The sequence below is a fragment of the Anoplopoma fimbria genome, chromosome 8 (assembly GCF_027596085.1).
Source record: "Anoplopoma fimbria isolate UVic2021 breed Golden Eagle Sablefish chromosome 8, Afim_UVic_2022, whole genome shotgun sequence".
NCBI classification, from domain to species: domain Eukaryota; kingdom Metazoa; phylum Chordata; class Actinopteri; order Perciformes; family Anoplopomatidae; genus Anoplopoma; species Anoplopoma fimbria.
In genome coordinates this window covers 24,142,233-24,369,174 of record NC_072456.1, presented here as the reverse complement: position 1 = coordinate 24,369,174, position 226,942 = coordinate 24,142,233, and the positions used below count along the sequence as shown (strand labels likewise).

Genomic DNA, 226,942 nt, shown 5'->3' with positions numbered 1-226,942 from the left:
CTTTTGTCCTGATCCATGTGTTTGCTTTGCAGCTCAGCTGAATACTTTATAATCAACATAGCCTTCAGTCTCTTATATCCTGTCATGATGTGCACTTGAAAAGGAATGAGAGAAATGTAAATGAATGCTTAACTATTTTATTCCGAAATTGGAGCCCGTAATATACATAAATATATGAATGTGATTTCTTTTTTTCTTTTTTTTTTTTTAAACTTGAATTCTAAAGCCAACCAACTTCAGATGATTGTTGATTTATGGAAAACTATACCATCATACTATGCAGTGAAGGGAGTACTATTGTAGTCAAGATTGCAGCCCACTGCTCCTCCGGGATGGTCAAATGCAGAGAATTGTAATTTCCCCATTGTGGGACTAATAAAGGCTTAATTATTATTATTATTATTATTATTATATTTGGTGCTGGACACCAACTGCTTTAGAGCATCAAACATCAGTCACAGATTCATGTTTTTTTTTTACTTAAATGGAACAAGCCCATCATGTGAAGCTGTGAAAACCCTATAAATCCCATTAAAGTAATATTTCATTCCCAATATGACCATTTGTATATCAAATACTCACCATGTGTTGCTTTGAATTCTTAAAGAAATCATTGTTTGAAGTCGTGATGAATTAAAGTAAATGGAGTTAGCTTTTAACAACAGCAAAACTTTATCGAAACATCTGTTTATATAATATAATCCAAGTCTCATTTATCCACTCATTTGCTCAGTTATTCCCAAACACATGCATCTTTGCTAAAACCTTAAAATCTTAAACACTCACTCTTTTGCTTGCGCAGATCCACTACTGGAAGTGTTTTTAAATAGAAAGGTTTTAGCGAAGATGCATGTGTTTTTTATATATAGTTTTGCTGTTATTTAACTCCAATTTATCAAGACTTTTTGCATATTCTGTTCGCTGCAAAAAAAACAAAGTTCACTTCAAGAGTAATTGATATGCAAATGGTCATTTTGTTGGTGAAGTATTCCTTTAAGTGATCAACCTCCTGAGGCACTACAAAAACAAATTCAGGACTAGTGTACCTACATCATGTATTTTCTATATTCCTAAAGTGTGGTTTGACTTCTTTACTGGCAGCTCGCTCTAAATGAAAACTGGCAGGCCTTTCTATTCTCTATTCTCTATCTTGAATCTTATGTAGAAGTGAGAAATCAAAGCCTATGAAGTTGTGCAGCTGTTATGTAATCATGATTTTAACACCAGCTTGCCGACGGTACCTGCAAATTGTAACTTGAGAATTTTAACTACTCAATAGTCTATATTGTATTTAATCATGAATGTTTTCAGGCTGTTTGAGTGAAGAGCGCTGTCGTAGAAGCAGCGGTTTTCTTTGATATCGTGGGTTATTGGCTGTCTAACCTTCTGGAGTCTTACGTTAAACTGCACTAGTTTAAGATGGGTGTCGATTGCCTCTTTACTCTATTTGTTTGCAATAACACAGTAGAGGCATTCTGTTCTGGTGGTTTTGCCATTTGTGATCTCTAGATGTGTGTCAAAGCGCTTTAATTTTCCTTTTGCAGTGGATGATTCTCGTAGATTGCTGATTTTAAACGCAGCGTAATTTATATGAAAATAAGACGTACAATCAAACGTAGCACAGCACAAAGACTACATGTGTAGTGTTATATGTTTGTGAAGAAAAGTGGGAAAGGCATTATGAATTATTCAGGAATTTACGGAGTTTAACATTTAAAGCCTTTGGTTTTCTTGTGAATAAATAAAAAATAAATTCTTTTTTTCTAAGAGTGTGTTTTATATTCACTAGCATCCAGCTTAGTTTGGGTTCAATAGATGAGGAACACAGAGATTTACATCCCTGAAAAAAGAAAAGCAAATATAATTTCATTTCAACACAGTTCACAAACGTTTGGACACACAGGTGTTTATTAATTTACTCATCAACACTTTCACGTGACAGTAAAGCACAAATTTGCAAGTTAACACTATCGGGATTGATACTGTAATACAAACTGTAGGTGGCCTGTGACCATAGTAACGTTTTCGACTTCAGTCATTTTTGCTGACCCAGACGTTTACTGTCGTGTTTACATGCGTGTTAGTTTACATATGTGCAGACATTATTCATTTTTTTAACAGCGCCTTAGAGTCCATTGTATCTATTGTTATGGTTGTGTGGTTTGATAACGCCTTTGTGCCGGATAGCTGTGGCCGGATGCATTATGTATTCAGCACAAACGTCCACTTGGATTTAAGGCTGAGACTGATTACAATTTGATGGTCAAAGATCACTCAACAACTTTTCAAGAATAAAATGGCAATAATATAGTTTATCACACCTATTTCTGGGACAATACATCATCCAACAAAAGTAGTTATTGTGACTGGTCTAACTGTGATTTATAAGATATTTGGGGGAGTTCTGCTGCTGCTTGCTGATTACATAACGGTGTCAGAGTTGGGAAAAGGATAACTCCTCACATGTCACCCATCATGTGACAAAGCATGCTATAGTTCCCCTTATATGAAACATTTCTTTATGCAACAATCAGCTCCAGTATATCACACACATGTACCGTATTTTCCGCACTATAGGGCGCACTGGATTATAAGGCGCACTGTCAATGAATGGTCTATTTTCGATCTTTTTTCATATATAAGGCGCACCGGACTATAAGGCGCATTAAGCGAAACAAAACAGTCAGTCAGTCAAACTTCCTCCACTTCCTACCATTGATTCATTAACGTTGACTTCTCTGGCAGCTGCTCTATTCCCATGTTCTCCTGCGTGACTGATAGCCTTGAGTTTGAACGGGAGCTAGAGGGAGCTAGAGGAGCCGTCCCGGTAGAATCCCGGTGACCAGAGCACCCGGATGGAAATAGGTTCGTTCACCGGCGATCACCGCGCATTGCATGCCGGGTAGATTTTTTTAAATTCAATAACTTTATTGAGACATTTGTTCATACATATAAAACACAATATATTTATATATATAAATGTATATATTTAAATTTTCAAGTTCTTATTTTTAAGATCTTAAGTTGATGCCACGAAGGCTGCAATATCATCTATTATCTTTATTTAATGTTTTATTTTCTTTATTTAATGTTTTATTCTCTTTATTTAATGTTTTATTTTCTTTATTTAATGTTTCATTATCTTTACATTCTCTTTATTAAATATTTTATTCTCTTTATTTAATTTTTCATTATCTTCATTTAATGTTTTATTCTCTTTATTTAATGTTTTATTTTCTTTATTTAATGTTTTAATCTCTTTATTTAATGTTTTATTTTCTTTATTTAATGTTTTATTTTCTTTATTGTTTTATTCTCTTTATTTAATCTTTTATTCTCTTTATTTAATGTTTTATTTTCTTTATTTAATGTTTCATTATCTTTACATTCTCTTTATTAAATCTTTTATTCTCTTTATTTAATTTTTCATTATCTTCATTTAATGTTTTATTCTCTTTATTTAATGTTTTATTTTCTTTATTTAATGTTTTATTTTCTTTATTTAATGTTTCATTATCTTTACATTCTCTTTATTAAATCTTTTATTCTCTTTATTTAATTTTTCATTATCTTCATTTAATGTTTTATTCTCTTTATTTAATGTTTTATTTTCTTTATTTAATGTTTTAATCTCTTTATTTAATGTTTTATTTTCTTTATTTAATGTTTTATTTTCTTTATTTAATGTTTTATATTCTTTATTTAATGTTTCATTATCTTTACATTCTCTTTATTAAATCTTTTATTCTCTTTATTTAATTTTTCATTATCTTCATTTAATGTTTTATTCTCTTTATTTAATGTTTTATTTTCTTTATTTAATGTTTTAATCTCTTTATTTAATGTTTTATTTTCTTTATTTAATGTTTTATTTTCTTTATTGTTTTATTCTCTTTATTTAATCTTTTTTTCTCTTTATTTAATGTTTCATTCTCTTTATTTAATGTTTCGTGTTTGTCACAGTAGCGGTGCAGTAACGTAATGTCATGCTGTTTTCACGGATGTTTCACTGGACGGCTCATCCTCCTGTATACCGGTGTGCACGATTACCGGTGTTTTTCACGGTACCGGTACCGGTGGATAACTTTATCAACCTCCTATAGCTAGCATAGCTAGAGGAGGTTGAGCCGCCTGGGAGCTAGAGGAGCCGTCCCGGTAGAATCCCGGTGACCGGGAAATAGGTTCCGGCGATCACCGCGCATTGCATGCCGGGTAGATTTTTTTTTTTTTTTTTTATTATTTTTTTTAATTCAATAACTTTATTGAGACATTTGTTCATACATATAAAACACAATATATTTATATATATATATATATATATATATATATATATATATATATATATATATATATTTAAATTTTCAAGTTCTTATTTTTAAGATCTTAAGTTGATGCCACGAAGGCTGCAATATCATCTATTATCTTTATTTAATGTTTCATTTTCTTTATTTAATTTTTAAATTTTCAAGTTCTTATTTTTAAGATCTTAAGTTGATGCCACGAAGGCTGCAATATCATCTATTATCTTTATTTAATGTTTCATTTTCTTTATTTAATTTTTAAATTTTCAAGTTCTTATTTTTAAGATCTTAAGTTGATGCCACGAAGGCTGCAATATCATCTATTATCTTTATTTATTTTTCATTCTCTTTATTTAATGTTTCGTGTTAGTCACAGTAGCGGTTCAGTGACGTAATGTCATGATGTTACATATAAAACACAATATATTTATATATATATATATATATATATATATGTATATATTTAAATTTTCAAGTTCTTATTTTTAAGATCTTAAGTTGATGCCACGAAGGCTGCAATATCATCTATTATCTTTATTTATTGTTTCATTCTCTTTATTTAATGTTTCGTGTTAGTCACAGTAGCGGTTCAGTGACGTAATGTCATGATGTTACATATAAAACACAATATATTTATATATATATATATATATATGTATATATTTAAATTTTCAAGTTCTTATTTTTAAGATCTTAAGTTGATGCCACGAAGGCTGCAATATCATCTATTATCTTTATTTAATGTTTCATTTTCTTTATTTAATTTTTAAATTTTCAAGTTCTTATTTTTAAGATCTTAAGTTGATGCCACGAAGGCTGCAATATCATCTATTATCTTTATTTAATGTTTCGTGTTTGTCACAGTAGCGGTTCAGTGACGTAATGTCATGATGTTACATATAAAACACAATATATTTATATATATATATATATATATATATATGTATATATTTAAATTTTCAAGTTCTTATTTTTAAGATCTTAAGTTGATGCCACAAAGGCTGCAATATCATCTATTATCTTTATTTAATGTTTCATTTTCTTTATTTATTTTTTAAATTTTCAAGTTCTTATTTTTAAGATCTTAAGTTGATGCCACGAAGGCTGCAATATCATCTATTATCTTTATTTAATGTTTCGTGTTTGTCACAGTAGCGGTTCAGTGACGTAATGTCATGATGTTTTCACGGATGTTTCACTGGACGGCTCATCCTCCTGTATACCGGTGTGCACGATTAACGGTGTTTTTCACGGTACCGGTACCGTGGACCGGCCAACCTCCTAGCTAGCATAGCTAGAGGAGGTTGAGCCGCCTGGGAGCTAGAGGAGCCGTCCCGGTAGAATCCCGGTGACCGGGAAATAGGTTCCGCGATCACCGCGCATTGCATGCCGGGTAGATTCTTTTTTTTTTTTTTTTTTTTAAATTCAATAACTTTATTGAGACATTTGTTCATACATATAAAACACAATATATTTATATATATATATATATTTGTTCATATATATATATATATATATATATATATATATATATATATTAATGTATTTTTAAATTTTCAAGTTCTTATTTTTAAGATCTTAAGTTGATGCCACAAAGGCTGCAATATCATCTATTATCTTTATTTAATGTTTCGTGTTTGTCACAGTAGCGGTTCAGTGACGTAATGTCATGATGTTTTCACGGATGTTTCACTGGACGGCTCATCCTCCTGTATACCGGTGTGCACGATTAACGGTGTTTTTCACGGTACCGGTACCGGTGGACCGGTTCTTATTTTTAAGGCTCAACCTCCTCTAGCTAGCATAGCTAGAGGAGGTTGAGCCGCCTGGGAGCTAGAGGAGCCGCCGTAGAATCCCGGTGACCGGGAAATAGGTTCCGGCGATCACCGCGCATTGCATGCCGGGTAGATTTTTTTTTTTATTATTATTTATTTATTTTTTAAATTCAATAACTTTATTGAGACATTTGTTCATACATATAAAACACAATATATTTATATATATATATATATATATATATATATATATATATATATATATTCACATATATATATATATATATATATATATTTATATATTTAAATTTTCAAGTTCTTATTTTTAAGATCTTAAGTTGATGCCACGAAGGCTGCAATATCATCTATTATCTTTATTTAATGTTTCATTTTCTTTATTTAATTTTTAAATTTTCAAGTTCTTATTTTTAAGATCTTAAGTTGATGCCACGAAGGCTGCAATATCATCTATTATCTTTATTTATTGTTTCATTCTTCTTTATTTAATTTTTAAATGTTTCACAGTAGCGGTTCAGTTTTAAGATCGTAATGTCATGATGTTACATATAAAATCATCTATTATTTTATATATTGTATAATTCTAATTTAATGTTTCGTTTAAATGTTACATATAAAACATTATATAAATTATAATATAATTTTTAAATTTAACTTTATTGAGACATTTGTTCATACATATAAAACACAATATATTTATATATATATATATATATATATATATATACATATATATGTATATATTTAAATTTTCAAGTTCTTATTTTTAAGATCTTAAGTTGATGCCACGAAGGCTGCAATATCATCTATTATCTTTATTTAATGTTTCATTTTCTTTATTTAATTTTTAAATTTTCAAGTTCTTATTTTTAAGATCTTAAGTTGATGCCACGAAGGCTGCAATATCATCTATTATCTTTATTTATTGTTTCATTCTCTTTATTTAATGTTTCGTGTTAGTCACAGTAGCGGTTCAGTGACGTAATGTCATGATGTTTTCACGGATGTTTCACTGGACGGCTCATCCTCCTGTATACCGGTGTGCACGATTAACGGTGTTTTTCACGGTACCGGTACCGGTGGACCGGCCGGCTCAACCTCCTATAGCTAGCATAGCTAGAGGAGGTTGAGCCGCCTGGGAGCTAGAGGAGCCGTCCCGGTAGAATCCCGGTGACCGGGAAATAGGTTCCGCGATCACCGCGCATTGCATGCCGGGTAGATTTTTTTTTTTTTTTTTTTTTTTTAAATTCAATAACTTTATTGAGACATTTGTTCATACATATAAAACACAATATATTTATATATATATATATATATATATATTTATTATATATATATTGATATATATTATAATTTATGTATATATTTAAATTTTCAAGTTCTTATTTTTAAGATCTTAAGTTGATGCCACGAAGGCTGCAATATCATCTATTATCTTTATTTAATGTTTCATTTTCTTTATTTAATTTTTAAATTTTCAAGTTCTTATTTTTAAGATCTTAAGTTGATGCCACGAAGGCTGCAATATCATCTATTATCTTTATTTATTGTTTCATTCTCTTTATTTAATGTTTCGTGTTAGTCACAGTAGCGGTTCAGTGACGTAATGTCATGATGTTACATATAAAACACAATATATTTATATATATATATATATATATATGTATATATTTAAATTTTCAAGTTCTTATTTTTAAGATCTTAAGTTGATGCCACGAAGGCTGCAATATCATCTATTATCTTTATTTATTGTTTCATTCTCTTTATTTAATGTTTCGTGTTAGTCACAGTAGCGGTTCAGTGACGTAATGTCATGATGTTACATATAAAACACAATATATTTATATATATATATATATATATATATATATGTATATATTTAAATTTTCAAGTTCTTATTTTTAAGATCTTAAGTTGATGCCACAAAGGCTGCAATATCATCTATTATCTTTATTTAATGTTTAATTTTCTTTATTTAATTTTTAAATTTTCAAGTTCTTATTTTTAAGATCTTAAGTTGATGCCACGAAGGCTGCAATATCATCTATTATCTTTATTTAATGTTTCGTGTTTGTCACAGTAGCGGTTCAGTGACGTAATGTCATGATGTTTTCACGGATGTTTCACTGGACGGCTCATCCTCCTGTATACCGGTGTGCACGATTAACGGTGTTTTTCACGGTACCGGTACCGGTGGACCGGCCGGCTCAACCTCCTATAGCTAGCATAGCTAGAGGAGGTTGAGCCGCCTGGGAGCTAGAGGAGCCGTCCCGGTAGAATCCCGGTGACCGGGAAATAGGTTCCGGCGATCACCGCGCATTGCATGCCGGGTAGATTCATTTTTTTTTTTTTTTTTTTTTTTAAATTCAATAACTTTATTGAGACATTTGTTCATACATATAAAACACAATATATTTATATATATATATATTTATATATATATATATATATATATATATATATATATATATATATATATATATATATATGTATATATTTAAATTTTCAAGTTCTTATTTTTAAGATCTTAAGTTGATGCCACGAAGGCTGCAATATCATCTATTATCTTTATTTAATGTTTCATTTTCTTTATTTAATTTTTAAATTTTCAAGTTCTTATTTTTAAGATCTTAAGTTGATGCCACGAAGGCTGCAATATCATCTATTATCTTTATTTATTGTTTCATTCTCTTTATTTAATGTTTCGTGTTAGTCACAGTAGCGGTTCAGTGACGTAATGTCATGATGTTACATATAAAACATATATTATATAAATTATAATATAATTTTTAAATTCAATAACTTTATTGAGACATTTGTTCATACATATAAAACACAATATATTTATATATATATATATATATATATATATATATATATATATATATATATATATACATATATATGTATATATTTAAATTTTCAAGTTCTTATTTTTAAGATCTTAAGTTGATGCCACGAAGGCTGCAATATCATCTATTATCTTTATTTAATGTTTCATTTTCTTTATTTAATTTTTAAATTTTCAAGTTCTTATTTTTAAGATCTTAAGTTGATGCCACGAAGGCTGCAATATCATCTATTATCTTTATTTATTGTTTCATTCTCTTTATTTAATGTTTCGTGTTAGTCACAGTAGCGGTTCAGTGACGTAATGTCATGATGTTACATATAAAACACAATATATTTATATATATATATATATATATATGTATATATTTAAATTTTCAAGTTCTTATTTTTAAGATCTTAAGTTGATGCCACGAAGGCTGCAATATCATCTATTATCTTTATTTATTGTTTCATTCTCTTTATTTAATGTTTCGTGTTAGTCACAGTAGCGGTTCAGTGACGTAATGTCATGATGTTACATATAAAACACAATATATTTATATATATATATATATATATATATATATATGTATATATTTAAATTTTCAAGTTCTTATTTTTAAGATCTTAAGTTGATGCCACGAAGGCTGCAATATCATCTATTATCTTTATTTATTGTTTCATTCTCTTTATTTAATGTTTCGTGTTAGTCACAGTAGCGGTTCAGTGACGTAATGTCATGATGTTACATATAAAACACAATATATTTATATATATATATATATATATATATATGTATATATTTAAATTTTCAAGTTCTTATTTTTAAGATCTTAAGTTGATGCCACAAAGGCTGCAATATCATCTATTATCTTTATTTAATGTTTAATTTTCTTTATTTATTTTTAATTTTTAAATTTTCAAGTTCTTATTTTTAAGATCTTAAGTTGATGCCACGAAGGCTGCAATATCATCTATTATCTTTATTTAATGTTTCGTGTTTGTCACAGTAGCGGTTCAGTGACGTAATGTCATGATGTTTTCACGGATGTTTCACTGGACGGCTCATCCTCCTGTATACCGGTGTGCACGATTAACGGTGTTTTTCACGGTTACCGGTGGACCGCCGGCTCAACCTCCTATAGCTTATAGCTAGAGGAGGTTGAGCCGCAGCTAGAGGAGCCGTTCCCGGTGACCGGGAAATAGGTTCCGGCGATCACCGCGCATTGCATGCCTGGTATAGATTTTTTTTTTTTTTTTTTTTTTAAATTCAATAACTTTATTGAGACATTTGTTCATACATATAAAACACAATATATTTATATATATATATATATATATTTAAATTTTCAAGTTCTTATTTTTAAGATCTTAAGTTGATGCCACGAAGGCTGCAATATCATCTATTATCTTTATTTAATGTTTCATTTTCTTTATTTAATTTTTAAATTTTCAAGTTCTTATTTTTAAGATCTTAAGTTGATGCCACGAAGGCTGCAATATCATCTATTATCTTTATTTATTGTTTCATTCTCTTTATTTAATGTTTCGTGTTAGTCACAGTAGCGGTTCAGTGACGTAATGTCATGATGTTACATATAAAACATATATTATATAAATTATAATATAATTTTTAAATTCAATAACTTTATTGAGACATTTGTTCATACATATAAAACACAATATATTTATATATATATATATATATATATATATATTTATATATATATGTATATATTTAAATTTTCAAGTTCTTATTTTTAAGATCTTAAGTTGATGCCACGAAGGCTGCAATATCATCTATTATCTTTATTTAATGTTTCATTTTCTTTATTTAATTTTTAAATTTTCAAGTTCTTATTTTTAAGATCTTAAGTTGATGCCACGAAGGCTGCAATATCATCTATTATCTTTATTTATTGTTTCATTCTCTTTATTTAATGTTTCGTGTTAGTCACAGTAGCGGTTCAGTGACGTAATGTCATGATGTTACATATAAAACACAATATATTTATATATATATATATATATATATTTATATATTTAAATTTTCAAGTTCTTATTTTTAAGATCTTAAGTTGATGCCACGAAGGCTGCAATATCATCTATTATCTTTATTTAATGTTTCTATTATCTTTATTTAATGTTTCGTTTGTCACAGTAGCGGTTCAGTGACGTAATGTCATGATGTTACATATAAAACACAATATATTTATATATATATATATATATATATATATATGTATATATTTAAATTTTCAAGTTCTTATTTTTAAGATCTTAAGTTGATGCCACAAAGGCTGCAATATCATCTATTATCTTTATTTAATGTTTCATTTTCTTTATTTAATTTTTAAATTTTCAAGTTCTTATTTTTAAGATCTTCAGTTGATGCCACGAAGGCTGCAATATCATCTATTATCTTTATTTAATGTTTCGTGTTTGTCACAGTAGCGGTTTAGTGACGTAATGTCATGATGTTTTCACGGATGTTTCACTGGACGGCTCATCCTCCTGTATACCGGTGTGCACGATTAACGGTGTTTTTCACGGTACCGGTACCGGTGGACCGGCCGGCTCAACCTCCTCTAGCTAGCATAGCTAGAGGAGGTTGAGCCGCCTGGGAGCTAGAGGAGGAGCCGTCCCGGTAGAATCCCGGTGACCGGGAAATAGGTTCCGGCGATCACCGCGCATTGCATGCCGGGTAGATTCTTTTATTTTATTTTATTTTTAAATTCAATAACTTTATTGAGACATTTGTTCATACATATAAAACACAATATATTTATATATATATATATATATATATATATATATATATATATATATATATATATATATTTATATATAATATATTATATATATTCTTATTTTTAAGATCTTAAGTTGATGCCACGAAGGCTGCAATATCATCTATTATCTTTATTTAATGTTTCATTTTCTTTATTTAATTTTTAAATTTTCAAGTTCTTATTTTTAAGATCTTAAGTTGATGCCACGAAGGCTGCAATATCATCTATTATCTTTATTTATTGTTTCATTCTCTTTATTTAATGTTTCGTGTTAGTCACAGTAGCGGTTCAGTGACGTAATGTCATGATGTTACATATAAAACACAATATATTTATATATATATATATATATGTATATATTTAAATTTTCAAGTTCTTATTTTTAAGATCTTAAGTTGATGCCACAAAGGCTGCAATATCATCTATTATCTTTATTTAATGTTTCATTTTCTTTATTTAATTTTTAAATTTTCAAGTTCTTATTTTTAAGATCTTAAGTTGATGCCACGAAGGCTGCAATATCATCTATTATCTTTATTTAATGTTTCGTGTTTGTCACAGTAGCGGTTCAGTGACGTAATGTCATGATGTTTTCACGGATGTTTCACTGGACGGCTCATCCTCCTGTATACCGGTGTGCACGATTAACGGTGTTTTTCACGGTACCGGTACCGGTGGACCGGCCGGCTCAACCTCCTATAGCTAGCATAGCTAGAGGAGGTTGAGCCGCCTGGGAGCTAGAGGAGCCGTCCCGGTAGAATCCCGGTGACCGGGAAATAGGTTCCGGCGATCACCGCGCATTGCATGCCGGGTAGTTTCTTTTTTTTTTTTTTTTTTTTTTTTTTTTTTTTTTAAATTCAATAACTTTATTGAGACATTTGTTCATACATATAAACGAAAGATCATTATCTTTATTTAATGTTTTATTCTCTTTATTTAATGTTTTATTTTCTTTATTTAATGTTTTATTATCTTTACATTCTCTTTATTAAATCTTTTATTCTCTTTATTTAATTTTTCATTATCTTCATTTAATGTTTTATTTTCTTTATCTAATGTTTTATTCTCTTTATTATAGCTAGCATAGCTAGAGGAGGTTGAGCCGTCCGGGAGCTAGAGGAGCCGTCCCGGTAGAATCCCGGTGACCGGAGCACCCGGATGGAAATAGGTTCGATCACCGCGCATTGCATGCCGGGTATATATATATATATTTTTTTTAATTCAATAACTTTATTGAGACATTTGTTCATACATATAAAACACATTCTCTCGCAGCTGCTCTATTCCCATGTTCTACTGCGTGACTGACAGCCTTGAGTGTTCAGTCCGCATCGTCAGCGTGTCTCTTGACAGGAGCCATGTTGGTCCTTATACACACACACTGTAATATTATGGTGAAGCACAGTATGTATTACTCCGCGACGCTCCTGACTACGGTGGCCGTGATGCTGCTGCGGTGCGGCTTTGTAGTTTACTAAGTCTACTAAAACATGTTGACAGAGCGCCGTGTACCACACAAAACCGCTTCGAGGTCAGTAAGCACAACCAGAATTAATCCATATATAAAGCGCTCCGGATTATAAAGCGCACTGTCGTTTTTTGAGAAAATTAAAGGCTTTTAAGTGCGCCTTATAGTGCGGAAAATACGGTAGTTTTTTTCCGCTTGACTGCAGCATACATATATATATATATATAGAGGGTAGGTTGCAGGATTCAGCGGGCTCTGGCATAGATCTTAAAGGGGTACGGTGTGCGTGTGGCTCCAATGATCCCCTCTGTACTCAGATCGACTCCATCCAGTGTGGTAAAATACAATTTCTGAAACAAACTGACAAAAAACAGAAACAGCTCCATTCTTGCCAGACCTTCTCCCAGACATGCACGTTTTCCTGGAAAAAGGAAGCAGAAATGGAAGAGAATGGAGACAAGTGCATGGAAAATATTTCCTTCTATACTCTTATTATTTAGCTAAATGTAAGAGTTGAGTAAAGGCGAGGCGCTACAGGCCAAAACAATGTTGTTGTTTTTTACACACTGTTGTTGTCAGTTGTTAGATTTTGGGCTATTTTGCTTCCATAACAAGTCTTCTTTTAGACTATGGAAAAAACATCCAAAATACAATGTTTATTTTAATACTACTACTACTACTACTACTTTTTCTATTTATATCTGTAGATTTAGCCTAAATTCCCCACACATTAGCATTAGATAATGCCTCATTTTAATATTCAAACATAACATTTCAGAAAACTAATACAAAAAATAATAAGTACCATACTACATAATTGTCTCAATATAAGTAATAAACAGGGAAAGTTTCATGATGATTTATATTAGTTCAATTTTTATTTTTCACCTGTATTGTCTTCAAAATGTAATTTTACAAAACGTATCTTTAAAGGCCGTTTACTCTAAATTAGTTTTTTCCTCAGACTTTGGGGCAGAAATCTCCACTTCAGTAGCTCTTGAGTACACAAAACATTACACTTTTATTCCTGTCTATATTCTAAAGGTTTTTACAAAGTATAAATCAGAGCCTGATTTATACAACATGTTATTACTAAAAACATGGAAACAAGATTTCTATTAATGAACTGTCTTTAAAAGGATAATGCCTCTTTTACATATTCAAACACATTTTTAGAAAACTACAAGTGATATCTTGTAGTATAACATTTTTACACTATTCATCTGCAGTGTCTCTCCTACAGTTATCAGTGAAAGTTACCTGCAGAGAAAGGTAAAAATGCATCCCTCCTCACAAACTTCCCCTCAGCATCCAGGAAGTGTTCGGGGTTAAAGGTGACAGGAGTTTCCCATTCAGTCTTGTCAAACAGCACAGAGGTCAGGTTGGGCATCACAGAAGTTCCCTGCACACACAAAGAGACAATAATATATTGAATATTGTGTATACAAAAGGCAAAGATGAGACAAATGTATAGTACAGCTACAACTTGTTGCGGGTTGATAAGGTGTGCTAAAAGTAGAGTCAACAAGGTCACAAGGTCTCTGCTGAAACGATGTCACAGGAACGTTCTGTTTTTAGATAATATGGGTATGTAAGCTCAATAAATTACCAGTTATTTGTCATGTAAGATGTTTATATCAAGTTCTCTCATTCATTTAAGGGGTTGATTTTATTTTTTGTATATTCGCAAAGTTTTATTTGGCATTTAAAAAATATATATAAGATAGAATAACCAGTTATGTTGCAGTTTACATCCATAATGTCACCACGCCATCAATTTATCCTGTTAGACATTTTTGTGAAAGGGTCAGAATTAATTAAATATATATTTTTTGGTAATGGCCACGTATTTTTGAGGTCACAGTGACCTTTGGCCACCAAATTGTAATCAGATCCTCTTTGAGTCCAAGTGGATGTTTGAGCCAAATTTTTTTTTTTTTAATTCCAGGCGAATATGAGATATCTCGTTCAAAAGAATGGACGGGATGGACCGACAACCCAAAATTAATAAAATAAAAAACAACAAAAAAAACACATTTACAACCCTTAACCACCCGCCCAGAGAAGTATATTATTTTCTGCTTCTTTATACAGTTCAGTACCTTCTTGAGCCAATCTTCTTAAATACTAGGACTATTTCTTCGTAAGATACACAACAAATGTATTTTGGCATTTTTTGCTCTTTTTCTTCTTTAATTAAACTGCACAAAATTATATATTGTTTTCTAATAAATGCATCATGCAGTTGTTTCACAACCTTTTATCCTTGAAGCCCCTCTACTTGAATCTAAGAATCTTAAATCCTCAATTTGAATACAGTGAATCAACATAATACATGAATTAGTTTGTTTTTATTAAATAAACTTTCTTTAATGACTTTTATCAACATAAATTAAGTGATGGCATCTTGATTGATTTTACTTTTGGACTTCACAAAGCTCTCCAGCAACTCACAGGATCACACAAGTCTGAAAAAAACCCAACGCAGGAATCTTATTCTACTCATAGTATAATACGAATACTTATCTTAATCTGACACACTGTTCACATATACCAGGTTTAAACTGAAGTGGACTACTATTTTTGACAGAGGACTTATATATCTTCTAAGAGTCTTATAAACAGACTTTTGTATAAATGATCCAGTAAGTGCTTTATTATGATTTTTAGTTTTAAATGTGCAAATCTAATTTTGACAACCTCAGAGCGGACAAATCCCGGGGCACCCCCTGTGACCATTGGCATCTCCCTGAGGAGAGCCGGACCTCAGATTGGGAACCCCTGATATAATGGACTCCCTGCTATAAGTAGATGCACCTTTGGTATAAAATAACCACCCAGCATTGTGTCCTTGGCGGCCATTCTGAGTCCATTTAGAGGAACAATGTTTCCCATCCTCTGGATCTCGTGGATGACGGCGTCTGTGTAGGGCAGGTTGGGTCTGTCTGCCATTGTGGGCTGGCGGATTTGTCCGATCACTCTGTTTATCTCTGCCTGGACTTTATCTAGAAGGGTGAAATAAAAAGATTGATCAATTAATGTCAATCATATTCTTTCCCCAGTATCTTTTAATCAACCTCTTCTTGTGCTGCTCTTATCTGAACACCCACCCTGGATATGAGGGCTCCTGATGAGGTAGATGAGGCCCCACTGCAGGGTCTTAGAAGTGGTTTCGCTTCCAGCCAAGAACAGATCCAGACAACACAGAACTAGGTTGCCATCATCGAAACCCAACTCGCTGTTTCTGTTGTGCTGTTGAGCAAGGCGAAGGGGACAGACATACGGTAAGTCAGTGTTCCTTATCTCATACATATAGATTAGCTCAGGCAACATTGTAGACGCTATACTTTCTCCTCTATCAGGAAGGTGTCGATGTAATCTCGTGGGTTGCCAGGGTCCAGATCCAACTTGTGCCTCTCCACCTCTTCCCTGATGGAGGCCTCCAAAGATTTGGAGCTGCTGAAGATGCCATTGTGAGGCCCCGGCAGGTGTTTCATCAGCGCTGGGAACGCATCATAGAGCTGTTTGGAGAAGAAACAGGATTCAGCGTTTTTTGTTTATATCCATTGGCGAGTAAAGATCTCAACTTCACAATATTTTCTGACTGAAACTTTCAATTGACAGAATGACACATTTGACTTGCATTCAAGACAAATGTATCTACTGATATTTAGATAAAATCAAGTGTTTCGACACGTTAGTTCTGATCCATGTTAATAGCATTAGCCATGTGAGGTTGCTAGTTGTGTCTCAGCTACTTTGTCTCTTACTAAAGCCCATATGGAGCCCTCCAAATAGGCCATCTCAGTCAGATTCTTCAGCATGCTCTGGAAGTTGTGGTCGCTGTAGTCAAACCGTCTCCCAAACACTATCTGGCAGATGATGTTGGCCACAGCGTTGTTTAAGAGAGGCACCGGGTCAAATGGCTCACCTGAGCAGAATAAAAATCTGAGTGTATTTTTGCTTTTCATTCTGTTACATTATTTGTCTCTTTTCTGTTTGGTTTCTTTTTATTTACCAACCTTTCTCCTTCTCCATCGCCTCCTGCAGATGAAGACTCTCCTCACAGATGCTCTGCTCCATGGAGCTCTTGGCCAGACCAAATGTTCGTAACGTGGCCATGGCAAAACGCCGCTGTCTCCTCCACACTTTCCCATTACTGAAGAAAAGACCCGCTGAGACAGAGAGAGGAACCACCTTACATTACCTAGGAATGGATCAGGAGGTAGGTGGACCTCTTTAATACTGATGTGCTGTATGTTTTTATGTGACTCACCGGAGTTCCCTGAATAAATTCTGGTCACCATCGGGCTGTAAGGCCGGTCCACAAAGTTGTCGGCCTGTGTCACTATGGCTTCTCTCACCATCTTCCACCCAGACACAAACACTGTTTTGTGTCTGCCCAGACGAATGCAGAACACATTCCCATAAACATCAGCTAGCTGTGGATGCAGGAGCAGAGAATAGGTGGCCTGTTGTCTAGCATGTGACTCTGATAAGATGCATAATTCAAGACGATAGTTAATGTCGCGCTGACAAACTATCAGCAGACCTTTACCTTTTTTTTTTTTACCATAAATGTATAAATATTCGGTCGAAGCAGATTCTCGTATTATTATTTTTTAATCGCACTTTATTTGAGGATCCATCTTGACTACATGCTAAAGTAGGGGAGTGAATAGAGTAAATAGGAATCTCCCTTCCACCTTCAACGGTAGCTCAAGTTTTCACAAAAACACATATGCATACAATGAAAACATGATTCTGTCACCTTACCTTGGTTAAGTAAATGTGAGGCTGTTTGGATTCAATGTTGAATATGTTTCCCAAAAGAGGGAGAGCTGGTGGACCCGGTGGAAAATTGGGTGGATCCTTTTTGTTCAGAAAATACACCACCATGAGAAAGGCAAAAATAAAAAGCAGCATTCCTCTCAGATCAAGCCACAGAAACAAATCACACAGCCACATTGTGAGGCAGAGAAGACGAGCAAGGGACTGATGAAGTTCACTCCATCATCAATTCCTAGTCAGAGATGGGCTGGTACTTTGCTGACTCACACCTTCTGCAGATATAATGACCTTTGTGTGTGTCAGAGAGCAAGGACACGCCTCCATTAACCAAATACAGAGTAAAAAGTTAAATAAAATAACCCAAACTTGCACAACTTTATTTGACAAAGAGTATTGTGTGACGTAACAAAGACAATATCTTTGGTTTTACTGCTTAAATTTTTATCCTTTTTGTTTGTTTTACAATCCATCGAGTCAGACAATGTTATAAGAGTAGAATGGTAAATAGACAATAGAAACAATAGACACAAGAAGAGATCCTTGTCCATTAACCAGTAAGATTCTTCATACTGCTTCCAAAACCCCTAACTGTGCTCATAGAAAAGTTCTCACCCATGTGGGCATTTCAGAAAATCACAGGCTGCAACTTCCAGGTCTGAAAAGTTAAACCAATGTGGAAGTGTCTTAAACTTGTTTTTATTCTCTAATGACAAGACATTGGTCAGGTGAAAGGACCTTTTTTTCCAGCTGATCTATGTTCTCAGGTCCTTTGGTGGGGTTTCTCCTCACATCTTGCATGCCAACCCGGTGTGACAAGCACCACTTACATTTTCAGTGGCTTGAAAAAAGGTCACCAGCTATGAAAGTATGTTATGTAGTAAAACAAGGTTAGTGATCAATTCCTTTAGATCATTTATTGATTGTTAACAAATGTGTTCAAATGGTTTTTGGATCGTTATATCAGCTTATTGTTAACTAATGGCTTATATATAACATAACGGATCAGCTTGATTGTCATTTTAAGGAACATTTTTATAAAAATCTTTATACATTTCATCATTAATAACTATTACGAAAGGACAACAGGTAATGTCTTATAAGCAGTGCCATTAATAGAAGAATATTTTATACAAAAATAACTGTATGACATAGAGTTAAATGTACAGGCGGAGTAAATAAACAAGTCCTCATTAATATTGAAGAGTAACCAAAGATTTCTCTCCTAAGGCATTTTGCTAAGATTTGTTTGTGACACATTATTTAGAAAAAGAAAGCAATTCAGTGAGATGTTACATAATTCAGCGAACCTTGGCGTAAACCTTGAAGGGAAGTGGTACGTGTGTAGCTCCAGTTACTCCTTCTGTACTCAACTCTACTCCATCAGGAACACAGAAAGAGAACTTCTGTACTCACTCATCTTATTTCCAAAGCCCTAAAAAGTGGTCAGAAGATCGTCATAGATAAGCATTGGCCAGATAAGTCATACATAGAGGCCCCAGTAATGAGTTCCCTCAAGGCCCTTGGAGGATCCATCTGCTTTGTGGTGCAGAAATTGTTGTTACCAGTAGGTCATCCATGAATACTCTGATGGGGGGCTGCTGGACACCTGATTTGGTCAAAGGGGCCTCTGCACTCCACCTCAGCTGACAACGCCAACAAGATCACTGAAATGAAATTGTGCATCCAGTGATAAAGCCCTTCTCCAGGCTACACCATACCAATGTTGCCTGGGGGCTAGGGAGCCCTCAGTACCCAGGTCTGCTGTCTTTTGAGGCCGGTTAAAACACTGTTGTGTGCTCACCCATCGCACTCAACCCATCGAGCTCATCACTGATGGAAACCACAAAGAGATCCCGAGCTCCCACCTTTTCTTCTCACCGCTACATCCTCTCATCCTGGGCTTCCCCTGGCTCAAGCGGCATAATCCTCACCTGGTCGGGTCTACCGGAGAGGTAATGGGGTGGAGGGCAAACTGTTTGACTAACTGTTTCCCATCTGCTTCCGCCCAGAATCCCCTCAGTTCCTCGGACTGCTCCTTCGTCTCCAACTACCTCAGGGACTCCTGAGGTTCTGCACCTACGCGATGTTCCCGCCTGCTATCTTGACTTAATGGAGGTTTCAATAAGGCCTGTGCCACCTCTTTGTAACCTCATCACCCCTTTGACTGTGCCATAGACCCTCTCAATTGAACAGCTCCCCCCCAGAGGGCGTCTAAACTCCCTATTGCCTCCGGAGAGATTGGCAATGCAGGAATACATTGACTCTTCCCATGCGGCCCTCTACCTCTTCAGCTGGAGCAGGGTTTTTCTTCGTGGAGATAAAGGACAAGTCTCTATGCCCTTGCATCAACTACCGAGGCCTTAACAACATCACTGTCAAGAACAAGTACCCCCTACCTCTTACTTCTTCTGCGTCTGAACTTTATCAAGTCTTTACCAAGTTGGACTTGAGAAATGCTTTTCCCTTGGTAAGGATAAGGGAGGGGGATGAGTGGAACACTGCCTTCATCACTCCCAGCGGTCACTACAATCACTTGGTCATGCCTTTTGGTCTCACCAATGCTCCTGGTGTTTTCAAGGCCCTGGTGAAGGACGTCCTCTGTGATCCGCTGAAAAAACCTGTTTGTTCACAAGCATGAAATCCTCATCTTCTCCCCGGATAGGGAGAAACATGTCCAGCATGTCTGGCAGGTTCTGCAACGTCTTCTGGATCACCAGCTCTTTGTCAAAGCCGAGAAGTGCGACTTTCATACTCCCGCTTTTGCGTTCCCTGGATTCATCCTTTCCCCAAACAGCATCTAGATGGAGCCTTCCAAGGTCATTGCTGTTGCCCATTGACCGACGCCTACTAGACGCAAGTTGTTCAACGGTTCCAAGGTTTTAATTTTTTTTATCACCGTTTCATCAAGAACCTTAGTGCTGTTGCCGAAAACCCATGTTACATTGGTGTGTCTCCTTTCTACACTGTCTCTGATAGGATCACACCGGAGCCCTCCTTGGAAAGCTACAATGGTGATGGAGCGGAGGCCATTTAAAGTGAGCGTCTAGACTGTAGCTTTCTAGAGATGTTCTAAAAATATTAATTGACTCTTCCATTAAATCCACCCATCAATCACAGCGTAGCTTTGGCAAGGCATGAAGAGGGTCCGACAATTAATCTCCAGGTGACGTGGTGGTTCACTTTTACACTGTGATCTGTAGGCTGTTGCTTCTATCTTTATCTTCTTAACCTGCTTTTGGTGTTGAACCAGTTTGACATCCTGGATATACGTATCCTTCAAACGCATATTGTAGACCCTCTTGTCTGTCTTTCTCTGAAGACGATTTTTTGTTTTTACAATAATTAGATAATGTTTATTCAGTGAGTGCAGTTAGTGAAAGTGTGGGCTCCGTGGTAACTCTGACGGCTTAATGGAGTACTATCAGGGGACGGGGCTTAACAAAAGTTCAATTCGAGTATTTTGCTGTCATATAAGACATCGTCGACCTCATCAGATGTGTTGAATTGGTTTGATTTCACTTCATTATAAACCAATCGCTTATACATGGCATAACTGATCAGTAGTGTGAAGACAACTTAACAAATACAGCTTGATTGTAAATTTAATGAACAAAAATGAACAAACATGTTTATGGAATTTTATTTCTCATTTTGTCATTAACAAAGAAAAAGAACAAAATGAAATGTTTTATAATCAGTGCCATCATTTTTTTAATGTAAAAATATACCTTAATCACATGTAATTAAATGTACAGGCAGAGAGAATAAAGGTCATCAGTAAATGAGAAAATTACACAACAGTGAAAGGTTGAGATGAGTCCAGTTTATTACACACTGTTGAATGTTTCAAATTATTCATTGAGATGTAACATAATTCAGCGAGCCTTGGCGTAGACCTTGTAGGGGTGTGGTACACGTGTAATTCCAGTTACTCCTTCTGTACTCAACTCTACTCCATCAGGAACACAGAAAGAGAACTTCTGTAGTAAACCGATCAAAAACAGGAACAGCTCCATCTTGGCCAGGCCTTCTCCGGGACACATACGTTTCCCTGAAGAGTCCACAAACACACACACAAGAAGGCGTAAGAGCTCAGGATAAAACTTGTATTCTGGTTCAGGTTATGCATAAGATTGAGGTGAGTGTGGTTTACCTGCAGAGAAAGGCAGGAAAGCTTCTCTCTTCACAAACTTTCCCTCAGCATCTAGGAAGTGTCCAGGGTTGAAGGTGTCTGGAGTTTCCCATTCAGATTTGTCAAACAGCACAGAGGTTAGGTTGGGCATCAAGGACGTACCCTAGAAAATCAACATCCATAGGTTAAAACTAAGCCATTAAACAACAACAAAACATTTTTCATTCTTCAGAATTCCTGTTAGGACTTCACATTGATAAATTCACCTTAGGTATCAAGTAATTGCCCAGCGTCGTATCTTTGGAAGCCATTCTTAGTCCATTGAGAGGAACAATGTTTCCCATCCTCTGGATCTCGTGGATGACAGCATCAGTGTAGGGCAGGTTGGGTCTGTCTGCCATACTGGGCTGTCGGGTCCGTCCGATCACTCTGTCTATTTCTACCTTGACTTTGTCTAGAAAAAGAAGAACATTTAAGAAATGAAGCTTGTATGAACAGAATGAATAAAAGTTCATGCACATTTTTTATAGTCCCATCAGCCTCGGCTGTACTTTGTGAATAGTGCTTATTAACAAAAACTGGCATTAGCATTTAGCTCAAAGCACCAATGTGCCTAAGTACAACCTCTAAACTGTAGAGCGTGGCAAGTTGCTTACCCTGGATATCGGGGTATTTTATCAGGAAAACCAAAGCCCACAGCAAAGTGGTGGAGGTTGTCTCCGATCCAGCCAGGAACAGATCCAGACTGCACAGAGCCAGATTGAACTCAGTGAAGCCCAGATCAGACTCTTTGTGCTATTCAGAAACAGAGAAGATGGAGTAGTGAGTGGCTTTTAGATGGATAGGATGGGTGACCCTTTGTTGAACACTGCAGGGGTTCACTTACATTCTCCATTTCAATGATGAAAGCGTCAATGTAGTCCCGGGGATCGCTGTGGTCCAGGTCTTTCTTGTGGCTCTTTACCTCCTGACTGATGAAGTCCAGAATGGCATGATAGTGGCTGAAGATTTTGTTGTGAGGACCTGGCAAGTGCTTCATCACTCCAGGGAATGACTCATAGAGCTACTCAGAAGAAGATAAGATAAGATAAGATAAGATAAGATAATCCTTTATTAGTCCCGCAGCGGGGAAATTTGCAGACTTACAACAGCGTAGAGTAAAGTGCACACAAGAGACATAGTAGAAGAAGACAAGCTAAGAATAAAAAATAAAGAAATAAAAATAAAATAAAACAAGTATTATAAATAAGCAATAAAAAAACAGTAGAAAAAAAAACAAAAAAAAACAACAACAATAACTGAAATATTATATTTACAGACAGAGAAAAAAACAACAACTATTTTAACTATTTTTAACTTTCCTAACTATTATTGCACGGTGTAGTGTATTGCACAGGTTATTATTGTCATGTGGTCTGCTGGGAGCAGAGCTGGTTGTGCAGCCTGACAGCAGCAGGAAGGAAGGACCTGCGGTACCTCTCCTTCACACACCGGGGGTGAAGCAGCCGGTGGCTGAAGGAGCTGCACAGAGCTGCCAGGGCGTCCTGCATGGGGTGGGAGGTATTGTTCATCAGGGATGATAGCTTGGCCATCACCCTCCTGTCTCCCACCACCTCCACCGTATCCAGTGGACACATTAGATCACCTTTTATCAAATCATACCTTTTGTGATTTTAACCACAGACTTCCTCCTCTAAACGGATATTACTGTCTTACCATACCCCATACAGAGCCCTGCAGCCTAAGAATTTCAGAGAGATACTTCAGCATGGTCTGGAAGTTGTGGTCGCTGTAGTCAAACCGTTTCCCCATCACCAGCTGGCAAATTATGTTTGACACAGCATTGTTGAAGAGGTCTGTTGGGTTGAAAGGTTCACCTGGAGGAGAGGAATCCACTGTTCAGACAAAGCTATACTACTGAAGAGCTGCTGATTATGAGCTTATTTTTTAAACCACCTTTCTCGTTCTCTATCTCTTCCTGCAGGTGTCGGATTTCCTCACAGACACTCTGCTCCATGGTTCTTTTGCCCAGGCCGAAGCTACGTAAAGTAGACAAGGCGAAGCGACGCTGTCTCTTCCATGTTTCACCGTTGCTCGTGAACAGACCCCCTAGACACAAGCAGAGGAAATGGGGTCAATGACTCAAGGTAAATAACTCCTTCACAATACGATAAAAGATAAAGAGAGATTTGCACACCTATTCCTCCTAAGTAAACCCTGTCGGCCATTGCATTGAATGGTCGATCCACAAAATTGTCGGCTTGTGTCACTATGGCTTCCTTCACCATCTTGTACCCAGACACAAACACCAACTTGTCACCACCGAGGCGAACACTGAACACATTCCCGTAGACGTCAGCCAGCTGTGGACAATGAATCATGAAACAAACTATTATGAACCAGAACACACTACTGCATCATATGAAATGTTTTAATTGTTCGAAAGCAAAGCCTACCAATGCACAATGAGGATCAAATTAATGTGTGTATATATATATATATATATAATATTAACAATTTGACCACCAGTTATCAGTATCTGCCATTAGTTTCTATAAAAAAAGAGAAATTTAATTCAGTTTTTCTAAACTCATGTGCCCGCATCAGAGTAACATTTAGGTGGCCATGGAGGTACTGCCAAATGGTTAGATTAAATAATTGTATTAATATTGGCAGGCAGTGATGGGTAGGAGTAAGCCGGATATTTATTTTGGTCATTACAGCTGACAGTGGCATTACACATATTTATAGCAAAGTGTATTTATTTCAATTTTTTTGTCAGGTCCTGCTATGTTTTTCTAAATAGCAACCAGAAGTGGGCCTTAAGTTACAAAGGGATGAGAACCACTGATATAAACACCTGCATATTTAGTGTGAACAATTTGGAGGTACATCCTCTAGATGAATTAGAAAAAATAGTCGAAATTGCTTCAGTTTTCTTTACTACATTGACAAAGTTATAAAACTTTTTATTGTCCACATGCCTTATCCTGATAGCAATAGCAAGTTTGTAAGAGGTATGTACTTAAATTCAATAAAATTAATCAAACAAACAAACTAATCAAGTTTTAATCTATTAGAATGTCTCAATAAAATTCACAGTTAAAAATGAACATATACATGTTTTTAACTTTACCTTTGTAAAATACATGTATGGATGTTTCTTGTCCACACTGAAGAAATTCCCGACAAGGGGAAGAGACAACGGTCCTGGAGGATAATTTGCAGGATTCCTGTTTTTGAGGAAGTCTGCTATTATGATAAAAATGAAAATAAACAGGAATAAAGCCTTGAGGTCAAAACCCAGCAAAAAATTATAAAGCCACATTGTTAAAGAGAGTTGAGCCAGCAGCAGGAGGAAAAGACTTCACGCTGCACTACGCACTGACATTATAGGACGGACCACTTAAAACAAGTCATTCATTCGGACTCTGCACACTAGTCCTTGTGACAGTGGACTTACATAACCAGATACAGAGCTTATCCTTGGTAAACAAGATCTCTTTCAAAGTACAAATGATTAAATGTTAAGAAATTATAATCAAGTCATTTGATGTCCTCGTATTATGATAGCCATAACTCATGAGCAACAATATCAGCTTGGCAATATGACAACGCACACATGCAACACCTTCATTGCGACCTTAGATTGGATGTTAATATTGTAAACAGAGTCAAACCCAAAATACAAAGTGCAAAGGAAATAAAATGTATTTAACAGATCCATTGTACAGTTGCATGCAAATAAGTCACTACCAGCCAGGAAGAGATCCTGACAACACAGAACCAGGTTGCCATAGTCAAATCCCAGTTAACTGTTTGTGTTGTGCTGTGAGGCACAAAAACATACATAAACATAGTCAGTTCAGAAGTGTGTTAATTTTTGGTTCTCATACATATTGATGGTCCAATTCTTTTTCCTTTATCAGGAAGGTGTCTGTATAATCTTGTGGGTTGCTGGGGTCTAGATCCAATTTATGCCTATAACTCTGCCTCCAAAGATTTGTAACTGCTGAAAGACATTGTGAGGCCTTCTTGCATCTGCTTTAGGTAAAGCTAGGCATACCGTTTACAATTTAAGCCCATTTCGGCCCAGTTTCTATTCCAGAGCTCTGACCACGAGATCTTCTGTTCCATTGTGTGCTCCCATCATGTCCACGACCCTTGCGGCGGCATCCTGATGGACGTCCTCCTCCTACTCTTCCTCCTGAACAAGCTTTGTTTCCCTTTGCCTTGACATAGCAAGGTCTTGGGGTGCTAAGCTTTGCCTGTGCAGACGCCACTGCTCCCACCAGCACTCTTTGCCGCAATTGTGAATCAGCCAGGTTTACTGCATAATGTGCCCTCCACTTCCTCCTTGCTGCCCCTATTCCAATGCTTGCCCAGGTGACTTGGATGTCATTTTAATTTCCCGTTCAAGACAATGCCGCTAAGGCTTTGTCATAGGCACATCTACCTGTGTAAAGGCTCATCTTATTTCCAAAGCCCTAAAAAGTGATCAGAAGATCGTCATAGATAAGCATTGGCCAGATAAATCATACATAGAGGCCCCAGTAATGAGTTCCCTCAAGGCCCTTGGAGGATCCATCTGCTTTGTGGTGCAGAAATTGTTGTTACCAGTAGGTCATCCATGAATACTCTGATGCGGGGCTGCTGGACACCTGATTTGGTCAAAGGGGCCTCTGCACTCCACCTCAGCTGACAACGCCAACAAGATCACTGAAATGAAATTGTGCATCCAGTGATAAAGCCCTTCTCCAGGCTACACCATACCAATGTTGCCTGGGGGCTAGGGAGCCCTCAGTACCCAGGTCTGCTGTCTTTTGAGGCCGGTTAAAACACTGTTGTGTGCTCACCCATCGCACTCAACCCATCGAGCTCATCACTGATGGAAACCACAAAGAGATCCCGAGCTCCCACCTTTTCTTCTCACCGCTACATCCTCTCATCCTGGGCTTCCCCTGGCTCAAGCGGCATAATCCTCACCTGGTCGGGTCTACCGGAGAGGTAATGGGGTGGAGGGCAAACTGTTTGACTAACTGTTTCCCATCTGCTTCCGCCCAGAATCCCCTCAGTTCCTCGGACTGCTCCTTCGTCTCCAACTACCTCAGGGACTCCTGAGGTTCTGCACCTACACGATGTTCCCGCCTGCTATCTTGACTTAAAGGTGGTTTCAATAAGGCCTGTGCCACCTCTTTGTAACCTCATCACCCCTTTGACTGTGCCATAGACCCTCTCAATTGAACAGCTCCCCCCCAGAGGGCGTCTAAACTCCCTATTGCCTCCGGAGAGATTGGCAATGCAGGAATACATTGACTCTTCCCATGCGGCCCTCTACCTCTTCAGCTGGAGCAGGGTTTTTCTTCGTGGAGATAAAGGACAAGTCTCTTTGCCCTTGCATCAACTACCGAGGCCTTAACAACATCACTGTCAAGAACAGGTACCCCCTACCTTACTTCTTCTGCGTCTGAACTTTATCAAGGCGCTAAAGTCTTTACCAAGTTGGACTTGAGAAATGCTTTTCCCTTGGTAAGGATAAGGGAGGGGGATGAGTGGAACACTGCCTTCATCACTCCCAGCGGTCACTACAATCACTTGGTCATGCCTTTTGGTCTCACCAATGCTCCTGGTGTTTTCAAGGCCCTGGTGAAGGACGTCCTCTGTGATCCACTGAAAAAACCTGTTTGTTCACAAGCATGAAATCCTCATCTTCTCCCCGGATAGGGAGAAACATGTCCAGCATGTCTGGCAGGTTCTGCAACGTCTTCTGGATCACCAGCTCTTTGTCAAAGCCGAGAAGTGCGACTTTCATACTCCCGCTTTTGCGTTCCCTGGATTCATCCTTTCCCCAAACAGCATCTAGATGGAGCCTTCCAAGGTCATTGCTGTTGCCCATTGACCGACGCCTACTAGACGCAAGTTGTTCAACGGTTCCAAGGTTTTACATTTTTTTATCAAGAACCTTAGTGCTGTTGCCGAAAACCCATGTTACATAGATACAGTAAACGGACTCTCATTGGTGTGTCTCCTTTCTACACTGTCTCTGATAGGATCACACCGGAGCCCTCCTTGGAAAGCTACAATGGTGATGGAGCGGAGGCCATTTAAAGTGAGCGTCTAGACTGTAGCTTTCTAGAGATGTTCTAAAAATATTAATTGACTCTTCCATTAAATCCACCCATCAATCACAGCGTAGCTTTGGCAAGGCATGAAGAGGGTCCGACAATTAATCTCCAGGTGACGTGGTGGTTCACTTTTACACTGTGATCTGTAGGCTGTTGCTTCTATCTTTATCTTCTTAACCTGCTTTTGGTGTTGAACCAGTTTGACATCCTGGATATACATATCCTTCAAACGCATATTGTAGACCCTCTTGTCTGTCTTTCTCTGAAGACGATTTTTTGTTTTTACAATAATTAGATAATGTTTATTCAGTGAGTGCAGTTAGTGAAAGTGTGGGCTCCGTGGTAACTCTGACGGCTTAATGGAGTACTATCAGGGGACGGGGCTTAACAAAAGTTCAATTCGAGTATTTTGCTGTCATATAAGACATCGTCGACCTCATCAGATGTGTTGAATTGGTTTGATTTCACTTCATTATAAACCAATCGCTTATACATGGCATAACTGATCAGTAGTGTGAAGACAACTTAACAAATACAGCTTGATTGTAAATTTAATGAACAAAAATGAACAAACATGTTTATGGAATTTTATTTCTCATTTTGTCATTAACAAAGAAAAAGAACAAAAGGAAATGTTTTATAATCAGTGCCATCATTTGTTTAATGTAAAAATATACCTTAATCACAGTAATTAAATGTACAGGCAGAGAGAATAAAGGTCATCAGTAAATGAGAAAATTACACAACAGTGAAAGGTTGAGATGAGTCCAGTTTATTACACACTGTTGAATGTTTCAAATTATTCATTGAGATGTAACATAATTCAGCGAGCCTTGGCGTAGACCTTGTAGGGGTGTGGTACACGTGTAATTCCAGTTACTCCTTCTGTACTCAACTCTACTCCATCAGGAACACAGAAAGAGAACTTCTGTAGTAAACCGATCAAAAACAGGAACAGCTCCATCTTGGCCAGGCCTTCTCCGGGACACATACGTTTCCCTGAAGAGTCCACAAACACACACACAAGAAGGCGTAAGAGCTCAGGATAAAACTTGTATTCTGGTTCAGGTTATGCATAAGATTGAGGTGAGTGTGGTTTACCTGCAGAGAAAGGCAGGAAAGCTTCTCTCTTCACAAACTTTCCCTCAGCATCTAGGAAGTGTCCAGGGTTGAAGGTGTCTGGAGTTTCCCATTCAGATTTGTCAAACAGCACAGAGGTTAGGTTGGGCATCAAGGACGTACCCTAGAAAATCAACATCCATAGGTTAAAACTAAGCCATTAAACAACAACAAAACATTTTTCATTCTTCAGAATTCCTGTTAGGACTTCACATTGATAAATTCACCTTAGGTATCAAGTAATTGCCCAGCGTCGTATCTTTGGAAGCCATTCTTAGTCCATTGAGAGGAACAATGTTTCCCATCCTCTGGATCTCGTGGATGACAGCATCAGTGTAGGGCAGGTTGGGTCTGTCTGCCATACTGGGCTGTCGGGTCCGTCCGATCACTCTGTCTATTTCTACCTTGACTTTGTCTAGAAAAAGAAGAACATTTAAGAAATGAAGCTTGTATGAACAGAATGAATAAAAGTTCATGCACATTTTTTATAGTCCCATCAGCCTCGGCTGTACTTTGTGAATAGTGCTTATTAACAAAAACTGGCATTAGCATTTAGCTCAAAGCACCAATGTGCCTAAGTACAACCTCTAAACTGTAGAGCGTGGCAAGTTGCTTACCCTGGATATCGGGGTATTTTATCAGGAAAACCAAAGCCCACAGCAAAGTGGTGGAGGTTGTCTCCGATCCAGCCAGGAACAGATCCAGAGAGTTCAGAGCCAGATTGGACTCAGTGAAGTAGACAAGGCGAAGCGACGCTGTCTCTTCCATGTTTCACCGTTGCTCATGAACAGACCCCCTAGACACAAGCAGAGGAAATGGGGTCAATGACTCAAGGTAAATAACTCCTTCACAATACAATACAAGATAAAGAGAGATCTGCACACCTTTGTCCCCTAAATAAACCCTGTCGGCCATTGCATTGAATGGTCGATCCACAAAGTTTTCGGCTTGTGTCACTATGGCTTCCTTCACCATCTTGTACCCAGACACAAACACCAACTTGTCACCACCGAGGCGAACACTGAACACATTCCCGTAGACGTCAGCCAGCTGTGGACAATGAATCATGAAACAAACTATGATGAACCAGAACACACTGATGCATCATATGATTCATCATCACATGTTTAAATTGTATTGTTATTTTGTTATTGTCCATATTCCTTATCCTGGTAGCAAATTTAATTAAATCAATCAATCAAACACACTTATCAAGTTAAAATTTTTAACTTTACCTTTGTAAAATAAATGTATGGATGTTTCCTCTCCACACTGAAGAAATTCCCAACAAGGGGAAGAGACAACGGTCCTGGAGGATAATTTGCAGGATTCCTGTTTTTGAGGAAGTCTGCTATTATGATAAAAATAAAAAGAAACAGGAATAACCCCTTGAGGTCAAAACCCAGCAAAAAATTATAAAGCCACATTGTTAAAGAGAGTTGAGCCAGCAGCAGGAGGAAGGTCTGAGCTTAACAATACTTGACACTACACTACACACTACTAACATCACAGGACATTTAGCATTCAAAAAGAAATCAGGACTCAATCATTCGGACTCTGCACGTTAGTCCTTGTGACAGTGGACTTACATAACCAGACACAAACACACTGACCTTTTCCTTGGTAAACAAGATCTCTTTCAAAGTATAAATGATTAATTTAAGCAAGTATAATGCCATCGTTTTATTATAGCAATAACTCATGGGCAACTACATCAGTTTCGTAATATGATAACACACACACGCAAGACCAGGGCTTTACAATCTGTACAACACACGCCATTCTCTGTCCATTGACCCTCACATCGGAAAGGGAAAAACAACCCCCAAAAAAAACTTTAACCAGAAAATAACAGGAAGAAACCTTAGGGGGAGCAACAGAGGAGGGATCCCTCTCCCAGGATGGAGAGGATCGTAATAGATGTCCTGTGCACAGAACAACATAATCAAATTACAAAACAGTCAATGAATATGGTATTAATGATTCATATAATGAGAGTAGTAAGCAGAATAATGATGGAAAAATTAGGACTACAACAGTGGATACAATAGAATAATAATGATAATGAATGCATTTATGGTAGGAGTAATACTCATTTTTTTAATAATAACAGCAGCAGTGGGTGTCAGGCAGGGCCACGCTGGATGCACGACCACGGCCCCAGTATAACAAAAGTCCTTGGAAACCTGCTAGACAAGAAAGCACAAAGACTCCAGGGAAGAAGCCAAGCTAGTAATGTGCATTAATGGAAGATGAATGCATGCAGAGTTTGGGGGGAGAAGGGGAGAGAGGAGCTCAGTGTATCCTAGGAAGTCCCCCAGCAGTGTAGACCTAAAGCCGCATATCTGGGGGCTGGTCCAAGGCAAACTTGAGCCAGCCCTTACTATATGCGTTTTCAAAAAGAATACTACAATAAACCTACTCTTATCGATGTGAGTGTGTCTGCTTCCTGGCTAGAAACTTGAAGCTAGTTCCACAGGAAAGGGGCCAGATAACTAAAGGCTCTGGCTCCCATGATACTTTTTAAGACTCTAGGATGAACAAGTAACCCTGCATTCTGGGAGCGCATAAGCTGCATAAGATATAATGGTGCCTTGCCAATTCGGTGCAGGTGAGGAGAAGGATTTTAAATTAAATTCTTGATTTTAGATGGAGTCAGGGAAGAGAAGCTAATACCGGAGTATTATGATCTATTTTCTTAGTTTTTGTCAGTACACACGCTGCAGCATTCTGGATGACCAGGGGAGTCTTAAGAGATTTATAAGAGCAGCCCGATAAAAAATGAATCATCATTAGATAATTGATTTCGGAGGTGTTTTGGGGCTAGTAGAAGAACATCAGTTTTGTCTGGCTTTAACATACTGAAGCTGTAGGTCGCCCAGGTTTTTATGTCCTCAAGGCATGCTTGACGTTTAGCAAACTGGTTGGTTTCGTCTGGCTTAATTGATAGATATAATTGCGTATCATCTGCATAATGATGAAAGTTTATGTTTTTGTTGATACCAGCTTTGTTGCATTAAGCCCACCTTTTGTTCTACTCAATCTGCCTGCCTGGTGTCAGTTATTGGTCCTCTTTGAACTGTGAAACCTGAAGAGTAGGACATGACCATAACATGGACCCAGCGGGCAATCTTCATGAGGTGACTTTTAGTCTTAGATTCCTTCATAATGACTGGAGAGGCTATTTATTAGGGGCATATTAGTGTTGGATATGTGAGCCAGCAGCCTGCTTACCTCCACCTTTGGCTTTGAACAGTTTCCTTTTTGGGGTACTTGCCTGGCTATCTCTCCAAGGTATCAGGGGGCTAGAGCCCTTAGAGGGAAGAGTTCCTTGGAAGTGCTGTTTCCTCAAGCCGCCCAGCGCTACAAACTCTGAGCAGAACAGCATGAAGATTGACGCTAAGTCTGACCCTGACTAGTATTGGTTAAATCTTGTATTATAGTGATATTCGTTACCAGGAGGGGTTGGAAGCAGATATTTGTTTACACATAAATACCTGTGAAGCTAACATCATTAATTAGTATTAATGTATTAATCAGCACTATACTAAGAAAAGGTATAAAGTAATACACATTCAGCTTTTGCTTTTTAATGATTGTAACATTTAATAATGACCTACCCAGCTTTACAGGAACAGTGTGTTCCTTAATTAAATAGTTTTCTGTCTAAATCAAAAGGTGATGTGACGTTTCACTTTTACACTGGGATCTGTAGGCTATGGCTTCTATCATTATTATCTTAACCTGTTTTTGCTGTTGAACCAGTTTGACATTCCGAATATATCCTTCAAACGCATACTTTATAGTCTCCTATCTGCTTCTCTCTGGAATTGCTTTTTCGTCTTTACAAAAAATTGATAATATTTATCCAGTGAGTGCAATTCGTGACAGTGTGGCTCCATGGTAACTCTGACAGCTTGAGGCAGTAGCAGCAGGGGGCGGGGCTTAGGGAAGGGTCAATTCAAGTATTTTACTGTCGTTTAAGACATCACCGACCTCAATAAATGAGTTGAAATGGTTTGATTTCAGTTTATTATTAACTTATGATTTATACATGGATCATTAGTGTGAAGAAAAGTTGTTTTTTGTAAGTTTACTGAACAAAGCTCATCTTTATGGAACTCTATTCATTGTGTAATAACAAGGACACAAGGGAAACGTCTTAGAACAGTTCCATTAATACAAGAACATTTTTTGTAAATAATGACTGAATCACATAGTCACATCAGTACATGAGGCAAGAACACAACAGTGAAATGTTGAAGATGAAAGATGATTTAGTGAGATGTTACATAATTCAGCGAGCCTTTGCGTAAACCTTGAAGGGGTGTGGTACACGTGTAACTCCAGTTACTCCTTCTGTACTCAACTCTACCCCATCAGGAACAGAGAAAGAGAACTTCTGTAGTAAACCAACAAAAAACAGGAACAGCTCCATCTTGGCCAGGCCTTCACCGAGACACACACGTTTCCCTACAGGGTCCACAAACACATACACAAAAAGGTGTAAGAGCTCAGGATAAAACTTAAATCAACCTGTGATCGAGGTGAATGTGGTTTACCTGCAGAGAAAGGCAGGAAAGCTTCTTTCTTCACAAACTTTCCATCAGCATCTAGGAAGTGTCCAGGGTTGAAGGTGTCTGGAGTTTCCCATTGAGATTTGTCAAACAGCACAGAGGTTAGGATGGGCATCAAGGATGTACCCTAGAGAACATGATCCATAGGTTAAAACCAAGCAATGACCCAACAACAACAACAATGGTATTTTAGAGATAATCCTTTTCGGATTTAAAATGGCTGTGAGCTAAATTCACCTTGGGTATGAAGTAGCCGCCCAGCGTCGTATCCTTGGCGGCCATTCGGAGTATATTCAGAGGAACAATGTTTCCCATCCTCTGGATCTCGTGGATGACAGCATCAATGTAGGGCATGTTGGGTCTGTCTGCCATACTTGGCTGCCGCGTCCGTCCTATCACTCTGTCTATTTCTGCCTGGACTTTATCTAGAAAAACAAGAACATTTAAGGAATTATACTTGTAGCAACAGGATGAGAAAAACTTGAATGAAATTGTAATGCCTAATTACAAGGGTACTGAACTTTTTTAGATTTTGTGCCATAAACAGAAAATATAAGGAGTCACAGGCCAATCAATGGTATATGCATAGTTTTCAACCAGTTAAACCGAAAAAAAAAATCTGTGTTTCTACACTAGAAGCATATAATGTATTAGAAATGTATTTCCTATCAAAATGAATATGCAACATTACTTCACAGTTTAACGTCTGACATTTAGGCAGTAGTTAATGGGTGTGTCCACATACTACAAACGTTTCTTAAACTTCTTTATCTGCTGCTCTTGAATTTACTTTAAATTAATTTAGTACCTTTAAACAATTTGAATATGGTGCCTAGCCAAGTGTCCACTTCAAATAGTATGATGTTATGTGTAAATCTGTAAATAAGTGAGGTCAATTCAGGAAGAAATACCTATATAAGTTTCTGTTCATGACCTAAGGGACCACTTAAAAGATGATGATGATGATGATGAATCTGTGCCAAGAGGTTAAGACAGAGATCATTTCACAAAATGTAGTCTCCCTCTGGTATTTAAACTAGGTATATACAGTGCATTTTATTAGAGATATGCCCAATCCATATTCTAGTTTATTTTGAAAATTCACCTTGGGCCATTTAAGAATGATCAGCCAGCCCAAGTTGGCCTGTGGATGATGGTTTGGCCATTGCCTTAATATGTTAATTTTCGACATTCCCATCAGCCCCAGCTATACTAAGATGTTGAACATCAGCATGTGATTTTCATCATTGTTAGAATAAGCATGCTAATGTTAGCAAATGGCTCAAAGCATCAATGTGCCTAAGTCAAGCCCCACAGCACCGTTAGCAAGGCTGGAGACTCTTTTGGTCTTGTTTTTCACTGAAGGGCCCATGTCACCTACCCTGGATATCAGGGTTATTTATGAGGAAAACCAAAGACCACAGCAAAGTGGTGGAGGTTGTCTCCGTTCCAGCCAGGAACAGATCCAGAGAGTTCAGAGCCAGATTGGTCTCAGTGAAGCCCAGATCAGACTCTTTGTGCTATTCAGAAACACAGAGGAGATGCAGTTAGTGACTGATGGACCGAGAGGAAGGGCTACACATTGTTGAAGGCTGTATTTATTCACTTACATTCTTCATTTCAATGATGAAAGCGTCAATGTAGTCCCTGGGATCGCTGTAGTCCAGGTCCTTCTTGTGGCTCTTTACCTCCTGACTGATGAAGTCCAGGATGGCATTGTAGTATCTGAACATCTTGTTGTGAGGACCTGGCAAGTGCTTCATCACTCCAGGGAATGACTCATAGAGCTACTCAGAAGAAACAGTAGATCAACTTTCATCACCATCGACCTTTTGTGATTTTGACCAAAGACTTGAGCTTCATAGTAGGTTAAGGAGGATTGACTCCCACAATCCCAGAATGATGTCTCTCTGTCAATGATTGAACTAATCAGATATGACTGACTTACCATACCCCATACAGAGCCCTCTAGCTGCATAACTTCAGACATATACTTCAGCATGGTCTGGAAGTTGTGGTCGCTGTAGTCAAACCGTTTCCCCATCACCAGCTGGCAAATGATGTTTGACACAGCATTGTTGAAGAGACCTGCTGGGCAGAAAGGTTCACCTGCAGGAGAGGAGTCCACTGTTCAGACAAAGCTATACTACTGAAGAGCTGCTGATTATGAGCTTATTTTGTACTCCTCGTGAACCACCTTTCTCGTTCTCTATCTCTTCTTGCAGATGTCGGATCTCCTCACAGATACTTTGCTCCATTGGGCTTTTACCCAGGCCGAAGCTACGTAAAGTAGACAAGGTAAAGCGACGCTGTCTTTTCCATATTTCACCGTTGCTCATGAACAGACCACCTAGACACAAGCAGAGATAGTGAGGTTAATGGCTCAGGGGAACTAATTCTTGCACATGAGCAACGTGTACTGACACTTTCTCAGGAACCCTTTGAGTCACTTTCTAACGCAATGAGTAACCCAGCGCGTCAATCTACGGTTACAGAAAACACTTGCTTAGGTTTAGTCAACAAAACCACTTCTTCAGGTTGAGGAAAAACATCATGGTTTGTCTCAAAATAACTACGTTAACTAAGTAAAACCAAAACATGTCACAAACACCCGCCCCTTGTTGGCTTTTTAGGTCTTATACTACTCATCACACTTAGGGAGCATTTTTCTCTGGGCATCTAATAATGAAACAGAATTGGTTAACAATGGAGTGACTTGAAAGACCAGTGCGTTTGAATACAGACGCTAAAGGGTGCCCTGTGCGTCGATATCAGATTCCGAGGGGTCTTGACAAAGCGTTAGAGAAAAAGAAAGATTTCTTCACCTGTTCCTCCTAAGTAAACCCTGTCGACGATTGTATTCTTTGGTCGATCCACAAAGTTGTCGGCTTGTGTCACTATGGCTTCCTTCACCATCTTGTACCCAGACAAAAACACCAGCTTTTCACGACCAAGGCGGACGCTGAACACATTCCCGTAGATGTCAGCCAGCTGTGGACATTACACATGGAACAAACACTAGGAAACCACAACACACTACAGCAGCATATTAAATTATTCTAAAACAAAACCTAACAATGCAGGATGAACAATTAAAAGTTGCACTCTCTAGGTAAAAAAATTAAATAATTGAAATGTCTTTTAGCAAATTGGCAAAATGATGTTGTTATTATACACATACACTGCTATCATAGTGGTATTTGAATGTCGCAATAATATTCACACTTAGTAAGGAAAATATGCATGTGTTAAACTTTACCTTTGAAAAATAAATGTATGGATGTTTCCTCTCCACACTGAAGAAATTCCCAACAAGGGGAAGAGACAACGGTCCTGGAGGATAATTTGCAGGATTCCTGTTTTTGAGGAAGTCTGCTATTATGATAAAAATAAAAAGAAACAGGAATAACCCCTTGAGGTCAAAACCCAGCAAAAAAGTATAAAGCCACATTGTTAAAGAGAGTTGAGCCAGCAGCAGGAGGAAGGTCTGAGCTTAACAATACTTGACACTACACTACACACTACTAACATCACAGGACATTTAGCATTCAAAAAGAAATCAGGACTCAATCATTCGGACTCTGCACGTTAGTCCTTGTGACAGTGGACTTACATAACCAGACACAAACACACTGACCTTTTCCTTGGTAAACAAGATCTCTTTCAAAGTATAAATGATTAATTCAAGCAAGTATAATGCCATCGTTTTATTATAGCAATAACTCATGGGCAACTACATCAGCTTCGTAATATGATAACACACACACGCAAGACCAGGGCTTTACAATCTGTACAACACACGCCATTCTCTGTCCATTGACCCTCACATCGGAAAGGGAAAAACAACCCCCAAAAAAAACTTTAACCAGAAAATAACAGGAAGAAACCTTAGGGGGAGCAACAGAGGAGGGATCCCTCTCCCAGGATGGAGAGGATCGTAATAGTCCTGTGCACAGAACAACATAATCAAATTACAAAACAGTCAATGAATATGGTATTAATGATTCATATAAGGAGAGTAGTAAGCAGAATAATGATGGAAAAATTAGGACTACAACAGTGGATACAATAGAATAATAATGATAATGAATGCATTTATGGTAGGAGTAATAGTCATTTTTTTAATAATAACAGCAGCAGTGGGTGTCAGGCAGGGCCACGCTGGATGCACGACCAAAAGTCCTTGGAAACCTGCTAGACAAGAAAGCACAAAGACTCCAGGGAAGAAGCCAAGCTAGTAATGTGCATTAATGGAAGATGAATGCATGCAGAGTTTGGGGGGAGAAGGGGAGAGAGGAGCTCAGTGTATCCTAGGAAGTCCCCCAGCAGTGTAGACCTAAAGCCGCATATCTGGGGGCTGGTCCAAGGCAAACTTGAGCCAGCCCTTACTATATGCGTTTTCAAAAAGAATACTACAATAAACCTACTCTTATCGATGTGAGTGTGTCTGCCTCCCGGCTAGAAACTTGAAGCTAGTTCCACAGGAAAGGGGCCAGATAACTAAAGGCTCTGGCTCCCATGATACTTTTTAAGACTCTAGGATGAACAAGTAACCCTGCATTCTGGGAGCGCATAAGCTGCATAAGATATAATGGTGCCTTGCCAATTCGGTGCAGGTGAGGAGAAGGATTTTAAATTAAATTCTTGATTTTAGATGGAGTCAGGGAAGAGAAGCTAATACCGGAGTATTATGATCTATTTTCTTAGTTTTTGTCAGTACACACGCTGCAGCATTCTGGATGACCAGGGGAGTCTTAAGAGATTTATAAGAGCAGCCCGATAAAAAATGAATCATCATTAGATAATTGATTTCAGAGGTGTTTTGGGGCTAGTAGAAGAACATCAGTTTTGTCTGGCTTTAACATACTGAAGCTGTAGGTCGCCCAGGTTTTTATGTCCTTAAGGCATGCTTGACGTTTAGCAAACTGGTTGGTTTCGTCTGGCTTAATTGATAGATATAATTGGGTATCATCTGCATAATGATGAAAGTTTATGTTTTTGTTGATACCAGCTTTGTTGCATTAAGCCCACCTTTTGTTCTACTCAATCTGCCTGCCTGGTGTCAGTTATTGGTCCTCTTTGAACTGTGAAACCTGAAGAGTAGGACATGACCATAACATGGACCCAGCGGGCAATCTTCATGAGGTGACTTTTAGTCTTAGATTCCTTCATAATGACTGGAGAGGCTATTTATTAGGGGCATATTAGTGTTGGATATGTGAGCCAGCAGCCTGCTTACCTCCACCTTTGGCTTTGAACAGTTTCCTTGCCTTTTTGGGGTACTTGCCTGGCTATCTCTCCAAGGTATCAGGGGGCTAGAGCCCTTAGAGGGAAGAGTTCCTTGGAAGTGCTGTTTCCTCAAGCCGCCCAGCGCTACAAACTCTGAGCAGAACAGCATGAAGATTGACGCTAAGTCTGACCCTGACTAGTATTGGTTAAATCTTGTATTATAGTGATATTCGTTACCAGGAGGGGTTGGAAGCAGATATTTGTTTACACATAAATACCTGTGAAGCTAACATCATTAATTAGTATTAATGTATTAATCAGCACTATACTAAGAAAAGGTATAAAGTAATACACATTCAGCTTTTGCTTTTTAATGATTGTAACATTTAATAATGACCTACCCAGCTTTACAGGAACAGTGTGTTCCTTAATTAAATAGTTTTCTGTCTAAATCAAAAGGTGATGTGACGTTTCACTTTTACACTGGGATCTGTAGGCTATGGCTTCTATCATTATTATCTTAACCTGTTTTTGCTGTTGAACCAGTTTGACATTCTGAATATATCCTTCAAACGCATACTTTATAGTCTCCTATCTACTTCTCTCTGGAATTGCTTTTTCGTCTTTACAAAAAATTGATAATATTTATCCAGTGAGTGCAATTCGTGACAGTGTGGCTCCATGGTAACTCTGACAGCTTGAGGCAGTAGCAGCAGGGGGCGGGGCTTAGGGAAGGGTCAATTCAAGTATTTTACTGTCGTTTAAGACATCACGACCTCAATAAATGAGTTGAAATGGTTTGATTTCAGTTTATTATTAACTTATGATTTATACATGGATCATTAGTGTGAAGAAAAGTTGTTTTTTGTAAGTTTACTGAACAAAGCTCATCTTTATGGAACTCTATTCATTGTGTAATAACAAGGACACAAGGGAAATGTCTTAGAACAGTTCCATTAATACAAGAACATTTTTTGTAAACAATAACTGATCACATAGTCACATCAGTACATGAGGCAAGAACACAACAGTGAAATGTTGAAGATGAAAGATGATTTAGTGAGATGTTACATAATTCAGCGAGCCTTTGCGTAAACCTTGTAGGGGTGTGGTACACGTGTAACTCCAGTTACTCCTTCTGTACTCAACTCTACTCCATCAGGAACAGAGAAAGAGAACTTCTGTAGTAAACCAACAAAAAACAGGAACAGCTCCATCTTGGCCAGGCCTTCTCCGGGACAAACACGTTTCCCTACAGGGTCCACAAACACACACACAGGAAGATGTAAGAGCTCAGGATAAAACTTGTATTCTGGTTCAGGTTATGCATAAGATTGAGGTGAGTGTGGTTTACCTGCAGAGAAAGGCAGGAAAGCTTCTCTCTTCACAAACTTTCCATCAGCATCTAGGAAGTGTCCAGGGTTGAAGGTGTCTGGAGTTTCCCATTGAGATTTGTCAAACAGCACAGAGGTGAGGATGGGCATCAAGGATGTACCCTAAAAACAGGATCCATAGGTTAAAACCAAGCAATGACCCAACAACAACAACAATGGTATTTTAGAGATAATCCTTTTAGGATTTAAAATGGCTGTGAGCTAAATTCACCTTGGGTATGAAGTAGCCGCCCAGTGTCGTATCCTTGGCGGCCTTTCTGAGTCCATTCAGAGGAACAATGTTTCCCATCCTCTGGATCTCGTGGATGACAGCATCAGTGTAGGGCATGTTGGGTCTGTCTGCCATACTTGGCTGTCGCGTCTGTCCTATCACTCTGTCTATTTCTTCCTGGATTTTATCTAGAAAAACACAAAAAATCTAAGGAATTATACTTGTAGCAACAGGATGAGAAAAACTTGAATTACATTGCAATGCCTTATTACAAGGGTGCTGAACTTTTTTAGTTTTTGTGCCATAAACAGAAAAAAAAGTCACAGGCCAATCAATTGTGAATGCGTAGTTTTCAACCAGTTATACTGTTAAGAAAATCTGTTTCTACACCAGAAAACCCCATGTCTACATGTAGTATTTAAACTAGAATGTATATACAGCGTAATTTATTATAACATTATAACATTGCCGTGGAGCATTGCCCATAAGCATGCTAACGTTAGCATTTGGCTTAAAGCATCAATGTACCAAAGTACAGCCCCACAGCGCTGTTAGCAAGGCTGGAGACTCTTTTGGTCTTGTTTTTCACTGAAGGGCCCATGTCACCTACCCTGGATATCAGGGTTTTTCATGAGGAAAACCAAAGACCACAGCAAAGTGGTGGAGGTTGTCTCCGTTCCAGCCAGGAACAGATCCAGAGAGTTCAGAGCCAGATTGGTCTCAGTGAAGCCCAGATCAGACTCTTTGTGCTATTCAGAAACACAGAGAAAATGCAGTTAGTGACTGATGGACCGAGAGGAAGGGCTACACATTGTTGAAGGCTGTATTTATTCACTTACATTCTTCATTTCAATGATGAAAGCGTCAATGTAGTCCCTGGGATCGCTGTAGTCCAGGTCCTTCTTGTGGCTCTTTACCTCCTGACTGATGAAGTCCAGGATGGCATTGTAGTATCTGAACATCTTGTTGTGAGGACCTGGCAAGTGCTTCATCACTCCAGGGAATGAGTCATAGAGCTATCCAGAAGAAACAGTAGATCAACTTTCATCACCATCGACCTTTTGTGATTTTGACCAAAGACTTGAGCTTCATAGTAGGTTAAGGAGGATTGACTCCCACAATCCCAGAATGATGTCTCTCTGTCAATGATTGAACTAATCAGATATGACTGACTTACCATACCCCATACAGAGCCCTCTAGCTGCATAACTTCAGACATATACTTCAGCATGGTCTGGAAGTTGTGGTCGCTGTAGTCAAACCGTTTCCCCATCACCAGCTGGCAAATGATGTTTGACACAGCATTGTTGAAGAGGCCTGCTGGGCAGAAAGGTTCACCTGCAGGAGAGGAGTCCACTGTTCAGACAAAGCTATACTACTGAAGAGCTGCTGATTATGAGCTTATTTTGTACTCCTCGTGAACCACCTTTCTCGTTCTCTATCTCTTCTTGCAGATGTCGGATCTCCTCACAGATACACTGCTCCATTCGACTTTTGCCCAGGCCGAAGCTACGTAAAGTAGACAAGGCAAAGCGACGCTGTCTCTTCCATACTTCACCGTTGCTCATGAACAGACCACCTAGACACAAGCAGAGGAAGTGAGGTTAATGGCTCGAGGGGAACTAATTCCTGCACATGAGCAACATGTTCTCATCCCAAATCGTCACATACTGACGATTTCTAAGAAACATTTTGAGTCACTTTCTAACGCAATGGGTAACCCAGCGCGTCAATCTACGGTCACAGAAAACATTTGCTTGGTTTAGGCAACAAAACCACCTCTTCAGGTTGAGGAAAAACATCATGGTTTGTCTCAAAATAACTACGTTAACTAAGTAAAACAGAAACATGTCACAAACACCCGCCCCTTGTTGGCTTTTTAGGTCTTATACTACTCATCACACTTAGGGAGCATTCTTCTCTGGGCATCTAATAATGAAACGGATTGGTTAACAATGTTGTGACTTGAAAGACCAGTGCGTTTGAATACAGACACTAAAGGGTGCCCTGTGTCCCGGTATCAGATTCCGAGGGGGCTTGACAAAGCGTTAGAGAAAGAGAAAGATTTCTACACCTGAGTCTCCTGAGTAGATCCTCTCAGCCATTGCATTGTTTGGTCGATCTACAAAGTTGTCGGCTTGTGTCACTATGGCTTCTTTCACCATCTTGTACCCGGACACAAACACCATCTTGTCACCGCCCAGGCGGACGCTGAACACATTCCCGTAGATGTCAGCAAGCTGTGGACATTTACACATGGAACAAACACTAGGAACACCACCTACTAACAAAACCTAATGATGCAGGATGAGGCTATCAAGATCAAGATCAGCATTATCTTTTATATTAACAATTTGACACACACATGTATCAGCCGTTTGTTTTAATATGATGTGAACAATTAAAAGTTGCACTCTCTAGGTAAAAAATTAAAATAATTGAAATGGCTTTTAGCATATTGACAGAGTTATTATCCACATAGGCTGCTATCATAGTGGTATTTGAATGTCGCAATAAAATTCACACTTGGGAAGGAAAATATTCGTGTTTAACTTTACCTTGGTAAAATATATGTGTTGGTCTTTATTGTCCACACTGAAGAAATTCCCCACAAGAGGAAGAGACAACGGTCCTGGAGGATAATTTGGAGGATTCCTGTTTTTCACGAAGTCTGCTATTATGATAAAAATGAAAATAAACAGGAATAACACCTTGAGGTCAAAACCCAGCAAAAAATTATAAAGCCACATTTTTAAAGAGGGTTGAGAGAGTTTAAAGACAGAACTAGCAGACTGAGGAAGGTTTGAAGTTTTCAAGACTTTTCCCTTCCTTTTAAAACACCAGTTATATAACGCATGTTTGCACTTATTTAACCATTGTGTGGTCCACACACCCAGTGATTACTCACCGTAATGACATAACAGGAAGGTAATCAGTAACTCAGTCTGCACAAAGGTGCGTGCAAGCAACAGACTCAACTACTATTTATTTGGCAAACAACAATGATGAGACCCTGAGTGAAAATCAAATATTAACATGTCAGGTAATATGATGGCAATAACTCATGAGCAACAACAAAATCAGCTCAGAAATATGATAACACACAAGTGCTAAACCTCCACTGTCTGTCAGTAACCTTACGCTGAAATTGCTTGGTCATGTAATCAGAGTCAAGCCAAAAATACAAAGTGCATTGGGAATAAAGGTAATCGAACTGATCTGCTTGTGCAGTTGCGTGTAAAAGTGGAAATGGATTGGACCACTCACAGTACACAGCTAAAGGCTGGTCTCTCATGTTTGTCAAATATTTTTTTAAAGATAGGAACACAAGGTCATTACACAATTTTCAATACTTTGCAAACAGTGTTATTGTGTTGAGTTTTTGAAGCTCACCGCTTCTCTACCTCGGTGTGCTCGCCTTTTTAACAAAACCATGACTTCTCTAAATCGTCATTAATCAATTAATGTGAAAGGCTAACTCTGGGATTCAACTACAAACATGTATTGATTCAAGAACAGAATAAAACATCCTCAATAGAGACTTTGAAACATACTTTTACAAGTTTTGATTCTTTAAAAAAGTTATGATGTGTATTAACAAAATAAATAATAAAGTAATGACTCTTACCACAATAAAGGCAAAAACATAGAATTTTGTGAAACCTTTTTTAATTTTTGTACATCTTATTTGCATCCTTGTCCAAATCTGTTAAAAAGACGTAGTCATGGCTTTAGATAGATAATGGGATATACTTAGATCTTTTTTGCTAGAACTTGTCAGGAAGGCCAGCAGTGTGCTGGGGTGTCCACTGGATACGGTGGAGGTGGTGGGAGACAGGAGGATGATGGCCAAGCTATCATCCCTGATGAACAACACCTCTCACCCCATACAGGACACTCTGGCAGCTCTGTGCAGCTCCTTCAGCCACCGGCTGCTTCACCCCCGGTGTGTGAAGGTGAGGTACCGCACGTACCTGCTGATCTCTCTTCCCATAACAAATAGAAATGCCATCCCTCAAAGTTGTCACCATTAACACTAGAGGCCTCAATGACCCTATTAAGTGTCAGTCCGTTTTCAGTTTTCTGCACAGAAGTGGTGGTGATATATTTCTACTACAGGAGTGCTCTATCGGATTTAAAGACAATTACAAACTATTTGAAAACAGATGGCTATATGGACAGTCAGTATGGTCAGGAGACAATAAAAACAGAGCCTCTGGTGTGGCAATCCTTTTCAATGGTAACAATTTCCATATTCAAAGGGTTGAGAGGGTTATAGATGGTAGACTGCTATTAGTCGATATAGAAGTGAATGGAACAAAACTGAGGGTTTTAAACACCTACTGCCCAACTGAGACTCAAGACCGCTTAGCAGTGTTACAGTCCATTAAAAACTTATCTCATTGTGGGAGGGAAGCTATTATTGGGGGAGATTTTAACTGCATTGTTGACATAGCAGACAGAAGATCCACCTCTTTGGTGAAACTAGATGCTAGTTCCCACACACTCCAGGGCATTATAAAAGACTGTAAACTTGTTGATACTTACAGAAGGATAAATCCGTCAACGCCAGGGTATACTTTGACCAATGGGAAAACATTCTCGCGTATAGACTTCTTGTTTACCACACCAGGAGCCACACCGCTTAACTGCACAATTGAACCAGTCCCCTTCTCAGACCACCACAAACTCACCTGCACGCTAGAAATGAATAGCTCATGCAGGACGGGACTAGGCAACTGGAAACTCAACACAAGCCTACTAGACAACCAAGAGGTGGTGACAAGGTACAGGGACAACCTTAACCAATGGCTCACCCTACAGCCTTTGTTCGACTCCTCGGGAGAGTGGTGGGAAGATGTTGAATGTAAAACTAAAAGATTTTTTATGGCTGAAGGTAAGAAAGCAGCTGCAAAAAAACGAGCTCTTCAAAAAAGACTGCAAGCAAAGTTGCAACGATACTATGTCCTTTTACTTTCAGGTTTCGAGGTGAATGAAGACATAGCAAAACTAGAAGATATGAATAAGTTGTACAATGAAAAAAGTAAAGGTGTGCTCACGAGGAGCAGGGTGCAACACCTAGAAGAGAACGAACAGTGTACTCACTATTTTTTTAATAAACTGGGCAAGTCAAGGCACTGTATAGAAAGCGTGTTGGATAGAGACGGAAGAGAGGCTAGCGATCCTCAAGATGTATCTGAAATTGTCAAGACATTCTACTCTGATCTTTACCAACACAGAGCCACATCTGAACAGTCAGTTAGCTTCTTTTTGTCTCATTTAACCACAAAACTCAACAATACAGAAAAAGTTTTCCTTGACAGAGACTTGACAATCTGTGAGTTAACAAAAGCTATGCAGAGCATGCAGGGTAATAGATCTCCAGGCCTGGACGGCTTACCCAAAGAGTTTTATAACACCTTTTGGGACCAGATAAAAGACCCATTGTTGCAGGTGTACAAGGAAAGCTTACTTAGAGGTACTCTACCCACTTCTTTACGAACTGGCTCCATCTCCCTTCTTTTAAAAAAGGGAGATAGGAAGGACCTTAAGAACTGGAGACCTTTGACCCTTTTAGGAGTAGACATTAAGATACTGTCAAAGGCCCTTTTTTTCCGAATGCAACCAGTGATTAAACAGTTGGTTGGTGTGGACCAAACATGCGGAGTTAAGGGACGATCGATGTCTGACAATCTTGCTTTGGTCAGAGACTCTTATCTGTTCGCCCAAGATCGCGGCCTCCAACTTTGCATCTTGGGGCTGGACTTGGAGAAGGCTTTTGACAGTATCAGCCACCAGTTCTTTAAAGCCGTGTTGTCACAACTACATTTTGGGAATACATTCAGAACATGGGTGGATTTGCTATATACCGACATTGCAAGCTCCGTTTCAATAAATGGAGAAAATACACCCCTTTTCGGTGTCAATTCGGGTTTTCGACAGGGCTGTCCACTTTCCCCTTCCCTGTTCATCCTCGCCATCGAGCCCCTTGCATGTGTTTTAAGGCAAGAGAAATATATCAGAGGCCGTCAAATGCCAGGGGGAGCAGGAAAACAGGCAAAACTCAGCCTGTATATGGACGATCTAACGCTCATACTTACAGACAATAGGTCAGTCAGAGAAACACTGTTGATTTGTGACAAATTTACTGCAGCCTCAGGTACACAAGTCAATAAAACAAAGTCGGAAGTTCTCTACATGAACTGGAGAGAGCCCGTGGAACAAATAGGCCTCATAAAACAAAAAGATACAATCAAAATTTTAGGAGTCAAAATTGGAAAGGACATGGAAACAATCAATTGGGCATCCAGATTACCCAAAATTAGGGGAAAGGTCATCCAATGGCAAGACAGGGATCTTTCAATGACGGGGAAAGTCCTGGTTATCAAAGCAGAAATCCTTGCCTCTTTGACTTCTTTAGCAACCACCTTCCCAATCCCACATAAGTTCATGAGGACACTTAGAAAAATTATTTTTTCAATTTATATGGGGAGGGCAACATGAGAAACTAAAACGGGAAATAATGTACAGGCCTGTGGAGAAGGGGGGAAAAGGTGTCCCAGACATTGAATGTAAGCTAAAAGCAATGTTTGTGACCCCAATCATAAAAGCTTGTCTGATGCCCGATACAGCCTCAACTTGGGCCCCTTTTGCTACATTTTGGGTGGGGCGCGGCGTGCTTAGAGCATGGGGAAAAAGGCCACCTCAAACCATCCCATATGCGCAAACCTGGCCAAAAATCTTTGATACAGTGTTTTCATGTATAAGGTGTCAAGGTGTAACCCAACTCCCGTATAACAAAATCACAAGAACAAAAGTAGAACATGCTCTGTCCCCATTACATTCAAGGTTAACTCCTGTGGACACACTCAGTGAAAAAATCTCAGAAATAGTTTGGTTGAATGTAAATCAATCCATCCTTACTAATAACCACAAAGATTTAGCCTGACAAGTTGTAAATCAGTGTTTGCCAACAAGAGTGTTCCTTGAGAGGAGAAAATGCACCCTCAGTGCAAAATGCCCAAGGCCTTCCTGTGGTGACAGTGAAACACTATGTCACCTTTTTTGGTCATGCCCTGTTGCTAGAGGCGTCTGGTTACTTGTGTCACCATGGCTGCAAGCTTTGTATAAAATTCCTGCTTGCTATGATGATATAGCTTATGACTGTTTACAAAAGAATCCAACAGCCAAGGGAGATAAATGGTGGGCTGTCATTAACTGTGTAAAAGAAAGTCTGTGGAAAGCAAGAAATGTATGGGTTAAGAGAAGATACTGTATCCCACGTAAAATGGTTGTAAGATCTATGTTAAACATCTTTAACGATTATATGTTAAAAGACAGGTCAACAACAGAGAAAAAAAGAAAATTGTTAATGTGGAGAGTCCCCCAAACTCCTTTATTTTTTCACCTATTTTGATAATGTATAGTTCAATCTAGTGGGGATCAATAAAAGGGATGGTGAAGTTTTGTTTTTGATGTTATGTGAACCTAAAAAATGTGGATGCTACTGTCTCTAAATTATGTGTCTTTTTGACCTAAAAATTACCCATGATGTCGAAAAAAAAAAATGTTCTTTGGTAAATTATTTATTTTTTTGATGCAGTTGGACATATTAATTGAGAAAAGTTGTATTCGTAGTTATGAATGTGATCCTGAAAAGTATGATGTCATTATGCATTGACTGAAGTCTATATCGTTGATGTAACACATGTACTGGACTTAATAAACGTCTAAAAATTGAATTGAGGTACCGCAGGTCCTTCCTTCCAGCTGCTGTCAGGCTGCACAACCAACTCTGCTCCCAGCAGACCACATGACACATGTGCAATACAATACACTGTGCAATTATAGCTTTAATAGTTTTTCTGTCTGTACATATAATATTTCAGTTATTGTGGATTTTTATTGCTTATTTATAATACTTGTTTTTTATTTCATTTTATTTTTATCTTGTCTTTCTTTTACTATGTCTCTTGGGGCGGCTGTGGCACATGAGGTAGATCGCTTGTCCCGTAACCACAAGGTTGGTGGTTCAAACCCCTCTACCGGCAACATGCCGAGGTGTCATTGAGCAAGACACCTAACCCCAAGTTGCTCCCCGGGCGCTTCATTGCAGCCCACTGCTCCACTGGGATGGGTTAAATGCAGAGAAATAATTTCCCCATTGTGGGACTAATAAAGGATTGATTATTGTGTGCACTTTAGCCTACGCTGCTGTAATCCTGCAAATTTCCCCGCTGCGGGACTAATAAAGGATTATCTTATCTTATTTTAGCTTATCTTCTTTGACTTAGAACTTGCAAACACCCTCTGACCTTGATAACTATGAATTTTATACAGACATGGTGACCCACTTTGTTTTTATATTCATTTATTTGTTGGAAGATGGTCACATATTATGCAAGCTAGTTTTCAGTTCCGAGTCAGATATGTGATCTTTGATTGTGTTGTCTCAGAGAGAACGAGGAGGCCGTTGATGCTTTGGGCTAATGCTGAGATGAGTAACGGTGGGAGCGGATCAGCGAGGCTCAGCCAGGATCCTGAACTCCTCCGGGGAATAGGTGAACCCATTCACACCCTCCAAGCTGGGCATTTCCCCGGGAACAGGAGAGAAGGTGAAGCGTTGGAGGAGAGAAGTAAAGAGAAGGAACAGCTCCATCTTGGCCAGGTGCTCCCCTAAACAGACACGTTTACCTGAAGGGAAACAGTCGACAGCAGCTTCAGGTTACTGGACTCCTAAAGCAAGTCTCACTATCATGAACTACTGTATGTTGGCGGTATGGTGTTGGTGCTAGCAGTGAGTCCTAAAACCAACAATGAGTTATTATTTTTGCACTTCCGGTTCCCTTCATCTCAAATAAATATGGTTTTGGTTTAATGCAAGAAATAAGGAATATGGTTGACACAAGCTTAAGAGATTTTAACATTCAGTAAATATCCTAATAAGGAATTTTGAAGCTCAATGTGTCTTAAAAAAGACGGTTGCTAACGAGGGGCTAAACGAGATGACAAAACGTCATCATGCTAACTAGTTTACCTTTACTGCCTCATTGTGCTCAGGCGGTGTTCATTTGTGAAGACTGTCTTGCAGAGAACAATGTGTAAGTGTTATAAACTTGCATAAATCCAAATGCCAACGGAAAATTCCATTGGCTTTTTGTGAAGTGCACCAGTGCAATGCTAACTTCAGGGTTGGCTTACAAAAATACGTCATCCCTGCAGTAGAGTATCACTGAAAGTGTATCAAGCAAACCTGCTGAAAACGGTAAGAAGGCCTCTCTTCTGCGGAACTGGCCCTCTGAATCCAAGAAATGCTCAGGATTGAAGATATCTGGAGTCTCCCACTCGTTCTTATCAAACAGCACAGATGCAAGAATTGTATTTATAGGCGTGCCCTGGAAAAAATAAGCGTGAGATGTTGATATCAGCCGTGAATTAAATAACTTCAATATGTCATTCATATCTGGGTGTGACTGGTAAATAGTCATTTACTTTGGGAATAAAGTAACCTCCCACTGTTGCGTCTTTATTGGCCATTTTGGGGAATCCCATGGGAACGATATTTCCAATCCTTTGAGTCTCGTGGATAACAGCGTCGGTGTAAGGCATGTTGGGTCTGTCGGTCATAGTGGGCTGACGAGACTGTCCGACTACTCTGTCTATCTCTGCCTGGACTTTCTCTGAGTGAACAAGCAGAGTCATCGGACATTATGCAACTTGAAAGAGCACAAAACCATGAATAATCTTAATGAGAGTACTCTTGTGCTCAATGTTATTGATTACATACTAACCCTGTATCTCTGGGTGGTGCAGCATGTAGACGAGGGCCCAGCGTAAAGTGGTAGCACTTGATTCGGTACCAGCCTCAATCAGGTCTAGGTTGCAAACCAGCAGGGTTTCAATGTTGAAGCCAGCCTGGGGATCCTCCTTGTTCTGGCAAAGTCATACATTGTGCTGTGCTGTCAAATGCTATTATTTAACAGTTATCATTTACTGGATAGTGGACTTTCTTTTAAACTAATTTAACTCATACTTTACCTAGAAATCATGAAGAGTGTGTTTTAACAGCATGGCTCATTGAAACTCTTGGTTCATCATTACTGCAACAACTGATGGTGTATGTAGACACTTTGTGTGTTTTTAGGGTGATTGTGTGATTCATGCTTTGAAGTAGGGGGGATGTGGCATGATGGTTGACCAGCTAGGAATATCTTTAAGCAATTTTGATAGCAAACAAATCAAACAACAAAAAAAAAAAGCGAATTAATTGGACAGATAAGCCATTATTCACACAAATGAGATTGTGGTGGACATTTTGTATACGAAGGTTAAGGAGACCCCTGACACTGAGCTTTTGCCCGGTAGGCCCGTTCAGAAATCCATCAATGCCCATCACCAATATTGCATTTTAAATGGATCTGTTAATGGCTGGTATAAACTGGAGGTATGATTACGTCAAGCAAAAACAAGTGCATATGGGCACCTGCCGATTGTTTTAAAGTGGCCCTATTATGCTTTTCCACCTTTCCCCTCTTCTTTAGTGTGTTATATATATTTTTGTACATGGAAAAGGTCTGTAGAGTGTAAAACCTGAAGTCCACGCCTAAAAGGAGTTACCCTCCCCCTCAGAAGCTCCTGAGCTACCTGAAACGGCTCCATTGAATTCTCTCTTTCACTTCTGTAACTTTATGAGGTCATAATGTAACTTTATGAGGTCACAATGTAACTTTATGAGGTCACAATGTTACGGAAGTGACGTAAAACTCCTTCCTGCTAGTTTGGCCCGCAAACAACAAAAGAGAGAGACAGAGCTGAAGCCCCGGAGGAAGAGTTTTTTGAAATGTGAAACGTTGACCAATCACAACAGAGCGGGCAAGCTGACCAATCAGAGCAGACTTTGCTTTCTTGGGGGAGGAGCAAGCGCTTAAACGGAGCGTTTCAGAGAGAGGGTGAGAAGAGGTGCTGCAGGACAGCCAGGATGAGACAAACAAGGAGGATTATGAGCATTAACGCATGTAAACATGTTGTAACTGTAACTTGAGATAAAAATATGCACCCGGAAAATAGCATAATAGGGCCTGTTTAAAACAAATGTGAAAAATTGAGTATTATCCTTTGCCAGGATTCCAGGGAGCTTCACCAAAATATCTTACCTTCTCCATCTCTACCAGGTATGCATCGATAAAATCCCGAGGGTCATCAGGGTTCCACTCCTCCTGGTGCTTCTCTACTTGCTTTTTCAGGAAAGCCATGATCTGCTTGTAGTTGCCGAGGACAGTCTGGTGAGGTCCCGGCAGGTGCTTCAGCAGGCTAGGGAAGACATCGTACAGCTGTTGATGGGACACATTCACAGATCAAGTTATGGAACCAACAGTTTGTTTTGTGATCACAGCATGGTAGTTGAGGGAGATCGGGAGTTACCTGAGTCAGAGGAGAGCCAGCGAGCACAACGGCCTCATTGTCCAACTCCAGAAATCTACGGAAGCTTTGATCACTGTATTCAAAGCGATGTCCGAAGAGCACAGACGAGATGATGTTACTCACTGCAGTCACTATAATGTAGTGGGGGTTAAATGGTCTTCCTGGGGATATGACAAATGCAATTCAACTGATGATAAATATTATTCGGATGTAAAAATCAATCACGTGTACTAACAGGTGAATTGACACTTGCCTTGTTCCTCCTTGAAAGCTTCAGAGAGGAAGTTAGATTCCACTTCGATGTTCCTTTCCAGCGATTTCTGGCCCTGTCCGAAGTAACGCAGGTGAGTGTTGGCAAACTTCCTCTGCTTCTTCCACAGGTAACCATTGCTCAAAGCTATGCCTGTGGGAACATTAAATCAGATTATTGACAAAGCAAACACTGAACAGGTTTTAGAAGTCTGAGCAGCTATTGTCCTAACGTGGTGCTGCGGGTGAATTTGGTGTAGAAGCCAAAATATCAACACTATTCTACAATTCTCAATATTTGTCTCATGAGTTAGCTGACTGAGCCATGATTTTTAGTTAAATACTTCAACGCCACATTAATCAATTACCTTCAATTACCATACAGTCACGCTCTCACTGACATGTTCACGCATACTCACCAAGCCCCTTAAAGGTTTCGTGGAAGAGAGGGACAATAGGTCGATCAGCAAAGCAGTCTAGCTGGTTTACAAGAGCCTCCTTGACCATCTTGTGGCCCGTAATGAACACCATCCTGTCGCTGCCTTTCCTCAGGCTGAACACTGGACCATACTCCTGAGCAAGCTGCATTAAAAAAAAAAAAAAAAAGGAATAACTTTTCATAAGAGGGAATGTCTCACAAAGACTTTTGTATCTGTTGAATGTTTTAACTATATATTGGTTTGAAAAGGAGGCCGTTTTTATCAGGTTAATTGCTTAGGAATAGAAGACCATTAAATAAACACTTCCTGGAAAACTTTGAAGTAAAACCACACTGCAACCAGTACTGGAAAAGGTTGGAGTCCCTCTGCTATTGATGTTCATAATACGTTTGTTCCTCTGTGGTTTGTCTCATTTGATATATGTTCTTAAGATTTAAAATTAAATTAGCACATCTTTTCCATGTATTGATCTGCAGTTTGTGTAAACATGCTTATTATTTGGCATGTTTTTAGCATGTTTTTTTTAATTGTTTCATGATACTTTGAAAGCACACATCTATTTACGACCTGATTTTGAATACACTTTTATGGCTTTTTATAGCCATAACCTTTGCTCATTAATCTAAAGAGGTGTTGCTTTATTTTTTTACTTTAAAGTAGTGGAAAACACTACTAATAATAATAAAAGACTATTAATAGTTTTAGAAGAAATACATGAACATGAAGCGATATCAAATTGTCAGTTTATTAAAATACACTTTTTAGTTGCAATCATATGGTGTTATTGTGTTTTTATTGGTAAACCTTTCTATAAGCCAAATTGCCCCTTGGATATTAAAGATGAACCCTTCTCTACTCTACTCTTGAATAATAAAGGGATACCATGCACCTCACCTTCGCCATTGTTTTAAAGTCCAGTCCTGTCAAGATATTTCCTAGAAAAGGTGCAGCCCAGGGTCCGGGTGGAAAGTTGTGTGGCTTCCAGTTTCTGACCACATCTGCCAGGACTAATATTACAAAACTTACCAACAGCCAGCCAGTAAAGTCCATACAATCAAAAAGTGCTTCAAAAATCATGATGCATATGTTTCAAAAGGCCTCCCTGTAGAATCTGTGTGCTTCCACAAGCGGAATGCTGGTGAGTCTCATGTCAACTGAGGGGAGGAAGCTTTGGGGGAAGAAGCCCAACATGAGTGTTATGTAACTCTGGTGGTGTCACTGTACCTCTGAAGTGAAAAACAAACAAGGGGGTGGAAACCTTCCAGCATGATGTAGAATGGGGTCATTGAGTTCTTTTAGTATCTTTACTTCAATACAACTTTGAATTAAAGATCTGTGTAGAACTGAATGCTTACTTTTATACTTCAGCAAAAATCTATTAATCTCATGAAACTGTCCTTGAAAATTATGACTAAAACATGTTTCACTGACTAAATCTTGTCCAAAACAAAACAAAACAAAACACTTAAGATAAGATAAGATAAGATAAGATAATCCTTTATTAATAATCCTTAAATGTGACTTTAAACCAGCTACAATTTCAATTGAGCTACTAGGACTACAATTAAACTTAAAACTACTTTACAAAATGCACACTGCACTGAAGGACACTCACACTTCTTCCTGTGTGTACGTTTTGTGCTTTTATTTTGAAGGTCAGACACGCACAAAAAAGGAAAGTCGTTATAAAAACGCCCATTTACTTTACTGAGCTCTTACTAGTCGTGCAAGCAAGGTTAACACCATAAAATAAATAAGTTTGCATTGTTAGACTATCAAATGGAGGCATTACACAGTGTACTCGGCTTGGAGTGGATGGACTGCAGGAGTGTTTTGATATTTCTCTGTGTTTTCCTTTTGTTGGTTGATGTTTTGAAGAACAGAGCTCCGCCAAACTTCCCTCCTGGACCGTGGGCTCTGCCTTTCCTCGGTGACCTTCACCGCATGAACCCCACCAGGTTCCACCTGCAGATTGGAGAGGTGTGTTTTTATTATTATCAGTATACAAACTGATGTGTCAAATAGTGTTACATTGATATGAACTAACCCTTAACACTCCTTAACCAGCACAGGGGGCGCTATCATTCTAACAGGAGGGAAACAGGTGAATGTAGAGGAGGTTTTAAATCATTTATTTACTGCTGGGTTGCTTTTGAATTTCCCCCCAGTATCAATAAGGTGTTATAAGTACCGATTATAAGTTATTTACTGATAATATTTTGTTATTTTTAAAATATATTTGAAAAAGCAACTACACAACTTGTACTTTGTAACTACAAATTACAATTTTTCCCTCTGACCTGTAAAGGAGTTGATGTATAAAGTATTTGAAGTAAAGTACAAGCACTTCACGATAGTACTTATGCACAATACTACAGAAAATGTATTAATTAAATATATTATAGTCAACGATAAAAATAATAATACATTTATTTATATAGCACATTTCAAAACACAGTTACAAAAAGCTTTACGATAATAAAAAAAACACATTTATAACACAAAAAGAATAAAACAAACTAAAAGCCAAAAACACATAATACAACCCATAGAGTAAAATTAATTAAATCACGGAAAAGCAATTATTTAAAAAGTGGGTTTTCCTCATCCCCTCACGCAGGTCATTTTAATCTCTTTAATTGCATCTCTTTGACCTTTGACCACCAAAATCTAATCAATTCATCCTTGCGTCCAGGCAGATGTTTATGCCAAATTTGAAGAAATTCTCCGAAGGTGATCCTGAGATCTTGCGTTCACAGAAATGGACCGGACAGAAATCCCTATCATCAGATGCGTTTGAATTATCGCTGGCTGTAAACTCAATCTAGTGACTGACAGCCACACATTGTTTTTCAAACATGCCATTAATTCCTAAAGGGTCAATAAATCACTACTGGACTTGCATTAGAAGAAGTTGACCCATTTCTTGAAAAATAAATTATGAAAAGAAAAAGGAAAAGAAAATGTATTTTGAGAAATAAGTTTGGGGTTTGGTTTTGTGGAACAACTTCGTAGTGGATTTAATAATAACTGCGTTTAGGTCACACATGCATTGATTTCCAGCCACAGGATTAATATTGTATTGTCCTTAAGGCCTAAAGCGTCTACTCTACATTTAGTATTGGAGGGGCCGTTGGTATGGGACATTTAATATTTAATATTGCTGCATTATTCAAGTAGCTGCAGTCACTTATTTCAGGGTGTAGTAGTGAAACAAGACATTATACCTCAAAATAACCACAAGGGAGTTTAGGATAGAAAGAGGAACACATTTAAGCTACAGTAGTCTGTAATGTCTACTGTGGCCCCTTCAAAGCTGGACTGACTCTTTTGTTGTCGACATCCTCAGAAAGAAGGTCAGCTCAGTGTTGAGCCCAAAACACCACTCTGCTCTCTGTGTTCAAGTTTGCAGCAAAATACGGAAACATTTTCAGCCTTCGGCTCTTTGGTGGACGGATCGTTGTCCTCAATGGCTACAAGCTTGTGAGAGAGGCCCTGGTCCAAAGAGGAGAGGACTACGTGGACCGGCCCTCCATACCGGTGTTTTCAGCCATAGCTGGGAACAAAGGTAGCCGGTTTTGCATTTTGTTTAAAGTGGCCCTATTATGCTTTTCCCACTTTTTCCCTCTTTAGTGTGTTATATATATTTTTGTACATGTAAAAGGTCCGTAGAGTGTAAAACCTGAAGTCCACGCCTAAAAGGAGTTACCCTCCCCCTCAGAAGCTCCTGAGCTCCCGAAACGGCTCCATTGAATTCTCTCCTTCACTTCTCTAACTTGATGAGGTCATAATGTTACAGAAGTGACGTAAAACTCCTTCCGGCTAGTTTGGCCCCCAAACAACAAAAGAGAGAGACAGAGCTGAAGCTCCGGAGGAAGAGTTTTTTGAAATGTGAAACGTTGACCAATCACAACAGAGCGGGGTAGATGACCAATCAGAGCAGACTTTGCTTTCTGGAGGGAGGAGCCAGCGCTACAACGGAGCGTTTCAGAGAGAGGGTGAGAAGAGGTGCTGCAGGACAGCCGGGATGAGAAAAACAAGGAGGATTATGAGCATTAACGCATGTAGGAACATGTTGGAACTGTAACTTGAGATAAAAATATGCACCCGGAAAATAGCATAATAGGGCCTGTTTAAAACATTGCTGCTAGTTATTATCATAATGACACCATATTAGGCATGTTTGCAGTATTATCATTTAGCTGTTGTTTAATGCTGTTTTGTGTCTCCCACAGGTCTGGTGATATCGAATGGCCATCAGTGGAAGCAGCAGAGGAGATTTGCTATCCGTACACTCAGAAACTTTGGTGTGGGCAAGAAGACCCTGGAACTGTCCATCCAGCAGGAGTGTCATTATCTCACTGAGGCTTTTGCCCTTCAGCAAGGCACTGAACAAATCATGTTTCTCTACAAAATGTTTTTGGTTTGTCTGTCCGTCCGTCCGATCCATTCTTGAGAAAGTGATTTATCAGGAACACAGTGAGGGATTTCTTTCAAATTTGGTACAAACGTTCGTCTGGCATCAAGGATTAACTGATTACAATTTGGTGGTCAAAGGTCACCCTCACAAACATTTTGGCCACAATTCAAGAATTTGCATGCTAATTATTACAATTGCACACAAATAATTATAATTATTATTATTTGTACAGCACATTTTAATCAGACTTTGAAGCTCAAAGTGCTGTACATTTAAAAATAAATAAAAAACTGAAAACCTTCCTTTTAGAAATAAAATAGATAAAAGTCATATGAAGAAAGCATGCATTTTGCAATTCAATTTTAAGTGTTATTTAAAGAATTTTAACAGATGAATAAGAACAGGAAAACATTTTACATTTAAAATGAAAAAAAAATTAAGTCTAATAGGATAAAATGATTAAGTGATGACATTTTTTGACAGCCATTAGATTTAAACTGCAACTTCACTGGTTGGCAAAGATTTATGTGTGATTTTACTTCAATTTTGCAGAACAGCATGCACCAACAGCATGGAGCATTGGCCAATACATATATTTTATTCCAACCTGTGTATCATTAATAACTAATATGTCATAGTACGTTTCATCCACCTGTGGCTCATCGTACATTTATCAATTTTTTTCTGGGTGTCTTATCTACATTTTGCATTTATTTTACAGGCAAGCCTTTTAACACCCAGTCACTGCTGAACAAAGCTGTGTCCAACATCATCTGCTGCCTGGTGTTTGGAGAACGATATGACTACTCTGACAAGCAGCAGCAGTTCATTCTTCAGACCTTCAATGAGTTACTCTACCTAGAGGGAGGCTTTTGGGCACATGTGAGACTTGTAAACAAGATGCAACGCACAGATATCTTTCTTAAATCATGTTTTTTTCCAGCCAGACCCCATATATCCAAAGTGTATTCTATTAACAGTTTTTTATAGAAAAACATAATTAGCATGACATTGAATACTATGTGGTAAACAGTGGTGGAAGAAGCTATCAGATCCTTTACAAAAGTAAAGTGATTAATACTACAATGTAAAAATACGCCACTACAAGTAAAAGTAAATTTAAACATGTTTAAAACACAAAATAATTATCGGTAAGACGTACTAAAAGTATCAAAAGTAAAAATAATCAAGTTCCCTGTCACTTATATATTGTTATATATTACATAATTAGATTGTAACCGCGTTAAAGTGTAACTAGTATTTTGCTGGTGGAGCTATGATCATAGTTATTGCTAGTTAGTCCAGTGCTGCCCAACATGGTGACAAGATAAATGTGAGGCATTGTGTGAGATGAAAGAAAAATAATTTTACCTCTCAGCAGATTAGGATTTTGTTTTTACAGTTCAAGTTTAAATCAAACCCCCTTGGTGTGGAAATGTCTCTTTATTGTAACTGCTTAACACTCATAAACACCGTAAAGTGTCATCATGCGCCAACTAGTCACTGCTTTTCATGCCAAAAAGGTTGAGAACCATTAGTTTAATCTTTAGCATTGAGTTATACTTTGAAAGCTTATCATATGTTTTTTTAATTTAAAATCTTGTTCTTAAAAGTACCCACAGCTGTCAAATAAATATAGTGGAGTAAAAAGAGATTTTTTAGATTTAATTTGTTTTTGTCTGTTTCTGTGTACCAGTGAGCGTAAGTAACCAGAGTCAAATTCATACGCATACATAGCGAATAAAGCTGATTCTGATTCTGATTTTCAGAATCTGATCTTCAGAATCTGATTCTAATTCTGAAAAGTGCATTAATTTACTCTTGAATATAAAAAAGAATGACGTAGAATAGATTTAAAATATTCAAGTCTGCAAATACCCCAAAAAGTACACTACATGTGTAAATGTACTTAGTTAAGCAAACAAAAAGTACTTAAAGGTGGAGTCAGCGTATCTGTACTTACAGGCTGACTTATAGGCCTTTTGTCATTGCAGACATTTTAACTTGTAACAATGACTTAGTTCTGTTCAACTGTCCCATGACAGTGAGACAGTAAGCCAGCACGCACAACAGCAGGACCCCAAAACTCAATCAACTAAATGGAATTCAGCCATCATTAATTTTATTATTTATACCTGTCCTTTTCAAACTGTGACAAAGCAAAATGTCTGCTGTGAAAAGAGGTCTATTGCAGGAAATGTGCAGGTGTATATAATGACACAAGGGACAGCCCTGTTGAGGAGGGGCAACATGAATAAAATCCTCTATCACAGTGTATGTCATTTTGCAAGCCTCCACCTGTGTTTATTGCCTTAAATCCCATATACCTGTCTTCATGCCCTGTAGCTTTATAACGTATTACCCTGGCTGATGAAGTGGCTTCCTGGACCTCACCAGAGGATATTCTTTCTGACACAAACCTTGGTCGACTTCATACAAAAAAAGATCCAAGAACACAGAGAAAGCTTGGACCCCTCCTCGCCGAGAGACTACATCGACTGCTTCCTCGCAGAGATGGGAGAGGTGAGCATCCGAACGTGTCTGCATTGTGTTTGTTCTCTTTTTTTTTGCATTTTCTAATGGAATATGTCAACTGATACTTGAAACCGTCTCTTGTGTTATTGATAGAAGGAGGACGAAGACGCTGGATATGATTTAAAGAATTTGTGTTTTTGTACTTTGGACCTGTTTGTTGCTGGAACTGAAACTACTGCGACTACTTTACACTGGGGACTTTTATACATGATGTACTACCCTCACATACAAGGTGAGTGAGTGTGTGTGTGTGTGTGTGTGTGTGTGTGTGTGTGTGTGTGTGTGTGTGTGTGTGTGTGTGTGTGTGTGTGTGTGTGTGTGTGTGTGTGTGTGTGTGTGTGTGTGTGTGTGTGTGTGTGTGAGTTATATCTGTCCCAACCCATTCCTGCATGGTTTGTAAGTGACTTGACTTGATCAGGGGTCACTCAAAGTTCGGGCCTGTGTTGTGTGAGGATGTGGTATTTCCCCAGTACACAGACTGTCACTGTTTCCTGTTTCCACTGTGTGCAGAGAGAGTCCAGGCTGAGATAGATGCTGTGGTTGGTTCATCCAAGCAGCCCTCTATGGCCGACAGAGACAACATGCCGTACACTAATGCAGTCATCCACGAAATCCAGAGAATGGGAAACATCCTTCCACTCAATGTGGTCCGCATGACGATCAAGGAAACCACCCTGGACAAGTACACATTCCCAAAGGTACACGGTGCTCATATGAGAAAGTATAGCTTCATATTTTTAGGTTTGCTTTGTTGGATTTTCTGACAGCATAGCTTTTGAATACTGTGCTTTGCGGCAACAAACTCAAAAACACACTCAAACCATTCTCTTTCAACTTTAATTAAAAAGGTAACCAAATCTGTAAATTGATTTTTATAATGTTTTTGTTAAGAGACAAATAAACAATGAGGATAATTACTTCCTGTAAGATAGAAGAAATTAGTTGAAAAAACTTTTAATATTAAGAAAATTATCAGAAATTATGTAGAATATACATACAGTTATTTATGATAACCTGTTGTATAAGTAATGGGCCTTACATGTACAAAACCACTGTTTTACTTTGGTGCTGCTGGTTATAAATTAACAGACACTTTACGCTTCATTAATGAATTTGATTAAATACAACAAATGTCATTTTAGAAGCTCTTCTTGGAGCATTTAATCATATTTCTTCATCTCAATCAGCCCAGTTGTCATGCAGTTTTAGTTTCCTTTTTCTATGGAGCACTTTCCGGTTTTCTTAATTGTCGAGTTTAATTTAGAAATAATTTGTCAACTGCTGTTTCCAAGGTAGAACCTTGATGTTCAACCCTGTAATCTGTTTATTCAGCTTTTTCCTTTTTGTTTATTAAACAATCTCACTAGAAGAAGTATTAAAAAAGAGAGATTTGTTTGACATCCTGTTTTCATTAATGGTATTTTCCCCAGGGCACCATTATCATGCCCACACTGATCTCGGTTCTACGTGATGAGTCCGTGTGGGAAACTCCGCACTCCTTCAACCCTCAACATTTTCTGGACCAGGATGGCAAATTCAGGAAGAGAGAAGCCTTCATTCCTTTTTCAGCAGGTTAGTCCGTAGTTACAATGCTTAAAAAATGTGTTATATGTTGTTTAAACCTTAAAGGGCTGCACAGATGAAAACAAAAAGATAAATATGATTGCTTTCCAGCAATCATTTGCCTGTAGGGCTGTACTGAATAGTTCCAAGCTTGATTGATAATGTTGACATTCAAATTCTAAATTAACATTTAAATCTTTTTTGCGTGTCTATTCATTCTGTTTAAAGCCGGTATTTCTGTACAGTTGCAGATAAAGATCAGGCTAGACTAATATTGCTAAATCAGTCTATAATATTATTCTACAAGTTGTATAATTAGATTCCAGTGGTGGCTGCTTAGGATTGTTTACGACTCAAGTGATCCAAGCATTTCCAATTAAATTAAAGTCCAAGAGTATGTATATATACAGCGGGTAAAATAAGTATTGACCATGTCACCATTTTTCTCAGTAAATATATTTCTAAAAAGGTGCTATTGACATGAAATTTTCACCAGATGTCGGTAAAAACACAAGTAATCCATACATACAAAGAAAACCAAACAAATAAGTTCAGAAATGAAGTTATGTGTAATAAAATGGAATGACACAGGGAAGAAGTATTGAACACGCTTACTGAAATTTATTTAATACTTGGTACAAAAGCCTTTGTTGGTAATGACAGACGCCTCCTGCATGGAGAAACTAGTCGCATGCGTTGCTCAGGTGTGATTTTGGCCCATTCTTCCACACAAACAGTCTTCAGATCTTGAAGGTTCCGTGGGCCTCTTCTATGAACTCTGATCTTTAGTTCTTTCCATAGATTTTCTATTGATTTCAAGTCAGGTGATTGGCTGGGCCATTCTAGCAGCTTTATTTTCTTTCTCTGAAACCAATTGAGAGTTTCCTTGGCTGTGTGTTTGGGATCATTGTCTTGCTGAAATGTCCACCCTCGTTTCATCTTCATCATCCTGCTAGATGGCAGCAGATTTTTATCAAGAATGTCTCGGTGCATTTTTCCATTCATCCTTCCTTCAATTATATGAAGTTTGCCAGTGCCGTATGCTGAAAAACAGCCCCACACCATGATGTTCCCACCTCCAAACTTCACTGTTGGTATGGCGTTTTTGGGGTGATGTGCAGTGACATTTGACCTCCAAACATGGTGTGTATTATGGCATCCAAAGAGTTCAATTTTGGTCTCATCTGACCAGACTATATTCTCCCAGTATTTCACAGGCATGTCTAAATGTTGTGCAGCAAACTTTAAACGAGCTTCAACATGCTTTTTCTTCAGCAATGGAGTCTTGCGTGGTGAGCGTGCATACAGGCCACGGCGGTTGAGTGCATTACTTATTGTTTTCTATGAAACAATTGTACCTGCTAATTCCAGGTCTTTCTGAAGCTCTCCACAAGTGGTCCTTGGCTCTTGGACAACTCTTTTGATAATTCTTTTCACTCCTCTGTCAGAAATCTTGCGAGGAGCACCTGGTCGTGGCCGGTTTATGGTGAAATTATGTTCTTTCCACTTCCGGATTATGGCCCCAACAGTGCTCACTAGAACATTCAGAAGTTTAGAAATCCTTCTGTAACCAATGCCATCAGTAAGTTTTTCAACAATAAGGTTGCTAAGGTCTTGAGAGAGCTCTTTGCTTTTACCCATCATGAGATGTTTCTTGTGTGACACCTTGGTAATGAGACACCTTTTTATAGGCCATCAGTTGGGACTGAACCAGCTGATATTCATTTGCACTGACAAGGGGCAGGATTGCTTTCAAATTACTGATAGATTTCAGCTGGTGTCTTGGCTTTCCATGCCTTTTTGCACCTCCCTTTCTTCATGTGTTCAATACTTTTTTCCTGTGTCATTCCATTTTATTACACATAACTTCATTTCTGAACTTATTTGTTTGGATTTCTTTGTATGTATGGGTTACTTGGGTTGTTACCGACATCTGGTGAAAATTGCATGTCAATATCACCTTTAGAAATATATTTACTGAGAAAAATGGTGACGTGTTCAATACTTATTTTACCCGCTGTATATATGAATCACTGTATTTAGTTTATTTATTCAAATTGAGAATTTTGTTAAGAATTTTCTTTTTTTTTAAGGGTGATAACATCATTGAATGTGATGACAGATATTCAAAGCTTCATTTGCAAAAGAAGCTTTGAATGCAAAACATAAAAATGGCAGCCCTACTGCCATTAATCACAGTTGGGAGGGGATCAGGTTTCATGTCTATTATTTGGTCGTTTCAATGGTACTGTGTTCTCTCAGGTAAGCGTGTGTGTCTCGGGGAGCAGCTGGCCAGGATGGAGTTGTTCCTCTTCTTCACCTCCATCCTCCAGAGGTTTACTTTATCGGCACCGGCTGGAGAGCAGCCAAGTCTGGAGTACAAGTTAGGAGCCACTCTCTGTCCCAAACCGTACCGCCTCTGTGCCGTACCACGATAAACCAGCAACACACTGAACAATCACACAATGAATCAATGTGTTACACTACATATATCTAGCAATACATCAATTTAACTATAATTCAGTAAAACCTAATGTAGACATTGGTTTTTTTTTCATCTTAATCAATCATCTTTTTAAAAATATTGGATGTTATTAATGTAACCTGCTGTATTCAAATATGCAATAAAATCCTTTCTAGCTTTTGAAATAAAATAACTGTTTACTAAATTCCTGCTTTGGAGTACAACGCCCGCATCACTGCTGACGCTGCACCGAACCGCCTGTCCATCTCCCGTTCCATTTTACCCTCACTCGTGAATAAGATCCCGAGATACTTGAACTCCCTTGCTTGGGGCAGTGACTCACTCCCAACCCAGAGGGTGCAATCCTCCGTTTTCCGGCAGAGAATCTGCCACTCCACAGGCACTGTACCCGACTTCCACCCGACACTGAAAGACACATGTCAGCCAAGACAGCCCAACAGTGTCCAGAGCCTTTAGTATCTCCGGTCGAATCTCATCCACTCCTGGCGCCTTGCCACTGAAGATCTTTTTGACTATCTCTATGACCTCTGCCAGGCATATGGACGAGTCTTCCCCTGAGTCTTCAGACTCTGCCTCTTCCACAGTGGTTGGGTTCAGGAGTTCCTCAAAGTGTGCTTTCCACCGCTCGACAATATCCCCAGTCAAGGACTCCAAGAAGGCTGCGTACTCTGAGAGAGACGACGGAGAAAATGTTATTGATAGAAGGAGGACGAAGACGCTGGATATGATTTTAAAGAATTTGTGTCTGTGCTTTGTGGCAACAAACTCAAAAACACACTCAAACCATTCTCTTTCAACTTTAATTAAAAAGGTAACCAAATCTGTAAATTGATTTTTATAATGTTTTTGTTAAGAGACAAATAAACAATGAGGATAATGCCTTCCTGTTAGGTAAGAAATTAGTTTGAAAAGCCATTTAATATTAAGAAAATAATCAGATATTATGTAGAAAATACCTACATTTATTTATGATAAGCTTTTGTATAAGAAATGGGCCTTACATGTACAAAACCACTGTTTCGCTGGTGCTGCTGGTTATAAATTACCAGACACTCTACGCTTCATTAATGAATATGACTAAATACAACAAATGTCCATTTAGTAGCTCTTCTTGGAGCTTTTCATCATATTTCTTCATCTCAATCAGCCCAGTTGTCATGCAGTTTTAGTTTCCTTTTTCTATAATTAATTGTTGAGATTAAATTAATAATAATTAGAAATAATTAGTCACCTGCTGTTTCCAAGGTAGTTAATTAACCTTGAAGTTCAACCCTGTAATCTGTTTATTTTTTGTTCATTAAAGCAATCTCACAAGAAGAAGTATTAAAAAAAGAGAGATTTGTTTGACATCCTGTTTTCATTAATGGTATTTTCCTCAGGGCACCATTATCATGCCCACACTGATCTCGGTTCTACGTGATGAGTCCGTGTGGGAAACTCCGCACTCCTTCAACCCTCAACATTTTCTGGACCAGGATGGCAAATTCAGGAAGAGAGAAGCCTTCATTCCTTTTTCAGCAGGTTAGTCGGCAGTTACAATGCTCTGAACATTTGTTATATTTTGTTTAAACCTTAAAGGTCTGCAAAGATAAAAAAAAAAAAAAAAAAAAGATAAATGCTATAGCTTGCCAGCAATCCTTTACTAGGGTTTTACCAAATAGTTATGAATTTAGTCTAAAGTTAACTGTGTTAAATGAAAACAGAAAGTGTTTCACCTATATCTGATTAATATGAGATAGCTCTTTACATAACAGAAAGAAGCACTCTGAGGTATTTTTCTTAAATTTAACCTTTATTGGAATTTCAGAATTGATACATAATAACATCAAAGATGAAAGTTCAAGCTTGAGGTCTTCTTTGATGTGAACACGCACCTCATCTCATCTCTGGGTTTTCCCTGTAAAGCTTTTGAAGTTAGGAATGGAAAAAAACAGCGAAATGGAAAGTAGCTTGAGAAAGTCTCAGTCTCTGCTTGCTTTTTTCTCAAACACAGTCGAGACTCTGGCTCTCTGAGGGAATATCAACATAAGCAGCAAAATGAGAGAAAATATGGGATGATTTTTTATTATGAAGTGACATCTTTAAGACTAAAAGAACAAGTCTGTTTTACCAACCTTTCTATACAAAAGGCAAACCAATACAATGTATATATTTTATTGTCAGTTCAAAGACAGCAGTAAATTGTACTTTCATGTTTTTGCCTTTGCTGTTCATCAGCACATTTTAAGTTACTGTAAAAAACCCTCAGAAGTGGAAAATGTAAACAAGTTACTGTGACGCTGTCAGCATCTTTTTCAAAGTAAAAAATGACTTGTTATCTGTTACACTTGATTATCTGCTAACAGCAGCATGTTTAATGAGAGCAGGTTCCCAGCTTTGCTGACATTTAAAGTCAACTCAAACTTTTGTGGTGATGAGAAACAGGCAGCTAAAGTAGGCCAACAAAGTACCGAGGCTAACTACAAAGTTTCTGAGTTTGCCAAAATACCACCAAACTAGGTCACTGGTTTCTTTTAAGATGTCTCATCCGTGCAATAGAGATCATTTAAGTCAGAATCGCCTCACGAAGCAATGAAAGCAAGTCTCCTGTCTAAGATGCAACGATGGCTAATAACATGTTGGATTGTATCTTGATAAGAAAACCTCAAAAGCGTGCAGAAGGCAGGAAATTCTGGTGAGCTTTATCTGAACATATCTGCTAATGTCGCTTAATAGTTTGTGGTGTCTTTGATGCAGAAGAAAAGGCAGAAAACCTAAAATGATATCTGGATTTAACAATTCTACCTACTTCGGAAATGCTTCTTCAAATGAAATGTTCCGATTTGACGCAGAGCATGTTGATCTCAGCAGGATAACGCAGTCCCATAAATGTATTTTTTACTGCCATGGTGCATGTGTCACAGAGATAAGGTTTCAGAAAACACTGTGTCTCTTCCTCATGTTAGCCAGAACGTCTCCTGTACACGGATGGCTGAGGTAAGTTTTTAAGATCACTCCATATTCTGAGAGAAATTCCAGTTGAAGGGATTCTTTAGAAAGAAATACCTTCTTTTTTTTTCAGCTGACAAGTTATGCCGAGTGGATTCTGAGAGATTAAGAACAATGAGCTGAGATGAATCTCTCCTCGACCCTTTGGAGATTCATTATTATATTTCTCAGCTTTCCCATCAAGCGTGAGTATCTATCCATCCACATCACTGCTATCAGCCTGTTTCTGTCTCTGATTCAGTGAGAAAAACCATCACAACATTTGGATTGTTTTGTATAGCAGTGAAATAATCATGGAAAGACCCTTTTTTTTGCCTCAAACCTTTATATATGGGTATGTTTTTTTGTTTCTGGACAGGTGGACCTTTGCTCCCTGCTGGCTGCCAGCACTTTATTGACTCTGGCTACCTGACAGTAAAGCCATCTCGACTCTTCCTCATTGGCTCCAACCTCACAGTGACCTGCCACATCCTGAAATGTCAGAGCCAGAGGTAGAAATATGATCAAATATAACATGAAGCTGTCTGTCTTCTGTAACTACATTTATGTATACAATGCTTTCAGAGATGTTCAAAATGTTCAGATGTAGTTACGTTACTGTCTTCCAGTTCCACAATTTCCCTTGCGGTTAATGGTCATACTGTGGCTCCTTGGAAGAAAGTCAACTGCACCACAGCGATATTCAGACTGTTCAATGTGCAGATACCACAATCCATAGTGCTCTGCAAGCAGAAGAGAGATCAGCTGTCTAGGGTTGTCGCCGGACTGGACCTTCATGGCGGGCGTATGTATAGTTATCATCATATAGAGTTGGGAATGTGGGAATTAAAAAAAAGAAAAAGCAATATTTTTAGCGAGAATTTTTGTGCATATGACCTGTACTGACAGGTTGTTTGGCTGTTTTAGAGGAGACAAGAGGGCTGGGCCTGTTTTTGTGGCTTTAGCTGTGTATGAGAGTCTCATTCAGGGCTGTCAAACTAATTTTAGTTCAAAATAAACATTTTCTTTCTCATATAATGGTGAAATCTCCCAGATAGAGTCTGCTCTGACCCTTTTTGTAAAGTGCGTTAGTGTGATTAGTCCAGTCCAGTTTATTGTTCAAGTGAACACCCAGGTACTTATAAGATTGCACAATCTCAATGTCCTGTCCCTGGAGGTTCACTGGTTCCGGAGGACAGTGTTTACCCCGGTGGAAGTCCACCACCAGCTCTTTGGTTTTACCAGAGTTGATCTGGAGGCGGTTCCGCTGGCACCATCCTATGAAGTCCTGGTTCAGTTCCCTGTATTCCCTGTCATCACCGGCGGAGATGAGGCCGACGATTGCAGAGTCGTCAGAGAACTTTTGCAGGTGGCAGGTAGCAGAGTTATATTTGAAGTCCGATGTGTAGATGGAGAAGAGGAATGGAGCCAGAACGGTTCCTTGTGGGGCCCCCGTGCTGCAGGACACCAGATCTGACTCACACTCCCGTATCCTCACATACTGTGGACGGTTGGTGAGGTAGTCCAGGATCCACGCAGTGAGGTGGTGGTCCACCCCGGTCTGCTCCAGCTTGTCCCTCAGAAGCAAAGGCTGGATGGTGTTGAAGGCACTGGAGAAGTCGAAGAACATGACTCTCACAGTGCTTCCAGCCTTTTCCAGGTGAGAAAGGCATCTTTGTAGCAGGTAGATGACAGTGTCATCCACCCCGATGCCAGATTGATAAGCGAACTGAAGTGGGTCCAAAGATGAGATCACCAGGGGGCGGAGGTGCCCAAGGACCAGCCTCTCCAGGGTCTTCATCAGGTGGGATGTTAAAGCCACCGGCCTGAAGCTGCTGGCCCCCGGGGTCTTTGGGACTGGTACCACACAGGACGTCTTCCATAGCTGTGGTACCTTCCCCAGCTTCAAGCTCAAATTGAAGATGTGCTCCACTATCCTGCACAGCTGGTCTGCGCAGGATCTGGCTGATCAAATCTGTTGAAGAATAAGTTCAGATCATTCACCCACTGTTGGTCCCCCACAGGCTGTTGGTTGGGCCCCCTGTGGCCAGACATGGCCTTGAGGCCCTTCCAGACTCCGCTGATGTTGTTCTGCTGCAGCTGATCCTCCATCTTCGTCCTGTAGACTGTTTTTCCTTCCCCGATCTTCCTCCTCAGCTCCCTCTGTACAGTCCTCAGCTCCTCCTTGTTTCCTGATCTAAAAATCCTCAGCTCCTCCTTGTTTTCTGATCTAAAAACCCTCTTCTAGACACATAGATTTCCAGAAGAGGGAAGGTGAAGAGCAAAAATGATGACTCATTTTGAGTTTGAGGACTCATTCCTGCAGCTTATTACTTTTATCAGAACAGCTCAACCCCTAGTAGACAGAAAGGAATAGCAGTGCATTTTATTGAACAATTGGAATAAATTACATCTCTGCACTTAACAAAGTTATCCAATGGGCCTGATTGGACCTTTTGGCCGGCCGGTTCTGGCCCTCACCGTATGTTTGACACCCCTGGTCTAATTGCTGAGTCAAATGTGGTGAATAAAATATGCAATATAATATTCATAACTATATTTTCATAAGTGAATAATCACCTGACACTAAGAATCCTTGTGTTTTTGTTAGCGTAGAATGAGCTCTTCATATCTGCACAGGGGGCGAGTCCTCTTCACCACGGAGTCCGCCATATTGCACCGCCATGTTTCTACAGTAGCCCAGAACAGACAAACCAAACACTCTAGAGAGAGCCTTTCTGCACGTTTTCCGTAACCTGAAGGCCGAACCAGAAGTTTTAAGACACCCTTGGAAAGGGAGGGTTGAGCGGAGGGGTGTTCAGTTGTTTGCAATCTGCAACATAGCCACTAGATACCACTAAATCCAACACACTGCTCCTTTAACACTGGGATGGGCGGCTGACATAGAAGAATAAGTAAATGTCTTTAAAAAATATTAAGTATTAAATAACTGAAAAAAGCATAAGTTGTTTTTCAAAAAGTATTTGAAAGTTTGAATTAACTTAACTTAATTAAATTTTGAAGAAGCGGTAGAACATTGAAAGGATTTGGTTTGAATTTAAATTGCAGTCTATGAGCACTTTGTTTTTGGTGGCTTGCTTTTCATTATTTTTATATTCTGTTTTCCATCCTCTGTGCTTGAAGTTCCTCCGGATAAACCTGAAAATGTTCTCTGTGAAATGTCGAGGAGCTCAGCTTTTATAAACTGCTCGTGGGAGGGAGGACGTGAAACACACCTCCTCACGACCTACAACATTTCACTCAACAGGTATGGTGTTCATTAAAGGTCAAATTAAGATATTGCCTTGTTTTCTTGCCGGTAAGACGACAGCAAACGTCCTTTTTTTATATTTTTCTATCAGAGAAAATGGGACCCAGATACTGTTCGATCAAATCCAGGATGCTGCAGAAATCACCATACCCCGAGCAAAGATAGATGAAAACACTACACACCAGTTGATTATTACTGCTTATAACCACTTTGGAGTGTCGCAATCTGATCCGTTCTTCTTCTGTGCAAAGGATGTAGGTAAGCTCTCATTTCTGTAAAAACATATTTACATAAAACTTTTTTTTTTATTAAGATTTCTTCTATCTGAAGTATTTTCAATAATGAGTCATCCTGTTAATTCCTGTTAACTGCCTCCGTCAGTTTGACTAATTCAACCTGGCTATCAGCAAACTGTTTCTCTGTTTTTGTAATATCTCTTTGAAGGGGGAACAATTTGCCCCGCTGCCTCGGCCCACCTCTGTTAACTTTTTCAAGATGATGACAGCAGTTGCACCAGTCTTTAACTTTTTGAGTCATCACTGAACTGTAGTTTTGTTTTGGAATTATTCATGCGTGCTTGGAGGTCATCCCACTGGATAGTCACTGCCACTTGTGTGCATTCTTCTTCTATGTTCTTTTTTTATTGCAGTGATACCAGAAACCCCTCGTATCACGCAGATAGAGTTTGGGAATAACTCCATAGCAGCCTTGTTGCAATGGGAAACTTCTGGATCCTCAGAGAATCTCAGATCCGATGTCCAGCTCCGCAGAAATAATAGCTCCTGGGTAAAGTTATGTCATGATGCACGTGATAGATTTGTGGTTATTTGCAGCAGCCATGTGACTTAATGCCTTGATGTTTTCTAGGAAGTGGCAGAGGGAAAAGAACTCTCTGAGGGTCTGATTCAAGTGGACGGACTGAGGCTTCTGACTGAATACGAGTTCCAGATGAGAACATGTTACTCCCCATCAGGACTGAGGTCAAATTCCAGCAAAGGGTCGTTCTGCAGCAAATGGAGCCCAGCTGTTGGGTGGAGAAGTCCTGGAAAAGGCAAGCTTGCAAATTCTTACTTGCCATGCAACAAAGGCAATCTGATATCTGTGATGATGTGAGAGTTTGTCGTCACTCAGACTGAACCCACAACTTGTGACTTAACTTTATCTTTAGGTCCATCTCAGCAGCTGTGTGTGTGGAGGATGTTAGGCAGCCCGGGGACAAATGGGCTGCGGATGGTGATGGTTTTGTGGAAGGTAATGTGTCATAGCTGTTCATTATCTCTAGTTTTGTGTTGATATTGCCCGTTTTTGTCATGCCACGGAAGTTGACATGATTCAAATATGAACTAACTCTTGATCTCGAGATAACAATATCAAAGAAAAGAAAAGTTTGAATCACGAACATTTATGGCTTCCGTATGATACAAAGTTTTATGAAATACCAGAAAAGAATTGATGAAAACATAGCCACCACTTCAGTTTCAGTTTATTTTTGTATAGCCCAGAATCACAAATTACAAATTAGCCTCAGAGGGCTTTACAATCTGTACACATGCGACATCCTCTGTCCTTCCCTCACATCGGCACAGGAAAAACTCCCCTAAAAAACCCCTTTAACAGGGAGAAAAAAGGAAGAAACCTCTGGGAGAACGACAGAGGAGGGATCCTTCTCCCAGGATGGACAGAATGCAATAGATGTCATGTGTACAGAATGAACAGCATAACAGAGATACAACACATTCAATGTATATGACATAAATGATTCATATAATAAGACTACTTATAATAACAGCAGCAATTATTATAGTAGAATTATAATTATGAAAATAGGGATAGTAATGTGATTAATATTATGTCGGTCAGTCGGCTCACAGCAGGAGGCACGACTACGGTCCAGGTACCACAAGGATTCATGGAAACCTGCAGAGCGAGAAAGCAAAAAGGGCTTCAGGGTGGAAGTAAAGCTAAATTGCTTAATGGTACAGGTAATAGTAATAGTAATGTGACTAGTAATAATAATGGTGGTAGCAGTCGGTGTCAGCAGGGCCGTAGCAGGATGCACGACCACGGTCCAGGTACAGCCACGATTTATAGAAGCCTGCGAAGCGAGAAAGCACAAAGACTCCAGGGTACAAGCAAGTCAATAAGCGTAATAGTACAGGCAATAATAATAGTAATGTGACTAATAATGATAGTGGTAGTAGTAGTTTGTGTCAGCAGGGCCTCAGTAGGTGGCACGATGACAGTCCAAATATAACCCCGATTCCTGGGAACCTGCGAGGCGTTAAATATCTTTATGGCAAAAATACGATAACAGTAACACTGTGACATAATGGAACTATAATAAATTATAATCAGCTTGAACCACTGTATAATTACAGTTTTAAGCAGTCATTTATATTCATAATGCTTTGCAACAATAATCATAACACATTATAAAGCGTCAAGTATCATAATACTTCATAATTTCTGTTCAACTATTAAGAAAGTTGAACACTGTTTCCAGTCTTTATTCAGAGCAAAACTACCCATCTGGTAGCTGTGGGTTCATATTTAATTGACAGATATGACGGTGATATCGATATTCTCATCTAACTACTAACACGAAACTAACCATAATACTCAAACTGTCAAAATAGTCCTTTTAATGGATGAATAAGTGATGGATGGACTTCTTCCTCAGCCTCCATCTCCAGACGATTTCAGTGGCTCGGTGCAAAACTACAAGATCTATCTGGGTAACGACCAGAAACAGGAAGTGACCTGTCCGGCTGCTTTGAGCCGGTGTTCACTTCAGGTACCAGCAGAGCTCCAGGAACTAAGCATCAGCACCGTCACCTTGTACGGGGCGTCTCCACCAGCTGATGTGCCACTCAGACACTCAGGTACAAAAATATTAGAAATACAGAAGATAACACCTTCATGTTTAAGTTGCAAAGTACAAAAGATGAGGATGAAGTGTACTCATGTGTTGGCATCTAACTGTTTAGGAGATTTTGGGCCCGTTTTGAGAGAGTTGGATCCTGCGGTTAATGGCAGCTCCGTGTTCGTCTCCTGGTCGTGGCCGGGGAACAAACACCTGTCAACATCTGGAGGAGAACCACTGCACTTTGTGTTAGAGTGGACAAGTGTTCCTTCGGCAGAGCTGCAGTGGCAACAAGTGGCTAAAGAGCAAAACAGCACTTTTATCACAGGTACACACACACACACACACACAAAATAAATGGTATTGCGTCACACGACATGGCACACAACCATTAGAAATGTCTTCAGAGATGAAGCAGTGGCCTCTAGTGGGCAGTTGGTGAATTATACCAGCATGTGCTTTTTCATTTTTTTTATATCTGTTCCTAACTGTCTTCATACAGCTGCAGCCTACGTTCATAAGCAAAGGTGAATGTTGGTGAAACATGTCAGAGCTCGTGGTGAGAGTGTTTGAGTTTTTCCTGTATGGTTTCAGGTCTGACTGCAGGTGTGAGGTACAACATCTCTCTGTACTCTGTGACCACCAGAGGCGTCAGTGCTCCATCATCCGGTCTGGTCTACTCCAAAGAACAGAGTGAGATTCACAGATGACACATGTCCCCAAAAAACATTTCTTTTTTTAACAACTTGTTGTTGTTTATCACACATCTAAGAGGGATTCAGACAACACACTGTAAACGGCCTCTGTCTCATTGTTCGTGTTTCAGAGCCTGTGTCTGGTCCCAGCATGTCAGTTCTGGTCCACAAGTCCAGACGGATCCTGATCCAGTGGGACGAGATTCCTATAGACAAGCAGAAAGGCTTCATCACAAACTACACCATCTATCTCCAGATGCTGGACTCCAGCAACACAAAACTCAGCGGTGAGATTTTGAGTGTGTTTCTATGTCTTATTTCAATGCATATGACCCCACAGGAATCCCACAGGAAATTATTCAACCGCCCTTGTTTAGTTGTGCTACATGGTCTGTGGTTGATAGACAGAAAATTAATCAGGAGCTATTTTGATAATTGATTAAACTTTTAAGTCATTTTCTGTATCATTCACTGGTTCAAGTTTTTTTCTGTTTGCAATGATGGGCTGGTTTTCTTTGTCTTATGTGATAGAAAACTGAATATGTTAGAATATCCTAGAAGTCAGACCCTTGGACTTTAGGACATTGTGAATTAAATTAGTTATTAGTTATTATTAGTTGCAGCCCTCCTTGTGAACATAGGTTGGCTGTTCTAAACTCACATCCTAGAAAATGTTCAGCATTTCTTAGATTATATAATCCAGTTCTTCAATGTTGTGAGCACCAAGAACAAAAATCTCTTAACAACTTTTTGAATACTTGACTTATCCTGTAATAAGAAGAGAACTATTGGCTTGGCCTGATTCCACAGGGACTTTACTTGATCTAAAGGTTTGGAGGAAACACAACTGTTGCTGTGAGTCGTTTCCTGTTCTTGCACGTAAAAAGGACTTCTCTTCACGGTGCTTGTTTAACAGTATGTATGTGTGTGTACTTTACCTTGGTCAGGCTCAGGCTTTCTACCATGTGTACGCACATGTGTGGGAAATTAAATCCGCAGTAGTATGCATATATTGTGGCTCAGCACATGCCACTGTTACATAATGGAAAGTGTGCAGCCAGCATTGAGACTCCCCTCCCACAAAGCTTCAGTGCATCAGCAGGGTATTTCACCTCTCACTTCCAGTAATGTGGTGAAAGTCAAACAGCAAACTGATGGTTGCTCATTTTAACATTTTGAGATTAATTACCTCGGTCAGAGAGATCAAATTTTTTGGTTTGGTTTGTTTTTCCTTCTGTCAGCAGGATTAGGAAAAAACTATTTTCATGAAACATAACATTTTGTAGCGATCCAATCATGTTTTAGGTTATTTCCCATAAAACAATCAATCTTTTAAACATCATATCAAGTGTCTTACAAAAACAATTAGGGTCAAATGAGGTTTCTATCATAGAAACAAATGGTGTTTTTCTTTTGCTGCAAGGAAAATAATAATTCCAGCAACGCTTCTATCAGCAATGAATATGGTGATATTTTATTTATGCATGAAAATTCATTCATATTAGATCCAGTAAATCATGCTGCGTTTTCATTTGTCTCTTCGTGTTTCTGAACTCATCACTTCAGTTTTTATAAGAAAGTTGGTTTATTTTCTTTAAACAGCCGCAGAAGAAACATTGTTACATTTTTCAGTGAAAGGCCATAATACATAAACTGCCTCCTTATCTCTGTTCTTTTTTTAAAAATGTTTTTATGCTGTTTTAGATTTTTAAGCATTTTGGTTTTTAAGTCTTTTATCTGTGTTTTTATAGTGAAACCTTTACGCTGCCATCTAGGCCAGGACCCCCTTTAAAGGAGATTCGGAATCTCAGTGGGATTATCCTGGTTAAATATAGGTTTAATAAAATTAATAAATTAATAAATTATTGTTCACTTTTTTCACTCTGAATGTCCATCTAGTTATTTATTGAAACATCTAATATCCACATAAGAAAGAGTAAACAGACCATAACTGATTATTCACCATACATTAACATTTGCTAGTTGTATTGTCTCAGAAAGCCTGACTTGGAGTTTCACATTGCAAGTTCACATGTTCACTACTGAGCAAATTGATTTTCAAACTCTGGTTGTCATAGCTTTCACAGAGCCTTTCGGTGAATCATAAGAGTTTTCTAGAACTGTCTTTGACCACAATACAGGAAGCCATGTGGCTACCTGCATACATGCAACCGTTATCGTTGCTTCTAACCAGCATGCTTCACACACTATTTCTGGAGCTTCAGTGTGAAAACACCTGAGAGCTGAATTTTTCCTCTTTCTAATGTGGCATTTTATGTGTGTGTGTGAACTGGATTGCTCTTTCTTTAAGTAATTTCATCTAAGGTTTTAGTTTGTTGTTGTATATAAACTCACTTCATTTGCACAATCTTGGGTGCTCCTGCAAATTAGGATGTTCTTTAGCAACAGAAAACTTAAACTCAGGTTGATAGTCAGAATTAACTCAAGGCTTCAAAACAGCAGACCCCCACCCTAAAGCATACCCTCCTTTATGGTCTATTTTACACTAAATGGAGCATCATTTACTAAATGAACATCACGCTGTATTGAAGAAGACTTGAAACTAGCGATTGAGACCATAAACTCATGTTTACAATGTTTATTAAGATAATAAATCAGGAGAGTAGTAGCATGCAATCTGCCTTCTTTTTAAATCGCCCCCTGCTGGCCATTAGAAAGAATGCAAGTTAAAGACTCATTGACTTCACTCTTCAGAAGTTTTTCTTGTCCCCTTTAAGGACTTGTCGTCCATAATTAAAAAATGTATTGTTGAGCAGAAGTCACTTTAGAGATTGAGATTGTTTATGTTGTTACCAAGGTCAAGAGGCAGAACGGTCAATGTTGATGTGTCCTCGAGCAAGACACTTAACTCCATATGTTTGTTAGTCCTGATGGGCCGTGGGTACCTTGCATGGTAGCCCCTGCCATCAGTATATGAATGGGTGTGAATGGGTGAATGGCATTTGTGTTAAAGTGCTTTGAGTATTCGGAAGACTAGAAAAGCACAATACTAGTACAACCCTGAGTACTACCCTGAAGTACTACCCTGAGCCTTGAGCCTTCCACTTAGCACTTATTGTATTGGTATTAGTTTGTTGCACTTATTGTATTGGTATTAGTTTGTTGCACTTATTGTATTCGTATTAGTCTGTTGCACTTATTGTATTGGTATTAGTTTGTTTCTGTACTTTTGCTCTGGTTTATGCTCTTAGATGCTTGTTTAAGAAAGGAGATGCACTTATGACTTCTGGTGACTAGTAGTTCTCTTGAATACCTATGTTGAATACACTTATTGTAAGTCGCTTTGGATAAAAGCGTCTGCTAAATGACGGTAATGTAATGTAATGTAAGACCATTTACCATTCATATTGATTTACAGGGCTGAAATTTTTACTTATTTCCACCTGATTTTAGTTAATGAATTAAGGCAGTTAAACTTGTCTAACTGCATATTTTCAAACATAAAATAACTACAACAACAGTAATTTTACTTCCACTTGCTCCTCTCCAGTGACGGTGCCCGGTTCCGGCCCCAGACGGATGTGGCTGGTCTGTCCTGAAGGAGCTCTGGCTCTGCAGCTGACTGCGTCCACCTCAGCAGGAGAAGGGAAGCTGGGGAACTTGATCTGCTCTCAGCCTGAAAGCCCTGCAGGTCAGTCTCCTGCTGCATTCACACGTACAAGTCATCTTTACGTGAGGAGATTATAGAGAACTTTGTTTTTTTTCAACTCTCTGACTCTACTCATCTTTTCCCTTCTTGTCGCCTATAGTTGACGTGGTGATTGTGTTGGTGTTCATCATAACCCTCTTTATAGCGATCGTAGCCAACCTGATGTGCTGGCGCTGTGTGAGGGAAAGGTAATATTATTTACGCTCATCACAACAGACATCATCTAATAATAGTGAACATATTCTGATACTTTTGTCCTTCAATGTCCTGCAACTTTGAATGTGCATAGGTTTTGTTTTACTAGTAACCAGGATGACTGCCACTGTGGCAAATTTAAAATGCCACACCGCAACAAGAGCACATCAACAAGAAGCCACACGATTAACATGAACAGAAAAAAAAATCCAAAATTCATACATACTCTGTGTATGTGGTCAAAGCACCCCGATCTGAAACTGAGTGTCTGCTTCAAAATGTGGCATTGCAATCATTAGTAACACACAGAAGCCAGTGGTGGAATTTAACAAAATCTATTTACTCAAGTATTTCCATTTTATGCCACTTAATATGTAAATCTCAGAAGGAACTATGATGCTTTTTAACTTACTACAGCTATGTGACAGCTTTAGTTATTTTGCAGATTTAGATTATTAATACAAAAACTTAATCAACTAATAAATTATTGTATATCATACTAGATTAAGCTACCAAGCATTATATACAGTAATGAACATTAGATCCACCAAGTGCGGAACACATTAATGCATCAATAAATATAATCCAATAATATGATATACTTTATTCTGAAATGGGATATTATGCACAATGAGTACTTTTACTATTTGTACTTAAATTGCATTTGTATTCTAATACTTTTGTACTTTTATTTAGGTAAGATTTTTAATGCAATGCTTGTTTACACTGTTGTATTGCTAATTTTACTTCAGTAAAAGGTCTAAGTACTTTTTCCACCACTGACAGTAGAAGAATTACAATGGGGTTTCTTTGTGCACATTTTGCTTCATTACTGTATCTGTTAATAAACATTATCATTACAGGAAAAAACTGCACTAACTTTCAAACATTACTGTCCTTCTATCTCAGGATCAAACAGAAGTGTGTAACCTGTGGGCCTGCCTGGCTCCATGAAAACTTACCAAAGCTAGGAAACAGTAACGCCATCAAACTTCTAGAGGTAAATAAAAGCAAGCTGATGAAGTCAGAGTGTTGATATTCACACCTCCCTTTTTTTGTGTGAACTTCTGTCACCGAAAACAGCAACAGCTAGCAACTGCACCAACACCAACAACACAATCAATCTTAGAAACAGTTTTGAAACATGCTGAAAGGAAATAAAAACACATGTAGATTCTAGATGTTTACCAGCCTGGACCAAAGCAGGAAGTGATGTTTCTCTCTGCTTTCCCTCTGACAACTTTGTGAGCAGCTGCAAGACACGTGCATACAACATATTTATCACTACAAATCTAACATTGCTTTTGTTTGTGTTTGGTCACCAGCAGTATGGGAGTGAACCGTCCTTCTCGTCCACACACAGCGACCCTCCGCTGTCGCCCATCAGTTTCATCTCTCAGGAGGAGAGGGATGACGTGTATCCGACCGTCCACGTCGAAATAACCCAAGATGGATCGGGACCCACAGCGGAGACACCTTTGCTAATGTCAGATCCTGGGACCTTTCCTGTCGACAGACTGCTGGAACATGTCAGCTACAAACCCCAGATTGCTACCTCGGCTTCACAAGGAGAGGAGGGCAAGGAGACAGAGGACGAGCAGAGGGACCCAACGTCAAGTGGGGACGTGGACAAATGTGTGTTTGGGGGATTGCTTGGAGGCTCTTTGTCCAGTGTGGAGATGGACTCCTCTGTTGCACCTCTGGGGCTGACCCTCAGCTCTGTCGGTCTTCTGTGGCCGAAATCTCCCGAAACAACGCACTTATTGAATGGAGGCTTCCTACTGGAGAGGAGGGGGACTGAGAATGATGTGGAAGCGGACTCGCCCTCTCTGGATTTACAACAGGGAGAAATAATGACTCCTGACACAGAGGACACTTATTTGTCTCAGTGGACAGTTGAGACAACACTGACTGGTGGTTATTTCCCCCAAGCAGCTGTGTTGACACACAGCGGTAACAGGGACGATGGGAACGACAGAAACAAACAGGACATTCTGCACTACGAAACTGACTTTAAAGAAAGCATTATATTCAAGTGCCACTTTGCTTAAGTAAAGACGGAGTCAGATTATCCTCCAGGATTTGGCGATATCTTTCTGCATTCATGTTCCCCTCTACCTTTACAAGCCTTCCAGGGCTGCTGAGAAGACACTTAACCCCAAGTTGCTCCCGAAGGCTTGCCATCGGTGTGGACTGGATGTTGCATGAATGTTAGTTAGAGTCTGATGGTAGCCTGTCATCAGTGTGTGAATGATATGTAATATACTACTGATTGTAAGTCGCTTTGGATAAAAGCGTCTGCTAAATGACTGTAATGTAATGTAATGTAATGAGAAATGTAATGTAATGTAATGAAAGCATCCCCAGAGCATGATGCTGCCACCACCATGCTTCACGGTGGAGATGGTGTGTTTGTGGTGATGTGCAGTGTTTGGTGTTCGCCAAACATAGCGTCTAGTCTGATGGCCAAAAAGCTCAATTTTTGTCTCATCAGACCACAGAACCTTCTTCCAATTGACCTTGGAGTCTCCCACATGCCTTTGGGCCAATTCCAGGCGAGGTTTCATATGAGCTTTTTTCAACAGTGGCTTCTCTTTGCCACTCTCCCATACAGCTTCGACTGGTGAAGAACCCGGGCAACAGTTGTTGTTGTATGTACAGTCTCTCCCATCTGAGCCTCTGAAGCTTTTAACTCCTTCAGAGTGGTGGTAGGGGTCTTGGTGGCCTCCCTCACCAGTCTTCTTCTTGCCCGGTCACTCAGTTTGTGAGGACGGCCAGCTCTAGGCAGATTTAAACAAGTGCCATACTTCTTCTATTTCGTATTAATGGATTTAACTGAACTCTGTGGGATGTCCAGTGAGTTGGAAATCTTTTTGTAGCCATCTCCTGACTTGTACTTTTCAATGATCTTTTCTCTGAGTTGCTTGGAGTGTTCTTTTGTCTTCATGTTGCAATTGTAGCAGGAATACTGATGAACCAGAGACCTCCCAGACACAGTTTGGTGTTTCTATACTACAATCACTTGACACACATCAACTGCACTCAGGTGATCTCCATTTCACTAATTGTGACACTGCTGGCATCAACTAGCTGGACCTCTGTTGAATTAGGTCAGTCACTTTAAAGGGGGTGAATATTTATGCAAACACTTATTTTACACTATATATTTTTAATGAATTGACATTAGTTTGTAAAAATCTGTTTTCACTTTGACATGAAATAAGCTTTTTTTGCAAATTCTTGTCAAAAAAGTCAAATTATATTGACCATGATTTCCAGTATAAAAGCAACAAAAGGGGAAAACAACCAAGGGGGTGAATACTTTTTATAGGCATTGTAGATAGATAGATAGATGGATAGATGGGCAGGTAGGTAGGTGGATGGATGGATACACTGTAGCACCCTGTTACAGCAGTTGAGCTAAAAAGACAAAGATAATATGCAAAAACACTATACAATACATCACCATCATCAGATTTTTTTTAACTAAATACCTGCAAATCTAAGGACGATCCCGTCAGCTCCAGCTGCCTTTTGTGTTTGGTGATAATTAGAAAATATTAGCTTAAATGCTAAACTAAGGTGATGAACATGGTAAAAACAGGTTAACATGCTGATGTTAGCATTTAGCTCGAAGCACTTTGCATAAGTACAACCACACAGAGCTGATAGCATATCTATGTTATTTTGTTATTAAGCTATTTGATACATAAAGATCACTTCTCCAATGGAATCACTTTTGGAAAATAAGTTTTAAGCGATCTGGACCTTAACTGCAGCTGCAGCTATAAAATAATATTTAACATATTTATGAATGCATTGTGGTCTGATTGTCCTGCAGTTTTTCTCCAGATGGTTAGTGGTATTCCTGATTAAATCCAAATCCAAAAACAAGACTAAGCTTTGTTAGGCTGGAGGAGGATTAACACCAGCCAAATGGACTTTTCACAACCTGGCAACCAAAATATGCTTCTCTCTGCTGGCTAATTGCTGATTTCTAATCAATTAGTTATTTTTTAAGCCATTAATAAAACCATAGCAACAACATGTTGAACCACCTTAATTAAACATTGGGAGTTAAGACATGTAACTCGTCATCTTGCAAAAGGGCAGTTATGTATGAAGTGTTTATTTTATTTAAATATTAGGGTGTGACTTGTGTTTCTAAAGTTAGCAGTGTGTTGTGTGGCAGTGTGGCAGTGAAGTGACTCTGAGTGTGAAATTTTTCCAAAACATACCCGCGCAAAAGTCAGTTCGGGGGGTTTCCCTGTTACTTATAAGTGTATGGTATCGTAATCTGAACCTTAGCTTTTACGCATACATGCACCACCTGCAGTTAAACACCGTTTTTTTAAGACTTCCTGAGTGCTGTCTCACTTCCTCAATGAGAAATCTATATTTCAGGAGGGTCTCTCCTTCACAGGCAGAAGTTTTGAGTCTTAATAATAAATCTTCAGGGGATGTCTTTGAAAGTCTTTTCTCATTTGCAGTTACGTTTTAAATCCTAAACCCAGCATTGTGCATCTAAAGGGTGAAATGTGGTGAAGCTTTAGAGGAAAGTCCCCCACTACACCACATGGGATATGATGGAGTGCGAGACGATGAGCTGTGTGGAAAATGTGTTGGTGGAAATGCATCTGAGGGTTTTGTTGTGCTGTTGCAGATGTCATACACTCCAAGATGTCGTCTGAACAACAGCCTGCAGACTTTCCTCAGGTCAGAATATGGAATACGTCCTCTTCTCTTCCATTTTGGATTTAAGGATGTATGGGATCAAACCTGCAACTTAACTTTGTTACAATCGGTACATTCAATTTGATCTCTGCATTTATAAGCATTTAGGAGTGGTGACTCTGAACCACCAATCTTGTGGTAGCTAAGCATTGAGACAGATGTTTAAGCTACAGTATAACTCTGGATATGTAAATAGACAATACAAAAAACATACAGCAGGATATTTTGGGTCGTCCGTCCGTCCGTGGCGATATCTCAGGAACGCATGGAGGGAATTTCTTCAAATTTGGTGTGAACATCCTCATGGACACGAGGATTAACTGATTTGATTTTGGTGGTCGAAGGTGCCTGTGACCTCACAAAACATGCTTTGGGCCATGACTCAAGAATTCTTATGCTAATTAAGACCATTTCACACAAATGTCTTATAGGATAAATGATGAAGTGATTACATTTTGGACAGCTATGGATGTAAACTACAACTTGTATGTTTGGCGGAGGCAATTCTAGTTTATACGGAAGCTTTGAAAATGTATTGACAAAAAGTGAACTACCTATGAAAATATTTTCGTTCTCTCTTAATTTTCAGACATTAGAATATTACAGGGAATAGTAATCCATCATTAAATGCTTTATGTTAGTTGTAAAGGTTGATAGTCAGTGGTGGAAGAAGTATTCAGATCCAACACCACGCTGCTGGAGGACCAGGCTGGAGGGACGGGAGACGTGGGAGAACCAGAACCAGAACCAGGACTGAGTGGAGAAGACTATCAGACCCTGCCGCAGTAAATGACTGTAATGTAATGTAATGTAATGTAAAATGAGAAGTTGACTAAAGGGACTCTGGATCTCGGAAACACTACCGCTTTTGTCCACAGGGGCCGCCAAAATAAACACAAAAGAAAAGTTCCTTGTAGTAGGTTTAAGTAAAACGAAGTATTATCATTAAAATGTGCTAAAATGATGAAATAAAAGTTCTTAAAAAAAATGTTCCCTGAGAGTGCTTTACTATTAAATGTGATGTTTTTGGATTTCAATTACTGCTGCATTAATGTGCATGTTGCATGTTAATTTTAACCAGAGAAACAAATATTTTTAAAGAAATCATCAGGTTATGATAAAAAACTGTAATCCTGTAATAGTAACTAAAGCTGTCAGACAAAAGTAGAAGAGGACAAAGTAGAATATTTAAGATGAAGTGGATTATAAAGTATAAAAGTTGCATAAAATGGAAGTAGTATAGTACTTTAATAAAGGTACTTAGATACACCCCACTGCTGCCTCATGATCAACAGGCTGAGTCTGTGGAGCGTCTGCGTGAGTGTGTGCGTACGTGTCTGTGTTCACTGGTGACCTGTGACTCAGTGTGTCTCTTCACAGCAGACACAGAGGAGCTCAGTCTGGATACCCATCAATACAGATGTTGAGGAAAACTTAACCATGACGGAGAGAGCTTCAGAAGACTCGGAAAGAAAGAAAAGATCAATTGATACTGGGATGTGATGTCATGGTAAGTGTGTTTTCATCGACTTAACGCACCTGTCGCTTTATCAATAACATTGACTCTGTTTATTGTCATGTTTTTTTTATCATTTAATATGCTATAAATGGGATAGAAGTAGCGCCAGCGACCAGGAAGGAATTTCATTAAATGTTTTCCCAGATAATAAAACTTTTAATCAATAATATAATTCCTGACTACAAATCGCTGCAGCCTATCCAGAAACATGGTTGACCTCATGTGTGTGTGTGTGTGTGTGTGTGTGTGTATTCTTTATTTTAAGATAAGTTAGCAGCTCCTGCGGAAATGTAAGAGACATTAAAAGAAGGCAGCTACTGATGACTCATGGCGACAATGTCCCGATTATGGACCATCTTCACTGCTATCACTGTGCTGGCCGTGCAGCTCTGCAAAGGTGAGCTTATGTGTGGACACATATTTCTAACTTTTCCATTTTTATAAAGTTTTTCTTCATAGTATTTGGATGTAAAAGTCAGTTGGATTTATCTGAAAAGCCTTTCTAGAAGAATACTTTTTGTCTTGAAAGTGTGTGTTTAGTGTGACTGTTCACATTTTGTTAATGATAGTTGTAAGATTGTGCATCTGTGTAAGGATGAAGTGTGCAGAATTGCATTTCCTCATTTGCTCCAAATACATTTCATTCACTTAACTAGATGATATGCAGCTTCATGTAACTTCTGATTTTTTGTTGTTGTTGTTGCTTTTAGGTGGGAAGTCCTGTTCCATCTGGTCCAGCGCTGGACCTGTGGTGCAGCGAGGGTCCAGTTTCCAGGTGTTCTGCACCTTTAACTGCAAGTGCAAGGGGTCCATGTACAGCGACCATCCACCCAAACTGCAGGACCACACAGTACTGAATTCCACAACAATATATTGCAATGTGGCGAACATAACCAAGAACAGAACATACAGCTGTCAGTGTAAGTGCTCTCCTGCTCTCGACCCATGTGGACTGGACATCTCTGCTGGATGTGAGTATGAAACCAAGGAGGAGGAAAAGTTTCTTTATTTGCACAATTTGTGTATTTAACACATAGTAATATAGGGATGTTTGACTGTACATGCTGTTTCAAGATGAGACTTTCATATCTTAAGGCATGGCTGTAACTTTTCAAGCTACAAAAGCTGTTAAAAAGAGGTACAGCCGGTTCTGCTTTCTCTTCTATACTTAGCGTGCACAGTGTTTGTATGTTGCAGGCTGGGTGCAGCTAAGTGTCAAACGCTATCTGCAATAAGTTCTGACCACAAGCTTGTTTGTTTTTTTACACATAAAGCATGCCAGTTCCCCTATCATGGAACACGCACACATTATTATCAACTTGTTTTTGGAATAACACACCCAATACTGAAAACGAGTTCATCTGTTTATGCAATGTAATCTATAACATCAAGGAATAGCACACAATGCATGTTATGGATTACTATAAATCTGAATATTTATGTTTTCTTAAGGATCACTTTAAGTCACTTCCTAATTTGATACACAACTGGTGTGGACTCGAGTCACACATTTGACGACTTTAAACTCGACTTGGCAAAACCAAAAAAAAGATTTGCACCTTGAATTCGACTTTAACACCAATGACTCACGACTTCACTTTGACTTGAGCCTTTTGACTTGAAAATACTTTGTTAACTCCACCTAGCCCAAAGGTTTAAAGATATGATATTTAAAAAAGTGTGTGCACAAATCAATAAATGTTCCTTCATTTCCCAAATCAACTAAAGTTATTGCTGTTTCATTCCAAAGAAGTCAACACTTTATTCCCCAGATCCACTTGGTTTGAACCAATCCAGTAGCATCCAATCAGTTTGAAGAAGTGAACCATGAAGAACAAATGTTACGTTATTTATGTTCATTTCATCTTTGAGCAAAAACCACACGGTTGTCAACAATAAAGGAATTACAGTTAGCGAAAGTTGCAGATCTAAATCTACAGGAGAGCGTAAACGGCGTTAGATTTAGTGAAGAGGGCATGATGAGTAGTTTAGGACTCAAAACTGAAAGTTCAGGACTTGACAAGTCCTGAACTACCACTCATGTACAAGCAATGTATTACTGTGTTTTTTCTTTAAAAAGTCTTTAGTAAGGGTTTATGTTCTCTGCTCAATACTTTTCATTAAATTCTTCATCTTTTCTTGTCCTTCAGATCTACCAGAGCGGCCTAAAAACTTTTCATGCATCTACAAGGTCAAAGATAATGAAAGCGGAGTTGTGTTCTTCACCTGGAAAAGAGGAAGAGACACTTTTCTGAGGGATAATTCAGTGCTGTGGTGAGTTTTAAACAAAAGAATCTAATTGAGAAGTCAACAAGACAATAATGCATTGTTTGTAATACTGTAAAATAAACATTGTTTGTATGTTTCAGGGTGAAGACTGTATCTAAAAACCATACTGATGGCCCGGTAGAGCACAAAGCTTCCTCTAAGGGAACTGCTTTCTCCTCAGTTAGTTTCTCTGTGTCCGGCTCCGTCCAGCGGATCTCCGTGTGGGTAGAAGCCAAAAATCCACTGGGCTCTGCAGAGTCCATCCCCATAGACTACGAACTCGGTGACATTGGTAAGACAGCAGCACGTTATCAGCCGACCAGTCAAGTGTTTGTTCAGGTGCTTGGCAACTTCTGCATAGAGAGCGGGCAGAAAACCTCCAGTTCTGAAAAGTGAAGCCAATGTGGAAGTGCCTTAAACTTGCATTCACTCCACTGACCATCAGGGGACGACTCCTCTGGTTGCAAAAAGAAGTTTGATTGTGTAGAAGTCTTCTCTCTTGATTTATTCCCTCAGTAAACATTGTAAACATGAGTTTATGGTCTCAATCTCTAGTTTCAAGTCTTCTTCAATACAGCGTGATGTTCATTTAGTAAATTATGGTTTATTTAGAGACAAATAGACCATAAAGCAGGGTATGCTTTAGGACGGGGCTACCGTGTGATTGACAGGTCGCTACCATGGTGTTGGTTTGTGAGTTGTCTGTTTTAGAACCCTTTCACAGTTTGTTTTCAGTTTCTGAAAATTAATTAAACATTTTAGTCCCCTAAAAATGTCTTATTCAGCGTTCGGTTTTGCTTAGCTGAACCCTCTTGTGTCACTTCTGGTTGGAAAAAAAACATCACAGCGGCGGGCTAAAATGACTAACTCGACGGCCAAAAACCAAGATGATAGTTCATAATCTTCCTCCATCCTCCTTTGCACTAAGTTTATGATAGTTCATAATCTTCCTCCATCCTCCTTTGCACTAAGCGAACACTGCCTCCAATGGCCAGTATTGATGCAGAACATATTGATATGACAGTTGACATAGGTCTTCTGTTTTGACTTTATCTTGTGTTGATCCGAGCAGCGATGCCATCGACTCCTCTTCTTGGCCAACCTGAGTGCTTTTCCCGAGAGTGCGTCATCAAAGTGGAGCAGCCTGTGCAGACTCAGCACCTGGAGATCCAATACAGAGCGGAAGCAACCACATGGACTTCATCTTCTCCTGCCTCAGTAAGTAGTCTTACTGCAGATTTGAGGGACGTTCAATGAGATGTTGCAAGAGATACTGCAGGATGTTTCTTGAACCCTTTGAAGACAAACAGTCACCTCATAGGTCGTCTGCTGATTCAAAGCCAAAGGCAGATATGAGTGTCAGGTTGATGTGAACAAAGATAAACTCACAATGTTGCACAAGTCTCAAAAAAGCTTAAATTTGACAGCTCACGCTCTATCAGGTGTTCTTAGAGTGTGAACATAAATGGAACTTTACTCCGTTTTTGGAGAATGAATGAGTGAGTTTAAATGAAATAAAATAAAATGATGAAAAACTGAATATTTTCTTACAGGGTGTGCAGATGGGTTTGGTACAGGATCGGTCCATCTCCTCTCTGGAGCCCTACACCCTGTACCATTTCAGAGCCAGATCCAAATTCAGTACCGGACTGTGGAGTCAGTGGAGCGAAAAAATTTCCAGCTTGACTCAAGAGGAAGGTAAAAAAAAAAACAATGGCAGCCCCTGAAGACTATTTTTATACTTCCTGAGTGAAAGCACCACTGATTCTGTCGATGCATAAACAGTCAGACCTGAAAGGAGTATTTATTTACAGTAACTCTGTGGCACTGTATCTATGTATTTAACTATCCTTATCAGATAATGCAGTAATACTTCATTTCCTTTGGGTTTTTTGAGGCGGTTATAAGCTCCACCACTGACTGGCTGCAGGATATCTATAAACCACTGAAACAGGCCTTATAGGGTTTTGTGTTGAGAACAAAACCATTGATTAGTGATAGTATGTACAGTGGTTGAGATTATAAAAACACATTATGAGTAAACTCTAATCAGTTCAACTTTGAGCCAGTAAAGAAAAGTGACGAGGTAAAGCAGACAGTGAAGCTTCATGGGAAAATATTGCTGAATATTTGTATGATTGATGGTGTTAAGATATGAAGGTGTCTTTCCAGATACATGAGGTATGAATGTGCAGCAGTGACAGTTCATCAGCGTTCCACGAACAGCCGGAGGTCTCAGTAGAAATAGCCGAAGAGACATTTTTGGTAAAGGGTTTACGTGTGCTTTTGTTTAAAGTGCAGGTCCATTATTATCTTAAGCTTCCCAGTGGTGTTCTTCATGTATTCAAATCCGAGAAATTTATATTTTGGTCAAAGTTTGCATCTTTTAGTGTCAAAATGCTGTTTTCCCAAGCCTCTCAAAGGCCTTTTTTACACGAGAACGGACGTAGGTTTCTGCAATATAATATATATATATATATATATAATTCTGCTGCTCCAGTCCACAGCTACTTTACCTCACCTGGAGCCATCCCTTTCTGACGGGGAATTGAATCTGTCATATCACTTTCTTAAAGCCACGAGACTCCGCTGACAAAAACAGTGATTTTGCCCAGCAGAACACAGAATATACAAACAACCCCATTAAATAAAAAAATCCAAACCAACCCTTTTACTTATTTCCAGACTTAACACCGCTAACGTTGATTCAGCTAAAGCTAGCATTACCATTATTCATAAACTTAGTTATTAGCCTACTTTGGTAACCTATGTCACTACTTTTTGCTCAGGACTTGATTATATATTGAGCAGATTAATTACACCTGTATGTCAATTCTCCTCCATTCCCTGGATAAATACGTAGTTTCTAAGCCACACATGTGATTTCCGATCTCCCAGTCAGCTGCTGGTTTCTTCCAGAACCGTATAAAGGTCATCTTACCGAACTTGAAACATAATCGAGGAAGCTAAATAACCACAACAAACATTTGTGAAAGTAATAACATCCTTTAATAAAGTAATCCCTAGGTGATTATTTACATTAAGACTCTATTTTTTTGTATTACAAGTTTTCTGTAATGGTATGTTTAAGTCTGCAAATGAGGCATTATCTTATTAAATTTGTGCATATTTGCACACATTTACAGAACAGAAATCTGAATGTTTCAAAATGATGTTTCATTATGTTGACATATCGGAGTCAAAGTTTCTCTTCTGGTTGGCGTTTTTTGACGCTCTGTCCCCCATTTTCGTAGCTTCCTTTTGGATGTGTGCTTACAATTTTGCACCTGGTGGCTACATTTTTATAGTTTGATGCCAAGAAATGTCCTGAACACAACAAAAGGAAAAGGAAAGAGCAAATGCAGGCAGAGGGCAGGATCTCTGCAGACACAACCACACACTTCTGGGCATTATTGATGATTGAGAGAAGTCTATACATTGTTTTTTGGGGGAAAATCCTACTCATTGGGCCTTTAAAGTAACTTTGAAGATATAAAGACAACAATTTAATCAATGCGATGGATGTTATCTCAAGGTACCTTTAAGTACTTGTATTTACTCCCCATGTTTTCCTTTATTTTAAATCAGATATGGATTTACTCATTCATGCAAAAGGTTTCCTGGAAGTGTAAAGCTCTTTCAGGCTGTAACAGGCTGGGTATTTGTTACTTTTAAAGGACTTTAAAGTCTATCAATATGGAATGAAAGTGTCAGTGCTATAAACATGTCTGTCACTCATTCATTGAAAACAAACGCCCCATTATAGTCTGTGAAGCTACACCTTGTCATCTATGATTCAGTATTATTGTTATTATTTCAGTATATTTCTTGTTATTCCACTATTATTTTCCAGTGACAGATTCTTTTATTGTTTTAGCTCCTGCCAAAGAGTTGGATGTGTGGTACGCCAAATCCGCCTCTGACTTTAAATCCCTGAGAGTTTACTGGAAGGTAAGTTTTAAATCTTGTCAAAAAGCTTTTTTTTTTTTAAATTTAAAAAACAGGCTGGTAGTGAAATACATACAACACACATGATAATGCTGCTGCACAGCTTCATGTGTTGGAGGGTGTTGTCTCCATGTCTTCCCTCTCTCACTATGTGCCTGTGTGGGCGTGCGGTGTCGTCGCCATAGTAACACTTTCTGATCTTCCCGCTTCACTACTTTCTGCACAAGCTAAAGGTCGACCATTGACCACTTTTGAGGTGTGACATCCTCACGCACACACTTGCACATCCCCACTCTCTACCACACACACACACACATACACACACAGACACACACAGAAACATATACTCATTTAATGTCACAAAAAGACACTGAGAGATAAGTGAAACCTGACGGCAGACACCACAGTTTCAGTTTACAAGAAAAGAGGAGCTGAACAGAAATGATGTGTCTTACATGCTGTGTCAGTGTGTTGATTTTGAGCATCCTGTAAAGGAAGCAGACAAATCCAAGGAGTATAATTCTCATTTTGCTGTTTATTTTCCTGTGACAAAAGCAAATACATGTTGTCAAACTCAGAACAATCACTTTAAAACATTTTCTCTGACTGCAGGAGCCGAACATTTCCACAGCCAGAGGGATAATCCTAGAGTACAAAGTCAGAGTTGACAGCCAAAAGTCTGGATTGGTCTTCATCACTAACGTTAGCGCCGCTGCCAGGAATTATTTGGTCCCGTTCTGCTCCGACTGTGAAGTGAAAGTGTGGGCTTGCAATTCCAAAGGACCGTCCCCTCCTGCCAGAATTACAACCCATCACACAAAAGGTAAAAAAAAGAAAAAAGAAAAAGAAAAGCAAATTTTGCATGTATGAATGATTTTGTTTATAGCTTCATGAAGCCACAATCTGCCTCTCTCTGTGGGTGTTTAGTGCTGAATCACAATGTAAGTTACATCATGGTACTTCTCATTTAGAGCAGGTTTAGACAGTAATCTACACGTACATATGTTGCATCATTTAGGTTTGACTTAGATCACGTAATTATATTAACTATGTGGTTTGTTGCCGATCCTAAGCAAATGTTTTTCTTTGAAGGCGGCAATAAAAAAACATTTTAAAACAAAAAGAAAATGCTGCTTTTACTACTATGATTTCTATTACCAATATTATTATTATGTCAAATATTGAAACAAAACCACCAAAACATCTATCTATCTATCTATCTATCTATCTATCTATCTATCTATCTATCTATCTATCTATCTATCTATCTATCTATCTATCTATCTATCTATCTGTCTGTCTGTCTGTCTGTCTATCTATCTATCTATCTATCTATCTATCTATCTATATATCTATATATCTATCTATCTATCTATCTATCTATCTATCTATCTATCTATCTATCTATCTTTCTTTCTATCTATCTATCTATCTATCTATCTATCTATCTATCTATCTATCTATCTATCTATCTATCTATCTATCTATCTATCTATCTATCTATCTATCTATCTATCTATCTATCTATCTATCCTGACATAAATATAGATATGTGTGTAAGTGCAAGAGGAAGAGAGAACGAGAGAGATGCACAGCAACAACAACAACAACAATACCAGTTTTAAAAGTAACAGAAACATGACTAATAATATTCTCTCTTTTAGTGAATGCTCAGCAGTTGGCGCCCCTTAAGGACGTGAAAGTAACTGCAGACAACCGCAGTGTCACCATCTCCTGGAGGAAGCACGTCGCTGCACCTCTGCATGCAGCGTACGTGGTGGAGTGGTATCCAGAGGGCCACAAGCTGGAGGAGCTCAGATGGGTCAGACTGGGCAGGAATGACAACCATACTGTTGTTACAGGTGGGACATGTATAGTTTAAAGTTCAGTTCAGTTCATCTTTACTGTCAGACTCAAAGTTCATAAGAAAAACATACAACACAAATACAAAAGATACATTAAAGCTACTGTGAGGAACTTTTGTCTGGTTATGAAAGTCTCAAATTTAATACTGATGACTGAAATGAAAGAAAAAACATAAAATACAGTCGTAGAAATCACTTAAATAAGAATTTGACAGTAGCATGAAAACAGCGTTCTGTGTATCATTCAGACTACAAATACATTTGAACATCAGATTCCTCAATAAAGCCTGGATGGTGTTGACCCCTGCATTGCAAAATAATTCGCTTGCAATACACCACCTACATTTTTAAAGTAATATCCGCATACAGTCAGTAAAGGCAACCTGAATCTTTTGCATGCCAAGGGCTCACTCTTTCTAGCATCATATTGCACATTCTATTTAACCCAATTATATATTAAATAAAGCAGCTGTTAAACACAGAGAGAAAAGCCAGACCATCAGCATACATAACATGGTTTATCAGGCTGTTACCAATCATACAGCCTGTTTAACAGCCTCTTATTTGTTTACAACACATTAAAGAAGGCTGTTTTTTGTTTTTTTCTCTCTTCCATAGTATTTCTTGTCTTCTGTTGCTTCACCTCTATCTTTCTTTACGCAGGAATTCAGCCATTTGAGTGCTACGAGGGAGCGGTGCATGTTTTCTATAATGAGAGCTCAGTAAGCAGGACCAGATTTACAGGTGTCAGCACTTTGACGTCAGGTAAGATCTAAGAAGAAGAGCGTAACAGTGATAATTTGATATTCTGTCATTTATTAAACTCAGAAAATTCAGTCGCTAACAGGAGTTTGGGCTTCTGCTTCTTGTTTGCAGCCCCATCAGCTGGTCCATCAGTCCAACAGACGGTTGAGGGAAACCAAGTGACAGTGACCTGGACGGAGATTCCCAGGGGTCAGCGTGGGGGTTGTGTCACCAAATATACCATCTATTTAGAAATAGGCAGCAAACAACAACAACAGCATTGTAAGAATTATTCATCTTTAATCAAACATCTTGTACTCTGAGGTGTTGGTGCATGTTTTGTAGCATGTACACATTGGATGCAGACAGTTAGATGAGTAACTGTGTGTGTATAAATATGTATTTCAGACTTTATACCAGCATCAGAGAGGATGCACATCATCAAAGACCTGTCTCCAGATGTCTACAGCCTGTGGATGACAGCTTCAACTGCTGAAGGAGAAGGGCCCGCGTGTCAGAAGGACAAGTTCTTAATCCAGCGTAAGCAGCTTTCAAAGTTTCTTTTAAATAATAGTAATGACGTTATAGTGATTATAGCTTTTTTGCTTTCTTGTATGAGTTACATGAGAAAATCATTTCCAAATATATCAAATAGTTTATTTTACATTTGGTGAAACTAGTTCTGGTCAAATATGTTCTAGACCAGATATATGCTGTGATGGATCACTTCTCTCTTTAAGACTCAAGACTTTAGGAATAAAATCGATTGATTTCTGTATGTAATGATAGTAAGACCAGACCAAGGACATACCGTAGCTTAAATCAATTTGCCATTTTGTTTTCCACAGTTACTTTCCATCCTTTTTGCTACTGGGGATTCTAGGGCAAATAACTTACATTACTACTCTTTGATAACCGTGAAACAAAGGCGCTATCTTCTTCCAGTTTTGGTTGCGCGATGGTTGACACACTTCCTTTGAGTCGTAAACATTGCCTTCATTTTCCCGGGAGATAGCAACCCGGTGGCTTGTTGGAAACCAATTTAAATGATGATGGTGTCATTTTTCTTGAGCTCACATTAACCAAAGTTTCCATACATTCTTGCACAAAACAATGGCTCCCCATCACTTACATTGAAAATACATTGAGAAAAATATTTTAAGTAACCATTATGAACAGTTACATTGACATTGTTACAAAACTGCGAACCCATCCTCTAAAGAATGTAGATATACTAATCGTTTTGATGCCCCACTGTGGAGTGGATAGAACAGTCTGTCAAGTACAGTGAGTTTCAATAAAATAGTCCCAGTTGAAATGGAATCGATGCATATTTTTTGATTAGCATTAACATATACAGTATGCAGGCCGGTACTGGCCATCGGGAGCACCAGCAATAAAGTTTTTCTTGACTTTAAAAATAGTTTTCATAAGCAAATAGATTTTGCTCATGACAACAACAACACTTTTTGTCCAAAAAAAAGGTCTTTGGATAGATAATATGGCTGGATTACCTGTTTTATTTTCCTACTACCTTATTGCCTCAATCTTACATCTGACTGTCTCACTGTCCCTGTTGCAGAGGAGACCCAACTATCCCCAATACTAGTGTGTGGAGTCGTCGCCCCGATCTTGATGGTTATGTTGTGTCTCTACCACAGTTCAGCAGTAAAGCAGAGGTATGTGAGCTACACAAAACACACAACAATTGTTGTCAAAGAAATGTTGCAGCAATAAGAAAAAATATGTTGCCATTTAACTTGTTTTGCACATTCCCCCTCAGGTTCTGGGTGTATTTCCAGTGCCTCATGCTCGATGTGGTGCCAGATCCTGCAAACAGCAAATGGGCAAAAGAGTGTACCCAAGAGATGGTAATTATGTAAAAGATTAAATACAAACTACTGTAAATTGCAACTCACTGGTCAGAGTTTAAGCCTGTATCTCCCTTCGAAACAGGGTAAGATAAACCTCCAGGTGGAGGTGAGTAACTCCAGTGGAACCGAGGGGGAGGAGGAGCCCATCCTGGTGGATGTGGAGGAGCTGCCCAAGCCGAGCAGTGACGTCTGCAGACCCACAGACGTCTCCTCGCGGCTCCTTCCTCAAACCGGCCTGAGCCCAGAGACGGAGCCGACCACAGCGCTCTACCCTCTGACCACCTACATCAAGAGCTTCTCCCACGACTCAGACAGCTCCGACCACACGCAGACCTCTCTGGACACCAACACAACCGTCGACTACATCTCATCGCACGGGCTGGGAAACATGGATGAGGAGGATCAGGAGGATGAGGAGGAGGATGAGGATGAGGAGGAAGAGTTTGGAGGAATGCTGGGTTTCTTCCCCAGTCACAACATTTTCATAGAACCGATGGAGTTTGGAGGGAAGTTGACTCTGAATTCCGTCAAAATTGACTGCAGTGACTTTTTTCTTTCAGAACAGTAAATGTTTGACTTGAAACCTGAACTCTTTGGTGAGATGAGGTCTGAGTGAAATCCATTTTTAGAGGAAGAAGAAGGTTAAACTAATGACTGGGTGGAACAATGACTGAATGGATTCCTCTTTTTTCTGTTTTTTGTGTCTTTTTTTGCCTCACGCATCTTGCTGAGATTTGCATGAACTACCTCCTTGCTCATTGAAAACAACTGTAACAAAAAATCTCTCGCTGAAGTGCAGAGCTGTTGTGCAGTAATAATTTTTTGAGATGACTTTTTTTTCATTTCATGCATTACCATAGTTTGCTCTTTAGAGCAGCATTGGACACACTAACACCAAAGCGAACAAAGTACAGGCTGCATGAAGGAGTGTATCATATATTGGGAATCCTGCCTGACTGTACTAATGTATACATCCATAACTAATATCTATAAACAGATTCTGCTTTATGCAGATATGAACTTCCATTTGTAGGTTCTCTATGCAGTCTGTGTAGTATTAACCAATCACATTCCAGCAGGCTTTGGTTGAATGCAGTTAGCAACAGAGGAAAAACGCTTGGCCTAAATACAATCTCTGAACCCATCGGCTATTGGCTGACAGTTCTGAAAAGTGAAGCCAATGCATAAGTGCCTTAAACCTGCATTCTTTCTATTTGCCATCAGGGGGCGACTCCTTTGGTTGCTTAAAGAAGACTGATTGTATAGAAGTCTATGTGAAAATGACTCTACTTCTCACTTGATTTATTCCCTCAGTAAACATTGTAAACATGAGTTTATGGTCTCAATCTCTAGTTTTAAGTCTTCTTCAAAACAGCATGATGTTCATTTTGTAAATGATGCTCCATTTAGAGTAAAATAGACCATAAAACAGGGGATGGCTACCTTGTGAATGACTGGTCGCTACCAATACCAAAGCTGTATACAGCGTTTCTACGTCACTCCTCCGAAGACCAATTATTATCTTTTCCATTCAATTCTTGCCAAAAAACAAGAGGACGATGGCCAAAACGCCGAACTCAACACTTCAAAACTGATGTCCTCAAACCAATTAGTGATGTCACGACGAATATGTCCACGTTATGTACAATCTATGGTTGAATGCAGAACGTTATATATAACTAATCCGTTCTAATTATATTGAGGCTTAAATTTAGGCATAATTAATTTGATTCATTGATAATTGCTGTATCAGGTTGCTAGCTGCAAGCTGTCTCCTTTGCTTCGCCACATTGGTACCCCTCAGCTCCACCAACAACCCACCTCTGTGCCCATTTTTTAAAACTGTGTCGTCATTGCCAAGATGGCGACAACCGGAGCCACCCACTTCATAACAGCTCTTAAGAAACGTGTGGTGTGGTGACGTCAAACCAACTGAATTCATGTTTTATACAGTCTGTGGTTTAAAATAAGCATCTAAACTGGCCACTTGTGAAACAGCCATGTAATACACATCGTGCCTTAACTAGTATGTCATTAAGGCTTTTTACGACATAATATACTATGAGCCTTTTTATTACATTTTTATGACATACACTTTTTCATGAAAAGAGTATTGGTATAGTATGTTGAAAAATCATCACAGTGGTGTGTCAAAATATATTGTGAAAAAGTCATAGTATAGAATGTAGAAAAATGTAATTAAAAAAAGTCATAGTATAGTATGTCGATGAATGTCATGAAAAAAAGTCATCGTATGGAGTGTCGAAGAATTTCATGAAAAAAGTCATAGTATAGTATGCTGAAAATTTTCAGGAAAAAAGTCATAGCATAGTATGTAGAAAATGTCATGAAAAAGTCATAGTATAGTATGTCGAACACTGACCTGATGGGCATGGAATAGTATGACGAAAAAGTCATAGTATAATACGTGGAAAAATACTGGGAAAAATTCATAGAATACTATGACCGAAAAAAGTCATGAAAAAGGTCATAGTGTAGTATGTCGAAAATTGTTGCGTAAAAGTCATGTATTTTCAGAAAAAAAAGTCATAGTATGGTATGTTGAAAAATGTCATGAAATATGTCATAATATAGCATTTTAAAAAATGTCATAATATAGTATGTTGAAAAATGATTTGAAAAAGTCATAGTATAGTATGTCGAAAAAAACAAATATAGTTTCTTGTAAAAAGTCATAGTCAAGTATCTCTATAAATGTAGTCAAAAAGTCGTAGTATAGTATGTAATTTAAAATGTCATAAAAAAGAAAGAATAGCATTTCAATCAGGAGAGACTTCAACAGAGTGAAACAATAATGTATTATACATGCATGATGAAATGTTTATTGAGGAGTCTTTGGCGACTCCATCGTGATGTAGTATATTAAAGTAGTGATGCTGTGGTTAGATCAAGAACATTCCCCCTGGAGTCTACACACAGGTGGTGATGTTGATGAAGGTATGTGCTGAAGATCCAATGATGGGAAGAGTAGCAGGACTATGATGGAAACTGAAGGTGAATGGGTAGGAGGAGGGTTGCCTTGGTTCATACTGCAATGAAAACTGAAAGCAGAAGAGAGGAGAGCAGTTTTAAAAATTTGACAGCAACTATGTGATTGGCTTAGGGAAACGTTGGCAGAATCTGGTTCGTAAATGTAAAAGTGAACACCCACAATAAGCTAATAGAATAGAAGCTGCAGAGACGAAGAGAAGGAAGAATATGTGAATAAATGAGTCATAGTATAGTATGTTAAAATTGTTGTGAATAAGTCATAGTATCTTATCTCGTAAAAGTCATAGTGTAGTATTATGAAAAATGTAAGGAATAAAATTCATAGTATAGTTTAATGAAAAAAATATTGAAAAACATCATAGTATAGTATGACAAAAAATGTTGTGAAAGAGTCATAGTATACTATGTCGAAAAATATCATGAAAAAAATTATAGTTTACTATGTCAAAGAATATCATGAAAACATCATAGTATAGTATGACAAGAAATGTTGTGAAAGAGTCATAGTATACTATGTCGAAAAATATATTGAAAAAAAGTCATAGTATACTATGTCGAAAAATATCATAAAAAAGTGATATAGCATACTATTTCGAAAAAATTCATGAAAAAGTCATATTATAGAATGGCAAAAATGGTTGTGAAAAAATCATATAGTACTTCGAAAAGGTCATAATATAGTATTTTGAACAATTAAATGAAAAAAGTCAAAGTTAAGTATGTCTATAAATGTCATAAAAATAAAAAATAGTACCTCAAAAATATCTCAATGAAAAAAGTCAACATATTGTGTTGAAAAATATCATCTAAGAGTCAATAAAAAAGGCATAGTATACTTTGCCAACAAATGTCTTTAAAAAAGTCATAGGATATTGTGTCGAAAATGAAGTGAAAGTCATAGTATACTGTCAAAGAAATTCATGAAAAAGTATTTTTATTTTGAAAAATATCATGAAAAAAGTCATAGTATAGTATGCCAAAAAATCATAGTGTAGTATTTTGAAAAATGTCATTAAAAAAGTCATATTATAGAATGTCATAATCATTGTGAAAAGGTCATATTGTACTTCATAATATAGTATGTTGAAAAATGTAATGAAAAAAGTCAAAGTATAGTATGTCATTAAAAATGTCATGAAAAGTGAAAATTGTATCTCAAATAAGCATATTGTGTTGAAAAATATCATCAGAGTCATAGTATAATAAATCGATAAAAAAGTCATAGTATACTATGTCGAAAAAATCATTATGGAATGTCGAAAATTGTTGTGAAAGTCATTGTACTTCGCCGAAAAGGTCATAATATAGTCATAGTATAGCATGACGAATAGTCATAATGGTTGGTTGAAAAAAGTCATAGCATATTATGTTGAAAAATATCAGTCATGATAGAGTAAGTAAAAAAATTATTGTATACTATGTCGTAAAATAACACGCAAGTCATAGGTAGCGTTCTCGCTCTGCAGGTTTCCATGAATCCTTGTGGTACCTGGACCGGAGTCGTGCCTCCTGCTGTGAGCCGACTGACACCCACTGCTACTTCCATTATTATTATTAATCACATTACTATCCCTATTTTCATAATTATAATTCTATTGTAATAATTGCTGCTGTTATTATAAGCAGTCTTATTATATGAATCATTTATGTCATATACATTGAATGTGTTGTATCTCTGTTATGCTGTTCATTCTGTACACATGACATCTATTGCATTCTGTCCATCCTGGGAGAAGGATCCCTCCTCTGTCGTTCTCCCAGAGGTTTCTTCCTTTTTTCTCCCTGTTAAAGGGGTTTTTAGGGGAGTTTTTCTTGTGCCGATGTGAGGGAAGGACAGAGGATGTCGCATGTGTACAGATTGTAAAGCCCTCTGAGGCAAATTTGTGATTCTGGGCTATACAAAATAAACTGAATTGAATTGAATAGGTCTAAAAATGTAATTTGATATGAAATGTTATGAAAAAGTTACAGTATATTATGTCGGGAAAAAAAGCCATGAAAAAAGTCATAGTATCGTATGTTGAAAAAAAATCATACTATGCTACGTGTAAAAAAAACAGTCAATAGAATGCAAAAAAAGGTCATTTTATAGTATGTCAAAATAAATCTAGTAATAAAAAGTCAGTATAGTATGATTAAAAATGAAATGAAAGTCATAGTATAGTACGTCATTAATTGGATATTACTTATTGGGATTTAAAAAAAATAAAAAATCATATTCCAATTCCTGTATATTTGGAATAAAGTTACTTTTCCTCAGAAGGTATACTTGCATCATTATGCTGTTATATCAGTGACATCAAAGTCATAAAATGAGAATAGGTCTATTGCACTTATTTCTGGCACTATATTGTCTAACAACAAAGAACTTAATGGTAATTTTCACACATTTTTCGTGCCTCATTCATCTAAACCCTGAAGTGGGAGCTAACTGATCATGCATACATGTATGCACGTATGTAGATATGTGGTTGTAAGCTAAAGCAAACAAAGCAAGCCCTGTATATTCATTTCCCCTTTGTGCAGGCAGGATTAAAAACCGACAGTGCAAAAGATTTATCGACCACCTTTATTTTACCGACAGAGGTCTCCAATAGCAGGGCTAGAGTTCACACATTTGTAGAGCACTTCAGTTGTTCCACGCAAGGAACGAACTGTATTTCTTTCAGAGCAATTATGCAGTGGTGCCACTGTGGAAGCTACAGGGCAAGTCAACAGTGGAGGAAAATATCAGCACAGAACAGACTGCAAAAAACACAAACTGAAGCTGGGCTGAGTTTTTAAATCTGTGGAAGGAGTGGAGTGTGTAAACAGTGGGAGACGGTCTGAGGGCTTCCAGAAGACCCCAGCCACGTCTCACCTGTGTAAAGACACTTCCTCTCCGCATCACTCTCAAAGAGTAAAAAGCAAAAGGCATCAATTGACTTGCAAATGGCAATCAAAGATGAAATGGGCAGGGAGGAAGGGATATTAGATGGCGAATAGCACCCCGAATACATCAGAAATCAGAACAAAACGGAATAATTTTCCGCTTCAAATTGATCCACTTGACAAATTTTCAAGGGATCAATGCAAATTTAGGAGATTAATCCCCGGTGAGTTCCTCCAAAATGACCTAATGTTCATCCTACAGTACGTTTCAGTACCAAAGGATCGTAATACAGATTTAGGCGCCATTTCATCAATGCATTCTAATATAGGCAGCGACGCTTGATCAAAGGATCAAGGTGTGTCCTATTTTTGCACCATGTGAAATACAGTCTCTGCAGGAATTTATGAAAATAGTTAAGATTTACAGACCGAAGATCATAGAAGAATAGACCTCCTGTATAAAATATAAAACAATACCCCAGTGCTAAAGAAAAAAAAAAAAAAATCCGTAAATCTTAATGAGTGACGCTGTAACTTCAGAAATACCTGTTGTGGCAGAGATTATGAGCTTGGGTTGGAGCTCCATAGTGCCTGTTTCAGAGCGAGCAAGCAATGGCTCAAACCGAGCTAAAGACAACTTTTCTCATGGTTACATCTCAAAATGCATATATTCAAGCAGCAATTACAAAAATGTATCAATGGACAATGCATAACCTCTGAAAAAAATACTGTATGAAAAACATCCCTGCTACTTTGTTTCCAAGTGAAAAAAACCTCTACCAATAAGTTGCTCCCGAGTAGCAAGAAGTCCTTTTCTTTTTTTGTTTTTTTTTGTTAATTTCTGTTTTTTTTTCCATCTTCGTTTTGTTTTTATTGGGTAAAACTCAGTCCTCACTTTGAGTGCCATAGTTAATGACAGTCTTCTCCATCATTTCACTTTGCTGAAGGATCCAGGAACATGCAAGCCTCGTAGTGGAGGTGCTCCGGAGGCTCCTGTAGGCCTGAGAAACAGCAGCCGGGGCTTAAGCCAAGGCTGGGAAGGCCTCTGGGTCGTCCACGTTGGGCACGGACGCAGATGACTGAGGAAAAGGAAACAATAAGTGGGAGTTAGAAAATTCCAACCTTTGAAGATCTGCCTTAAAAGCATGAAATATGTAAAATGTCTTAAAATTATCTCGTAGCCCTCATTCTCACAAGTGAACTAAAACCCTTAATCACCTGTAGACAGTGCGATATGGAAGTTCAGAGACAAAAAGCCAACTCATTTCATACCTGGGTACTAATGAGACAACACAACAAGCTCAGATTCCTGCAAGATTATTTACCTTCTCAGGCCTTGGTGCGCGGACCGGCCTAGTGGCTTCACCACTGACGGCGCCGGGTGGTCCTCCACCACCGCTGCCGCCGCGGCCACGACCGCCACGGCCACCACGTGGTCCACCGCGTCCACGGCTTGGACGGCCCAGGTCTCCGAAGTTGATCTCCAGCTGGGACGTAATGTCGTTGGCTGGCTTCCGGAAGTGGTGCTCATCATCAAGCTGAAATAGAAAAACATTTCGATTATTATAATTTCTAAGCTTAAAGCTTTGGTTCATGTTGTTCACATGTATGATTTGAGTTCAGATGCTGTGCAACAACAGATGAGATTTTTACCTTGGGCTCCTCAACCTCAGACTCAATCACTTCTTCTTTCTTATCCTAGTTGAGAAATGCAAAACAATACAAACATTAAACATACAATACAAATGACTTGCTTCCTGTTCAAAAACATTACAATCTAACCATATATTAAAAAACAACGAATGGGATGATTTCATCAATAACGATAAGGGATGCGGGCTGTGAATATTTTAAAACGACAATTGAAAACGTATTCAACAACGGTCAGTCGTCCTTTGTTTTATTCTTAAACATTAAATGTTTTATTGTTCTTTTGCTGCCTCTTTTATGAACAGTTTGAATGCTTTGTTTTAATTTGACTTTATTATTTTGTTTTTCCCTTTGTTGTAAAGCACTCTAAAGGCTCTATATAAAGTTTACTATTAAATGAAAATGCAGAATGAAGGTGAGATTAAAGTGTTGACAACACATTCAGATACAAACAAAACTGTCAGTGTGCGACTAATAGATTATGCTTTGCATTGAATTTATGATTTATCAATAAATTCTCCTCGTTCTGTGTTGGAACCTTTTGCACTTTAATTAAGCAGCTTACTAAGACGATTGTGATGCTGGTGTTAACTGACCGCCTCTCAGTCATTCACAGCAAACTGATGCAGCAGTTGCTTGATCTGCGTAGACAGACAGCCTCACAGTTTACTTACTGACAAATCAGAAGGGAGGGGTTTCCTTGACAATAGGGGTGGGGTGCAGTATTAGTACATATATCTTACTACATTGCTTTGGAGAAAAAAAAGGAATCCTCTCATTTGAGCGAACACCAAGCTGCAAAAACATTAGTATGAAATCGATCATAAACTATCAAACCTGAATGTGAAGGACGGATGTATTCAGAATGAGCAGTGCTACGGTCTTCACTCACCTCTGCCTTGGACTTGTGCAGCACAAATCCTTGGTTCCAATTGACTCCCTCGTTGGCCTTACGGATGTTGAACTCCACTTTGGCCCGCTCCTTGTCCTGCACAGCCTTCCACTCATCCAGAGTCATCTCCTTGGGGCCTTCTTCCTTCACTTCCTCAACCTCATTCTCCCTTCAACACAAACACAGACACACGGTGTCACAGCGTTAAAGTTTTATAAGGATCCAGGTTGTTGGCTGCTGTTCTTGCTTCAAACACCAGCGACTATGGAGTGCAAACTAATTCTAAGCTAAGAATCCTGAATCAATTACAGCAAAACCACATTTATTTTGATTTGTTAGGAAAATAACTTACTTGTTCTCAGAGTCAGCGGGTGGATGCTCCTCTCCTTCAGGGGTTTCTTCAGTAACGTTTGATTGGTCAAGCTCGCTGTGAATTAAAAAAAAAAATCTCATAAAGCTTTGCATTGAGAATTAGGGAATTATTTAAATAAATACTCTTTTCCATGCTGATGTTTGGACCTTGTTGCTGTCTAAATGCATGGCAAGCTCCTCAATATTTATTTTACTTTTAACTGTTCAATTTAAAAGAATGGGGGAGAACCATTGTAATTAGGATAACTGTTAATAGCATAAATATCAGCTCAAGCTAATGGAGTCTAATGTAACAGCCATGCAATAAATTCTACTTCTATGAAGGTTCGTCTGTCAGTTTCTTGAAAATTGTATTTTATATTAAATTATATTATTACTAATCGTATGACATGATAAAAAATGACCATAAAGCTGAATCAACATGTCTCTCAAACAGTTTCCACAAAAATAGATTATAACCTTCACAAAAAGGTAGGATTTATTGCTGGGTTATGGTTTGGGAACCAGCGGTCCGGCTCAGCTCAAGTAAGGACTGTGGACCGGTAGCTGGAGTGATGCCAGTTCGCTTCCTGGCAATGCTCAAGTGCCCATGAGCAAGGTACCAAACCTCTAACTGCTCCCTGGGCGACTTGTTATGCATCGCTCCAGCTGCATGTCTATGGGTCCTGTGTATAAGTGTATTTTGGGCCTATGTGTAAAATAAAAAGAGTTCAAATGAATTTCTCCTTGGAACAGAAAGACCGAAACTAAGATGTCACTCGTCTGGCGATATTAATGTGCTTTCCTTAATTTTAATGGCTAGCTAGCCAACTAGCTTGCTAATTCTACTTTCATGCTACACTGGTTACAGAGATTGAGCGAACATGAGATAAGTTCTCCTCTGCCAGAAATCTCCTTACGTTTATGCAACCAAACTACTCTGTTTTGTTTAGGAGAGTTAACGAGTACTAGCAAATCACAGCCTGGTGGGCCCAGAGTCACAGCCTGCAACCGGAAATAAGCTGGGACATATGGTGAAATGTTTACATTTAAACTGGGAAATGGTTGATATATTGTATAGTTGTGAAATCATAACCATATGGTAATCCTGTGGTATAAAAGACAGTTACTGAATACGGACTGTTTGTGTGTATTTCTCCGTAGATGGAGCATTTCAATACTTTAGCAGTATTTATTCGGCACTGAGAACTGCTTTATTAAAGAAAAGACATGGAAATCTCCCTCTTTACAATATGGGACCTTTAAATTCAGCAAAGGTCACCTAATGAACTGGAAACTGTATTTAAATAAGTTCAAAGGATATGTTATGGAATTGAGGAGTAAAATCTGTGTTGCAAATAATTCTGAATACCCAAGCTTCTCAAAATGAGGCCACTATTAAACACTATTCTCTAAAAAATAATTCATATAAGGAAAAATGTATCTCCCCAACCTCCCTTCATGCAAAATGATCTTGCATGTATAAGAAGAACTTACTTAATTTCATCCTTGACGGTGCCCCAGTTGTGAGATCCACTTCCACCACGCTTCTCCTCGCCTTTCAGACTACTGAAAGAACATTAGCTTTAGCCAGGGCCATGACAAACGCACCGGCTGAAAACACACGCCAATGACCTTCACAGACCTAGTGTACATTAAAGATTATGTAATTTATTTTAAAGATGCTATTTAAGAGCCGGAAAGGTACTTACGATCGGTCACTGCCACTGTGTCTATCAAATTCACGCTTTCCTCTGGAGTCAAAGCCATCTCCACGACCCATGCCGCGGCCTCTGCCTCCACGGACGCCTCCTCTGCCACCGCCACGCCCTCTCATCGGCCTATCACCAATGGGTCTAAAGAGAGAGACAATTAACATGGTCAAATCAAATGGTCTGAGAACAGGTTTCTCTGCCTATCAAAAGCTTTCTTTCTAGTGCAGGCTATCTACATGTCTCCTCTTAAGATTTACTAAGTGGACAGTAAGATTAACAAAATGGATGACAATGTTACAGAAAACCTGTAGAGTCATGCACGTTAATAATAACTACTTAACAGTGGATTAAAAGGATTTGATTTTCAAGTCTACAGAATAAAAGGGGTGAACATGGTTTCAACCTAGCCTCGGTTTACTCATGTTTGCGGTTAGTCTAAATCTACATTTGGATATTTTACTTTTATTTTAGTTCAATTCAAGTAATTTACCGCAAGTAAACTGATAAGATAAAAAAAGAGCCACAAATGCTTATAGCAGTTCCAGCTGAACTCTTACATGCTAAGCCTTATCATAGTAAGCAACGCCTTTAACAGTTGCTGACCCCACCCCGTAGTTATTACTGCTTTTGCCTCATGTAGATTAAAAAACACAAAAAAGGCACAATAGTTATGGATTCATTCTCCTCGTCGTTTTCTTATATGGTTGCTGTTCAACTAAAATATGTGCTGATTTGATTATGAACTCACTTTTCCACTGAGAATTCGCCTCCCTCGGGCTTCTCGCCAGCATCACCAGCAGGCCTCTCGAAACGACGTGGGGGCCGCCTGTCCACGGGTCTTCTGTCTGTGGGGGCGCCCCTCTCCCTGGCCGACCTGGGGTCTGAAGCCCTCGCCCTCCGGCTTGCGGCCCATTCTCCTCATGCCGGGACCTAGGATTGACCACAACAGGAGGATTAGAGGACCAATAGCAGTGACAGATTAGGACCCACTGCTGAGCCCGGGACAAGAGAAAGGAAGAGGAGGTGATTGTTCTGTTTAAATGGAGCAAATGATTTCAATTAATGTGCGGAATTAAAGAATTACAGCAGCTGGTAGGATGCATCTAATAAACACTGCTGCCTGCAATGTAATCCAATTATTGCAAGTGTTAGTCAAGTACATAAATTACAGAGAAAGGGGATTCAAGAGTTTGAAGCATTATCACTTATTATTTCCTAGTCGGAGTGGGAAATTATCAGTTGAATCACCCAGTTACCGTGGATGGATTCAACGCCGACATAGTATTTAACCCCACATGACACATGGTTAACTGCCGCTGGCCCAGTGTGACACTACAAGTCCCACCCATTGCTTAACCACCAGCTACCAAAATAGACTCCACTACACAACGGCAGCTGGGTGCACCATAGTCCACGCACCTGTCTCCTCTTCTCTCAAACTAACTCAGATATGAGCCGACTTGGCACACATGCATGAATGAAAAATGGCCAGCTTACTTCCTGTATGGGTGCCCGGATGTGTCAATTCATGCAACTTCTTAAACCCCCCCCATCTACTAGATAAATATCATAATAATCATTGAGAGATCCTTTCTGGTGTGGCAGAAACAGGAAATTAGACTATCAGAGGAGGATATGCACACTGTATTGTGCGCCAATAGGAAGTGGAGGCACTTTTTAACACGCCCCACACTACAACCACGAGGTGCATCACCATGAGAGAGAGAGCTGTGCTGCTAATGTCTCACCATCCACCTGCAAAAGGAAAAAACTTCACCAAATTCACATTACTTTAACATGATGCATTTCCACGTGGGTCACATTTCCACAACAAATATTTTAGCATTTAAAAAAAAAAAATTATGCTTTTTTTTAAATGCATATTTTCTGCCAATTATGGGTGCAAGAAATTAAAAAATATGCATGATTAAAGTCATGATTTTATAGGAATTACCCTCCCCCCACCCACCCAAATTGAAGGCCACTTTCTTAACCCTACCAGGCTTTCGGGTTCAGCCTGCTCAACAAGGCCGGTGTAGGTGGGAGGTAGAGGGGGGGTGAACAAGCCAAAACAAGCCCTTTTTGCAAACACTATATCACCAAATACCTCCACCTCCACCCACCCACCCCTCATATCTTTACCCGCCTGTGTGGAGCTCATGCTGGGCACAAAAGCAGCCCATGCGGACCTCATGTCATGGGGGCTTAACCGAGCCACTTAGCATGACATTTATAGAAAAATAGACCCTTAAATAACACAAAAACATATTACCATCTTTCTTAAGAGGGATGGGAGCTTGTGTCTCCTCTTTCTTGTCGGTTAGTGGGACTTTTCTGTCTTTCTGGGACTCCTTTTTGGGCTGCTTGGCCAGCTGGGCTGCGGTCTTGGCGGCACCGGGAGCCGGGGCTTCCTTCTTCTTCAGCTCGGCCTGCTTCAGAAGCTCGAACGGATCCGACTCATCGTCAAATAACTGGTCGAATCGGTTGGCTATAGCACAGCCGAAACCTTCTTGCATTTGTCCGGGCATGATGGCGCCCCTTCAGCAGGATTTTACTCCGATTCTACGAGGCTTGGTGCGAACACTTCGCTAGATGAAGCCACAAGATGGCTGGGAAAAGGAGCTTCTTCTCTTCCGGCGCGGTAGACATCCGGGACCTCGGGTGACGTGGCAGATGGGATTTGTAGTTTTTGGGGGTAGAATCGCCGCATTGGGTTGAGTTAAGATGACGTGGTTTTGGGACTACAATTCCCATAATGCAAGTGTCGTTGTCAGTGTTTCTCGCTTCTGGAAGGACAAGCATGGGGGCCCTCACATCACACAATCTTGTTTTGATTCCAGAGAAGAAGAAAAAAAATGTTTAGTGTTTAAAACTACAATAGTTTTGTCTGTTTTTAAGATGTGATTAAATAATATAAGGGGAATACATTTGCAGGATTATAGCAGCATAGATTTAGTGCAAACAAGAGACATAGTAGATAAAATAAAACAGGTATTTTATATACACACCTTCTCATTCAATGGTTTTTCTTTATTTTTATTTTTATTTTTTTCTACATTGTAGATTAATATTGAAGACATCCAAACTATGAAGGAACACAATTAAGATCATAAGATAATCCTTTATTAGTCCCGCAGCGGGGAAATTTACTAAATTTAGTGCAAACAAGAGACATAGTAGAATGATTAAATAATATAAGGGAAATACATTTACAGGATTATAGCAGCATAGACATAGTAGATAAAAGAAAACAGGTATTTTATATACAGTACCAGTCAAAAGTTTGGACACACCTTCTCATTCAATGGTTTTTCTTTATTTTTATATTTTTCTACATTGTAGATTAATATTGAAGACATCCAAACTATGAAGGAACACATATGGAATTAAGATCATAAAATAATCCTTTATTAGTCCCACAGCGGGGAAATTTACTAAATTTAGTGCAAACAAGAGACATAGTAGAAAAAAGAAAACAGGTATTTTATATACAGTACCAGTCAAAAGTTTGGACACACCTTCTCATTCAATGGTTTTTCTTTATTTTTATTTTTTTTCTACATTGTATTTTTTCTACATTGTAGATTAATATTGAAGACATATCCAAACTATGAAGGAACACATATGGAATTAAGATCATAAAATAATCCTTTATTAGTCCCGCAGCGGGGACATTTACTAAATTTAGTGCAAACAAGAGACATAGTAGAAAAACAAACAAGTATTTTAAATACAGTACTAGTCAAAAGTTTGGACACACCTTCTCATTCAATGGTTTTTCTTTATTTTTTTTTATATTTTTTTTCTACATTGTAGATTAATATTGAAGACATCCAAACTATGAAGGAACACATATGGAATTATGTGGTAAACAAACAAATGCTCAACAAACCAGAATATGTTTTATATTTTAGATTCCTTCAGATTCCAAACTTTTGACTGGTACTGTATGTAAGTAAGTAAGTAAGTAAGAAAAAAAATAAAAAATCCACAATAACTAAAAAAAGGAGTAAAGGTCAGAGTATAGTTTAATCACTGACAACATCTTCAGTAAAGCTCATCACCAAGAGTGTCATGACATTTAAATCTGTGTGAGAACAAGTATTCACACCCATCTGAGCCCCTGGCCCGAGAGTAAACAATATTTCACACTTATATTTAAATATTTAGCACCACTCATTGGGCTAATAAAAACCCAATCCATAGCTAATTTGGTTTCTGTGCATGCAACTGTGAAACTCATTAGAAAGCAATAGTTGGTTTGACAGCTCTCGTTTTTCAGCCACAATAATCCTCCAGGGAAAGATGAGTTGACAAGAAATAGTAGTACATTACAATTTGCATTTTGTTTGTGGATACTCACACATACACACACACGTTTCAGGTATGACCTTTACCCGTTTGGAAGTAGGTTATGTTTTTATTTACTGAAATTTATTGAACATATTTCACACCAGATTTTACAACTACAACAAACACTACAGCACAAATCATACCACAATATACTTGTTAATAATAACTTATCACAATTCAGCTTTACAATAATACAAAATATCCTTTTTGACAATGTTAGGATGTTTTTTTTCTCTCTTTTCAGGGAAACACATTAGTGGGAACGATTTTAAAGAGTTCCCTCTTAAATCATAGCTGTTATACTAAATTTGGACAACAAGCTCGGCTGTGATATCATATATTCTTTTCCACCCTCATGTGTATGTGTATGCATACATCTCTCTATTTGTATATTTGCAATACATCTGGAAATCTCCAAAAATAAAAATAAAGAAATCTTCAAATTAAGTTGTCAGTAGTTTGTCTGACAGTATTCACAGTGGGCGTAATCCTTTTGGTCTGCATGTGGGATATCCACATTGAACGATTCAGGCAGGTCTCCTCCAGCATGAAAAATCTGATGTAACTTTTCGTTAGATATCATACAAACCGTTGTGTGAGGATATGTTGAATGATTATGTAAAGGTCATCTTCCGCTCATGGTGTTGCTGGGAAATTCCATGGGACTTTCAGGCTTTGTCTGCAAAAGCATTGCATTACATTTAACAAGCTTGCTGGTGAAAGTTTGAGCGTTGTGTCTTCTAGTAGAGTAAATGTTATCAACATTATTATCGCAAACAGGAAACGCAACATATAGATCACAACATAGATTCCTCTATCACGATGAATATAAAACATTGTAGCAGAAGACATATTTAAATTCATATATTTTTTAAAAACCCTCAAAAACAATTGGTGAAAATGCTCAAGAGTTAAAGCCAACAATGTAAAAAACATATTTAATCAAAACTTAACACATGTATATTGATTTATTCAAATAAATGCTTGTTTATGCCTCATGCCGCCTCTGTTCAATACGTATCGAAGGGGCTACACACAATTTTAACTCATTATTTAATAGTTGTCAGTGTACTTATGTTTACCAAATAGTCCCCCAAGAGTATTATAAGTTCCAGCAGTATTACTGTACGTTTCAATTTTCTGAATCTATTTGTTTAATTGTCAAACTTTCTTTTCCAGGACTAAACATTTAACGCCAAGATAAGGCATCAAAAAGAGCTTGAAAGCCTCATTGTTGGTATTTTTGGAGTTGTGGGTACTGGTGTGTTCTTTTTATAAGGAAAGTCAAACCTTGCCAATTGACGGGCTTGTTAGGAAACGCTGACGAGTGGTATTGCAGGGAGACAAATGGACTTTTGCACTTAAAGGTGCCAGTGTGTAGGATCTTGGGGCATCTAGCGGTGAGTTCGCAACCAAGGGAAATTTCTCCTGTGTGCTGAGTGAATAAAGGAGAACAACAGTGGCCGACGTGAAAACATGAAAGCAACAATGCCCTTATGTAGAGCCAGTGTTTGGTTTGTCTTTTCTGGGCTACTGTAGAAACATGGCAGCCTGCTCCACAAAGAGGACCTGCTCCCTATGTAGATATAAACGGCTCATTCTGAGGTAACAAACACTATGATTCTTATTTTCAGGTGATTATACACTAAATAAAACATACATGTTATTATAGTATTCCATGTCTGCCAATAGATCCTCCTTAATGCTGTACACTGTACCTTTAAGGTCTGTTACAAAGACCATACAAAAAGCCAAACAATAGATGTCGTTTTGCATGCAGGGTTTGTTTTTTTACACGGAGAACAAAATGCTGTGCAATGGTTTAACCAGACTGACAATATGAGCAGAAAGAGACGTCTGACAGCTGAAAAATAGTAGAAAAAAATCACCAGTCATGATAAACAAAACAACCTGGAACCTTAGCATTGAAATGTGTGAATATTTAAATAAGAACAGGTTCCTGTTTGAGTGTCAAGTACACAATATAATGCCTTTAACAAGCTGGAATATTAACAGAAAACAAGTTGCTTTAACACAGCTTTTGAACTAGGGTCACTTTAGCTTTTCTGTACGAGAAAACAAATTCAAGATCAAATCTATTTTGGGGGGGAAATGGTTACAACATGTACACTGTGGGGAAATCAACAATACTGAGGTTTCTCTTTGGGGGCCCAAACTATTTCAAATGTAAATAACAGGCCTGCATTTGGTTTCTGAATAAAACATGTTTTTGAAGAATAACATCAATATATGATTCTGATCAGTAGTGTTACATTAACACATCTGATAGATAGATATAAAGAAAGATAGATAGATAGATAGATAGATAGATAGATAGATAGATAGATAGATAGATAGATAGATAGATAGATAGATAGAGAGAGAGAGAGATAGATAGATAGATAGATAGATAGATAGATAGATAGATAGATATAAAGAAAGATAGATAGATAGATAGATAGATATAGATAGATAGATAGATAGATAGATAGATAGATAGATAGATAGATAGAAATAAAGAGATAGATAGATAGATAGATAGATAGATAGAGAGATAGATAGATAGATAGATAGATAGATAGATAGATAGATAGATAGATAGATAGATAGATAGATAGATAGATAGATAGATAGATAGATAGAGATAGATAGATAGATATAGATAGATAGATAGATAGATAGATAGATAGATAGATAGATAGATAGATAGATAGATAGATAGATAGATAGATAGATAGATAGATAGATAGATAGATAGATAGATAGATAGATAGATAATAGATAGATAGATAGATAGATAGATAGATAGATAGATAGATAGATAGACAGACAGACAGACAGACAGACAGACAGACAGACAGACAGACAGACAGACAGACAGACAGACAGACAGACAGATAGATAGATAGACAGACAGACAGACAGATAGATAGATAGATAGATAGATAGATAGATAGATAGATAGATAGATAGATAGATAGATAGATATTGGCAGTTGGATTTCACTAGAGCAAGTTTTATCCTCAAACATCAATTAGGCATATTGAGCAGTTTTATTATGTTTAATTAGGATAATCCTTTATTAGATAAGATAAGATACTTACAGATTTAGATAACATTAAACTGAGTTTATTCCAGCTGCAGTTTGACTTTTGCTATCATAATGATCACTTCATCATATATTCAGTTTTAAGACAGAGGTGGAAACAAAAGCAGTCATGTTCTACCTGTCTCCATATCTCACGTTACTGAGCTGAGTGATGTTACTGAGGGATGTTGAAGTGGTCCAGCCCACCGGATGATGCCAGGCAGACCGTCAGTTCCTCCTGAACATGCACTTTGGAGAACTCAGCCGGAGAGATGACGTCTCCAGTGGCCAAAGCGATGATGGAGTCCTACGCGCTCATGGTCATGGTGATGGGCACGTTTTTTGTCTACTTCTGCGGGATGGTGTGGGCTTTCTGCAACCCGAAGCTGAGCGGAGATGAGGAGGAGGATGAGGAGGATGAGGAGGAGGAATGCAGCTCGACCGGGGACCACTGCTGGGCTTGCATGGCACCAAACCCCCGGAGCCTGATTTCAGGTGCGCCTGCAACGTTACCCATGTGCCGGTGCCTCCTTACCCCGCAGCAGAGGGACCGACGAGGACCACGTATGTAAACTTCTGGGATGACACTGATAGTCTGCTGTCAGACTGCAATGCATTCTGCCGTGAGGATCAGGGAATTAACAACCAAATCGGACCAAGTTCCTCCTGGACTCCACAGGCAGAGAAGTTGGTGACATAGAGTTCACATCCATGTCTGCATATTATAAGACTTTAAGATGAGAAATAAGGCAATGCTCTGTTTTATTTCCCCAAAACTCAAAGACAACATACACAACTCTGGTTCTTTGTCCTATAACAGATATTTTACATCATGCTTATAGAGTCACTGTAACTTGTTTCATTTGTGCTGTGAATTCAGGCTGCAGTGTTTTGTGAGGTCTGAAAGAAAGTATGCACGCTGCAAAACAGGAATAAAACACTCTCCATCCTAGAAATGTGTGATACGCATCACGTCTTGCAGGAATACTGTGATTCTTGTTGATTGTCCTTCAGTTTCTTTCTTAGGTCGCATTCCAGTTGCAGCAATTTCTCATACAAAGCATCTGATGTTTGCACATCGATGTCCATCTGAAAAAAAAGCAGAACAGAAGACACAAAGTCACTAACATGAAGTATTTTATTTCATCATTTAAACTGAGTTTAGTATTCCTTGCCGTACCTTTCGTGGCCGTGTGTAGTTGTTTCCTAGACCAGATGTTAAGCTGTGGTACTTGGCTTGAGGGTCCAGTGATTCAGGCTTTTGCTTAAATAGCCAAAGCTGCAAGAAAGAGCAGCATTCATGAAAAAAAAACTGTGTAAGAACATTTTAAATTGTGTTTTTTCTTTTTACCTACCAGGGCTTCAGCTCCGTTATAAGGGGTCAGGGTGAAAGTATTGGTGAACATTCTTATCTGAGATCAGGAAAGAGATGCATTCAGATACGACGGATTCATTTCAGTTGTGTGTGTGTGTGTGTGTGTGTGTGTGTGTGTGTGTGTGTGTGTGTGTGTGTGTCATTCATTTGAACTCACAAGCCAAAAGACGGGCATAAGCAGAGTCCAGAGGACGGCTGGGAAGGAGGGCAGGATCCCGTAGGTCAGATTGGTCATCACAAAACCAGGACAAGTGACGGAGGAGTACAAACCCTAGAGAGCAGGAATGGGAGGTTAAAAAATATAACATGGGTCATACAGAGCATGTGAGGTTTGTGTGTGTGTGTGTGTGTGTGTGTGTGTGTGTGGGCCGACCTGTTTGTTGAAGTGTGTGTTGAGCGCCAGGCTGAGCAGGTCAGTGGAGTATTTGGAGGAGCTGTAAGGTTGGGTCCCCCTCCGGTGCTGCATGTCCTCCAGGTTGAAAGCTGAGCGGTGAGCGTTGCTGGAGGAGGTCCAGATCACCTGGGACGTCCGGCCTTCGTGACACAGAACTGGTTCCAGCTCCCGGATCTGGGCAAACAACACAGGAGGTCAACACAGCATGACAATACTAAAAAAACAGTTATAGCCTTAAATAATTTTGTTTTCATAAAACAAAGACATATTACACAGGTGTTTCCAATGCAGTTTGCCTAGAAACCTCAAGGAATAGTATAGCCAGAGGATAGAAAAACTGTAATAAACAGTGCTGCCATAACCTGTTCTCTTTCATTCTTTCCATCCCTTACAGAATTTGGTAAAAAAAAAGGCCTTTCTCCTATTCTGCCCCACCTTAACTGGCAACATGCTACAGAAGGAAATGAAGCTGTCCAGTACCATTCCCCAAACTGGTTTTAAGAATTCTGGAAAGAACTTCTGTTGGGGTCAAGAGTTGTAACAAACCTACAGTGTTGTTAGTAATCACGGGACATTATTTCAAAGGCTTAAAGGTGATATTATTTTCATTTAGTTTTTAATTCAACACCCTAAAGTGCCGCTGACATTTAAACTAAGATGCATATAAGATGTTATGGTTAAATGGTATGTTTTTAATCAGGTTTATTATTATTATTATTAATATATTCTAATTCCTTTAAGGATCATTGTAACTGATAATAATAATGATAATAATAATAATATTAGTGTATTATTGTGAAACCTCGATATTTTCTGAGACGGCTATCTAACTGTGAAAATCTCATAATATCCTCTCTGGGTCTGCACTTGTTTTTCTTCATAAGTTTAAACTCTCACTTTGCCATTTTTGCATGTTTGTGTTCTATTTTCTGTGTGTATGAACGTCCTGCATTGCTTTTCTGCCTTAACCAGGTCTCTATTAAGAATAAGAACTGTATAAATAAAGGTTAAATATATATGCATATATATATTTATTTTTTAAACTAACTGGTTAAGATATACTGTAGATTTCGAGCATTCCTTTTAGATTCCTTAAACTAATCAGCAACGTTAAATTCCTGCTAAACTTTATTGACCGTTTCAAAAGGACATTACCAAAAATATTATGTGTCATTTCAGCTGTCTAAAAAGCAGAAGTGTTTTGAGAAGGTTCCTCTGTGATGGCAACTTAATACAAGCCAGGATTCATCTGCAGACGCACAGTAGGCAGAATACTGTCTGCAGTGACCTTATAACTTGAACAGAACCGTTAATATTTAATGAGCATCGTTGCTCAATGACAGATGGATCCAGTATCGCCTATATTTATTCCATCAAGGGTAAACAGCTGAGTACAATTACTGTCTCTGCTGGAAATCTGAAGGAAACATGGTTTTGTATTAGATTATATGTGTGTGCACTACTAGATCATTCAGTGGCCAAAATAGCAGTTACTCACAAGTAGGAAGTGACCGAAGAGGTTGGTCGCAAAAACTTCTTGCAGGCCATCGGGGGTGACGCAGTCCCTCTGCGTGAGAATCCCCTCGCCGGTGGCAAACATGGAGATGATACGACTGTTGTAAAGATGTAAGCAGACTCAGAATCAGAAACTGTATGTACTATATAATAAGTAGGTTACACATTCAAGGAATTTGTCCTGGTGAATGGTGCATAACAATAAACACAATAGTATAATACATCATTAAAAAATAGTAAATATGAAAATTTACAATAAAACATGGTAAACAAAAAAAGGAGTATGTTGAAACAAGTAAGTTATGTGTAAAGTTTAGATTATAGAAAACTGAGGTCTGAAGAGGCAGAATGAGGAATAGATGCATGTAGATAGCAATATAAAAGTTATACTGTATATAAACTGGACATAAAAAAGCCACCGATGCAGCTCAGTCATTTAGAGTAGCTGCAAAACCATGAAAGTACCTGGAGAAGAGGCCTTTGAAAAAGGCTTTTACATCAAACTGGGGGTTTGGCATGATGCCTGCGTTCAGGTAGAGGTAGTCCAGACGGTTATACCTGCAAAAATGAATCACAAACACATATATTCACTTCTGTAACACACAAAAAGAACATGGCCTGTGTTGCCACTCTGCTGCTGCGAGTCCATCCTCCCACCTGAGTTTGACCTCCTGTGCAGCAGCGATGATGGAGGCGATGCTGCTGGTGTCCACCTGCAGCAGGGCCACCTGGGCGGCGGGGTGAGAGGCGAGGAGGGCCGAGCGAGCCGCCTGAGCCCGCCTCATGTTCCTGCAGGCCAGACACAGCTGGAGACCCTCCGTGTCCTGTGAGAGGAGACGCTCACACAGCACCAGGCCAATGCCGCTGCAGGGAGACAACAATGTAATGGAATACAAGTTGTTACAGCATCTACAGAGTTACAATATTAACAATATTGACCAAAATAATTCCACATACATGTTCTGTGTATGAAAAATGATGCTGCCAATTTGGTCCAGACGGATTTTTAAAAGGCACATGAATAAACCAAATTGGAGAAATTCAATATGCACGCCTTAAATAACTAACCAGTGGTGGAAGAAGTGCTCAGATCATGTACTTCAGTAAAAGTATTAATACCATAGTATAGAAATACTCTGTAACAGATCAGAAGTATAAGAAGAAAAGTATATTTCAAGCACCAAAAGTAAAAGTACTCATTATGTAGAATGGTCCATTTCAGAATCATATAAATAACTGAATTATGTTTCTTTATTGCACTTGCAATAATGTGTTCATCCCTTTCATTTTGCAGCTGGTAAAGTTGGAGCTAATCTGAATGACTTTATATACTGCTGGATAGTACAATCTGTAATAATAGATCATTAATTAGTATAATCTGCATCTGCAAAGAACTGGCATCATATAAATGCAGTTCAAAGTACAATATTTACCTCTGAGTAGTGTAAAGTAGCAGACAATAGAGATACTCAAGTAAAGTACAAGTACCTCACATTTGTCCAGTACCTGAGTAAATGTACTTGCAGTGTAATTAACCAACAGCTACAAATGACCTTTAGGAAAATACCTTGAGAAAAGGTCTCTTGTGTCGTGAACCCATTAAACTTGAGGTTTATAGTAAAAACAATAAATACAGCCATTACCTATTTGCTCCTGTCACCAAAACCACCTTATTCATAGTTTATTGTCCAAGCTGGAAACAAAACTGCAAACAGAAAACACAAAATGTACTGACAGGTACTCTTTCTAAGCAACAAGTTCTGCATAGGGTTAATGGAGTGGAGTCATATTCTAAGCCCCGCCTCCGCGTTGTGATTGGTCACTTCTGCAGCTCTCAGCCAATGAGAGCCTGATACCAGTCGGCTCAGCGTGAGGCCCCGCCCACACCGTGACAGATATGCTGAATGAAGCCAGAGCTCTCACAGAGACAGATTTCCCTGTTTAAATTTTATTTGTATTTTCGTCCATCAATGTACAACATTTGTTTACAACGTATATAAAACAATTCTCACTGGAAAAAACAAACATTTGAGTACAAATATGTAATAAAATTAATCATGAAATCTGCCAGGGTGCCCCAAACTCATTTAAAACACTGATAAAGACGTATTTATCCGATGGGAGTCACCACACCCTGCATGAACAACCCAAATGTGACTCCAAAATGAATATTTAACTTACTTGTACTTATCTTTTGTCTTGATTGCGAAACACAGAAAGATAAGTATGAACTTCCACATAAACGTTGAAAATACCATGCATAAGGGCAGACATGAGTGTCTTTTATGAGGCCTCTGATAAGAGGGTAGAGCCTGTAAATACAGCTGAAGTGGCAGGAAAACAGTGGTATGCAGTATGAAGTTCAAGCTATTAGAGAGTTATACACAGACGTATGCTGGAGAGGAAGAGGAAAGAATCCAGCACACACCAATAAACAAAAACAATGAAAAATGTAGATGAGTCATTAGCTGTGTTAGCTTTCGTCAGCTAATATCAACTTATCTGAAGCAGTCATTCTGTTCCAATCAAACACATTATTTAGGCTGAACATTCCTGTTTCCTCTATATTCCTTATAAAAGGAAAAACACTTTCTTTGCCAACTGAGATGAACTTTAAGCATAAATGCATTAACTTGTTCGACACCAACGCCTTCCCAATGATGCTGACTGTAAACACATACCGTTTAACCGACATTAAAAAACACATCCTGCAACATCTGATCAATCATGGAAGAATGATATTTCAGTTTGTGATTAATGCAAGACAATAACACTTTTGCAGTAGGAAATAAAACAATACAAAAAAATCTTTGGTAGCAGTTTGTTTGGTGTTTGGAACCGAAATGTGAGCGGTAAAGTTGGTGAATCACATCCAATATGATACTACAAACTCGTCAATTTAAAGAGCATATTAATCCACAAATATATCAACAAAACATAAACATAACAAACACGTATGAACATATAAATATTAATACAAAATATTGCTATTTGAGATTTTGATCTATTGAAAATACACAGTCATATACACTTCATGTTCAAATCCCAGAAGGAAAACTGCAGGGAGATTCTTGATATTTCAGTAACACTTCATATGTATATAACGCATTATAAACAGACTTATAATGCAATATAATCTGCTTATTGTATTATATTATTATAATATACGTGCACATACATATTCACAATGCTCTATAACAATAATCATAACTCAATTATACAGCACTAAATAATTATTTATAAGGTCTGTATCATAATTCTTTATAAATACTGGCCACTCACTGTCTTTTTTTTTTAAAGGATCATAGTTTAAAATAATATCCATGTAACACAATATACTTTTTTAACAATACATTATCGTGATTATAAATGAGTCTGATTTTTTTTATCCTTTAATTAAAGGAAACAACGACAACTTAAAGTAAATTATAATCATATTATAATGCATTATGAAAAGATAATAATTTATTAAAATATGGGGAATATAATACATAATGATCCTTGTAAAAAAAACAAATCAGTGGGTGACCAGCAATTATTATGATTCTTGACCATACAAGTCATTAAAAAAAAGGCTTTATAATGTGTTATGATTAATGTTACAAAGCATGCACATGTATGAGTGCTTATTACTATAACGTTACAGGGCTATAAACAGATTATAACACAGTATACATGTGTTTATAATGCATTATAGACATGGGCGTCATAGAAAGTGTCACCAATATTGAGATGAAATACTTGAAATAAAAAGAAATGTAACAGTACAGGTCTGCTGCACATTTACCCCTCTACATTCAAGCAGTCTTCCAAAAGAAAACACAAGAAAGTTCTTCAACAATGCATATTGGAATGGGAAATTTTCATTTTCATTTTTAAAAGTGGCAAATGTCACTTGCTACATTTATTTTTTTGAACACCTTTTTTGAACCTTTAATCACGTCTGTGTGTGTTTCAGGGTTGGTGTATTATAAAACAGGATCGATTTTTCTAATAATACTTGATTGAGCCAATTGAGCTCAAACTGACACCAAAAGTCTCTGGTAATCTGTCTTTGCAGAGTGTCAGTCCATGAATCAGTGTCTCCAAAATGGAGCCCACAGGTGGTTCTCATCCTGTTCCTCTCCTGAAACAAGAAAGCTTAAACCTGGATCAAGTCTGAATCATGGTCTACTCTTGTCTTTGCACCATTTTTCTTCCAGAGATGAACAGTCTGGTAAACACTGTCTTAAACCTTGCCCCGGCTCACGGCTGCATTTCCAGGAGGGCCCGGTGTATTTCCTGGAAGGAGGGCCGCTCCTTTGTGTTCCTCCTCCAGCAGCTCAGCATGATCTTGTAGAGCGAGTCCGGACACAGAACAGGCTGAGGCAGGTAGATCTGTACAACATGGAGGCGAGGAGTTAAGCCACGAGATCCACCTTTTTTATATGTGTGGTGAAACGTTTGTGGCGAAACACTCACCTGTCTTTTCTGGTCCCTGAAAAACTCCCCGGTGTTTTCTATCACCTGCTCATCAGTGAGCTGGGAGTAGGGCTGCTCCTTGCAGAAGTTGAGGATCTCCCACAGGGTGACCCCAAAGGCCCACACATCACTAGCTGTGGTGAACTTACCCTGTGAAACAAAACATGGTGATATGTCTATCAGCCTGGCAAGTAAACACAAAAAAAATAGATATATTTTTTCTCTATAATAAAAGTCAAATCTTTTGTTAAAGTGGCAGTATTAAAGATTTTCATGGAAATAAATGTCTGTTAAGTCATTATCTATTGGTGAAGGGGGAAACACAATGGTGAATGAGCCTACGGCATTCTGATAAAAGTATTGCAATATTTATATATTTGAAGTATTACGAACTTGGTTTCTGTAGCAACATTTCCCGGAAAAAATGCTGTATTACAGTTGTCCTCTATTATATTAACACAAAAAGTGGAACTATGAACACGTCTGTCTGAAAAATGACATTTTAGGATGTAATTTCGGACGCAGCCCAAAAGTCACGACCACTAAACTCTAAGCTCAATTATATTGTTTTCACTCAAATTGAAATTCTACATCAACCAGGTCTGAAATCTTAAGGAGTGCCACTATAAAGGAATAATTCACTACGAAAATGACCAATTGTTTATTAATTACCAACCCAGTGTTGATTTAATTCTTAAAGAAACCTTTTTGTTTCTCGAATGCCTCCAGGATGAACGGAGAATCCAAAAATCTCTTGATGAATTGAAGTAAACAACATCAAAATGTCCATTTACAAACTCTCACACAACTCATGCAGTTTAATCCTCATTTATCCATCACTACTTCCCAAACACATGCATCTTTGCTAAAATCGTACTATTTAAAACACATTTTATCATGGAGGCATGAGAGGAAAACAAGAATCAAGAATTCAAAGTAACACGGGGTGAGTAATTGATATAAAAAGTGTGAAGTGTTTTCCTTTAAGTGGAGGCCCTTACCAGCAGGATGCTCTCCCATGACATCCAGCGTATAGGCAGCACCGCTCTGCCCTGGATGCGGTAGTAGTCACCACTGTACAGGTTTCTGCTCATGCCAAAGTCAGCTATCTTTATCGTGTAGTTCTTGCCCACCAGGCAATTCCGCGTGGCCAAGTCTCGATGAACAAAGTTCAGAGAGGAGAGGTACTTCATCCCCGACGCAATCTGAGCCGCCATGTAGCACAGATTGTTGAAGCTGGAGAGGAGAGAAGAAGAAACAGTGTTAGGAATATACAAACACAAATAAGACAAATATGCATCAGTCTCTCATTTGGTTCTTGGACTCACCTGACTGTAGGAGCATTGCTGAGCAGAGCGAGCTGTCCCTCTGGCTCATGGCGGGACAGGAACTGGTTGAGATCTCCGTTCTCCATGTACTCTGTGATCATGCAGAGAGGGTCGCTGTAGATGCATACGGCCAGCAGGCGAATGATGTTGGGGTCCTTCAAACGTGACATGATCTTTATCTCTTTCAGGAAGTCATTCCTACCAAAACACAAAAAAAGTGCTTTAAACAGAGAGAAATCAAAATTATACAAACTTTATTTCATGTTTATTTTCAGTTTCAGGTACATGCACAGGCTACAAAGCTAGAGTTTGGTGCAGATCAATCCGGCGTCTGGAGTCTGGAGTCGATACCTTGCATTTTTGTCGGCGTCTGAACGGAGCATCTTCACAGCCACTAAAACTGGCTGGTCCACGGGGATGTCGAATAAAAACTCCTTGTTCATGAACTCCTGCATTCCCTCTGCTTCACACAGGTGCACCTGAGAGGACAGGAGGAATGCAACGTTTTAAAGAGGCCCTATTATGCTATTTTCCGGGTGCATATTTTTATCTCAAGTTACAGGCACAACATGTTTACATGCGTTAATGCTCATAATCCTCCTTGTTTTTCTCATCCTGGCTGTCCTGCAGCACCTCTTCTCACCCTCTCTCTGAAATGCTCCGTTGTAGCGTTTGCTCCTCCCTCCAGAAAGCAAAGTCTGCTCTGATTGGTCAGCTAGCCCGCTCTGTTGTGATTGTTCAACGTTTCACATTTTCAAAAACTTCCGTAACATTGTGACCTAATAAAGTTACAGAAGTGAAGGAGAGAATTCAATGGAGCCGTTTCAGGAGCTCAGGAGCTTCTGAGAGGGAGGGTAACTCCTCTTAGGCGTGGACTTCAGGTTTTACACTCTACGGACCTTTTACATGTACAAAAATATATATAACACACTAAAGGAGAGGAAAAAAGTGGAAAAGCATAATAGGGCCACTTTAAAACTTTGTGCTTTTAAGCTCATTGAAAGCTGCAGCAGGAAAAGGTGAAGCTGCACACCCACCTCTCCAAACTGGCCCTCTCCCAGCTTCTCCTTGAAGGTGAGCAGTTTCCGTGGGAACTCCTCCACGGCGACCTCCTTCCCTGACAACAGGTCCATAGCCAGCGCGGGGATGGCGTACGTGTTGCTTCCGGTCACGCCTTGCAAATTCACAATATCCGCCTCTGCGTAGTGAGGGGCGCCATCTTGGACGGCGGTGCTTGCGGTGGATTTAGAAGCTGATGTGCTGGTTGAAGCTGGAACACAAAGTGGGAAACTGTGACTTTAGAATCTAAATAAGATAAAGGATTGACCATGATGTTTATCAGTTATCATTTCCACCTACCAGGCTCCTCTAAACTCTGAGCAAACTCCGGCAGCTTACATATGATGCGCGAAGGCTCCTGGTAGTCTGGGCCGAGGGGGAAGATGCGCTCGTAGGTGGAGTTAGACTCCTGCTCGCTGGTTGTGCTCGACTGGTTGTGGTTGTAAGCGAACGTCTCACTCTGTATTGACAAACTAGCAGTTAGTTCATCGTCCAGCATCCGGCGAGAGGCCTAGAATGAAGGACGTGGGGGGGTGAAGGAACACATCTGACCACCTCCCGAAAAAGAAGATGCACAAAAAAAATGACTGAACATGCACAGGCTGGTATAAGTGTGTGATGTGTTGTTTTAACTTGAGCTCACCTTCTCCAGCATCTTCTGCCACACCTGCCTCCACAGGATGATGACAATGATGACCACCAGGATGAAGATGATGGCCACCAAACAACCAATCAGAATGCGGGTGTTGCTGTCGTCTACTTTGTGGGTGGGGTCGTCCTCTGGGGAAGGGAGACAAGGAGAGACACCTTTAACTGTCTGCATCAAGTTTCTTGAATTTGCACACAGATCACACTTTATACACGTTAAAGAAAAGTTGAACATCTCTTCCATCTTCTCAGAGTTTTGATTAAGCGGGGTGTGAGGAGTGCAAGTTCAATGATTTCGAATTTTGACTGTAACTTAGTGTTATTTAAATGATCGTTCACAGAATCAGTCCTGACCTTCTCACTGATTTGTTGCTATGGGGATATGAATATGAAACACAGGGAGCCAGAATCTCTTTAAGGAATTAAGGAAAATGTAAAATAATTGATGATATATAATAATGATTCTGATTAACTGCCTCATTGTTCACTGCACAGCTTACACTCAATTTTATCCCTATTCTTACTGACATGAGCCATTTATGTAGACTGTACTGTGTCTTCAACTGTCTTATTCTCTTTTTCATGTTTTATATTTTTACACTGTCTTGCTGCTGCAGAAAGAACATCCTCTTATGGATCAATAAAGATCTAAACTGTTTGAACTGAAACAGTTTTTTGTCGAATGCTTCTTCGACAAAAAACAGGTTGCTCACAATCAAAAGATGCTCTTTTGTTATTTGCCATGCATTTCATAAAATGTGTTCAGGTCTTTATCATGTGTGTAAGTGTGTTGTGATCACTTACCTGGTTGTATGTTAGGTGGCAGTCCTGTCTTGGGTGGAGCCAGTGTTGTGTTGTACATGGCTGTATCTAAAAAAAGGCAAGATGACACAAAGATGAGCAGATGTTTCATTGTTAATTTTAAATCAGAAGACCTCAAAACGGACTTGAATATAATAATAATAACAGATAATATACAGTTTTGAGTCTTCAAATATGTGCAGATGTAAATTAAGTAAAACTATTTATATATATGAAAGTAAAAGTACCAGAGGTCTTACAGATTCTACACACAGTTCTTGGGTCCATACCTGACTGGAAGGTGATCTCGCTGAACAACATCCAGGCGTCAGCAAAGTAGAACTGGCACTTGATGGCGCTGGCCATCTGATTGGCCAGGTTGACGGTGACGAAGCGGGAGCTGGGATTCTTCTCGTCCTCCGTGGGGGTGAAGGCCAGCGGCGTGGCCTCCCAGTCCGCCTCAGAGCGGAAGTAACACACCACCTGGCGGAAGGCCTTGACGTGCCGCGAGTACATGTTGTTGCAGTGGACCTGGATACAGATGGAGACAATTTTTTAAGTGCTGGTGAGGATAAAAAAAAAACAACAACAAAAAGCTTTTATCATCATGATACCTCACCTTCATGGTGGTGAAGTTGCGTATGCGGTCAAACTCAAACATGATTTCAACATATCCACTGGGGAAGCTCTAAACAGTTGAAAATACCCATTTCCACTATCAGCTCTCCAACCCACGTAGTCGTAGCCGGGCCACACGTTGTAGACATGACTGTGTGTAAAGTCATCCAGGCCGCATACGCCATCAGTCAGCTGACCCAGGCCCTCTGTCATACTGAGAAACAGAAGGCGTGTAAGAGAGAGGCAGCAGACACAGAGGAACATCCCTGATTATCATCCTCTCTGCATGTCTAACACTGTTCGGTTTGGATTGGTCCAACCCACGTAGTCGTAGCCGGGCCACACGTTGTAGACGTGACTGTGTGTAAAGTCATCCAGGCCGCATACGCCATCAGTCAGCTGACCCAGGCCCTCTGTCATACTGAGAAACAGAAGGCGTGTAAGAGAGAGGCAGCAGACACAGAGGAACATCCCTGATTATCATCCTCTCTGCATGTCTAAGACTGTTCGGTTTGGATCAGCCACCAAGAAAAAGGCCAGCAACAGACTACGATGGACAATCAGGGCTGCAGAAAAAATATATATCCACTACCATAGGGGATAACTTTGAACTTCTCCCCTTTGGTAGGTGCTACAGAGCACTGAATGCCAAAATAACCAGACACAAGAACCATTTCTTCCTGCAAGCCATCACTTTGATGAACACTTAAATAAGTAATTCACTGTGAATATCCCTCCAATATCAAGATATTCACTGCTGCTAATAGATATTATAACTTTATAGTTTTTAACGCATAATTTGTTTCTTAATATGCACATATCATCTGTTACTCTCAATAAAAATCCCACACGTTGTATATTTTTAGTCATGTTTACATCTACATAGTGTACATACAGTCCATGTATATCCATTCAGTATTTATTTATATATTTGCGCAATTAGTTTTTTGCCTGACAATTAATTATATTTATTTATTTGTTACATTTTTGATATTGTTCTGTTGTGTAACCACTTGATTTTAAGTTTATTAAGCAGTTTCACCTGTCCTACCTTCTAAATGATTAATCTGTAAATGTATTTTATATGGTATTTTAATTGTGTGCTTGTATTTTATGTTTTTATTTCTTGAGATTTTGTAATTGTATTGACCTGCAGACTATCGAAAGCACTTTGTACTCCGAGTTTGAAAAGTGCTATACAAATAAAATTATTATTATTATTATTTGTATTGTTTACAATTTACAGAGCACTTGACTTGTATATTCAACGTTATATGTCTTTTTTATATTTATATTTATTTTATTATATTATCTATTTTTCACTATTTGCATAAATAACAGTCCTGTCTATTCTTTACCTTCATTTGTACAGCTTTTTTTGTCAATGTTCCTTGCTGCTATTCCAGTCAATTTAATGTGGCTTTATTGACATGAAAGTTTTAAAAAAACAATGTTGCCAAAGCATCAAAATAAAAAGATCCACAATAATATAAATGTTAATATTAACAAAATATTAAAACAACATCAATATCTCTGTAAGTGTTTTGGGAAAGATTTAAAAAACAGAGTCAAATTCTTTGTATGTGCACACATACTTGGCCAATAAAACTGATTCTTCATAAGTACTTCTGTTGATATGGTACAACAATCTACCACTAGGTGGGAGCATTGTAGAGGCAATTACTCTCTTGTGCATTTGGCTTTGACATCGTAATAAAGGCCATTTTATTTTCCCTCTGTACACAGAGAGGAGGAGGCCTGCCTGTGTCATGGAGGACATTATTCACCACGCCATGATCTAAACACCACCGACAACAAGAGAATGATTGGCTCAATCCGGTTTCTTAACTTCATAAGCGTGGTTGACTCAGTCATTCCTATGAGGTATTGCCTAACTACGTAAACCACCATGACCTTGTCTCTGTGTGTTACCCATGGTGACGGGGCAACAACAAGGTGAGGAGGGAAAAAACACTGACGGAGGATGAGAGCAATGATGAAGCAGAGTAGTGGTGGTTGAAAGAGGGAGGGGCAGGGAATAATGAAACACACACATAAACAAACAAACACACACACACACCTGTGGATGACAGCACCGTCATAGACAGAGTCGTTGAGATAAGAAGGGTAAGGAGGTAGGCTCATCTGTTCTCCTATTGGAGCGTTGTACGACACAAGACCATCTGTAAAGCAGAGAAAAAGTAATATTTTTTAGATTAATTAACCTTAAAACTTTGTGTGTAAGTCCATCATTCTAAAAACCCAGAGAATCATTGCTCAAAACCACATATGTTTGTTTCAAAACAATAGTAATTTTAAGCTTCAGCTACCAATATTTACAAAATGATACAGAGAAATGTTTTATTCGACTTGTCTCAGACTGACAATGTGTTTGCCCACAAAGCTTCAGCTATCAGAGAATAAGGACTTTCTGCTTTTCTCATATTTCACTTGGTTTTTGTCTTTGATTGGATCTCAAATTTTACCAGGTTCCCATACTCAAAAATGATTAAAAATGTTACTGCTTAATGCATTTGTTTTAGACACCTAAAAGAAAAAAGTCTCCCCATATTTGTCAAGCAATGCTAAACAATTTTACTCTCATGACTCACTGTGTCTCCCTTTTGTACTTAAATAACCTAAACATTAATAATTATCTAATCATAGCATGGTCAATTTGAACAAATAATCTGACTAGCTTTAACCTAATGTTCCCAATATTACCTCTAAATGTAAGCACTTTGTAACAAAACAATGTGACAGAAACAAACACAGGACTATCACCCAGGAGAACGCTGTATGTGTCCCGTGTGAAACAAAGTCAATGTTGAGTTATTTTACCTTAGTTTTGTTACCTAACTTACAAACTTAACTAACGCCAGCTACGTAAACACCATAGTTGTTTTATTTATTTGAACCCAAACCACAATCTTTTCCTAAACCTTATCAAGTACTTTTGTTTATTGGAAGTTTATTTAGAAAAGTGTCTGTTACAAAAGGAAACTGACACTAACAGTTGGGAGTCTTCAGTCACTCAAGTTATGTCAACCAAGCTCTTATATCTATACCTAACTTTTGTTGCCTAAACCTGACTTCCTGTGAAGTTTACTTTGAAAGGAAACTATGCATGTAATGAGCGGAAATTGAAGGCGTCCTTGACGTTTAAAAAACCGACGCTACAGGATTTCCCATCTGACAATGTGTCATAGTTTGCAGAGTAAAGCCACCAAACAATGGGCGGTATCTGAGCTGAGAATGTGTTGCATGGCAACCAAACAAACCTCTGTTATTCAATATCTAGTAACTAATATGATAATTGTTGTGTCCATCAGTGTTGTGTAAAGATATGTGACAGAGAGTCAGCTGATCCTTTCTATCTTTAGCTCAATAATAAGGACTTTGACATCTTTGCTCAGCACTTCCTCGCTCATCCTTCCTCAAATATCCTCTCTTTCCTCATCATCATCATCATCATCAACCACCTCTCACCCAGCCATTCACAGCCGTAGATCTCCACTCTCATGCAGACGTTCATGGAGTGGTCGGTGACGGGCATGAAGCGGACGTAGCGGGCGATGATGGGCGGCTCCAGGTCCTTCAGTACGATGTCGTAGGCGTTCCTGTTTCCTTCAATCACCTGTGGGTAAAAAACAAACGCACCTTCAGCTCATGAAGAAGCTCACTGGTTATTGAGAACGACCCTTGACCTCATGATCAAATGACAATGATGAGTATTCAGAACATCTTTATCAGAAGTTTGTATTAGATTACACATTCACATCAAAGTGTTTCAGTGTGAAGACTTACCTGCTTGCCCTGCCTGTTTCTCCACGAGATCCAGCGGCTCCCGTCGCGGCTGTACTTGATCTTGTACATCTGGGAGAACTCGTTCCCCATGCCTCCCGCGTGACGCCCCTGGGTGCCCACCAGGGTGATGAAGTGCAGCGAGCGCAGGTCGATCTGGAGGAACTCCTTCAGGCTGTCCGGCTCCACGGTTATCTCCGGACACCAGGCGCCGTCGCCCTCCTCGCAGTCCAATCTGGGTTAGACAGAGAGAGAGAGAGAGAGAGAGAGAGAGAGAGAGATAAGATAAGATAAGATAAGATAATCCTTTATTAGTCCCACAGCGGGGAAATTTACAGGATTACAGCAGCAGAGAGGATAGTGCAAACAAAAATATTATATAAACAGACAGAATCATTTTTGTATTGCACAGTGGATTGCACAGATTTTTTATATTGCACAGATTTATATAGCAGAGTTGAGAGAGAGAGAGAGAGAGAGAGAGAGAGAGAGAGAGAGAGAGACAGAGAGAGAGAGAGAGAGAGACAGAGAGAGAGAGCGAGAGAGAGAATGGATGAAATAAGTGTGGATGTTCATGTTCGTATTACAGCAGGTAGAGATAAGTAGAACAGGATGGAGAGGAAAAAAGGTGAGAGGAAAGTAAAAGCGAGTCCTGTGGTGGATTTCCGTTCTTACAGCCTGCTATAAAAACATCTCGGTGAAGTCGTAAATTCGTCTTAAAGTGTTAATTTTGGGCAAAGGGACTGGCGGTGGGAGGAGGGTGGAGCTGGGGGAGACGTAAAAGAAAAAAAACACCGCCTGGATGGATGGGGAAAGTGTGTTACATCATTATCCTGATACTCACTGAAGGCCACCCAAGTTCTGCTGCACACACACACACACACACACACACACACACACACACACACACACACACACACACACACACACACACACACACACACACACACACACACACACACCGACAAATGCCTCCTTAATCATGTGGCTGTACGTAGAACTGATACCCCAGTTTGTGGCGAACTGCAAATAAACCGGCTCAGGCACCTTTGCAGGATAAGCCACCCACACACACACTCATTATCAGGGTAAACAAACTATGGAGCATGGGTGTGAGTGTGCATGTGTGTGTGTGTGTGTGTGTGTGTGTGTGTGTGTGTGTGTGTGTGTGTGTGTGTGTGTGTGTGTGTGTGTGTGTGTGTGTGTGTGTGTGAAAGACACATACCTGCCGTATCTAGCAGCGGTGGATTCGGACCACTGGCTGGAGGCGGAGATGTCCTCGTCCTGGATCTGGCCTCCTGACATGCCCAGAGGATACCGACACACACCTGAGACACAACAACGTGATTGATTATTTGATTGATCAGGTCAGAAAGGTCAACAGATGAGCATCCACTCATCCTGCATTTTATCCTCAATTACCCTAATTACAAGTGCTGTTGTTAAGGAGAAGCTTCGTTTACTTGGTGCTTTTTTTAGAACATTCTGAAAGCAGTGATCTATTGTTAGTATTTTTTTGGATTATTTAGTTTTGGAAAAGCCACAACAAGAGAAAAGTCTGTGATTATGCTGTTATGATTCTGTAAGGATTTCTCACGAAGGGAAGATGGCTTGGTTTGTACCCCTGAATATGAGATTGAGCGGTTTAAAGTGGAGCATTGTAACTGAGTTTACACAAAGTGGGATATTTATCAGAATCAGAATAATGAAATTATAACGTAACAGTTGCCCTTGAAAAAATAGAAATCAAGAATTATGTAAAATATAAATAAAAAGACTATATATAATATATGACTATATTTATTAGTATTACTGCTCTTACTTAAAGTAATAATTTGACATTTTGTAAAAAAGAATACTCTTTACTTATTGTCTTGTCTTAGGTCAATGTTGTTAAACTTTCAAACTGTTTTTTAAAAGTTTTTATCATTGTTTGTCTGCCATTTTCTATCATGTAAAGAACTTTGTAACCCCTGTTTTGAAAAGTGCTATATAAATAAAGTTTATTATTTTGATTATATTGAAATACATACTGTCAGAATCCTAAAGTGGTCTTCTGACAATTATTTATAGAATTAACTGAAATTCTTCAAAATAGCTCCTTTTTTTATATTTACTCGAGTAGTTTTGAATAAGAGTACTTTTACTTCTATCTCCTCAACTCTATCACAATGCTTCTATTCAAGGATATTCCAGTTCAGCCGCTGGTATTTCAGGCTAACTGGATCATCACCACACTCTGAAGCATGCAGCTCCCCCCAACCCGTCTCAGACCGACCACAGCGTCGGTCGGCGTTGAAAAATCCGAAACCGTGCTCAAACATTCACCAGACGCTCGCAGACATTTCTAAGACAGAACGACTTAATCCCCAGCTCCTGTCAAGAAAAACCTGCAAAATGTGATGGATAGTTCAGGACGAAGGGTGTGGGTTGGTGATGTGAGAGTACCACACACACACACACATACACACACACACACACACACACACACACACACACACACACACACACACACTCACACACACACGCACACACACATATCAACACTCACACATTCACCCACACTCAAATTGTGGTTGCTTTATTGAAATAATAAGCTGGATCCATTCAGTGTTTCTGCCAGTCCAAACAGGGCTGGTATCAAGCACATGTAGTTACTGTGTGTGTGTGTGTGTGTGTGTGTGTGTGTGTGTGTGTGTGTGTGTGTGTGTGTGTGTGTGTGTGTGTGTGTGTGTTGTGTGTGTGTGTGTGGTATCGCTGGCAGCATTGAGCCCATCACGCCCCCACCGTGCGGTCAATAGAAGCAATATGCCCTCTGTTTCCTGCATGCCCGTCCACCCACTCATGTCTCCTGTCTGTCCTCCTCTCTCTCCTCCTGTGTGGTCTCTCTCTCCTCTCTCTCTCTCTCTTTTCTTTTGTCCCCTTCAGTGAGCGAGAGCTGATAAAAAAAAAAACTGTTAACAGCGTGATTAAGAAAATCTTCATCTCATTAAGACTCAGCTGGCTAGAGGCTAACTGAGCGTGACACATCCAACGTGGTATCTATTAACTTTTACAAGGCTCTGAGTGATTCGACTGGTTTATGGGTGTTTCCAAGAGAGAGAAAAATAAAATGAAAGGGCACTTTTCCTTCGTGCGCTATCTATTTTGGTCTAATATCGACTACGTTGACATGTTTTTGACCTTATTCCTTAAAAATTAAATATTCCTTTTAAGCTGTTCACATTGCTAATGATTGTTACACTAATTGTTCCGTTTACTTGCAGGTGGGACCATGTAACTGTGTTCCAAGTCACAAGTTTCAGGCTTTTTGAACTCAAGTACGAAGTCAAGACACACAAGTCTTAAGTCTTGAGTCCTTAATAACTCACAATTTGTGTTTTTGTCTGCAGGTTTTTCATACCACAACTCAATTTTTGTTGACCTGAACATAGTTTATGTACATAAACGTAATAATCTTTGGTTTCATTTTTTCCAACTGCTGCTCAGAAACAAAACTTTAGTTCTTACTGGTTTTTCTCCTGCGACTTGATTGGATGCTGTCAGATTTCTTCAAGTCCTGGGAAATAAAGTATCGACTTTTGGGAATGAACAGTGTCATCGTTAGTTGATTCAAGAAATGAATTGATTTGTGGCAGGCTTTTTAAAAAGCATACTTTTTAAACATTTGGGCTTTGGGGTATGGTATAAAGTAATTTCAAGTCAAAAGGCTCACGTACAAGAGAAGTCACAAGTCATTGGTGTTTAACTCCAAATCAAGTTGCAGGTCTTTTTTGATTTTGTCAAGTGGATTCAACAGTCATCAGATTTGTATCTCAAATCTGATTGAAATTCAAGTGAGTTGACTCGAATCAACACTTCGAGTCCCTACGTACGTCCTATGGTTACGCCCTTTAACCAACTTAAACAATAATGATGTTTATCAGTAGGTGTGTTTCTCCTTCAAAATCAGAAACAAAGGTTTTTCTTTTGGGTATGCAATTCTACTCCTGACTGGTTGGCCAGTTGATTTGTGTCCAACACACAGAGCTGGTTGTAAACATGCAAGAGGCCGCACGTCTCACACTGCCATATAAAACCCAATCAAAAGTCATATTTGGAATGCGCTGTATGCATCTCCAAAGAATATTCCTAAAACCAGAATAACATCGGCACATCACTCACGTCTTAATCTGAAAATGCTACATTCAGAATAAGGCCTTATTCAGATTATCCAAACTGATTAAACTGTTTACATAACCCATATTACATTTAGAATATTGTAACATTCAAGATAATAGTGGAATAATTGTGTGCATGTAAACAGAGTCAGTGATGACTCCAACTCACAGGATGTGACCGCTAGTTAGCCTCATTTATGGATGGAAGAGCTTTTGGCAAAAACTTGATATCTGTGTGTATGTGATCGTAACTTTCTGTGGAGCAGCAGGCGGAAGTTAAATGGCGACCGACCCTGTTGGCCTGGCCTCCTTGTCTCACAGAAAAACCTTTGAGAAGATGCCAGCAGCAGCAGAGCTCCAGGTTCAAGGCCGACTCTGTCCCTCTCCTGCTCCTTTCTTTCCTTCTTTTCTCTCTTCCTCTTTTTTTTCTTGATCCAATCCAAATATTTGCTTAAAAGTCAAGACGTGAAAATCCCCCTGAAGGTTCGAGGCCGATCGGGGCCGATACGCTGCTCACATGTCCGTGCACACCAATACAAGGCGTAGACGCAACCACACACACGTGCACACGCAGGCTTCGTCATGGCAGTGGCACAGTGACAGTTTGTAGGAGGCACAAACAAAAAACTCTTCCAGATGTCCACATTCGCTTCCTCCTCTGTCGTTGTTTTTCATCTTGTCCTCTCTGACCTTTGCTCAGTGCTGCCCTCGTCACTGCAGAACCTCTTCACGTCAACAGAAATGATATTACCGTTCTCATATTATCCGCACATTAGCGGTATCCTTGGCTGCACGATCACGAAAACCATTTTAATGATAGGTGTGGTGATCTCAAACTCCACGACTGATAGCTGTAGTTAAAAACACAAAATCGTCAGAACCTGCTTCAAGAGAAACAGCAGAGACGTCCAGTAAATGATTTCAAATCACATCAGAGCAGGATAAGATGACTAGAAACGTCAATGTTTGGAAAATGGAAAAGCCGGAATGATAATCACTGGCATGAGGCAGCTCAAATGTTGTATCTGTCGTTGGTGCAGCCCGGTCCAGAGGTTAAGGGGTTTGAGGTGGTTGGCATTCATCGATTTTGTGAGAGCCAGAAAAGTAGAACATGAGCCTCATTCACACAGAGGTGAAGAGGGTAAACACAGACGAAGAAAGAGACCACATGGCAGCATTTCATCTTCTAATCCTACTGTTTATCACACGTTGATGACGCGTTGTCAAAAAGGCTAAAATTACTCTTAGGCTTTGTTTACACTGCACGCTTTGGTGCTCAATTTTTAATCATTGCTCAGATTTTTGTTTGGCATTATTTCACATTATTTTTTTTGGGGCCAATATCAGATTCCAGTGTGAACTGGTCGCGGCCCTGAAATGACTTACGTACGCAAAATACATGCAAATCCATGAGTTTGTCAAATCGAGTCTAAAGTTATCAAATTTGTGACTGAAGTCTGAGTCCAGTCCAAGTCATGTGACTCAAGTAAAAAGGTTCCATCCAGGTGAAGTCATGAGTCATTGGAGCTAAAGTCCGAGTCGAGTTGGAAGTACTTTTGATCGATTTTGCCAAGTCAAATCTAAAGTCCTCAAATTTGGGACTCGTGTTCACACCTCTGCAGCACTGCACACTCCGATTAACATAAGCGCCCCCATGACGTAGTTCTACGGTTAAGCCCTGTAAATAACTTAAATAATAATATATATTTAAAAGTAGGTCTGTTTCTCCTTCCGACCAGAAATGTGGGCTTTTCTTTCGGGCTCGCATCTCTACCTCTGCCTTGCAAACTGTTGGCTTGTTGCTGTTAAACCCCCAATTGCGACATTTATTGGCTAGATAACAAAAATTGTGACCTGCAGGCCAAAAGAATAAGAACAATGACGTCACATGCAGCGTGGTGTCGTATGGAAGTAAACACGGAGTCCAATGAAGTCAGCATTTATGGTTTCATTTCAAAGTTGATATTGCGTAGAAGCCAGCAAAATGGTGAGATGATGATAACAAGGATGACGATGTACAATTGTACAAATATCTTGCTTAGCCGGCTGAGCAGGTTGGTTGTGGTGGCTGGGCGTTTTTTGTCATTTTAATTAGCTAATTAAAAGATCTGCCAAAATTCAGCAGGTAGAGAGACAGACAGTGGAGGAAAAACTGCGTATAGAGCACGACACATTTTCTGTCTCTCTCTGCGAATTAAGGGTTTATTTAAACCAAACCAGAGCTGGTGACAGTTGAGAATAGGACCAACCAAAAAAGTTTTAGTGAGTTTCGTCTCCGTCTATTTTGAAGGAAGTGTGTTTTACAATGCTATGGCGCTCAAACACAGAACATTATGGCTTTTTTGTGGAGCAATGGCTGCTACTTCTGTACTTAGGTGTGTGTGGATGACGTAGAAAATGTGTAATTACGATATGACCGTTCAGACGAAGGTCACATTACAAAAAAATCTGACCGACGTATGAATTAAGACCACTAAATAATAATAAGAAAGAGGCAAATAAATCAAAAGATCAGATTCCATGTGCTGTTGACACAAATCAGATCTGAGTCACCAAATTATCAGATTTGGACCACAGTCTGAACGTAACCTTAGCGGGGATGATGGGATGATTGTGTGCATGTCATTTGGCATTCAGTGGTCATTTTTCTATGAAGTCTTGCCAGAAAATTCAGGGATACACTCACAAACAATGCAACATCCCTGGTTGGAGAAAACTCTGAATGTTTCCTGGGACATAATTGATGAAAAAGGTGGAGTCATTATCAGAGTCTTCAACCACATCCTCCAGAGAGTCAGAGAGACGGGTTTCAGTGAATCGTGCCGGATGTGTGACCGCTCATCCAAATGTTGGTTTTCGCTGTGTGTATTTATCTACCCAGCCCACTCAGAGCTGACCCCTGGGGTGAGCTATGGGGGCAGGTGAGTGTGTGTTCATTTGGATGCACACACACACACATACACACACACACACACACACACACCGACCTTCGAGCTCAACGTTTGGCCACAGTATCTAAAAATATCACCCCAGAAAAAAAAAAGGTGGAAAAAATACCAGCCTCGTGTGGTTGGAGGAATGGAGGGAGACAGGGGGAGAGATGAAGGAGTAATGGACCAAACCCTCTCTCTCACCTCTTGATTTCTACCGCACCCTGACTACTGAAAGGCAGGTTTGTTCTGCAGTGTTTGCTGTTCGACCGCCGGCTCCAAATACATTCACACACACTCACACACACACTCACACATACATGCTGTGTAGTCATGCAAGTTCATGTTCACATCTGCTACACAATACCTGGGCAGTTTTGGTTGTGTTGCTTATAAATTTACTGTCTGCTTCATTACATTTACATTGTTGTCACAAGTAGAAATGAAAGGAAAACATTTAAGATCCTCTAGAGTCGGTTGCTTTAAAGCTGCACTAATCAATTATTTTGACTACATGTAAATCAAAAGGGGTTGCTCGTTGTGACAAACTCAGAGAATTATCAAACGTTTTAACTCCTTTTAGCATGTTGTTTCGGTTTATTCTAAGCTATCGAGAATATGATTCTTAGTTTCAGGTGATTACACACTAATGAAAATGTAGCCATGAATACTTTATTTCTGCTAACGGGCATCTTTCCTGTCGGCGACTAGCTTGTGAACATAGTGAAGCATTTACCAGCTAATTGATTTCCCTCTGGAACTGGGGGATAGTAAAACAGAGATAAAGGGAGAGTGAAAATTGGACTTATACCATTTTTCAACCAAAATTAGCATGTTGATGTTTTTTTTAATGTGGGCAACCCCTCTTAAAATAAGTGATGTACTCCTTTCCCAATGTCTTTCCTTTCTTTTTTCTGGTGTGTCACATTCAATTTCACAAAGCTTAGGAGGTTTACTCCTTTATTTATGCGGTTGTCCCTCAAAAAACTAACAACAATCGTCATTTTCTTTTGCACTAGTGAAATGACAGCGCAAACCTTCATTTTTATGGTAATACTTTTCTGATAAAACCATATAGTGTCTATCTGGAAAATGCTGAAACATAACAAAGTAGTAGAATGAGTATTTTAAAGTAGTGACATATTCGTTCTTTTAAAAGCTACATAGTCTCAGTTTATAGTTGAATGTGTGATTTTAATGATTCAAAGAAAATGTTCTGATCCATTAATTTATTCACTCGTTCGTTCATTCATTCAATGTTTACTTTTAACACATTCACAAGAAGAAGCCCACACAATAACAGTACTGCTCGATGTCTGGCTGCTCTGCTCATATCCCCCCCCCTCTCCACAGTGAAACAAAGTTCGCCCACTCACGAGTGAAATGGGAAAGACAGGGATGGTATAACTCCATTGCTTGGGAATTTTAAACAGGGGAAAGTTGGCACCACTCAACATCTCAGCTCGACTAAATTCAGCTGTGAATATTTCCAGACTGTGGAAAAATGACCCTCTTCTCAATGCAGCAGAACCAAAGCATTAGACAGAATTAAAGGTGGCTATATCCTGCCTTTATATATTAGAGCAGGTTTAGATTTGAGCTTTTAGTGACACTGGAGGTGAAAAGTTTTATTTATTGTAATAATCTCTGGTGGTTTCTGAGTGAATCAAATCCATTGGGTCACATTACCCATAGAAAACTTTGTCTTTGGTGGTGAACTTGTTGAACTTTGACCACGATCAAAAGCACATATAGTCCTTTCGATGACTTATGAGTGGTCAAATAATGGCAAACACACACACACACACACACACACACACACACACACACACACACACACACACACACACACACACACACACACACACACACACACACACACACACACACAAGAGCTCGGGAGAAAGACAGAGCCTATTTGAATGGACTTTCCTGCTGTCAGAATGTCTGGTATGCATTAGCCACAGACTCCAGTGGGATAGCTGGATCCACAGTATGCGCGTGCATGCGGGTAAATGCATGCGAGCAGATACACACACACACACACACACACACACACACACACAGTAAGCAAAGAAAGGCACTCCCATAAGGGTCAAACACTTAAATTCCCAATTAAGTGTGGTTGAGAAGAAGCCTCATATAAGTTTTGGTGCTGAATGCTTCAGGATCTAAGATACTTTAGAACATGTTGTTAGCATACATTCACATCTGGTTAAATAGGCCAGTAATGTAGCTATTAATATATATATATCTATATAAATATATATATATATGTGTGTAAGGCGACATAAGCATGAAAGTAACCACAGCATGCACACTAGAAACTCCTTCTATAAACGCTCTCTGTGATCTCTATCTTGCTCGCCCTCTTTATTTTCTTTCCTCGCTTTTTAAAATCTCCTTATAAAAACTCTCAGCTCTCTCTCTCTCTCTCTCTCTATTTATTCTATTTGCTTTGGCACAAAGAACGAATAAATAACAAACAGGGAAAAGCCATGTTTTGAGTGTGTGTTTACGCCCCCCAAAAAAGTATGTTTTTTCAGCGCGCTCTGTGAAAATAAGAATGATTTCAAGGTACACTCTTGAAAAGCAACTGCTGTTAATCATAACTTTTAGTTTGTTTTGCTCTTGGTTTTGAAAAATGTAAAGTTTGTACTTCTTAATCAGCACTGTGGACTGAGAAAACCCCCCAGTTGTGTCATCATGACGTCATGTTCGTTTTTATTTTCATACACTCTATGAAAATAAATTAGATTTACAGTTTTAGAACAGTGTAGGATATAATCTCAATAGTTTTATTTTGAAAATGGAAGTGGGCTGGAGGAAGGCGGGAGGATGTGGAAGAGATGGGGGAGTTTTTTTCCACTGTTATTTCTTTCATTTTAAAAATTGCTTGGCAGAGTTGGGTCAGCGTGACCTGAAGACTGTGTGTTGAACCTCTCTGACAAAACCATCATTAATTACTGTTTTGATCTGAGCACACATGACATTCATTATCCTTTCAGCAACAAAAGAAAACTAAGCGTGATGACAGAGGCCTTGAGACTGAAGTCATAAACACGAGCCAGATCGGGGTTTTTACTGGCAAATATCTGTTGAATTTCTACAATTTCACAATAACCAAAAACCTCTCTTTGGTTCCTATTTGACTCAGTCTCTGCCCACCAAGTGTTGATACTCCATCTCCTTGTTAAAAGAAATATTGGTCCTTTCTCATTGACTTCATCAAAAAAAAAGCGCCCGCACAGTGCGAGGGAGAGCTGTAGAAAGACGTGCATGCTGGGATCAAAGAGGCCAAACCAGAGAGTGACTGGGACCACATGGCTCCCACAAAGCAGCACTTATCCAATATCGGAATCAGTCTGGACTGGAGCACCAAACCCAACAACTGCCCAGTCACCAGGGAAAACATGTTGGCATTTTAAGTTTCTGAAAAACCATGTCCACTGTCAACGTTTTTGCATTTAGTTAGTGATGTAGTACAGCAAGTGATGTAGTACAGCAAGTGATGTAGTACAGAAAGTGATGTAGTACAGAAAGTGATGCGCAGCAAGTGACTTAGTATACTGAGCGACCGTTAATGAAAGTTACAGGGTATGAGATGTGAGAAACTCCCAAAAACAAAAAACGGCCTTTCACCCATGAGACCGCTGTTAGTGTCCTGTGTGAAACCAAAAGTTAACGTTGACTCTACACTTGTTACGTAAGGATACGTATGAAAGTCCGCCACAAACACTACCCAACGCTACTTTTACAGTATTCACAAATTCTTCAAATATGAACTCATTGCAAACCTAAATCACAAACACAAAATAATGTGAGATGCAGTTTGCCGTCTCGTGTTGCAGCACTGACCTGGGTTGACCTGTGCTGCGACGGCTCCTAACAGGTAGAGGAGGATGAGCAGGAGGAAGTGAACGTCCCACAGGTGCTTCATCCCAGAACCCATGCACAGAGAGAGACTTCCGATCTGAAAGACAAGACGGACACACAGTTTGATTTAGTTTGACCACAAGGCTGAAATAGCTCAGTATGTTAGCATGAGAAAAACATTTTATTTTATATTTGATCCTTTGTATTCATGGGAACCAAGCATTGTTTGCATATACAAGAGGAAAATGAGAATTTAATTGGAAGCATGTTTTTTTATTTCACTCAATAAAAAACAATAATTGCCACCAAACTGAAATTTCCATTTATTTGGAGCTTTATCACTCTATGAGAGAAGGCCTATTAAATCCTAAACATATCAACCATACAAGACAAAAATAGCCTCAGTTCATATGCAATTAAAATAATTTTTTACTTTATAATTTGAAATATAACACACTAATTGTAGGAACACATGATGCATGAATAAATGATGGAGGAAGGGGAGAAAGAGACGTTGAGACACTGAGTCACAGACATGACTTCAGCCGCACAGACGCAGCGCCAACAAGCCGCCTCCAACTGACCACTTAGTCCAACAGCCGAACAAAGCAACCAGTTTGAACTCGTTTCTGTCCACATTTCATTTGTGCTGTAGAATTTAAAAAAGAAACCAGATAAACAAGGAAATGCATACCGCCTTGGTGACTTCACATACAGCGATTCTTATTAATTGTTGACAATGGGACAAGGATGTGTTCAGTTTTCACCCACATTATTGCAAAAGTGTCCACTAGTTTGCGTCACGTAAACAGCTTAGTGTAGTTATCTGATTCATGATAGAGTTAGCTGGAGAAACCAGCTGGGGCACTTTTTACTGCAGCTCAAAGTCTCCGTTATATAACTGAGGTTAGTTTTATTGTTCACACCATGTTGTTTAATTTAACAGAAATGTGCAGCAGATGAGATACTTTGATGTAAGTAGATAGAAAAATCTAGAAATCAAGTGATATTTTTTGTTTAGTTTTGATTTTCTTTTTTTTAAAGGAGCTGTATTTAACATTATGGACATTCATTTAGCAGCTAACAACTATTATCTATGTAACGATGCATTGGAGTAACGTCTATCTGAGCAGAGAATGAACTCATTCACCCTCCCTCTGTCAGCACTGTTGGAGTTGTTAGCACTGTTTGTCCTGTTAGCGCTGTTAGCTTTGAGCTGCCGGCTCACGTGCACCATGTTGAGAGCAGCTGGGAGGCAATCAAAATGCTCCCAATCTTGTATCGTACACCTCTACTATATCTTTACATAGAAAATAGTTGCTGCTACATCAATATTTAAAATATCAGATAGAGAACCTCTAAGTTTAGTTTAGGTTTTTCAAATGCTATGTGTTTTTAAGCTGCTATCTGATACGCTTTGTGTTACAACTCCAATGTTAATACTAAAATACATGAACAAAGCAGGGTTAAAGAAACCCAATTACACAAGACACAAAACAAAACTACTAGAGCACTGTGGGAATTTTCAGAGAGAGACATATCAGTGTGTGTATCTGTGTGTATCAGACGTTTCCTGGTCTTCGTCAGCAGCCAAAAACAACATTTTCCTGAGTTTCCTCCATTGAAATAACAGAAGGATCAGCAGCATGCTGTTCAGCGGTCTGGTCAATGGGACACAACTGAACTACAATACAGGCCTTCATTCACACGCTGTTCAATCTGATGTCAGTGACTGTACAGTGTTATTCCTAAAATATCATCTCTTTGCTTCTCCCTCGTCGCTTGTGGTCAACAGAGGGGTCTCTTCTAGCAGTAACTTTGTCTGCTTCAGTTAACCTCTGACATAAATCAAGTAAAGGTTCACATGTTCTGCCTATGGGAAACAAATCCAGACCTATTGGTTTTGAGCTCATGCCAAAATGTACTGTATTTCTGATCGGAAGGCTTGATTTTGTAAAGATACCTGTTATTAAATTTCCTCAGCTTTCCATATTGCCTGGCTGCAATGATTTAACATTTGCATTTAGAAATATGAAAAAAAAGATATTTATGGTTTGCTTTTTTCCAAAAGATAAATGCTAAGGATCCAAATTGAGTCTCTTGAATTCAGAGCCATATGCTCAAACTTTGAAGTAATTCTGTATTAAAAACGACCTCAAACTAATCTCGTGCGAGCAGCGTTGACGGTCCACCCTCTGAATTTCGTGACACTTATTGAGGTCTGACTTGCCTCTTTCATTGTGCCTTAACGCATAATCTTATTGCTTTTCTCAGTCCCATTTCCTGCAGCTTCAGATTACAGCCACTTCCCCACTGAGACGCCTTTACTAAGCTTAACTCCTCGTGGCTTAATGAAACATAAACACCTGATGGCTTGTGTGCATATGGAACTCAAAAAATGTGTTTACCATGTGCTGGAGAAAATGTATGTAAAGGCTTGCTTGTGCTGTATCGGGGAGGAGGAGGAGGACTGACCTTTCGGTTCTACGTTTGGAGACTCCCAAAGGACCATAATGGTGTGTTTGCCCTTTTTAGCCCATTTACTGCAAATCACAAACATGTGACTTTCACCCAGGAGACTCTTGTTTGTGTCACATTTAAAACCAAACGTAAACATCAACTTAATGCTTGTTATGTATCGTAACGTGAGATAGTCCACGAAAGGGGATTGTTATTTATTTATGTGAGTTATGTAGACTTAGTCACGATGTTGCGTTACATTGATGCGCAAATTGATGCTTTACGTTGATGCTTTACGTTGTTGCTTTACGTTGTTGCTTTACGTTGTTGCGTAGGGTTACGTAAACTTAGTCACGTTGTTGCGCTACATTGATGCTTTACGTTGTTGCTTTACGTTGTTGCTTTACGTTGTTGCGTTGGGTTGTAGCGCTACGTTGTTGCTTTACCTTGTTGCTTTACGCTGTTTTTCTCTTATTTAATTGGTCCCATTTTAAATAAATCCCAAGACTATTGGATTGTTTATCATAAAATATAGCGCAGACATGCATGGTTCCTAGAAGGTGAATTCTCTTGACTTTTCTTGAAGAAATTATTTTCCCACACTTTAGTCGATGAAAAAACACAGGATATTATCCCTTAAAGTAAAGTTCACATGCACTAACATGCACTAAAAGCACCCGTAGCTGGCCAATGGTCATGATTTAGTGATTGTTAAAATCTGGAAAAGGATTCCCTGTGTATCAGTTGTACAGTCTTCTCCTCTGGATCCAGCTGTGTTTTCAATACCTGTATGAAGGAAACAGCTGTTATTCCACCACTGGCCTCTGTTATAGTAGAGTCAGATCAGTCCGATCAGTCAGCAGCACTGGAGAAACAGGCACAGGTTCACAGCTCTGGAAACTTCTCTCCGTTCTCGTCTTACAGGGACACAGCAGGAAAAACTTATTCATGTCCTATCTCGGTTTCAAAAAGTATCCACTCTGGGATTTCTTTCCATTTCACTTCCAAAGAAATATTTCAAACGTTTTAGGGGAAAACTGTTATAAGCTTAGGAAAGCATTATCAAATCATCTATGTATATACATTTCAAAAGTTTGATTTACTATCTTCATCAAACTTCAGTTTTCCTCATTTCATAAAAAACGTCGTACTGACAATGTGCTTCCCAATGTTTGTAATTTTGTGTGTTTTTAACAGCAGTTTTATTGGTTGTTTTTACTTTGTTTTTTTATTTTATTTTTACCAATCTTTTATTAATCTTTAATTATTTTAAAGCACTTTGCGAATCGTCTTCTATGAGAGGTGCTATACTGTATAAACGTATTATTATTATTATTAACAGCTACACCTTGCATTAACACAGATTTTAAATGAAAACACCAGCAGTAACGGTAAAAGAGATGCGGATTAGAGATAGAGAACCGCAATGAGGACCAGCTGCACAAACCCCTTTAGTGGTTAATTTATTCTCATAGCTCCTGAGAGACGAAGCAGGAAAAAGACAGGAGATCGAGGTCACATACAGTAGACTTCCCCACCTGCATGTCAGACCAGAGCACAGACGGATATACAGTAGGTTCGACCTCTGGGGTCTTTTCATTTCGCATGCAGGAGCACATAATGTGGGCCAGAGATGAAAAAAAAAAAATCCTTCCATGTGCAGTATGTCTGGTATTTTACAGCTGATTAAATAATATATTCAGCAACGACAAGCAGACATTAACAGGCAAAGTTTGTTAAGTCTGTAACCATAGCACCCAGGTAAACTGAGTCCATCTTTTTGACGAGGCTGCAGATATTACATACTGAGAATAAATGTGAATATATATTGACTGATAATAGAACAGTTGTATTTTTGCACTACAGTTTGCAAAAAACTATCTGAAGTGTCTTATGAGGGACTATTTTGTTATAAAAGTACAGACAATCATTATAATACACTTAATAACATATAATATGTTGTTTTTAGCAACACTAGCAGAGGGGCTCCAGTGATGGCCATGTTTGTTTGTCATTCTATCCATCACTTCTTAGTAGGCTACTAATAAGAAAATGTTAGCCTGCTAAGACGCTAATCTAAACACTAATGGGTTCTAAGGCATCCTAAAACACACTTTTTATTGATTAATGTGAACTTAATATGCTCTCCTCATAGCTACCAGACTTCAGTCTGACAACAGTGTTTTTACCTCACTGATGATCGTAACACATATTCAAACATGACAGAAAGAAAATAAAACTGTCTTGTTAGTCTTTCCACCATTCCAACAATCATCAACTCTGGTTTGGTCGAAATAAACCCTTAATTCAACAAGTCAGATGTGAAAAGTAACATCGCTCGATAGCCTTGTTCTAAAGTCAGCATGAAGTGAAAAAAATCAAAACTGACTCTTCTCTCATATCTTACAAACAGCTAACCTTCATGAAAGTCTTTGCCTCAACACAGTTTCACTCCAGGGTCACATTTATCAAAATAAACCAGAGTCAGGTCCACTGATACTTCGAAAAGCTCTCAGAGAAGGAACAAAAATAATAAACCTGGGCTAGAAGTAATCAAAACAATGTCCTTTAAAGTAGAGAAGCATATTTGACACATTTCAAAAGGTCCAAGGGAACATTTTGTCTTGAAACATACGTCTAACTGTTACACGTTGTTCTGTGAGGGCAGATCCACGAAGATGAGAAGACGCAGAGAGAAAATAAAATATTTAAACAAGGACAGAGACGTGACAGAAAGCTGGTTGAGGTTCATATCATGTCCGACCTTCGCTGAGCTGTACCTCAAGACTACATGTTATAAATAAAAGTATAAAAGTTCCTTGTAGTAGCTTAATACAAATTTTAAATACATGTCGATCATTTAGAGGCAAAAGAAAATGGTGAAATCTATGACCACGCTGGTAATAAAAAAAAAAAGTAAGACCTACTTTTCTGTACAAACAAATCTTTTCATACAGTAAATTATAGCATGACATCTGTTTCACAGAACCATTACTTTTTCCCGGAGGATCACATGTAAAAACCAAACCATATGTGATAAATGATACTGAATGTGGTGGCAAATTACTGTCGCACCGGTGGGAGTTATGGCATGTCATTTTACATTACACACAATATCTACCATGTCGGTTATTCACTTAAACTAATAACTGTCTGTAGATGTATTCACAGATATGTTAAAGTGCTCAATCACAGCACAATTAAGAATGGACGGACATTGAGTATCACAGAAAGAAGGACCTTTGTTTGAATTCAGGTTATTATAAACACCAAATGTTGATAGGCAGCAGGCAGAGTTTATTGTGTCAACTTGGAGCAGAATGTTCCTGAATAGACTATTGACTGGAATTTCTACTTCTGGAAAAAAGAAAAAAAAAAAGTCCATGCCCCATAAATATCAGCTCCCTCTTGGCTAGTTCAGGAAGTGGTGAAGGGCAGATACTCAACTCAGAAACCCACAAGCCCAGAGAGCTCAGGAAGAAAAACACAGAGATACCTGTATAGTACCTACATTTTGTTAATCAGAAGGACAAATGAAATGCATTGGAGATTCAGAGATGAGTTTCCATATTAGTATTATTCGCAGGAAAGGTTATAAATACCTATTCTTGAAAGACTTTACACAAAGACATTTACCAGAAAACAATTTGTTATTGTATGTTTCTGCAAAACCACGGATACATTGAGTGTTGATGTTTGAACCAATAGTAGGTTCCATATCAGCCTCGTAACAAATTTGCAGAAACACACGTTACGTGGTTAGTGAAGTGAAACTATATGTCAGGTTTAAGCAGCAAAAGTCCTTGGATAAAGTTAGAAAAAAGATCATGGCTTATGTTCAAATAAAAAGGCAACAACGTAGCGCAACAACTTGGCGAAACAAGGTAACACTACAAGGTAACACAACAACGTAACACAACAATATAACCCAACATCTTAACGCAACAATGTAACAACGTAACAACGTAACACAACAACGTCATGCAACACGCAACAACGTAATGCAACAACACAATTATTAAATAACAACCGCTCTTATCGGACTATCTTATGTTACGTTACATAACAAGCGTTAAGTTGACGTTTTACTTTTGGTTTCACACATGACACGAACAAAAGTCTCCTGGGTGAAAGTCCTTTGTTTATTTTACTCATCCACCACCCCTCCACTCACTGTTATTTTCTTGCTTGTTATACTCATCATTACTTTCAATAGCAGTTGCTCGATATGTTACATCACTTGCTCTGACCGGATGGAAAAACATCAACATTCAACTCAACCAAAGTTTGCAAAAAACGTACTAATGCCAACATTTTTTCCTGGCCACCTCTTCGCTCTCCTAAAACCCCAGAAACACTCTAATGCATTCGGTAAGAGCTGGCTGCGACGTCCTCCGGCAGTTTTTATTATGTTTTCCCAGGCTTTTTTTTTTGTTTGTATAAATAAACCTAATTTTTCTTGGATGGTCGGGCACAGAGTTACGCTGGTTTACCACCAGGTCCTGCACCCTGGGAAAGCCTGTAAAGTCAACACGCAGGTAGGTTTACCTGGCTCTGTTCCCAGTCTCAATCACATAAACACATACACACAGCAGTGTCAACAGTCTGGGCTTTACATGAGCCTCTGCAGGAGAGTGAGCAACCAGTGGAGGGTCAAGAACAACTAAAGGCTTCACCATCCAGCCACCAAAGACTGTCTGAGAGGTAGAGGACTCAAAGGTCTGAGGCAACTTAGAAGATTACATCTCCACATCCATAATAACAATGGTCAAACACAGGTTAAACAGTATGAATTCAAATGCGGAATGTAATTACAATACATTCACATAATTCGAATAACAATGTGACAAGTTAATTAGCATGTTTTATCTTCATCACAACATCTGGACGCTATACACTTATGTTAAACAAATTATATTCTAAAAAAAGGATGTTGGATTTCTGCTTTCTCATTTACCCGTGACTCACGTACTTGATGAATGTAAATTATAATCAGCGTGGTGTTATTTTCTTGTTACACTGCTTTGCTCATCGAGACATGTAACTGCAGGGTTCAGGAAAATGTATGTTTTTATCCAAGACCAAGAGAGTTTACAGCCATGCTAGCAGCTCAATGAGACTCTACCATAGACTGTATATAAGAAGTGGACGTAGTCATGGTTAATTAACCCATTAGTTTGTGGACTGCCATTATGAAGCCTTGAATCCGGCATGCTATTATGCAATCGTGATAGCATGCTAACATTAGCTAATTAGCTCCTAACACAAATTACAGCTGAGTTCCCCTCCATTAAACACTGTTAACTCTATCAGCACTTTGGACATTGTTTGCATTGTTAGCGCTGTTAGCTGTGAGCTGCGTTGCCATGTTGAGAGCCATTGAGAGGCAGAAGAAGAAATGCTCCTTATCTCATATTATGCACCTTAAACCAAAGTGTTGGACAAATTCATATTTTGACCAAAGGATGGTGCTAATTGTACAATGAATGGATAATAAATCCTGATAAACCTTCTGGCTACAAATCCACAATAATTTTTAACACTGTTTTACACAATGGTTAAAAACTCAAACTAATCAATTATAACTATTTTAGGAGCTCAGTTTATTACTTTAAGATACCTGGAAGTCTAATCTTGGATTCACCTGGTTGACTAGTTGTTAGCCTACCAATTGCTACCATTCGCCGTGAGTGATGATCAGTAAAGAATCAACAGTTATTTTCTTTGTTTGCAGAATAACAATCCATTTATTGGCTTTGCCGTGCATAAACTTAAACAAAGTATTTTTCAAGTTTCTGCCAGTAACCAAACTCACAAGTCTTAGAGCATGATGAAACAAACTGTTAGCACCACAGCAGTCAAGAACCCTTTGCCCTTCCGGGGTCATTCACCTAACGACAACAGTGACTTTCTTTTCCTGAGCTCAGGTTATTAGCACTGCAACACACAGATGATAACAATTACTTGATATTTGGCCCTTACAATAACTACTTGACAATTCACAACATTTGGGGAAATGCGTTGGATGCTGTAATGTTCTAAAAGATTGCCACATAATCATTTACATTTCTTAACAAGGACGACAGATGAAAGTTAGTTTCAGCTCTATCTGGTGCCATGAATTTATTGCTTTGGGAGGGGTGGCATCCGGGGGTCTGGTGGTAAAGAACCACAGAGAAGAACCACAACATCCCCGGTTGAGTTGCAGATGGGGGAATTTGGGGCCCAAAAATGACGGCAAAAATATATTGCCCCCTGTTAAATAACCAATAAATTATGGCAAACATTTGGGGTATATGAGCTGACATGGCAGGTTCTTATTTGCACAAAGTTAAATAATATCAACAACAAATGTTACTCAGTTCAGATCTACTTACTAAAGCCAGACATCATGCCATGGCTTCATAGCTATAAACTGCACATACAGTATATACAAGGGTGTGTGTGTGTGTGTTTATGTGCACTTTCGGTGCTGGGCCTGATTGCTATACAGTGTGCCCGTATGCGGCACACGGTAACCATCCACATGTGCTTTCTATTACATCCTCTTGTTTCTCCCTGGAGGCTGTAACACAGATATTTAATTTTTATGGGAATGCATGAAATCTGAATCACGTTTCCCAATCAGACCCAGGTGGAGCCATATCAATACACGGCAGTAATATCGGAGAGGGAGGCGCAACACACATGCATGCAGGCCTGCACACACACACACACACACACACACACACACACACACACACACACACACACACACACACACACACACACACACACACACACACACACACACACATATATGTAATTAAATTATCATGACTGGGAGAGAAAAGTGGACAGTAAACAATCCTCTATTGTCTGAGCAAGACGTGACACCTGCTGAGCAGCGTTACGGTCTACATGCTTAATTGTAGGATATCTTGAACCACGTATGCACATGTAATGATATACAAGGCAGATTTTTCAGTGTAGCTCCGTGATAGAGTGGATAAAAACAGGACTGCTGTGTAAGCAATAGTTTTACAGTAACATAAAACTTCTTCTCAGGCTGGGCTGCAGCTCTTTAAATCCATCTGGTGAATCTGAAGCAGAGGTAAAGGTTTGACTTTAACGCTGGAGCTGCTTTTGTTGACGTTCGACAGTCTACAACAGAAGCACACCTGCTGCAGCTCCTCACTGACGGTGCCATTAGGGGCCTATTATTGCACCGAGTACATGAACTGTTCACACCAGTGTGCAGGTGCTCGTAAAGGCTACCAGCTGATGCTTAGTGGCCACGAGGGAGAAAGAAAGTGAGAAACTGCAGGAGAGGCTGTTTTTTTTATCTACCTGAGAAAGCGTTCGTTGTGAATATCGAGCAATGACGAAGGACGTGTTTGTTATGTAAGGAGAGAAGCCTCAAATCTCTGACTGGAAATCCATTTTGATTGAATATACAGACCCTGAACTTTACAGCTACACTGTCAGATTGGAAAAACACAAGTCCACGCCAAGAAGATCTTTTTTTCCATTCCTGTTAAAGCAGAGGTCCATCCTCAGCACGTTGCTTGATCCAACTGCATTTTTTAAATCAGCTAAGATTGTCTGAAAAGAGTAAAGTACACCTCTTCTTAAACTATGCATATTATGACTTAACAAATACCTGAAATATGCATTCACCACTTTTTCGAAGTGAAGGAGCTTTACCGTTGTTGAGGATAATATAATATTGTTTTCTGCTCTATTCTGCATTACAAAGTATTATCAGCTAAATGTGTTTAAAGTATGTGTAAGTAGTATTTTACTTTGGTTGAGGTGCAGCTAGTTCAAGCTACTTTTAATACTGTGAATTATTTTTGACGAGTGGTTCACAATTTAAGGGTCCAGCCCCCTCCAAAAGGTCAGAATAAAAATCTGAGGGGACGAGAGATGATTAATGGAACGGCAAAGACAAAAAAAAGTTGTGCTACAAAAATCTGCGTTACGATTTTTTCTTATCTATCCTTTTTGTTCCGCTGTTACAGCTGATAAGGCAGTTCCAACATACAGCGTTGTCGTCGCGGAAGTGTAGCACTAACAACCCTCCGGTTCACCCCGATAAACACTGTTAGCTCTGTCAGCACTGTTAGCTCTGTCAGCACTGTTAGCTCTGTCAGCACTGTTAGCGTTGTTTGCACTGTTAGCTGCAAGCCGACGGCTCCGCAATCACCATGTTGAGAGTCGTGTTGAGTCCATCGATATGCTCTGAATAAGTACAGTACTTGTGTGGATATACTTTGTCACTTTTCCACCACTGAAAACACACAATTTCACTGCAGAGACAATCAAATAAAGAAAACAACAGAGTAGATAGTAACAACTATATTAAAAAAAAAGGCCTCTGTAGCTTAGTGGTTGCATCTTAAACCACAAAACAGCAACGTCCCGGATTAAATTCCAGACTTGGGACATTTGTTGCATCTCACCTCCCCCCATTTCCAGCTTCTGACTCTATTCTGTCAAATGTTGTCCATATCAAGCCCGATACATCAGCAGTGGCATGTCATTCGTTGCCCAAGCTGTCATTTGCACACAGTGGCAGCCTGCAGCATGTCATGAGGTCCTTTAGATGTTGAAATATTGCCTCAGATCTTCCCTGACAGCTTGTAATTAGAAAAGATGGGGGGGATAAGGAACAAAAAGAGAATGCCACTTGTAAACAGGACAGAAAGCATGAGTGACTGAGGCCACATGTGCAAACACAGAGGAGGATTTTAGACACTCACTACTGTGTGTTAATGTGAATGTGCATCTATCTTCAAGCTTCTCTACAATTATTTGGTTTTCGTGAATCGATAAGCCTTTTCTGGATCAAAGCAGCAACCTAATATTAAAGGTGACATATCATGAAAAACAATTTCTTCTAGGTCTGTATATTTTTCCTAAATTTACCAAAAGTTAACATAAGATAATGCCTCATTAGTTTTTTTCTCAGACTATGACTCAGAAATCTCCACTTCAGTAGCATTTACAAATATATTACAAATACATTTTATATTCGGAAGGTTTTAATAGAGGGGTTTGTTCATATATCATTCATAGCCTGATTTATAAAACATTGTATTCCTATAAATATGTAGAATATTTTTTTTTTTTATGGCTGTTGATTTTCTGTGAACAAAACTTTTGAACCTGACTTTATCCAATGTTCAGATTTCTGATCCCGAAATGTATTAAATTAGCGAATATTTGATCAGATTTGCATTTTTTATTACTTTTCAGAAAACTTAGTAGTAAAAATAATAGTCTTAATGTTTTCAATCAACTGGGGAAGTTTCATGGTGATATCTATAAATTGCATTTTTTACCCAGTTCACCCGTATAGTTGTCTGTCCAACTTCATAAAAATGTAAAAATATGACAGAAGAAATGTATTTTTGTCATATTTCTTGTCACTAGAGCTCAATCAGCGTCTCACCTCTGGTTTTGGATGCAGACCTAAAAACAAAAAGTAAAAGATAAACAGGCAATTCAAGCTCAGAAATAAGAGGGACCACTGCAGTCTGCTTCAGGCTTTGCGAGTAACCTAATCCCCCTCCAATGATGGTGATGAGTGGGGTGCTGGTTTGGGAGGGGTCGAAGTTCAAGCATGTGCGGGAAACAAAGTCAACAGCTCAGTATTTAAGGGATGATGTTCCCTGAAACGACGCTATTTATACCAAATTACAGCATTGCACCTCAGCTAGCTTAGCACACAGCTGGTTTTCTCTTGCCAGGGGCATCGATTCGTAAAAAAACACTTCCAATCAAACAACGTCTGCGTCGAGTTACAGCTGAACCAAGTAAGCACCGGGCGCCGTGTTTTGAATGTGGGGCTGAAATTACAGCCTCTGCTGTGGTGCGTGATTAAGGCCTGTACGTGAGGATGTCAGTCAGCCTCCAAACCGTGGAGGGAAGGGTTGCTAATTGAAATGACATGTCGGAGAGAGATGCAGTGATAACGCACTCCTATATGTGGTTCTTCTATACTCTGTATGTGTGTGTGTGTGTGCATCAAATATCAAGTTACAGCCGGATAATGGAGCGATGGCGTGGGATCAAATCCCGCTCGAACATTGTCCTTCTCTGTTTTCCATCTGTCTGGACAACACTGACTGTGAGTACATTATCCTCCACAGGCATTTCATATATCTCCCTGTCATAACCAATAAGTCCTCCATCCTGCCTTTATTCATCCTGACAAAGATGGTTTCCTATTTACGCATCCAGCCAAGAGAGCACACAACCAAAGTGGAAAAAAATCCACGCCCGAATACTCCTAATTTACTGTTTACTATAAATTGTCAATCTCTGGTGGTCAGTGCGTTCCAGAACTTAATTTGTGGTCAAGTTTTGCAATTTGACTTGTTGTTTTTCCTCAGCTTGCTTTGTCTTTGTGCTTCAATCACTTCTTTGTTTCCCAGAATTCAGTGCTGCACAGAGACAAAGCATCCAGAGAGTAGAACTGAGTTGAGCAACAAAGTGAGTTTTTAAGAATACAATGTCGTAAAGATCAGGCTATGAATGATGTATGAAAGAACCCCTCTGTTAAAAGCTTTAGAATATTGATAGGAAAGAAACTGGAAAGTTGGTGTGTGTTAGTGCTACTGAAGTGGAGATTTCTGACTCAGAGTCTGAGAAAAAACTCAGAAAACAGCTTTAATAAAGATATGTATTATAAAATGACATTTTGGAGACCCAACAGGTGAATTGGGTGGAAAAATGTACTAATAGGTATCACCATGAAACTTCCTAAGTTGATTACTGACACTAAGACAGTTGTTTTTTGCATTACAAGATTTCTGAAATGTCATGTTTAAATATTCAAAACATACATTAACTAATGGTAACTTTTGGTGAATTTAGGAGCAATCTTCATACGTAAATAGACAAAGTAGTAAAATAAACACCTAAATGTGTATTTTGGATGTTTTCTTTCCACTAGTCTGAAGAAGACATGTTATGGAAGCAGAATAGCCCAAAATCTCGAAATTGATCAGTGCATGAAAAACTGTTCTTACATGTAATGACAGTGGAAAAAGACTCCAGATATAAAACCTGTCTAATTACTGTGTCGTCACTCTCACACACACACACACACACACACACACACACACACACACACACACACACACACACACACACACACACACACACACACACACACACACACACACACACACAAATATACAGCCACCTGACCTCAGCATCACCTTGACCTCTCTTTAACAATTACTCCATTGATCCTGAGTCTGCCGCCGGAAAAATGTCAGAGCTCTGAGCTCATACGTATTCTTAACTCCTCGGTGTCGAGTTGAGTTACCAAATAACTTCAACGAGGTAGAAAAGAGGCCTCTGTGTGGAGCATCCATGGCTCACATACCACAGGAGGACACCTACACACCACCTACGTGACACCTACACTATAGAACACACACACACACACACACACACACACACACACACACACACACACACACACACACACACACACACACACACACACACACACACACACACAGACGCCAGCTTCAAGATACAAAAGCAGTACATGGACTGCAGGGACGGAAATCTTTTTCAGGGCTGTAACTTGAGTATTGGACATTTCATCAGCTGACCACAGTAAACCATAAATGAGTCAGTTTTCCAAAACAAAACCCCTGACTACCCCGCCACAATAAAGCAAACAAAAATGTGTGGGAGCCTTATGCATGGCGTTCAAATCTTCATTTGTACGTTAGTTACGCTTCTTCTGTCGCTTGTAAAAAGAAGAGCTTGAGAGAGACATTTGTGTGATGCAGTAAACACTCCAACCTCCAAACAGAATAACTCTTAAACTTGTCTTTTAGTTGAACTTATTAAAAAGGCGCAGAAATGTATGCATCTAGAGAATAAAAAGATTATTCTTTAAAGGTTGTAGCAACAAGCTTCTGTTCAGTTTTTGACATTTTGAAGGAGACGCTTCCTTCATTCATATTCTTTTCCTCAACCCTGATTATAATTTGAAGTGAAAAGCTGTTTGAATGAAGGAATGAGCTTTTAATCACATCCAACCATATCGGCCTGTAATGGCTTCAGTTTGAAACAGCTGGATCTGCAGCAGAGCAGAGAGCAGTTTGAATCTGGCATCGCTCTGCTCTGCTGTCCACTCCTCTAGTCTGCCATGCAAACGGCAGCTAGACTTCACACAAAAAAAGTTACATGGAGTTCAAACATGCAGCTGAAGCTCCCAGTATGAAAAGGAAACTTTTAGGCTCTCTCATAGGCTTTGAGAGAGGTTGTCAGAGTTTAAAGTCTGAACTTTACAGTCAGAACGAAGATATAAAAGCTGGAAAAAGTTATTGTGAAAAGTGTGCAATAAAGTGATGACTTACTTTTAAGATGTCTTATCCTTTTAAACCATTTGTTCAGAGATGGTTTTAGATTATTCCAGTTACAACGCGAGCCCTTCTCCCTCTCTCAGTCCGTCAGATGCTTTCTGGGCTGATGTAAGACACCACTGCTCATAGGAAAAAAAGAGAGGGAGAGGAGAGAGAGGGAGAGAAAGAGAGAGAGAGAGAGAGGGGGAGTCAGAAAAAAACAACTCTTCACATTCTGTGGATTCTTGGGAGAGTGCCAAAGTCCCAGAATTCCACATGCCACACATAAGGTTTCAATTAAGGCCGAATCCAACGTTTAAATCAGAAAGCTTTCCTTCTCCTGAAAAGAGCCTTTCTTTGACAGCTAGAGGCTCAAACAACCGTAACTCAAGGTGACATTTGTGCTGCCGTCCTCCCAGCTCATCATTTCATCACAGATTTAGAGAACTTAAAGTTACTGAGCGACAAAATCAAGCATGAATTTGTAGTTTAGAATGTAGTAAATTATTGACTTTAATATCAAAATCATTCTGTAGATCTTTTACTGATTGTCGACGTGCTAGAAATACAAGAAGCAACTTTTTTTTTATCAAACTCAGTGGCCCTATATGGAAAGAGTTATAGGCCCAAACCAAAAGAAAACAATGAGAGGAGGTAGATTTTTTTCTTAATATTTTGCATTTTGAGAATTAAGTGAAAATTTCTGTATTTTTGCAAACGGTAGTATTATTTATTCTCAAAAGTTTAACGTTTACTCTTAAAATTTCAACTTTCTTTTCAGCATTTTGACTTTATTCTTGACATGCAAAAAAAAAAATCTTCCTCCTCTTATTATTTCCCTGCCAAAACCCTAAACCTCATCCATGCTTTAACACGGCAGTTCATCACAGCTTTGATTGTAAAACCAGATCCATGAAAAACGTGAGTCAAGTGTCAGAGAGAGGTTGACTTCCACTGATGTCATAAAGTGTGTGCTTCTCTGCTGATGTGGCCTGAACCGCTTTTACCGGAATAAAGAAATGAAACGGTTATTTGATAGCTTGAAGGGTTCATTCAAAGATACTGTGACTGGTTTTCTTTCAGGATGTACAAAATCCAATGGGGGAAAAGAATTGTGTCTGCTTTTTGTTGAGGGAACCAGGGAGATGCTAAGTTCTTGGTCTACAAAAAAACCCATCATTCCTGCAAATGCTGCACTTTTAATGCTAAAGCATGGTAGCACACTTTACTAAGATGGTGAACATGTTAAACATTGTCCCTGCTAAACATTAGCAAGTTAGCATCTTCAATGTGAGCATGTGCCAAAGGACAGCCTCAGATAGCAGCTTGGAACTGCTGAACACAACTGAGCAGAATATCTCTGTAGTAGAACTTTCACTTTCTGTACATTAAGTCTGTGCAAAGATCCACATGCAGACTAAGACACCGTCTACGTGGTTTTTTTTTACCACTGCAATTATTTCCCATCATAATGCGTCAACGGAGCTGGAGAGTAAGAAAGAAAATGAGTCAAGAATGAGCCACAAATAATATTTCCTGAATAGCTGCAGCAGCGTTGCATGCTCTGGCCCATCTTAAACAGAAACCATGTGCTGGAAACTGTGATTCAAGACACCAGGAGCTGTAATGCAAACAACACAGCCTGCAGACACAGACCAGTGAAACTCACACACTGACACATCATTTGCCAGAAAACTTATCGACACTTATTTCTAAAGGCAATGGCTGTTTCTCAATAAGTGAACTTCTCTGTACTTGATTTTTTTAAGCGAGAATATAGTTGTTAAGACTTAAAATATGCGGTCGATTTATCAGGGTTTTTTTTGGGAGATATGAGAGTTCCAGATAGATGACCGGGCGGTGATGCTCATGTACCCCGCTGACAACAGCCTTATCTCGGCAAGGCCTTTCGAAATGTGCCGCTGGCTCTGGTGTCTCTGTAGTGGTTAAACATGAGATATAACTCGTTTGGGGGATATCTAACGAGCAATCTTTGCTCTCTGATTTTACATCTATTATTAGTTCCCGTGCAAATTGGTTTGGCAGAGGGCAAAGTTAAGTTTCATAACTTTACATATATATTGTTCAACTTTAACTTTGCACCAAGTTAGAGCTCTGCCTTATGTACTTTATTGCTTATTTATGTGTTTTTACTATTTGATATTTATTAAACTGTTTTCTAAATATGAATTGTCTATCAATTGTTGAAGTCTTATTTATGTGTTTTTACCAGAATAAAATTTCCCTCTAACCTCTGACCTGTTTGATCCGGTGCTTACTGTTATTAATGTAATCTATTTATTTCATTGCTTGATAGGCAGTGTAAGAGCACACCTATCTTCCCAGGTTCTGAGTCAAAAAGTTACAGTAGCCTACATGATTACTGTATTATAGACATGAAATGTCCTGTTTCTGTTGATGTCTGTCCTGGTTAATGACTAATGATGTGTGTGGCACAGATGAAGTACAGGTAGGCTACTTCTGCACTGATGTATTGTGATGTTTGTGCACCTAACTGTCCAAGGCCTGTCAGACTGAGTATCCGCCTCTTTATGTTGAGTACCAAGAAGACAAATGGCAGGTCTGTATGTGGAATGTATGCTAATCCATTCCAATATTAAACTAAAGTATCAAACCTCCCCTGAACTTGCCAGTTTATCAGGTAGGCCTAGATAAAGCTAATGTAGTCAAATATAACAGCCCTGTATATACATGTTAACTTCAGCAAGGTTATAATGTTGCTTTTTAAAATGTAAATAGCTTTTCAGAGGTGTTGGTCCATCCCATGTATATGAAGGGTAGACTAAATATTAGAAACACCTCTCAGTATAACGTTACAGTTCAACAGCACCACAAACCAAGCTGACACAAAAAATAAATCACCATCTCTAAAACATTAAATAAAGACGTTATACAATATTAAACTGCATTAGTTTTTAACCTAGGTATGCCTAATCATGCCTAGGTGTGCCAAGTAAACTGTCAAGTCTACATATAAATGATAGTAGACAGGTTAAAAAGCATAGGATGATTAGACAAACGTACAAAGCTAGAGAGACAGGCTAATATGGCCCGTCCTCCTCTTCAGCTTCTCTGTAAAGCGCACCGAGAGCAACGGCAACCAGCCTCTGATCCATTTTGATGTCCTTATCATTTTTTATATTATTATATTATAATTATATCATTTTCGTTTTATTGTCAATATATATGACAGTGAAGATAACCGGAGTAGACAGGACCAGAGCCGAGCTGAGTTGCTGACGTCATCAAGTTCGCTGCTGTTCCGACTGCAGAATGACCGTACTGCGTCCTCCCATCCTCGGGAGTTTGTACTCCCGAGTCGAACTATCCAAGTCTGAACTAGCAAGTTAGCAAGTCCAAACTTGACAATACTTGGTATTGAGAAAGGGCCATAAGAGACAGTAAAGCAAATATGTAGCCTGAATACACACACATGATCACACACACACACAGAGAGACAACACATTCAGGTTTTTTCCAATTAGGAAATTTCTTTAATAAAGATGATTGAAATCATAGCATCTCTTAAAGCTGAATAATATCTCATCTTCAATGATTACATGCATAAAAGATGCAGATATTATAAATACCCCTCCCCCATACCATGTACCTCGATTACATGCCAGTAAGCAACATCTTTCTGATCATCTCAGTCAGACATCGTATAAAAATCACCAGGTAAAATGAGTAGATGGTCATTTCCACCTATAGAGCATCCATCCGTACATATAAAAATAAGTCTCATAAGCAAAATAAATAGATTGCACCCGAAGACTGCTTCATCCAGTCGGTGGGCGACAGGGATTTCATCCTTCATCTTATGCTGTGTTCAAGTGCTCTTCATAAACAAACATGAACTTAGTATGACGTCAAACATACACAGCAGTGAAAAACATGGCGCTGACAAGTAAACTTCATCTGGATCGTTCATTCATTTTGTTGGAGAGGACGGCCTCTTTCAACAACACGTGCACGCGACGTTTGACATTATTGCACAGTGATGTCGTCACAGTTTCTCCCCCCCCCCACCAGAGACAAAGGGAGGTTGGTCTTTGGGTCGTCCCTCTGTCCCTCGCCTTCATCGTCTAAACTCCGTTCTTCACCAGCTCGTGGACTCCTTTCTCGTCGATCAACAGGTTTGGATGAAACTCTCGTCCCTTCACCAGCTCTTCCAGACCCTTGAAGTAGTAAACGACACCATCAGGACATTTACCAACCGTTCTTAAGAAGACATTTATTCTTACGCCATTCTTCACCAATGTTTTCATATTTGGGAATTGTTCTATGCATGCTCAAGAGAAAACTTATGCACATTTGAACGCTGACATTTTGGTGCAAAATAATTGGTCATTGTGTTTTGTGCAATTCGAAAGTTGTATAACATCGTAGGATATAAATCCCAATAACTTTTTTATTATTTATTAACATTTTAATTATTATTTTACAAAGATTTGAGATCAAACCATTGTTTTGAAATTTCATTAGTAGTGTGCCCTTTGCCGGACACTGTATTTATTATCCTTGCAACTTTTTTCTTATTTTATATCCACTACTGACGCTACTTAGTGGCGGCTCATTTAGCTTTCACTTTCTTCAGAAGAACCTCCAGTTTTGTTTTTTTTACATTTGGAGTCTGGTGCCAAACCTTATTTAGACTTTTGTTCTTGACATCGGCTGCGTTCCAATTACATTTTCTTTTTACTTTAAGTACTCACTACAGCTGCCCTTACAAAGTACGTACTGCAGCCTGCAGTATGCATTCAATTGGTACATGCGACTTCTTCATAACAATGTGCTTTAAACTTTGACCCTCTTGCTCATTTATCCGACCGCTTCTGTCAAATTAACTGTCAAATAAACTGTAAATAAGCTGTCATCTGTTGGAGGCCCAGAGGATTGTGGGTCGGAAAAGTCAGAAAAGCACGCTGGCTTGAATTCTGAAAAATGCGACTGGATGCTGTACAACATCTCGGTATTTTTCTGGCACTGGTAATAGGTATTGGAACGCACCCTTCTAAATTCTGTGTGTGCACATGGCCCTGCTGTCTCATGCCCTTTCATGTGGATTGGCGTAGCATTTCGTAGCTAATTTGGATCAACTGGCTTCCTATTTACGAGGACAATGGGAGTCATCACTATAAGAACACAGGAGTGAACAATTGTGGTTTAACACGTCATGAATCTGACGTAGACTTTTCTTATGACCTTTCTCAAGAACAACTTTAAAAGAAGTTTGTGAATGAGGCCCTTTGTTAGTTAGGGAACAGATTACAGGTCAACAGAACGAGAAAAACATCTGGAGTTTCCATTTAGGCCTCGCCTCCTTACCTCTCCCCCGTAGGACACCAGCGGGGAGATCTCACACTTGATTGGCAGGTCTGTTCCATCCTTCAGGCTGTGATGGGAAAGGAACGAATTCAGGGAGGAGCAGAGGAAGAAGAAGAAGAAAAAGAAAAAAGAAACAGAATGAGTGATTGTCTCATGAAAAAGGGCGGAGGGACTGTAGCTGAGAGAAACAGCTGTACATCCTCGACACAGCTGTTCTTCTACTGCGGCCGGCTTGTGATTAGAGTTCAAAAGGCAGAGGATTAGAGCTTCATCATTCCCAAACATGACCAGTGATTAGCCCTCTGACCCGTAACAGACTTCCTCTAGAAGAAAACAGACGAATGACAGGTAATGTGGTTGCTTCCCAAAAAGGAAAACAGTGGGAACTTGCCTCCACATTGCCGTCACTCGAGGCGTTTATTTCTAGATCATCATTACAGACAACAAATCACTAATCATCAGGTGCTCCAGATGTTTTCTGAGCAGCTGCCCTGTATCATTAGAATGAAGGAAAAGCAGAATGATCGAGGAAAAAGCACACCCTTTAAGAGCCAGAATAACATTCATTGCTGCCATGAATGTTATTGAAGCACATGCTCATTTATTATCACGGCTGGAGGATTTAAACTGAAAGTCGAGTAGCAAGCGATGAGCGGCTGGGCTTGTCGTCACGATTTTGCACACAAATCAACAGCTTTGTCATCTATTGCAGAGTTGCCACTGTTTGCAAGAGCGCCCATTACCCAGCATGCAATACATTATGTGTATTAGTAGAAACTATCTGAGGGGAAAATGATCCGTCAGCAGGTCATTATGACTGTACATCATCTGACCGGGACGCTAAGAGCACTGTGTTTTTCAGTCGTGTAAACTGATCCTCGCTGTCATTTCCTTCATCACAACTGACTGTAAAGAGATGAGGAAAAAAATGGCTGCCGCCTGGCGTGCGTCCACATAGATTCCTCTCCGCAGTGGTAATGAAGGAAAGGGGATCAGAAGTACTGTTATATAGTGTTAACACGTCTGAGCGAGCGGGAAAGAAAGCCAAAACCCCACCACCATGCACTCAGTACTGCAGGGGGATAATAATTACTTTCTGTTGCCATCATCTGTGAAACTGCCTGCTGCTCCGTCTCTGGAAACATTTTCACGGGACACACAGGAGCAACACCAAACATGAGAGAAGGGGAAGTGAGAGTGTGAGGCTAAAAAGAATATTATGTCTATAACACAAACAAACAAACAAACAAACAAACAAACAAAAAAGCCAATGCATGTAGCTTGTACACAAAGTGTGGGGAGTGTTGGGAAGGTGGAAGTGACGAAGACCCATGAAGATCTGTTTTGTGACATGACATGCACGATGCTGTGTTTTTCTGCAGGCTGGCTGTGGTCACCTTGGTATGGCCGGCACATGTCTGCCGTTCTCGTCGATAAAGTGGCCCCCGCCGTTGAGCACCCAGCGGTGGTGGAGGGACATGAGGCCGTGTCTGGCTGTGGTGGGCGTGTCCTTTGCGTCCTGGCTGTCTGCGTTCTTCAGCGGGGAGAACTCGTCCTCCCGCAGCACCTCGTAGACAACAAACGTCCTGTTGGACATAAACGGCAGCACATCAGCACACAGGAAAATGCAGCAGAGGGAAGACAATCAGAATTTTACGAAGGAGGAATAATATTTTTAAGGATTTACGTGTGCGGATATCTATCCTATCAGTTTGAGCTTCTTTGATACCTCCACTACCTTATTAAAGATAAAACCGGGTTGAGCGGTGGATATCCTGCATTTACCTTCAAAGACAAAATGTGTGTCGAAATAACATTTTAAATCAAAATTAAATATTGTCGTACAGCCCAGAATTAAGAAAACATCTTTGTTTGGTACAGATCCCTGAAAAATCACTTCACTTCAATGAAAATGAGAACAATGATGTCAAAATGAATTCTCCATTCTCTAATCATTTCCTCGAATATCACAAATGATATCGCAATTTAAATAATCAGTCAATAGAAATCGCAATTACTTATTTATTTTTAAATAGTTCAGCCCTATTTTAAGCTGAAATGATTAGTCAATATGCAAGAAATTATTCAGAAATGGATGTGTTAAGAAAACTGGATACTTCATTCCAAGGTCGCGCACAATTAATTCCTATGAAAGTTGCACACTCGGCACACACAAAAGTTTTTCGGAATTTCCGAATGGATCAAATTGTGGTCGTAAATCGTTTGACAGTAAATTCAGGTCATTTGTGACACATCATAAAAACTGTGTCCTTTGATATACAGCCGTGGATTGTTTAGTAGGAAAATAAAGTGTGCCTGTGTGCTTCATGTGATCGATTGTGGCCACAACCCCAAAAGAAGTAGACTTATTAAGCATTATTATTAACATTTTCAACACTTGGCAGGTGAACAGCAACCATACATAATGCACAGCACATATGGCCACACACTATGAGATCCTATCTTCTGAGAAAGACCCAGAAAAAAAAAGAGAACTTTTATAGAATTCAGTTGCAAAGTGAGTCAGCCCATCTGGATTCTTCTAAAGCTGCCGGTCTGCCAGTCAGGGCACAACTGTAATCCATCTCCACAGCAATTCAGAAAACCATTTCTCATCCTTTTTACTTTGAAATGCAACAAAATAAACCTCGAAGGAACCTGGCCGTGTTTTTCCATCAGTCCATCATTACAGGAATCCTTTCATTAGATGTATAGCCCTATTAGCAGTGACGTGGTTTAAAGATGATGTCATGCGACACACTGGAGGAGTTGGAACGAGTGAACAGCTCGTAAAACCCTCCATCTTTCTGCAGAGAGCTTGGCAGGACTCGGTCTGCTGGATCAGACCTTGGAGCAAAAAAAGTGGGACTGGGGCTGCTGGATAGGGATCGTGGACTGGAAAAAGAGGGGGTTGGTTCATGCATGGAGGGACAGATCTAGGACCAGTCAAACCCAGAGACCCGGAGGCCTGCCAGAGGAACATATGCAATCCAGCCACCTCAAAAGGAGCATAAAATAATCATTGTATTCTTTAAGGCCTTTTAGTTTGAGGCGAGAGGCTGCCTGATGACGCCGTCACACACACTATGAAAAAAAAAGACACGCGCACACACACACACACAAAACAAACACACACAAACACACTGTAACTCACTTGGCGAACTGGAAGATGTCAAAGACAAACTTTTCCATTTTAATCCCATTTGGTTTGTCGGGTTTGACGAGTTGACCCTCCGCGTTCACATACGGGATCTTCTTCTGGGCCACGTGGTGCTGCAGCTCAGGCTCGTACTTCCTGATGTACAATCACAGAATAAATCTGGTTCATTGCAGTACTTTTACAAATAATATTTATACTACTAATAGTAATAATAATAATAATATTGGTGATAATATTACTAATACTACTACTAATAATAATGATAATCATTATAAGCATAGTAATCATAATAAAAAATAATAATAATTATTGTAGTGGTGATAATAAAATAAATACTTATACTACTACTAATTATAATGATACTATTACTAATAATTTTTTATTATACTATTTGTATTATTAATAATCATAATAATAATAATAATCATAGTATTCATAACAATACAAAATAATAATAATAGCGGTGTTAATAATACTAATACTAATATTAATAATCATAATCATATAGATACAATAATTGTAATAATCATAAATATATTAATATTGGTGATAATAATGCTAATACTAATAACACTAATCATCCTCATAATTATAGTAATATAATAATAACAAAAAAATAATATTAATATTAGTGGTGATAATAAAACTTCTACTACTACTACTTATAATAATTATAATGCCATGAAGTTACTGTTCTTGCTGTAAGAAACCACAACTACTGAAAACAAATATTGACAGAGAAGCTAACAAACTGCATAAAAGCCTAAAACAGTGTTCATATGTTCAGTCTTACTGTACGACGTCTCTGAGGAAGGAGAAGCTGAAGAAGTGATTGGCCACGTTTCCGGCGTTGAACATCAGTCGGCCGTCATCGCTGCGCTTCTCAGCGGTTGCCAGGGTGATCTCGCTGTACTCCACCACCTGATAATGCCCGTCCACCTTAGAGACCACACCCACCGCCTCCGTCGGATTGGTTTTCTCCACCACCTGGAAAAAGATGACGCAAGAGGACTTTATTGTCTGGCAAATTGCTGACATGAAAACTGTACAACTGAACTATTAACATATGAGATCCATATGTCATCTTTAAAGGCAATTTTGATATTTTAGTTGCAATTCTCATTGCATCCTGACAGCAATCAATGAATCAAATACTCTGACAAAAAAGAAAAAATCCTTCCTCAAGCTGTGATCTTGACAGCTGTGATTCTTAACAACAGCCATGTTTTTTTTGTTTACATTTAACTTCACTTTTTGCTAGATTTAGAAACTTCTGGAGCTAGTGTGGCTAGCTGCTTTCATTGGAAAAGAGTTTGCAACACTAGGCTGCTTTTTTATTAAGATCATTTTTATTAATCTAGCAACCTCTTGCTAGTTTTTTCAAGATTATCAACCCGACCTTTAATTCCTAGCATTATGCTAAAGAATTCAGCAGTTTAAGACACAACCTAGCACATATTTTATATAAAAAATACGGACCAAAACAATATGAAAATGTGCCCTGATGTTCCCCTTTCTTCACATTTTCTGTATGACAAGTACAAAATAGCTGTATCTTAAGCAAAAGGTCAAACAGCCAACAATAGTGTCAAACTTATCACTAATAACACGTTTATTAAAATGAGACTTTGCTCTTTAAAATAAAACATCAAGCAGAGAGAGAAGTTTAAGACTCAAACACTCAACTGTCTTAACAGTGTGTTCCACTTTAAACAACCAGCAAGTTAAAGTCTGCACTGAATTACAAAAAAACAACCCTCTCCCCATCTGCTGGTTGCTAATGACAGAGTGGAATCCTGATGAGGGGGTTGGTGAACGGGGTGGAGTGAGGGGTGGTGGTGGTGGTGGTGGAGAAGCCACATGAACTGTAGTGGAGCTCAGTAATTTATGATGGGAGGGTGGGACTCTGCTCTGATCTGATCCTTCCATCTCCGCTCCACCGCACGACTCTTAATGTCAAACAGTTCCAGAAGTTAAATATTTAAATATGTTAACTGGGAAAATATTCACAGTATGATAAAGAATATATCTATATATATTTCACTGTGCTCATACACAGTTTGTCTGTGTAGATATATGCTATCTTCAAAGCCACCATTATCTTGCCGTGCTGTTAGTTAGCAGTTGTCTTTTTAAATAACTAATGACTGTAAATTTAGATTGATTTGACCAAATATCAGTCAACAAAACAAAAGCATCTTGCTAGTCTGCTCTCTCTCGTTAATTGTTTATTACTATTTGGATCTCCTATATGTTGCAACCTTAACAACTATATAAACAACTTTTCTCAGTGTTCCACCAGCAAACAAGTCACTTCCAGCTTCACTCAGCTCAATCTTTTTGCAACATTTACTTCATTTCTTCCTCCATTTTCTCCTTATTTTGATGTGCCAAACTTCCCTCACATTCAGATTTTGGAACAACGTCGCTTGTCACCAAATAGCAGAGAGCTTCAGTGGGACACTATGATGTCATCATCCAAACAAACAGTAGGAGTTACTACTGCATTTCTGATAAAAATAGAAATATGTATAAACACTACAAAACCCATCATAATATATCTACAGTTAAACTGTCTTGATCTGTCTCATTCACAGTCTGGCTTCCAAAGCTTTAAGTAATTGTTGTTTTTTGGGAGTACGAATATGTTTATTGTGTGTTTCACTGTCTCATCTCTTCTGTTTGCTTTTTTTCTACCGTGCCCCAGAAACAACGGATCTATGTTTGGATTTTAGGTATCTACCCTGTAATGTGTTGCTTTATATTATCTTTCTTCATTTATCAAATATGTCAGAGAGGAAAAGTAACTATAACAACAAAGGACAAGACTTTGCCAGTGGATCTTCTTCCTGAACGTATCTCAAACTGATGGACCTGTTCTGTGAGGTGCATCACAACTATTTATTCCATATACATTGTGTTGACTGTATATATATATATATTACAAACCAAACAAAAATGAGATGATTATGAAAAAAAAACAAAGTTATAACTAATCATGAAATCTTGAATATGGTTTATCCACTAGAGGAGAAAAAAAAGTTTCCGATACTCTGAAAAGCTTTTTTCCTTCCCAAAATGAAAGCACACTCTGTCCAAAGAAACAGTTTCGGGAAAAAAAAAAGGTTCCTTTCTCCAACATCACTCTCATGTTATCTGAGACCGTGATGAAAATGTAAGGCTCAACCTTCACATTTTCTAGAAAGCTGTAATGAATTTATTGCTCAAGAAGACTGCAGGAGGAGACATAGTGGACGATATCGCCACCCAGTGGTAAGTTGTGGAAGGTGCAGCTGTCTTGAAACAGAACGTTAAACTGTTGTGAAAGTAAACTGACCAGACTTTTTCATTTAAGACACACAAAAAACTGACTGACTAATCAGACTGGATCACATTCAGCCCTCACGGCTTCACTGCTGACAGTTTTTTTTCTTGCAGACTTATTATGCACACCAATATTATTTATAGAACTAATAAGGGTGTTTCTTGACCTTATTTGATCCGTAATAAACATTGTGTGCATGCGTATTATTATTATTACCTCCTGAACTGATAAAAGGTAACTGAGCTTATCAGTGTTGCAGGCGAACAATATTGAGGGATCATGTAACTTTATGACAGGAATATATAAGCTCATGACCTGCTGCTGTGTCAACCCTTGTTAATCTGTCTTCTCTCTAAATGTAGCATCTGACATGAAAGAAAGATTCTTTATAGCTACTTAGAACAAAACTAAAGGCCATTTTTACAACAAAAATCAAGGTAAGTAAAGGTAACACTTTAGGCAACATAAAGATCCATGTGTTGTGATCAAGATGGCTGATTCTTAAAAAGAAACACCATGAAACACCATCATTAAGATCCTTAAAAAAATGGTGGAACACATCTGATAATTCTGTTTCCCACCTAATTAGCACCAAAATCAACCCTAGGGATGGTTAGGGAATTTTGAAGAAGGGGTTGTATGAGGTGCTTATCCATAGTCAGTGTAGAAACATTTTGGAGAAAAAGACAGTAGTACCAGCACTGGAGCAAAGCAATGTGCTGCTGTGGAAACCTATTTTACACACCTAAACAAATCAATATCAGTTACAGTGAGCTGTATATTTAGAATATTTTCACTGCTTTAACTTGTTTTCCGACGGGGAACTGAAGTTCTTATCCATCTATGCTCTTTTCAAAGCCATGAGAGTCCATTGACAAAAAACATGATTTTACCCTTGGATATCAGGAGTTGCTGATGGTAAAATTACTGTTTTTGTCAATGAAGTCTTGTGGCTTTGAAGAGAGTATAGATTGATAAAAGATGTAAAATCCCCGTTTGAAACTGCTGTGTGACTACAAGGTAAAGCGGTGAAAATATTCTTTATTTAGAGTCCACTTTCACAGATTTTTAAAGGTGTTTAAAATATAGTTTTGCTCCTGTACTGGTACTTCTGTCTGTTTCTCCTAACTGGGGGCGTGCCGACCGTCATCTAACGTATTAATACACTGACTTTGCATAAATACCTCATACATTTTTCCCACACCCACATTCCACCAGTGTTTCCTTCCTCGTGGAATTTGTATTGCAGATAAACTAGATTGGTGGATGGTTGGTATGTTAATGACTTTAAACTAAGTTGTGGTTGACGTCTTAAACATGGCAACATTCTTGTATAGTGCTCTCATATTTAATTACAATGTCCTGATTAAAGGGGAACATCTTTTGTTTAAGTTTTGCAATGCACGTTGACTAGGATAGAATACAATTACAGATCAGGTGGAGATTCAAATTTAGATTTCTGATTATCAAAAAAGTTGACAACTCCTGTTTTAAGACCCTGAAGCAGTAAAGAGGACAGAAAAAGACATAAAGAGCAAAAGGTGTGACCCTGACCCTGAGCACTGGAGCAAAGCAATGTGCTGCTGTGGAAACCTATTTTACACACCTAAACAAATCATATCAGTTACAGTGAGCTGTATATTTAGAATATTTTCACTGCTTTAACTTGTTTTCTGACGGGGAACTAAAGTTCTTATCCATCTATGCTCTTTTCAAAGCCATGAAAGTCCATTGACAAAAAACGTGATTTTACCCTTGGATATCAGGAGTTGCTGATGGTAAAATGACTGTTTTTATCAATGAAGTCTTGTGGCTTTGAAGAGAGTATAGATTGATAAAAGATGTAAAATCCCTGTTTGAAACTGCTGTGTGACTACAAGGTAAAGCGGTGAAAATATTCTGTATTTAGAGTCCACTTTCACAGATTTTTAAAGGTGTTTAAAATATAGTTTTGCTCCTGTACTGGTACTTCTGTCTGTTTCTCCTAACTGGGGGCGTGCCGACCGTCATCTAACGTATTAATACACTGACTTTGCATAAATACCTCATACATTTTTCCCACACCCACATTCCACCAGTGTTTCCTTCCTCGTGGAATTTGTATTGCAGATGAACTAGATTGGTGGATGGTTGGTATGTTAATGACTTTAAATTAAGTTGTGGTTGACGTCATAAACATGGCAACATTCTTGTATAGTGCTCTCATATTTAATTACAATGTCCTGATTAAAAGGGGAACATCTTTTGTTTAAGTTTCGCAATGCACGTTGACTAGGATAGAATACAATTACAGATCAGGTGGAGATTCAAATTTAGATTTCTGATTATCAAAAAGGTTGACAACTCCTGTTTTAAGACCCTGAAGCAGTAGAGAGGACAGAAAAAGACATAAAGAGCAAAAGGTGCGACCCTGACCAACCTTAGCTCCACATTCCGCTCCCTTCTTCACACAGAAACCAATGAAGGAGGGGTCTGCCACTTTGACCAGGATGTTATCGACGCAGTACACATGGATGAATTCAGTCCCCCTCCTCTCCATGTCATCGATGATGCCCTGGTTACCCAGAGCTCTGTAAAGACCCCCGTTACCATCTGAAAAACAGGCACAGGGACGCTCGTTTTGAAACACACAAACTCCACATGGCAAAATAATAAAAAACACAGCAACAATGTAAATGGAGCCGAAAGTCATAAATCCTGAGCCCAGCTTACCAGGAGCCATGGAGAGCTTTCCTTTGCTCTCCAGGATGATCTTGCCGTTGTAGTCCATGGCTGGTAGCATGCCCTGCTGGAAGAAGATGATGTTGTTCTTCTCCAAGCCAAAATAGTTATGTTGTGAGAAGTAGTCCTTGGTGGACCCCATTGTCCTGCCGCTGGTCATGATGTACCTGAAGGCAACACAGAGGGAACTTAGCGGTGCTTCATGCATTACTTGTCATCCTCTCTATTTTAAATAATTCATACAAGTGTGAAACAGGTAACTGAGGGATTGCAGGTTACATGATTAGGAAAAACCCTTCCAAGTAAATATAAAATCTCTTTTTAGTCTTTTAAATGCTGCAGAAAATGTCAGTACCTTACAACAAAACAGACGTCACTTCAAGTCAAAGACATATAAAGTTTAAGTATATGACGGATAATTAAAATTTAACAACTTCTTTGCAGAATCAGACCTGCTGAGGATTATGTATTACGCCCTTTCGGACTGTTAAACCCTAACATGGGTGTCATGTCGACTTTATGCACTCCACTGCCCTCTTGTTATCTCCATCTTTTAAACTTTCAGCCTGTCCTTTGATCCACTTCACGGGGAACTAATCCTTTACCAGTAATACAACTTCCTTGACTGAGTTTCCTTTGAGGCAGTGATTAGACCAAGTTAATCATCATGCAGACACAACAAGGATGAATGGTTGTAGCTTTCATAACGAAAAGAGAGACAGTATTTTGTAGCTTAAATCCTTTTTTTTCTACAAATAAAGCTTCAATTCAACGGACATGCACACTTACTAAAATGCCTCAGTCATCTTTTCCAAAACAACATGACGTCTTACCAGGGAATACAGCACTTGATTTTGTGCTTCTGCTCAGCCAGCTGTTGCAGTTTCAAAATGCGTTCGGCCTGGATCTGAAAGAGGGTTTTGTGGGACGGCAGCCCGACGTCGTACATGCCTTTGGGGTAAGAGACCCCCAGTCTGGTTCCTTGGCCCCCAGCCAGCAGCAAGACCGCCACTTTACTCTGAGAGATGCAGTGTAGACCTGAAGGGGGCACAGAGCACAGTTTGTCATATATTGTATCAAGAATATTTGCTGTATGAACGTAGCGCTGCAACGATGAATCAGTTAGTTTTCAATCGTTACATTGACATTAACAATTTTTCTAATCAGTTCATCTTTTTGAGTTATTCTTTTAGGGAAAAGAAAGTTAAAATGATCTGATTCAAGCCTCTTAAATGTGATTGTTTTCTGGTTTCTTTACTCCTCTGTGACAGTAAACTGATTTGATTTGAGTTGTGGACAAAACAAGACATTTGAGGACGTCCTCTTGGGCCTTTGGAGACACCGATTTTATGAACCAAACTACTAATCTATTATTCGTGAAAATAATGTACAGATTCATCTCAAATGAAAGTAAGCTCTTTCTATAAAGTTTATTTAAGACAGTGAAACAACATGCTGATAAACGATGAACAATATCACTAAACTCACACAATATCTAATCACTAATAATTCTTATTGACCACATAAGGACATCTTTGATAAATAATCATAACCTTAACCTAAACAACACTGATAACATGTAATAATTAAATGTATTAAGCCGCCCAACATTTTTACAACTACTCATACAGGACTTTGGCGAGGTAATAAATTAGCCCTAATCTGGAATTGATTGACTCCGCATGAGCATTTGTGCATTTCATTGTCTTTATTATGGTTCAGTGGTTCATTCGGTTTATGATGGTTCCACTTTGTCTTACATAAACTGCTGCTACGTATACTCCTTCTGTTAAGTGCCAAAAGACAAGGTTTATACCAGTAAACTGGGCGGGCCTGCTAGACTTTGACTACTAAAACCTACACGCACAGACATGTACACACACACACACACACACACACACACACACACCACACACCACGCCCTGCACACAGATTTGGTTCTGACAGAACTAGAGTGACCTCATGATCGAGGGTCAAGCAGCAACCCTATTTACGTCAGTCCCAAATCAAGACCAGATGTGCTCTGCTGCCCGCCCTCCACTGTCATCATCCCCCAGGAAAACCCACACTGAATGGTCAGACCTCCACTGCAAAGGGGGATTGCGCAAACAATGCAAGCTGACTCACTCATATTTCAAATCTACGCAGGAGACTGTTTGTGAGTTTCCGAAACCACACAGTGAGCAAACGGGGAACATGGACCTTTTGATGTTTTTATTTAAAAATGTTCCTATTGTATGGGAACTCAATAATCAGACAATATCAATAACAAAAGTTGCCAGAATGCCCGCCGTCCCATCTCAACATCAGAGCATCTGGATGAACATGTGATGTTTTAATCCTCTTTTAAACTCCCCAGTCTCACAAGGAGGTATTTCCTCTCCCTCCCTTATCTTGGAAAGTTGCTAGCGTGATTGTTACTGCAGTAATTAGGCGAGTCTTACAAGTCTAATAACTGGTAATTGCTCACAGGGTGACTCCCTCTTCATGACATTGCTAGAATTCCAATAAAACCAATTATTGACAAAAAATATCCTCTTTGTTTCATATAACATGTAGTAGACTGGTTACATAAAGGTGTAAAAAATAAAGCTCAGACAGAAGCTGTGTGAAAAAACAATACCTGGGGTCAGAAACAGTTTTGATGGAGCTCACCTGCCTCCTCCCAGTCTTTCAGTCTCTCCTTGTCTCTCGTCACGCTCCCCAGCACCTCCCGCGGCACCGGCTCCATGCGGGCGTCCAGCTTCTCCTGTTTGGCGCTGCTGGACGTGTCCATGGCCTTCTTGAAGAACCCATTGATCTCCTGAAAGTCCATCCCCTGCAGGTCAACGGTCAGGTCGCTCTGCTCCTCGGGGCTCAGCTTCTTCCAAAACTGCAGGAGGTGAGACTGGCCGGCTTCGGCCAACCTCATGGCGAGTCCGCTGGCGTTTGGGTCCATGATGAAAAGTGATTCTGATTAACTCTGCCACACTGAAACACAGATTAAATGTGAATTATGAGCTGGACAATAGCTAAGTACCACTGAGGATACAGATGTCATGTCCTCAGCCATATTTCTGGAAATTATATATGTATACAGTACCAATCAAACGTTTGGACACACCTTCTCATTCAACTACTTTGAAGAATCTAAAACATAAACATAATAATAAACATATTCTGGTTTGTTGAGCATTTGTTTGTTTACCACATAATTCCATATGTGTTCCTTCATAGTTTGGATGTCTTCAATATTAATCTACAATGTAGAAAAAAATAAAAATAAAAATAAAGAAAAACCTTTGAATGAGAAGGTGTATCCAAACTGTCCAAACTTTTGGTACTGTATATTAATTATAATCTGAATTTATTGTATAATTATGATTCAATTGTTATAACTCTGGGGTTAGAAAGAGGAGAAGATGAGTTAACATTGTACAATTACACACCTATTACATATGTTTGGTTTTTATTCTGATTCTAATATTTTTTGGGGGACTAAGTTTTATTATGTTTAAGCAATAAAACAAAACAAAAAACATGTTTAGACCCTATGAAAGGAATGTGGTACATTCTCCACCAGAGTAACACACCTGCCACCTGGCCATAACAACACAGATACAATTATGTTTTGTAAGATGGCTTGTCAAAACTCCTTTAGGAGAGAGTGGAGTTTGTATGGGGTCTCATGACCTCGGTATTTACTGTGCTGTCTACTGCTTTTTAAACAAGAACATCCAGTGAAAACACAATGCATCCTCACCCAGCATGACAATTACATCTGGCACTGGAAGCTTTGGTTGAAATATGTTTAATCAGTGTGTTGGCTTGAACACAACCAGGAAATCATTACAGGAGGGGGACTTTTAGCACCAGTATTCACAATATTGTGTATATTTACAAGCTTTTAAAGGTTATTTTGACCAAAACACAGCAGATATGTGTCTTTTTTTAGCAGAGGACAGCATGGTTTAATGACACAGACTGCTACTACTAAGCTGTGCTATTTACAAACAGTGTGTTTCTATGCAAAGTGCATGTATAACATCACTCAATGGGATCCTGCAGCACATGCACCAGACCAGCTGATCGGCTAACTGAGGAGCTAACTGTTAGCATAGCTCAGAGAATACCTCAAATATGAATTATATTAAAGAATATTAAACTCTTCTTACCTTTAACAAGTGCTCCTGTCGGGGTTAAGACCATTAATGCCACCCAGTCGTTGAGCTGGTGTCTTGTACTGGTTTCAGGGCTCCTCCCACCCGGACGACACCTCCTGGTACGTCACGTTTGACGTGGCACATGGCCGCAGTGGAGGTGATGCGTTCAAGTGCTGCTCGGAAATCTAACACTTCTTATTCTTGTTTTGGTTTTACTGAAGTTTATATATATTTATATATATATATAAACCTTCAGTAAAACCAAAAAATTTAAATATTAGAAAAAATTACCTATTAGTACAGTCAATATACAGTCATGTATTTTTATATATATATATAAAAATACATGACTGTATATTGACTGTACTAATAGGTTATAAACTGGATATTTAATCTGTGTCATTTAAATATTTATATAGAGCATATATATATATATATATATATATATATATATATATATATATATATATATATATATATATATATATATAAACATGACTGTATTAAACTTTTATATTTAATCTGTGATATATTTATATAGAGCTAAAATCTAACACTTCTTATTACTTTTTTGGTTACTGAAGGTTTATATGTGTCATTTAAATATTTATATAGTGTAGCAATATAAATGATGCTTTCAAGTGCTGCTTGTAAATCTAACACTTCTTATTCCTTTTTTTGGTTTTACTGAAGGTTTATATTTAGGAATATATATATATATATATATATATTTTATATATATATATATATATATAAAAAAATACATGACTGTATATTGACTGTACTAATAGGTTATGAACTGTATATTTAACCTGTGTCATTTAAATATTTATATAGAGCAATAGAAATGATGCTTTCAAGTGCTGCTCTTAAATCTAACACTTCTTATCCTTTTTTTGGTTTTACTGAAGGTTTATATATATATATATATATATATATATATATATATATATATATATATATATATGACTGTATATTGACTGTACTAATAGGTTATAAACTGGATATTTAACCTGTGTCATTTCATATTTATATATACCCCCTTGCAACTGTAACAGACTTTTGCTTTTCTACTCCCTTCACATATCAGTAAAATCTTGCTTTCTTACTCGACACTGAACCTATCACGACATGGACACCAGAACCATTACAGTCAAAAGTCTCTCATCCATCTGTCTTCTTTAATTATGTATAAAGTGGCATTTTGTCTTGTTTGCACTATTCTTGGCCTAGAAGAAAGCATCTTCTCTTCTAAGGTCAGACTTTTACATTTTTAAATATTATATATTATTCCAGGTTTCCTGCCAAGATGTAATTTACCCTTAATGGATGAGAGATTTTGCTTCTGACCTTCCAGCAATAAAAACAAAAAATCTAAAATATTGTTATAATTTGTGTTTGATGCACAATTGTCTTCAACCTAGTTTCCCTCTGTTCTAACATGCGTCACTATCCAACAAAAGTGAACATTTATTCCTAGTTGCTATAGATTCAGGTCATATGAACCTCAATTAAAATATCACAAGGATCTGTTTGAGCTGTTTTAACGCTTTGTTTTGCAGCTGCATAATCTGAACATATCTCTACTTTAATTTGTCTTCAATAACTGTCCAGTTTTCAGATACTTTCTCATGTTTGCTTCAGATTACATTTTTTTGTTGCAGTGCCTCACTGTGGCCACTGGAGGGCAGTGAACACCAGGGACTATTTTCCCTTTTCTAATAATGCTCTTTGTTTTTTTATACAAAGCAACAAAATATGTACAAAAGCATACATCATTCACAAGACACATATAATCATTTTATAAAATATAAAAAGCAATTGTGTTTGGTTTAGATTACATTTTTTGTTGCAGTGCCTCACTCCGGCCACTGGAGGGCAGTAAACACCAGGGACTATTTTCCCTTTTCTAATAATGCTCTTTGTTTTTTCCAAACAAAGCAACAAAATAAATACACAAGCATACATAATTCACAAGACACATATAAGCAATTTATAAAATATAAAAAGCTATTTTGTTTGCTTTAGATTAAAAAAACAAATGTTGCAGTGCCTCACTCCGGCCACTGGAGGGCAGTGAACACCAGGGACTATTTTCCCTTTTCTAATAATGCTCTTTTTTCAAACAAAGCAACATAATATATACACAAGCATACATAATTCACAAGACACACATATAAGCAATTTATAAAATATAAAAAGCTATTTTGTTTGCTTTAGATTAAAAAAACAAATGTTGCAGTGCCTCACTCCGGCCACTGGAGGGCAGTGAACACCAGGGACTATTTTCCCTTTTCTAGTAATGCTCTTTGTTTTTTTTATACAAAGCCACAAAATATGTACAAAAGCAAACATAATTCACAAGACACACATATAAGCAATTTATAAAATATAAAAAGCAATTTAAAAAAAACCAGGATTGATGGACCTGCTGTGTCAGTACAGATTCACACTCCGAAGCAGGAGGTGGCGCTAATGCACCAACAGCCGCTAAATAAACCAACGAAGAAGAGTTCTGAATGCGGAAGTGGTTGTCCATCAGCTGACACGCTGTTGTTTTGGTCCTCCTCCCAGCTGAAATCCAACATTAGCTAGTTTTTTTTGTTGATGCTGTGACAGCTAACGGAAATGAAGAAGTTTTTGGACAACATTAAGAAAGACATTCAGTTTAAATCTGCGGGACCTGGGAAGAAACTAACAGAAGATACCAGGCAAGTAGAGCTATAGCTAGCTGGCTAACACTAGCTAACTGCTGTAGCCGTTAGCATAGAGCTAGTTTATATAACTAGCACTTCTAATTAGGGTAGCTAACAGCTAATCCCCAAACAGTCTTATGTAGCCAATGCTCTTAGTGAAGTAAGGGGACTTTTGACTATAAATAGAGCTGCTGTCAGTGCATAGTGTTGTTGTTGTTAGCATGTGGAATAGCACAGCTGGCTTAACTGCATTGTATAGTAGAAGCAGTCATTTATTTTGGTCCTTATTAACAATTTACAACCTAAAACCTGTCTGCAATCTGAGTTTATCATACACACCCTTTTGTACATATTTGTATATATATATATATATATATATATATATATAAGTATAATCTTATCTCTCATCACTAGTTCTAAGCTGTAGATATGCATACACAAAACAAAAACACAGTCCAAACGTTTTAATACAACAATAATAATCATACCACAGTTTTGTGTGATTAACACCTTGTATTCAGTCCTACTTCCTTGTCACATGTCAACCCCTTTGACACATGTAATACATATTTTCTTCATTTGTCCTTACCCCTGTTTTATTTCTTTAAACATCCTGTAAATTCTTACTGGCTGTTTCTAATTTCAAACAACCACAGTATAAATGTAAGTTTCCCATACCGGCACACAGTAGGTAATGTATGGAATTATGAGGGAAACAAAACCAAATATGTTGTGAATTCTGACTCAAGTTTTATATAATATTGCAATAGTTTTAGATACTTTGTTATAACATTATTTATGTGTAGTTTTGAACATATTTTATGATCAGCTATACACCCTTTGTATTTCAACTCACTTTAACATAATTTTCACTTGATTATTGATTTGCCGATTAACAAATATTATACACTTTTTTACCTTAATTCAATGATAAGTTGTTAATATCAAACCATTTCTTTAAGGCCCTTGATTCCCTTTCAACTGTATTCAGAAACATGTCTGAACTTCATTATCATTCTTATGTGTTAAAGCAACATGTTACTGTTTGGGAATAGAGATTTGAGGCCCAACATGGAGCCACGACGTACCCGTCTTCACTTCACTTTTCTGTCCTTATAACACTGTAGTGCCAAACCCGATATGATGCAGAGCAGCTCCAGGGCCAAACATAATCGCCATGCTCCCAGCGAAGGATCCCAGATGGCTGGAGCAGCAGCCCTGGCCAGGATAGAGCAGCAACCCCGGCCAAAGGTCCACACCTCTCAGGACGCCATCAGGAACCAGGGTGAGATAAACAGCCCTAATCCAGATCCAAATTATGTATATGTATTATTCTATTGTACACTCAAAACAATTCTCCTATAACCAATTAATCACCATAAAACAGGCATTTTTTTAGATAAATATATATCAATATTATTATTTGCTGTTTTGGGACAACTTGGACTACTCTCTTTGATTAAAAAACAAACACATCTGTTCACTTCTGTGTTTGCAGTAAATGTGAAGTTGTTTTTGCTCAGCTGCTAGGTCTGCTTTTGTTGTGCGTTGTTTTTTGGTAGGATTGTCTTAAGATGGATGTGTCGTAACTTATAATATTTAATATTCTGATGATCTTTGGATGTGTTCAGAAGTAATGCTTAGAGGAAAAGCAAAATATTTATGCAAATTAGTTCTGCATTTTTTCTGTATTTGTTTGTAGTTAAAAGAGAACTGGAGGCGGCTGCACTGGCAGATAAAGAAAAGGCAGACGCAGCAGAGGTGTGTATGACTGAGATTTGTTTCTTTAAATCAAGGTTTCTGAAATCTGGTCTGAATATATTGGTGAATGAAAATTGTTTTCCAGGGATCCAAAGTGCTAGTGAAAGATCCGTCTGTTTGTCAGTGTCAGGTGTGTATTTCACCTGTCCGCTAACGGGAGCAACTTTAACTAAGAGTGAGAGGGAAGTGCACATTAAAGAGGCCATTTTAATGGTACGTCTGAACATGTTGTCAATTGTTGTTGATTCAGCTCAAATTAGAATGTGTTTGCAACATGATAATTTAATCTGAATGTGATTGAATGTTATTCCACCATGTTTTGTTTGATAAACCTTGCACTTGTTTTTACTGTCAGCGGTTTGAGGAGGATACGGTTGAGGCCTCTGTTATGATGGTCCACACATTTAACAAAGACAGAGAGAAAGTGAAGGCTGCTGTGGACATCATAAGCAAGTGAGACATGTGTCAATGGTTGACTTTAAAGTTACTGCTAGGAACTTTTAACTTGTTATGAAACAGTTATGAAACTGTCTCTATATGACCTACATAATAAAACAACACCATCAGTGAAAAGTTGGCTATTTCTTTAAAGCTAGTTTGATGCTTGACATTGGTGGCATTGAGTCGGATTCAGGTTCACCAGAAACTGCTTAGGCTCTGACTCCAGTGGGGCCACCGGCAGCAACCAGCCTGACACGGACAGAAACGGATCCGGCTGCAGTAAAATAAGAGGTTTTCTAAACGGAGTCTGGTGCTCGGAATCACTACCACTTTTGTCCACAGGGACCGCCAAAATCAACACAAACTAAAAAGTTCCTTGTAGTAGCTTTAAGTTCAGTCTTTGTTTTCTTCTAATGTGGTCACAGACGTCAATGTCTTCATTAACTTAAACAAGTGTTTTATTTCTTGTATTTTCATTGTTTTGTCAATAGGTATATTGAGAATATATGTAAGAATCCCACAGAGGAGAAATACAGGAAGATTAAACTCAGCAACAAGGTTTACCAGGTGAGTTTGAAACTGGAGAATAGCAGTACTGTGGACCTCATCCTTTGACTAGAAGCATGAGGGGAAAAAAATCTTGTCTTTTGATGTTTTTCAGGAGAAAGTTCGTTGTGTGGAGGGCAGTAGAGAGTTCCTGGGGGCCGTGGGCTTCACAAGCATTATGCTTCCTGTAGACGGTCAAGGTAAACTCTAATCCTAACAAGTTACTTATCAACAGACAGCAAATCCTGTAAAAAGTCATCCTGTCAAACACAATTGTTCATTACCATTCAGTCAGTTGTTCCATATTCTGATTTGTGCTTCCCTTTCCTGGAGATCAGAGGAGGACGAGGAGTTCCTGGTCTTACTGGAGCACAGTCCCGATGCCCTGGAGCTGATGAAGGAGAGGAGGGACCGCCTGCAGAGAGGAGAGCCGGTCAGAGCTCAGCTGGACAGACAGCCTCAGGCGTTCAGGTCCTCTCCCAACGCTCAGCGCTTTGAGCTGCCTCCAGAGTTCTACAACCTGACAGCGGAGGAGCTCAAGAAGGAGCAGCAGCAGAGGTACAGACTCCTTGGTAATAATAGGTGGTAAACAGAGATGCACCCATTGAAATTTTCCAGGCAATTTCTGAATAATTTTTTTTAGTCTCACCTGCAGATACTGATTTTCATACACAAACATTTATGGAACTTTTATTTCATGGAAAATTTAAATTAATTGTAGTATCATAATAAAACATTGGCTATTAAATAAGTAACATTTATTGCAAAACTGCACTGAATTACAGGTCCATCACTCAAACACATCTCTAAGTTGTTCCAAATGTTTTTAAGGTCGTTCCTTCACAGCTTATTTTTGGACATGCAGGTGTTCAGAATTCTGAGCTTTAAGTCTTCTGACCCCTGGTCTAAGTTATAATGCCATTTAAAAATGGATCCATCAATAAATAAATTAAAATATGATATTTAGCAAAAGGAACACAATAACACAGTAAGTGCATTCGAGTTGCACTGTGTAATTTAGATGTCAAGACTGTATATTGCAAAGCTTTTTGTGGAGGCACACCCTCCACAAACTAACACGTATCTGCATTTGTAATTTGAGCAATGCACTTTGTCAGCGTGCGATTATGCAACGCGGATTAATTTAGCCTGATTACATCTTGCACAAGCATTGCTGGGCTGTTGCAAAACAACCACATACATGTCCGCACATCAAACTGGTCGATTAGAGCGTGTGATCTACTACACAGCTTCACGATCATCGGATGAAACAGTGGCATCTTCTGGACGCATGCAATGAAAAAAATGACAGAAGAAGCCAAAAGCAGATGTTGTTGACATCCTCGAACACACTCGTACTGTATGATAGTGGAACCATTCCATCCTACTTTGTGCTATGTGCTCCCTTGGCGTTGCTAAGCACCTCTCCTAGCAACACCTCCCCAGACTGGCCCGATGGTGTTTGTCCATCATCATTTGAGAAAACCTGAACTCATTAACCTGGGTTTCTTTTGTGTGTTTTTTTTTCCCCAGGAGTGAGTTGGTGGAGAAGACCGCCATGCTGCGAACTAAAGCCATGAGGGAGAAAGAGGAGCAGAGGGAGAGAAGGAAATACAACTACACTCTGCTCAGGATCAGACTGCCGGATGGAAGCCTGCTGCAAGGTAAATCAGAATAATACAAACCAACCAACCAAAAAAAAAAGGTTTTGTTCAAAGCCCTGATGGAAAATGGGGGTGAGTCACTAAAGATGGTGTGTCACCCCAGGGACCTTCTACGCCTGGGACCGGCTGCCTGTGCTGTTTGCGTTTGTCCGGGAGTCCCTGGTGGACGGCTGGCAGCCCTTTGAGCTCATCGCTCCGGGAAGTCAGAAGCTGAAAGAGACTGAAGAAGTCGCTCTCGCAGAGTGTAACCTGGTGAGTGGACACAAAATAACCCACATGAAGTAGTGCATCTAGATTACTGTTTTCATCACGTATTCATATATAATTTAATCATAAGTCTGGTGATATTCTCAATTCTTTTACTGCAAACAAATTCAGGGAAAGGCTGAAAACAATAAGGAATTATTCTATTATATATATATACTTATGTATATATTTTTATATATATATACTTATGTATATATTTTTATATTATATATATATATATATATACATGTATATATTTTTATATATGTATACATATATTTATATACATTTTTATATTCTCTCACACTCAGATATTGTATATAGAATAACTTTTGACTCCAATTTTCATTACTTTAATTTCTATATTCATGAAACAATTTTGATTTGCAGTCCCAATACGAACCATGGTGTCATCTTTTTCAAAAATCCAGTATTTTCAGTTCCCTGAAGTTGACGTTCCCTGTACACTTTTAGGTCCCTGCAGCTCTGCTCACATTTTCCTGGGATGCGGCCGTGCAGGCGGATATCGCAGCCGTGGGTGGGAAGAGCCCCGCCCTCCTCAAACCGGAGCTGCTGGAATACATTCGGACCCTGAGCTGAGCAGATGCTGTCCCTGAACTCCCCTTCCATCCACCCCCGGCCTTCTGGCACCACTGGGGTGGATTTGCCCCCCCTCCCCCCCCTAACAAATGACTAGAGATACGTTTATTTTTTACAAATGCTAACTTCAGTCAGTAACAGTGATAGTTTAGGGGCAACTTCACCCTGATGCGCTTGTTTTGCTGAGCATACCGCTCTCTCTCCTCGTGGGGTTAATGTCACTCCACAGCAGCACATTGTGCTGCAGGAGTCGCTGTAACAGATGGAGGGAGAGAGAAAGTCCTCTGTGCTCCAACCAACAATCTACCAGTCAGGTACACGTCATGTGGCATGTTGAGACTTTGTGTTAAATTGTCGACTCTTCCTCCTTGTTTGTAGTAAACGGCCCATCTTGATTACACAACAGCTGGATTAACAGTGTGGCTGTACAGCCATGTAGAAGGAGACTCGGAGGGTAGTGAAGTAAATGTGGTCAGATACCGTTGTGGATTTGTATTCTGTGTCGGCACCGAGCTTTTTTCATTTTAAAAGCTGCTGGGTGTCCGCGCGCTGGCTTTGACTTGAAATGCTATTTGTTTTGTTTGGCGGTGCTCGAGTTTAAACAGTGTTTTTTGTCCATTAACAGATGTGTTCTTTTGTGATACGAGTCTGGCTTTTCCCATTTTGTCCTCTGCTCTGCAGTGTTCTAGCACTCCTTCTCTGGTAAAAAAAACAACTTAAAATGTAATTTATTTTTATTGTGTATGAGCACAAGCCCAACTAATCAAACAAGTTTTTTGGATTGACTTAAAATGAACGCCTGAAGCCACCCTGTGATTCGGGTCAGTTCCAAAATGTATTGGAGCTTCCTTGCTGAATGCTACACCCTTCAGACAAGTTTCAGGAAAATCAGTCAAGTAGTTTTTCTGTGAAACATAAGTAGAGGTAATAAGGTCCCTAATGTATTAAGTTTAATACATGTTAGCCATGTGCTAACAGTGTGAAGGGGATTCTAATACCAAAAATATTTTCTTGTATTTAGCTGTTTAAAGCACTTTTTCCAGAATTATTTAAAACTATAAAACACTAAAGAGTGCCCTAAATGTAAAATCGCAACAAATAAACTTGATCATATAACTGTATCCACACTACTCAAGAGATACTTACTGTATGTGCAAAGGCTAACTGCAGAAGCTCCATATAAACAACTTGCTTTGGCATGCAGGCAGGCATGAGTTATATTTCTGTTTGTTCAATCTGGCAGCACGGACGCGTCTTGATGTTGGTTTTGAATTCGTCTTGAGTCTTGTATTTGTATCAAACACATTTCCTTGAGATAAAAAAACCGGTTTGTATTTCAAACACAGCGGGAGAAGGTGAAAATGCAAATACGCAACACCCGTCAGCCCATTGAATGCAATGAGGAATCAAACGTTTCAATTTACCCCCAAACTGTTGAATGTTTTAGATCCACCCTTTCTCCTGTCATTAAAGGTTAATATATTTATTTTGGCAGTGGTTTTGCTCTACATAAATGTATAGCAGGTAAATATGTAAAAGCCAGTTATAGTTCCTCCTGTTTGTGGTTGGTTGAAGACGACGACAACAACCTACCTCTCATCGCTCGTCTGTCTAATACATCTTAAGTGAGTTGTACACAAACATGTGACTGAAATGGATAAAAACTCCTGTTGGTTTTTTTTAATCAGCATTGTCACCTTTATTAAGAATAATTAGCAGTTATGTTCTGTCCAGATGGTCTGTTGTATTCCGTTGCTTTTTGAAAAAACCTGCCTGTAACCAAGATCGCTTGCATTGCATCTCAACCTTTTTGTTTAATAAACAGAATTATGAAGCAAGTGAGTGTTTTCATTTCAATCTGTAGCTAAAGGGAAGCTACTTTACGAATACTTACACTTGACATACTGTTTATATAAGAACCATAACAATGTTGTGGTTCCTAAAAGGCTCCTTCAACTGAGTTCAACTTGTTTTGGACATGTAGTACAACTGTCTGCAGAGGAACTATGACTTCAAAACTGTTTCAATGTTGAAGGAAATAGTTGTAAATCTGGATTTTGTCTGCGTTTCCTTATTCAGTTGCCTGCCCAGTGCCGTGTTGAAAGGAACTATTTTTACATTGATTAACTCTGAGTGACGTCCATGTGATGTAAGAGACGAGGCCGGCCATGAAGAGTCACACCATCATGTGAGGCCATCTTGTCCTCCCTTTTGGTCTTTAGTCAACACAAAAGCAATCCTTTGTAAATCCAGATCTGAGTCTCTCAGATGCCCCTCCCCCCTGAGACTGACACAAACACATTTGGGGGGCTGGTAGTTTAAATGTCTGATTCCCACACCTTTTGTTTAGCCTGTTGTTTCCTGTAACTCTGTATATAATCCTGATCAGAGAGAATTCTGCAGCTTTGTTGGGAACATCTGTCTCCACAGCCAGATGTATGAAACTCATCTGAAGCCACATAATTGGACATGAAAGATTTATTTCTTAAACACTGTCCTGGAACAGTAATCAATCAGGACATTTATTTTATTTTTTTAAAACTAGCTTTTATTGTCCCTTAGCAGTTGAGCAGTTCTTTCAAGAAAAAAGTTTTCCCTTCAATAAATACAAAAATGACCAATTACCTAAATTGCCCTAGCCAGATGTGCATATATTCAAGTTGTAATTGCAGACCTAGATGCCTCTACTATACAGAACTTCTTGTTTGACACTCTTCAGTAACACAACAGTGTTGGCATTTACAGTAACTGTGTGTAGTCCTTTTGCAAGATGTCCCCATACATACATGGTATTCTACCAAATTATGTGACCCACCAGTATCTTTATCACGTACTTTTAAACATCTTTAGTGGCCTTTTTTAACGGAGCTCCTACAGTACATTGGTTATTTATCCTATTCGCACAAGATTAAAACTTGTTCCCACAATATTAAAAGTACTTCCAGGACTTTAAGGGCTTCATACATCACTGTATGTTGATGAGACACAATAATAAAAAGTCAGTCCCAAAAATGGTTATTCTCAGAATTTGTGACACATTCACAATTCTGTGGAAGAACAATTTTTGTTACAGCTGCCTTTAGAGAAGTCATAAAGTTAGGATTAAAAATCATTTGCAGTGGCAACAGTTGCTTAACATCCCATTTGTTTCACAGAATCTGATTGTGTTCAACGGCGGAACAACTTTATACAGAACAACTGTTGAGCAGCCTCAGGCACGACAGCATCTTTTATTCTCAAACAGAATAGTCCCTGATAAGAAACATTAAGGACTGGCAGGACGGTGACAGCGTTAGTGACAGTGTTAGTGCCATGCTAAGAAAAAGACGATTAATGAATGGAATATAAAAGTGCAGTACTTTTATTCATGTTTAATGAATTTTATCCTGTTCAAGTATTCTTGAAAAAATACATATTTATAAAACAATGTGACACTGGACCTAACTGTACAAGTACAGATCTAGCAACTACTCCAGCGAGTTGTCAGAGTTAGAAATTGCAGAATAAATGCACCCATTGAAAATCGAAGGGGAAATGTACAGATGGACTTTTAGCCTCTCGTTTCCCAACTCTTATTTCTGGTAAACTATATATATATACATACACACATACACACACACATTTGGACTAGGAAGATATCCAATAACGTCATGAATTCAAACATTTCAAGAACCGTAAATAATGCTGTTCTTGATGTCTTGAATGCTTCTTCTCATGAACGTTTGGGCATTTTCCGTTCTGCTCTTCCTCCCTCTGCTCAACCCAATCTGCCGTAGATAAAGCAGTGCCAGAGAGACTTTAAAGGGGCCCACGACAAACGTGCCTGACCGACACTTCAATGCAAAAATCAGACACATAGTTAATGAACATCGGACAAAACTGCCCTTAATAATTAAGTCAGACCGTCCTGATTTTAGGCACAACTTCATCTGTCAGGCAAGATGACTTCTGTCTCATAAAAAAAAAAAAAAAAAAAAAGCGAGAAGGAACTTGATGCTGAGCAGAAGCCACCTGCTGTGAGTTGCCTGTTTCAGAGTGCGCTGCTTTCCCTTAGCTTGTAGACTTGATTCTGTCTTGGACACAGTAGAGTTCAGAACCAGGAAGTGACATTTATTAGGATCCGGCCTAAACGGTCCTCAGGCAGTGGCAAGTGTTGGAGCAGCGCTGGCGACGGGGAGAGCCGCCGTGTCGGAGGGGGTGACTTCCATCAGAGAGTCTCCCTCACTGGAGGAGGTCTTGCTGGTTGAGCCTGGAGGGTAAAATGTATAAGGTTAAAAACGTATGCATCCATTTAAAACAGGATGTTATCAAAGAGTTTGCAGGTGTTATTAAAATAATGATGCAGGTGCCAGAACACTGACACTGTATCAGTACATTAATGAAGGCGATTAGCTCAAAAAGAGAGTGAAATACTAAAGATGTGCTGGTAGATGGATGTTTAGCTTTGGACAGAGCACAGAGGTTGTCAAGGATATTAAACTTCTTCAAAATCTGTGCAAACTCTGCAATCCACTGTGCAATACAACAATTATTCTGTCTGTATATATAATATTTTAGTTATTGTGGATTTATTAATATTCTTTACTGTGTTATTACTTATTTATAATATGATCTTGTTTTTTACTATGTCTCTTGTTTGCACTATCCTCTCTGCTGCTGTAATCCTGCAAATTTCCCCGCTGCCGGACTAATAAAGGATTATTTTATCACTCCATAAACTTGTCAGATTTTTGCTTAATGGTGACGACGTTGAAGTCATGCTGCCGTGTGATAGCCTTATGTTCGCTTTTCACTTCGACAGCCCGTTAACCGTTGTCCCTACCAAAATATGATATCTAAGGATCATCGGCACGCAAACTTTTATGTTTACGTTAACGTTACAAACTGCTGTAACTTACAGTCTGTGATTTTTCTTAACATCTTTTCAAATATAGTAGATTTACCCTTGCCTCACACCGAGGCAAAAATACATTTGATTATCTTAACTTCACATTACTCCAGATTTTGCAGTTCATGGAAAGTGTTGCTATGACCCACGGTGATTAAATGAATCCATTTTCAATGGTCTGAATCTTGGGGTTAACATCAGTTTTTATTCATCCTGTGTAACTCACCACTTTGTGTGGCGATGATGACGCAGTCTTCCTCGTCGTCTTCCTCTGTGTCAGCTTGAAAACCGTCTGCCTCCATTGCTTCAGTCTGGCAAGAACAGGGGATATAAGACCGTGTTAGACAGGAAAAGGCTACAATCAGCGTGTGAAAAGCACATTTCTATAAAATAGAAAAATAACAAACATTGCAGTGACGCCTTCATGGTAATAATAAATAAAAAAAAAATCAGTTGGAGTGAGTTTCTCTACCTGCTCTGGGTCAGTGCATTTCTTCATGAACTTGGTGATTGACATGCTGCCTGTGCTCTTCCTCTTGTTGGAGGATGAAGACGTGGTGGAGGAGGTCTGTGGTGTAGTGGGAGAGTTTCCCTGAGAGCCCGTGGCTGCCTGGGGTTCTTCACGGGACTCTTCTCGAGCTCCGCTGGTGAGGTAGGTCCACTGGCAGGGAACAGGAAGAGCCTCCTGCCCACAACGGGTCAGGACCTCTGTGTGCACGTACCAGCAGCAGCGCCTGTAGGTGGAGCGCTTCTCATAAACAGCATTGCTCTTGATGAGACGCTTCACCTGTATTCTGGTGAACGAGAGAGGGGGAAAAAGATCATTAAGATAATGTCACTGCTCATAACAATGAAATTCAAGTACTTTTTCAAGCACTAAAGACTTCTTTTTCAAGTATTCATTTTCACAAAACATGAGTAAATTATAAAAGTGTCACTAGAGGTCTTTGTGCAAAGTCATGAATGTGCACAAAAATATTAGGCTGACTGGTCAGTAGAATGCAAGAATGCAAGAACACGCACGCACGCACGCACGCACGCACGCACGCGAGGGCTCAAAGCCCACAACCAGAGCTTCTCAAGCTGTCATCATTGCTATAAGCTCAATTGGTGAACAGAACTTTGGTCAAAATGTAAGACATTGTTATGTTATTCATTTGAATTTCAAGGACTTTTTGAAACATATTTATAAGCCTTGTTTTGTCTCACTTTGGGCTACCAGAATTGTACTACTTACATCACTCTGTTATAGAGTTTAATTTTTGGAACACAGGTTACACAGACATTCTTATCACCAAATACTGTTGTTTCACCTGGTGGGGACGTTTTCTGCTGGACTCTGAGGGCTGGACAGTTCTGGAGGTGAGGAAGTGGAGGAGGAGGTCTGCTGACGACAAAACTCCTGAAACTCAGTGATGATCATTTTGCTGCTGTTGAGGTTGCCGTGCAGCAGAGGGAGCAGCTGATTGAATACTGTGGGAGAAAAGAGAGTTAAAGATATTTAGGAATGCATCATTAGCTCATAAATAATAAACACTTTCAAGTAATTTTGTTAGGAACTCTAAATAACCGACAAACTATGCAAAGTATCCCAACTTCAACAGAAATACATTTTGATTCTTCTGTAGGAAGGTTTGATCATTTATACAGTTGTACTTTTTAAATCAAATTAAAATAGCTTATTAACAACTTTAAGCCTACCTATAGAAGAGAGGGTACAACTAGACTGGTATAATTTAAATAATGAATTATGTTATGATAGTTAAAGTTATTGTGAAGGGGGGTTCAAGGGTGGTTTGTAATTATAGTACTCTAGTGTGAAGCACCATAATTCCACTGCCAAAAAAAGATGGTAATACATTATCTCACACAATTCGAGCATACAATGTACAAACCCGAGTTGTGTCTTAAAAATGTACCATAGTATATGGAATTTCTGAGGAAATAGCTGTAAAAAGTTACAGATATCCCACATCCATATCAAAACAAATGCGCTTAACATTTTCAAGACACTGAACAAGATAAAAAGTCTTGGCATAAACCCAAGATATACATTTAAAATGTCAAGAAAAAGTAAAGCACCTGGCACTGTAAGGTTTGTCTGCTGATAAAGACACCTAAGGAAAGACAACCCTCAAAAACTACAAGCAACTTCAGCCACTCACAGCTCGTCAAGTCCCTAATGGATCACATCCTAAAGAAATGGCAGTTCTCCAACTCGAGTAAAAGTGAAGTGACTTACATTGTGCTTCCCTCTGACGCTTCAGTGAAGCAGCCTCTGGGCTGGGGCTGGTGTCGGCCTTGGGTAAAGGTTGGACCATACACAACGCATAAGGCTGGAGGAGATGCAAACCAGGTCCTTCTCCCTCCCAGACGCAGCCCCTCACCACTGGGTCCAGCACCTTCATCTTCTTCTTGGTGGACATCAGCTCATCCCACTCCTTTGCTTTCACTTTCTGACGTAGTTTCTGCTTCTCCAAGTCACCGCCCGCCTGGGAGGTTACATGAGTGTTAATAGTGGTGCAAAAGGGAAGCAGAAACAACAAAGTACAAACAACACCAGTCCATCAGATTTAAGGCCCATATCAAAAAAGGCGTAACAACACAAAAATGAAAAAGAAAAAGTTCATACCGGCAGCGATGCAAATTTTAGAAATTTGCATCGCTGCCGGTATGAACTTTTTCCATGTAAAGGTTTGAATAGATTTGAGGACCAACCTCCGGGATCCTATTGACCCTATTATGCTATTGATCCTAATGTGTAGCTTAAGGTAATGCTAGCTATTATATACTTTCCTTTTCATTAAATGCTTTGCTTTGCATTTTATTGTGAAAAGTAGGAACGGAAGGTGTGGATCTGGTCTGTGCTGCCTCTGTCAATGTTTAAAGGAGTAATAAAGTTTGCTCTCTCAGTTCTGATTACTGAGACTCTGTCTTGTTGTACATTATACTGTATGTTTTGTCCACACAATTTGATTGGTTGATGCCTTTTAAAAGCGGTGCGAAAGTTAAGACAAATCAACCTTGTTTTGAAGAACAGTTATGTCACTTTTGTACTGCGTATTATTCATGTTCTTTGTAAAAGTACTCGTGACAAAAACAGTCCGGAAAAACACATTGATGTGCAAATTAACCGTGTGAAAAAAACGCCCCCAGTGTGTAAAGTACTTAAGGAGAGACAAATAAAGATTTATTCAAAAATGACAAACATTGCCGCTCCCTTCATACCTCTTCTTCTGGAGCCCCCTCATCCTCTGACAGGTAGCCATGAGGAACGAAGAAGCCGTCATCGTCGTCATCATCTTCACCTCCTTCCTCTTCATCTTCCTGAAAATGATCAAACGGTTCAAAGTCTTTTAAAAAAAGTTAAATCTTCATCATCTCCTAGTTCACACTACTTTCCTTTACCTGAATTATTCTGATATTAATTTAATATGCTATAATTATTAGTATACAAATTAGTTTCGTTAGACAACTTGTTGTGACTAACTAACAAAGGTCAGCAATACTAAAGATTAAAAGAAGTTAAAGGTAGCATTTCAAGCTCAAAACTTGTACTTTTATGTATATTTTTATTCAAAGCCTTTAAAAAAGAAAAAGTAGTTTTAATTATAATTATCTTTGTTTTGTTGTTGTCCAAGTTACATTGACGTTAAATGCACATAAAAAAAACTATTTGTTGTTTCTGTGTTTAAAATTTAGTTTTGAATGGACCAGCCAAATCTGTTTTGCATGTTGGATTTTCTATAAAATGGTCACTGGTGGCTGCTGCTCTGCCCGTTTGGAGGCCCTACAATTTGCTTTGTGAGGTTTAATGAGAGAAATGGAAACCACTGGCTGCCTGAGATGTGGGAAATCTAAAAATGTTTGCTTTGGTTGGCAATAGTACTAATCACTAACCATTTGTAGATGCCAGAGTACATAGAGGTACTTCTGCATGTGTTTAAACTGCAATACTGGACAATGATGTTGATAGATGCCACATAAATAGAGCAAATGTTAAAATAAAATAAAAACACTAGAATGAAACTCACCCCTTCACTGTGTGACAGAGATTCTCCTGGTTCGTCTTCCTCCCATTCTTCATCGCTGTCCACCTCATAGTCAAACACATCCTTTGTCGACAGAACACAACGATTAGTGTCACAGCTACACAAATACATTTCTTGGATGAAGTCAAATATTTAATAAAAGCTAAAATCTTAAGTGATTCTAAATCATAGCTAATTAGTATGGGACTTCTGCTTCCGTTACATTTTAGAACATGTTAATATAATCCATTTCAACATATTCAGTACATTCTAATTACAGTTGGGATGTCCTAATTGTGGGGTTACGAGTAAAGTGAATAAATCAATGCTTTTGCTAAATAGTCTCACCTTGTCTTGTCTGAAGGGGCAGCGAGGTGAGATGTGTGAACTATTCTTACTCCAGGTGCCCCAGTACGCTGGACGGTAGTTTGCATGGAACTGCAGCAGCTTCATGGGTCCACAATGTTTACGATCCGGCACACCGTCTGGTTTAGGCCCTTCTGCTGCTGTACACTCGCTGAGGGGAAGATAGAGAGAAAGAATGTTTAACCATACAGCTACAGGAAAATGTATTTGATTTGTTTCTCACAATCTATAATGTGGCCACACATGATGTACTGCACAAAGTATTTGAACTTGCACAAAAAATGTAATAACTAAAGAAACAGCACAATTTGTTTTGGCTGAGATTGCAAAAGCAATGCGTGAACCATAGTGAATACAAATGTGAATACAACAGAGGCATCCCATAGCCATAAACATGTTTGAAGCCGGTGAGCTTTTAATAAACGGTACTGAAAATGACAAAATGTAGCCAAATGGAAATTTACATTGGTAAAACACAAGTAGACAACAAATGTATCACTGACGATTCATGATTGGTTTGGAAAAGCACAGTTGTTGTTAAGTTATTCAAATATGTCCTGCATGGACAAAACGCATGTAATTATAGAATAAGCGAAACTTGATGAGAACGGCTGACAAAAGGAGGACTGTTTTTTTATTGAACTATAATGGACAGTTGATGATGTTTAGTAGATTAATTGAATGAAACTTTTTCCACCCACCCTGAGGGTACACTTTGACATTGTCAATAATTGTTCTGCATAGAATAATATTTTAGCAATATATAAAATCTTTTTCACGAGTGCCAAGGGGGGTTTTCCAGTTTGAATTGTGTTTAGAAAACATTTTTTTTCAGATATGGTTAAGAAATGTAAAAATCAGCACCATAATGAGAATTACCCACATAAGCCACTGTTCTGGACGGACACATTACAAACACTCACAAAATGTAACATTTGCATTTTAGTAGATAAAAAGCAAACCTCAACTATTCAGTCCAGGATTCGGGACTAAGAAACCATGATGGGAAATGTGGGCGGTTCTATGGCTACAATACTCAGTAGTGAATTAGAATTAGTGGCAGAGCTAATTCAATGGAGCCGTTTCAAGAGCTCAGGAGCTTCAGAGGGAAGGGTAACTCCTTTTAGGCGTGGACTTCAGGTTTTACACTCTACGGCCCTTTTACATGTACAAAAATACATATAACACACTAAAGGCACTGTTGCCATTCTTTGCACTGTTGGCTTCGAACCGCCAGTCCAGCAGTCGCCATGTGGATAGCCATGAGGAGGCAATAGATATGCTCTGAATATCGCATTGAGCCCCTTTAAGTGTCTCTACTTTGGCTACAGTTGATCATTGACTAACTATAGTAGCTGAGTTTGAACATCCAAACAAAACTATGCCACATGCATGAACACAGACGAAATTACAAAATGATTAAATAGACCAAGATGTGCCTAGTGATAATTAAGGGGAAAGTTTAGGGAGAGAGGCTCTGGCAGCAGCCTAAGTACTAGCCAATACACTTTGTTTGCGTGTCGGAGTTTGGGAACAAAAATATTGTATCAGTACATCCATCAACTCTTGTCCTTCTGTTAACTGATCATTTCTATGGTCATTTCTTTCAGTTCATACTGGTAATTTCCCGGCCTATAATACCACGATAAAAATTTTTTGTCAGTAGTGCAGACAAACAAAAAAATTAAATAACAAAACTCATTTTTGAATTAAATGCAGAAACACTGTACATGAGCATACCATAGGGAAAACAACGCGCACAAATAAGGATAAACACTATTGCCAGTCTTACCAGAGCGATTCTCTCTGTCTGGGGTTGGTGGGTCCTGAGCTGCGGGGTTTCAGCCCGATCCAGTCTTTTATTCCATTCAGGTTATCAGCAGGGTTCAACAAACACCGGTCCAGTTCCTCCAGAACAGAGTCCTCACACTGAACTCGGCATAGTGGTGCAAGAGCCATGTGCCCTTTTATCTCAAAGGGAGCAAACTTCCCACACGCGGCTGCAAGTGTCTGAAACAGCAAAGTTGCAGTTATATTATTAATATTTATTAATTCAATTGACCTTCTTAGTTAAGGGGGGTGTAAAGGGGATCGGATCAGAACATGTGTTGCAACTCAATCAAAAAATGTGCTAATGTTTATAGTGCTCCTATGACCCTTGTAGTTATGAAAAAAACATAGTTTATCAAGGGATAAACCCAGCTGAATAACAACAAAAAATGTGTTTTCTGTTATCACATATGATATCTACTAACCTTTGGAGCCTGTTGGATCTTGGATTTCTGCAGAAAACGTGTAATTTCTGCTTTCTCAGCTTTGAGGCGCTGTAAACAGATTTTCCAGAAATGGGTCCATTACTAATATGGAACACAAGATGTCGTAGCTCGTGTACCTAGCTCAAACCAACACATAAACTTACATCCTTCTCTTCTTTCAACCGTTTCTCCTCTTCCTTCATTTGCTTCTCCTCTTCTTTCTTCCGTTTTTCTTCCAGCTTTGCCCTACAGAAAGTTTAAAGCAAAACATTTAACATACTAAACTCAATGTGTGTGTTATTGTATTTTAACCATCACTGACTAATGGAAGTGAAAACATGCCAGATGGGTAAGTCTTGACCTACGAGTAAGAGGGAACTTGCATTACTCACTCTAGCTTTGATTTCCGCAGCTCCTCTTTTGCTTTTAACTTGTCTGCCTTTTCCTTATCTTCCTTCTCCTTTTTCTCTCGTTTCTCTTTTTCCTTTTTCTCTCGTTTTTCCTTTTCTTGCTCATCTTTTAGCCTGCGAGCTTCTTCCTTCTGTTTCATCTTTGCCGCTTTAGCCTCTTCCTTCTGGCGTTCTTTTTCCTCACGCAGACGGAGTTTCTCCTCTTGTTCATTCTACAATTACAAAAGCCCCGTCAGATTATCAAATTAAACTAGAAAAGTTTTAATAAATAACAAAGTGGGTGAGAAATAGGACACATAGCAGGTTGTGTTTATAGCCTTGTTACTTAACAGACAACTAGGGGATTTGCAGTGTATACATCAAAGGTCCTACCTTCAATGAGCGTCTTTTGATGTTTTTCTGATCTGATGGTATCTTGGGGGTGGTCTTTGGCTGCTATGAGGAAAAAAAATTTTGATAAAAACATTTATCATTGTGAAATGTGTTTAACACAATGTCATCCAGCCTAGTCAATGTTTTATATTACTAAGTTATTGTATAAAAATTGTACCGTTTTGAAATTTTAACCTGCATATGGGTATTACACAAATATTCTTGTGTGTAAATATCTACAATAAATCTGAAGCACTTACCTCCTCAAAAAGGTTGTCACAATTAACAAATTAACTTTAATAAATGTATGTTGTGTGACATTGCATCAGCCAATACTGGAGAGTCCAGTATAAGTGTGATTAAATAAAAAGCAAGCAATGGGAGATGTACATACTGTAGGTGTACTAGTGGGTGTGGGGCCATCCGTCTTCTCTGGTGAGCTCTCAGAAGTGGAGCTGACTGATGAAGCTGACAGCGTGGACCGGTTTCCTAAACTGGAAACGTTTTCGGGCTCATCCTGCTCCTCTGGCTCACTTTCAGAATCCTGTGTTGTGTCAAGCTGTGAAATAGAGGCTGTCTGATTACAATCATCTTCTTCTTCTTCCTCCTCCTCCTCATCTTCTTCCTCCTCCTCCTCTTCTTCTGCTTTTTCTTCTTTTTCTTCCTCATCTTCGCTGTCTACTGTGCAGTCTAAAGTGTTTGTTTTAGGAGTGTGATCCACATTGCTGGATTTCCCAGAGGATTCAGTTTTGTCTTTGCCCTGATGCTTGTCTTTTGCTGGGAGGCAGGGAGAGGCGGCAGCAGGTGAAACAAGGCGCTTTGTGGGAGACGAGGAGTTGTCTTCAGTCAGATCTATAACCATGTTCTCATCTGATGGTGCAGGGCGCCTACGGCTCAGGAAGCCATCAAGGGGCCCGCGACCATTAACCAAGGGTGTTCCACTGTGTACGGGGAGTGCAGAGGACTCATTCTCATTCTCATTCTCATTCTCTCTGTCTGGGACTCCTGGTTTGGGGCAGGCATGTGCACAAGGACGTTTAGGAGGCTGGTTCTCTTTAGGTTCAGAGTTCATGCGCTTGAATGGGAGACGAGCTGCAGGCAGAATAAAAAAAACGGTGTCACTTAGTTGTAAATCAAAAAGCAGTCTGAGAGAAATAGAAATTAAACAAGTGAAATAAATATTTGTAAAAGTTCATTAATGTGTTAATTGATGAACTTCATACAAAGTAATGAAAATGACAACACAGATGTAAGGGGTTTAAAGTTGATGGTCTCATTGCTGTAGAGGGCTACAACCATATGATGCCATCCGATTATGTCTTTTTCTCATAGTGAATATTCACTATGAGACTGCAGGCACCAAACCCCAATTAGAAAACCACTTACTTAGCAATTTAGTACCAGTAACTTAGCCATAAACCACTAGCATCATATCCAACATTGCATCAGTGAACCAACAGGAAGAACTTTTTGATGAATCCATCAGATTTTTGATGAATGTTTTCTGTTCTGCAGAGATTTCAGACTACAAGCAGAGAGTTCAGTCCATCAAGGATCTGGTCAGACAGCTGCCCAAACCAAACCACGACACCATGCAGGCTCTCTTCAAACACCTCAGGAAGTAAGAAACACTCTGCTTTTTTTGTTGATTTCTCTTTCCCCTCAGAACAGAACATTTTAATACAAAAATAACAATAAATAAGCACCGTTCTCTCATGCAACATGGGGGGGGGAAATCATCACATATAGAGGTTTGACACGATTTGAATATTCAAAAAAAGGAAGGTTGTGTGTTTACCTTGGATAAGTTTCTTGTTGGCATTGTTGCTCGATTTACAATCCATCCCTGAACAAAGAAAAGAACAAAAACATAGGTGCATCAGAAAGAATTATACTTCAAATATAGTATGGTTTGATAGTTTGGAGATTTTTTTTCTACTTGGCGATGCAATCCTAGTGTTTCTGTGTTTGGTTGATGTATTTGCTCCCTAAGAAGGGGGTCTAAACAACTAATGTCAGCATTTAAAGACAAGAAATAGAAATATCATATATATTGAGCCTCAAAGAGGTTTAGTGATTTAAGCAACTCAATCAAAATAATATTCATATTATGAATAATGACAAGGCTGCTGGATTGGTTTTGACAACAAAGGAGCTTTTTTGTGGCAGAACATAACACAATGACACCCATTAAGAATAGCTTTTCAAATGTGACACTTTCTTTATTAAGACTCCACATGCCAGTGCTGCAAAGTGTGGGTCATCAAACCTCCATCACCCTGCATTGATATGAAGGCAATGGGGGTTTGTTTGGTGCATCAGAAAGAATTATACTTCAAATATAGTATATTAATAAGTATGGTACATTATGAGATTCTTTTTCTACTTGGCGAAGGTTGTCTGGCACCTCAGGGATGCAATCTTAGTGTTTCTGTGTTTGGTTGATGTATTTGCTTCCTAAGAAGGGGGTCTAAACAACTAATGTCAGCATTTAAAGACAAGAAATATCAAATATCATATATATATTGAGCCTCAACAGGGATTTAGTGATGTATGCTTATTTATATTCATATTATGAACAATGACAAGGCTGCTGGATTGGTTTTGACAACAAAGGAGCTTTTTTGTGGCAGAACATAACACAATGACACCCATTGAGAATAGCTTTACAATTGTGACACTTTCTTTATTAAGACTCCACATGCCAGTGCTGCAAAGTGTGGGTCATCAAACCTCCATCACCATGCATTGATATGAAGGCAATGGGGGTTTGTTTGGTGCATAAGAAATAATTATACTTCAAATATAGTATGGTTTATTAATAAGTATGGTATATTATGAGATTCTTTTCCTACTTGGCGAAGGTTGTCTGGCACCTCAGGGATGCAATCTCAGTGTTTCTGTGTTTGGTTGATGTATTTGCTTCCTAAGAAGGGGGTCTAAACAACTAATGTCAGCATTTAAAGACAAGAAATAGAAATATCATATATACATTGAGCCTCAAAGAGGTTTGGTGATTTATGCTTATTTATATTCATATTATGAACAATGACAAAGCTGCTGGATTGGTTTTGACAACAAAGGAGCTTATAAGTTTTTTGTGGCAGAACATAACACAATGACACCCATTAAGAATAGCTTTACAAATGTGACACTTTCTTTATTAAGACTCCACATGCCAGTGCTGCAAAGTGTGGGTCATCAAACCTCCATCACCCTGCATTGATATGAAGGCAATGGGGGTTTGTTTGGTGCATCAGAAAGAATTATACTTCAAATATAGTATATTAATAAGTATGGTATATTATGAGATTCTTTTTCTACTTGGCGAAGGTTGTCTGGCACCTCAGGGATGCAATCTTAGTGTTTCTGTGTTTGGTTGATGTATTTGTTCCCTAAGAAGGGGGTCTAAACAACTAATGTCAGCATTTAAAGACAAGAAATTGAAATATCATATATATTGAGCCTCAAAGAGGTTCAGTGATTTAAGCAACTCAATCAAAATAATATTCATATTATGAACAATGACAAGGCTGCTGGATTGGTTTTGACAACAAAGGAGCTTATAAGTTTTTTGTGGCAGAACATAACACAATGACACCCATTAAGAATAGCTTTTCAAATGTGACACTTTCTTTATTAAGACTCCACATGACAGTGCTGCAAAGTGTGGGTCATCAAACCTCCATCACCCTGCATTGATATGAAAGTATATACACATATAGTGTTACTCTATAAAAGGGTTGTTTCTAAAAAAAGGTCACATATAAAAGTTTGAAAGGTCCACAATGAATGCAATGGGGGTTTGTTTGGTTTGCTCTCCCGCCATTCTGTTTTATTAGTCTGCAGGCCCAGGCTCCTCACACGGCTGTCAGGCACAGAATCAAAGCCCAAATAAACACAGAATACTCAAACATGCATACTAGTTATAACTGTAGCATTTAAGTTGATGTTGCTACAGAGGCAATGCACGTTTTACTGTCTTAAAGAGCAGAGTTGCACCTCCTGGAGTTGCACCTTTGAGAGCTGCTCTCATGTGCAGCAACTCAACTATGCTAATGTAGCTAGCCACCTTCCTCAATGACCTAGCCTAGCTACATTAAAAAAGCAAGTTGTTTAACATTAACATGCGTTTTTGTAGTCGCAGCTATCCCACCTTTATTTTATAGCAGCAAACATTTTTTGTAAGTTCATTTAACCACCTGTAAATGTGATAGAAACAGCGTTAGCATTAGCATTTCAGCTAGCGTTACCTCTTCTACGGGGAGTCGACGCGGCCAAATGTCCGTCCGCTGATGGGTTCTCCGCCGCCAACATCCCAATAATCCTCACGTTTGAGATATTCTAGTTAAAAAAAACAACAGCACAGGAGGCGTAAACAACCGACAGACTGTCCCCAGCAGCGAGATGATGTTTTGCTATTTAAACGACATGTATATCTAATTTATTTCGCATAAAAACAAAACGCGTTCGCTTTCCGCAGCTCCCACATACTCCCTATACCCCGCTGCCTTGCCTCGCGCTCCCGAATCAGAATTGGCGGGAGTATGTCACTTGCGTCAGAAGTCGTCGCTGATTGGTCGACGCCAAGTGACTGCTCACCGGTGGGGGCGTTTGTTTTGTACATCCGCGTTGCACGTTTAAGATAATAAAAATCATTTATTAGAGATTTAAAGGATTACAGCAGCATAGATAAAGCGCAAACAAGGTACATAGTAGAAACAACAAATAGGTATTTTAAATAAAGTAAGAAAGATGAATAAAAATCCACAATAATAAAAAAAAACAATAATCTTATAAATATAGTCAGAATAATTATAGTTATAGTATTGCAATTGTTATTTTTACTTGGTATTTCGTGTAATAAGGCGCATTGGATGATTTTTAATAGCACTTGAGTTTCAAATTATGTGAACTAATTTCATTCATTGGGTCTAACTCTGGTTATGTTTTCATTCACTCCGTTCGGGACATCCTGTGCTATAAAACCGAAAGATGTCGTGAGTCTCACAGAGCACGCCTTCTGTGTGATATTTGGGGCGTTCTGATTGGCCGAGGGGTTTGACTTTCAGAAATCTGGGTTGCCATGTTGTGGAATAGCAAAATGAAAAAGGGGATTCCAGTGAAACAGTCTTTTTTTGGATTGACTGTCTGCTCAACAATACTTATAATGCATTAGGTTTACCACATATTATCCTCTATATGTTTCTAGATGATTTAATTGACACATTTTGTCTAAAACATAGTTTGTTTCTCATTGTCACTCAATGACAGTGTGGCTGGTTTATGGGTGAAAGTTGATGAATAAAGGCAACCCGTTTTCCGAGTATCTGCTCCAGGACGATAATAAATGTTCTTAACTGTTTACAGATCCCTATCCCTGGATGGGTGGCATCCGGTGGGTGTCGTGTTGGAGTCACGCGTTTCCCGTTTGCCTTCCACTCCAATCCTGGGACTTGTAGTTCTTCACACCGCGGAGCGCGTTGACTACGAGCAGCTCAGAACTACAAACGCTACAATACCGCGCATGCGCAGTAGGTCGATATGGTCGAAAGAGCGCATCCTGCATGATTTCTGGACCCCCGTCGGAAACGTCAGGAGATAAACAGAATATTCCGGTAAAAACGACATATTTACATCATGCATCACGTTGGGTCGGTATATGTAAATGTATTTTCACTGTCTGTTGAATACCAGTGTGTTAAATTAATCAATAACATAGATAAACACTCAGATAACCTCTGGATCTGCTGAGTTGCTTACCAACGCGTTTTTTGAGTTCCACTGTATATTATCACTAAATGTAAACACATGTAAACCCTCACACGTGTTTAGTTAGAAAAGTAAAGACTGAGTTCATTTAATGTTTTTTTTTGTTTGTTTCAGCATTAGTAAACAGTTTGATAAAGATAAAGTTGGAATGTGTAGCCTTTACTTTTAACTGGTGGAAGGCTGGTAACAGTCATGTCATGTTTAATTAGTTGTTAACGGATTATTTACATTTCTGTGTGTTCTTATTTTACAGGAAAGAATTGGAACTTCAAGATGGGAGGTTTGTCACTTTTCTATTCATCTATCTAGTTATCTTTTTATTTTTCTATCTGTCTATCTATTTATTTATTTATCTATCTATCTATCTCTATCTATCTATCTATCTATCTATCTATCTATCTATCTATCTATCTATCTATCTATCTATCTATTTATTTATTTATTTATCTATCTATCTAAATACCCAGCCACCTACCTACCTACATATTTACTTATCTACCTATTTATTTATTTATTTATCTATCTATCTATCTATCTATCTATCTATCTATCTATCTATCTATTTATTTATTTATCTATATATCTGTCTATCTATTTATCTGTCAAGTCTATCTATCTATCTACCTACCTAAATACCCAGCCACCAACTACCTACATATGTACTTATCTACATATCTATTTATCTGTTTATTTATCTATCCATTTAGTTGTATGTTTATCTATCTATCTATCTATCTATCTATCTATCTATCTATCTATCTATTTATTTATCTATCTATCTATCTATCTACCTAAATACCCAGACACCTACCTACCTACATATTTACTTATCTACCTATTTATTTATCTATCCATCTAGTTGTGTTTATCTATCTATCTATTTATCCATCTAGTTATCTGTTTATCTATCTATCTATTAATCCACATTCTTCTCTCTCCTTCTGCCCCTCAAAAAATACGTATAAAATAGTGAGACAGTAATATTTTAATGACAACTTTCCTTTTGTTTCAGATCGGGTGAATAACTTCCCTCCCCTGCCTAAGTTCATGAGAATAAAGCCATGCTTTTACCACAACATTGAAGATGACATTCCTGAACCCCACCAGCAGTTGGTGCGCAGAGTCTACACACTTTGGATGAGTGCGTGTTTTCACATTCATTTTCAAACTTTGTGTTAGTTTTTTTTCTTCTTCCCTCTACTGTTATGTTACGAAATCAATCACTACCCTTCCTCTTCTTCTCTCTACGTCCACGTCTCCACTGTCCTCTCTCCCCCACAGTGTATTCAGGCACCCTGTGTTTAAATGTGATCTCATGTATTGCTTGGTGGGCCGGGGGTGGAGGTGCAACCAACTTCGGCTTTTCCCTACTCTGGCTCATCCTCTTCAGCCCGTGCAGCTTCACCTGTTGGTTTCGACCACTCTACAAAGCCTTCAGGTTAGTCACCTATCTGGTAAATGTCATTAAAACAGAAACATTTCTCAACTTCCACTTGAGTTTATTCAAAAGGCAAAAGAGGCGACTGTGGCTCAGTGGAGAGCAGGGTCGTCCTCCAATCAGAGGATCGGCGGTTCGATCGGTGTGTCCTTGGGCAAGACACTTAACCCCGAGTTGCTCCCGAACGCTGTGCCATCGGTGTATGAATGGGTGTGAATGATTAGATAGATCCTGATGGGCAGGTGGCACCTTGCATGGTAGCTCCTGTCATCAGTTCATGAATGGGTGTGAATGGGTGAATGATTAGTAATGTAAAAGCACTTTGAGTGGTCGGAAGACTAGAAAAGCGCTATAAAAGTACAATCCATTTACCATTTACAACTCCTGAAGATCCTTTGGATGCCTAACAGGTTAAAATATCACATCACATCACACACACATGTAGGAGACGTCATAACAACAGGATTTACGTAAGTCAACTGTAAAAAATTCATATAGTCACAGATGAAAAACAATGGGTTTTATATTAAAAAATCTCAACAGAGCCTGCATCCCAGCTAAGCAAATAGAGATCCTCTAAAAGAAAGTGGAGCTTGATGACTCACAAAAGGTGTAGAAAGCACTGTCACTACCGGTGGCTTCAGGAGTTTGGAGGTTCATCAATCTGTAATTTTAGCAAAAACTTGCTGCCATTGTGGGTCCAACGCTGTGTTCATTTATTCAGTTATATCATTATGATTTATTATATCACGCTGGGAAATAATGTGATATAATAATAAATGGTTCTAGGCCATAATGCTTCTTCTGATTTTGCATTATACTTTCACACTTTGGACAGTGTGATTGCGTGTGAAGTTGTGTTTTTTGTTTGTTTGAAAAAGACCCGCATTGTATCCCCGCATGTTGACAGCTAGTAGGAGGAAGCAGAAACAAAAATAGAGTAACGCTTGACTCGTTTGTGCTCTACTGTATCTTCCCTTTTTTTTTGTACTCTCTTTTGCTCACAGGGCTGACAGCTCCTTCAACTTCATGGCCTTCTTCTTCATCTTCTTCCTTCAGTGCATCTTGGCCCTCATCCAGACTATAGGCATACCTGGCTGGGGAACCAGGTGAGTTGAACCAAAGCAGCTTTTGAGGACTGTTTTTATGTTGCCTGCCAGTTTGTTTGCTTTTGTTGTTTTTTTTTACCAGTGAGTGGGTCATGAGGGCTTTTGACGAATGATCAAGGCAGCTGGGAAATGTATTTTCCATCAGACGCTTGAATTTCACACGCAATGAATTGGAGAGTCATATTCACTATCTGCTGCGTTTAAATTTAGCTAAACCAATAGCCTCTTGATATTACATTTTAAAAAGGGGATAAGAGTTTTATCAATAACCTTAAGACTAAGTGAGGTGTTCTTCAGGTACGCTATGTCCCTTGATTTCAAATATTACTCTTCATCTTGTCAGAAAAAAAATGTTTCTAAAGAATATTACACATTATTCACGTTTGTACAAACAAGCTGACTCTATGTCTGAATTAACATTTTTAATAGTTATTTTAGATGATGTCCCTATTTTTGTGAGTGTATTTTTCATAATTTTAGTATAAAATCATGTTTGAACTCGCAATTCAAATCCCCGCACACAGAATGCCACATTGATCTTTTCTTTTTTTAAAGAAACTGACAAAATATTCGTGTCCATAGCTGAACAGCTGCTTTTGATATTAATAACACAGTTCACTCATCAGAAAATGTGTCTTGTTTAGTCAGTTTTACACTGATCATCAGTATGCTGTTTGCCACCGCATCTGTTTCCTCACTGCTTAGAGGGATAGTTCAGATTGTGTTAAGTGGGTTTATATGAGGTTTCAATAGTCAGTGAGAAACATTGTGGAGAAACAGACAGGAGTACCAGCACAAGAGCAAAGCCATGTGCTGCTGTGGACAGGGGCAGCAGCAAAACATGCTTAAGTGTCCAAAAACAAGGACCCACCTATAAACATCAATATCAGTTTAAGTATACACTATACTCAGAATATTTTCACCTCTTTACCTTGCCGTCAGACAGCCCTTTCAAGCGGGGAACTAAAGCCATTATATCCATCTACGCAATCTTCAAAGCTACAAGTATCCTTTGACAAAAACAGTAATTTTACCTCACAGAAAACGGGAGTTGCTGGGTTACTGCTGCCTCGTTTGGTTAGTTTGTTGTGTGAATCCGAACTGAGCCTTCAAAACACCAAAGTCACACAATAACACTAACTAATCCAGGCAGCGGTAGACCAGCAACTCCTGTGTTCTGAAAGGTAAAATGACTGTTTTTGTCAATGGAGTCTTGTAGCTTTAAAGAGAGCATAGATAACAGAGTCAGTTCCTCGTTAAAAAGGGCTGTCTGACAGCAAGGTAAAGTGGTGAAAACTTTTTAAATGTAGTGCGCACATTAAGTGATAGGGATTGTTTTAGGTGGAGTTTTCTTTTAGGAGGCTACAGTATGTTTTTCTGCTGCCTACTGTAGGTAATACACTGACTATGGATAAGAACCTCATACAACCCCACTTCATAACACCCATTCTATCCCTTTAATGGCTCATTAGTCACCTTGAATATGTGTATTAAATCCACTCTTCTAATTGCGTACTGTATGATACACTAACCCGTACTACTCCATCTCACCCTCACCAACACATCAAAGCGGCTGGATTGCGACAGTGATGTTTTTCAGCCAAAATGTGGGCTCCGCTATAGTGATGCTTATCACAGCTCTGCTCTTCACTGTGGTCACCGCTTTAATGGCACTGGTTCTCATTAAGGTGAGTCGCATACGCTGAAAACACACTTGCATTTAGTTTTTTTTTGGGTTTTTTTGTCCCACACAGATGCTTGAAAATTGTCACAAACTTACTTTTTTTCTTACCCACTTTCTTTTCTTGTGGCAGGTGCACAGAATGTACCGCGGCGGTGGCGGTAGCATGAAGCGGGCTCAGGAAGAGTGGAGCACCGGGATGTGGAAGAGTGCACCGGTGAGGGAGGCAGGGTTTAACGCCGTTACTCAGACGGCCCAGGGCCCCAGCTTGCCCCAGTACCCGGCCGCGGTGCCGAGCTATCCCGACAACAGTCAGTGGTGATAGCTGAGAGTCGCCTCTAGATGGAGACAGACAGCTGGATGTCTCTGTTGGTGCACAGCAACACACTTCAGAGCACCACATCATCTCACACTTACCTGTCAAAATGCATAGGTATATATATATATATTTTTCTTTTGAATGAGAAGACAGGATTGCTATAAAAAAGTTTTATCAAAGAGTTTTTTCATATGATTCCATTCCATTTCAACTTTTGTTTACATCTAGTTTATTTAATTGAATGAGAGACACTTTTATGCTCAAAAGTCTTGCAAATATGCAATTGGAAAAATCAAAAAAGAGTGGGAACTGTTTCAGGATAGCAGTATAGGAAGGATGTGTGCCTTATGGACCTTTATGATAGTTTTATGAAATTGCCAAATCTGCATGCTAGGAATCATAGTGTGCCAAACAACAGAGTTTTTCTTTCCCCTTTTGTAACAAGAGAATGTTGGAGAACTGCATGATTTTTATCTGTTTGAACTAATTTTTGTGTATTATTCTGTCAGGAGTTCAGTTTATTTTTGATACGCTGTGCTGAAAATCTCCATGCTCGCCTGCTTTGGCTGTGATTTCTTGAAATGCGCCTTAATATTGCAAGCAGATTTTGTATGTGAATAATATCTAGCTTGACTTTTGCCTTAAAAACAGTGCTTTTTTTGTTGCTGTTGCTGTTAAACTGGACTTGTGCTTCAGTGAAGCAACGATTGGAAACATTTCAAAAGCCGTTGTTGGTGCGTAATCCTCCCCTGTGATTTCTCACTGAGCACTGATTTGCCAAAAACACTTGCCTCTTTCCATTATTTTGAGACTGTAAAAACAAAAAAGTCACACCCAAAGTAGATATTGTGTTCTCGGTTTCTGCATTTCCAAAGCTGCACTGTTTGTTTTTAGTGGTCAGCGCCCTGCCAGACAGAACCTTATCTGCTGTTGTCCATGTTCCAGCCACTTTCACTTTCCACCACCAGATAGACTGAATTTTTGTGTTTGAGTGATTGCAGTGTGCTTGCATGCAGCCCATGATGAGAGTGGGACTGAACAGGATACTCTAATTTTTCAAATGAACTGACCTCATGTAACCGATACAAACTGACATAAACAACTGACTGAAAAAAAATGACTGAAATGGATCAGCGGTGAAATGAAATCTTGCATGTAAACAAAGTCAAAGTGTGTTTAAATACAGTCTGGTACTTATCTATTAGGTGTGGACTGATTTACTTTCATTCCAACAAACATTGGAAAAGATTAAACCCAATGAATGTGGCTTTTTGTGCGAGTATGAAAGATATGAAAATAAGAACTTACTGGAAGAAAAAGGTGCCTGCAGCCTCATAGTTTGATTTTATTTTTTATTTTCTTGTTACAAAAGTGTCCTTCATGGCCGACTGCCAATATTAGTATTTTGAAAAATGGATATGTTAAAGTAACCTTTAAATATTGCACCATTTCAATAAATATTCTTATTCCCATTTTGTCTGTCTGTCTGAGCTGAATGAAAGATACATTTTAACTGTTGGAATTTGTGATCAAAATCTGAGAAATGTCCTCAAACAGAATATAGCAGGTCAGGTCTGAGTTTGACTAGACAATCAACTTGGCGCTAAGCCGACATAAACATCCCACAATGCAATGTGGTAGTGACAACAAACGTTCATAACAGACTATGGCAGATAGCTGTCACATAGCACTTCAGTGTACGTGTAAGATTCCACTTTACTTTTCTAGCTGTAATATTTTTTTTAATGAGGTCAGATTTTATGATTCTCACAAATTGTTTAGTCACATGTTGCTGGCACGGGTTACCATGGAAACCTGTCTCCAACCAGTAAGGAGGGTCTCAATAGATGACGTGGTAATTATAGTTCAGTGCGGCCAAAAAGATAGATACTACTGTTTATTTGTTTTATGCAGCGCTTCCATGACACTTCCATGACACACTCTCGATGATATCACAATTTGAGTTTTAGCACTGTAGTTTTTGGATTTGGGAAAAGGTTATTCATGTTTACTTATATTATTTGGACTGTCTCAGACAATAGGAATAACATGTATGAATTTTGAAAATGGGCATAGTTCCACTCTAAAGGTTAGATTTATTTTTCACAACCTTTGTATGCAGTATTATTGCTGTTGTTTGTGGTATTATTGGTGATTTGTTTAATGTTTTTATGTCAAATGAAAGATGGCCCTCTGTTGCATTAGCTTTTAAAACTCTTCTAAAACAAACTCATACAAAATACAGCCTTCAACGTAACACGTTGCCCTGGGCCACCAGTCCGTTTGTCCCTTTAGGTGCCCACGTTTTGCTGTGTGTTTTTTTTTTGTTTCCCATATCCTCAGTGTAGAATCTTTACCCAGGCAAAGAGATGCTGCTGTCATATTGATTTATTCAGAAATACAAGTAAGGAATGTTCAAAGAAACTACTTGTGGGATAAAAGAAGCCTTCGAGCATCACGGCGTAATGACAAGACAGCCTGAACTAAAAGTAAGAGCTCATTAAAATCCTGGGAGGGAAAGTCGGGCTGATGAACAGAAGAGAGAGGGCAGCTAAAAAAAATAATAAAAGGCAGTGATTTCTGAACATCTCGCTTTAAGCTCACTGGCTTTTTTTTGTTTTGAATAGAGAAACCGAAATAGTAGTTGCAAGGGGTTTGTTCTAGTTCCCCAGTATAAATATTCCTGTTAAGCAGCTGCATTGGCAATAATTTATGAATTTATCGCCTTGTGAGATCAATATCTAACCTTAATTCTGCTCATGACAACTTCCTTATGCTGCACCACTGAATAATTGAGCAGAGAGACACTTCGACCCTTTCATATCTACAGAACTTGCTTGAGATGAAACATAAGGCGGCTCTGAGCGCTGTTGTTAATGACAGAGTGTGAAAAACACAGAGCAGATTCAGAGCTACATTCCTGAAATTTTGTTTGGTCTAAGATTTTTTTTGTCAAAAACAAGCAGGTCTGAGGTGACGCGTGTGTGTGTTTGTAATCATCCAAACAATCCACAGGAGTATCTGTTGGAAACATCAAGACAACAAGTATGTCAGTTGAGAGAGACAGCAATAATTACTGACAGCAAGAATCACGTGAAACTCCCAAAAAAAGTTTATTATTATTATTATTATCAACAAGGGCTGCATTTTCCCCAAAGATTACACCAAAAACAGAAAAAATCTTATCCTGGCTTTGTCTCTGATGCACTGATTCACTTGACACCCACACTTCTGCTTCACAATGACACCCTAGTTCACTCTCAATGATGTACAACATTTACAGGAGTGAAGTAATCTTATGTGTCTGTTATGGAAAACAGATTTGTCACTTTTAATCACCTATTTTAATTCTTAAAGGCACAATGTGTAGGATTTAGTGGGCTCTATTAGCAGAAATGTAATAATATATTCATGACTGTGTTTTTATTAGGATACAATTAGCTTAAATCTACAAAGGGAGTAGATACTCTTCACAGAGTCCACCATGTTGCACCGCCATGTTTCTACAGTAGCCTAGAATGGACAAACCAAACACTGGCTCTAGAGAGGGTGTTACACGTTTTTAGGCTACCTGAAGGCCACCGTAGTTCTCTGACACGCTTGTGAAAGTGCAGTAACCTGTACACAGTCTTGGAAAGGGAGGACATGAGTGGAGGGGTATTCAGTTGGTTGCAATCTGCAACCAGAGACTGTATATAATAAATGGACGTCTTTGTAATGTTGATTGTGATTTGTGGACTGCCGATTGGTAGCCTCGGATTTTGCATTTTTCCCTTCACCATATTGCTGTTTTTTTCCAGCCAGTGAACAGAAGTGACCATATTTGGACTGCGGAGAAGTGAGGTAGAGAAGCTGCATACAGCTCTGGTAGCAACCTGTCAATCACAGTAAGCCCCGCCCTTAAGCCTACCCTGCTTTAGGGTCTATTTGACTCTAAATGAACCATAATTTACTAGATGAACATCATGCTGTATTGAAGAAGACTTGAAACTAGAGATTGAGACCATAAACGCGTGTTTACAATGTTTACTGAGGGAATAAACTAAATGAGAAGTAGGATTATTTTCTCATAGACTTTTATACAATATATTATTTTTACAACCAGAGCAGTCACCCCCTGCTGGCTGGTAGAAAGAATGCAATTTCAAGGTATTTTTCAGAACTGGAGGTTGCTGCCTGTCTGCAACGCTAGATGCCACCAAATCCTACACACTGTTGAATACAGCAGTTAATCTGTACTCCATTTTATATATATTTTTTATAGCTACCAGGAAATAAGAAGTAGGCTATTGATCAATCATTAACACAACCAAAGATTGGACATTATGCTCTCTGACTGATGAATGTTGTCTTGAATAATCCATAAAATGAAATCTCACTGGAAACAAGAGGTCAAAGTGTTTGCTACTTGTTCATAGCTGCTGACTCTATCGAAGAGACCTAAGACTTAGATCACACGTATTATGATTGCTGCAACAAAAATGATATTGCTTCAAATAAATAATAGTTGAAAATAAAACGCTCTTGCCTGTACACAATATATTACACAGTGTGTATTCACAATTTATCATTATACAAAAAAATACATATATAAAAAAATGACTTATCAACTGTTTTCTCGGAATGAAAATTCCACCAGAAAAGTCTTTACAGTGAACATGAGCTGCCCCGTCAGCGTACAGAAATGATCGACAGTGGAGGAAATTGGCAACGACACCAATCAAAAGAATCTATAATGTGAAAAGTTTTTTTCTCCACAGTAGCACAACTACAGGAAGATAATTGGTCGTTGGCCTTGGATTGAATTCTATACCTCAGCAGAGTCAAATCTCTGACTCATCATTTATGTATCCCAACCCGTCCAGGCTTGAAATGTTGGCCATAGGTGTGAAGTGGTGCTCCCCGTTCCCTTTGAAGTCAACGGTGGAGTGATTATTATTGGCACTGCAAGGCCTTCCAGGCTCGGGCCCCAGGAGCTTTATCTCTGAAGTTCTGTTCGGGATGTGCATGTACTCAGCCGACTGCCTCTTCCCCTCGATTTCGCCTTTGCGCTTCGCAAACTTAAAGCACTCCCTTGCCCCACCCTGACTCCAGATCCATAATATGACGCCCATCAGGGAGAGACAAAGCAGCGAGAGCAGACCCACGGCGACCTCCAAGCGGGTCACCCTGCCCGTGTCGCTTTGGTTCTCGGGGGACGGCGGTTCCTCGTTACGCGGGGTTGGCGCCGGCCCCGGAGCGGCAGTGTTCAGACTGTGAATAGATTTTGAGGAATTTGTCACCTCGTTGCTGGGAGTCGTCCCGCCAACCTCTCCTAGGCCGGAGTCGAGCTGCAGGTGATAAACCGCCACTGTCCGGTTGTAGGCCCTCCCGTTGATCAGCTCCACAGAGTCACACGTGTAGAGGCCGGCGTCCAATTCAGAGGCCCCCAGGATGAGGAGCCCCCCGCTGTAGATGTAGTATTTGTTGCTGGAGTGAAGTGTTTGGTCGGAGAACCGCCACAGGACCTGAGCCAAGTTGGAGTGGAGCTGGCAAGGCAGCTGGATGTTGTTCTCTGGAACGAGGGTTAAGTCCACAGCTGCTACTGGATCTAAAAATAACACACACACATTAAATTTGTCGTCACTGCATGCTGATTGATAAGACTCATCCGAAAAGTATTCACAGTAATGCATGCAAAACGAGTCAAAGCACCTGGCGGAGGACATCGCGTGACGTCTCCTTCCTTCAGACTCTGTATTGCAGTACTCATGATGAGTGACGAGCTGTGGACTGAGGAGCACTGCTCGGTGGGGAGGTCCCAGGCGCAGTACGGATCCCTGGCCAGGATGCAGTCCACACAGGAGTCATAGCGGCTGCAGTTACTGACCGGCATCTGGATGACACCAAACGCTGAACCTGCATACAGTTGGCCCTGTATTTGCAAACAAAAACAAACAAATTAACAACCATAAAGCACTTCATCTGTACTTCCACTGAATCCTCTTTACTGCCTGTTAGGGGCAATATAGTGACAACATATTTAAATTGAGATATAAACTCTGACTTATTGTGCAATATTTGCCAATAAAAATGCAAGTAAATGATTACAAGCTATCGTGACGGTGAGCTTATAAACAATATTTGCCACTTTGATAAACTTATTAAGGGTTACCTTGCTGGACAAGAGGCGCAGGATGCTTATAGGCACGGGGTTTTCATACAGCTGAATTTCCTCAATGATGAGCATCTCTCCTGCGTAGTTGACAGCCTTCTGAATGTAACCGTTTTCTATCAGGACACAAAAAAAAGGCCATCTAATACCCGTAAAATAAGCACATAGTAGTAACTCTCTCTACTGATATACTGAATCTGTCTTCAAAGGTACTGATGGCTTTGAAAGCTTACAAATAAAAGTCATGAAAATATATTTTCTAAATCGGATTCTGACTATAACCAATGGATTCCTATGTGAAAACAAAGTATTTTGTGTTTTCCCCTTACTTTTCTCACTGGTTTTAGAGTTGGAGAAAGATGATGTCACATACTTACTGTGTACAAATCAGCGTTAACCAACATTTGAATAAAGAATAAGAAACAAAATAAAACAGTTGTAGGTCAATCAAATTGGAAGAAATCACACAGTGATAATTAAACAGATACAAGTTTTTTGAGTGTTAAACTGTGAAGGAATACTTCACCCACAAAAGGTCCATATTTATGTAAATTACTCACCATGTGTTACCTTAAATTCTTGAAGAACACAATTTTTCTCGTATGCTTTCACAGTGAACGTGGAATCCGAAAACAGAGAAAAGTCTTAATGAATTTGATACAGTTTTGCTGTTGTTAAATGCTTTAACTCATCCAGACTTTTCACTGTTTATTCTTCATTGGATTCTTTATTCACCATGGAGGCATGCAAGAAAAACAAGTTTTCTTCATGAATTCAAGGTAACACTGGGTGAATAATTGATATATAATTGGTCATTTTGGGGGTGAAGTACTCCTTTAATACATAACTACTTTTTTTTTTTACTTTAACTGAAAATTTTACATTATGGAGAAATACAAAAAATTTCAGGGGTTTTTAAATTGAATCCACCAGATTATCAATACAGAAAAATAAGGTCTGCTTGCATCTTTATTAAACCTATTTTTTTAACAGATATCCCATAGTTTAGTTTACCAGTGCCGATGAACATGACTGCATATCTCTCTCCGTCCAGCGCCAACACACTGTCCACTACAATCCGAGTCAGCAAAGCTCCCCTCTTGACCAGCAGCGGGCCTCCTGTCAGCGGGCGAACGGCATCGTCCATGAGGGGACGGTCCCTGATGAACTGGAGGGTTTTGTCAGGAAGGTCCAGAGAGCGATTCATCCCCATGTTACGTGCCACGTTATTGATACACTGAAATACAAAACCTCAATTCAGAATTTTGTTGTTTTTTCAGGTTAGTGTTGAACACTTTGATATCCAGAATCTCTTCCGGCTGCAACAAAGACTTTGGACTCACCGCTCCTGGTCTTGGGACCGGCACCTCTCCAGTGTACATCACCCACTTGACGTGGGACGTCTCCACGGCGACAGGTGTCTTAAACTTGCCCTCGTTAAAAATGTCCCGAATGGCAGACACTTTAAATGCACATACTGCAGAAACCTGGGACAAGCTCCTGGAAAGACCAAACCAGACACATTTAGTCATGCAAACTAAATGCTTGAGAATAATTTTGAAATTTCATCTGTCAAAAAAGAATTAAAATAAAAACAATAACAAAAGATATTTTTAATACTTTATAAATATTGAAATAATGATAAAAATAAATATAGAATTAAATATAAATATAAATTGTTTTGAGAATATTCATCTGTAAAACAATTGCACTGCTTTTTTGGGATGTCTGTCAAGTAAAGCAATAAAAATACTAATTGAAAAAATGATACATTAAATGCCGTATATTGACATTATGAATCAAACAATAGGAACTATTCATCTTTTTTTAACCAGTATTTGTGTGAATATAAACACCTTTTAAATGTTTCCACATTGCCTGATCAGTTGACTTCCTACCCTGCCAAAGGTTAACACCCATCCTAAACCATAAAAACTACCAATATTTGAATTTAAACACGTACGACTGCGGAGTGAAGACAGCGTAGAAGACGCTCTTCCTCCAGTCCTCGTCCTTCAGCAGGAAGACATCCTGGACAATGGGGGGCAGGCTGGGTTCAGGGAGGGAACAATCCAGACGGGCTTTCAGGAACGTCGTCCATTTCCTCTGCAGTGTCCGCTGGCCGCCCATATCCCCCTAAACACAGAGACAGACACTCCTCTTATCCACAACAACCAGATCAGTTTGTCAGACAGGGAGCATGAGGCCAACCACAAATCTGCACAGGGGATGTTATTAAACCTACTCTATCTTAATGTCTCTAGAAAAAAGCTTTTATTCAGTTCTTAATTGACTATACCTTGCAGACTCGGGCCACTCGGGACACTGCAACTTTCCTGTAGAAGTCGTACTCCATGGCATTCTCACTGAAGAACATGTACACCTTATCATCATCACCGCCAGGACTACCAAAACTCTCACCCACAAAGTCCATGAAGACAAAGTTTGGCTCTGAAATCACAAAAAATGTAATGAATGCTTAGGGCAGGTGTGCAAAAATCCCCCCAAAAATGTTGCCTCAGTTACATTAAAGGATATCTAAAAAATGCTGCATCATGCATAAATAGAATTGCTGCAGATTCCCTCTTAACTTTCCATTACATAAAACTTTAACTAGACAGTTTTGTTTTTCCAGGGAGGAACTCACCACTGAGCCAGGAGCTCTTAAACTCAGTGCGTAGAGCCAAGTCGGAACTGCGCAGAACCACCGGCTCAGAGCCCAAGAAGTTGATGGATGTAGCAGAGTACAGGTCGTTTCCTGTCGGACAGGAACAAGAGGTGAGGGGAAAGCATTCCTGGAAATACATTATCAAATTGAAGTGGAACAATATCTCATTTTTATGCAGACTAATGGACTGATCAGAACCTTCTTTGTCTGACTAATTAGTGCTTGTGTGTTGAGAGCAGGTAGCATTATGAGACCGCCAATTGTAACGCATTTTTATGCTCAGGTCTTGTGTGTCTAGTGAAATCCTGCACATACACAGTTATCACGCGCCCGATATTTTCTGTTGGTGCACTTTGAACGCTCAGCAGTTTTCTGTGCTTTGTTCCTGTTGGCAGCAAACCCGACTCAGACACTCACCGACCATGAGGGAGGAGTATCTCTGGAAGGGATCAAAAGGACACTTCCCCTTTCCCTCCTCCGGCTTTCCCTCCAGCCTCAGCTGTCCATTTACAAAAGTCTGTCGGAAACAAAGGGGGAGAGAGAGAGAGGGGACAGAAAACTTGTTAAGGGAGAAAAAAGGGACAAAAACTGTGCCATTTTATTTAGACACAGTACTGGGAAACAGGACTGGAGTTGTAAGACTTTACCAGTGGTTTGCATGTGTTAGCCCATTAACTACAACCTGCAAATATTTACATCATTACTCACCATTTTCCAAAAGTATACAAAAGATTTAACACGATTTTAGATTGATCTTCAAACCTTCAACTCACCCAGTACATTTGTGTCTACGTGATATATTGCAGAAACTAAAGAAAGATTTAGATATAATCCCTTGAAGTAGACATGATGTCTGCTTTTTCTTATTTTAATAAAAGTTAGGTTACTGTGTTGTGGTTATCCACATAGGAACCATTTCCTTCTCCTTGGTGGTGCATTCAGGAGGCTCATTCCTCTGAGATTTGAGTTACTTGCCAAAATACACAGCATTCATGAGCTAATGGATGTTGTTGAACAATGAGACCCAACAAAGACAATAAACACGTAAACACCGACACGAGAGACATGAGCTTAAACTTATTTTGAAGTAAGACTCACATTAGAAGAAAAAAATTTACCTAATAAGACAACTTGCTGAGAAAAAGTGTTGCGTCTGTATTACAAGACTGAGGATGGCAGATTCTCAATTTAATACAATTGGAGTTTTTTAAACAGGCACATAGTGGCCATTAAAGGAACTGCATCTTAGGGCCTTTGTCTAATAACACAACTGCAGTTGTTGCTTCTTGGATTAAAGGATAAATCAGGTGATATTTATATTCTTCTTATTGAATATAAATATCACCCAAAAATACTGAAACCAACAATGAAAGTTTTATCTATCAAAAGCCTCATATTGCTCATTCTTGTTCTGTTTGCCTCAGACCTCCAATATAGTCCAAAAAATATTAAAAACATTAAAATAATTGAGCCTCACTGTTTAAACTGGCTGACATGTTTCTTTTATTGTGATGAACAATGAACATATTGTCTGGGTCCATACCTTTGTATCTGCCCACTCCATCAAGTTAAAGTTACCTGTTTTACAGGTTTAGCTTGAATTTACCAAAGTCACACAATAACACAAACAAACTAACCGACTGAAGCAGCGACAAGCAGCTCCTGTGTTCTGAGAGGCAAAATGACACCATTTTTGTCAACGGAGTCTTGTGAATTTGAAGAGAGCAGAGATGACAGCTGCAGTGTCTCGTCTCAAAGGGCTGTCTGACAGCAGGGTAAAGCAGTGAAGATATACTAAATATAGCCTATATTTTAACTGAAAATTATTTTTTAAGGTTGCTCAAATCGATTACTCTGCTGGCTACGTCCACAGCAGTACATTACTTTGCTCCCATGCTGGTACTGTCTGTTTCTTTAAATTTGGAGTGTGACCACCTCCATCTACTGTAGGTAATACACTGACTATGGATAAATACCTTATACAACCCCACTGTAAGACATGCAAACGATCCCTTTAAGTCATGAGCACTAAAGTCAATGTTTATAATCAAAATAAAGGAAAAGGGCTTGCAAATAATTCCAATGACTCAAACCACCACCATCCCCTCAGCTAATAAACAGAGTGACTCAAACTGAGTCACCATATCATCTCTGCTTACTAAAGTTTACTTACCAGATAATCACAGGAGGGGCTGAAAGCATTTGTGCCGCACACATACATCGTAGTGTCATTCACTCTGTGCAGGGTTCGGATGTAGTTACGGCATTCCACCTGCAACAAGATCCAGCAGAGGGAATGCCAAGGTCAGAGCTCTGTTAGTTCAGCCGCAAAAAACACAAACATGCCAGACACACACACACACACACACACACACATATATATCATGACGGCACATGGGGTTGAGCTGGTTGACCAGAAGGTCAAGGATGTGTACATGCATTTTCCTCTTGTGCCTTTATTTGGACATTTGGTACGAAGCTGTAAGCAAAGCTCTTCAAAGAGAGTTCTGTGGAGATTTGAAAAGGGAAAAAAAAAAAGACTCCCATATAAATGATTTACAAATGCACAGAGATAAACTGCATAAGGGAGTGAGCTGCTTTCACTCAACAGCCATCTCTTAAGGCCGTGTCCTTTCCCCAGAAGTAAAAGTTAGCGCATGCAATCTCTGTTTTGAAAGACGTTGCACAAACCTCAGCATGTTTTCCTTTGTACGTGCACTCCCTCTGCTTCTCCTCGGTGACCCGCCAATACACCTGCATCAACAGAGGGAGAAGTATCTCGTCAAAGCACGCAGGAACGATTTCGCAACTCGCAGCATGTCGGCAGTGGAGCTGAGGCCCGTTTGCTCTCACACATTTCACTGTTTGTCTAACGCTAAGATCAATCAGTACTCTCTAAAGATGGGGAGAACCTGCATTTAGTTGTGACTGTTAGCTGTGAAACTAAAACGATGAACCCACTGACCACTGTGTGGTTATTCATTCAAATCCCTCATGAAAATGTGCACGGGCCAAAAAGACAACAGTGTTGGACTGGCAGCTGATGTGAGAGCAGCTCATTACGCAATCTGGCGTGTTTTCTGTGAGCCAAAGTACACTCTCTCAAAATAGTGAAAGAGGGCAGAGGAAGATACTCAAAGAATACACTCACTGGAGGCATGAACTGATCATGAAAATGTTAGTGAAATGTTCTTGCAACAAGGATAAACGGGATACTTTCACTTTGTGAGGCTCAAAAAATCCTTCAGACATGCTGAGGGGAAAAAATCTTAAGTTCATAACTTACATCTACACCACCACCATTACCTCTGATGTTGGGTCACAAATAGATGTCCTAATTTTTTAAAGGGGTCAAATTATGAAAAACTCTCTTTTTCGGTGCTTGTGCACATACATTTGGTTATCTGGAGTGCCCACCAAACCTTAAATTATGAAAATAAACAACCCAGTCATTTCTTTGTGGGCTGCCAAGATCGGAAAACATGTGATTCAACAAGCCAATCAGATATTGCTCCATTACATTACATTACATTACAGTCATTTAGCAGACGCTTTTATCCAAAGCGACTTACAGGAAGTGTATTCAACATAGGTATTCAAGAGAACTACTAGTCACCAGAAGTCATAAGTGCATCTCCTTTCTTAAACAAGCATCTTAAAGCATAAACCAGAGCAAAAGTATAGTGCAGAGGCAAATTACTACGAAAACAATAATTGCAACAGACTAATACGAATATAATAAGTGCTACAAACTACTACGAATAGGATAAGTGCAGTAAACGAATACAAATTCAATAAGTGCAACAACTAATACGAATACAATAAGTGCTACGAGGAAGGCTCAGGGTAGTACTTCTTGAAGAGGTGAGTTTTCAGCCTGCGCCTAAAGATGGGCAGCGACTCTGCTGTCCTGACGTCAGTGGGGAGTTCATTCCACCACTGAGGGGCCAGGACAGAAAAAAGCTGTGACCGGGTGGATCGGCCGCAGGGACCTCTGAGCAACGGGGCAACCAATCGCCCCGAGGCAGCAGAGCGAAGTGGTCGGGCGGGGGTGTAGGGCTTGACCATGGCCTGGAGATAGGAAGGAGCTGTTCCTTTCACTGCCCTGTAGGCTAGCACCAGAGTCTTAAACTGGATGCGAGCTCTTACAGGGAGCCAGTGTAGAGAACGGAGAAGGGAAGTTGTGTGAGAGAACTTGGGGCGATTGAACACCAGACGTGCTGCAGCTTTCTGGACAAGCTCCAGAGGTCTGATGGCCGACGCCGGCTCCCCTAACTATGTCACACGCAGGCTCATTAGAAAATACCGACCCCCATCTGAGTATCTCCACCCACAGTTTCTACCTATGCAAAGGTGCACATTTTTCTCTCAAGCCAATCAGAGCAGACTGGGCTTTTTTGAGAGGGAGCCTTAAAGAGACAGGCGCTAAAACGGAGCGTTTCCAACATAGGGTGAATACAGGTACATTCAGAAACACAGTATGAGAAAAATAATGTGGTTTTTTGAACATTAAAGCATTTAAACATGTTCTAGCAGAAATCCCAAAAACAAGTATGAAACTGGAAATTAGCATGATTTGTCTCCTTTAAAGGATTGTAAACTAAAACATTTAGGAACCACTTAAATAATTCATGATAAGGAAAGACAAATCCGGCCTCAAGTGGTTTACAGATTATTTAATGAAATGCCTTCGACCACTTCAATAAAATATCATAAATGTTCGATAAATCTTTAATTTTTAATCTGCCATATTAAAAATGTATTGATAGTTATTTAAACTGCCAAAAGAGAATTTAAATAAGTATTCTGCATACTTGTTTTATCTTTTAAAACAGCTTCAAACACAACACAGCTGATCAGAACAGACATTTTGTGAACAGATCTTTATTTTTTTTGGGTGAATGAATCCCTTCACATGTTCTTACCGCAGCCTTTCTGGCAGAGACGTCGTTGATATCCAGAGCGTATACGGCCTCTCGGGCCCCCAGCAGCAAAACACCCAGGTCATCTCTCATCAGCATAGTGGAGTAGTTAAAGATCCCCTCTTCCCTGAACAACTTCAGCTCGTCTAAAAAAAAAAAGGAGAGATTCTGCTTTACTTATCTACAATTCAAATCTTTTGATTCTGTGCAGTTGGGAAAATGCTCCCACAGCAAAAAAAATAAATGCTAATTCATTGAAATTGTACAAGGTTTTCCAAGCAAAGCACAAAAACTAAGAAGTTAAAGTTGCACTGCTGTTTCACAAGGTTTTAAATATTCACATATATCATTAAGCTGCTCTAAATTGTGGTATTTTCTGGTCAAACCAAGGGGTAAATCTTCCAGAAACAGTAGGAATATCCCATGACATATTACTGTGGAAGCATTGAGGACTTACTCCGGTAGGGAACTGTCTTTCGTGGGACACAATAGTGAGTGTTGAGTGCACTGTAGGAAACATGGAGCATCAATCCACAGATGATGCTCAGGGCCGAGAGAAGAGACATGGCTCAGAGTCCGGGTTTGTCTAAGCGTGGAAGAGCTGCACGGTCCAGCTCTGCCGCCCAAAGCAACCAATCAGAGACAGAACATGGTTTAAGGTCTCGGTCCAGATGTTGCTGCCGCTCCGGCACAATTCGTCCTTGTGAGGCAGCTCATAAGTGTGTTTAAACGGGCCTGTGGGCTGCAGATCAGTTGGTGTCCACCGTGATGAGGAACTATATCTATGTCGGCGTCAGCCTCCAGGGCAGTGCTAATGAGCTACTGGTGTCCTCTCTGGAAGGAGGAGCCGGAGCCATGCTGCCCAGCTACTGGTGAGGGATGCTGGAGGAGATCATCTTAATGGTGCCCATCACTAGGAGAGATATGAAAACATCTTTATTAAATTATAAAAGAGACCCATGACATGAAAAGACTGAGTTTAATGCTAAGAATAGAACTAATTGCAGGCTTTTAGGTCTTAATAAATCCCCTTTTATGATTATCATATAGACCTACATCCAGATTTTCAATAACCGCAATGTGAATGTGATGGTGTCTGCCAGCAGTTATTTATCTGATATTATTTCTCAAAAATAAAATCTATGCAGTAAATTTACTGTAAGCAGGAATGAAATAAATAATAATAATAATAATAATAATAATAATCTGTAAGCAGGAATGAAATAAACATCATTTCATTCAGACCGTTCACCAGAGAACTGTGAGGAAATCTTCTCATAAAGTTGAGATGAAATGAAAAATGCTTTTTTTTAATCCCCAGTCATGCTGTGCACCTATTTAACAATTTATGCAAAATAAATATAAAAATATCTATTTCTTTGTATTCTTATATCCCAGTCCAATAAAAAAAAAAATTCCTGTCAAACAAATGAGCACATGAAAATCCTAAACTGTAAACTGTAATAATAATAATAAATATTAATAATTACCATATAAAGTAGCAGCCAGATTGCTCATGTCTGTACCTTTAACTCTCTCTCACACACACACACCTTTTTTTTAAATACCATAGATAAGCAAAAACACTGTATGATAAAAGTCAATCTTAATATCAAAGTACACCCTGATACCAATATAATGCTACAACCCTACCCATAAGAAACAGATTAAACTGAGACAATCAAAATCAGCCAAGAAATCCTGAATTCAGTGCATAGTATCAGGACAAAAACACTCCTACAATTCTAAAAACTCAAAAGTATCTTTCATTTGTTTCTCCCTGCTTGGTAAATACCTTTTAAATTCCCAAGTGCACCCAATTTTGTACCAGAGGCTTTCTGTTAGAAATTGTGGTTAGAAGTATATTTGTCAAAAAAGACATACGGTTTGCAAATCAGGGACAAACATTGTGACATCAGAGAAGTGAAGCACCACTTACAGTCACAACTATTAGAAGTCAGAATCAACTGTAAACCTCACAGAGGAAACCGGTGTCTAGTGAGATTCTGCCATGCTGCCCGACAGCCCCCACTCTCTCTTCCTCCTCCACTCTCCGTCTCTTCCTGTCCTCCTCCCTGATTAAAACCTGCTTCCTCTGGGCTCAGCGGGGTTCACGTAGCAGACGGGGGGGGAATCAGTTCAGGTTGGGGCATGCATGCAGATCACAATAATTCACAGCTCCACAACGCTCCATCCCCACCCTGGGATTCACACAGATTTTAGACCCACCACTTACTTACGAATTTTTCGTTCTGTTTTGACAAACTGAGCGGCGCAGCCTCATTCAAAATTCATCAAGGCACTTTTTTTTTTTCTCCTCCGAATAACACACAAAGCATACTTTAAGAGCAGACTCGCAAGGTGAAAAAACTGCACTCTTAATCTTTTTTTGGTGCATGCTGCTCAAAAAAAAAAAAAAAAAAAAACACAGCCGCTTTGCAAGTGTTGTTTGGATTTTTTAGCTCGCAGAGAAAGTGAGAAAAAAGATACAGCAGATTTCACAGAGACGCGTCCTTAGAGACACACACCAGAGAGTCCTAGACTGTTTGACAGAAAGCAAAATGACAGCATCCATAAATTCCTCGAGAGACAGCCAGGCGCTCGACTCCCTAGTGCCTCTGAACAACCTCGGGGTTTTTTTAAATGTGCGTTTTGCAACAAACTGCTGTGCTCCAAACCTTGTTGTTACTTGACACAGCGGGACGAGCTGCTGCATGTTGCATGACTGCTCATCTGTTGTCAGAGCCCCGATGTCATGCATATCTTTTCCCCTCAGGATGTGAGGGGATGTAGGGGAGGGGGGGAGGGGGGGAGGGGGGGGACTACAGCTGTATGAAATGACTGCAGGTTGTTTTTCCACAGCGTTTGACAGATACTTCCAAACGGTGCAGACAGGCAAGTATGGCTGCAACAATAGACGAGCGTGCAGCAGTTGTCCTTCTTTTCTCTATCCTCTGTTTATCTATGGTCAAACTCACACACTGACATCTGCTCACATGGCCAGGGTGTGTGTGTGTGTGTGTGTGTGTGTGTGTGTGTGTGTGTGTGTGTGTGTGTGTGTGTGTGTGTGTGTGTGTGTGTGTGTGTGTGTGTGTGTGTGTGTGTGTGTGGTGTGTGTGTGTGTGTGTGTGCTGAAGTTTTTACACAAAACTTCACCAGTCACCAGTTGCACAAAGCTGCTTTTCTTATAAAATAAGACCCTTAAATTTGATCCGTCAAGTTACTTTATTCAAATAAAATGAAATATTTTCTTAACAAAAATCTTGACATCAATATCAAGTATTTTAAATGTTAAATTGTAGAATGAAACACAACACTGACATATTTATCACCTTACGTCGAAAAAGACACCAGAGCAGCCTGCCACGCAATGTCCATGTAAAGCAGCTCTGCAAGCGGCTAAACTTATAGTTTGGGATAGTTTACATTTTAGCGACAAAGTGTTGCCAGAGAAAACCTGCAACCAATCAGTAAACAGAGTCCTGTGACTCCTGTGGCATGTTCACATACGATACAAAGAATTTCGTCTCCTGTTTTTCGGCGTTACGATGTCAATGTGTTGCGGTGAACATTTTATCGACCTATTGACACATTCAGTGGATGGAGAACAACATGACCATTCATCTGGAGTCGTGTGTTTAGCCACCTGACAAACAGAAGTCCAATATTTACTCTGCTTTAGGTCCGTTCAGGTCGACTCCACGGGGAAACAAGTGTGTCTCTTTATCTGCTAAATGCTCAACTCTCTTCACCAGCTGGGTTTGAACTTTGTCCGTCTGTTATTTGGTGGCTTTAAGTAGATTTAAGGGTCGCTGAGAGCAGTTGGTCTGTCACGATACCTACTTTTGTTGGACGATATATTGTCTCAGAAATAACTGCGACAAACAAGATTATTGTCATTTTAAGAAACTTTTATGCCAATGATATAATGATGATATTTAAGTATAATAATGGAAGTACATCCTATCAAAGAGCAATGAACTTCTAATTCTTTTTAATATTTAGACATTTGAATATGAAGAAATATTGAAATAATCTAAATAATAAAAACATGAATAAAACAAAATCTGAATAAAATAAATAAATGGACTCTCAGGGTCTGTTAACAAGAATGCACAATGTCTTATACTGGCAGGTTAAACCCTGTTGTTTATTCTAAACAAACAAGCATACAAACACAACGGACAATATCGAGGTCAGCAAAAATGATGATATATATATATATCTTACGAGAAGCCAATAACGTAAAAATGATTGAGGTCATGTTCACATATTGTACTTTAAGTCAATAAAGTTATTATCGTGAAAGGCGTAGCGAGAAAGTTTAAACTCTCATTGGAGCCTTCTGGTTCGTCACTATGAGCAACACCTTTCACATAGTTTTTTTATATTTGTTGTTCATAAAAACATTGATTATTGCTGCTTCAAGATTTCCATGGAAGCAATTATCAATATAATGCCTGGATACAAGTCATTTTATGGTGGTAAGATTATGACTATGTCTCTGTGTCCTCCACCTTTACTACTTCTTTGTTGTTTTTAATTCATCAGGAAGGACCCTCCCATGGACGGTTTGACCCCTCACCTGGTGGCAGAAGGCCTCACAACATCACTGCCAAAACCTATTTGTTATTGGCACAGTAGCATTAGTAGCTACTTACTTGGTGTCATGTTACAAAGTGGCTTATGACCCTATTTTCTATCAATCACACACACCTTTATTTATACAAGTAAGTCATTAATAAAGGCTTGTGAAATCACAAAGATTATCTATAACAGCCTCTTACAAACGTTTATCAAACAAAGTTGATAGCAACATTTGACCCCCCAAAGAATTAACCACCATCATGTTAGGTGTGGTCTCCAATGAGGCCATGCGTATGTTGAGAAAGACTGTTGTGAAATCCAGTTATGACTTTTGTTTAAACTGATTCTTGTACAGGCAGCAAAAACTGCAGGGCTAATAAATTACCTTGTCACACTGATATTAGAGAAAAGTGGAATATTTAAGGCATTGTTCATGAGTAATAGAGTACAGTATCTGCATACAACGTAGAAAACTATCAACCACAAAAGGCACAGTCAACGTCAGGAAAGCTTCTACAAAAAGTGTGACTCAAATAGTTTTTTTACTTCTCAATGTGAAAACTAACCTCCCACCTTAAACAGGTGAGCACTGCGACTGCTGGTGTTGTTGTTGTTTCTTTTAACTCATCAACTGTGGGTTAAACAGGCTGCACATGAGCACATGAGTACAACACTCGCCGAAGAAGCCCCCCAGTCGTATCTTCACACACTCCAACCACTTGAAGCGCGAGGATATTTATAGCCCGCTCTGGAGCCTCCACCACATCTTCAGTACCCTACGATGGATTCTCACTACGACTTGGTTTGCAGCGTACAAAGTAAAAACCCCTCAAAAACAGCAGCGACTGAAGCGTGCACAGACAGGCGGGCTGTTGTCATCATCACCCCAAAGGAAAATCTGTGTGAACAGTCAAACAGATGTGACGGCGTGGGCCCCGGCTTCATTTGTATTTCAGCCCTACGTGGTATGAGCTGTTTGGGCGAGGCATCCTCCTCCGGCTGTAACTGATTCAACCGACTAGCTGACTAACTGGTCTACGGGTTCGATGCTGGTTGAGTTGCTGGCTAAGTGCCAGGGTTGTCTGTTTTGCTTCCAGTCAGACGTAGTACGCTGAATGGCTCTCTGGCTGGCAGGCTGGTGAAGCTGGCCGTGATACAGTCTTCCATCACAGAGGCCCTAAACAGGAAACCGTTTGTGGGAGGCTGCTCACCTTTGACACTCCTTGTGTCCTCTGTTGTGAAACACTAACTGGAAAACACACACTCCAGTTCAGCAACGGGTTATATTTTTGCAAGCTCAGATGGCTGAAACAAAACGTTGTTCTCTGACATAATGACAGTGGCTCGCCACCTTTTTGTTTTGATGTACAGGAGGGTTGTAATTAGTTGAAAATGATACTTCAAAAAAACATGCTGTGTGTGTTCACGTTACCACATGCATCATTTAACTAATGGATAACTAAGCGAACAACAAAATGAAAAATGCAACAACCTGTTCAATAAGATAGGTGCTTCTGCTCTGACAAATGATCTGTCATTGATGAGACAAGTCTGGTTGAGTGTGAATGTACGCTTGAACGCACACACACACACACACAGAGAAACACACACCCGGGCAAGTTTCAGCAGGAGCTGGGGCACAAAAGGAAAATATGAACATCTCTGACTGCTCTACCTGTGTTGTGTGACAAGTTCACTGACAGACGGGAACACCCGAGAAAACAAAATGCGGTGAGCGGAACGACAGTTTGGATTAAAAATCGAAACCAAGGAATTTGGCTTTACAGAGTCAACACCAGGGCTGCAACAATATGTGTTCATTTCATTGATTGTTTGGTCTATAAAATGTCAGAAAACAGTCACAGGCAACCACTTAAATTTCCTAAAGTCCAAGCTGACGTCTTCAGATGTCCCGTTTTGTCTCAGCAGCGGTCAGAAACCCAATGATATTCACTTTACAATTATGTAAAACAGAGAAGAGCAGCAAATCCTCACATCGGAGAAGCTGGAATAAAGGAACGTTTTCTAATCTTGCTTGATCCAATAATCGATTATTGGCAAATCATTCTAGCTTCAATGAATTATGTATTCAGATGCTTTGGTAAAAGAATGGAAAGACAATCAAGGAAGCATCAGATATGCAGATATCAAAACAATTTTATAAAACAATATCGTGACGTTCACAACCACTAAACCGCTTTTTCCTGTTGTCCTTCTCCAGAATCATGTGCTAAAATGATACCTTTCACAGTAATTACTGTCAATTTTTTCATAATTGACTTATAGTACATAAATATATACATAACCTTGTTAATTTTTGGATTATCAATTTATCATACCATCTACGGACATGAAGATCATTTTTGCGGACCTCGATATTGCCTGTTGTGTTTACCAACATGTTTGTTTACATAAGAATTATGTTAGCCAGCATGATGCCAGAATAAACAGCAGGGTTCTCCCTGTCATTATAAGACTTGGTTTGGTTGTGATTCATTTATGTTTTATTTATCTAGGTTATTTCAATATTTTTTTTGCCATTTCAATTCCAATGTCTGAGTATCTTTAAGAACTAAAAGTTTGTTGTCTTTTTTAAAAAGATGTACTTGCGTTGTTTTGCTATTATATCATCATTATATTAGTGGCATAAAATGGTCGACAATATATCAATTAACAAAATCTGTTACGGTGTTAAACCAAATCTCTTAAAAAGTCACTTTACTGACCAACTGAGTCCATCTGATCATGAGCTACTAGTGGTTTATGATCAGCCAGTGTCCAACAAAGCCTCCATGACATGTGGGTGTTCATCAACAGCAGTAACTCACTGGTTTATATTTAACATGTGGCCTCACTGATGCTGCCACTTTAAACAGACTGTCTTTTTTACCTGTGCAAGCTGTGTGTGTTCACTGTTGACATGTAAAAAAATATGAAGCAGCAGTTCAGAGAAAAACATCCAGTGAGTTCAACTCGACACTGAATACTGATGGGAGACATTTTGCTTTCTGTAAGCATTTGATGACTTTTCATTGCTAAATACTGGTGTGTTGTACATACAGTAAAGCACAAATGAGGCTTGCATCATTCCCAGGCCAGAGTTCCAGTGTATTATTAGTGGTGTTGCAGTGTGCAGCCCTGCCGATGCACACCCCTTGACCCCACTGAGCTGCAGTATGACAGCCAAGATTGGGCAATCCCCTGAGCACGTGAGTGCACTGACAGCAGTTAGTATAAATCCTCTTCACCTATCATGTGCTTTAATTCTCACCATACATTCAACTGCACACCCTTTAAATATCACATTGACCTCCTATAACATTCAGCCACAGAGATGCAAAGACATTTAAATGTTCTGTTGGTTAATTATTGATGCAGCTGTAAAGACTTTTTAGCTGGTGCAAAATGACAGGAAAAATGAAAACCTGCATCTTCATGTTTCTTTTTGTGGATTGTTTACAAGATATTTATGCATTTTTAAACTATGAGGTTTGTCATTGGTGTTTAAACAGTTTGGCTCCTGGTTCCAAAGCATTTCCACACAGGATTTAACCACATATATCCACATATTGACACTTTATCAGCCACCAAGTTGGAGCGTTTTTCTAGCTGATTGCAGCCCTGAACACATATCCTTCCACTGCTTAGTCTATAGCTTTCGCCTGCTATTATTAGATATATCCGATAATCTTAGATAAGACAGATAAGTTACAGTGTTTGCACCTCTTAAACCACACAGGTTGTCAATCCAAATTCCCACAACCAGCCGGAGCTCCGTGGAAAAAATATTAAGCCTGTGGGAGCAATAAAAAAAAAAGAAAAAAGCGCACAAACAAGTGAATAAGTCTCCATAGAGCCTTGTGAGTCCGCTTCAGACTCACCTTACAGGGGTTGTAAAGGATCCACATCGGAGTCTGTTGCTGCTGTTTTTTTCCAGTCCTGGTTCCAGCTCGACGCTCTCAGCTCCACCTGTAACGTTCACTCCAACATCTCAGTCCTGCAGGGAGAGATTATATCTGGCAGCTCTCAGTGGTAGGCAGAGCCTGGTCACATGACTTATGATTATACCTTTTCTTTTAAAAAAACAAACCAAACAACACAGCATCCAATGGTATTAATTGTTCCATTGATTTGGACGACTTTTGCTCTTATTTGTTTTATTATTAGATGTTGAAATTCAAAATAACATTGTGATATTATGACAGGACACCAACAAACATACAGTACCAGTCAAAAGTTTGGACACACCTTCTCATTCAATGGTTTTAATTTATTTTTATTTTTATTTTTTTCTACATTGTAGATTAATATTGAAGACATCCAAACTATGAAGGAACACATATGGAATTATGTGGTAAACAAACAAATGCTCAACAAACCAGAATATGTTTTATATTTTAGATTCCTCAAAGTAGTTGAATGAGAAGGTGTGTCCACACTTTTGACTGGTACTGTATACAAACATTCAAGATATTACAATCTCTGCTGCACCTGCATTTTTTCAGTTTCTTAAAATTCCAATAAGGCTCTAACAATAAGCACATATTTGACAAAAAAAAACACATCACTCCCACCTCTACTTAAATCCCCCAATTACTATACAAATGTGCTACTTTTTGTTCATAATCTGCTGTTGACAATATATACAAACATGATCAGGAGTTGAAATATAAAAAAAGAAAAGAAAAAAAGAAACATTTTGAATTTAACCACTGACAGCGTCCACCATCTGCCATCTAGTGGCTCATAATAGCTATTTCATTGGAAATACCTGAGAAGAAATACATTCAAAAAGATAGGACACATTTCCAGTTTAAAGGAAATACCTAACCCAAAACATATAGACTGCAATGCAAAACTTATAATAATAATAATAATAATAATAATAATAATAATAATAATAATAATAATAATAATAATAATAATAATAAAATAATAATAATAATAATAATAGTCATAATAATTATAATTATAATAATAATATTAAAAGAAAAAGAAAAAGTAGAAGAAAGACAATTCATTTAACTTGCACTGCAGTGAATTCAGCTATAGGCCTTTACTAAATGTGATGAATTGATCCATGAATTCTTCATTATTTGTATCTGCGTTTGC

At 38.9% G+C, this 226,942-nt stretch overlaps 16 protein-coding genes across 19 annotated transcripts; 5 read left to right on the top strand and 11 right to left on the bottom strand.

Annotated features, from left to right (window-relative positions):
• Positions 1-13,431: 13,431 nt before the first annotated feature.
• LOC129094767 (uncharacterized) lies at positions 13,432-25,437 on the bottom strand. The gene is made up of 18 exons (XM_054603027.1): positions 25,246-25,437; positions 24,307-24,472; positions 24,066-24,218; positions 23,826-23,986; positions 22,996-23,172; positions 22,766-22,904; positions 22,376-22,563; positions 22,131-22,272; positions 21,862-22,028; positions 17,963-18,181; positions 17,463-17,628; positions 17,209-17,361; positions 16,957-17,117; positions 16,534-16,707; positions 16,297-16,438; positions 16,004-16,191; positions 14,447-14,588; positions 13,432-13,607 (listed from the first exon to the last, which is right to left on the bottom strand). The coding sequence occupies exons 1-18, from the start codon at positions 25,435-25,437 to the stop codon at positions 13,432-13,434; spliced, it is 3,006 nt and encodes a 1,001-aa protein (XP_054459002.1).
• A 3,455-nt stretch (positions 25,438-28,892) lies between these two features.
• LOC129094826 (cytochrome P450 2J2-like) lies at positions 28,893-30,323 on the bottom strand. The gene is made up of 5 exons (XM_054603101.1): positions 30,238-30,323; positions 29,971-30,149; positions 29,581-29,768; positions 29,336-29,477; positions 28,893-29,233 (listed from the first exon to the last, which is right to left on the bottom strand). The coding sequence occupies exons 2-5, from the start codon at positions 30,119-30,121 to the stop codon at positions 29,058-29,060; spliced, it is 657 nt and encodes a 218-aa protein (XP_054459076.1). The 5' UTR covers positions 30,122-30,149; positions 30,238-30,323; the 3' UTR covers positions 28,893-29,057.
• A 3,030-nt stretch (positions 30,324-33,353) lies between these two features.
• Positions 33,354-37,494, bottom strand: LOC129094824 (cytochrome P450 2J6-like). The gene is made up of 9 exons (XM_054603099.1): positions 37,190-37,494; positions 36,756-36,921; positions 36,128-36,280; positions 35,879-36,039; positions 35,541-35,717; positions 35,312-35,450; positions 34,168-34,355; positions 33,916-34,057; positions 33,354-33,826 (listed from the first exon to the last, which is right to left on the bottom strand). The coding sequence occupies exons 1-9, from the start codon at positions 37,379-37,381 to the stop codon at positions 33,651-33,653; spliced, it is 1,494 nt and encodes a 497-aa protein (XP_054459074.1). The 5' UTR covers positions 37,382-37,494; the 3' UTR covers positions 33,354-33,650.
• Positions 37,495-40,197: 2,703 nt separating this feature from the next.
• Positions 40,198-43,547, bottom strand: LOC129094825 (cytochrome P450 2J6-like). The gene is made up of 9 exons (XM_054603100.1): positions 43,323-43,547; positions 42,839-43,004; positions 42,191-42,343; positions 41,942-42,102; positions 41,604-41,780; positions 41,375-41,513; positions 40,765-40,952; positions 40,514-40,655; positions 40,198-40,411 (listed from the first exon to the last, which is right to left on the bottom strand). Exons 1-9 carry the CDS (start codon positions 43,512-43,514, stop codon positions 40,236-40,238), a joined length of 1,494 nt encoding a protein of 497 aa, XP_054459075.1. The 5' UTR covers positions 43,515-43,547; the 3' UTR covers positions 40,198-40,235.
• Positions 43,548-49,118: 5,571 nt separating this feature from the next.
• LOC129094827 (cytochrome P450 2J2-like) lies at positions 49,119-54,050 on the bottom strand. The gene is made up of 9 exons (XM_054603102.1): positions 53,769-54,050; positions 52,854-53,016; positions 52,435-52,588; positions 52,186-52,342; positions 51,918-52,094; positions 50,556-50,697; positions 50,257-50,444; positions 50,018-50,159; positions 49,119-49,458 (listed from the first exon to the last, which is right to left on the bottom strand). Exons 1-9 carry the CDS (start codon positions 53,949-53,951, stop codon positions 49,283-49,285), a joined length of 1,482 nt encoding a protein of 493 aa, XP_054459077.1. The 5' UTR covers positions 53,952-54,050; the 3' UTR covers positions 49,119-49,282.
• Positions 54,051-54,561: 511 nt separating this feature from the next.
• On the top strand, positions 54,562-65,183 carry LOC129094823 (cytochrome P450 2J4-like). The gene is made up of 9 exons (XM_054603098.1): positions 54,562-54,854; positions 56,280-56,442; positions 57,110-57,259; positions 58,016-58,176; positions 59,641-59,817; positions 59,923-60,061; positions 60,340-60,527; positions 61,260-61,401; positions 63,655-65,183. Exons 1-9 carry the CDS (start codon positions 54,654-54,656, stop codon positions 63,828-63,830), a joined length of 1,497 nt encoding a protein of 498 aa, XP_054459073.1. The 5' UTR covers positions 54,562-54,653; the 3' UTR covers positions 63,831-65,183.
• Positions 65,184-66,777: 1,594 nt separating this feature from the next.
• Positions 66,778-83,061, top strand: il23r (interleukin 23 receptor). The gene is made up of 18 exons (XM_054603026.1): positions 66,778-66,853; positions 66,939-67,050; positions 67,224-67,356; positions 67,474-67,649; positions 69,989-70,112; positions 70,207-70,373; positions 70,765-70,901; positions 70,983-71,166; positions 71,284-71,366; positions 72,796-72,997; positions 73,103-73,306; positions 73,573-73,671; positions 73,805-73,960; positions 77,185-77,325; positions 77,444-77,531; positions 78,448-78,538; positions 78,864-79,477; positions 82,953-83,061. The coding sequence occupies exons 2-18, from the start codon at positions 66,990-66,992 to the stop codon at positions 83,059-83,061; spliced, it is 2,769 nt and encodes a 922-aa protein (XP_054459001.1). The 5' UTR covers positions 66,778-66,853; positions 66,939-66,989.
• A 624-nt stretch (positions 83,062-83,685) lies between these two features.
• il12rb2 (interleukin 12 receptor, beta 2a) lies at positions 83,686-95,816 on the top strand. Of its 2 annotated transcripts, none has more exons than XM_054602686.1 (16): positions 83,686-83,782; positions 84,066-84,188; positions 84,502-84,762; positions 85,942-86,065; positions 86,161-86,351; positions 87,132-87,277; positions 87,613-87,757; positions 89,937-90,010; positions 90,620-90,830; positions 91,672-91,869; positions 92,536-92,637; positions 92,749-92,898; positions 93,025-93,156; positions 94,199-94,295; positions 94,400-94,487; positions 94,573-95,816. In XM_054602686.1, exons 2-16 carry the CDS (start codon positions 84,119-84,121, stop codon positions 95,056-95,058), a joined length of 2,475 nt encoding a protein of 824 aa, XP_054458661.1. In that variant the 5' UTR covers positions 83,686-83,782; positions 84,066-84,118; the 3' UTR covers positions 95,059-95,816. The 2 variants fall into 2 exon arrangements, with proteins under 2 accessions (XP_054458661.1, XP_054458660.1); XM_054602685.1 differs by having other exon boundaries at positions 84,057-84,188.
• Positions 95,817-100,053: 4,237 nt separating this feature from the next.
• serbp1a (SERPINE1 mRNA binding protein 1a) lies at positions 100,054-107,608 on the bottom strand. Its single transcript, XM_054603331.1, has 9 exons — positions 107,247-107,608; positions 105,730-105,882; positions 104,979-105,122; positions 104,764-104,835; positions 103,268-103,342; positions 102,916-103,084; positions 102,027-102,071; positions 101,699-101,911; positions 100,054-101,452 (listed from the first exon to the last, which is right to left on the bottom strand). The coding sequence occupies exons 1-9, from the start codon at positions 107,507-107,509 to the stop codon at positions 101,396-101,398; spliced, it is 1,191 nt and encodes a 396-aa protein (XP_054459306.1). The 5' UTR covers positions 107,510-107,608; the 3' UTR covers positions 100,054-101,395.
• A 5,667-nt stretch (positions 107,609-113,275) lies between these two features.
• hsd17b7 (hydroxysteroid (17-beta) dehydrogenase 7) lies at positions 113,276-117,384 on the bottom strand. The gene is made up of 9 exons (XM_054603371.1): positions 117,350-117,384; positions 116,364-116,570; positions 116,172-116,264; positions 115,690-115,804; positions 114,171-114,365; positions 113,955-114,068; positions 113,778-113,834; positions 113,603-113,701; positions 113,276-113,511 (listed from the first exon to the last, which is right to left on the bottom strand). Exons 1-9 carry the CDS (start codon positions 117,382-117,384, stop codon positions 113,392-113,394), a joined length of 1,035 nt encoding a protein of 344 aa, XP_054459346.1. The 3' UTR covers positions 113,276-113,391.
• A 2,308-nt stretch (positions 117,385-119,692) lies between these two features.
• ddr2a (discoidin domain receptor tyrosine kinase 2a) lies at positions 119,693-129,745 on the bottom strand. The gene is made up of 16 exons (XM_054603025.1): positions 129,651-129,745; positions 128,429-128,660; positions 128,111-128,258; positions 126,702-126,804; positions 124,917-125,042; positions 124,623-124,680; positions 124,294-124,534; positions 124,007-124,072; positions 123,198-123,334; positions 122,851-123,065; positions 122,533-122,755; positions 121,847-121,974; positions 121,496-121,693; positions 121,169-121,403; positions 120,168-120,317; positions 119,693-120,083 (listed from the first exon to the last, which is right to left on the bottom strand). The coding sequence occupies exons 1-16, from the start codon at positions 129,728-129,730 to the stop codon at positions 119,952-119,954; spliced, it is 2,472 nt and encodes an 823-aa protein (XP_054459000.1). The 5' UTR covers positions 129,731-129,745; the 3' UTR covers positions 119,693-119,951.
• Positions 129,746-157,755: 28,010 nt separating this feature from the next.
• Positions 157,756-226,076, bottom strand: uap1 (UDP-N-acetylglucosamine pyrophosphorylase 1). 3 transcript variants are annotated; one of them, XM_054602835.1, is made up of 11 exons: positions 226,058-226,076; positions 171,418-171,732; positions 169,596-169,800; positions 168,754-168,929; positions 168,461-168,633; positions 163,510-163,703; positions 162,711-162,851; positions 160,954-161,142; positions 160,650-160,691; positions 159,557-159,623; positions 157,756-158,406 (listed from the first exon to the last, which is right to left on the bottom strand). In XM_054602835.1, exons 2-11 carry the CDS (start codon positions 171,698-171,700, stop codon positions 158,314-158,316), a joined length of 1,563 nt encoding a protein of 520 aa, XP_054458810.1. In that variant the 5' UTR covers positions 171,701-171,732; positions 226,058-226,076; the 3' UTR covers positions 157,756-158,313. The 3 variants fall into 3 exon arrangements, with proteins under 3 accessions (XP_054458810.1, XP_054458809.1, XP_054458811.1); XM_054602834.1 differs by lacking the exon at positions 226,058-226,076 and adding an exon at positions 172,917-173,000; XM_054602836.1 differs by lacking the exons at positions 160,650-160,691; positions 226,058-226,076 and adding an exon at positions 172,917-173,000.
• On the top strand, positions 175,440-181,573 carry ubxn6 (UBX domain protein 6). Its single transcript, XM_054602837.1, is given in 12 exon segments — positions 175,440-175,615; positions 176,728-176,885; positions 177,303-177,361; positions 177,447-177,471; positions 177,474-177,574; positions 177,717-177,814; positions 178,294-178,369; positions 178,464-178,548; positions 178,687-178,906; positions 179,882-180,012; positions 180,116-180,264; positions 180,733-181,573. Coding segments are annotated over 12 exon segments (1,311 nt in total). The 5' UTR covers positions 175,440-175,532; the 3' UTR covers positions 180,859-181,573.
• Positions 183,409-197,706, bottom strand: chaf1a (chromatin assembly factor 1, subunit A (p150)). The gene is made up of 16 exons (XM_054602832.1): positions 197,434-197,706; positions 194,979-195,026; positions 193,575-194,272; positions 193,181-193,243; positions 192,791-193,020; positions 192,563-192,644; positions 192,399-192,467; positions 191,936-192,153; positions 190,126-190,294; positions 189,781-189,861; positions 188,975-189,073; positions 187,989-188,238; positions 187,060-187,219; positions 186,219-186,540; positions 185,973-186,057; positions 183,409-185,107 (listed from the first exon to the last, which is right to left on the bottom strand). The coding sequence occupies exons 1-16, from the start codon at positions 197,495-197,497 to the stop codon at positions 184,995-184,997; spliced, it is 2,751 nt and encodes a 916-aa protein (XP_054458807.1). The 5' UTR covers positions 197,498-197,706; the 3' UTR covers positions 183,409-184,994.
• On the top strand, positions 198,692-204,971 carry scamp4 (secretory carrier membrane protein 4). Its single transcript, XM_054602839.1, has 7 exons — positions 198,692-198,798; positions 199,206-199,232; positions 199,965-200,093; positions 200,234-200,390; positions 201,398-201,499; positions 203,070-203,187; positions 203,314-204,971. The coding sequence occupies exons 2-7, from the start codon at positions 199,226-199,228 to the stop codon at positions 203,500-203,502; spliced, it is 702 nt and encodes a 233-aa protein (XP_054458814.1). The 5' UTR covers positions 198,692-198,798; positions 199,206-199,225; the 3' UTR covers positions 203,503-204,971.
• si:ch211-129c21.1 (uncharacterized protein LOC563087 homolog) lies at positions 206,596-225,801 on the bottom strand. Its single transcript, XM_054602833.1, has 14 exons — positions 225,712-225,801; positions 217,701-218,156; positions 217,247-217,389; positions 215,013-215,075; positions 214,495-214,593; positions 212,739-212,838; positions 212,301-212,411; positions 211,953-212,104; positions 211,617-211,789; positions 210,997-211,153; positions 210,668-210,890; positions 209,654-209,769; positions 209,194-209,413; positions 206,596-209,089 (listed from the first exon to the last, which is right to left on the bottom strand). The coding sequence occupies exons 2-14, from the start codon at positions 217,807-217,809 to the stop codon at positions 208,323-208,325; spliced, it is 2,433 nt and encodes an 810-aa protein (XP_054458808.1). The 5' UTR covers positions 217,810-218,156; positions 225,712-225,801; the 3' UTR covers positions 206,596-208,322.
• Positions 226,077-226,942: the final 866 nt, after the last annotated feature.

What these genes read in the sequence shown, in the direction of transcription:
- serbp1a (XM_054603331.1), bottom strand. Translation starts at nt 107,509, where the DNA reads ATGCCCGGACAAATGCAAGAAGGTTTCGGCTGTGCTATAGCCAACCGA. An exon ending in CTTAAGAAAGATGGTAATAT is followed by an intron (nt 105,883 to 107,246) that starts GTTTTTGTGTTA and finishes ATGGGCCGCAAG; the next exon opens with CCGGAGGGCGAGGGCTTCAG. An exon ending in CCCGCTGACTCTGAGAACAA is followed by an intron (nt 103,085 to 103,267) that starts GTAAGTTATTTT and finishes TTTGTGTTGAAG; the next exon opens with GGAGAATGAGGTTGAGGAAG.
- LOC129094767 (XM_054603027.1), bottom strand. Translation starts at nt 25,437, where the DNA reads ATGTGGCTTTATAATTTTTTGCTGGGTTTTGACCTCAAGGCTTTATTC. An exon ending in GCAATTACTTGATACCTAAG is followed by an intron (nt 22,273 to 22,375) that starts GTGAATTTATCA and finishes TTGATTTTCTAG; the next exon opens with GGTACGTCCTTGATGCCCAA. An exon ending in CAGGAGCCCTCATATCCAGG is followed by an intron (nt 16,192 to 16,296) that starts GTGGGTGTTCAG and finishes TCACCCTTCTAG; the next exon opens with ATAAAGTCCAGGCAGAGATA.
- uap1 (XM_054602835.1), bottom strand. Translation starts at nt 171,700, where the DNA reads ATGGACCCAAACGCCAGCGGACTCGCCATGAGGTTGGCCGAAGCCGGC. An exon ending in GAGCGGAATGTGGAGCTAAG is followed by an intron (nt 163,704 to 168,460) that starts GTTGGTCAGGGT and finishes ATCTTTTTCCAG; the next exon opens with GTGGTGGAGAAAACCAATCC. An exon ending in CATGTGCCGGCCATACCAAG is followed by an intron (nt 160,692 to 160,953) that starts GTGACCACAGCC and finishes AAATGTTTCCAG; the next exon opens with AGACGGAGCAGCAGGCAGTT.
- si:ch211-129c21.1 (XM_054602833.1), bottom strand. Translation starts at nt 217,809, where the DNA reads ATGTCTCTTCTCTCGGCCCTGAGCATCATCTGTGGATTGATGCTCCAT. An exon ending in ACAAAGGAAAACATGCTGAG is followed by an intron (nt 214,594 to 215,012) that starts GTTTGTGCAACG and finishes ATCTTGTTGCAG; the next exon opens with GTGGAATGCCGTAACTACAT. An exon ending in GCCCCTCCTGTGATTATCTG is followed by an intron (nt 212,839 to 214,494) that starts GTAAGTAAACTT and finishes TGTTTCCGACAG; the next exon opens with ACTTTTGTAAATGGACAGCT.
- LOC129094825 (XM_054603100.1), bottom strand. Translation starts at nt 43,514, where the DNA reads ATGTGGCTTTATAATTTTTTGCTGGGTTTTGACCTCAAGGTGTTATTC. An exon ending in AGGGCTCTGTATGGGGTATG is followed by an intron (nt 41,781 to 41,941) that starts GTAAGTCAGTCA and finishes TCTTCTGGATAG; the next exon opens with CTCTATGACTCATTCCCTGG. An exon ending in GAAAAACCCTGATATCCAGG is followed by an intron (nt 40,953 to 41,374) that starts GTAGGTGACATG and finishes GTGTTTTTCTAG; the next exon opens with ATAAAATCCAGGAAGAAATA.
- LOC129094824 (XM_054603099.1), bottom strand. Translation starts at nt 37,381, where the DNA reads ATGTGGCTTTATACTTTTTTGCTGGGTTTTGACCTCAAGGGGTTATTC. An exon ending in AGAGATAGAGAACGAGAAAG is followed by an intron (nt 36,040 to 36,127) that starts GTGGTTCACGAG and finishes CCTCTCCTGCAG; the next exon opens with GTGAACCTTTCTGCCCAGCA. An exon ending in AAATAACCCTGATATCCAGG is followed by an intron (nt 34,356 to 35,311) that starts GTAGGTGACATG and finishes TTGTTTTTCTAG; the next exon opens with ATAAAGTCCAGGCAGAAATA.
- chaf1a (XM_054602832.1), bottom strand. Translation starts at nt 197,497, where the DNA reads ATGTTGGCGGCGGAGAACCCATCAGCGGACGGACATTTGGCCGCGTCG. An exon ending in GTCGACTCCCCGTAGAAGAG is followed by an intron (nt 195,027 to 197,433) that starts GTAACGCTAGCT and finishes TTCTTTGTTCAG; the next exon opens with GGATGGATTGTAAATCGAGC. An exon ending in CATCATCGCCACACAAAGTG is followed by an intron (nt 185,108 to 185,972) that starts GTGAGTTACACA and finishes TTTACCCTCCAG; the next exon opens with GCTCAACCAGCAAGACCTCC.
- il12rb2 (XM_054602686.1), top strand. Translation starts at nt 84,119, where the DNA reads ATGGCGACAATGTCCCGATTATGGACCATCTTCACTGCTATCACTGTG. An exon ending in CCCTGAGAGTTTACTGGAAG is followed by an intron (nt 90,011 to 90,619) that starts GTAAGTTTTAAA and finishes CTCTGACTGCAG; the next exon opens with GAGCCGAACATTTCCACAGC. An exon ending in TACAACCCATCACACAAAAG is followed by an intron (nt 90,831 to 91,671) that starts GTAAAAAAAAGA and finishes TCTCTCTTTTAG; the next exon opens with TGAATGCTCAGCAGTTGGCG.
- LOC129094823 (XM_054603098.1), top strand. Translation starts at nt 54,654, where the DNA reads ATGGAGGCATTACACAGTGTACTCGGCTTGGAGTGGATGGACTGCAGG. An exon ending in GTACTACCCTCACATACAAG is followed by an intron (nt 60,062 to 60,339) that starts GTGAGTGAGTGT and finishes CACTGTGTGCAG; the next exon opens with AGAGAGTCCAGGCTGAGATA. An exon ending in CTTCATTCCTTTTTCAGCAG is followed by an intron (nt 61,402 to 63,654) that starts GTTAGTCCGTAG and finishes GTGTTCTCTCAG; the next exon opens with GTAAGCGTGTGTGTCTCGGG.
- LOC129094826 (XM_054603101.1), bottom strand. Translation starts at nt 30,121, where the DNA reads ATGGAAGAGACAGCGTCGCTTCGCCTTGTCTACTTCACTGAGTCCAAT. An exon ending in AAAATACCCCGATATCCAGG is followed by an intron (nt 29,769 to 29,970) that starts GTAAGCAACTTG and finishes TTCTTTTTCTAG; the next exon opens with ACAAAGTCAAGGTAGAAATA. An exon ending in TTTCCTGCCTTTCTCTGCAG is followed by an intron (nt 29,234 to 29,335) that starts GTAAACCACACT and finishes TGGACTCTTCAG; the next exon opens with GGAAACGTATGTGTCCCGGA.
- hsd17b7 (XM_054603371.1), bottom strand. Translation starts at nt 117,384, where the DNA reads ATGAATAAGGTGGTTTTGGTGACAGGAGCAAATAG. An exon ending in TTCAAAGGCCTCTTCTCCAG is followed by an intron (nt 115,805 to 116,171) that starts GTACTTTCATGG and finishes TCTTTACAACAG; the next exon opens with TCGTATCATCTCCATGTTTG. An exon ending in ACACACACTTCAACAAACAG is followed by an intron (nt 114,069 to 114,170) that starts GTCGGCCCACAC and finishes CCTGCTCTCTAG; the next exon opens with GGTTTGTACTCCTCCGTCAC.
- ddr2a (XM_054603025.1), bottom strand. Translation starts at nt 129,730, where the DNA reads ATGTCAGGAGGCCAGATCCAGGACGAGGACATCTCCGCCTCCAGCCAG. An exon ending in GAAACAGGCAGGGCAAGCAG is followed by an intron (nt 128,259 to 128,428) that starts GTAAGTCTTCAC and finishes TTTTACCCACAG; the next exon opens with GTGATTGAAGGAAACAGGAA. An exon ending in CGAGATCACCTTCCAGTCAG is followed by an intron (nt 124,073 to 124,293) that starts GTATGGACCCAA and finishes GCCTTTTTTTAG; the next exon opens with ATACAGCCATGTACAACACA.
- scamp4 (XM_054602839.1), top strand. An exon ending in ATACCTGGCTGGGGAACCAG is followed by an intron (nt 201,500 to 203,069) that starts GTGAGTTGAACC and finishes AACACATCAAAG; the next exon opens with CGGCTGGATTGCGACAGTGA. An exon ending in TGGCACTGGTTCTCATTAAG is followed by an intron (nt 203,188 to 203,313) that starts GTGAGTCGCATA and finishes TTCTTGTGGCAG; the next exon opens with GTGCACAGAATGTACCGCGG.
- il23r (XM_054603026.1), top strand. Translation starts at nt 66,990, where the DNA reads ATGAATCTCTCCTCGACCCTTTGGAGATTCATTATTATATTTCTCAGC. An exon ending in TACAACATTTCACTCAACAG is followed by an intron (nt 70,113 to 70,206) that starts GTATGGTGTTCA and finishes TTTTTCTATCAG; the next exon opens with AGAAAATGGGACCCAGATAC. An exon ending in TCAGCCTGAAAGCCCTGCAG is followed by an intron (nt 77,326 to 77,443) that starts GTCAGTCTCCTG and finishes TGTCGCCTATAG; the next exon opens with TTGACGTGGTGATTGTGTTG.
- LOC129094827 (XM_054603102.1), bottom strand. Translation starts at nt 53,951, where the DNA reads ATGATTTTTGAAGCACTTTTTGATTGTATGGACTTTACTGGCTGGCTG. An exon ending in ACCTGGTAGAGATGGAGAAG is followed by an intron (nt 50,698 to 51,917) that starts GTAAGATATTTT and finishes TGACTTTGCCAG; the next exon opens with AACAAGGAGGATCCCCAGGC. An exon ending in GAGGTTACTTTATTCCCAAA is followed by an intron (nt 50,160 to 50,256) that starts GTAAATGACTAT and finishes TATTTTTTCCAG; the next exon opens with GGCACGCCTATAAATACAAT.